This window comes from Sturnus vulgaris, chromosome 1 (assembly GCF_052056855.1).
Source record: "Sturnus vulgaris isolate bStuVul1 chromosome 1, bStuVul1.hap1, whole genome shotgun sequence".
NCBI lineage: Eukaryota > Metazoa > Chordata > Aves > Passeriformes > Sturnidae > Sturnus > Sturnus vulgaris.
Window position 1 is genome coordinate 100,581,368 of NC_142243.1, and position 260,379 is coordinate 100,841,746.

At 36.5% G+C, this 260,379-nt stretch overlaps 1 protein-coding gene across 8 annotated transcripts; it reads right to left on the reverse strand.

Annotated features, from left to right (window-relative positions):
- Nucleotides 1–123,465: 123,465 nt before the first annotated feature.
- On the reverse strand, nucleotides 123,466–243,137 carry SOCS6 (suppressor of cytokine signaling 6). Of its 8 annotated transcripts, XR_015806537.1 has the most exons (7): nucleotides 242,658–243,137; nucleotides 164,794–164,944; nucleotides 163,435–164,034; nucleotides 162,775–162,928; nucleotides 158,876–159,238; nucleotides 125,902–125,991; nucleotides 123,466–124,583 (listed from the first exon to the last, which is right to left on the reverse strand). XR_015806537.1 is itself a non-coding variant. In XM_088172566.1 (3 exons), exon 3 carries the CDS (start codon nucleotides 220,492–220,494, stop codon nucleotides 218,890–218,892), a length of 1,605 nt encoding a protein of 534 aa, XP_088028692.1. In that variant the 5' UTR covers nucleotides 220,495–220,621; nucleotides 221,606–221,722; nucleotides 242,658–242,765; the 3' UTR covers nucleotides 215,284–218,889. The 8 variants fall into 8 exon arrangements, 5 of the variants coding, with proteins under 5 accessions (XP_088028692.1, XP_088028700.1, XP_088028703.1 ...); XR_015806536.1 differs by lacking the exons at nucleotides 123,466–124,583; nucleotides 125,902–125,991 and adding an exon at nucleotides 158,327–158,718 and having other exon boundaries at nucleotides 162,775–162,925; nucleotides 242,658–243,135; XR_015806534.1 differs by lacking the exons at nucleotides 123,466–124,583; nucleotides 125,902–125,991 and adding an exon at nucleotides 158,327–158,718 and having other exon boundaries at nucleotides 242,658–243,135.
- Between the last annotated feature and the right edge of the window lie 17,242 nt (nucleotides 243,138–260,379).

Here is a 260,379-nt window from a genome sequence, read left to right on the forward strand (position 1 = left end):
AGAAAATCAGTCTAGATTCTTTTTTGTTTTCTGTGTTCTGCGATACTACCTGGGTCCTTCAGTAGCATACACAACATAACATAGCAATAGCAAGACACAGTGAGATGATTTAAGTATAGAATTTGGAATTATATCTGAATTATTTTGGTTTTATTAGTTTAATTCCAGCTTCTATAGCCCTTGCAAGTACCTCTGGGGTAATTGCACTTCATTAATTTGTCAGATTCTGATTTCAATTATACGGCTATCAGGTTGACATAATTTGCCAGATACTGCAAGTATAATTTCTGATTTACATCAATATTACTCTAGTAAGAGTTAGTCCACAGCTATTCTGGAAGGACATTCTAAAGTGCCTCATGCCTGTCAGCTAATTATGTCTTTGAATGTTTTTATTTTTGACATAATAGGCACTAAAGCATGCATTTATATAGTTATATTTTACATAAATATCTGCGAGTTTTTTTAATTCCTAAATTATAGGAGATTGTTTAGGCACTTGAATATTATTGACTGGTGCTATTACTCTTTTCTTTAGTTTCAACAGAATTGCAGAATGAATTTTAACAAAAAATGGTTATCATGATAGAAGGGAAGTTGTTGCAGGCTTTTCACTAAAGTTATGTGCCATGAGAGAGAAGGCAGTAGAAAATAATGAGATGCAAACTAATTCTTTAGTCATAAGAGTGTGATTCCATTACCTTCTAGATGCTATCTATCTTTACACCAACAATTAAAAACATTTCTAAAGAATGCATATATATTTAACTATTTCTTAGGGGATTTATTTTAAAAACACATCCAAAGTGAAGAAATGTAAACTGGAAAAAGCAAGGACAGAGATGTTGTGGTCAGTACTACAGTTGAAGACCAGTTTGTGAAAGATGGTGTCCCCACACAGAAGAAGACACAATTGCTGCTCTGAGATAGTAATCCATGTAAAACACTGATAAAGTGGGAAAAAGTCTTCCAGAGACTACACTTTTAGCATTTTCAGTGTACCAAAATTATCACTGAAATTTGGGTGGTAGCTCAGTTCTGTATATTCTCTCTAGAATTTACAAACATAGAACTAAAGTTTTAAGATGTCATTATTAAGACTCCCCAAGGTACCGAAGTTTCTTAAATCCTTTATTAGTATTTATTTGTAGGCCATCAGTCTATGGGTGCTCGTCAGAAAGAATTTGTTAGCTTTTTTTCACGTTAACTTCTTCTTCATTTTTTTCTGAAACCTATAAGACAGTAAATATGGCAATTAATTAAAGGTGCAATGGGAAAATAATTACATTTAGGTGACAAGAGAAACTTAGTAGATATTACCAGACCCTGCAACTGAGATCCCAGCGTTCATTAGGGGGCTCATCAGTCTGAAAGGTACTTTAACAGGCAGCTTTTTCATGTCCATTTTCAGCAATTTCCTAGAATCATAGAATCACTTAGATTGAAAAAGACCTCTGAGTCACAGAGTCCAAGTATTAAGCTAGCACTGTTTTGTTCACCATTAAACCATATCCCTAAGTGCCACATCCATATGCTTTTTTGGACATTTCCAGGGGTACTGATTCCACCACTTCTCTGGGCAGCCTGTTCCAATGCCCAATCACCTTTTCAGTGAAGAAACTTCAAAATAAGTACTCTAAACCTTCCCTGCTGCAACTTTTGACCACTTCCTCATCCTGTCACTAAGTGCCTGGGAGATTGACTCCCACTCACTGCAATCTCCTTTCAGGTAGTAGTAGAGAAGAATAAGATCTCCCCTGAGCCTCCTTTTCTCCAGGTTAAGCAAACCCAACTCTCTCAGCTTCTCCTCATAAGCCCTAGGAGCCAGGCTGTTCACCAGTTCAGTTGAACTTTGGACACCCTCCATAGCCTTAATGTCTTTTTTGCAGTGAGAATGCCCAAATCTGAACGCAGGATTCAAGGTGTGGCCTCAGCAGTGCCGAGTACAGGAGGACAATCCCTGCCCTGCTCCTGCTGGCCACACTATTCCCCATACAGGCCAGGAAGCCACTGGCCTCCTTGGCCACCTGGGCACACACTGGCTCATGTTCAGCCACTGTCAATCAGCAGCCCCAGGTCCTTTTCCACCAGCAGCTTTCCAGCCACTCCACCCCCCAGCCTGCAGCACTGCCTGGGGCTGTTGTGACCCAAAGGCAGGACCCAGCACTTGGCCTTATTTGACCCCACACCACTGGACTCAGCCCACCAATTCAGCCCGTTCACATCCCTCTGCAGAGCCTCCCAACTACCCTTTCTTCACTTTCACATAACCACCTAAAAACTATGACCTTTCTATTCTACAGCTTTTACTGAATTCAAGCAAGCTGCTGGTGCTTTCTTTGGCTCGATTTTCACAAGCATCTCTAATATAGATCTTCACAATCACCTTACCATTTGTCCTGACATCTTTGCTTGAAATACGCCCTGGAAGCTTGGTTTAGATTTCCAGTCCCTTGAAACAGATTGAAATGTCAGTGCTACATGTTCAACGATGTATGCTTAAAGGATTACTTAAATTAACCCTTTTTGGTAAAAAACATTAGTAATGACTGTGAATTCGTGTGGTTATAGATGCAATCAGGGTCCTAAAAATAAAATCTACCTATGTATCTAAATGGATAAGGTTCACTGTGATTTTTAATTATAGTAATCTGAGTAATATTCATAAATATTAGTTTTATGGAGAAAAAGCTTAAAAACTTTTTTATTAAAATTCAAAACTATGTAAGTTCATTTGCATTTATCTTCTTTTTGATTCTACCTACAAACAGAATGAAAAGTGATACTTCAGAGTACTTGCAGAGCACAACTACAAGAAAGAAGAGTAATATTCAAGAATATTAAACACAGAAAGATTTACCAAAATATATCTAGTTTAAACTGAAAGGATGTTTTATTCAGATATGCATTCAAACAGCTTAAAGATCCTATTTCTCACCATCTATTGCATTATTAATCAAATAATTAAAACATAACTTCATTTTGTACACATCTCAAACAATTTTTTTTTCCTTTCAGTTTTACAGCAGATTTTTCTGTTTGAATATTCGGCGCTGAATACTTTTTGGCATGAGCAGGTGGCTTTTATGTATCTATCAGTATCAAAATAACATCAAGAAACTAAATTAAACAGATTAATTGTAATATGAATACATTAAAAGCACTTCTTTTCTATATCAAAAATATGCTCTGATTCCAGCTAAAGGCAAAGAAAACCTACCATATAACATTTAAGAGCTAAACTAGACTCCAAAACTCATCACTATAACAACCATATGAAACTCACACTGCACACCTAAGAAAATATACCGTAAAATAGTATTCTTTTTTGTGCTCTAAGAATATGAATAATCAACTGAAGAATCCTATAGGCAGTCACTGCTTCCTTTAGATTAATGAAGGTTTGTCTTTTGATCAGAATAATCAAAGCTCCAGGACAAAACATCAGGGCTCCAGGAATGCTGTAATATGGATGCTTAAATTACAGGTTTTTATAAACTGCATACTGAGGAAAACACTTAAATAATTGAGGTGTTTTTCAAAACCTTGGTTAGAATCTCTAAGTAACCCATAGCAATGGCTGCTATTTTCTTTAACAGGTTTTGAATTCAGTCGTAGGGACTAATATTGTGAGATCTTCTCTTCCTACTCTGCCAGACTATCCTTCAGGAACAATTCATATCACAGGGATTGTTTTCTGAGTGTGATACATAATCCTCTGATTTATCTGGATGTTTAGATTTCTTTGTCCTTTCATGTGTTCAATCACAAGAAGAATTCTAGAGCAATAGCCATTTGTCACTGCTGTGACAGTACTGAAGCCATCAGCTCTGAGAATATCTCAGTGCTCCCATGCACTTCATCCCCGCCAGCAGTGCTGGCAAACAGCACAAAAGTGGCACAATGGCATTGATGCTGCCTGGCTCCTCAGCCCCACAACTCGCAGGTGTTGAAATAGCCCTACAACCAAGAGTCCTCGTGTGCCAGCACCAGGCTCAGAACATGTTTGTCACCTGTAGCATGGTGATCCCCTGTCTATGGTCCTGCTTTGCAGATCCAACTCCGACCCACAGGTACCAAATTAGAGCTTTTTGATGGGCAGCTTGTTCCACAACAAAATCATCAGTGACAACTTTATCTTAGCCTTAAAGAAAAAAAATATTCTTTTCCCACATAGACTTCTGATCTGATTTTTTCCAATACACAGTGTGTGGGAGTTTTATCCCTCACATCTGTTGGGAGGGCAGCAGTGGAAAGTTTTAAAAGCTTCTCTCAGTCACTAAGACAACTCTGTGTTAACCCTTCGTGCAAATGCTTCAGAACCTATTAAAACAACTGCCATGTTCTTTTGGAGTTTCTTCTGAGATTCTATTCCCTAATTTTCTTTATTATTAAGACTAAAATCAGTGGCCATTTATTTTGGTAACCTTAGATATTTTGTGATTTCCTGGAAGTGATGCAAATAGGTGAGAAATACCTTTCATGTTTATCACTAAATCCATTAGAAAACAAATTAGAAAACATCTTTTTCAACACCCTCAACTTTTCTGTATGTTAAAAAAAGAAAATTACTTTAGACCTTCATATACTTCTCTGATAGCTCCCTGAAGTTCTTTTTTCCTTAATTAGGCAGTCTTCATAAGCTATCTGTCCCACAGAAGGTGATGGCTTCTTTTTTTTTGTTTTCCAGTGCAATACCAACAATGAGCATTTATAGATACAGTAACAATTAATTTCAGTTTCTGAAGTAGCTTGATAACTCATTTTCAATTAGCAATTTTGCCATTCCCTAGGAATGCAGTAACTTGCAAGGATTATTTTGAGGTGTTAAACTTGGATACAGAGATGTCAGGTTTTAGGTGTTAGGTGAGTATATCAGCTGTTCCTGGTACTTGTGACTGTTTTCCTCACTAATTCATTAACATATTTGTATTAGAATTTTTGCAAAGACAGAAACGCCTCTTGAAACAATTTTTCCAAAGATTTTGTCCATAAAAGGTTTTGTTACTGCTAGCTAGGTTATCTAAATTTTCTTCAGAACTAAATATGCTATTCTGCATTTGCAAGCTATGGAAGTCTTCTCTTGAAGACTTACATTTGTCTTGAGTATTATTGAATAATTTGTTATTTGAGTATTTATACAACTAAAGTAAAGGAGAGAGTGGTTTCAACTAAAAGTACTTTATTTTATATCCTGCATATTCTTTTAGTTGCCTGGCTTCCCGTCTTAAATATTCCTTTCTTGTTCAAAAAAATTTTTAAGACAGCTTTAAGTTTCATTGTTGTAATAATGATAACTTAAATATCCTTTTGTACAGAAACTGTTAATATTGATGTTATTTTTCAATGCAGAACTTGGTCATTTAAATCAGAATCTTGTTTTGCTTTTTTTCTATTTTTTGTTTCTTTCTGTGTATATTATGTTGCATGCAAAAAAAGGCTCTTCAATATCTTGCTCTAATCTAAAAAAGTAAGTGAAACCTCACTCACATTTACAATGGTCTGATTGATTCATTTTAATTAAGTAAAGAGAAATTTCACTGGCCCTATAGAAATATTAAAATTCACCCTATCAACATTTTTTTCCCTGCAAAGAATGATGTACAAATTTTTCAACCAGTAGTGTTGCTCAATAGATAAAGGCAGAATTTTGTAAACTGAAGGTGTGAGGACTGAGAGTCAGATTAAGATTCACCACTTTGTAGAAATTTTAAGGAAAAATATTAACTGTTTCATAAAGAATGCTTTTCTCTCTTTTTTTTTTTCTAATGAGTTTTATTTATTTCAAATAGAAAAACAAGACAGATGAAGAAAGAAGGGAAAGCCTAAAATAGTGTTTCTATTTGCATGTGTACCATTTTTAAAGCATTCCAAAAGATTCTGAAGAATTACAAGGCTTTCACAGGCACAGAAAGGATGCTTAGAGAGGTCCATGACTTTTTTTCAAAGCTGTGTGCTACTGTCAACTCAGAAAAGTCACAAAATGAGCTTCCTGCACACTAGTGAAGAAATATTTGGAACCAAGAATCTCTTGTGAGCATTTTCTTGATGGCAGGTGGTGGAAATGGTTACAATCTTTAATTTTCATTATGTAAGTTTATAATATTTTAAGAAACTCCTGTATTATTTTTACAGTTTTTGTAAGCTCTTCAGTGCCTTGCCATTTCTTACTCTCGATACTTCATAATACAATTTACCTTCATAAGAATGAAAGAACTGCCATGCATCATTAAATCAAAGTTTCACCCAACTTGGAATTCCATGTCTGACAGTGTCAATTAGTGCGTACTTAGGGAAAAGCACAGAAAACAGGACAAGTATAACATGATTTTCCCTTTGTAAAACCTTCAAATAAGATTATCTTTAGCCCCAGGAGATCAGTAGCAACATTGTAACACTTGTACCTCCAGCACACGTGTACTAGAAGATAGACAACAGTTTTCTTATCCACTTCAAAAGAGCAGAAATTTTGAAAGAGCAAACAGCATCTCATTAAAATTGATAGGGAAAAATATTCAGAAACAAATTTACTCATAAATGATCTTTAATTTTTTTTCTTTCAGGATTCAATATACAAAAAACCTTTTTTCAAGTAAGAGGCAATTTAACAATAAATCACGAGGATGAAGCAGTTATCCCTTAATTTAACCAGAGAAAAAAACTGTTAAATGAGACACAATTAACCTAGCCACTTCCATCTCAATTCCGAATTCATGATTCTGTAAAACTGCAGCTGTTCCAGCAGTGGTTAGCTGAAATAAATAAAACAGTTTGTCCACTTTAAATATGTGCAATACCTATTTCTCACTGCCTCATCTGAGTTTTTATTAACTGGAACTGGTTATTAAAGTCTGATATAAAACAGACGTAAATTCAAATGCAGTCTTGTTCTCCATTTGGAATGAGTCTTTAATTTCTTTTCGGCTATGAGTATTCCTAGATGCAGCAGTATGAAACTTTGATTTCATGAGATGAAAGAATTATTTTATTCCATTTTGCAATGGAACCTCCAAATATTAAAGTTCTCAGGAACAAATGTTATAAACAAGTTATATTTCATATTGATTAAACATTGAATATAAACAATGTTGAAATATTTTATTTCATTTTTAAGCTTTTTATTTTGAAGCACAAAGTTATGTGCATCAATAGGGTTGGAAGAGGATATTTTCTTCCCTTATTCTGTTTCTGGTTGCTAATAGAAAATATTGTATTTAGAATTAAATTTCTGATAATGTCTTTTCTCTGTGTCTCTTATTTTTCATTCCTGTCTAAATGCTACAAATCCAAAGTCTGCTGTCCTTTACCACCCCACACACCAGGAAAGCATTACTTCAATCTGTTACAAGGGTGTCAGAACAGGGATGTGGAGGGTAAATAGGCATGTCTATTTGAGCAAAGGTGGCAAGGGATAATAGAGTTAGGAACTAAGGCTGCAGACTAAACGAAGAAGCAGGTTGCTTAGCAAATAAGGCACAGTTTCAGCTTATTTTAAAACCTGTCCACTAGCCTCTGCACAAATACTCAGGGATCATAAGTTTCTGTTCCAGTCAAGGCTTCTTTCTCCTGCAGCAGCCAGTGACTGACTGTCTTGGGAATTATTTCCTGATTGCTCTGGAAAAGGCCATTCCACAGTTAGGCAATAGCTCACTGCAATGGGCCTGTTTAGCTTGAGAAAACTGGTATGCAGGATTTCAAAAATCTTTTATGGAAATACGAAATCACAGGAGATAAATTAAAACAAAGGGAAAATCAGCTTGAGTTGAGAAAAATGAGGCAGTTCATACTGATGCTTAAGTCAGTAACTTTCCTTGTAATATAATCAGATAGTCTAAACAAAGGGAAAGCACTGAAACCAATGGTTAGGTTTTCTTAAATCTGGCTAAAGAATTAAATATCTAATTAAGATTCTCAGTCAATGCTATCTTAATTGACTAATACATCATTCTGTTAACACTAATGGTAAATTAAATATGCTTGATCGATATTCAAACAATGAATTCTGGTTAATTGACGTTGATCTTAATGGGCATTACTTTAAAATATTAGCTGATGTACATCTACAGCTGTAGGGATTACATATTACAATATTAATTTTCAGGATATCATTTGCAAGAAACATTAGTGAGTAGTTAGTGAGCTTTCCTTATATATGAAGAGGAATTGCAACCAGTCATCTCAGAAAATAAAATTAAATTATCCCCTTACAAATAATATATTATTTTCCTCATTACTTTGTCTTTCCTTTTCCTTTAAAGTGACTACTCTGAAAAATTAAAGACTTCTAAATCATAATTTACAAACTCTGATGAATTATGCTCACATGTAAAATGAATTAAATGGATTAATGAAGAAAAACAATTACAGTAAAATGCAACTAAGTACTGACAAGGAAAGCTGTAGACTAAGAAATTGAGATCAGATTCCCAAATCTTGGATTATGAAGGCTCTTAATGACTTCTGGAATGGAAGTTAGAGTCATTCAGGTTGGAATTTACAAAAAGGAATAGCCACAATTAATATCTAATTTTCTAGCTGCTTGAGAAGGGTCAGCTTGAAGGAAAACAATATTCAATGGATTATCCCTAGCACTTTTTGGAATTCCTATCACTAGTTACATCTTTGTTAGGAAAGACAAAAGTATCATTGATTTCTGGTCTAAATTTTGGTCGTTTCATGGTAGATTACTAACAGAATCATGGCCTGAAAGTCATCTGGTATTTATTTGCACCCTATTACTTGCATTAGTATAGCAGGTAAAATCTAGTAGTTCACTATTATTTTAATTAATGTTTTAAACAAGTTTAACAACTTACATTCTTGTGATGATTCTTTGTATATATAGGCAAATAGATATATGCTAAGAGTCATTAATTTGATGAAAAAATCATGTCTAATGTTTCAGGAGACATATCAAAAAGCTTCACAAAATAAGTGATAATCCTAAAAAAAATTAAAATTAGAAGCAGTCTTCAATTTGCAAAGCACGTCTTTCTACTGATAAGCAATGAGTGAGCAGAAAACAACTGTACGAGAATTGAACCTAGACTCAGTGGCAAGTATTTGGCTAAATTAACCCCACTTTGTCCAGAGGACAAATCCATATTTGGGAATACAATGGTCTAAAACAGCTGAAATAAAGAGAAGTCTTGCTAGCATAAGTGAAAGGAGACATTAGCAGAACCTCATTTGATAAACTGAGAATTCAATTCACATTAGAGTTCACTGGTTTTAATTTTTCCCTGAAACACTGAAGCATGCAACTGAAGTTAAATGGAAGTCTTCACTGAAATCCCACATTGCAGTTCAGCAGTTGTAGGTACCTCTTATGGTGAAAAAAAAATATCATCTTGACGTCTTCATTTTTCTTTCTATTATTTCTCATCATGGCAGCTTCAAACCAGCAGTAAGCCATGAGGCAGTAACAAGGGAGACCAATATTTGACCTCCCATTTTGCCACAAATTTTAAATGTCATCTTTGGTAACTCAATTTGACTTCATGCAAATTCACAAAGTCAACTATGCGTCAAAATTTCAGTTGATTGCAGGGAGAAATAGGTTTTTAAATATTACTCTAGATCTGAGGTTACTGAATATAGATCCGGGGTCCCCAGAACAGGAAGGACATGGACCTGCTAGAGCCAGAGGAGGGTATGGCCACTGATGATCACAGGGTTAGAACACCTCTCAAAGCTGAGAGACTTTGGGGTGACCTTTTTCAGCCTTCTAGTACCTAAGAAGGGCCTGCTTCAAACTGAGACTAGGTTTAGTTTTAATATTAGGAAGAATTGTTGTTACTGGGAGGGTGGTAAGGCATTTGAACTGGTTTCCAAGAGAAGCTGTGGATGTTCCATCCCTGGAAGTGTTCAGGACCAGGTTAGATAAGGCTCTGAGCCACCTGATCTAGTGGAATTTTTCTCTGAGCATAGCAGTGGGCTTGGAACTAGATGATCACTAAGATCCCTTCCAAACTAAACCATTCTATGATTTTAAGATCTAACTCCAGTATTGCTGTTATGCCTGTAGTCTGTGCAGCTCAAACCTGAACTCACATCAGTCTTTATAATATTCACATTGCATTTGTTTAGCCTCTCAACTGTAGACCCATCAGCTGACTTTACAATCAAATACAAATTTGAGCTCCAAAGTAGTTTACAAAGTCGTGATTTTTGTCCTGTGACTCTTAACCTGTGTAGTTATTAAGAATAGCTATATGCACCAAAAGTGGATTCATCTCCAATCCTTCGAATACTCTGTCAGTCAGATAAAGATGTTGCATATCCTCTCTTCTCTACTCTCACAGGATTTATGCCTTCCTTTGTTGTTCAGTCCTATTCATTCGGGTTTATTTTGCTTTGAGGTTTTTTGATGAAGTAGGGTTAATGATCTATTGACCATAATTCATTGAAATAAACTTTTAGACTGCCCCTTAATGAGCTTGAATTCTACTTATGTGAAAACTCTTCATACTGTCAAAGATGTCTCTGACACCTGATACCCAGAAAATTACTACCTGGGAGCATAATGTTGCTATATTAGTGTAATTTTATATTGTTGGTCAAAGGAAATTGGAGAGGAGAGCCATTTTCATGGATGTATAGAAGCTACTTTTAGCACAGGTCATAAAAATCAATTCTTGATAAATGAAGTTCTGAACACGCTGTTATTCGTCATATAGCTAGAAGAGTATTAATACATATCACTTGTGTTAGTTCCACTGAACACACAGGTAGGTGCAGCTCTGCACCTACATTAAGGGAGCAGCTGAGCTTTTCATGGGTATAAATGATGCAAAAAACCTATATGACTATAAGGCAGATGATTATTCATCTCGAGGTGCCAGCCTCACAAACTCAAACCTCAGCTCAAGCAAAGCTACCAAAGTTTGTTCAAACTCTCCGTGAGAACTGGGGACACAAGAAAGTAGACACTCATCAGAACACATGCACACATGGGCATAAACATACATCACATCTTGTTGGGCCTGAGAAGAGAAAAGGTTGCTAGAATAATGGTAGCTACAAGTACCTGAGACAGATGGTATCTCAGGACAGCTAAAGCAACAATTAAAAGAAATATAACAGAACCTCAGCTCTAGATACAGTCTGCAAAGTAATGAATGCTGTTGCAGAGCTGCAGCTAATTGAAAGGGATTCAAAACGAGCTTTATCTTGTTTTGTACTAAGCAATATGCTACATATGGACACTGCCACACCAGCTGAAGCAGAAAATGTCTACAGTAAAGGCTCTCAGGTCAATAGTTTGCAGGGAAATTGCACTAACACAACAAAAAATAAACCAGCACACACGATATGCATGTAATAAAGAAGATAAATGTAGCAAAAGCCATTCTGAGACAGCTTATTGCTATGATTTTTTTAAATTCGAATATTATCAAATCTTTCAAATTGCACAGGTAAATTATAGTAAAGAAAATCACATCATTTTTAACATTCATGGTTTTCTTGATCTAACCTACTCACCAATGAGCCTTGGTTTTAAGATTAAAAGAGTTGAAAATATTAAAGAATCCAAGACTCCAATTTCAGAGTCTGAAAAATACAACTAATTAGATGGAATCTGTACACTGGAATAATCTCAGAACTGGTCTTAGAAACATGTACTTTCAAGTGTTGATAGATTTCATGGAAAAAGAGACAACATAAAATGCTTACCTGGAAATTCTCAGTGAACTTTTTCATCGAACTCTTCACTGGATACCGTAAGTATTATGCTCTTCAGAAAGAAAGAAAGTTAGTTTATTTCAATTTATTTCTGCCTTTCTATGTGACATTGCATAAGTGATCTGCCAGCAAGGAAAGAAAAAGGAGAGAAAGAGTGGCCTATACAGTGGGAAAAATGGGACAAGAGTAGAAAGACTAGGAATGTAAGAAGTTTTGTGATATGCAAAGAAACTTTGTTAAAGAAATCTTAAGGTTTCAGTGCTCCAGTTTCAGGAAAAGTGAAAGAAAAGTGAAGAAAATCTGCACTCTTAAACCTATTTAATTTTGCATATTCTTTCCATGAGACACTCTATCCTTAAATAATGATGATTATTTTTCAGAAACCATCCTTTTTCTTGTATCAAATATAAATACAAAGAATGTGTCATACTCTGTTCATTTTTATATACATACATGCATACATACATACATATATATATATATATATATATTCTGGTGCTGGGGTCTTTATATAGTTTTTTTCTTTTTAACCTAGCACATTTTTATCTAAGACTCAGATCATTTGATTTATTTTTTCTGGATTCCATAAAGTTGTATCTACTGCAAGGTATACACAACTGATTTAAACATACACACCATTTTTTCCAGTAGTACTTTTTTATACACGATATTAATTCAAATGAAAAGACTCCACCCTAGCATAATTTGGCTTTTTTAATCAAAATTACATCATTGCTGCTTTTCAGTTGCATAATTTTAAGAAATAAAAAAGTCTGATATTGACATATTTATGAGTTGATGCTGGCCTTAGCTTCAACATCTCATTAAGACTAGATATTTAGATATATCTGTAGGCATAAGGGAAGAATTTTGACAGTGTCCTCACTGGATATGATAAACTGTCTCTTGGCTAGATCCTTTTCAATTGAGTATAAAACCAGCTGTGATAACTGGTGTAGTTAAGACTCCTAACTATAATTAAAAGAAGTGAATTTTACGTTTTGTATGTGCTTTATATGCACATCTGACTGTGTTTTCCCAGCATTGAGTAGCAGTGCTTGCACACTGCAGTCATGGCTTAGTCTCTCCTACTAGCAGCTACCAATGCCATCCAGACACAACAGAGAGATACAAGGGGGATGATTTTTCTTAACTTTGCTTAGTCACGTGTATGCAAGTATATTATTATTATTTATCAAGGCAAGTTGTAAAAACATAAATAATCATACTGGGCTGGACACAGAATTTCCCTTGCATCTCTGATTTATTTTTCTTATTGTGTCTTCCACGTGGTGACTCCACCATCACTAGAGAAGTGTGTGCACACTATTTTGCAAATGTGAAGTGTTTGTCATCCTTGAAATAAAGCTTAAAGAAAAATATAAACGAGCTGTCCTTTAAAACTATATCAAAGGGAAAAAAGTGAAAGAAAATTTAAAACTCCTTAAACTGGTATGTCTAATAAACCAATTGCCCTTTTTTATTTGGAATGGAATTGAGTGAAGAAAAAATATTGAGAAGGCATAAAAAAATTGCTGATGATATCATGATCAATAACAGTTTTCCTACTATCAATAGAACTGTACTAAAATTAAGAAGAAACATGAAGAGGAAAAGGTAAAAGCAAAAATGTAATAGAGCAAAAGAATTAGACTAGTGTCAATATGTATCAAAAACTTGATACTTGCAGCAGAAAGAGCCATTTCTAAACAATTTGAGTTGCCTTAGAAACTCAGGAACCCTTATTCACAAGCATAAATTTTCTTCATTTGGTTCGCTGCCTTCTTAGAAGTTGATACAAACTTTATTTTATCATATTGAGCATGTCACAAAATCCATCCCTTCAAACACTTTTGAACTTTAAGTTCAGCTCCAAATACTGTTGTCAGGCCTTATCATAGATAACTTTTATTACTCATTATATTTATTATAGAATTAGTACTCAGGGTTAGTTACAGTGCACAAACATAGAGAAGCACATAATACTTCACAGAAAAAAAAATCAGGAAAGACTCTGAAGATAGATCTGTGAAAAATAAGCAGACAAAAAGAGGAGGTATGTGTTTTATCTCCTTAATATTTTATTACAGGTAAACTTGTTGGATATAAGGGACTTCTTTTCTTTTCTTTTCTTTTCTTTTCTTTTCTTTTCTTTTCTTTTCTTTTCTTTTCTTTTCTTTGCTTTGCTTTGCTTTGCTTTGCTTTGCTTTGCTTTGCTTTGCTCTTTTCTTTTTTCTTTTTTTTTCTTTTCTTTTTCTTCCTCTCCTCTCCTCTCCTCTCCTCTCCTCTCCTCTCCTCTCCTCTCCTCTCCTCTCCTCTCCTCTCCTCTCCTCTCCTCTCCTCTCCTCTCCTCTCCTCTCCTCTCCTCTCCTCTCCTCTCCTCTCCTCTCCTCTCCTCTCCTCTCCTCTCCTCTCCTCTCCTCTCCTTTCTCTTTAACCAAATAGGGCAACAGATGTTGGTTCTGAAACAACTTAATGACATTGAAAATATTTCTGGTTTTGTATTATGAAAGACCTGTTCTGTAAGCAATTAAAGAGAATGAAACTAGTCCTGCTTCACTTATTTTTCTTTCCAAATTTCCCCACACTCTGCCTCAAAAAAGTGTGTTACAGATAGGCCAGACTTAGCAAGTGATGGATGTGTTAATTTTGGCACCAGTTTGTTACGTAGAGTCTGACTGCAAAGTTTAAAACTGGCTGGTCATACAGGATATGCTCCTGCTAGCTCTTTGTCCTACTCTTTCAATCGTTTAACCTCAATTTCAAGCAATTGCTCTTCATCTTACAAAAGTCCTTTCAGTATTGTCTCTCCTTTCATTTTTCTTTGCTGCACGTATATTTCCTTCTTACCAATTTCTCCTTGGAGCCTGTTAAGAAGTTCCCAAAAATATTCTATCTAATCTCTAATCTGTTTGGAATGACATGAAACTTGTAAACTCTAGCTCTCTCTATTTCAAAGTGTCCTTTGAAGAATTCTTGGGAATTAAAGAGCATTTCTTCTTTAATAAAAAAAATCTAATTAAAATATCTGTTCTTTTGGGATCAAATTAATCATTTGAGAATGCTGGTTATAAGAAATGTGGCTGATATAACCTGTTAAATCCCAGATAAATCTTTTCACATTTTCTCATATATGAATCACTGATAATTGAGTCTAAGTGTGGAGTTGTGTACAAAGACTGTAATAGGAACAATCAATCTACAGTCTCACCATGAAGGCAACCTGGCATCATTCATGGCCTCTGCATTATTAACTATGCAAATTTTATGCTCCCTTCTTTATTATCATTCTCTTGAGATTTCCCCAATCTTGAAAAAATACACAAAAGTTTTGCCAGTGGGCTTAGAACCACTGAATTAATATGAATTGAGCAAATTGACTAGAAGTGACTTCAGTATTGACCAGTGCTTCATGAATTTCTCTCTTTGATTATTTCTTAGAATGGAACCAGGCAAAAACAACAAAAAAAAAAGGTTGGTGTAGTGTACAAAGTAATTAAAATGGAATCACTATTCATTAAATAAATTAAACTTGCACTTGAGACAGAGATAGTGCCACAGACAGGATGCTTACCGAATGGGTCAAATCCCATGAGCTTTATTCTTCATTATACTTGCACTTTGAAAATTCTGAAGTAGCCCCATTGAGTTTCTGAGTTTATTCTGAGTTTCCTATAATGTATGTGGAGGACAGATTTGTGTGTCCTGGTGTCCTGATGTAGTAGCACCCAATTTTATACTTCTTAGAGATGGCCAGAACAGTGGGTGATATCTTTGCCACTACTTCATATGCACCTACTTCTTTTTTAATATGCATCATCTGTTTTCCTCATATTATCCTGCCTCAAATTCACCCAAATTGTGAAGCATTCATGTCTATCATTCCTCATAGAACAAATGGAATAGTCTTTTAATCAGTTACAAGATTGATTTTCTTCATAATGCCTATTGCAAATTTCCATCTTTCCTGTCCTAAGAATATAATCCACAAAAGAAATTAAAATGTCTTTAGAGAAGCATCAGAATGTTGCAAGAGCATTTACCTCTTCTGCAGCTGCTGCACATTGCTAATTTTCTCTCTCAAAACAAAAGAAACATGGCATGGGACGTTAAGGGGATGCTTCCTCTGGCAGACTTTGGGCCAGAGATGCCTCCTGGTCCCTGATTCTCTCTCCCAAGGTAACGAATGTGTTTTATTGTCATTTCTGGGTTCAGACAGCAGCAAAATTGAGCACGTAGTCCAGGCACAGACACATGCAGACACAGACACAGAGACAGACAGATTCTCAGACTGCCAATGGCAAGGTGCTGCCTTTCATAGCACCCACAGAAACACGACCAGGACTCATTAAACATGGACATATGGACATATATAGACACAGAGACAGTCAAGCTCCCTTCCTCATCTCCAGCTATCCATCCTGACTGAAGGTCAGGCTCCCAAGCATGCACACATTTACAGGGTCTCCATGTACTGGCAGAGCCTCTCTGTCTCTTGGGCAGCCTGCATGGATCCAAGGTGATCTGACTCTCCACACAGCTCTCTTGTTTACCAGTTTGTCCAGCATGAGGTTTGCTGGTGAATTACACACACATACTCCCATGCACATCAGGTTTGAGGAAAATGCAAAGAGTTTGGTAACCTCTAGCAGCCACCACAAGCGCACACACACTGTGACCCACAGCTCTGCTCCAGCTTCTGTCACTGAGCCTCCCCCTCACTTTTCTCACCCCAATTTCCCCAGTAGTTACACCAGTCCCACACAAGTGGCTGGGGCTGAGACCTCCACTAGTTTCAGCTGCTGACACCTTCACAGGGCACTTTGGTTTGACTCCGGCTGTCGGCACCAAATCCACTCACATAGGTCTGAGCAGTAGCTGGCAATCAGTCCTCACAGACCTTAATACAGGAAATAAAGAGTGATATTTCACAGAAGTTTTTAAGAAATTACTTAATGAGACAATAGGTCAGAGTAGTGGTCCAACACCAAGCTAAGTCAGAGGAGTGTATTGACCAGCCCCAGTTTAGACATGCCAAGCTCCTTTTATATGCTTTTCTGCTAAATTTCCTCTTTGCTCCCCCCCCCATCCCTTCTCCTTAAGTGTTCTTTCAGAAGTTTTACATTGTCCCACAAATTGTTCTTGGATATCTCAAATTGTTATGTTCCTCGTGTTTCTCCCTTCATATCAGTGCAAGTTTCAGGTTGTTCCTCTTCAATGCTGAGGCTGCAATTTCTTGGTGGTCCAACAATTATTCATTTACCAGTTCTCCCTTTACTTTTGATCCTTTTTTGCATGGAAAACTTCCTGTCTGCATGCCCTTAACAGCACAGATGCTTTCAACCTACACATATTCTTACCAAGTGGGGTGAGTCAGGTCAAGAAACTAGACTCATTGAGTTTCTGAATTTATTCTGAGTTTCCCATGAACAGCCCATGAAATTCCAAGGGCCAGCTGGTTATTCTGAAAGAATTCCATATCAAGAAAGCAAGATACTGAGAACACCAGGTTTTCTATTTCTTAATCCCAGCTGACATGAAAGGTAAGCACAATATTTATTATGTTGAAGTAACAAGTATTTTTATGGCACAAGAAAATTCTGGAGAATTCTTCAAGTACTCTCATTATCAACCAAAAGCATAAAGACTGAAATAAAACCATTGTTCTGACATATTTGAAACAGTCCTAAGTTTATGTGGCCATGTTCTTGTTTTTAAATTTGATAAATGCCTGGTGGTATGTAGTAATGCATAATTGATAAATGCATGTAAATAGTTATAGCAGAAACAAGTGGGCTCTTCCCTACAGGGGATTTTTTTATCTATACCTTATGAGGTAAAGAAACATTAAATCTCTCTGTAGGAATAAATTTCTAAAAACAGCTTCATACTTAAAGAAGAACAACTGAAGCAGTACAAACTTTAACTTAAGGGCAATATCAAACATAATTTATGTCAGATACTAAAATTCTCTTTTAAAAAATCTTATTTGAATACTTACTTGTACTACTTGCTATTTCACATCTATAGATAAGAGACAGCACAGGAAAAAAAATACATTAAACAAAAATAGACAACTTCTTGAACACAAGCAATTTGTTTATTAAACAGCAGAAAAGTCCAATTCTGTGTGGAGTCTAAAATCTTGCTCCCTATGTAAATGGAAATGAGATAGAAATGTGGTTAAGGTTTCCTAATGTTTCAAATTTTATTTCATTATATACTGGCAATTATTTTTAAGAAGTGTTTATAAATTTCAGATAAGAGTCCATGGTTGCCAAAAATCAACCTCACAATGTATCTCCATTTAAATGTGTGCAAGGCTCAGTTTATCAGATATTTGTGTGCATCTCAGGCCTGTATTTACAGTTAATAATATTTGGTTTTTTAGTGAAAAGGAGGTTCAGATGCAGGTAGAAATCCTCAGAAACTGCTTTAAGACAGGACAAATGCAACAACCACGGGCAGTCTGTTGTTTAATAAATGTTATAAAAATGCATGCTCTGATTAATCTGTCTACTGTAAGTTGTTGCCTTTATGATCCCTTGACTTCCACAACTTCCTCAGGCTTGATTAGGCTCAGACCAACCCACTGAAGCAGGCAGCTACTATGCTCACATCAGTCCAGAGACAGCCTGGAAGATATTGCAAAGTGGAAAGGATCCTGCATTTAGAAGAGGAGAGATGTAGAACAGACTCAGTTTGCTGTGCCCCTGGAACTGCAGAAAATAAGCATGGAGAGCATTTGTAGAGCAGAGAAAAGGTTGATATCATGATGACCTAGGAACCATGGTCCTGTCATCAAAAGTGAAACAAAACACACAAGCAAGGATGAAATTACAGTACAAGCTGGATAACCCTGAAGCAGGGCATATGGCCTTGCATCCCAAGTGCTATTGTCCAAATACTATGAGACAACATCTTGGAGGACAAAAGAACATCTCTAGTGTGGGTAGCCAGAGTCACGCTAAAAAGGAAGAGCTACTCCTTGTCATAGGAAAAAGTTAAATGAATCGTTTAGAATGGAAAATGAGAGAGAAATTTGCAACAGAGGTCCTCACCAACCTCCTTAAAATGAAGCAAAGGAAGTAACATATGGAGACAAGAAAACAGGTGTAGATAAATGATCCAAAATTTCATTTCTCTAAAATCTAATCAAAACATTTCATATTTATCTTACAATAAAGATATTTCATACTGGTATAGTTTGTGTCAGATGTAACTGAATTGCCAGGCTGCCCTGAAGTTATTTTCAGACAAACCAGCACTAGCAAGAACAGTAGCACTGATAACTTCACAAAGAAGTAGGTTTGACTTGTTTTATAGCCCAGTTTGGCAGGTTTAAATGTGAAAGCAGTCATTCATGAGTTAGCATTTTGAGGATATGTCTCTCTGATGCAATCAGTGCTGAGCAAAACTGATAACCAGGGCATGTACAGTCATGAGTGGTAACAAACAGCAGCTTGGGAAAAGTGCCATGTTAACATTTGTCCACTGATGCAGCACTGGAGTTGGGCTTTTTCCAACAATTTTTACTGAACTGTGTTGTAGACATGCAATGGCCCATCTGTAACATAAAAATTTGGTGTAAACCCCATTTTGTAATTTTTTTTATATTTTTTGCTGTTGTTTGTTTCTTTTCCTCTATTTCCCAATACTGAAGTTGAATTATTTCTTGATAATGACAGTTTTCACTTCTTGAAGCAGCAGTTAATGAACCTTCTGTTTGCTCAAGAGGTTATACTGTTAGATAAAGAGAAGCTAAACTTTTTGTTTAAAAACAAATCTAATGATTTGGTTGATTTAATAATTTTCCAGAAGGTGTTTTTATTTAAATGACTATCTAGATTTAGCAGTATTGTTCCTATCCAGGTTATCAGACTAATTCTGTGTTTCGAAGCTTAATTCCTATGTTAATATGTAGTCATTTTTTGATGTTGTTATTGTTGCTGAAATGGGTTTCATTATTTCTAAATCCTGGTGTCATATTATTATTTATACAGTTAAATCTGTAGCAAAAAAATGAAGAGTTGACAAAGTTTGTAAAGAACCTAATGTTATTGAAGGTCAGTCTAGTCACTCTGATCATGAAGTTCAGAATTATGCCCTCAGAGAACCCCTAGAGAATATGGATAGTTAAGTAAAAAGTCACAAAGAATTAATCAGAGAAGCAAAAGTAAAAACCTGAAGTTAAGGAAGCATGGAAAGGCTAAGCCTAGAGACAAATAAAAAAGGAATGAGAGGAGGCAAGACTACAGTGAAAAGAAAAACAGAATCACAACCAGAAAATAATGATGTAGAAAATGGCATATTGAGCATGTTGCTGGCATATTGCACAAACTGCAGTATGACTCTTTCAGAAGACTTCCTCATACTGTCTTGAAGCTTACGGTGAAACCTTTTCGAGTTTCTCAGTTATGAAAACACTACTTGTGCATTTACAGGTAAAGCTCAATCCTGTTTTCACGTCACTGAGAAATCAGCCTTCAAAAAAATTTTTGTACCATCTACAAACCAACAGCATGTAGAAATGGAAATTATCTGAATTCTCTTCTTTGTGAACTAGAGGTATTAAGAACAGGAATGAGAGAGAAATCAGTACATCAATACATCAGTACAATCAATTTACCAGAAAAAAAAAATACAAGGATTTTGACTGGGTTTTTACAGACTTTAATTTTCCTTGATACTGCTTAAACTATTTATTTTAACTTCCATCTTTATTCTAAATTTGACAACAATTTTCCTTTAGACTCTAAATTCTCTGGGGTTGTGACTACTGCCATAGGATACTAACATTTGTAGGGGTGATACTAGTGATAGTAGTGCTAATAATAGTATCTAAATGTTTTTACAATAGAGATTCAAATCCAAAACCAAATTTAACATAATTTGCCTTCAGATATTTGAAAATATCAAATTTAACAAAGTGAAGATAATTAGCAGTCATTTCAAGAGCTGATACCACTGTGTTCTCTTCCTTCAGAAGCTAGCACTGATTGTTGTTCCAGTTTCTCATCATGAAATATAAAGCATACAGTTTAATAACACTTCCAAACAGAAGCATTGGGGGAACAAAAAAGAAAAAAGAAAAAAAAAAGCCCTAATACTGACTTAAAATCATGAGATACCTAGATCTATTTTTATATTTCTCTTCTTTTTTATGTTTCTTATCAAGTGTTTTCACATCCACAATACATAGAAAGATTATAATATCTTTTTTTTTTTTCTTACTGGAGAGAGATGGAGTTGTCATCACAAAGTTCATGTGAACGAGAGGTTATAGAAAAACATAAATAATTACTGAGAAAATTGAAAATATGGGATGTTGACACAGTGAATCTGTTGGACAGCTAGAAGCATTTAGGGTTTGGTAGCTATAATCTAAAATTATTTGTCTGTGGGAAGACCACAAGGGAAGGACTCAGGGATGTCACGGTGCTCTCACCTCACCCAGGAACCTGGTGCTGGCTGCAGCCTTTGCACATACCAAGTGCTCTTCAAAGGCTGGTGGCCAAACCACAGCAACCTCTTGCCCTGCTTTCAGAGCTGTGAGAGTGAGAATTGCTCCCAGATTCAAGCACATTGTTTCTCTGGCATTTAGCACCAACTGAACCGTATTAGCTTGGGCAGAGGAAATGAGTGCAGAACAGCCTATTCTTGTCAGATAAACAGAAGCCTTTTCTCAAACTACTCCATGTCCCAAAACACTGTCACACCAACCTGCTTCTCAATAAAAAGCTTTCTGATTGATGGCAGCTCTTCTGCTGAACCATTAGAGTCAGAGTTTCTGCCCTTTTTTCCACCTACCTTCTCCTGAACCATCTGTCCACCCATGCCTTGCCCATATACCAGACAGTTGTATCATGTCTGATCTTTGTACTCTATCTTCTCTAATTCCAGAACTGCTTCTGTTCTGTTCTTTCTATTCACATCCACTAATTTCCCAGAAAGGTGACTCATATGATATTTCCAGGTTTTTCTCCTCGTTGAATCCGTTCTGTGTCAATACACAGAACATGCATAATGTTGGCAAACATATGCAGTACAGGTGAGACATGCCACATCTAAATGTAGCTGTTTGTAATACTCAGAAAAAAATTATCTGAGTGATCCTTGTGATAAATGTGAGCTCCTCTGTACTGCTCTGCCTGGGAGATGCAGAAAAAACCAGTGCTCCCTATCATAGTGTCTCATATATAATCCCTTGACAGTAACAAGCTGTAAACTCGAAAAGGCAAATTTCCTTCCTTACTGGTAATATGCACCAAGTCTCAAGGCTTTTACTCTTCCATTTAATTTGTTTCTTATAAACTAGTGTTCAGGTATATTTGTATTCTTTACAGGAAGATTGGTTGAAAGCTGGGCTCATCAGCAGGACCAAAGAAGTAGTTTACATGCCCAGGGCTAGGAAGCCTGGAAGGCAGGTACATGAAATCAGTGATTCATGGGAACAAGAGATCCTGGGTATGTCATTGCAAAGCCAGGCTGACAAGAAGATTCAAAAGATGAGCTTTCAATGGATAGGCAGTCACATTGATGTACATCACTGCATTGATATCTCATAATTTGATAAAGGTAAATCCTAGGAGGTCTCACATGATTGGAAACCCATGCTGACATTGCCTAAGTAAAGATGTTTTCTAATGCCTTCAATTGCAGACTTAGGCACTGGACCTAAAAAGTCTCTGTCATTGTAATAGTTGTTCCACAGGTGGAAATTAATAATAATAAAAAAAATATTAAGGGGGCATGATATCATCCAAAAGAAATAAAACAGAAAACTTGCACCTAGCAACAGAATAATATAATTTTGAAAGGTTTCAATGTAGGACTTTTAAAAGGACTTGGAGCTGGAAATCTTTTTTATATCTGCTGTCATTTGGCTCAATTAATAGCTAGGATGGAAACTGGGGGCTCAAGAGACCACCATGAAAATGTGGATAAAATGTCTTATTGATCTGGCAATGCTTCTCACAAAGAAGAGTTTAATGCATTGATATACCCATAAGAAAAGGATATTGGTTTTTTTAAACCTACACTGCACCTGACAGGATGACAATTTAAGAAACAGCAGCAATGATTAACATTCTTTAAGCCACTTTTCAATATATATCCCCCGCATGAAATCATGTGAATGAAATAGATTTTTATGAACTGTATAAAACTATGCAGAACTGTACAACTATGATCACGTCCTCAATATACGGCAATTCCCATCGCAAGTACTCCCTTCTATTTCTGCTTTTAATTATTTTTCAAGAACAGAGAGGATACAGGGGAATCAGTGAAGCTGGAATTTATACTTATGCTCACACACTTTTCTTTGTAAAAGAGAGACAAGACCAACACAGACCTGAAAATCATATCTAAGTCAAGGGAGACTAAAATACTCCTTTCTCATTATTTCTTCTGAAGAGAATTTCTTCAGAAGTAATGATGAGGCTGTTAGAATGAATTCATTCAAGCTGGAGAGCAGCAGATTTCCTATCAGCAGTTATATCCTGATTAATTTTACTTTAACTACTAAATCTGGAGTGCTGAGGTTTACTTCTGAAATGGTATAAAAGATTAAATATCACAGTTGTTTTTCTCTAATGAAAGTCAAGCAGCATTCAGTGGCAAATTGATTCCTGGCCAGAGAGAAGGATGGTGTCAAAGCAGGTAAATCTACACCAAGCTGACATAAGGTGGTGTTTCTACCCTTTTTAGATGAACACTGCTCACCTCCCATGATGCACATTAACCTGTACCTAAAGGCACAGACTATTCTTCCTTAATATGTATTTGCTTTCATTTGCAATGGGATATAAAAATCACACTGAATCACAAAGATCAAACGCTCTTTTCACTGTGTCCTATGACTGCACATTTGAATTACTGAGCAGGGCTGGGCTGGGTGTTCCAGGTCCAGAAGTGCTCCTGCTCTCTTGAAGGATGGCGTCTTCATCTGTTTGGTTTTTGTCTGCAGAGAGACTACATTAATATTAGGGTGCCTGAAATATAGATGCAAGGCTTCAAAATACAGATTGCAGTGCAGTAACCTTTGGTGGCTGTGCCTGCCAGGTTGAGGAAGAGGGCAATAGGGAGAACTTAAAAAATCTTCCGGGACCTTGTGCCTCCTGCAGAAGAGCAAAGCCTTAAACGCAATATCTGTGCTAATGAAACCTTGAGGCTTCTGGTATCTATAGCGAGATAATGCATTTAATAAAAGCAAATTGGGAGGTAAGGCTCTACTTTCCAATACATGACAAGGTAGGGGTGTGCTGTATGTATCTAATGTATCTATTCATACTGAGGCTTGTAGGTTTTTCAACAGAAAATTCCCCACTCAGTACTGGCTTCCAGTGCACAGCCCATCTCATAATGTGCATGTTTCTGGTATGCAGAAAGGTGAAAAACAGTTTTCTGTGGCTTGCCATTAAGATTTAAATTGTTGTTTAAAAAACAGTCTGAAGACACTTCTAAACAAAAAAATACATGCCATGCATTTGAAAAACTACTTTGAAGTGCTTCTCTATCCCAGTACTTTCTTGTAAACAAAACCACTTGCACAACACAGAATTAGTTTTTAAAAGTTTCAGTGTCATTTTCATTTTATTTAAGATGCTTCTCATGGGGACATCTTTAAAACCACTCTATCAATCTCTGTCAGTTTCTCAGAGCAGTCATTAGTGAAATGTCACCTTCTAAGTTCCTCACGCTGGGAGTTTAGACAGCTTCAGCTTTGAAAAATAAAAACTTAAGATAACATAATTGGTACACTTAGTTAAATTCACTTTAAGGTAGAATCATGACAGAAGAGAGACTAATAAGTTTGTTAAATTACTGTAAGTATGGGGATGAGGGTGGAATTGCTTTGGTTTCCTTGAACAACTTCAATATTTGACTATTTCATTTTCCCAGTGGCCACCTTTAAACTTCTGCTGAATTTTAAGTAAATAGTCCCACATTATGCAGTGTCTGAGGTCTCTGTTCTCCCTGTAAGGCATATAGATGTAATTAACCAAGAGATTCTAGTGTAAGGTTCCTATGAAAAAAGAACAGGCCTCAGAATGAAATATTTTCTAGCGGAAACATAATTAGGAGGTTTTGAGTGAGAAAGTGTCTAGGGGGAACATCACCAATAGAGTCTGTATGTTCAGCAAATATACCTGGATATTTCTGAGGTACCGAGCCTGGAAAGCAGAATCAAATGGATATTCTGACAAATTAGAAATGTTTAATTGATTTCCACGTTCCCTTATAGCCCTTGGATTCTCTAGTCATCCACGGAAAATATGAAAATTATACCCAGCTAATCTAGCATAGAGTCAGACAGCTAAGGAATCTTCTGACAGTGTTACCAGGGCCTGTAACATCCTGGATCAGCCTTTGAGCATGTGTCTGACACATTCTCTATCCTACAAAAAGCAGAAATACTACCTCACCTACACTGGTGTCTGAAGACAAAGAAAACCAACACAAAAGTATTTCTTCTTATGCAGCAGAGTCTTGGGCATGAGCACCTGTGTGAGTGTATGCACCCACCCCTGTTTATCACTGATGTTTAGAGCAAAGGGGTTTGGCTGCCATGAGGAGTTGCTTCCAGGATTAACAGTCCAGGGGAGCTGCCTGGTCTTCCATGTCACAGCTTTGTACTTAAGAAGGCAAAGCTGTGTGCCCATGTGCTTTTTCGGAATCTAACTGATGAAATAGTCATTATGGGAGGTATGGAAGGAGATGAAGATTAAAAGACAGCATCTCTGCATTCAACAGCAGCAAAATTAATGAAATTAGTGTTTTAGATTTAAATTTCCAATTTTCTGATTTTAAAGAATGCTTTATTATCTGTGTAACTGTACTTTCAGAAATTAAGTAATCCAATTTCATTTTGTCTTATATTTTTACCTCTTCCGTTTCTTTTTAAACTGAAATATTTTGATTTTAAAGTGAATTCTTTTGCAGCTAATTAAGTCAACTTTGTGTGCTAGCTACAGGGAACAGGTCTTGTGCAGGATTTAATAATAGATACGATGACACCTAGTGGTAGTGGAAAATACTTATTCTTAAAAACAAAATACGATGTAGTTTAAGTAGTCACACATAAAGCAACTGAAAAGGTTGTCTCTGGTTATTCTTCACTCATTTTAATAGAAAAAAAGTGCTGTGGTGTTCTCAAGTTGTTTTCTCCATTTACATTTTATTGGGGAGAAAACAATAAATAAATAAAACATTGTTCTCAGTACAGAAAATAAAATGCTTTGACTGAGATTCCTGTTAGCTTCCAAGTCACAATGACCCATCAAAAAATGCTCTAAAGAAAAACAGTTATTACCATGCGTAGCTTTATCTCTCTGACGAGATATCAAGGCTTAGCTGTCTTTCTTTCCTAAGGAAGTTAGTTCCACAGTGATAAATAGAGATTACAGAACTTCCTCCTCTCTGATAAGTTACATTACAGAAGACAAAAAGACTTAGCAAGGGATTCCAAAGTTCTCCTTTATTTTTGTAACTTTAAATCTGAATATGATCAAACTACTAGTTGCTTACAGTGCCTGCATAAACATGCACCCAATATTCAACTTTCCTTATTTTTCAAGGAGGTAATTAATAGGAAATAATTAATATATTACCAAAAATAATCTAACATAATTTCTGTTATTCAATGATTTTAAATATAAAGCAACTATCAAATGAAACAACATTTAAATATATAGGATTCTCAGATATCTGTATTGGCTGTTAACATAAAACACATGTAATTCCATGTAGCAAATAGCAGCTGGAACATGAAAGGAAATGTAAATTACCATGACATTTCTAACTCTGTAGCCTTAAGTCTATGCCAGTCCTATATTCTTGGTTTTTCAAGTATTTTGCAAATGAAAATGGCCAAAAAGAAACCCTTCCTTTCTCATCCTTCTGCCATTTGATGGCGACACTTCTATTCTCAGTAGTATCTTAGATACCTTACTTTGCCTACTCTGACTTTCTCTTCCCATGTGCATTCATTGGGCTTCAACCTCAAAGGTGTTTGGTATTTGTCAAGACTAACAAAGAAAAAGGAAAACCATGGTATTCTGACAGAAGGTGAGAGGTTATTAACAAAACAATGGAGTAGAGGTTATTAATCAAACAATGGAATAAAGAACAAGGTATAAAGCAAATAAAAGAGTGATGCATAATTCCCATTTATGGAGTTTTGCTGTATTTTATGTGATCAGAAGGCAACCAAGAGTATGGAAATAATCAATAAGCCCCCCCTTTGCATGCTGTATTTTTCATTAGACAGTGGATAATAAATCTAGTTCATCCTAAAACCGGTAGAAAATAAGTTTTCTAAAAAAAAATATGGAAGAAGGTACTACCTAATAATATTTAGTGTACTGGTTCTGCAATGGATTTTCAAGTGTGACAATAAATACACCACACTTTTCACAGGATGGTGCCACAGGCTCATACAGACCAGGAAAAGGTGATGCTCCTCTGCATTGCTGTCATCTTGCTTTTTGTTGTTTATAGAATGCAAATCATTAGCTACAATTTTCTACTGTAGAAAAAGATACTTTTACTCTCTCATTTTTTTCCATATATGCCAATGTACAAAAGACAAAAACAAAGCCATAAAAAGACACGGGAATGACAAAAAAATTGCAGAGACCAAAAGTGACACTGTCAAAGTTAGAATTTGGCTCCTTTTTCTTCCAAGTTTATATAAAAGTTATCTTTTCAGAAAGAAGAAATATCACCTCAGATCCTGCGAAAATATACACTGAAATGTTTTTGTTTTCAAAAACCCAGATAGTTTCTATTTAAAACTCCTATTTATTTGAATTACAGGTACACTCAAGTATAGACGTATTCATCAATGAAGTAAATAACTCATCCTTAGTTCCAGGGTAATGATTTTACCCACTAAAAATCCTAAAACCATATTCACTTTCTCCAGTCTCTACTGCAGCTGAATCATGCAGAGATAATATAATATATTTAGGGAAAAACACCTTTATGTACTTTGAAAATGGCAAAGAAGTGAGTTGAAACACTAATAATGAGAGTTAGGAGTCTAAAACACCATTCTTCAGGAATTCAGCAGAAGGCATTAGGAGCACCTTCCAGGTAAACTTTGTCATGCCAGGACACAATATGTTCTTAGGAGCCTGACAGAAGGAACCTTTCCTTTACACATTAACACCTTATGTAGATTTTTGTATCAGTTAGGTGTATGCAGCTACATTAAATTAAAGTCATGACAATGACTAATTTTAAATTGAGACACACAGATATACTGCACCAGCACCTGTATTTTGAGAGTAGAGAGACCTGTGTGCAAGTGTCAGGGGGTAATATACTTTACAGAAGGCTTTGAAAAGGAAAGCACTAATTCCTGAACAGAAACGTCGTGGACCATGCTCTAGCTTCTATGGCCAGCAAGCTGGGGAAAAGAAGGTTAAATCTTTTCTGTGTGTGTATCTACAGGTATTGATAGGAATACAGATACGGACGTAGGTAAATTTGGAAAGATGTTGGCATTCATTATTTAACAACAAAAGAAATAAGTCATCTTTTCAGCCCTATCATCCAATAATATCCACCCCCAAAAAGAGAAAGAATCACTTTGAATTCTGTCAGTGAACTATAGCAAGTACTCACTGGTTGGCCTGTCCTCAGTGACACAAAGGGCAGACTGAACCCATAGATGTTTTATATATATTTAACTTCCATGACTCATCATGTGGAAGTACAGGATGCAAGTGAGTGCTGCAGTATAAAATTTAAAGCCAAAACTTTGTATTCCGAAGAAGAGCTCCAGTACAAATACTGGAATTTAGCTATCAAAGCCCCAGATTAAGAACATAAAGACTTATGTCTCATGTTTCTTATAAATGTTTGGATCTTTCTACTGAATTAAGTTAGCCATAGGCTTATTTCACTTAATCAAACCTGGTATGGTATAGTAAAATTGGAGAAGTCAGATATCTTAAAATTCTTTTGTCAGTATCTATTAACAACCAAAATATGTTTTGTGTTTCTTATTTACCTGTTATTACCAGTAAGTTAATGAAATGCAAACAGGATACTCAGGCAAATTTCTTCATTATAATAATTAGTTTCTCAAGGTATTAATTAGGTAAACAGTTTCAAAGATTTATGTTGCAGCGTAATAAATGATACTGGTAAGACCACTGATGACATTGCAAGCGATAAGAAAATATAATTTTTCATATTTAATGAGAATAGTTTTCAATTAAAAAGATTAAAATAAAGAGAGATAGATTGGTTTTAAATCTATTAATATTGATAATTATAATCTATTAATTAGATTGTCTTTTGGACTGTTAACTGCATAATCCAAGTGTATTTATTTTATTGAGGGAAATGGAGGCAGGCCTTTTAAAGGCATTAATTTAGGAACACAAAATGTTCAGTTGGAAACTCATTTGTTTACATTTTCATTTGCCAGCTTTTTCCCATTAATGAGTTGAAATCTTTTCAGATTAGTTTTATGGGAAATTTCATTAGTGTTTATAAACAAGCCATGTTTACAAGGGAGCAGGATGTGTGGAAGCAAGACTGTGCCCACTCTGCATTTTTCATTTCTCCTTGTCCATTCCCATCTACTTTTAGCACTGTCCATTCTCTTGCTCTTAATCCCTTCTAACAATATGTACTTCTTTCACAGAATTGCTCCCAGAGGTAATTTTAAAACACTGATTTATATTTCAGAGGTTTGCATATCTCATTTCTATGAAACAATACTACAGCATGATGGAAATCTTTGAATGGGCCCCAGGCAAACAGAAATCCCAAAGATACAAAGATCAACTTAGAAACTACCATTGTCACCCATCTGCATCTCAAAAGAGCCATGTGCTTAAAAAAACAATATTTCTTCAATTGAAGATTGAAGTAGAAAGAAGGAAATGAAGAAATTCCTCATAGGATATCACTAGAGTAAAATCAAAGTCAGGATCTTGAAAATAAATATCTCAGGAAACAATTGGGGGTTTGTGGCAGAAGCAGTAAATTCAGTGAAGTACATAGAAAATAATTCTAAGTACTCTTCCTCATCCATTGATACAAATAATGACATTCTCTCCTGTCACTGTCAGTAAGCGTACATTATGGAAATATAGAGTTGCATAAAAGATGGATTTGTGATAATTATAATCTCTGGTGATGTTTGAAAACAATGATTTTTTATGTTTAATTGACATTTGCTGGAAAGGCAGCAAAACCAGAACATATTTCACAGTACCACATATTTTTCTATCAGATCACTCAGTTTCCTCTGTTTCGTTTTTCCTTTTATTAAAAAAACAAGAAGACATATGTTGAATAGCAGTTCCTGAAATGACCCAGGGAAACCTTTTCCCCCCTCTAAAGCATACATACTGTTCGAATGTGAATAAGCCTATTCAAATATATCTTATATAAAATTGAAATGCTGTGTGGACTAAAGTATTGTCTCAAAAGCACATATGAGTTTCACTCAACATTAGATAAAATCGGTGCTTTATATATATGTCACACTAGAAAGTCTAATTGTCTCCTTTAAGGAAAAATTACTAATTGGAACACAAACAATTCTATCTCCAAGGTTCTCAGTCCATTATTTTTGCATTTCCAGTGCAGGCTGCACAGAAGTGAAACAATCAGCAGCAAGTGAGCACAAGGCCTTAATTTTTATCAAGACAACAAAAAGAAATGCAGTACATAAATGACATCTACTGAAACTACCTAGTCTGCTGGGCTAGGAAGGTTACTTCCTGCTCTACAAATGAAGAATGCCCAGAGCAGTGCACCATAGTGTGCCACACAAAATTCTTTGGTGTGTGGACACACACATTAGAGAGGTAGGGAATTACAGCTTGGAAAGTCTTTTCAGGCCTGGATTTCTCCTGTCTCTCAGGTCCATTCCCAGGCTGACAAGCTGACTACAGCTTCAGTTAGGGAGGAAATCTCCCAGGGTGATAACATGGTGAAAAACAGAGTGGAATTCATAATAAAGATTAACACCTGGTGTTTTCCCGTGGGATACATCCTGAGGTACTGTCCCAAGGATATTTGTCCCAATTGAACTACTGTCCTGTCCTAGCTGCACATAACACACTTTAAATACAGGTTGTCTGTACAATAAAGTTGGCCTTTTTTCCCCCAAAAGAGGTCCGTGTGTGTTGCTGTCCTTTCTCTCTCTTTGCAGTGCAGTGACCACATTTTGCATGCACCATTCCATCCATAGATGCCAAAATCCTTTGCTGTAGTTATGGGAACGTAAGTGCACAGTAGGTTGATCAAGCTTTTAGTAGGGCTAATGACATACATATCTCACACATCACAAACAACACATAGTAATTCACTTTTATATCAGAACTTTGTTTCTAACCTCTAGTCCTCAGGCCTAAAGCACTGGCAGGCTGGTCTATAAGGAATTGAGAAAAACAAACCTAGGCTTAAATTTAATAGCCCTACATTAAAACTTCCACTGGGAAGTGTTTCTATGTCCACAGATTAAATGAAAGCTTCATAATGACTGATCTGCTCAGGTAAAAACACAACAAATAAAATCACTAGTGTAAAACAAAAGCAGGGTTGCACAAAGGGATATGAAATGCTGTTCATATTACAAATGACAGAATCAAGGGCCTGATGTTTGATATTTACATGTACTTTTTGTATAGCACCAACTAGACTGCCTCATAATTAAAGACAACTCCCATGAGGTAGAAAGTAATTGCTCATTTGTAAATGAGGTGCTTCTGGATCAAGAAGTGATTAAAATATTTATATTGCACAGCTTGTTCAATTCACTCATATAATCAGATTAATTTACTTTAATTCACCATGCATCAACATTTACATGGTTTTTCTCAAAAAATGGTACTTGAAATAAAATAACTTTTTATTACCTATTTTGCAGCTTAATAATATCAGTATTCATCTGATTTATCACCAGTGGGGTGGATAGATGGCTACTGCCTCATTAGCATTTGTTATTTACTCTATAAGCATTATGTTGTGTACTGGACATGAAAAATTTATAGGTACTTATGATGAAATAAATTTCAATCTGGAATCTTCAGAGAATATGTTTTGAATTAATGAAGATTCACTAATAACAAGTATGTTATTATGATGTGAGTCCTGAGGAAAAAAAGCCCTTTTTTTCTTCTTTCATCAAATCAAAGTGTTCACATCTGAAGGTTTAGTAAAACCTGAGATTCTTCTCTGACCTTTATTTATAAACTAAAATCTCTGCACTGCTGTGATTTCTGTTGCTTTCTCTCCCAGAGTATTTAAGACAATTAACTGGAGTACAAATCTGAAATCCTACTTTATTCCATGGAAGTTCTCTCAACCCTTAAATATATACATGTACATGTACATGTACATGTACATATACGTATACATATACATATACATATACATATACATATACATATACATATACATATACATATACATATACATATACATATACATATACATATACTTATATGTAAGCATGAAAATAGTGTGCATTGTATTTGTCAGTGTCAGAGCCTATAAATACCCAAATACAGGGTTTGTGATACCAAGTGCCCAGATTCCCAAGCTGGGACTTCCATAAGTGTCATGAAAGTGTCTGACGAAATCTGCAGAGGACACATTTCCTCTGCACCTTGAACAGATCCGCCTGAAGTGGAACTTGCTTGGAGCTCGGAGCAGCCTTTACAGCCTGCCCAAGAAGATAGGTAAAGACTCAGATTTTAACTAAGTGGTTTAATATAAATCAGGCATGTTTATCCAGCTTTGCTGTAATAAGAAGGTAAATACAACCCCTACTAAAGGTACTGACAGTGGCAGTACTGAGGAACCTTATCAGAACTGGGGGCTTTGCATCATTAACTGTCCTTCAACACTTCAACACTTCCACATGGAAAAGGCATTTTGAACAAGGAGAAGGTACTCTATGCTCTGATGTAGCCTATCCTTGTTTCCATGGAAGAAAGCACTATCAATACATGAATCGTGGAAGAGCAGAGTATTTAGTCTGTGGTTACAGGACAAACCAGCCTATCAAGGTTTAGACTTCCCGCAGACTCAATAAGCTGATTAAAAAAAATATTTATAAAGTTTCTGGCCTTAAACTGACAAGATAACATCCAAAAACCTTTATTGATCATCAGATTAAATTGAGACTTAATGCCTCCAGTTAGAAGAAAATTATTTTGCTAATCTCCAAGATACTACTGTGAAACTATTATAAGAAATAAAAATATATACTTACTAAAGATTAAAAAATACACATTTCTAGAGTCAAAAAAGTTGCTTTCAAATTAAAAAAAAAAAAAGACTCTACTCTTCTACTGTCACGGTGAGGGTGGCTGCAACAAAACTTTTGGGTTCGGAGTATCGAAGGTTTGAGTGGCGAAAATAAAGGAACTTTAATGGAAAATAAAACTTGGACAATGCCCAGAAACCGACCACTGTACGGGACAATCTCCAAGGACATGAAACAAGGTGGGAGGTGACAATATATACCCTCTGGGGCAGAACTTTCTAGAGCTATGTCCAAATATGGAGAATGAGTAACCAATAGGGGAACAGAACTTAAACCAATTAACGTAACACTAAAGATTGTGGGAAGAACAGTTAGATTTGCCCCAGGCCAATAAATGTCTCCCAGGGCTTGAACTCAATGCCTGGCTCCCTCCCAGTGAAATCTGGCTGTCTCTGTATCCCAGTCAGGCCGACTCCCACATTTAACCTTATTTATCATGTTTACATTCAATATGATCCATAGAGATGCAATGGCTGACTGAAGATACAACTCTGGAACAAATCAAAACATGTACTATTGCATCTATTTTACATTCCAATTTCTCATAGATTTGTATGATATATTTTTGGATAAATTATATTAAAAACTCATTTATATATTCTATTAGCTAGATGTTCATCAATATTTTCACTGAAGCCATATCAGATGATTCCAATAATTGTATAATTACTGGAACCTAACTTCTCACAATGCCAATAAAACATCTAAATAGGAATTCATATGGGCTAAGCTAAGGAAAATGGCATGTCTCTTTTATCTTTTTTTTATCAACAGAAAATAGTTTTACAAGGTATGACTATACTTGAAATTCAATACAGTTATGTCAACATAAATTTTTGAGACAAATATTTTGTGTTATATCCTTCTGCAAGATAAGAGAATATTGAAGAAAGTGATCATACTAATAAATCATTATTACTTCAACTTTTGCTTTCAGAAACCTGCCTGCTCAGTTTTCCAAGCATGTTGCCAAAAGATCTGACTCACAAGTCAAAGATTACAACAGGCACAAAACCTGTGGATATGTTTGTCCTTGATTTGCATATCAAATGGTCCATAAACTGGCAAACCTGCAAACCAAGACTGAGAAAGAGAGCAAGTGTACTGGGGATTAATTAGAATGTGAGTGAAGGAGAAGTATATAATTGTTTTCCTTCGATCAATAGAAAATATGATACATGGGAATTTCGAACTCTTGGTTTTATAGACCTTGCCCACACTTTGGATAAACAAACCTCAAAGTAACAATAGTTTTGTGAAGTGATTTTAAAGTAAATGTTAAATGAAATCACTGATTTATAGTATTTGTTTGCTTTCTTTTTCAGTGCAGATGGATGATGCTTAGTGGACAGCTTAGGGCAGGGGATCTTCACAGAGTCTTGTTGCCTTCAGGAAAGAAACAGAACTGTGTTAAGTTCAGCTCTGTCAGACACAGGCTGCCTGCATAAAAGATAATAAAACAGACACTTCTCCAGTATCAGACTAAATGATGCCTCCTAAGAGACTTTACTGTGGTTCGCTAAAAAATAGAGAAAAAAATTAGGTTAGAGGAAGGTACTTGCCAAAACAAAAGCCTACCAATGTGTCTCTGACCAGCAAAGGGCCTTTACGGTCAGTGTTAGCATTTTCACATCTAGGCACAGTTCTTAGACTTCTGGCATAAAAATTCAGGAATAAAAGTTCATAAACAAATGTTATGAGACCTCAGTGAGGAACAGTCTCTCTCTGGAAAGAATTTTATAGGGAATTTGAAACTACAAAACAGAAGCGATAGTAAATAAAGGCATGGTTCTAGTACAAATAAAGAAAGTGTTATGCTTTACAATAATTAAGGCCGAAGTTAGTTCTCCAAAGGTTTAGCCATAATGACTCTCTTTCCTCAGTATTTTTTCTTGTTATAGTTAACTGTACCTTTGGTCATTAGTTTTGTTACCTCCTACTAGTAATAGTTATCAAAAATAACAGCAGAAACCAGTCCACAGAAGAGCAGCCACAAGCTGATTTCCTTTTTTTCATGTTTCAGGAAGAAAAAGAAATAAACTAAAAATCTCCTCATAAATGTCTATGTGTAATATTCTTTATAGGAGATTGATCTTTTCCTATAAAGCCAAAACAGAAAGTTCTTCAAAGTCCAATTCTTAACCTTGTGCAACTTGGACAAAATCTCACACAAACATGCCTTTTACATTTCTTGGTAGCATCTGCATTTTTCTGGTTGGGAAACAGGATTTTCATAGAATTATGGAACCACAGAAAATTCAGACTGGAAGGGGGTTGTGAGCTCCTGCTCACAGCAGGGCTAGCTCTGAGTCCAGACGTGGTTGCTCAGGGCTTTGTCCCACTGTATGTTGAAACCCTCCAAACCTACAGCCTCTTTGGGCAGCTTGACCCACTGCTGAGCTGTCCTTAAGGTGGAGAAATTTCTCTTTTTATCCAACATGAACATCTCTTGGCCTAGTTTGTGGCCATGTCCCTCTTCCCTCCACCATACAGTTGAGAAAAGTCAGGTTCTATCTCCTTGGTAATATCCCTGAAAGGATCTGCCAGGTCTTGGCTCTTAAAGGCATCCTTGCTCCAGGTCTTGTCTCTCAGCATGATCACACAGGGCGAATTCTTTCACTGTCTCCACTCTGATCCTCTCCTGAATACACTAATTCATTGATGTCTTTCTTCTTATCAGGGGACAAAAACTGAATAAAGAATAGTGGATTTGGCCTAATGAGTAGAGAATAAATTACTGCCTGTATCTCCTGGCCATGGTCCTGTTCATATAGACCTGCTAGACCTATAGGAGCTGTTGGCCCCTTTGCTGGCTCAGGTTCATCTCGCTGCTCACAAGAGATTGCCCAGAGCTGCTCTCAGCCTGTCTCTTTGCAACCTGTTGGCAATACAGGAACTCTTCTGCCCCAGGACCAGCACTTCATGCTTGTCCTTGCTCAAATTCACAAGATTCCTGTACATCCATCCCTCTAGCTTGTCCAGGCCTCTTTGGGTGTGTCCCTACCCCCAAGCACATCAACGTGTCTCCCCTGAGTTTAGTTTTATCTACACACTTGATGCATGCGTGCTGCACTGCCTCCTCCAATTCACTGATAATATCAGGCACAGCATCACCAGCTGGGCAAAGGAGGGAATTTTCCTGCTCTGCTCTGCATTGGGGCTGCCTCACCTCGAGTTCTGGAGGGAGTTTTGGGTGCCACAATATAAAAAAGATATAAAGCTATTAGACAGCATCTGGAGGGGAAGCCATATGAGGAGCAGCTGAGGTCACTTGGTCTGTTCAGCCTGAAGAGGGGATTGAGGACAGACCCCATTGCAGTCACAGCTTCCTCATGAGGGGAGGAGGAAGGGCAGGCACTGATCTCTCCTCTGTGGTCACCAGTGACAGGACCCAGGGGAATGTCCTGAAGGTGTGTCAGGGGAGGTTTAGGTTGGATATTAGGACAAGTTTCTTCACTCAGAGAGTGTTTGGTCTCTGGAACGGGCTCCCCAAGGAAGTGGTCACAGCCCCAAGCCTGACAGAGCTTAAGAAGTGTTTGGAATACATTCTTGGTCATAGAGTGTGACTTTTGGGGCCATCCTTTGCAGGAGTTGGGCTCTGATGATCCTTGAGGGTTCCTTCCAGCTCAGGCTATTCTATGATTCAATGAGTGATTTCATTACTTTTGTCACAAAGGGAGAGACTCCTGTTGTTACAATTAGATGCAGATTCAAATTTAGCTGCTAGAGTTCACATAACCTTCATGTTACAGTTGGGGGTTTTCAAATTATAAGCACGGAATTTCTTGTCTCATTTTGATGTGAAGTTTATGTTTTGCATATTATTCTTGCTTGACATTAAGCAATAAAAAGACTGCAGTTCCATTTTTTTTTCAGCAGCCTCTGTTTATGTAGAGACAGTTGTAAATATATTAAGTATCTGTTCATTTATACGTTCATTAATTAATAGGAATAACTTTTTAATAAGCTTTTTCTCAAATTTTCCACTGAGGCTAAATATTTAGTGCACACCATATCAATGAAAATGGAATTATCGTGATAGAGACATTCCCATTCCTTTCTTTCCAGAGCCAAGGAATTCTAAATTTTAGTGCAGATTTCAACTGTCAGTGATAAATACTAATTTCTGACACCTACTTTAACAATATCTTTTTTTATTAATGAAATTTCCTGATTGATGTCTTCCTTTTCTACTTATGGAGTATTTAGCACTGGTCCAGATGAAACATATGGATGCACTTCTTTCCTTTATATTTTTTTCCCCCCAAGACTGTATTTCATACGTATACATGTGCATATCTCAACAGTAATAAACCCCTAACTAGAGATTAATCTTGCACCTCAACTCTCTGAATAACTCCAGTTCATCAATGATCTGGAAATAGTATCTATGTTCCTAATGTAGAGAAGCCTGGGTTTTATTAAGTAATTCATCAGAAAACTGAATGCTTGGAGAGAAATCTGTTCCTATAGACACGGGTTGTTGACCCCAGAAGAGAAAATTATATTTAAAACTGGGAAGACAAAGATTGTTGGTTTCTGTTGGAGGTATTGGTTTTGGTACATTCTTTATCACTATACTTAATGAAAAATATATCAAACTTAATCTGGAAGTTAAAAAGAAAATCCATGCACACACACACAAACATGCAAAAGAAAAATAAAAACCTTAGAGTAAGTTAAAAATTATAAAATTTCCCAGTAGTAACGAGATGCTTCTGGAAAGAGCAGATTTCTCTAGTGTCTTCTAGCTGCCAAAGACATACAAATTATTTTCTCATTAGCCCTTAAGTACAGAGGCAAGAAAGTATCATGTTCTTTGCAGTCACATAAGAAATGCTATTTTTAGCAAATAATTTAGATCAGTAAAATGAAGGAAAGAAGGTTGGAGAGCTTACAGTGATGCACAATTATCAGAGTGAAAGGGCTATGAACTCTTCTGTCAGGTTATAAAAATGCTTGTGAAAACTGATTTAGGAGGGAAGGAAAAATGAAGAATAAGAAAAACAGAATGCTTGAGCATATGTGTTCCTGCATTTCACCAGGTCATGCTTAATCTGCATCGTTTCACATTCATCAAAACAAGAAAACAGGTGCACACTGTATATTTGGGCATCTTGTTGATTCAGTCAAATCATCAGTTTTCCAAGCAGTAAACAAAACATTTTCTATAAAACTCTACCACTGGCAAAGCAGTATATTTTTCATTTGAATTCCCAAATGTGGACAAGAGATGTCATCCCAGCTGTTCTTTCCCTACTCTAGCTTTCAAAAATACAGACTTTTAGTGCCATAAATGGAAGAGTACATTTTTCAAAACATTTTCTTAAAACACATTGCTGCCCTCTTCAATTATTATTATTATTATTATTGAGACTTTCAAAAGCCTCCAGAGAAGTTAGAACAATAGCTCCAGAGAGATTTAAAAAGCAGTACTTTTAGTTTATATCTTCATATCTTTTAACCCTTTCTACATTTAAGGGAGTTTATGCTTAAATACATGGTTACGGCAAGTCCTTTAAATCACATTGTTAAGAATGACTCACTCATAGAAGAAACAATGTGGCTGAATTCTGAATTCCAGAAAATCATATTTTGCTGTCTTGCAGGCATTTATTGTCTTCCATCCTTTACTTTGATTTCTCCATCTGTAAAAGGAAGATAATGATAGGTAGCTGCTGTGTATCTCACTGGCATGCAGAGGAGACTTTTAATTGCACTTAGATTACTTAATCATTGAAACTGGTGATGAAACTACCATTGGCATTAGTGACTGGACTATGCACAGAAACTGTATTTCATGAGGTTTGAGAAGCCATTATGAAGCATTCCAACCAGTCCTCTGGTGTGGCCTGTAAAAAACAGCTCTCTTATATACTTTTTGAAATTTCACGAAATAGTCTGTTCTATTGTTTAGCTGTCCTTGCAAGCAGATATTTTCCCCCCATTTCTGAAATCAATAATTTCTTCAATAAATCAAGTAAATTGTATCTTTATGGTAAGAAAAAAAATCTTTGTATTTACAAATACTTCATAAACACAGTAACAGTTTACTTATGTGAAGATTAATATTCAGTTTCCTCTAACCTTACCTATTTCTATTTCTTCTGTTCTGTCATCCTAGGAAGAATTGTAAACATCTGTATTAAAAATGTTGACATGGTAATTCTAAGGAAGAAAAATAATTTAAAAAATATTACTTCTCTTTTATTAAAAGTGGCCTTGATGATATTTGTCATATCTGCAACTAACTAAGTAATTTTGGCTCAAATACCATATTTGAATAGATAAAACACCAAGATCAGTTATTTCCCCTCTCCTAGCAGGATTTTCCTGCCTCTTTTAAATTTGGTATTTGCTGGGGACAGGAGACCAGGTTGACTTAAAAGATATAATACTTACCCTTTTTGAATTTCATCATGTTACTTTGAGACCATATCCTCACTTGCAAAATCCTCTTTTAATTCAAAACTTATCCTTCTCAAGCACTTAGATCTTCCCTACTATATAAGAAAACTCCTTATTCGATTACCATAGCCTTTAATACAAATTAAACCTATGTAGTTCCAGGGTCCAAAACATATCTCCAAGGGTTCTGACAGTAAATCCTCTCAGTTTTAGAGGAAGTTTCACTGAATGACAGGGAAGTTTTGTTGGAAAGCAGAGACTTGTTAAAGCTAAGGAAACACTGGATGGATACCACAATAGGCTCTGTATATGCAAAACCAAGAATTTGGAGAAGTTTTCTGAGAGAAGATCACTGAGATTTCAGACAGCAAACCTGGAAAACAACTGAAGGCAGGGCTTTGGGGCTACATCAGCACCATTGTGCTGGTTTTGGCTCGGGTGATTTTCTTCACAGTAGCTGATGTGGGGCTGTGTTTTCGTTTTGTGCTGAGAACAGGGTTGTGCACACAGTGATGGTTTTAGTTACTTACTGCTGAGCAGCACTTACACAGAGTTAAGGCCTTTCCTGCCTCTCCTACTGCCCCACCAATGAGTGGGCTGGTGATGCACAAGGAGCTGGGAGGGGACAGCTGGGACAGGTGTCCCCAGCTGACCAAAGGAACATTCCATACCATATGGCATCATGCTCAGCATATAGATCTGAAGGAAGAAAATGAAAAAAAAGGAAGGAGAGGACATTCAGGATGCTGATGTCTTCCCAAGTCACCATTACAGCTGATGGAGTCCTTTCCTGGGAATGGCTTAACATCTGCCTGCGCATGGGATGGGGTGAATGAATTCCTTGTTTTGCTTTGCTTTGCTTTACCTATTAAACGGTTTTTATTAGAAAAGATGAATTTTCTCACTTTTTCTCTTCTAGATCTCTCCCCCATCTCAACAGAGGGTAGTGAGCAAGTGGCTGTGTGAGGCTTAGTTCCTGGCCGGGGTTAAAACACACTTATCACACCAGCTGCATGCAATCCACTGATAAGATAATTCCTAAAATACAACAAGCATCCAAAGAGACCTAGTAAGAGCAAGGAAAGGAAAGAAACCTCAATCTCTCACTGAAGAAGCGAGACAACTCCTAGAGACTGCAAGCATGTGCTACATGAAGTATGTTTCTTTGATAGAAAACTCTGCTTTCTGGCCTGAAGGAGAGCAACAGAATAAAATCCAGACTGGGCAGATCAGGGAAAGGCAATATAACAAATGGTGGTGATAGTCAATATAACAAATGATGGTGATAGTCATCTAGCAATGTTCTATCAGAAAACACCAGCAAAACATAATAGAGAATGCAGCATATGAGAACCACTATGGTCTACTCCAATAAAATGAAAAATAGTTATCGATATCTTGAGCTGTGCTTCCAATGTGTGAGGGTAACATAAAAGCTGTGATTGGGAACAAAAAAAGTGTATGCTGTAAACCAATTTGAAAAGGCAATAATAGAAATTTTCAGTGAAAAAAAATTGTACAATTTAATATATTGTTTTTACCTCTATGTTTTATTACACACGATTAATTTTACTCAGTTTTGTTTGTCTTTGAAAACAATGGAATAATTCATGATAAGTAGTAAATATTTGCAGGTTTGAGCTTTTTGTGATTTAAAACACAGGAAAACTGTTCTCTGTTTTGAAACAATAAAAGCTAACTAATTGTAAGAATTTTATTTTTTTAACAATAAACTTCATCTTATAGGAAGAAAAAATCAAGGGTGAAGAGGAAAGGAAAATGTGCTTGAATGATACTCATATAGATGACCTTTAAGAATGTATTACGGGGAACAACATGTATTTTAGTATGAAACATTGTTCAATTTTCTTGCAACTCCTTTAGTTTCTTATCTGATCAATCAGACATACGTTTGGCAGGCCACTGACAAGTTTAATACTTCATGTGTTTATGTCTCATGCCAAGTATCCTCAGTGAAACTGTAATTAGAAAACAAATTAAGCAGGCCAAGATCCAAGTCCACAAAGATGGCACGTAAGATCTTATTTAAATGTCTAATTCCTCTTGAGAAACACTCAGACATGATTGTCATGGCAATGAGAATTTTCTCTTTTATTTTTAATTGATATATGATAAGGTCTCTGTAGTGCAATGATATTTGATATAAATATTTCTAGGAAAAGCTAGCCATTTCAGCATAGCATAGCTAAAGCAAATTAGTTCACACAAAACCTTTTCTCCAACATGACATTACATTTCCCAAGATAGCTCGGTGTCTTTTAGGTAAGATATTTCTGTGCCACACACCATTTTTCAGAGAAGCATGATAGCACAAGCTAAGAAAATAAAGACAGACCAGAAAAAGTATAAATTGTATATTTCAAATATTCTGAATAACTCAGTGAAACCTATTATGTGTTGTTTAATAGAAATAAAATACCACTGCATTTTGAAAGACTACCTTTTTTTTTCTTTTTAATTAATTCCAAAACCAGCATTATTTATTTGAGAAACACAGCTGTGTGAAAGCTGTGGTTTAGAGGAAAAATGGAAGATTAGATATTCTATGAATGAAGGAACTGGTTCCTTTTCCAAAAAGAGTAGTACCACCCTTTTTTTATTTCTTGCGAATGTTTCATGTCCCCATTTGCACAAAGTATCCACATACATATACATACATATTTTCACAAGTAGAGACAAGTAGAGATTGTATTTTACCAATGTTCTTAATTTGTTAAACATTGAAAAGTGAATTTACTTTGTTTCTCAGGCTTTTCCTTTTCTGAAAATTAAGAGCAATATCTCTAATACTTCTGAAATAAATAAAATTCTGCCAAATATCAAAATTTCACTGTGGTTGGAAATTTGAATTTGAAGACTAGTTTTCTGCCCAGTCTTTTGAACTATCATTACTTTCCTATCCTTTGAGCCATTCATTGCATATATCTGTCTACATTGCTTTCCTATTCAAAGTACTTTGTAAAGCTGCTTATAAAAATGAATTTTTTCTAAAGTCCCTATGTCCAGCTGGACTTATTCTGATTTTCTTCTCTTCTTGTCCGATGCACAAAGATACTGAGAAAATGGTACTTAGAATCTTATTAAGTTGACACAGACTAGTCATACTAGTCTCCTATTATTTTAGATGTTAGGAGTTCTAGTAGGAACATTTAAATTTAGAAAAACTCAGAAAAGAAATAAAATGAGAAATTGAAGAAATAAATAAGATAGCACAACTGTTAATAAGTCTTCTATAAAACATCCATTCAGCAGAAAGGAGACATCCAAAACACAGCTTTGCTTTCCAGCCCCTAACTTAAGTTAAACTGACTTAAGAGATAAAGAGTCTCCAACATGGAGTTTCTATGCAATTTCAGAAGAATTATCTCACTGTCTCTCACAATGGTACACTTTTCTGTCTCTTTTGAATTTACATCGTTGCAGGTGATAAAGGACAATAGACTGAGCTAGCATGTATCACTTCTAGCTTTGTTGGTTCCTTGACTGTATGTCTTTTTCTCAATTCCTCATCATTGATTAGGCAATGTAGGCAGGGTGCTGAAAAAATGTAGATATGTGATGTCTAATATCCCGTATATAATAGTGGGGAAAAAAGTCAATGGAATCTTGAATGTATGGTAATATGCATCACATACTGAAGAAACTGACTATTGCCCTATAAAGGCATAATTAAACAGCTAATCTACATATATAGGAAGACGTCACATTAGAAGGATCTAGAGCAATTCATTATTAGCATACACCAAAAAGAAAGAGGAAGAGGTGAAAAAATTGATCTGAAATTAATTTCTGATATTCTTAGTTCATAATATGAAATCCTAACACATCATGTGTCTAGTTACAAAGGTAATGTTAGGTCAGAAGTTGGACTCAATGATCTCAAAGGTCTTTTCCAACCTAGTTAATTATGTGATTCTGGGATTATGCACTCAAACATTTAATCTCAGTTATTAACAACTCTAGTAATATCCTGTGAAATGGCAAGTTGTCAACCTTTTACAAGTTTGGAAGAGAGAGTTATCTTGTTGAGCCAGAATAATGAAGTACAACAGAAACAGTAACATTTCGCATAGCAAGGAGTTAAGCTTAAGTATTCATTTATTGCTGTCTTTTAGTCAATGTTTATTTGCAAATATTTGAATCATCCTTCTAATATGCGATAATATATTCAAAATGCAAGTATAAAATTATACTACCCTTGTAAATTCATCAGGTACAACAAGATGAGACCGTGTGTCATTATGCATTAAGGAAGTCTGTGGCAGTTTAAACAGTAGGTATTTTTTCACTTGGGAATACATTAGTTTTCAAAAACATAGACAAAATAATCATTAAAAAGCTTGGCTATTCTTTTATAAGAATAATATATTTCTTTGAAAAAAAATAATCCCTAAAAGAGGAAAGGATTGTAGGTTGAATATACACATTAGGATATTATGAAAGGGTTTGTAAGAGAAAATTAAATAGAGAGATAAACAAAAGTACAAATCTAGGATGCAAATACATCTGGACTGAATATATCATGAAGTCTGTCAGAGAGAATTGAAGATTTAGAAGAACCAGGATGGGATGATCAGGAAGGCAGTAGAAAAGAAGAGCAAAATGAAGGACAAACTCAGTGTTTAACATGAGAAAAGTTTAAAAATAGAAAAATATAAGTAGTTTATTTTAAAACAATTATAAATATTTCATTGTATTACATGCTCCCTAAAATCTGTTTCTGTTGTAGTATTTGCAGTAAAAGGCCATGATAAAATCTATTCCAGAATTTCCAGACTTGTTTAGTTATGTCCAGGAAAGATGAATTCAGAGTGGAAGACATTCTGATAAGGGCATGCAAGCTCAACTATCGAGTAGAACATATCTCTTTCAAGAAAACCCTGTAAAATAAACATGGATGAAAGATACAATTATTTCCTATTACTACATTATATTCACTAGCACCCGTTAATTATAATGTTTTATTCAAAAAGTAATAATAGCGACAGAAATTAAATAACTATATAATAGCCATTAAAAAAAATAAACTAATTAGAATAAGTTTTGGCCAAAAGACTAAGGGAGGGTAAGGGGAGACACAGCACTGGCATTCAAATGCATCCCAAACAATTGCCTTTATCCTCATAATCTTAAATTATAAAAGCAGAGCTAATTTCCTTGCCAGATTTCTCCTTCTTCCTTACTGTGCAAAAAATATGATGGTCAAAGCATATCATCTCCATTGAAGACTACCTGTTCCTGTGAATGATTTATTATTCCTTCAGAGAATAAGAGGTGGAAGGCCAAAGATTTTAGTGACACTGAGAAAAAAGAAAGCAGAAAAGAACGTCTCTAAATTTTTTTAACAATTAAGTGGGTAGAAGATATTATTTCCTGTAAAGGAATAAACAAATTTTGGAATGATCTAACATTTCTTATTGAAAGACAGGGCTCTACTTTCTGGAAAAAATATTTTTGATTAAGATAGATATGTAAGGTCCATCAAATTCAGTACAGTATGTCTTATTAATGGCCTCTAAGCCAACCCTCAGACAGCCATAAGTCTACAGAGTTATCCAAGATGTATTTAAGGAAAAAAAAATGCTTGACACCAGAGAAAAGGTTAGAGCTACACTGCAGGGATTCTAATTCTTAGTTTCATTAAGGAATTAAATTAGAGCAGAACTTTTACCCTTTCCTCCTCTTCTCATCACAAAAAGAAAAGTTAACCTCAAACAGACCTGCTGCTCATCTTCAGTATTTTGCAACCTTTTCTTCACAGCAAGGGCAAAGGCTTCTGCATTGATATTCTGAAGGGAATCTGCATGACATTGTTAGGAATGGGCAAATGATCTGAAAGTCCCAACACAGCCAATATAATTCTGATTAAAGCTTGGCATTTGTTTTCTTGCTCCTTGGAGCAGATAGCATGCTGCCTGGAATTAGAAATATGAAAGGCAGAGGAATTTCCTACTGTGCACTGAGAGTATTTTTTCCTCCTCACTTTCAAAATGTAGCTAAGTTAGAATACTTTTTGTTATTGCTGTTTTCCGGGCAAATCATTAAAATAAGGTCATTCTTGTTTTCCATTTCAGAATGAGATTTGCTGTGGCTTACACATTTTCCTCCAGAATTACTGAGAAAGATCTTGCTCTACTAGCTTACTCACTGATACTTCACCTCTGGCATTTTAAAATGGAAAAATCATGATTTAGTTCTTCAAGCAAAAAGATGTACATAACTTTTGAGAGAACCTTATATGTATGATAATAGGTTTATTTTAAATATCTATGGGAAAATCCTAAAATTTTGAAAGAAAGGTCTTATTTGAGTATGTGCATATTCACTTACTAGCATAAAATACATTTGTAGTCACATTTTAAACTCTGACTTAATGAATTTATTAATTTTCATTTAAATGCACCTGTCAAGAACAGTGGGTGCTGCCTAGTTTTGTCCAAAATGGTCCCTAAATGGTGCACAAATTGTTCAAGTAGAATATGAATTCACTTGAAGTCAGTGGCAGAATCATCATTCGTCTTCAGGAATTCAGGACTTCAGTTTTTCTTTCCATCATATGTGTATATTATTCAAAATCAATTGCAGTTCATTTTTACCTTGTACCATACTTCAATGAAAACATTTACAGTACAATCTCAAAATAAGCCATTGACAAAAATCACACAGTAAAACTTACAGAACTGTCATAACTATTTTTGTAGTTGTTCATGAAAGTTACAGACAGATTTTCAGGTAAGAAATGCTTGGTCATGACATTTTTTGTTTATTTATTTTTTCATAAATTATAGATTTTGGCTGTATCAGTTCCTTTTGAACAGTGAGGCTGCGTATCAGTGGATAAAATGGCAATACTCTGTCGGTAGCAATAAAGCTGAACTGCTGCAGGGAAATGAGCACAGCAGTAGCCAGTCTCCAGAAAACTCATTAAATGAGATGGGGATGTTCCCAGATGATCTAGTTTTTTCTTGAACAGTCTCAGCCAAATGGTTTGGGACCTGGACCAAAAGGTTCTCTTGTTTCTCCTCTATAAAGGGGCCCATTGTTCCTCTTATTTTGCCTCATTCAAGTGCATGCACAAATTATAAAAAACTTAAACTGTCCAGAGATACAAGAAATAATTGAGAGACATTATTGAGCTTTCCAACAAAACAGTGTGAAAAATCTGGTCTATATTAGACAGGCACACCAGGTTAACCATCAAAGGGAGGGACCACATCCCACCCCTGCCTTTTTTTCCCCAGCTCTATTTCTTTCCTCTCTCTTCTTCCTGTCTTTCTCTTTTGTTTTCTTTCTTTGTCCAGCTCTGGAGCATCCATGCAGCAGGACCAATGCAGGACCTGAGGACTGGTGATACTGTTTCCCTGGCTTTGTCTGGGCTAAGAACAGTCACCATAATCTACCCCACATTCCATGCTGAACTTGGCTGTGGGACTGGGAAGTTTCTGTAATGGTGTAATGCTGGTGTGTCAGCACTTTTGGTTGTGTGTGGTGGTTCAAGAGCCAGCACATCTGAGGAGTGTGTTGTGGGAGGTGAGAAGTGTTTGGTACAAAATCAAGGGCTTATAGCCAATACTTTTTGTGGAAATGTATTGTAAGAAGGGTGTGTTAGCCTATATCCTTTGAGTCAAAACATCAGGCTGGTCGCCAAAATTATAGCAACTGTACAATAAAAGCATAGGAGCTCCCTGATATGTCTTTGGTCTGCATGACGAGAAAACGAACATCACACTCCCAACCAGTAGGTTATGATATTCAGACTCTCTTTTGTTTGTAAACTAGTTTTATTATGCAGGAATTATATCTCAGGAAACTTGTTTGACTATTTTCCACCATGCAAAGTTTAGATTTTAAGTTTTGTTATTATTTTTATTGTTGCAGTTATGACTTTATCATAGATAAAAAAACACTTACTTTTACCTTGAGTTAGAGTATTAGTACAGTATTTTTCTGTTCAGATAAGATCCCACATAAAGAACGTTGGTTTAGCTTAGCTGCCTATGCTTAGGAACAGCAATACCAAACTCTGAAAAACAGCTAAGACTCCAGAAACAGTAAGTGCCATACTTCTTTCTGGCGTTTGTGTAATGCACAAACTATTTCAGAGACTACTGTAATGATAGCTTTGATCAAGGTAATGTGAGCTCAGAACATCTCATCTAAGTGAGCAAGAGCTTCACGCTTATCAGACATCTCCTTTATTTGCAGTTTTTTTGGCAGTGCATTATGGTGAGATCAGTGACAAGTTGTGGCTCAGGGGTCAGTGTTGAGACCTGTATTGTTTAATATCCTTGTCAGTGACATGGACACTGGGATTGAGTGAACCCTCAGCAAGTTGGCCGATGACACCACACTGTGTGGCACAGTCGTCACGCTGGAGGAAAGGGAGGTCATCCAAAGGGACCAACACAGGATGAGATGTGGGCCTGTGTGAATCTCATGAAGTTCACAAGGCCAAGCTCAACATCCTGCACCGGGGTCAGGACAACCCCAGGCACAAAGAGAGGCTGAATGGAGAAGGAATCAAGAGCAGCCCTGCCAAGAAGCACTTGGTGGTGCTCATGGATGACAGGCTGGACATGACCCAGAAATGTTCACTCACAGCCCAGAAAGCCAAACATGTCCTGGGCTGCATCCAAAGCTGTGTGGACAGGTAAGGAAGGGAATTCTGCCCTTCTGCTCTGGTCTGGTGAGATCCCACCTGCAGTGCTGCTGCAGCCAGCTCTGGGGTCCCAGCACAGGGATGACATGGAGCAAATTCAGAGGATGGCCAAAGAGATGATCAGAGGACAGGAGCGCCTCTCCTATAAATACAGGCTGAGAGAACTTGGATTTTCAAATAGAAGGCTCCAGAGAGACCTTATAACAGCCTTCCTGTAACTAAAGGAAGCTATAAGAGAGCTGGAAAGGGACCTTTTGCAAGGGCATGTAGTGACAGGACAAGGAAGAATGGCTTTCAGTTCAAAGAGAGTAGGTTCAGACTAAATATTAGGAAGAAATTCTTTACTGTGAGGATGGTGAGGCACTGGAACAAGTTCCCTACAGGAGCTGTGGATGTCCCATCCCTGGAAGTGTTCAAGGACAGGCTGGATGGTGGTCTAGTGGAAGGTGTCCCTGTCTACACCAGAGGATTTAGATGTAGATGACCATTAATGTCCCTTGCAACCCAAACTGTTCTTTGGTTCTGATTCTATGAAAGTACTCAATGACTGAATCCTTTGGAGAGTCTTTGCCATATACCTGGACATATGCCAAGCTTTTTAATTACTGTAATGCTTGCTCTGAACAACCATTTTAAAAATATAATTTCTTTCCCAGAACACTATCTGCTTACTGTTCCATTTTCCTTGATAGGACACAGCTAAAAAGACAAAGAGGCTTATTGAAATAGACTATGAAGCTGAGAAGGAGAAGGTTCTGCTTGTGCAGCTGTTTATAGTGTTTGACAACTACAAAGTTAATTAATTCACCAACCTATGCCTTGGTTTCCTTATATATAAGGTATCTAAGCCCTGTGTAAAATGGTCTTACCATTACGAAGGAAGAAAGGATGGTGATCAAATTTGCAGTTCAACATTTGCTGTATTTCTCTACCTTCTTCTGGAAAATTTCTTTTCTAATTATTATTTGAGAAATTTCTTTAAATTTCACAAAACAACCTATTTACTATCACTCAGCTGTTATTTTTTCCTTAGTGCTGAGAAAGTGGATTTTCTATTATAATATAAACACTATTTTTTAAACTTTTGTCTTTAAAGGAAGAAATAAATTTTGTGTTCTGTCATTTAAAACAAAATTTGAAAATTAATTCTACATTTACTCTGATCACTTGAGTTTATTTTACACCACTGAAGTTTAAGAAAAACATCCCACTAATTTTGTTGAGATTTCCTCAATACATCAATGACACTTTTTCCTGACAACATTAGGAAGTGTGTAGTAATGATGACACCTTGTTTGCCAGCTGAAGCCTTCAGAATCCTTTGTTGTCACCACGTACACAAGTGATTTATAAGATATTCTTGCACAATAAACCAAACCATTCCCATCTGCCTGGGAGACTGACAGGTTGGAGGATATCCTATAGCAATCGTGCTTAATAGAGACTATTTCCTGAAAAAGCATAATTGAGGGAGGGTGAGCAAATTAAGAAAGCAAAAATCTTTTTTCCCTGAGTATCTTGATTTGTATAAATGTGCTCATCTCACCCGTAATATATTGCAAATCATCTTTGGAGTAAACTAGAGGGAACTTTTCTACAAAGAGGAAGATTTCTGATATATACTTTAATAAGAAATTTAACCCTGAAAAGAGCTACTGGTAAAAATTATACCCCTAATAGGATTATCAAGAGTAAATTTGGATTGTCTCTTTTCTTCTTGGAAGAAAACTTTAGAAAACATGATAATAATAGATTAGTATAATTAGAATCCACATAGTGAAATATATTGGCAGAACCCGTGCATTTTATTCCTTTACTGTTACTGAGTTGGTTTAAAATACACACAAATTTATTCTAAACGCTCTTTTCTGATTTTTCCATCTTTATTCTGTGTGTCCTCTACTGGGTCCTCTACTGTAGTGGCACTAGTTACACAGTCAAGACTTGTTAATAGAATTTAAAACAGGGAATTTTCAACTCAACATAAAGAAGAGAAAAAATTTTAAAAATCTCTTGAATTTTCTTGGCTGGAATGGTAACAAAATATTCCTAAAAATAGTCATATAAGCCAGAAAACTGAGATTAATCAAGCTCCAGTAAACTATAGACAACTTTTAATGTATATAAGTAAAATGACAGCTAATAACTAGCTTTTAGCACAGCGTCCTTTGCAATAGTACATCCTATGTGGTCACATGATGCCTGCATGAAAACACCAGGAAAGAAACTTCGTATCACTCACAATAAAAAAACAAAATTTACAAAACTTTTTTTCGATCATAGCTATCTGAAGTTACTCCCAAAGGAGTAACTAAAGGACTTTAGTCCCAAAGGAAAGGAAAAAATAAAGAAAAAAATAAAAAATAAAAACCAAAAATCATCTTGATTTTTATGAAATAACTTCCACAATGGTCAGAATGGTATATCAATGCTTCAAGTAAACCAACAGAATGACTGTGAGTGACACACAGCATTGTCTGGCTCTCTTTCTAGAAGATGTATAATAGGTCCTGATGTGATTTTAGACAAGTGTAGGTGCATTGACAATGTTCATTCACATCATTTATGCAAAGAAAAGAAATCAGCATCTAACAGGAAAAAAAGGTCCCATATTATAGACACAAGGATATGTTCAATAACTGTGTAAATGTCATAGGAACAACAATAACCCACTGCTTTGAATCCTTTGTTCAAAATACATTTCTCATAATATTTATTTTTTGTTTGGTTTTTAGCATACAAAATCATTCTTCCAAGATAGCAGGATTTCAGTTGAGGATGGTTGGATATAGCTTTCCCCTCCAGGAAAGGGGACCAATGTCTCTTCTAAAGTACAGCTGATAAAAAATAAATTAAAAATAAAAAATAAAATTTATCATTAAATTTTATGGGGTTTATGGTTGATGTACATTATATTAATAGAGCCGAGAGTTGATCTTAAAAACTGATGTTCCAACACACGTCAAGTACATCTCTTAGGGCAAATACTGCTGTGATGGTAAAGTAACTGAAACAGGATTTCAACATCTGCAAAGGACAAGCGCCCATCTTGCAACAAAATCAAATCATAGTTTAATATCATTATTATCATCTATCATTAGAGAAGGTGGTATTTGTTGCTTTTTCATAACATCTCTAATTTTCTTCATGGTACCTGACATGAACCATATCAGTCTCACACTAATTCCATCACAGTTTACATTCTCTTCCTCTAACTCAATTACTTGGGATTAACCCACCTCCAAAGAAAAGTAATTTTCCTATTTTCCTTCCTCTTATCTCACTGAAACCTTTATTAAACGAGCTTCCTGAAACATAAGGGTCTGCTTTTGTAATAGATTTAAGTTTTTTGTCCCTGAAGATAAACAAATTCAAAAGAAGTTTTTGACAAGAAAGTGCTTGTATCCAAAACCTGAAACCAATTTAGAATTGTCATCAAAAAAAGTTCAACTTCTATGCTCTATATCACACTTTTTTTCACTCCTTCCAGGAAAATGTACATTCCTCTTGAATTAATTGAAAAGGTTACTTCCACACTGTTCAGGAAGTATAGACATATTCAAGAGGAGCACAGTGTATGTGGAGCCAGAATGCAGGAGACACTGAGATGTGTGGAGTCTTTTCCTGATTTAACTGTGCATCATTCCTGACTGAATTAACTTTAATGTTGGAGCCTGCAGAACCCAATCTCTGGTTCTGAGCACTATAAGCCTCTATTAAACTTTCATTTCCCTTTGAGACTCCAGCATGGTGTTTCGTAGCTCAAAAACACGTTTTATAGCAGGAGGAAGATAGGTGAACTTTTTAAGAACCACCAGAAGATTAAACGAAAATAAGAGTATCAGGAATTAATCTCCCGCATGCTGTTCTCAGAGAAAAGGAAAAAAAAAAAAAAAAGAAAAGAAAAAGTAAGTTTATGTAAACCCAGTCAACTGGAAGGAGCATGTATTTTGATTCTTATGGCAGAACTCTACTCCTTATTAGCACTGAAGTCCTGGAAAATGTCAAAGGACACTTATGCCAGATGATATTTCAAATGATCCAGCTAATATCTAACAACTTATAACTCTATGGCATGACACAGGGAGTATATTATTCAAGATTCTCTGGTCACTGACAGCTTGAAAATAAATTTTACTGAGGTTTATATCTTAATTTCATTTAAAAGAGCACTACAACAAATAAACGCCTTGCCAGATGTTCATTGTCAAAGTAACTGAGCTCTGTTTTGGCTGAGCTTTGCAGTTCTTGCAAGACAACATAGAAGATGCCATCTCTTGCAGGGCAGCAGATGAAATCAGGTGTTGAGCACAGAGGGAGCACAATTTACTCTAAATATTTTTATCAGTCTCAGCAAAAACTTTGTTTCATAAAGGATAAAAAAAAAGTCTTCCTTTGCAAACAAAGATGCTAATAACTTTACATGATAAATGCTTGCCTTCCTCTAGACATTAAGCCATTTTTTTGTGCAGGCTTTGCAGAAACTCTAAACTGAGTTATAGAACAATTTTCCACGTTTGATATAGCAACTATAAAGGAACCCTCAAAGAGTGCACAGAGCTACATGGGAGGAGCTAAGCTGGCCACTGTATAATTGGAAAACTATATAGGTGGTCTGGATGGAAAAGGGAAGGAGGATAAACCTTTATGTCTATTTATTCTCCCTTATCACAATAGTAGGGTGGATGATTTGGTTTATTTTCTTCATTCTTTTCTCCTGAGGTAAGGAGATGTGTGTGAAAGAAAATCATTGGAAAAGCAGTCAGAAATCTATTCTGAATTAGGTATAAGGAGTCCAAAAATATTACTAAGAGCAGTAGAAAGTAAAAAAAAATGTTTACACTCTAATCTATTCTTCTGGGAACACAGTTCAACAGACTCAGAAAGTAAACTACTGGCAAATAAAAAAAAAATAAAAGTAGTAAGATAGCATACATTTTGATTCTTTCCTTAATTTAAAACAACGAACAATAGCTTTCATTTCACTTTAAATTTGTGATAACCTCTGTTTATATTCCAGAAGTCATTATTTTATAAAGATGTTTTTAATTTGTACTCATTCGCTATCAGTCATTAGTAAAATGTGGTGTTCAAGCCTGTAAGTGTGTATTTATGTATTAGAACAATTTCATCTGCATTAATAAAATTGTTGACTGAAAATAGTAGTAGATGGGAATTTTGGTGAAACTCCTCACACTAGGAAAGCTATTCACTTGCCCAAATATTTAGGGATTCAGCCTTCCAGCTATCTTTAAAATACATTGAAACATTGAGATACATTGAAAATAAATATCTGCAGCAAGGAAAGAGATCTATTCCCTGAAAACAAACAAACAAATAAACCCATAGTTTTGTGAAAGAGATTATTGAAAAAAAAAAACAAAACAGAAATAAAGTCTCATTGTTTTCCTTCATACTATTTTAACACAGTGTGAACATTTTATCTTTTCAGATTTTACATGTATTATCTTTTTTCCTGCATAATTGGAAATAAATACCAATATTTAACATTTGTTATATCAATTGATCATCAAATGCAATCTGGATTTCACAGGTCCCTGAAGATCATATGTTTTGGTACTTAACCAGTCCAAAATTAAAATCCATGTGAAGTAGCTGACATTATATACCATCCTATTGTAGAATTGTTATCATTCTTATAATTTGGTAAATTTACAGCAGATGCTGCAACATGTCCTCTTAAACAGTGTTAAGAAGAACAAAATTCCACCCACAGAATGATTAGTGAAAAAAATCATGTGTATAGTATTTCTGAAGAAGATAGGATGAATTTAAATTTTAAAGAAATATTCAGACATCCAAATGCATCCAAATGGGAATATACTGTGCAGGGGTTGGGTAAGAAAGAGAGCACAGTCAGGTTTTTTCCCCTCAGATTGGCTCTATGTGCTGGTAGTGCTGCAATGACTTCACAGCCCACTAAAACTGAATGGCTGCCTTGGAAGTCTCAGCCTTATGGTCACATGAAGACTCCCACTTCAAATATCAGGTCAAATATGTATGGGAAAAAAAGAGCTTTACTGTTAGGAAAATGCCTGAAAGAAGTAGAAATTGCACTAAATTGAATTTGACCACCAGAATTTTATTTTTTTTCCCATCTAGTGCAAGGTGGAATGCAGACAGCAAATATGTTCTGGGTGTTCCTGTGAAAGAGGGGAAAAAACTCTATCAGGAAAAAAAAAAAAAACAGGGGTAAAGTATGGGAGATGTAATGGACAAGAAGAATGAAAGGAACAGACAAAGAGAAAAGGACTTTATGTTCTTCCTTGAGACTCACAATGACAGAGATGCTACAAAAAGCACAGGAGCATTACAGAGTGCTGCAGAGGTATTTGTTGTTCTGTCAGGTTAGAAATAGAAATAACTCACTAGTCTGAGCCTGGGGGACACTTACCTAAGACTTCAGTCTAAAAGTTGACTCCTGTAAGATTTAAGAGCAAAGGGAGAAAATGAGTAATATAGAAATATGTTGGGCTGTGTCAGTTTTCTCCCAATATTTCTCTCCAAATACTTTTATAAATTTTGTTAATACACTTTTTAAAAATCCTTTTAAAAAATACAGAACTTGAAATATGTTTTGTACTGCTAACTGTTAGCTGCACTTGGGAGATGAGGAGGGGATTACAGTGGGCTGCGGCTGTGCTGGAAAATGGGCTGCAACTGCCTGCCCAAAAATCTTCTCCATGTGGCCACAGTACCTTTAGCCAGCTGGCAGAGTTTAGATCAGCTCCTGGCCTTCATTTCCCTGTCACGGAAACACGGCAGAAATCCTTTCAGAAGGGGGAGCTTCTGTTGTTAGGACTCCAATTACCAGCCTGAACCTCTCTGTTTAAAGACATCTACTGAAATAATTCCTCAAAACCTTGCCATTTGCTTAGAAATAAAACCATGGGGTAAAATAAAATCATCATGAGCTTCTTCCTCTCACTTCGCCAGGTAATGAAAAAGCATTCCTTGCCACTAGTTATGTCTTTTGAACAGTTTTGACAGAATGACTGGGGAATTAGAAACATTTTCATGCTTCATCTCAGTGCATTTAAGGTGTTTCTGTGTTTGTGATGTGTTCACACGCATTGACAAGGGAGCACATGGCCACATCATTCCCTGACAGTTCAGTGGCTGTGAATATTTCGCTTCTTGGATTTACATCGCTTATTAGATCCAATTCTGCAGGCGCATTTCAGGTCTTACATACTGCTGTGTTTCTAAATCTTAATTTTCTCATTTGCTTACAAATGTGAAAATAACTCTAGCCATTTTTCAGCTTTTACTGCCATTTAGGATAGCCCTATTTTTCCCTTTATAAAAGTCCTTCATTCATTTCAATCATCACTGGGGGTATTTTATATAATCAAAAGGCATAATTGTACAATAATTTTCCAAAACAGTAAGACTGTATTTTCAGATTAAACCAAACTGCAGCAGTTTGGGGGAAGCAATCTCAGTCTGTCTTCATATAAGAGCTGGGTTCAACACTTCTCTTTGAGTACTGCTCTGGGACCACAGAAGGAAATGCTGTTTTTCACAGCAGTGGTGGTGAAACTGAAAATTTACTCATAACACCATCCTTAAAATCCTTTCTACAAAATGCTAGATAATAAACCACCTTTCTCTTCCGTTTTTTAGGCTCAAAATCAGGAAGAATTTTTAATTTATGTTGCAGCTAAGTGACCTGACCTTTACCACGGAAGCTCACTAAAGACATAGCAAAGAAATGATGGTCAGATGTTTTCACCTCTTATATCAGTGGAAGTTTCTTTGTCCTTCAGGTAACTCTCTAACCTGGAAGCTGGAGCAGTTCTGAGATTTATTTAGAAGTTCAGAGCAGTCATGCAATCAAGGTGCCTTGTTACCACCTCTGAAATGGAGCACTTGAGATCTGGGCTCCTGAGGGCAGCTACACAGATATTAGCTCATACTGCTCAGGGGGCTTCTATTTTCCCTGCCTTAACTTGTAAGCTGCAATTTTCTGTTCTTGCTTTCCAAGCTAATTCTTGTTGGTGAGCAATTCAACTGAAAGGACACATATTGTGCCTCAAACAGTTCTGCAACTTTGTTTAAATTGCAATTAAGATACATTTCTCCTAATTAAAGCTCTTGACCACTCGAATCAAAGGGATTTTAATTTAAAGTTTAGAGATCTTAAATTTTCCATGTTGCATTCATTCATCAAAATGCAGAGTATAAAGATTCTTATATACAAAAGGCTGTGCCTTTTCAGATGTTGGCACTGTGGTCCTATTTCTTTATGAACTTTGAAACAGACAACATGTTTAAGACTTCATTTAAAAAAATTGTTCTGTAGAATTCCTTTTAAAGTTTTATTGGTGTCTCTGTTTTATATTAATTGAGTGCATGTCCCCAGGTAATATCACAAAGGGCATTTTAGAAAGGCAAATTCAGCTGATGGATGAATTTCTCTGCAGAGGTTTATTAACATTTTTGTCAATTTATCCTATTAAATACAGCAACATCCCTAGGTGGTAATGAAGTGCAATAGCAGTAGAGGCTTCACACAATGATGGCAAACAGATTCCAATAATTTTCTCAGTGGTATCTTCATAGCACAAGTGAAATGCTGATCTTTACAAGTGTGTCTGGGTGAGTAAAAAACCCCACACAGATAAAACCCAAAATATATATTTATGAATGTTAATTTCAAGTGAATATACCTCATTATGTTCTCAACTTCAGTAGCAGCCTAGGGCATGAAATTAAGAGGAATTAACAGTATTGACAGCAATATTTCCCCTGGTAAAGCAAGCATGTCAGAAATTTGTGTAAATATATGTAGAGGCTGATAAATGAGGCACGTGTAGCAGAAACTTGACCCTGAAATCTCACTTTGTCTTGAAGAAAGGGTAAAACACACAACCACCCCACACACCAATGCCTACAAATGCTAGTGAAATGGTTTCTCTTGATGTCAGCAGGTAGTGCAATAGGATATCAAAAAAGCCTGAAATTCAAATTTTGACCACTAAATATTTACAATGAGATTATAAATAAGTTGCATTTCTTCACGGGGATTTTTCAGCAAACAGCTTCATATAATTAATTTGAGAAAGTGCAATTTATTTTTTTTCAGAAATATCTCAAAAAAATCACTGAATGAATTATTCATTGCAAACTACTCCCTCCTGTGTCAGTGACTCCCCATTTCTCACATCACAATTTATTTACTTTTACTGCATTGCCATAGTTTCTTCCTATAACAAAAACATAAGTACTCATAAGATTCTAAGAAATATTATGAATGCTACACTAAAGAATATGTATTAAACTTGTATTAAAACTTTTTGAAACTTAAGTAGAAGAAACCATAATAAAATAAGGATAATGGAAAGAATGTAAATACTAAAAGGGATTTGGAGAACTCTGCTGAAAAAGCTAATAATAATATTAAATATTATCATAAAAGAAATTAGGAATTATTGAAGATTAAATTATTAGGTTGTTCATAGTGAAAAAGTAGGAAATACATCTGATGTTACGTTGTAGAGGGGGAAAATTGCCTATGATGTGGAACAGAGAAGTAAATTATTCTCTCCACATTATCACCTGCAATTTGTGCATTATTTTTACTTATCTACCCATGTGCAGTAAAAATTGTTTGATTTTTGGTACTTAACATCTTAACAAGGCTGTAACTGCTCTCCATCTCCTAACAGGCCTGTGCCTGCTTTGTGTATCATTATGATTTCCAACAAACAGTGGGCAAAGTGAGTCTTTCAGAAACTGTTTCATGTTTGCTTGTTTGTTTGTTCACTTGCTTTAGACAATGATAGATAAAACAGAAATGAGTGGCTGGTGATGAATAACATAAAATGCAGAAACGAGAAAGTCTGCCAAATATTGAAGCATCTTCAATATTTACTTCTTCTTTCGTATATTTCTTCTCAGAAATATTATTGCATCAGAGTGTCATTTTTCCTTGTTTTGGTGTTTTTCTAAGGTTGCCATGGAGAAAAAGACAGCTTATTTTTCTAATTGCAAGCTGTCTTTACCAGCAATGGAAAAAAATCCACTACAATATCCAAACATTTAAAAAAAGGTCCTTTTTTTTTGTATTTTTCTTGAGAATGAGTGATCAAATATGCACCTTTTTTGTCTTCATCAGAACAGAATAATGTCATCAGGATGAATCATAGCTGTAGATTTCTCAAATAAACCAGTACTCATTTGTATATATCTATGTTTTTCCTGGTTATAAAATAAATATTAATTACTGAAAAGTAACTGTTAGGGCTTTTCATTATCAGTTCAGAACTATCTCCAACAGATAATAATCAAATCCGTGTGGCTTTTATTTAAAAGAATATTTATCTTTTGATGGCTTTTCAAGGATTAACAGTTTATAATTTCATTAACCTTTAACAAAATACTTTCTTATTTTAGATCTTAAGGCAAACTCACCAATCACAGAATTCTTTCACATAAAATCTCACTGAACAAGCTATCAAATGTCTCAAAATATGACAAATTTAGATAATTTTTAAATATCTGAAGTTAAAAAATATTTCCACTCTTGGGATTAGATAAAGTATATAATTTTGTGCTCAGCAATTTGGGACTCCTTTTTAGAGCTTAAACTTGCAAAGAAGTATTAATTTCTTCGGATAAAATCGAAATAATGATGTTGCACAGCACTGCATTCGTTTTTTGCTATAAGGCCCTGGATTTCCAGCTCAGGTCAAATACTTGTGTCTATTCAATCATATAATACAGTAAACACTCCCAGACTAGAAATCAGATTTCTGAAATCAGTTGAACATTGAATTAAAGCTGACAAAGAGAGAACATTAATAAATTCTGACTTACTTGTTTTTATTTTGGGACTGGATCCTAAGAGCAAGACGGTCACTATAAACAGACTCTGGATAAATTCCTGTAAGTTTTCCCTGGAAAACTCTTAATTAGCTAGTTGGGCAATAAATATGTCTTGATGTATATTTTAGCTGTGGGGATGCCAAGTATTCATGAGATAAATTATATTTTACATTCAAGAGAGCACTTTTTAGCAAACTGATTCTATTTTTATTTTTCTTACACTGAGAGTTATTAGCGTCAGAATTACAATCAATACAATATTTCTGCATGAGGGAAATGCATGCTTCTATAGAACGCTAAGAATTTTAAATATGGTCATTTAAAATGATGTGTTTTAATCCATTTCCCACAATCCACAATCTATTTTGTTCCACAAAGAGATTTTTTATTATAATTTACATTCTTCTCCACTCTTCCGCATGTTCATTTAAAAATGAAATACATCAAATCATTTACTTGTATGAATTTTATATTAATAAACTGCTCATAAAGTTCTCTGGGTACTCATGAAGGAGAACATAGTTCTTGCAGCTGGTATTGAAGAAGAAATTATTTATAAATCTGTCTATGGGCATATTTCTGACAATTGATTTGTACAAATCCAGTTGAGTTCCTCTGATACAGCTATCATCTGTTTATCTTGGAACAAGGGTTTCTTCTCAGAAATGGATCAAACATTAAAAATAAAATGATCGATTTTGAAGTGTGAAATGTAAGGGCAGCGACTCCTAAATCCAAAATAGATTAGATGTCCAGGAAAACATTTAAGCTCAGAGGAACACAGTGTAAACCCTCTTTAGGCAACTAACTTCCAAGTGCATTGACTCAAAGGAAAATCTATCTATTCCAAGTGAGATAAAAAGTCTGAGCAAAAATATTTTTAAAAGGGAAACAAAATTAACATTGTGTCCATTAACATCAGCATCAGACAAAAAAAAATTACTGGAGTTTGTCACAAGATAAAATTGATTTGGCTTGTTTAAAAATGATTGATGCCCTTTAGTTCTTTCCTTGTAAAATCTTTTTTATTAATCCCATCTGACTACTTACATGTAGCCATTAATTAAAATGCAAGTTTCAAGAAAAATTGTTTTATCTCTCTTATATTCTACCTGGTGACACAAAAATTAATTTCCAGATTGCACTTGGGTAAAGTTAATTTTCTTCACTGTGTCTGGTATGGGTTGGGTGTTTTGGATTTGTGCTGGGAACAGTCTGATAGCACGGGGATGTTTTTGTGATTACTGAGCAGTTCTCATAAGTCCAAAAGGCCTTTTCTGCTTCTCATATTGTCCCACCAGGGAGGAGGCTGAGGTGCACAAGGACCTGACAGGGGCCACAAGCAAGACAGATGGCTCCAATCAACCAAAGCAGCATTCCATACCATGCAGTGTCATGCTCAGCATGTAGTCCTGGGGAAAGGAGGAGAAGGGGGTTGTTCAGAGTGATAATATTTGTCTTCCCAAGTTACCATTATGTGTGGTGGAGCTCTGCTTTCCTGGGAATGGCTGAACACACCTGCTTGCCCATGGGAAGTCGTGAAATAATAATTTGGGTTGTTTGCACACATGACTTTTGCTTTACCTGTTAAACTGTCTTCATTTCAACCCAGGGATCTTTTCTTTTGCACTTCCAGTTCTGTCTCCCATCCCATGAGGGATGCAGGAGCAACTGGCTATGTGGGGCTGAGCTGCCAGCTGGGGTTAAACCATGACAAGCTCTCAGAAACACTGCACTTCAGAGATGCCATGAACCACTTCACCCCATCCAAAGATGGATATTTAAATAGCTGAGATGAATCAGTCAGAAATTACTATTCCTTTTCATCTCTGATAAATGGTCTTGGTGGTACTAAGAGAATTTAGATGCCTAAAGACATCCTTTGTGAAGTCCCTTCACTTTCTGGTCCACATAGGAGAGAGAATAAAAAGACTATAATAAACACCTCATAACAAAGAGAACTAAGAAAATACTTGACATGTAGAAAAATCTCAATGTCTAGAATTTTTCACAGTTAGAAAATGGCAAATACTGAAGTTTTTCAAGGAAAATATAATATAGTAAGAGCTGAGGGTGATAAGGAGGGTTGATTTTCTTTGACAAACCGTACTTTCTACTTTTGCCCAATCTATTGATCTCAAATATTCTGCTTGAAGCAGAATAATGTATCTGCTTCTAGCACAGCAATGCATTCAGAAAATACACTTGTGTTGATGATAGAGAAGCTGGAGCAAACATTCTCAGATTTGTAGGTCAGTTAGATAAGAATATTAACATCAACAAAAATGAAGCATTTTTGTGGTATTCATCCAATAAAAAATTCCACCAAAATTAATATCTTCCTAGATAATAGGACTGCTCTAACAGTTTACTTGTCCCAGAAAGAAGGAATCCCTTCCCATTTTTCTTTAGTCCTAGATAAATGTTCTCTTATCTCACTGTGACAGCTAACAGCTGGCCTGAAAGCTTCACAGACACAAGTGACTTTGACTTGATCATCTTGTATCCATGAGAATCAGCATGCACATTGGCCTGTTCCTGTGGGAATCGACTTGCACCCGTAAGGAAGGGGACTTGTACCCGTGAGAATCATCTTGTATCCATGAGACGAGAATGTAAACATTTTTAGGGAAGAAAGTCTTTGGTGAGCATGTACACTAATGACTACTAACCAATGAACTGAGTAGCAGCAAGTGACTAACCCATTAAGTATGATGCTTTTAGAAAACTATATAAATATGAGTTGTGAACAGTAGAGCTTGGCTATTGCTGCACAAAGAAAGGTGTCTTGTCTGTCTCTACAGTGACCCCTCATTATCTGTAGCACATCTGGACATCCAGGGAAGCAACACATGAATTTTACAGAAACAAACTTCTTACCTCATGGCTTTAAGGGCCCAAGAAACACTACAAGAAGGGTTTCTACACCATTACCCCGACAGTAGGAGAGAAGAGGGAGAAAAGTGAGGAAAAAAAAGGCATGGACAGGCTTAGAGGCAGAGGCAGGGAGCTGGTAAATCACATTGACTGTGCATTGCACAGACAGCTCTAAGACTAGTTAGTTCCATGTAGAAGCGTCCTTTGGTTATCAAAGCTGTTTTCTGATGTAGACTCTCCCTGCATTTCACCCTAATAAAATTTACCTTTGCCCAATGCCCACATCTCAACTCCCTGCTACTTCAGGGAAAATCAAATGGCAAGTTAATAAGTAAAAAACCCCAAAAACACAAAGTCTTTTGTTGTTTTTAAAGTTCACCAGGTATTTGGAAATAAGTACTGAGGTAACTTTTGCATAAACAAAATATAATGAATGCTAAAACTTTGCTGATAGCCAAGATCATAGTGATTCAGTGAGTATTTGCAGGTTTTAATCTAGTTCCTTTAATTGCCACCTGCTCCCAAAATACCCTGGCCACTTGTTCTGCCCTCGTATTGCCAATTGGCCCAAGCATCACGTAGCAGTGCAAACAGATGATCAGATAGGAGAAATCAGTCCAGACAAAAAGTTACCCAGAAAAGTACTTTCAGCTGGATCTGTTCCCTGAAACTGTTTACCCCCTGGCTGCATAAGCACTTGCATTAGTCACATTTGCATGGGGTGAGAGCAACCAGAGTGGCTAAAACCTTTAGGCATAATTTCCTCAGAAAGCCAATTTACCTTTCGGGCTGTCTGGGCTTACGTTTTTAGAGTGAATTTCTTCTCATTGTGCACCATGTGTAGTTCCTTCTAGTGGTTGCTCAGAACTATAAAAGCCTGTAATCAATACTCTTTGTACATGCTGTTGCAAACTCTGAGTAAGGATGTGGGGGACGAAAGTTGCAAAGAGAGAGAGATGTAGGCTGTTAGGGAACATCCTGTAGTTACAGGAAGTTAGTTTCAATGTAGTTAGTTTCAATGTTTATGATGCTGGTCATGAACAAACCTCAACAGAAATAACCTAGGCAAACAATGATAAGTTGCTTTTTCAGATACTCCGGGTGCCATATTAAAGCTCATTTTAAGTTTCTTCAGTAGCTCTTTGATACTTGAGTGAGGGTTGTGTTAGAAATTGTGTATTGAATTAAGAATCAAATAAAGCTCTTAAGTTTTATATCAGTTACACTGAATTAGTTAAGAAAATAAAAATCCCTCCTGCATAACCTCTTTGATCCTTGCAAACAAAATACACACTTGGAATTAAAAACAGACATTTTTCAGTCATCTAGTGATAATAGTATTGGAACATTTTGATGTATTATTTTTATTCCAGTCAGAATAAAAGCCTTGAAATACACACATTTCAATAGCAGTAGCATTTATTTGATACTTGTTTTCCGAGCAAATGGATTTCAACAAATATTTCATAAAATTACAGCTCATGGAAGTATCATAAGTGCTTTCCCGGAGAAGGTGAGTGCTCTTATGCAACAGATTCCTGATGACTCAACTTGACCTTTCATTGTAAAATAGGATTGGACTTCTGCCATGTTGTAGTTGCTCTTCTTGTAAATATCCAGATGTCCCCATTAGTTTCTAGAGGTTTTTCACCAGGCAGAAAACAGTGAAAGCGGTTATAGCAGCATATGCTCTCATGCCACTAAACTAAATCAAGCCAATGATCTTATGACTGTTCTGCAAGTTCTTGACAGAGAAGAGGTTTTGATAAGTACTTGTGCAATATGTATTACATATATACATGTGGGGGTGTGTATTTGTTTTTCCGTTTGGTATTACATAAAGAAATCCAGAAGAAAATTATAGTTTTATTAACATGTTACTGTGAACCAGACAAGCACAATTTGAAACAGTTTCCTTATATATTCTGTAGATTCCTGTCTTAGTTCCGGGTTTAGGGAACCTAGTTATATATTTTATGAAGACAGAAAAAATCATGCTTAAGTTGACTGGATTAGATCATTAAACCATAAACCTTTGCTTCAAATTTTTAACAGTTGTCACCCCAGCTGACAACTAAGCCATACACAGATGCTTGCTCATTCCCCTACCAGAACTCCCCAGTGTGATGGGGCAGAGAATCAGTAATGCAAAAGCTAGAGGACTCGTGGGTTAAGAGAAACTTTAATAGAGAAATAAAAAGCCATGTGCACAAGCAAAGCTAAGCAAGGAATTCATTCACCACTTCCCATGGGCAGACAGGTGTGCTCAGCCATTCCTGGGAAAGCAGACTTCCATCCTGCATAACAGTGACTTGGAAAGACAACTATCATCACTCCAAATGCCCTTCCCTTCCTTCTTCACCCAGCTTTATATACTGAGCAGGATGATATATGATACAGAATATCTCTTCAGTCAGCTGGGGTCAGGCTGTGTCCACTCCCAGCTCTTTGTACACCCCCAGCCTCCTGGAAGCAGAGGGTGGGAGAAGCAGAAAAAGCCTTGGCTTTGTGTAAGTTCTGCTCAGCAGTAACTAAAACATCTCTGAATTATCAAGATTATTTCCTTCGAAAATCCAAAACACAGCCCCGCACCAACTCTTGTGACAAATATTAACTCCATCAGGGCAAAGTCAGCATAATATTCCAGCCAGGAAACAGTCTGGTTTATAGTCTTCTAAAACTGAGAAGAAAAAAAGTGAGACACTGACATAAAACTACCAGAAAATTACCTCATCAAAACAGGGTGGACACATATATTTAATAAGTAAATATTAAATGGAAAGATGATTTGTAGCTTATGGTGTGAATTCATGTTACTAGTTTATGATCTCCAGAACGGTGTTTAAATCCAAGTAAGCTTATTGTTTGGAATACAATATGGTGATCTTCCTCACCATAATTGGAAATTTTGAAATTTAAAAATGAATGTGATTCTATTTACGAATGTTTCTGACTCTTCTAAATGTTTATTCACTGATAAGGGACAAATCACAATTTTCTCTTCTACTGTTAAGAATCCACCTGTAAAACACAAAAGTTGTTTCTGCTACCTAATTTTCAAATAATGAAGACATAGAACAGTTTAAGGAGTATAAAAATGAATAGGTTCAAAGTACATACAAGGCCTATGCTTTTGACCTTGCTAAATCTGTAGAACATTAGTTTGCTAAGTTCCTAGTACCTTCTGTTATGAAAATAATTAATTCTGATGTCAGCAGAACTCTTCCCCAAACTCTTTCCTTTTAACAGAAGTTCCAAATTCAGTTACACATGAGAATGAAATTTAAAAAGAAAAAAAGGAGATTGTTCCTTTCACGTGCAGTGGCATGAAGATATGACCTTCGAAATTCCGTGTAGAATTCTGCCAGAGAGCTGCAAGAGAAACAAGAAAATGTCCTCAGCATGGTGCTGCTCACGTTTCACAAACACTTCAGAAAACAGGATGTAGTTTTCTCATGGGCACACCTTCAGCTTGTTGCAGGGAGCAAACTGCGAGGACTGCTCACAAAGCAAAATGAGTAAATTAATTATATGACAAGTGTTAATATCTTCTTTGAAAAGAGGAATCCCCAAATATCAATTAAAAGTTTGCTTTAGTGTTGGAGACTGCTTTGAATCTTTAAGGACAAAAACAATCAGACACTTAATGTGAGAGAGAACTCATCCTTTTTTTTTTCCCAATTACAACACTTTGTAATATTAAAATGAGTCAACATTTTTTCAACCAGAGAGCTTCAGTGCTAAAAATCATGTCTTTATATGATTAAAAAGTTTCCATGGGAGTTTTTATTCCCATGAATAAACAATTCTGTCATTGTGATTAAAAAAAAAAAAAAAGTAATTTCTAGCAGGATATTTTAATATATCACCTAATCTAGAAACTCAATTTTAAATTTGGGAATAATATGGAGTTGAAAAAAATTAAAGTCATATAATTTTCTTTAGCCTGTTCAAGGAATCAGATCAACCTGAGTTCAATCTCAGTGAATGTTGAAATTGTAAAATAATATCAAACTGGGAACATTCGTATGCCCTAATATTTCAAATAAATATTGTACCAATCAACAAAATCCAAGATCTCTTGTGTTGGTTATTGCACCTTGGCAGACACTTCAATAGCCAGAAAAGGCACTTGTTGCCATTTGCAAAAACATAAAAATGTGTCTAGCCTGCTCAGTATTACTCTTTCATTTCCAATATTCCAATTAGTGTAATCAAAATGAAATGTCATTCAGAGGATAATTTATTATGTTGAGTTTGGATGACAAATCCTTAATAAAATATTTGTCATGATTTATAGTTATAATACTCTGATCTTATCTTTATATAAAGGCTATGCTTGTCATCTTTATGCCTTTGACTTTCTTAAAATTAAATAATCCAAATAATTTTATTAGCACTCTTAAAACAAAAACCGATAATTTTTTTATGCTCATCAATGTACTTATTGCCTGTCCCTAAACTTGTCTAATTTTTTAGTTTTCTTTTCAAAGCAAGGTAACTCATAATCCAAGCAGGATTTCAAATTAGTCTGAATCACTGATTTATATAGAGACCTTTATAGATTGTTTATTCACATTAGAAAGCAAACAAAAATTAGTGTAAAGAGAATGAAAATAAATCAATTTTCCAAATCAATCCCATACATTTTTTGCAGCATTAGTGCAGGTCTCTGGCTGAGACCTTCCACTTCCATTGTCATTCTATAATTATCTGGAAAAAAAAAAAAGACACTATTTCACAATACAAGTGGAGCAGCAATCTCTCTTATTGAACAACACTGTATGTCAAGTGGTGTGCAGTACTCAGCTGATGCACTGATATAAATCTGAATACACTGTTTGAAAATAACATTGGTAGGAAAGCATAGATCTTGTCTCTAGTGAAATCCTAAGTGCACAAATTTTGTTTAGTTTAACATTTTGAGATTATAGTCACCCACTCAGTTAAGGTATCTTTGTATACATTCTACTGGGTGAAAAAAACTGCTTGCTAAAATATTTATGAAAACAAAAGGCCAAAAAAAAAAAAAATTCAAGCTCACATAGTGACTTCAGAGGTGACTTCTTATATAATATTAAGTGGATATCAAATACCCACTTTTTCATTTATCATGAAGGAAGTTTTGTCTCTCATTAACTTGTCCATCTTTCTAGCTGTAGAAATTGATACATCTGTGTTTTGAACGAGAAACTGTTCCACTCTCTCCATTTTAAGAGACAGTGTTACTAAATTCACAGCATCCCATTCCCCAGAAAACATTAACATATCCTATTAGTCTAAACTAAAAATAAGAATAAATATTATTTAAATAAATATACAAATTAATTGTATAAATATATATAATATATAAATCAATAAAATAAAAAATCTTAAACCTGTGGTATTTGTGAGTGTTAAATATAGCATTTCTTCACCGATGGATTCACTTTCCTGTTATACCAACTAAATATAGCAGAAGAAAAAACTGTCCTCTTTTTCCATTGCATAAGAATTGTTACTGCTTATGGGCTCCATATGCATTTCTGTATGGATTTCAGAAGAATCTGTTGAAGAAATTGCCTGAGAGAGTTCCCATCAGTCTTGCAGCCCATCCAGGGACTGCCAGAAAGTCATAGCTCTGTCTTTTATCCTGTCAAGTTGACAGCATACAACGGGCTAAGGACTGAGGAAAACATCTGTTTTCATCAGACTATACCCCTGCTTTCCCTATTTCTTTTTCCTTGTGTACATTCAGCTCCATGTATACAAGTCATATATACCCCATATAAGCATATAAATGTGTGTATATATAATATATATACACATTTATATTGCATCTAAGTATTTTCTGATGAAAATGTTCTGGGAAAAGCATGCTGCACTGGGTGCTTTGCAGTACTAACTCTACCCTTTTCTTGGCTGGAGTCTGTGGACAGTGTAATGTATTAGTATGTTTATTGTATTGAACATATTAGGCACATCATAATGTACACGTTATTAATAGTTTACAGATTTAGAAAGTCCATATTAGATGCACCTTTATATTATTGCTAGCCAATGAATTTGACACAGGTCACCTTCTTCATCTCAGGCCAAATTGCTCAGTCCAATGCAGTTTCTGCATCACTACTCAAAGTTTCACTACAGAGAGTAGCAGAGGGAGCATCAGGCAGTCACTGTGCTCCTCCAGCACCTGGCTGATTTTTGGGGTCTAAAGGAAGGTTAAACTGTCAGAATTGTAGTCAATTAAATCAATTTGTGAAGAAATATAGGCTTATATCAGAAATCTTCTTAGATTACAAACTGCTAAAATTGGCACATCTTAGTATATACTACCAATCTATAAATTAAAACAAATTATCAGCAATGGAAGTCAATAATTTCTTAAGATTTCTATAACAAAAAGACACAGCTAGGGCACTTCATTAGGAGACACCTCTGAATACAAAGAATTATATATTAATACATTAATCATATATATATTGGTATAATATATATTACATATATTATATATATATTTATTTATTTATTTATTTATTTATTTATTTATTTATTTATTTATTAAAGAAACCGCTCCTTTTTTGTTCTGAATATGCCCACGATTTTCTGGAAAGTGACATAATATATTTGTCTTTAATCAGTGAGTGGTCAAGGTACCATGGGCAAGCTAGTCACAATGTTTCTCTGCAGGCAAATCAAATCCCTTCATAAGAAGAACAGGAAAGAAAATATGACCTAAGCCTGAGCAGAGAATCAGAAGCTGAATATATTGTCAGTTTGTTAAGTAACCCACCAAAGTATTAGAAGATATGTCATAATAATTTCTTTAAACTTCCTATCAGTGGACTCAGAGCCGAATTGATTTCTTGCTGTAAAATGGATTAGAGGATATAGGCCCAGAATACTTTTGTCTTAATCTAATGTACTGATAAATGCAATAATCTAAATTACCGAATAATTTAATTTATTAATGTGCATGTTGAATAGAGTTATTAGACAGCAAAAATGCTTCAGTATCTGATTCACAATTATCCAACACAAGGACTGAAGAGAATGATTCATTTGCTTTCAGATAGATTGTAGTTTTCCCTTTCTCTACTAAAGGGTATGTCTCTACCTCATTGACTTATGTGATTTAACCAAGATAAAATGATCTGCCTACAACTATAAAAAACATTTCTGGAGGACAGCCCAGGCCTAGTAACTCCATGGTTCCTGTTCTTATCAGAAACCAGCCTTCTGTTCCTTATCTAGATTTAGTCCAATCTCCCGAGGAGTTCAGTCTGGCTTGATGAGGTGTGTGGATAGAAGCCTCGGTTTGGTGGTGCTTTCATTCAGACCACATTCACTTTCAGCTGCACATTCAGTTGAAGATTTTTTAATGAAAAAAAATAATGCCACTTCAACGACAGACTCACATCTGTCCTTTAATTATTAATCTACCATCCAGCAGATAACATGTGTTCCTTCTGTAATTGCTCATTTCATTCATTAATCCTAGTGAAGTCTTTTTCTCTTTATGTCTTAGTCCATCTACTACTTTTCAAGAATTCTGCTTGCAAACAGAACAGATTATTTGCATGATTGTAGTAGACCAATATTACTGAACTGTGGTAAAATAGTGGTTCAGACAAAGTCTGGGAAAAGGCTAACAAACACAAAGTGAAAGCTTTCTGACAAATAGACAATGCAATAATTACCCCTCTCTCTCCAAACAGCTATAATTAGCAGGAGCAGAGCTAATAATTTTAAGTCATGCTGGTGATCTTTTGTTTCATCATTTAAAAAAACCCCACGGCTTTCTCATCAGAAAATATGTTTAAAGAACCCTTTCTCTTTACCCTTATTACCACAAATGTCATAGGTTGTCATCTCACAAAAGAATAGCTGCATGGCAGCAGCACCACACTTTTAAATACATCAGCAAAGAAAGCTTTGTCATTTACAGCCATTATTTGGCTTCTGAGTGGATGGGTTGTACTTCTATTTTCTAATTATTTTAAGATTCCAGTAGCCATTTAGGTAGCAAAGAAAGTGAGAGAAGGGAACTGTGAAAGGAAAGTTGTTTCATGTAAAGAATTGTTAGGGTACAAAGTACAAAACATGACTAAAATACTGCTGTGGAATCTGCAGATAGATTCTTATTACCCACTGAAAGTGTCACTGATGTCTTATCTGTCTGCATAACAAATGCAACATGCAGGGAATGCAAATTCATCAATTGTTTTCATTTTGTGATTTCATGGAGTGAGGACTGTGTAATATAGCATCAAATAAGCAAAGAAAATCTAAGACCATCCATAGAAACTTTACTCATGGCTTATCAAAGGCAAGTGTGTTTCCACAAGTAATTCCAAGAATATATTAAAAAAAAGAAGTATCCATTAACTTTGAGTAGATTTTCCAAATATAGAATACACTAACGATCATGGCACAATCGCTACCCTCACTTTGTTTTCAAGCTCACATTGAAAACCAATAAATACTTAATATTCGTGGGGGGAAAAAGGCCATATTTTATTCTATTTGAAATGAGTACTCTTAAACAAGATTTTATTAATGATACCAGGCATCCATCCTCCCAACAGATGAAGTTCTCAAATGTAATAATCATCAGGAATACAATACTGTCTCATTTTTAAAAATGCTCCAGTGGCTCAGAAACTTATGAATATATCCTTCATGACTAAGACAAACGCATGAAAAAAATATTTAAAAGTGTTTGAGTGTTTTTTCAATTTTTGTTTTAAATACTTTCTTAAGGAGGGTGTTTTTCTTTCCTGTATCCAATATATTTTTTTTTTCCCTTCAAGTGTCTAAGGGAGACTAAAGAAGTGAAAAATAGACTCAGGCTGGATATAACTGGGCTTAAGAAGGGTTGTTCTGGCTTTTCTTGAGAAAGCAAGACACTCCTGAGGCAATTGCTTGGATAACTACATTGCAGGCAGAGGGGACATGGATGAAAGAAACATGTAACAGGGAAGTCTCAAAGAAGCAGAAGATTAAACACATAGGAAATTTCTAAAAATGTCAGTTTTCAGATGGATTGGTGAAGAAAGTGTGGTGAGACAATAATCATAAAGCATTTGGAAAAGGGTCACAAAATTTAGAAATATTCTGGAGGTTACTGATAGCTCCTTCTCCACAGAGCAGAATAACCTGTGATGGCAGATTAATTTATTCCATTGTCATTCATAACCATTGTTTCAAATGTCTCTGAAGACAAGTGGCTGAAAAATACCCACCCAAGAGGATATGAGAGAGACAAATGCATTGAGGTAGACACAAGAGAGAGGTAAAGGGAGAAGGAGAGAGGGTAAGACTGGAGAGGCTTGTGCCAGCATGACCCAATATAAACCTACACACACACACACACACACACACACACACACAGAAGTAGACATCTGATTTTTCAGTTATGAAAGAGCCAAAAAGAAAATTGTGAACTATGGGCATTTTATGATGTGTGCATTATTTGATGTAGCTCAGGAGGTAGTCCTGATACCACCTGTGTGCTGCAATTTGACTACTGTGAAACCAAATTTAGGACAGTGTTCTGAAAGTGTGACTTCAATTTTAAAGCTCAACAGGGGTACAGGGTGTTATTGGTTATTGTCCTGCCTACATGACATGAAGCCAGCTGTACAAAATTAAAATATTTCCAGGTACCATCAGAAGACCACTGAGCACACTACAAATCTCTTGGACTTCATAGAGCTTCTAAATATAAAAACTGTAGAAGAGTTTGGTGTTTAAAAAGAGCATATATTTAAAAGGAAAAGAGAAAAAAGAGAAGTCACTCATATAGTTATGTATTTGAATTCCATTTTAGAGCAGGTGGATATCTTTGATGAAATTACCACTTAAAGATTGAAATTTATAGGGTACAAGGAGTAATAATAATTTTTAATGGTAAGTCTGCTTGAACTTATAATGTTTACCAGAATAGTTATTTCTATCTTTACCTTACTTCCATCAATCCTACAGGCATTTCTATTTATCTGTTTTATAAATTAAAATTTTTCAGAACACAATTTCTGATGCATGCATGTTCTTGATTGCAAGGTGACATTTGTGTAGGTATAGAAAGGCCTGTTAAAAAATGAGGTGCTGATTAAACACTGCAAACACATTTTAGTTTCAAATTTAGTCAAAATTAGTTTTTTAGGTGAGTTGAACTTTCCATATAGTGCAGTGGGTTGATGCTGGCTGGATGCCAGAACCAACTAATGATATTCTGTCACTTCCCTCTGCAATTGGACAGAGGAGAGAAAATATAACAAAGGGTTCATGGGTTGAGATATAGGCTGGGAAGGAGCACTCACCAAATACTGTCACAGGAAAAAAATTCAAATTAGAGATATTAATTGAATTTATTACTAGCAAAAATAGACCAGGATAATAAGAAGTTTAGCAAGACCTTAAAAACACTTTTCACTTACCCTTCCCTCATGCCCAACTCTACCTCCTACATCTGTCAGGTGTTCTCACCCCATTTTACCCTGGCCACAGTTACAACCATACATTTTTTTCTAATATTTTTTCTTATTGAATATGTTATCACAGAGGTGTTATCACAATTTCTAATTGGTCCAGCCTTGGCTAGTGGCACATCCATCTTGAAGCTGCCAGGGATTGGCTGTGTTGAGATGGAGGAAGATTTTGTCAGCTTGTCACAGCAACCACGCCTATAAAGTCCCCAGTATCAACACCTGGCCACACAAACCCAATACAGATTCAAAGCATTTTTGCTGAAAAGACAAGATTGCATTTCTGTGGGAAAAAAGAAAATACATATTTCCTGGCAGACTTCATTAGGAAGTCAAAAATTTTTTAAAAAATCTTGTAGATTTTTTTTTTAATAACTGCCTAGGTAAACTCTGGAATAAAGTGTAATGTTTTCTTTGAGAGTCTGAAGATTCTCTTTCACTGTGCTGCAGTGAACTACGTTCCTGAAATACAATGATGTGGACTAGTGACATTCTTGATATATGACTTTAGCACTTATTTTATTGAAATACAAGGAATTTAGAAAAAGTCATGTTGCAGATTACAATACTTCTGTATGAAAATCAGAGCAATGTAAGCAGAGAAAGGCAGAATACTCAGGAAAAAAAAAAGAAAATTGTTCTGTATATGGCATTAAAGGGAAAAAATTTGCAGTAGACAAGGTAATTGCTGAAGGATGAAGACAATACTGTTAAACAGAAAATCAATTGCAACATTTGTACACAAAGTGACTTATATTACATCCTGTCATTGAACCTCAAACCTAATTGACACTCAATAGATCTGTCCTGTCCAGTTCTTTTTTCTAGCTTATTTCTGTGTTAAAAAATGACAAGTCTTAGACAGCACATTATCTGATATTCTAAAAAGCTTTTATTGCACAGGTCAATTTTCTAGCGTTCCAAAGGGCTCTGTGCCCGTTCAAAAGAAAGCCTTTTACCTTGAGTAAGTCAATATGAAATAAAATTTTGGTGAAGAAAACGCAGACAGTGAATTAACAAGGCATAACAAATTCAGGAAAAGCGTAAGTTAATTCATTCTTCAACACTGAAAGCAATTTTTAAATGTGCTGTTCTTTCAGCAGCTGAGTCATGTATCTAAACTCCCCACATGTTACTCGAGAGCGATAAGTGTCAGAAAATAAGTTTCTTGACTGCTATAATATCCTGAGTCAGGAGGAATTAGTAAAGAGAGATTGTATCTTGACTCCCTCCCACCCTGATTCTTCAGGCTATGACTTCCATAAGACCAGGGGCAGGTCACAATCGAATCTGGAATTCCTCTTAAATGGAGCTGCAGATCATTGTGTTAAAACTTAACAAGGAAAGCAGAGATGTAGAATCAGTTCCATGTACTATTTTACTTGGGGAAACAGACACAGGTCTGAATAAAATAATAATTAAGAAGCTAGAAGTTAAAATAATAACTGGCAAATGTCCTATATGGATAGATCCTCATGGGACCACAGGCCTGAGACAATTCTGAATATTTGCTTACTGGTGAATGTGTACACAGACAAAAAATTTAAACAGTTTTTTGGTTTTTGGTTTTTTTTAATGTTCGTTCTCCCTCCCCAGAAGGAAAACTAAAATGGTTAAAAAATAGTCAAGCTAGGCCCTGACTGGAAGAAACTAGAATAACTAGTTTCAATATAAGGCAGTTCATTTAGTTTATTCTTCCACGTGTATTCTGTACCACCAGATAGAAAACTTTTACTCTTCCATCTGTATCACTTACGACTCACCTAAGGTTGTGAGGGTAATCCATGTTCTTGTTAATAGATCCCTTGGAGCGGATTAGAATGAAACAATAGTGAATGATCAGTGTTCATAAATATAAATATCTATGTAGGTTTTATTATAGAACAATTTATTTGCAAAGGAAAGCAGGTAAGTAGCCACTTTGGTTATTGTATATTGTAACACAGTGATGCAAAATCATAAAAATGTAAAAATGTAGATTTAAAAATGTATAAGGAAAGAAAGAAATTATAAGAGTAAAAAGATACATAATCACCACCCATGGATCCAGAAATAAGAATTAATCGTTGTAATTTCAATATATGTTGACATTGTTGTACTGTATCACAATGCCCTAAGCATACTAGCCAAGAAAGATTGCCTAAAGGTGTAACTTCTTAAAGGTAACTTTCTATTTAAGAAACAAAAAATCAGAATAAATGGAAGGGAAAATTTGGGATTTTCATACTGCTTAATGGGAAATACCCTCTTTAACATGTGCATTTCTGTCTTAATTTAACATTATCTTGAAGTTTACTGAATTAAGTACCCTAACTCTAATATATTGTTTGTAAATGACGCAGAAAAGCTTCTGGGCAAGTTTGCTTCTGCATCCATAATTATATGTGTATATATCTCACAGGATCTTGGTAGCTTGGTTACCTTATCTAAGAAGTTGCAGTATACATGCAATTCTAAATTACTTGAAAATTGAATAATGCAGGGAATATCTCACTCAGGTAACCATATCAGTCTATATCACTGTTAGAGCCCTACACTTGCATTTTATATGTATCAGGTACATTTGTTTAGGTCTATTATTAAAGCATATGTAAGAAATGATTTACTGAATTCAAGAACAGAATCTATACTTAGGTTAATTGATATTGATTTGTAACTACTACCACATTCAACAACATTGAGATCACGAGAGGTGATAACATAAATTAGTGAAATTATTCTGTCAGATCTAATGGCTACACAAAATGTAGCATTCAATTGTCCCAGAGAACTTTCTCTACAATACATGAATCTACTCCTAGCACCATTTTACAGTCCAGTCCATTAGTAATCACATGATTTTAGAGAAGAAAATATATCAGTGTGAGCGGCAAGAGAAGTTTTCAATCTGTACAATGGATCAGAAATAAGAACCAAAACATGGCTTCACTGTAGTGTATAAACACACATTCAGAAGGATAAACCTGTGATTCCTAACAACAGATCTATCACAGTAGCATAATCAAGGAACTTGATACACTTAAGCCAGAAATAATGCGCTTGTCTTTCTGGAAAGTGAGATTAATTAAAATGAAAGACCATTCCTGGAAGTTTGTGCTCAGTATGCCAACTTTGTTTTAAGAGGCTGTGCTTACTATTTGTTCTGGTGTATTATGTTTTTACTTCAAACAACGCACAAAACCATCTGATTTGAAAACACTTTCTGGACAAAAAGGACCTGAAGTTTATGACAAATGGCATTCAAGAACCAGTTTGCCAATACACAAATGTCTGTGTGTCCAAATGCAAGCTTTATTTTTTATGTATCACTTTCAGCATAGTGGAAAATAAGCACCCTCCCATAAATATTTTTTAGAAATTTTGTTATGTAAAATACAGAAACAAAAATGTAAGTGAAATATATGAGCTGAGGCATCTTCAACTACGCTGGATTAGTCAAAGCCTTGTCCAACCTGACCTTGAATGTTGCTAGGGATGTGGCAACCTGTGACAGTGTTTCATCACCCTTACTGCAAAAATTTCTTCATTATATTTAGTCTAAATCTACCCTTTTTATTAAAAAAAAATCCATTGTCCTATCACTGCTAAAAAATTTGTATATGTCTTTCTTATAGGCTCCCTTTAAGTACTGGAAAGCTGCTACAAGGTGTCCCTGGAGCCTTCTCCAGGCTGAACAGCCCCAAGCCTCAGCCTTTCCTCATAGGAGAGGTTCTCCCACCCTCTGATCTTCTCCATGGCCCTCATCTGGAATGGATCCAACAGGTCCATGTCCTTCTTGTAGCAGGAGCCCCAGAGCTGGGTGCAGTGCTCCAGGTGGGGTCTCACCAGTGCAGAGGGGCAGAATCCCCTCCCTCCTCCTGCTGGCCATGCTGCTTTGGATGGAGCCCATGTGCCTTTGGCTTTCTGGGCTGATAGTGCACATTCCTCCATCACACCCAGCTTTTCACCCAATAATCCTCCCAAGTCCTTCTCATCAGGGCTGCTTTCAATCTTCATCCACTGAACAGTCCATCCATCAAATCCATATGTCTAATTTAGAGTGGAGGATGTTGTGGGTGAGCCATGTCAAAGGCCTTTCAGAATTCCAGAGACATGACTTGATAGTGGGGTATATGATGCTTCATTCATTTCATACTGTAACAAGCTTTCAAGATGCCACAGGAATTCTTGGTGTAATAGAGGCATCTATTATGTAAAAGTGTTTAAACACCTGCCAGAGGACATTGTGTTGTGGTGGCCAATACCTCATTTAGATTCTAACACCCTCACCAAATGTAGTATTTATCCATTAAGCAGTTGTCTTGATCAGATATCACCAGAATAAAGAAGAAAGAAAATAAGAAAAGAAACTTCAGTAGGATAGAAGATGAAAGTAAGGGGTACTGACATCTGCAATACATAAAAATTTTGGTCCCTTTTAATAGTAATTTTTCCTACAGAATTTAGCATTCCGATTAACACAAAGCAAAAAAAAAGACATAAAATGAAAAAGAAATTCACTATTACTGCAATTTATTCCAGTACGAGAGGAAAATGGACAGTTATAGTATAATAAATTGAAATATTAAATTGCATTCTCTGGTATCTTTCACCTTGTAGTGAATATATATATATTCAACTGTCTTCTAGTAACCTCAATAGCTTAACATTATTAGGATACTCTTGCTCACCACTATTGGACTTTGAAATTGGTTTTGATAATCGGTAAATAGTTGCATGTACAAAAGAAACCCACTGGCAATCTCATCTCTTATAAAGGAATCTAAGGAAAAAATTTAATTTTTAATGTGCAAAAAAAACCTGTTTTAGAAAAAGTGCTGTTTTGTTTTAAGCATTTGTTAGCTATTCTTCAGATGTACTCACTGCATCTCTTAAACTGAAGAATTTAGTTACACTGAAACACGAGATAAACTCAAAAAACAAATTAAGGTCAAGAAGAAACAGAACTTTATTTTAAAATCAAATATATTTTATAACTGTTGATTTCATTTTCCCCAAATATTTCTTCAAACACAAAACAATCATAACAAATTTCTCCAAATTGTAAAGTAAGTAAGAAGGACCAAGAGGCATATGGAAATCCATACCAAAAGAGATTCATATTTAATTTTGTATTCCTTCACCATTCAGATATAATGATCATAACCTTATTTTAATATAAATCAAATCACACCTAAGAGAAAAATCTCTGAGATTCATTATCTATTTACAGTAGAGAAAACTATGCATTAATAATAAATAATTTGCAGAAGCTTACAATAAGATCTTGCCTAACCAAGAACAGACTCCCTACAGCCCTCAAAGGGAATAATTAGTTCTTAGTCTATCAGGATATTTCAGATTTATTTTAGCATTAAAGAAGGAAAAATATTAATGAGTGAAATTTCATCTTTAGTAATCATGACGAGAGACGGATTTCTTGCACACTTGAGTGCTCCTGAAAATCTGCATAAAATTTATTTCTTTCCTGCACAAATTACCAAACTCAAAGTCTCAGATATTTGTGTACACAATTGAAAGTGATCAATGTGATCCATGTTCCTGAGATGCCTGTAGAACTGATGGAAAATCTTATAATCTTTTAGCTACCATAAATTTGATCATATTTGTGTTTTATATTCAAGTTATTTCTAGTATAGAATTAATTTATTTGGTTTTCAAGATAGACTGATTAATTAACAGATGCTCAAACCATTCACACTTCCTAAGCATCAAGACAATTGCCTCAAGTTTGCAATTAAACAGTCAGAAAGAGGAGGAGAAACCAAGGGGAAAGAGAGAACATAGGGCTCTCATCAACAGGTCAAAAGATTGGATAGCTCCAGAAAAAAATGAGTATTTGAAATGACCACCCTATGTTAAAAGTAAGATATTTCCAGTGAGATTAGTTTTAGGATTAAGAAGAAGGAGAAATTACATGTTTAAATCCTCTTTTGAAAACATCTTAGATTGCCTACATAGAAAACAGGGTACATCATATTGCTTTGTTAGTTAAAAACTAGAATGGACTATTGGAAACCATAGTCTCTAACTGGATCTCATGTTGCTGGAATGTCTTTTGGTCCAAACTTTTCCAGGTCCTGGAAAAAAGGGGACATGGGTTTGCAAGAGTGTGGACACACCACCATTTTTCTAAATGAAGCAGAGGGGATAGACTGCAAAATAATTCTCAAATATACCCTGATTGACAACGTGGTCCCTGCAGCTCTGAAATATCCATCTCACAATCTGTGTGAAGTTCCCTGTATTATTTGTATTTCCTGTTGAAAAGACTGGGGAGCAAAAAATCTGGATTCCATGGTTTTATCTGTCACAGCCATGAAAGATAACCTATTCTGTAGTACTGCCAGTGTGTCTGACACGGGAGGAGAACAGCCTCTTTGAGGCTTGGGTATGTCCAAAAAATGGAAAATGTGGGAAGTAGACAGGCACAGATCATTTCAGATAAAAACTGAAAAATGTTTTCACAAGTTATTTTACTGGTAGAGATGAAGACTAAAACATGTAGAGGCAGATGTGCTTGGATATAATAGCAAAGAAGGTACCTGGAATAGAAACACTAGAGATTAATCAGAAATGGGAGGGAGTGATTTACAAGGGTTTTTAGGCTCAGGATCTTTATCGATATTTATAATGAAAAACTGGACAAAATATCCTGAAGTAGGCATACATAGCTGACAATCTGTACAAATAGCAGTAGGATTTCCTCAGCCTACTGAGAAATTTCAAATAAATGAAAACTTTCCAGGTTTTAGAAAGGCTTTAAATTTTTCTGAAGATGAAGGAGAATTTAAGCTGTTTGCAAAGGACAACCTAAAAAGTCAATTGAGGACTTTAAAGGATATGGAGGAGTTGTTACCCCTACTTGATCTGTGAGTACTAGCTTAAAATTAGCTATGATGCTGCAAAATTCTGTAAAATTAAGCACTGTCACTTAACAACAAGGTCATGAGGAAAAAAAATTATAAAATAAAACACTGGTGGTTTCTTCCCATATGGGTAAGACATAAAGAGTGTTAGTATGCTGAGGACTGGCACAATAAACTAGTTACATAAAAGACATTTGAAACAATGACTTCAGTATCTAACACTATCATAATATCTGCTCATCAGGGAGATGGCTTTTTAAAGGAAAAACTGTTCACACAGTAAATATTTTTCTAAATGTTTTAGTGACCACTGCCTATCCAGTATTGCATAAATCTCTAAAAGCATCTTGAACCAACTGCTACTCCCCAGATCTCATCCTTTCAGATACAACCTGTGCAGTAAATATCCATGTGGCAATATTTGTATATCTATTTATATCCAAGTCTTAAGTGATATTGAAGAAATTTTCCTGTGTAGATCAATTTAAATCTATATTCTCTGTAAATATTTTAACAGTGAAATTTTTGTCTTACTTATTGAATAGAATAAATGAAGAAAAAGAAAAAGTAGACTTTTAACTGGAAATTACAGTAGTCCATAAAATAATGCTGATAATTATCAGACTAATACAAAGATAAAAGGCTGAAGCATTAGTCTTAGAAATGGACAGAAAATCCTGTATGTTTCTGTAATCTTACCTTTGAGAAGCACTACATCTTAATCTTAAATGTTTCACCTCCTTCAGTTTGTATCTTAAAGTCATCCAACAAAAAAAATATAAATTGTGTTTAAAATTGTTCTTGATAAAGAGTTAACATCAGAGGTGGGGAAAAATTTATTTATCTACTAGTAATTTAAGTTCTGATAAGGAAAATAGTTCTGGATATTCAAAATTTGCAAATATTTTGACGACAAAAAAAAATCCAGTAGGAAAAAATATCTTTAGGTCAACAGGGATCAACTCTTTAAAATTTTGCACCTTTTTAATTTGATTCAAATATTGTTTGTTGTTTTAAGGAAACCACAGGTATTGTACTTATAAAAATATAAATGGTACTAGTAATAATTAGACTGTTCAACTGCAAAGAATTTCATATGCAAATGAAACACCCTCTGTACTCAAATAAGATAAACTATGCCTTGCATTAATGGGACTTGTTTTGTGCACTTTCTTGCAAACACCTGCTGGTTGAGCAAGATTGCTGACTGGTTAAATTGATTAAACTCCCATGTGGGGATACTGTGTTGTTTCTTTAACTCACTGAAATACAACACTTCACTTGGTGAGTGACAAAACGTTTTTGAGTAGATTGTGTGTTTAATAAACAGCTATGTGGCGCCCTAGGAAAAAAATTACACTTGGGAAAACTCCCCTTTTAAACGCTACTTTCTTTTCACCTTTTACTTTGGCTACTAAAGGAAGGAAAGCTACATTTATTGCATTTTCTATACTGATTATAGTAAAAAGAAGACATCAGAATTTTCTACTGTAATCTACAATAATATTTCACGGTTTTGCATTTTAGTTTCTGTGCAATTTAAGTTGCATACATGCCATGAGGATGTTCATATTCATGTGATGGGGAAAAGTATTTTTATAGTTACAACATCTTAATCCATCAAAAAAGAAAGCTAATACTGCAGGAAAACTCTCAGTAGATGCAAGAGAAGTAACACTAACTCACAGAAGCCATCAACTACTTTACAAATATTTTTAAAAAGTGTCGATGTACATTCAAAAATTATGCAACAAAAGAGTCATAGATCCATGTGGAAAAATCCAGAAAAACAACAAAAAGAAGTTTTATTGAATTACAAATTAATAATAGGTGAAAAAAGATTCATTATGTGCATGATACCAAAGTGCGTTTCTAGTATTTGCATTACATACATAAGTAATATATATTAATAGTTGATTCAATCTTGAATGCTAGGAATATGGGATTGAAAGGATAGATAAACTTCTTATACTAAAACTGAAGAGAAAGTTGCACTACGCAGACCTCAGTCCTGATTTATCAATTATGCAGATTGCGAACCTGTCATAGAACCCTATTTTTCCTTACTCCCCATGAAACTAGGGGTCCTTTTTATTTAAACAGAAGTAGATTCAAGTACTTTCTATTGGAGAAAATTACAATGGCAGCAGGGAGGATGGTTCATATATCAGTTTAATTCAGATAGGAAGTTAAAGAATTAAAAAAAATGAAAAGCATTCAGAAATACCACCATTAAGGTACAAACACTTCATCTTAAAAATTTCAGTAATGTTTTAGCACATCTGACTTATTCTTTTTCCAAATAAACTGTTAGTCTGTTTCAGAGGAAATATCTGAAATTTCTTTGCAAAAAATTTAAAAGAAAAGGGGGGTTTTTTTCTTGTTTTGATCTTACTAGTAACTAAGCTAATAGAACTAACAGAGGAAATATGCAGCCTGCTCCATGGCTTCTTAGTACCATTGCTTGCATACTTCATCCTGTAAATATAATTTGTATCGTAATTGAAATAAAGAAAAGGTTAAGAAAAGGAATTTACCTTGGTGAAATATTTCTTCTTCTCTTTTTGTATCTTCAGAGAGGCCTTGAAGTGTACTGCTAACAAAAAGAGAGGACAGCCCTAAGTGTTATACTTCATGAAAGCTGCCTCTTCCCTTCAAAACAGAATGTTAAATCCAGGTAATTGTTCTTTAGCAGTCTTTTCAATTTTTGACGTAGTCAAAGAGTTCAGAAAGTGTTTTACTGCTACGAGTGCTTCAGAAACATGAAGGTCTGTGAGGTCTGAGGAGACCATATATTAAATAGGCAAGGGGATCCATGTGCTGTCAGAGCTCTTCTGAAGTGCTCTCTGGTAGAATTTCTTGTGCTGTTACTTGTCTTATCAAAGCCACAATGTATCCTCAAACTAATAAGACAAAAAACCCTATATTAGTTTCTTAGGTGGAAGGGGGTATAGTATCAAGATCAGTCTTACTGAGGCAGACACGGGGGCCTTGGTGGGTGAAAGGCTGCACATGACTCAACACCCTGCACTTGCAGCCCAGAAAGCCAGCTGTGTCCTGGGCTACATCCAACCTGGGGGTCCTCAGAAGGATATGGACCGGCTGGAGAGAGCCAAAGAAAGGTCAGAAAGAGAGTTAGAGGGATGGAGCACCTCTTCCAAGAGGAAAAGCGAACAGAACTGGAATTGTTCAGCGTGGAAAAGAGAAGGCTTTAGGATGACCTAATTGCACCCCTTCAGTACCTGAAGGGAGCCAACAGGGAAGATGGAGAATATTGACTAGAGTGTGTAGAGACAGGGCAAGGGAGAATGGATTCAAACTGAAAGACCATCAGTTTAGAGTAGATCTTGGGAAGAAATGAGTGACTGTGAGGGTAGCGAGGCACAGGAACATGTTGCCCAAAGAAGCTGTGGATGCCCCATCTCTGGAAGTGTTTAAGGCCAGGCTGGCTCTGAGCAATCTTGTCTAATGGAAGGTATCCCTCCCTGCACCATGGCAATGGATTTGGAACTAGAGGATCTTTCAAGTTCCCTTTAGCTGCAAAGCATTCCATGCTTCTATGATATCGTGCTCTGGGTTACCATGCACCATGAAAGCTGAAGTCCAGGCCAAAGATAATAAAGTTCAATGGCACTACTCCCAATGTCTAAGTATAAATTAATCCTCATATTTTTAAATAATCTCTTGAATTTTTTTCTCTTCAAAGCCACTCCTTTGGTCATGAAATTGTTGTCTGGTCTGCATTTTAGAGAGCCTTACACACACCTCTGAAAGAGCTTTACAAGCAACTTTTTCTGTGAAAGGCTTACTTGACAACCCACTATTTGGCAGAAAGTCATTGGCAGCAAACTGCAGACTGATGTATAGATATAGCAAGGCATTGAAATATTAAGGGAATGTGTGCGACTCATGATTTGAAGGCTGGCATTTAAAACAAAGTTCACGAAAGCCTTTTCCTTTCCATGTGCAATTTCAACCTGTGACTGAGTTCAGTGTTTATTAAAGCAATCACTCAGTTAAATGGGAGTTAACAAAGACAGCAAGAACAAAGAGGGAGAAAAGGTAGAGCTGGGGATCTCCAGAGAATTAAAGTAATTTAGGAAAACTGCTGATTTCTAAATTCTTAAAAGTTAAGGCTAGGTTTTTGATAGCATTATTTTAAATACTTGAGGAAAAACAATCTCTTCCATATATAAGCTGTGTGGAAGACAAGAAGGTGAGACAAAAATAGGTGTAAGAAATTTAAAGGTGAAGAATTATTTGCCTGCATTCTAATGCTCTTTAAAACAGCATTTCTTACCCTAGACAATTTTCATCATGAAGCAGTAAGTTCACAGCCATGAAAAAGAAATATATGCATATCTACCCAGCTAGCTAGCTGGCTATTTGTATATGCACACAATGCATTCATGCAAACATACACACAAAGGTTTTCTAACTTCCAGTTTGGAATGGATCACAATGAATGGCAGCATCACATGGGGCATTTTCAGGAGCTGGCAGTGACATGATCAGATTTTTTAAAAAATTGTTGTTAGTGCCAACTTTACTAATAAAGTTTTTTCATGTTAAATAAGCAGAACAAAATGCACATACTGGGAAGAAGAAAAAAAAAGGAAGAAAAGAGGAAAAGGAAAGAGGAAGACTATAAGAGGAAATCTAGTAGAAACTAACTGTACTGCTGCAAAGAAAAAGGACTAGAATTAATCTTTTGTTCACTTAACTGAAACCCTGGTAGTGAGTGTTGTAGATTTTTTGCAGCCACCATTTTCTGGGAAAGGCACTGGACTGTAACTTGGAAAGCCATGATAATGGTGGTGATGATGATGATGATGATGATGATGATGATGATGATGATGATGATGATGATGATGATGATGATGTGGCTAGCCAGGACAAACTGTTTCCCGACAGTGCAGAATCTTTCCATGTAGAAGACTATTGTCAAAGCACTGGCAAAAGATTGTTTGTCTTATGTGGTGATGTTAAAAAATCAGGTTCCTTACAGTGAATTCAGAGAGCAGCTTCTAGCCCTGCAGCCGCCCTGTCCCTCTACTCTGGATATGAGTAGAGGAAGGGAGCACCAGCCACCTCCATTCACATTTTATGTGAGTAAGCTTTAAAGACACCAAGGAAATTTGTAGCCAAGCAGGAACAGTTAAGGAGAAACACAGACCAGGTCATACAGGTGAAATGTCTAAAAAGCATTTGTCGATGTATCAGTGATTTTGCCTCTTTGGTGTTCACCTGAAGCTGATGTCTCTTATTCAGTGACACTTCAAATGAGCTATGTGGCAGTGTGTCGATATCAGGAGAGGACCCGTCTATGTTACAATATTGGCATGACTTGTGGTGGAATGACTTTACATGGATGCTTGAAGACATATTCATTGAAAGTGCTGCAGAAAGGCCATGGAATATGAATTTCCTGCTGAATTATTGTGTCTCATTCATAACTCAGTAATAACTGGGGAGTTTCTTTACTCCAGATCTATACCATACAGGGAATATATGATGTAGGGAGTAACTCAAAGGACTGAAAACAACTGGATCCCCTGAGAGCAGAATACAGATAATTGGTTGACTAAGTGAACCTTAATTCCCTTTTTTTTTTTAGTGTTAAATTTTGTTCTAGAATGCTTAAAACAGACTGTAGGTACTTTCTGTTTGGCAATGACAAAAAGCAGATAAACTGGAGAGATGCCTCCAAGATATGTTATCTACCCTGCCTGGAAACTCAACTCCGATCTGTTAAAAAGAAACTAAAAGGAACTGATCAACATTTTGTTTTCAAGATCTATGAAGTCTGAGCTTGACAAATAACAAATTCATATTTCATCATATAAAACACAGAAATTAGAAGAGCAGGTCAGACCAAAGGTGTATGTTTATATTTTTTCCCTTCTGTTTCTCTTTTCTTTTTCCTAAACAAGAGAATAAAATCCACAGCTGCAGTATTTCGCAGTGGAGATCATTCAGACAGGGACACAGGGCTGCTTATGATTAACAGCATGTTTTTCTCTTTGAACAAGGTATAGAGAGGTGCTCCATTTTGATAGAATTAACATAAATTGGCTTTCCAACAGAATTCTCTTTCTTTCTTTCTGACTATCAATAAGCAGAGTCTACTAGTCAGAAGAGCTTTCTTTTTCCAGAATACAGACATAAGACATGCAGTTTATAATTTTCTAATTCTCCCAATTCTAAGTCTGTGCCATGATTGCAAACCTGCATTCTCGTTATATATATACATCACATAAAATAGAGACAACTACGTTGGGAAGTGCAATGGGAAATGTTTTGGCTGGATTCTGATGTGTGACCACATCACCTGACTAGGACCACTTCTGTGTAGTCTGTCCACATTTGAAAATGTTACCACCTTTAAGAAGTATGAATTTTCAGGGACTAGATGTTGTTGAACACTAAGAAGCTTCTCTTAGTGTGGCTAAATAGCTGGCAAAATGTTTGTACATGGATTCATGTGTTTTATAAATGGAATTGAATATATGTACCATCAGGTAAGAATTTATACAGAGAATGAAGCAAGGGCATAAAACTGAAAGGATGGGACAGATAAAATCAAGTGCAATGGAAGACTTTCATCATCTCCAATGTTATGGGAACTAATTTTCTTACTGCTCAAACCAAGAAACATTAACTTAGTTTGTTAATCTATTTGATAATTTTAATAATGTAATTAGTCCTGTTGAATCAAGCATGTTAATATAGATATTCCAGTCATAATTTCTTCATGCATTTTTTGAAAATAGTTCATAAATCTTCAGTTGTGACATCTTGTAATTCAAAATTATAAACCAAATATTTTGCAACCTGTAAATTTCAAGATGTTTCTGAAATTTACAAATATTTCTCTTCATCTCTTCAGTTATAAACCTTAAAATAGAATATTACCCAGTGGTGGGACTGGATTTTACTGCTGGAAATAGGAAAATATTACAGGAAATAATAATATCCTTCATTATGGTGATTCCAAACACTGCTGGATATGATTTTAACACTGTTGCAATGAAGTTGAAACACAAGTTTCTGTAATCTAGCCTTGCATAGCAGCTTCCTAAAATCTAGAATTGTCATAGCATTTTGCATGTGCTATACTGTACCACTCCAATATCAAAAGTGTCATACAATTTGTCAGTTAATAAATAGAAAATTTTCTTGCCATAGCAAAGGTCTTGTTGTTTTAATCCCTTGGTGAGCTACTGGCATGTTCCAATACACCTATTACAAACATTGGAGGCCATAAATACATTTGTTTGTTCTCTAATAAAAGCTCATGCAGAGCAAGTTATTCTGAAACTTTCAAAGAATCATGGATTGCAGCTGTACTACCCTAAACCCACAGCATATATTCTATTTCGGCAAAGGTGAAATAAGGATAAAGTTAATAACGTTATTTCACTGAAACTATTTCTTACAATCGTGGTTTATTTCCAGCTTTTGTCAAACAGATATAATAGCAATGCAAAATAATTACATAACATAAAAACTTCTGTATGCCTATCCTGATTTATACACTAAGTTACATAGGTTCTGTGAAAGAAACAACATTTTTCCCTCTGACTGAGTCTTATTCTCCTTGTGATGTGACTGTAATCAACATGCCACATCAAATCACTGCAGTCACTTGAATCTAGTGCAACTACAAAATCAGATAAATTTGGAAGTTCATTTCCCTTCCTGGCTGCTATTGCAAGATAAAAAAGCAAAATGGGGGCAGGGGGAAGTTTTGAGTGGCATGAAGAAAAGTGCCTACAGACTGTTGTAAATTACACCTCTTCTACAGTGCACTCTTGGCCCTTTCTGAAGAAATGTGTAAATCAGCTGATTTTTTTTGCAACTGACTTTGTTAACAATGGGATTCTTTTCCCTCTTTCTAAGACTGTCTTTAAAAACACTAAAACCTGAAAGTTTCAGGTATTGAAGAAATCTCATATTTACAGAACTGTATGGGTCTTTTTTTTTAAGATCTAGTGTGACACACAAAAATCAAGATTTCATCTCTGGAAATGTCACAGGCTTCACTTCTGACATTGAACAAGGCATTTTTTTCTACACAGGTAGATACCTCAGCTATCTATAAATAAAAGTAGAAAATTAATTTTACATTTGCTCTCCTTTTTTTCTTTGCAGCTGTATTTATTGACTATCATTTGGGATCTCTACATTCATCAGTGATAAATCCTTGAAGTGATATAAATTGTTTGGGTTTTTTTTCCAAATACATCCTTTTTCAAGCTGGCTTCCTCTCCCATGATTGATATGACTAAGAATATGCAATTACCTGGTTTTGGAGCACTGACTTCACTTCTATGAACACTCTTTATGCTGTACTTGCATAAAAAAACCCCACGGATAATACTACATAGGGGGGAAATCAATAATTTTGTTTGACAGTGATTATTCTGGGTTATTTTTTCAGCAGATATTTATAATGACATTTCTATGGTTCATTTTCTTCTAAAGCTTAAATACCAGCACCAATATCCATTGAAATATATATATATATATCTTATTTTGTTTTTTAAAGCTTGACTACCAGCCCCAATATCCATTAAAAAGAAAAAAAAATACATATATATATATATATATATGTAATATTATGTTTTTCTTGTCATTCAACAACTTGTTCAATTTTATTTCTTTAAGCTTCATCTGCCATCCAGCCTGCATGGCAATGCATCACATACTTATAGAGTTTGTTAATGAACTTAGAGTCTTTTTTTCTTGTTTTTGGAGCTATCACTGCTACCTCTCTGCAGGACCTCCAGTGGTAAATTGTTTCTGTTGAAAAGAAGCAAGGTATGACCAAAGGTTCCAATTTTTTCTAAACACTTGTTGAAATTTCAGCAGTTCCTTGCCATCTCCCAAGGTGCTGAATTTTATACTCTAATTATTTTTCATATTATAACTCCAACCCCAATAGCAGCAATGCGTATTGGATTTGTTTTTTGAACCCCTCCTGAGAGTATCACTAATTCACTTCTAAGAGGAAATAACCTTGACTGTGTTCCTAAAAACTGTGGTCTGACCTTCAGAAATAAGTCCAAAAGAACAGTAAGTTGAGACAGCAGGTTGAGCAACAGTAGCAGCTGTGGGAGCTCTGACAGTTCTGAAGAACTGATTCCTTTTTAGGTTGCCATGGTGAGGCTTCTAATTTATAAACCATTAGTGTTATACTTTTGTTCCTCAAAGTCAAAATTAATTGTTTAGCAAATGTCTTCCACAGGAAGTGAGTTAAAGAAATAAATCAGTGCAAAAATCCTACAAAATAAATTAGTAATCTATCCTTTCAGAATCTCTTCTTTTGAAATTCTTACTTTTTATATTCCTCATTAAAATTTTGCATGAGTTTTCAGTCATCCATACATTATTATTTTAGCTAAAATAATTTTTTTTAAGTCTCTCAATGTTCTCAATGCAATACATCCTGCAGCCTGTCTTGGCAGCAACTTTAATATATGTTGACCAAAGAAACTCTTCTGATTATAAACAGATCACTTAATTAAGTTAAAAATTTCAAAGCAACAAGTTTATATCATAAAACATATTTTTAATGCAAAATTGGCAATTACATCCTGTGTGTCTCAGTTCTATTCTTTATACATCCTCTTGGCTTATCTTTAATATCTATTTGTAGTAAATATTTTATTATAGAGAAATCCTGCCTTCAGTACAATGATTGCCACACTAATAAATTTCAAACCTACACCACTCGTTTCAAATAAATATCACAGAGGCAAACCCATCATACAAGCTGTATTAAAATTGTCCAAAAAACCAACCACAGTGACAAGTACACTAATTAGTACCATTAGTACCACAGGAATATATTCCTTTATATTTTGGGGCAACCAAGAATTATAAATTATTCTAAAAGCAGAATTCAATCACTTTGTTTTCAACTCCTGAAGCCAAAGTGTCTGGACACTTTGATTTATATCGAATGGCCGAATCATATATGCACCACTACAGCTTCATTTCAAATGATGCAGAAAAGATTGGTCCCCAGGTATTAATCCTCCAGAAACTGAACATTTAGCTTTTCAGGAGCACCTATTTGTTAAAAACACAAGCATGGCATAGGAATAAGTAGCTAGTGATTTATAGTGCTAAAGGCTAATCAGTGCTATATGTAATATGAGAGAGATTTAATTCAGAATGTTTTTCTTGATGTCAGCATCTGAAGGGTTCATCTGGAATGGTACTGCTGAAGACAGCAAAATAAATGGAATGAAGTGTCATATGAAAAAGAGACATTTGAAAAGGAAAAAAAAAAACATGCAAGACCAGGTGTACATAAAAATGAAAGAAATATACCCTCATCAAATTGAAATGGTATGAAGTAGCAGTACATGGAGAAGTGATAGGTAGGGAATAGTCAAACAGCCAGCTGAGGAATCATAGCTGCAACATTGCTGCTGAAAATGGCCAAACCTTCAGTCTTTAAGAGAATTATTCTGATAACAGAGTGTGCAACTTTTCTGTACAATGAAGAAACTGGAATTCCATACAATGAGAATACTGGAACACAACTCAAGTGATGGCCTAAGGTTTTGAACAACTGCTGTCATTTAACTCTACATATTTAATGTATTTAAAAACTATAGTCTCCAAAGAAAATTAATTAATGTATAAAAATTATGCTTGTAGGACCTGAATTGCTGAGAGAAAAGTAGACAACAGTTCCTGTCTAAATCCCATTGAAATGAATTTCTAGTTCAAGCATCTTTTTCTGACAGAATTTACAGGTTCCCATGATAATGGTGTTATGCTTGCCATAACAAAAAACCTCAAGGAAGCACATCTAAATTCTGTGGCAATATTTATGTCTCTGAGAGTATCTTTCATCTCTTTCTCTCATATCTGCATTATTGTAACTTATGTTGAAAGTACACATTGCTGAACCATTTTAGCACAATTACATTTTTCTATTAATTGCTTTATTTTGAGTTCAATGGTTACAATAGACAGTCCAGTCAGAATTCAGAATCTTCTTACCTCTCTTCATGAGTGTTTGAGAACTGGAACACTAGTCCCATCATCAGTCCACTTTCTCATACCCTTTGCTGCTGTTCTCTTCCAGATACAGTCCTTATTTTCCTGAATTATCTGCCTGTGACAAGAATCCTTGCTCTTTGTCTTCTTTCCAGAAATAGTGAAGACATATGCAAGGTAGTGCTCATTGAAGAAAAATGGAGAGCAGTGAGCAGGCTCAGGTAAATTCACTGAAAATGGAGTGAGAGAAGATTACACTCATTAGCATGAACACCCTAGGGCTGCCTGATAGAAAGTACCCATGGAACAGGGAAACCCTCCACAGGTACCAACTTACTCCTATAGATGTGATGGCAAAAGCCTGCTCTAATGACAAATTTTGAAGAGGATGAAGCCATAGCATTGTGAACACCTACTGGGACCTCTTCTAAGGCATGAGTGACAAAGTTCAAGAACACAACCAAGTATTTGTTTGAAAATCATAAAGATTGGGCATAAAGACAGAATCAGCATGTCTTGCAGTTTGGGGGTTTTCCCCCCCATCACTTGAAATAGTGAGAAATATCTAATTCCCTGACAAATCCATCAACATCTATCAGTGAAATAGTCTGAGGCAGTTTATGTCTCACGGGCTCTTTGCACACAGCTGAGCTTCTAATACACATTTTTAATCTCTTACATTAATAAGGGTTGGAAATGTTTTATTCCCCCAGATGAGAGCTCTGGTTCTCCAGTGTAATGGGGTAATAAGTTTTTAATTTGTAAAGCAATTTGATGATTGCAAAATGCACATTACATTGTGATCATATTATTTTAAAAACATCAATGTTTTTTAAACAAAAACCACTAACATTCCTATATTCATTTAACATTTTCATTACTCACAGACTTTTATATTTTCTGTCTAGTGTCAGATCACTAGTATTAATGTGAAATGGAGTTTACACTTAGTCCAAGTTACTAAGCTCATTGTGCTAGACCAAGTCATATTAATCCATTCACGTTCATTATACTTTCTTGTGTTTCATGATTTCATAGAATCATATAATGATTTGTGTTGGAAGCAAAACTTGAAGATTTCTGGTTCCTTGCCATGGGCATGGACACTTTCCCCTAGACCAGGTCCTCAGAGCTCCATCCATTCTGGCCTTAAACACTTCCAGAGATGAGGCATCCTCAACTTCCCTGGGCAACCTGTGCCAGTTGACCTTCACAGTAAGAATTTCCTCCTTAATCTATCTAAACTGATGCTCTTTCAGTTTGAAGCCATTCTCCCTTGTCCTGTCTCTACATGCTCTTGTATAGAGTCCTTCATCTTTCCTGCAGGCTCCCTTCAGGTACTGGAAGGCCACAATCAGGCCACCCTAAAGCCTTCTCTTTTCTGGTCTGAACAATTCCAATCCTGTTTGCATTTGCTCTTGGAAGAGGTGCTCTGCTGCCTTGTGTTTCAGCCTTATGATTGTTGACAGATTCTTTTGCAGTTTCTCACACTCTGTTCTTGTAAATAATGAATGTTCTGCATTCCTCTTTGGAGGAAAAGAGAATTGATGGACTGTTGATGGGACCTATGGGGTCAGGAGGTATTATCCTCACTGTCCAATCCATGGTCATTTTTTGAATTCTATAAATAGACACGAAATGCAAATAAAGGGCTTTTTTCCTGCTTGATTCCTTGGAGTCAGTAAGTGTGAGTGTCTCTCTCTCTGTGTCATTCTGCGACAGTGCTCCATTCCCTAACCATCTTGGTGGCCTCCTCTGTACTCACTCCAATAAATCCATGTCCTTCCTGTGCCAGGGACCCCAGAGCTAGATGCAACATTCCGGGTGGAGTCTCATGAGAGCAGAGTAGAGGAGCAGGTTTTATGCATTACTGTTTACTCTGGTCTTTTTGAAACAAACACAAAAATAAAGGCAACTGGAAACATTAGCAAATGAATATTTTAAAATATTACTGCCTTTTTTTTTTTAAATGCAAAATGCTCCAATTAGACAACCTCCTGGAAACTAAGAGTAACATCTCCTTCCATATATCTCTTGAAAAATTAAAGGATTTTTTCCTTCAATTCTGACATGGATTTAGGTCCTGGAACAACCATTGTCATTAATTCATAAGGTGTTTGTAGTATTTCAATGTCTTGGGCAGTCAGATTGGCATAGTTTGCCATGTACTATACATATCTCCCTTAAATGCCAGTGATTATATCCAAGAACGTCCTGAACTTAAACAAGCACACTTTCACACGTTCATACTAATACTTGAGTCATGGTAGTGGTTTCATTATTAATAATGTAATAATTATAATGTAGTATTAATGTATTTGTAATAATGCTGATTACAGGAAGCCCAAGAAGTCAGCTTTTTCTTAATTTTCCATAAATCTTTCATAAAGCACAATTGCAGTCCATAATCTGCTTTGCATCCATATAAAAATAATACATGAACACACCATGAAATAAAGCACAACAGCGGCTGTTGTAGCAAGATCTTTCCATAATTACCTTTTTCTTGGCCTGAAAACATGTGCTTTTTAAATCAAAATCAGAATTAGGAAAAGTTCTCCAGGAAGGAATTTTCTCCTAGGGTTAGCTAGGAAAGCACAGCTCCCACCCTTGTTGCACACTTAGAACATGAATAAAGACTATGCTGCAGGGAACAGGTAGCAGCTGTAATTTGATACATTATTCTGTAAGAGCAGCACAGGGCCATGACTGCAATTCTTTGAATGTCTGGGTAATCACTATTCCCCATGTATTATTCATGTCCATGGGAAGTTCGGGTTCATGTTCGGCACTCATTGTGCCTTTCTTTCCTGCTGCATGCAATACACAGCACTGTGGCATGCATATCAACACCAAAGAAGGTATTTAGGTTGACCCAATTTTATTTTTATAATATTATAATTTTTATTAAAGAGTTGTAATTTTTGAGAGAATTAAAATCAGGCACTGGAGGCTTTTTTACAAAAATCCCTTGCTGAAAATATTTGCATGAAGAATTTAAATTAAATTGTAGCTTGTACATTGAATACCAGTCTTTCTATTTTATCAATTTTCTCCTTTCAAAGTCTTGGGTTTAGCACCTTGTGTAATCTTTATATCATGTCAATCTGGAAAGTAACTGAAAAACATAATTTCTACTCTTAAAAATTAAAATTATCATAGCTATATCTCTCTCTACCTTGGTTTACAAATCCTATCCACTGCAAATTATACAACTTTCATGTGCTTTAAAATCCATAAATAATGTGATGTTATACTACACAAATTGAACCAGGAAAAGTTGTTTTAGAATGATTTTGTGCTGTGCTTACTTTTGCTGTATCATTTGTGATAAGACATGCCTATCAACATATAAAACAAAACTTTTTTTCATGTCAAAATATTATAAGATTGTAAGAGATCCCAGCAGTAATAGAACACACTATTTTAAAATCAGTGTATTTAAAGCGTATCCAGCATTACAAAACTGTATTTAATACATAAAAGTATGAAATATATAAATAAACAAATAAATCCGTTTTGAGCTATTTTGACTGTTGTGCAACATATTCACATTTTAAAAGCCATGAATGTTATATGAGATAATCAAAACTCAGAAAACAAAAAATACACACCACATTTCCTTGAAAGATTTCTATTTACTTCTGTTTCACTCAAGGACCAGTTTCCCAAGAGGTTGTTTTAATATATGACATGTAGGTGTTATATAAAAATTATATTATATTCACTATCCATAAAAGTTTCTTTTAAAGTTCAGAGCCATCTTAGTCATAAAAAGACTTTGTCAATCAATCAAGTTTTTACCAAAAGCTTTAGGCAGAGAGGAGTTATAAATTATCTGTGTTCTTTGCACTTTATATTAGGTTGTCAAATGAACCTCTCCTAAGTAAATGTACTTGAGTGGGGCATTAAAAACTTTTGGACAACTGAAAGAAAAATATCCCTAACAGCTAAATATTTTGTTTATGTAGCCCAGTCATAGGCAAAATGTTTCTTCTTATGATTACTTGGAACTTCACTAGATCCTCTGAATTCTGTTTATCTTCTTAGCTGAAAATGAGAGTTTATCTACAAAATGGCATAGGGTACGTTGTTTGTGCAAAGATTTTTTTTTTTTTCATTTCAGCATAAAAATATGAATATAGAAGAATAAATATATTGGAAAAAAATCATATTTTTTCACAAGTAGTTGAGATTTTGCAAATCTTGCCTTCTCATAGCTGTATATTTTTCTCCTAAAATAGAATTGGGATACTATTTTATGCACCTGTTCCACAATTCTAGTGTTAAAGGTACTCAACATAGTGGCAACTGTTGCAAAGAAGTCTTGAAAAAAATCAAAGCTTTAAAATCGTCTGCACAGTGTTGCTACACTGAAGTAAGTGGGCCTTCCCTAATTAAATTGTTAGCTATATTTCCTCCTAACTCTAAAGCATCAAGGGTGGTGTCAAAACCTGCAAAATACCATAATACTGTACGCAAAAAGACATCAAAATTAAATTAAATAAAATTTCATATTTCAAAATATGAAATCCCTAGTAAACTGCCTTAATCCTGGCATATAAAAGTATTTAAGCTATGATTTATAAATATTGTATTTATCTATAATTTTTGATAGAAAATATGTTTCAATACTAAGGTTTTCATGGGTAGTTTCATGTAGGCTGATTTAAACATGAACAGTACTCAGAAATTCAGCTCTGCTTCTTCATCCATTGAACATCATTCAGACACATTAAGTGGAAGACAATATTAGTTATCTACTGTATGTCAAAACAGATAAAATGTATTTAAATTAATGGGAGTAGAGCTGCCTCTGTCCATGTGATAATAGAGTACTTTGTGAAAGTGTCCTGAACTGATTTGTGCTGAGTGTGAGACACTGAGCAATTTAACAAAGCTGCTATACAAGACCCTTTCTACTTTGAAGGTCCATCACAGCAGAAAGTTGAGGGAAAACGGAGGAGAAAATAATGCAAAGATTAGCTGTCAGGTGTATTAAAACAGTTATTTACTGGAACAAATCAGGAATTCTGCTTCCATGGTCATTAAATGTTAGTTTAATGTGAAAATACGCCTGCAGACAGTGTGTGAGTTATTAAAAGACATAAAATATATTGAATGCACCATTTTTCTAAAGCATTTCAGCACAGGTTTTATGATTCATCAAACTTCAGTCTCAACATATAACCCAGAGTCTTCCCAGAGTGATATACCCAAAAGCAGCACAATAAAAAAGAAGTATTTTTCTGCAATATACATCAGGGTTCAGACACTTCTTTTGAAACAGGCTTTTAACTAGATTAACTAGTCAGCCTGAGGGCACCCCTAACATTCATCCTGGCTGCATCTGTACAACCTGGTCTACAGCACATCCTAAATATGAGAAATTATACAATCAGAATGTTTAAGGATGTGGCATTAATTTTCAAAAGCTGAAAAAGAATAAAGCCATATGATTGTTCTAACTCTAAAGGTGCCAAGCACCTAGCATGAGAACCAGGCCCATACAAATAGACTCCTCAGAGCCCTAGAAATAGGTATTAGGAAAGGCATTCTCAGTGCAATATTAAGGTGATGAGTTTGTGAATCCATATCAAAGGTAAAGCCTCTGCATGAGAAATACAGACTTAAAGTCTTATGGATCAATATTAACCTCTCTCCATGCAAGCATAAAATATTTAAAATTGTATTTGCAATATGCCCCTTTTTAAAGACAAGGAGATTAAGCTGGTAGCAAGGTTCAACATTCAAGCTAATCACTGTGAAATTCTTAGTGATATGATGAATAAGCTTTTCTTTTTAGAGTTAGGTCCAGCTCAAAATTTGTGTTTGTTCAATGGTTGATTCATGTTTAAATATTCCATTTGCAGTGAGACAATATTAACACTACAGACCAGATTCTATTCTTGGTTCCATGTGGAATAGATGGATTTATTGTATATTCATCCATAATCATATTAAATTAAACAAGAATTTAGCTTTTTAATAAATACTCTTTAAAACTATACTCTGATGTCTCTGAAGCTATTTTGCATGAGGTTTACATCACATTTTTACAAAGATGACTTGTGTCTGGCTTTGGAAAAGGGTGTCAAGGGAAGTGGTGAAATCATCCTTTGATATGTGCAAAAAATAGGTGAATGTGATGCATGGGGACATGGTTTATTGGGGAACTCAGTGGTGCTGGGTTAATGATTGAATTTGACGATCTCAGAGGTCTTTTCCAACTTAATAAGTCTATGATTCAAATTCTATCATGAGGTTGATTTAGAAATATCTTTTTGTGTCAAGATAACCTAAAATATAATACCACTTACAGTTCTGTTTCCTAGCTTACCATTAGGCCATTTCTAGTGGTCTAATTTACCATTTCTAATGAACAGACTCAATTAGTAATTGAACTTTGAGAAATTTTCATTGTTGTTTTGTGAAATATTGATGCTTTTTCAAGAATAAATCAATCTGGATGCATTTTCAATAGGAACCAAAGAAACAAAATGCAGCAGAACATAACATTTTAGGAGGGGCAAACAGCTTCTTATATGCTAAGGGAACTACTCTTTTCTTTACAATGAGCAAAGTCAACCTAGAAAAATAAAAATACTTCATTAGGCAAAAGAAACATAAGTGTTTAACATTCGTTAAAGAAAGGCTCTGTGATTCTTTAAACCATGTATCTTAATTGAATTGTATGTGTCTATGGATGAGTGAAGTATGTGAATATTTATACATGCTCATATACATTTATGTAAGTACCTCCCTCGAAAATTAGGTGTTGTTATTATTGATACTATTATTTATATAATTAAGGAGGCAGTTCATTTCCTGATTCTCAATTATTCAGCGTTTTTAAGTAACTGAGTCACACGCAGTGTAGCATTAACTTGACAAGGACAACTTCATCCAAATTTGACATCTTCCTGCTTTTCATATGTTCCTCTTTCCTGCATTTCTTCTTTCATATGCTGAAGATTTATATTCTAAATTCTCATTTGGGAATAAAAAAATGTCAAAGCATCATCAAATTATAAAATAAATACATTGATTATATCCTCCAGAATCTACATATTGCATGTAAATTTGAGTAGGTGCTGGATGCTCAAGTAACTGAGTAAGGTCAATAGAGATATATTTATGTTTCTTTTAGAGGTATAACTAGCATCTTAAGTAAAGATTATGTAATATATCAAGAGATGTGGAGTAAATGTGACAATTTATCCTATCCTGTGTTTAGTATACATTTCAATATGTACTCACATGTGATTTCTGTTAGGTGTGTTTTCTTATGATTCACTATTTCGCATTTTTTACTATATTGCTCTATCACACATCTCTTATAGACCTTTAATTTTCTTTGTTTTGAAGACAATTCAGTTTTATGGGTTCTGTTTTGCTCATCCTTTCTTTAAGTTTTCCTTCTTTTCACGATAATTTTAGTAAGATTCTGCCATACTTTGATTTTGATTTTGTTCGTTCTAGTCACCTAACCATATTTTATCTCTCCAAATCTTTTCCCTTGCCTTACCTGTTATTTTCCAGGGATGACTGGGCAGTCTTTGCACAGTTTATCTGCTTTTCAGTCTGTCTACTTCTCTTTTGTGCTGTGTGTCATGTGCTGTTTGCTCACACTGCTCTGGATAAGAAGTGAAAATATCCTTGATAAAGTGATCCTCCAAGGTTGCTGAAGGGCAACAGACCTTCAGCTGAAAAAAAGCTGAGCTGAAAAAACTGCTGTTGCACCAAAATACCCAGAATTTTTAGAGTCTGAAACAAACTGCAGAAGCAGCTATCTCTATTTACATAGTCTGAAGACTTCCAAATCCATTGGTTCACTAACATTGTCTAGATTTTGCCTCCTATTTTGACAGAGAAGGCCTTATAACTATGACCCAATAAAAGTAAAAAAAGTAGTTCATTTTTATGTTTGAACCTTCAGGGCTTCCTTTTCTCTTCATGGACATCTTACCAAGCACCATGTCAGATTTTCATATAATTAAAGTATTTGAGCACTTTTAAGAAAAGATAAATCAAATCAGTTGACAACTCCTTCTTCTTCTACATATTCCTCCACTATTGAATCATCTTTGTGCTCATTGGAAACATGTCATTTCCACTGTAGTTCATATGCTTTCACCACTTCTTTCTGCTTCGCCTTCCAATTTTTTTTTTAATTTTAATTGATTATTTTCTTTTACCAGAATGGGAACCCAAAACATAGTTTGTCTTTTCCAAAACTTTAGGGAATAAAAACTCTTTTGTGGGTTAATCTAAATACATTGCTTCTAACATATAGTTAAGTGGTACACAAATATCTGTGAGCATTTTCAAGGGACTGTTCTAGATGTTTCTAAATGTAAAAGAACAAGCCCATTATCAAACACTCTACATTCAATAATTTGTTGATTTATGGTCCTCTGTCCTGTATAAAAGGGCCCACAACCACAAAATTCTGAATACCACATAATTTAGGAAGGGGAAAAAAAAAAAACCTAATGTGAAAAAAACCACTTTATATAATTTAGGCATTTTTATTGACACATTGGGTGTCAGATGGATGCACAAGCTCTAACATGACCTCTCATCTAAAGAGAAGTAAATGAATCAGCCAGTAATCCCAGGCTAAGTGGCAAGAATAATCAAACCCAGTAAATTATTTACTCGTAGGGGGAATACTGGCAGTCCTTCTGCATGGTAACATTAATAATGATCTCTGTTAGGGATGTGGGAGCCTGTGCAAATGCCATTCACCTTTACCTGGTCTTCTGCAAAATCATTTTTCTTTAAAATGTTACCTTTCATAATGTAATACAATATACAAAATACAGAGAAAAATTGCATCAAGTCTTGTAATCTTAATTGATAATACTTACTAAAAAAAAGAAATTAGAAAATAAAATACAACTGGGAAGAAGTGGAAGAATACAAGTTACTCATGCTAAAATAAGACTATGACAAAATGGATTTTTTAAAAAATAGAGACATCAAGCTAAATTACCAGACTAAAAGTGAAGTACATTAAGAAAGCTGAAGGGAAGTTACTCAGGAACATTTAAACAGAGCAGGTTTTCACCACCAAATGCTGAATGAGCTGTTTTATCACTGCCCTCTCTCTCAAAAACCTGGAGAATCTTGTCTAGGCTAATGTCAGTTTTTTGTGCCACCTTATGCAAGGTCTGCTGGTCTGAGCTCGGCCCTGCATGTACACTGCCTTGGGGACAGGGACCTGGTGCTTTCAGAAACTGCTGCTCTGGAAAGGGCTGCCAGGTGGACAGCTTGGGGTCACAGCCATGAAGGCTCCCAGATTTCCAGAACAGCTGGTGCTCGGCACTAACTGGCATCCACAGCTATAGAAAACATCTGAGCAGACTCGGGAGAACACAATTGCACAGATTCCTTGCTACAATGCGATCTTTTCTGTAAAATCCACATTTAAAATTTGCGATTTGAGCCGGGCAGGTAGAAGGCTTTTGACCCTTTGAGAATGTGGTAACAAAAAGTGCCAGTAGGGGACTGGGAAATGGCTTTTCCAATCCTATACCGTAGCCACACTCTGTTCTCCCTGTATGTAATCCCTCCTTGTTGTCTATCCAAGGTATTGCTGCAATCTTTTCAGATACAAATGTTTGTCATAGAGAGATATTTTCTTAAATTTCATGCACATAACACAAATATGGACATAAAGGCCAGTATTGAATCACATAAAATATGCCAGAGATATAATACCTCAAGTGATAGTGCTCCCATCCATAGGAATTCATGAAGTGTTTTTAAATTCTGTTAGAGGCAAAAGGTCGAATTTTTAAATCTGAATCCTTTTAACCATGAACATATGATGCATGTATTAGATTTTTTAGAAAACACAACAGTTTATAATTTTACTTTATAGCTTTCAAAAATTTTTGCACTCTCACCTATAATCTTTCACCTGCAAAATGCTCAAAATCAAAAACTGAAAATCATTTCCAATTTCTTTAATTTCTGTTGTAATTCCATGTCAACAGAATTAATCAGGACCTTTTTTATCAACAAGAATATCTTTGGTCATAACACAGTCCTCAGACAAATCAAGAGTATATAACACAATTGCAAAAAAAGCAGGGGGTTTTATAATTTTCACTGATGTCAACATCTCTGCATGTTTGGAAATGAGGGAAGCTAAAAGCATATAAAGGAGGCATCATTTGTAAATATGCCTATTTTATTTGATAAAGATTTTAAAGTTCCCACACAACACAAATTCGTCTCCATTTCTGGAATCAGAACAAGCAAACTTGCTTTAAATCTATAACTAGCCATAACCTCTGAAAGCCAAGGTCTGTAATGAAAATGTTCCTGCACATCTGTGGAAACTCTATGGCTTCCAAAAGTTTTGACAAATTGCAATCTGCCATTTTAAAAAATCTGTATAACATCCAAAAACGTAACCTTCTTTTATTTGACTGTGCATGTCTATACACAGATCGCAGAGTACTCAGATGTATTTTCAGTAATTCAGCCTTGGTGAGTCTCCAATTTGGCCTGTGCACACACATCCAACATACAAGTACAAAGTTAGCAAACTCAATGGACTTTTAGATCCCAATTCAAATGAAAAAGCTTAAAGATATCAAAAAATTTCTTATAACTGAAGCATCCAATGTGTCAAAAATATCTTTGATGAAAAGATGAACTCTTTTTTCATGTTTTGTAGGAAAAAAATACTGATAATAAAAATGTTTAGATTTTCAGTTAAAACTCTCTGTACATCACACCATTAGCAAAATTTGGAACTCTATTTGATACTAGGAAGCACAACTTTCTGACAAAAATAGTAGGAAAATGAGACACAATAGAAACACAAAAAAATCTTCAAAGAAAACAAAACAATATGTGCTGCAAAATATTTATCTTTTAAATCAACACATAATCCTACAGGCATCTGAATAAAAGAAAGTACTTTTTAGTTGTTAAAATACATATGACAATGCATGAGGTTGTATAAATGGAGTAACATTTTTTTTACATGCGTATAGTCAAGGAAAAAATTGAATTCTTTTCCTTCAGTCCAAAATATACTTCCTGCAATTTCTTTCTTTTTAAATAATTAATCTTTAAAAATATATAAAAATAAAAGACAAAAAATGTGATTTCCTGGTCCAAACCCAGTCATATTTGATAGCTGCCTTTACATGCACTGCAACTACATTACTATAGTTCTTATGTTATTTTATTTTATATTTTGTGCTATGCTGTATGTTTGTTATGTTATGTCATGTCATGTCATGTCATGTCATGTCATGTCATGTCATGTCATGTTATGTTATGTTATGTCTTCTACAAAATTCTGAATACTTTTTTTTTTAAATAGCAGTCTTTAAAAGTTTTGAAATTTGGATTATGCTGCCTTATCACCTTACTTCTGCAACATTCCACCAGAAGGAAGACTTTTGAAAACTTTGTTTGAAAAGGATAGTTTATTAAAACTAAAGTTATCTCAAAAGAATTTTGAGGAAGAGGATAGGGGAATTTCTGAGTAAAAGGAAAAATATCCTTGAGAATGTATCTCTTTGGTTAGGAGCATGTTTATTTGGAAACATTGAAAAGCAAGAGTTTGAGGGGATTGGTCTTTTTGTTTGTTTTGTTGTTTGGGTTTGGATTTTTTTGGGGGGTAGCTGTAAGGGGGTTCTGGCTATTTTGGGGGATATGGAGTAATGATATTAATGCTCAGGTCCTCCAGTTTCAAAGCACTTTTTTTATCCACCCCCTATTCGACCACCTAGATTTCAGTATGTATCTCTTGTCAGATTGGTATTTCTCACTGAATTTAATATTTATATATGTATTTAATAAGTGATACAGGGTCCCTTGTTTCATTTTTTTGTTTGCATGTGATCCTAAATCCTAGTTATTAATTAGATCATGCCTTAGTTCCCTATAAGATTTTTACATTATGGTCATCAATAATTACTCTTTCAAATCCTTCCTGACAAGAAAAATTATTTTCCACGGCGTTAATGTAGATTAAAATGTCCATGGTAGAGCATCTGTGTGAGACTGAGATAAACTTTTTTTGCTCAATAAACAGCGCCTGGGACTGCATTCTGTAACAATGCAAACAATTAGGAAATTGCATGAAGAGCTTTTATTCTCCTCCAGAAGAGAAATTAAAATAAACTACTAGCTCTGGGAAAGGAGTTCAATTCTTTGTAACACGTTAAGGTAAAAAGCTACTCAGGAAAACATAATGATCACATTTTTAAAACAGCAGACTGATTTCTAAATATAAAAGAGTTCCATCCCTAAGCATTAAACTATATAAAATTCTGAACCAGATTCTGTACATGCTAAAGGTTAATTGCAAGGTAGGAGTTAAAAGAAAACTGAAAATCATGGAATACAAAATATCAATAATTGGAGTTGCCTCAGTATCAACCCAAATATCTTTAGTTTTGACTGCAATTAATTCTCTGGTATCAAATTGATTCTCTGTACTCCTCAGTATAAGAGAAAATAATTTTTATGGCAAAATCCTTTTGGGCACCATAAAAATATAAAGAATATAATCTTTCAAATATAAATTGGAATTTTATATAGAAAGAGCAACAAGAGCTTCATTTGGTTCAATAAAATATCAGCTGAATTCTTTGATCTAAACAAAAAAGAAAAAAAAACCAAAGAAAAGGAAACATATACATGCAATAACCTAAAGAAAACAATAAAGAGCAGTGAGCCACATGAATGTGTTGTGATCCATGACACCCATAACATTAGTCTAGACAGAAGACAATAAATGACGAAATATTTTATTCTATGCAATCTAACAACAGCAGACTTGAAAACCTCCAGATACATGAATTTGCAGTAAAGGGGAAATATCTCTCTTTTTTTTTTTTTTTTTTCTTGGATAGCTTCAATATGGCCCACCCAGGAAGTCTTTCCTTGAAAATATCTACATTCTGTTTGCTTCCACAAGCTTGGTGAGATATATTATGTTCTTAGTGCCAATCTTATTACATAGTTCCTTGAGAAATCTAGTCCATGACAGCATGATGCAGCTTATGAGGATATCAGGAAGTAAATGTAAAGGTATTGTAGAGCATTACCAATGCTAAAGTGTGCTAAAAAGGTGATTATACTGAAGCTCAGGAAAAGCTGCATTTCTAGCTATCTTTCTTACTTTCCTAGACTTCTAATTTGAAAGATATGTTTCAATCACTCTTTGCAAAAGCAGATTTTGAAGCAGCCCTGGGAGAGAGAGCTGGAGCATTTATTACAGTCTGTCCAAGGCATAACAGGGTTAATAATGTTTGATAAGCCTACGCAATGTAAACAGTGAAAAGAATTGATGCATTTTTAAAGGGATTGTCAGTCCCACTCGAGGCGGGGGCAATAGTCACCCAGAGAACTCTGTCAGTAAGCAATGTCATTAATAATGATTCATGGGTATAGATATTCACAACAGCTGTGTCCTCACCTTTAAGTACCTCATACAATATTTAGGAAGTGCTGGGAGATATTGCAGCAGGGAAGCAACTAAATTGCTAGAAGGAAATGCTGGTTTAAATTGTTTAATGTTCCTCCTCAAAATGGGTGTACCGATTTTTCAGAGTAAATCTCTCTTCCTCCGTCTCTGTCCAATAAACCTGTGGAGAGCAAAATGAGCAACATGCTAATCATCCAGTCAGTGAAATCTTAAAATGGTGTGATGTGTTGGCATCAACACAAATATATATCATCAGCTTATGAATAAATTGTGTGTTACCAATCGTCCTTCCTCTATCAACATAGAAAAGAAACATGTGGAGCAGTTTCCCTGGAATACCTTGAATTTTAAAATTCAGAAGTACATACTTAACGTTCCATTTTTTTTTTACTCTGAGCTGTTGTAGTTCAAAAGCATGAATTCATTGTTTTCATGAAATAAGATGTATTTCTTCATCGGACTCAGCAAAAATTAATCTATCTGCAATCTAATTATTCTTGAAAATAGGAGAAATTACTAGTAAAGTATTCCTCTTGTATATATCTCCTCATCTTTAAGGAATATAAAAACTGAGCCCTGAAATTACAACCTAAAGCTGCTTAAATGTTAACAGTATTGCCTAGATTGCAATGTTCAAAAGAACAGAATGAATTTTTGTAGGAGGGAATCACCATAAGGTGGGTCCATGCACAGTTTCTGGATCCTTCCCATCCTAATTTCCTGAATGACTGTATTTTGGCCCCAGAACTCACTCACGGATGGCATGCAAGTCATCAGAAACACAAAAAATTACAAGTCCCTAATTTTTGCAGCAATTCAGGGCCATCTTCGAGCCAAGGTCTGATTCAATTTACCAGTATAGATCTCGGAAGGTATCCTAAGCACACTGCTGCTGCTTCAGAGCCATAGAATAGACACTTTCTCAAATTGTGTTCTTCCTCTGCTGGTCCTCAGCATAGCAAAACTGACAAACTTTGGCATTGTCATTGTTGGCTTTGCATTAGCAATGCATGGCTGTCACAGGCAGAGTGGGAGCTTCAGACCAAGCTGATTAAAGAAATGTTCTCATTGAGTCTCAAGGTGCAGGAAAGACCCCCTTGTTCTCTAAACTTCCTCAGAGTCACCTGGACATGGCTGGATCCAATTCTAGGCCCAGACTAAGTCAACAGTTTACATCTAAAGGATTATACAGGTGTAACTGAACCTTTATACAATCTTGTTTTACAGGATTAAGCATGGCAAAACAAATCCATTTATACAAATATAATAAATAATTTATTTAAATTTATTCAAATAATTACAACGATTAGCTAAAAATACCTTAATCAGAATTATTCACTATACAGTACATATATTTGTAACTACTAGTACAGCAAAATCTATTTTGAAGCAATTATATTAAAGCAATTATAGTGACACAATCACAGTAAAACTAGCAAAACAATTAAGTAGAGATTGATGATGCTAACCCATACCAATCTCTGTGGGCAAATCTCTTTCTCTCAGCCTCAGGGAATAACACTGAGGGGCATCCCCACTCAAGGGCAGGATCTTCACACACCTTAGGGAGACGTGCTAGAAGTTATCACTGTGCAAAAGTGGGACTGGCCTCTTATAGAATAAAGTGATTGTCTGTCATATGCATTTTTTGGATTATGTGTTGTCAGGATTACTCAGAAAAACAAGCTTTGTTCTGAAAAAAGTGTCAGTAGCTCTTTGGTTCATTCTGAGTCTCCCCTTTCTACCAGGGCCTGCACATTCTTGTTGCTGCCAGGCTCAATCAGGGAACATGTGTCTTGCACGTCCTCCTGGTGAACTGATAGTTGCTCAGGCTTGTCTCGGCATTATTCAACATTAAAAGCAGCAGAAAGACCTCTTTGCTTGATCTTATCACTGATCAGCAGATCTTCCTTGCTCCACCAAGCAGCAGACCCTCCTTGCCCAAGCCACCACTGATAACTTGTAAAAAATATGAACCTCCACTATTAAGGAGCAAGATCAATTTCAAGCTGCTGTATCTGTGCTTAGGTAGAGCACTTTGCTACAATAGCATGACATCAATGGCATGCAACAACATCAGGGTGACTGCCATGAAGGATTCTTTCACCTTGGCTTAGGCCTCTTGCACCAGAGCCAATCCAGCTACAAAAGCTGAGTCACTCTTGAAGTGATGACTGGAAAGACTCCTCTGTGCATCACAGTAATTACAGAAGAAACCCTGCCAACTAAGCTACCTCGAACACAGGTTCCATGCCTTTGATAACATTCTGCACCAGTACCTGGAGCATTGATTCTGTCAGTGCTGGTTAAGACCAGGGCCATTATTGCCAAGTGATTCCTCTCTCCCTAGCTCCCAGTTGTGTAAGAGCTTGGAATGACAGCACCTAATCAGAGCATGCTTCTTTGGTGCCTCATATCTGATGATGCCACTTGGTCTCTCAATAACTATTATTCATGTCTACTCAAGCACTCACTGTCTTTCCACCTCATTCTTTTTCCATTTTCATACAGGTATAAAAAATTCTTACAGCCAGTATGAAAACTTTGATACAGAGAAAACACAGATAGAAGCTGTGATTAAGAAACATAGCAATCTTCTGGGGGACTCAGACTGCTTTTCATGGGTCAGTCTTCCTACATCATGCTTTGTTTACTGAATCCATAGAAAGCTCTAAACTAAGTGGTATAAACCATACTAGTTGTTAAAGCATCTATTTCATTTTGATCCATAAACGTTGCAACCTGTATTTTATTTTCCCAGCAAATTCAATTTTTTACAAAACATCCATTTGGAGTCTAAAATGTAGTACTCATAAAGATACAAACACTTGTAAAAACACAAATCTGTGCAGCTCAGATTTCAGCTACTAGTATTTTCTGAGAGAAAACCACAAAAATAACCAAAATATAGTTCAATCACCAAAAAAAAAATCAATAACTCTCCCTTTTGCCCTCCTGAAATCTTGTTAAGTATCATAGAACCAGAGAAACACAGAATATTACGCCTTGAAAAGACCTTTGGAGATTGTCCAGTTCAAGAGCTCTTCTCAAGCAAGGTTAAATGCAACATGTTGCTCAGGGCTTTTTTCAGTCCGTTTTTGAGTATTTCCAAAGATGGAGACTCCACAACCTCTCTAGAAACCTATTCCAGTATTTAAGCACACTCACACTGAAAGAGAAAAAGGATTTGTTCTCTTATGTTTAAGTCAAATTTCCTATATTTCAGCATTAATAAATAAATAGTTGAGGATTCAAATTATGGTACTCATTTACATCCATGACATACATGGACATTCAAATTTCCACTTGCAGAAATGAAAGACAAATGCATTGGCACCAAAACTTTGAATATTTTTTTCATAATTGAGTTTTTAATCAGATTGCTAATCTACAGGGCAACCAAGGGGCAGAAATTTACCCTTTGGCATAGAATTTTTGTCTATTTTTGAGGTAAAGATCAGTGAAATAAAGTAGTTCTTTCATGATACTTCTTATTAGTTTTGACTAAAAAGGGGACAACAGACAGTTGGCTAATTCAATGCCATGAGCCCTATGCTGAAGATCAGCCAGCTGGCACAATCAACTGCTCCAGGCATCTTTCCAGTTTATGAAGTGGAACATTTAACATATTGGTTCAAAACACCTACCCTATTGCCTATCATGTGAAAACAGAATTAGCTATGGTCAATTTAGCTATGTGCAGAATATAGAAGGATAACCAGCCATCTTATTCAGCACTATTTCTTTGTCCCCAAGAGTGTATACATTCCATGCCTGTTGAATTATCAAAGGGAAAATACATTTCATTACTACTTACTAAAGGCAGTAAATAATCTACATGCTTTTAAAATTGAACCACCTCCAAGTCAGGATAGAAAAACTAAGAAGGTCTTGGTATGTAAACCTAGTGTTTAAAATTCAGAAGGAAATGTTAAAGCTCATTGCCAGCAAGTTTTAAATTTCTTTTTCTGGTCTGTTTTAAATATTTTGTCTCCTGAAGATATCTTGTTTAATAGTGCAGAAATTAACTTTATTGAAATATTGAAATGGTCAAAAGCATTAAGAGTAGTTAGTCATCTAAGTCTTATTGAAGCTCCTACTTCACTTAGGAGAATTTACTTGAGTAAAATGGTTTCACAGAATCACTGAGTAGATGGGTTTGGAAGGAACCTCTGGAGACCATCTAGTCCAACCCCCCTGCTAAAGCACATTCTCCTGGAGCAGGTTGCACAGGGCCACATCCAGGCAGGTTTTGAATATATCCAGAGAAAAAAAACTCCACAAGCTCCCTGGGCAGCCTCTTCCAGCTCTCTGACATGCTCAAAGTAAATAATTTTCTCATATTCATATGGGACTTCCTGTGTGTCATTTTTGCCTATTGACCTGTCACTGGGCACCACTAGAAAGACTCTGCCCTATCATCTTGACACCCATCTTCAAGAGGTTTCACAGAATCCCAGGATATTCTGAGTTGGAAGAGACCCCCAAGGATCATGAATTCCAACTCTCAGACCCACAAACCCTTGGCAATATTGACACCATGCTCCAACCACCCGAGCTCATCTCAGGGTCCACTGTGTGCCTATAGATGAGATCACCTCTCAGTTATCCCTTTTCCAGACTAAACAGTCCCAGCTACCTCAGTATTTCCTTGTAGGATAGATGGTTTAGACCCCTCATCATATTTGCAGCCTTCCTCTGAATCCTCTCCAGAAGCTCCACATATCTCTCTTACAGAGGAGCCCAGACCTGGACACAGAATTCCAGATGTGGTCTCATCAGATCAGAGTAGAGGGGCAGGATCTCCTTCCTTGTCCTGCTGGCCACAGTCTTCCTGATGCAACCCAGGATGCCATTGGCCTTGGCCAACCCACCTCCCTGTCTGCTCAGGTATCTCACACTTCCTGAGCTTACCTACAGGGATGTTATGGGAGACAGTGTCAGCAGCCTTGATAGCCACACATCCACTGCTCTCCCCTCAGCAATCAGGTCATTCCATCACAAGAATCTGTCAGAAAGGATTTTCCCTTGATGAATCCATTTGACTACTCCTGATAAACTTAATTTCCTTCACATGTTTAGAGAAGACATTCAGTATATTTTTAACATCTTTCAGGGATGGAGAGACATGGTTTGTATTTTTCACTTGTGAGGGAGTTTGCCTTTAGGGGGCTTTTCACCAGCAAAAGGTGACATAATACTTCTATTTCATAAGAGTTGAAATTCAGGTAGCCAGATGAGTTGACATAATTTTGTAAAATAATATAATTTTGTAAAATTAACATTTAGTACTAAGACTCAAAAATGCCAGATAAAAAGGCAGTCCTAGGTCTACTGATCTAAATATCAGGAGAAAATTAACAGAACTCCACCAAGAAGCAGAAAATTGTATAGCAATACTAAAGTTACTAATAATAGGGTAATAACAAGTCACAACCTGCTCTTCATCAAGTGGTCCATTTAGGCAGTATTGAAGGCAAAAACAAATGCACATGAGAATATGAATTTCACTCATTTCAGGTTGATTCTCTTTTTTTCATCTTATGATTCAGTTTTAGTTCCATTGGGGTAATAATGTTGTGGTGTTTAACTCCAGGGCAGAACTGAATTACAGGAGCGTTTTGTATAACCTAAGCAGATACACAGAATCATAGAATCATTTAGATAGGAAAAGTCCTCTGAGAATATGAAGTCCAGCATTTGACCAAACACCGAGTTGTCAATCAGACCACGGCACTATGGTCTGATGGACCACAGTCCAGTCTTTTCTTGAATGCCTCCAGGAAGGGGATCCTACCTGGTGCTGGACATTCAGAAGTTTAACGGCCCTTGCTGTGAAGAAATCCCTCCTTATGTCCAGCCTGAACCTCTCCTGGCACATCCTGAGGGTATTTCCTCTTGTCTTGTCACTCATTGCCTTGGAGAAGAGAGTGACCCCCACCTGAGTACAGCCTCCTTTCAGGCAACTGTAGAGAGTGGTAGAGACCCCCTCTTGCCTCCTTTTCTCCAGGCTAAACAAACCCAGCTCCTTCAGCTGCTTCTCATAAAACTTACCCTCTAGACCCTTCACCAGCTTCATTGCTCTTCTCTGGACTCACCCCAGCACCTCAATGTCTTTCTTGAAGCTAGGATTAACTACCTTTTTTTTACATTTATTTAATTATATTTTATTAATCTTTTGGTTATATTATATGAATAATAGATGAAGTCTAGGCTAATTGACCAAAATAGTTCTTTACAAAGACATTTCTTGGAATGAACCTTTATCATCACACAAATCACTATTATAAATGTTACAGTGAACTTACAGACCAGGGTTAAACAAAAAAGTGCAAATTATTCTTGAAAATAATTGCAAAATATGGGGAAACACTCTTTCTTACATGCAGTTTTCCTCTATATTTCCTACATCAACACAAAGAAATCTCGGGTCATCCATGAACAAGTACAGTGCAAACTACTGTCATTCAGAAAGAACTTAGCATTCTGCAACAAAACTTTCATTTCCTCATTAGCAGAAACAGAGTGAACACAATGAATAGAAGTTTCATTATTTATTTATTCATTATTTCCGGATAAAAGCTAGAACCAGTGGCTTCCTTTAAGCCACAGAAGCTTTATTGATGTTAAAAGGTTGTGTGAGTTAGGCAGAAGAAAATGAAGTTGTTACTTTTAAATGCTGGGGTAATGGAGCCAAACTTTCTTTCAGAAACAGTAAAGAAATGTGCTTCTAAGACCTTGACATTTAAATCTATTGTATGATCTGTGGTTTTCCATTTCTCTACCACTATCCATTAGTGTGCTAGGGTTTATTTAGGATTTCTCTTTTATAACTGAAAGGAGACACAGATATAATTTGACCTGATGTAAGCTTATTGAGCTATTTAGACAAAACCAATTTTTCTTCTCTCAGTCATTATCTCTGAGGTGTAACAGGTTCAGATTTTTGGGGGATGATTTTGTTACTAGAGAAAATGCTTTATAAATCAAAAGTAACACTTACAAATATTCTATACCATGAGTATTTCAGACTCATAATACAATAGAATAGTTTCACATTTAATTTTAAGCATAAATCAAAATTATATTAGTATCAATAGCATGTATTATGTAATTTAAATAATAAACCACTAGTTTACTGAAATGAGATTTGATTTACTATTCAAACTTCTTTTTATGTGTAGAGAGGTGTGTCTCTTTTATAGAGACGTGGATCACACCCAGCTCCAAATGCTGTTCATATCATGGTGTACTAAATCTTAAGCAGAAGTACCTGTCACCATAGAAATTTGGTAGAAAGGGTCTGAACATGGAGAAAGAATTAAACAAACAAACAAACAAACAAAAAAAAAAAAAAAAAAAAAAAAAACCAAGAAATATCAACAGTCTTGTACTGAAGTAGTGGGCAGGGCATGGCTGGTCAGAGGAAGACCTAAGGATGTGGGAATACTGAGTGAATCACTAAAGTTTTTCTCATCTTTACAGCTGAGATCAGATGGGGTTTCTGTTGTGCCCACTGGTGTAACCAAGCAGCTGCTGTTTGCAGTTCGATGGGTGTTGGTCCTTTTTGACTGGTTGAGCTGAGGATAAAGGAAGGGCCATGACAGCAGAACAGAGCTAAACAGTGCAGGTACAAGACAGGGTTGCAGAAGAGGTCATCCTGTGACTGCTTAGCTGATACGGTAAAGGAGTGAGGGGAAAAATTAATTTCTTTCAGACTTTTCTCCCCAGATAAAATAAGGCTGAAGCTGCAGTGTTCCTTAGGGTACTAGCAGCAGGGAACTTTTCAGCTCAGGGAAGGACCTCACACAACAATGCATTGATCTGCCCCATGCAGTATAAATATTCGGCACCAGGAAAGGCTCTAATAAGGGGAAGGGGGAGAGCCTCAATACTGCAGACAATACAAACCCCCAGCAGTCCCTCACTGCCATCATGGAATATGAATTTCTTTACCAGTTTCAAGAGTTTTCAGAATTACAGTACAAGCTGTTACAAATCACACTGGAATCAATAAAAAGAGTTTGAAATTATAACTTTTCTTCAAGTTTTGAGTAAAGTATCTCCTGGTTGAACATCCAGCCTTTCAATGAATTAGTAAGCCACAACTAACAAATATTCCCACCATTTTGATGCTGAAGAAATTCAAGCCTGTTCTGAGGATGCTTTGGTAAATGTTAATATTAAGCCATCAGTTAGCTCTTGGAGTGTGACATTTGGCATTTGTGTGTGGCAGCCATAAGTAGATGTGGATTTAGTCTTGGTTCAAAAACTGTAATATTTTCTTCATTGATTTTTCTCTTAGTTTCTGCAGTATATACATACCACTGATTTAAATCTGCTAGATTTCAAGAGAAGCACCATCATAATGAGTTCCATCTTTTCTGAAATTGTTACCCCATATTATTGAGGCCCATGTTCAATAAATTCAATTTGTACTATGGACTTTGTGAAGTATGAGAAAATAGGCAAGCAAAGAAAAAAAAGTCTGGCTGGGGCAGAAGGCACACTTCCTGGAAGTGGCAGCATGTCTTTTGCCTTGTGGTGGAAGAAGGTTGGAAGGACTTTATGTGAAGCTCCACGTGGATGCCCACAGTCCCACTCAACCAAAACATTCCCCTTCCAGGCTGCTTTCCACTGCCAGGTCTCTCACAGTGTCACACCCTGCCAGCACCATTCTGCCCAGCATGGGGACACCATGAAATTCAGGCTGGCCACAGCTGCCTTCCCTGTTCCACAAGGACATGCTGGCTCCAAGGCAAGCATTCCCTGTCTGTGCCTAAAACTGCTCACTCACACAGCACATGTTGCTTTCTTCTGTCCCCAAGGATATGGATTTTTGACACCTACAGGAGGTTGCTTCCATAGCTAGATCGAGTGTCCTATGATCCCAAAAAGTCAGATAATAGAAACTAATAATGATTTTTAGATAAAAGATGTCACAAAGAAGTTTTTTCCAGTAGTCATAATGCTTCAGTTTTTTATTGCTTAAAGATATGGCTTTAAAAATATGTCTAGGAGTTGAAATACATCTTGCCAGCTTAATTATAAACATGTTGGAAAAAAATGTGTCTAGGGACTCCTCACTTTCCTTGTAAATGAACTTAGTCTGGACTAGACTTTCACAAAACACTTAAGTTCAAGCTCAGTTGCAAAGCCACCAGCTAATTACACATCTTTCAGTTACGCTTTTTATAAAATTATCTGACATTATTTCACTGTCAGGTTCATGTCATGACGCATAATATGACTCGTCAGCAGAGAAGAAAGTTAGAATCATTCACTTTAATGGAAGGCAGAATAGCTTGCATTTTTTCCCAGAAATGTTGAATTTATGAAAATTGACTTTGAATTAATTGGACATGAAACCCATCGCAATGGAAAGATTTTTATTACATTGTATTACTTGTTAAATCAGCCTATCACCATTTTTTTCTTTTTCATTGTACAGCCTTCTTTTTCCTTTCTGCTGCTTTTTTTTTTTTGCAAAGACGAATGAAGTGACAATTATTTTTTGAATTGCTGAGAGCTATTTTCATGTTACCTGAAGATTTCAGCAGTGACACCTTGCTTATACAGGCAGTGCTCATCATCTGTTGGCAGACAGTGTCAACCGAGAAGCCACACTCATCGTTACAGAAAGTACTCAGCTTTTTAAAGGTAAATTTTTTTTTTGCTCTCTTTTTGGACTAGGTAGTGCTAGAGCAGCAGACCAGGAAGAGGGAATATCTGCATGTCAGCTCTCAGGACATCTCCTAGAGTTGGCCCTCCTGAAGGCTACAAGTCTGGGAGGAGCACCCTGTTGCACTATCCTTTTTTAAAAATAATAGTAATGTTATTAAGAAACAGCTGAAATTCAGGACACTGGTGAACAAAAGAAAAAAATAGATCAAAACAAAACCAGTCTTCTTTTATGCCTATTGATTTCACCTGTCAAATCAAACTGGGGCTTGAAATCTCCTGCTTTAAATACCTTTATGTCGTTTTTGACAGCACAAGTGGAATATCTCTCTAATGGTGTTGTTACAATCAATTAGTTTCCTGCTTCTGTTATGACATTAAAATTCTTTTGTTTGTATTCATAGCAAACGTGCAAATATTTCAAATATGCTTAAAATTCAGATATTTGAAAGGTCCCATTTAGATTACTTTTTTAAAGCCTCATGAAAACTAAAAATAAATATTCCTCATAAGAAATGCCTAAACAAATCACATAAAGAGTAATGTTCATAAAATAAGTAATCATATTTTCATCTGTTCTTTTTGTGGCATAAAGAGAAGGCCATAGAAATCTAAGGAACATATTTTGCAATTACTTCAATTGATTTTAAAACAAGCTTTGCTTACATGAAAAGGATGAATCTGATACTTTTCTGAAGTCTACTGCTACATAAGTGTTCACAGTATTTAGCCCAGAGATAATTGGGTGACTTAGACAATGTGGGAACTTTGTGGTACTTTTGCTGTCATATATCCAAGGACTGCAAAGTGCTATAACTCTACACCCACAGAATAGCCCCATTTTTATGTCCTCACTAAAGCTGAATGGATTAATATCTTGTTTGCAAGAAAATAAATAACACATCAGTCTGTGCAAAATGAGCCATTTGGAATTGGGCTCTCGTAGCAATTTGAGGCAGCAAACACTGTATGCCGACTCAGTTCCTGAAGAAGGAGTAAGAGGCCTTGGAGCAAATAGGCTACTGAGATTGCAGGCAATTTAGAAAGGTTTTATTGCAGCTGAACACGAGGTGTAGAGACAAGATGGATTCCAGGAGTCATGCTGGGTCAGCTCTCTTACTGAAGTGCCCTCCATCTTAACTTGATGAGGAATTGCATAAGCTGCTGTGCTGGTTTTGGCTGGAGTTGAGTTACTTTTCTTCACAGCATCTAGTATGGGGCTGTGTTTTGGATTTGTGCTAGAAACAGTGCTGATAACACAGGGATGCTTTGGATACCACTGAGCAGCACTTGCACAGAGCCACAGCCTTTTCTTGTTCCCCACCCCACCAGTGAGGAGGCTGGGGGTACACAAGGAGTTGGGAGGGCACACAGCCAGGACAGCTGACCAAAGGGACATTCCATACCTCATGGCATCGTGCTCCATAATAAAACTGGCCATGAAGAAGGTCATCTGTAGCTGCTGATGTTTGGGGACTGCTTGGGCATGAGGTTGTGGGCAATTGGGGTTTTTTTGCATCACTTGGTTTAATATATTTTCCCCTTTAAAATTTTTTTCTGGTTTCTGGTATTTTGGTTTGTTGGGTTTTTTTTAAATTATTAAATTGACTTCTTAATCCATGAGTTCTCTCCTGTACAGTTCTGATTCAGTGACTGGCTGTGTGGGGCTGAGCTGCTGTCTGGAGCTAAAACACAACCACTGCATTGCACTGACCAATAGACAATTGTTTTCTTAGAAAAGATTTTCTTCAATGCCATATTTTCCTTGAACTGTAAAGGAAATTTCAGACAGTACAGTCAAAGCTGTTTCTTACAGAAATTCCTTGCAGAAGTTCAGAGAGACAAGGAGACCAGATGTTCAGACATTCAAAAGTAGCTTTACCATAGAAAAAGCCACTAAGATATAACACTGCAATCTAATATTAAAAATATGGAAGTGTTGGTTTAGATTTCACAGAACTTATATTTAATCAAAAAATATCAGAAACAGACTTGCTTAGCTCTCTCTTTAGCTGAGTTATCCTTAAGTCATCTCCTTTTGACTAAAGTTGTAGTGCTTAAACTTTTCTGGAATAATAGCTTCTAAAAAGCATTCTTCATTTGGTGCTATTTCTGTATAATATAATCATCTAAAAAGAAATTCCAGTATAGAATTATTGAAATACAAAGCTCTGAAGCATCATGATGTCCTTGCATCCCCAGTTAGATTTTTACTGCAAGGAAACACTGATCAAACTTAATTATATTTTCAGTGTGTGACTTTCTTTTCTTAGTTTCAACATCTAAAACCACTTAGTTTTCAAATTATTCTGAGCAAAGCTTATAGTATTGTTTTATAATTTCTTGCCTAAGGATTTTCTTTTGCCAAGTCATAAATGTAAGTGGAAAACATACAGTGATAATAACTTTAGAATGTAAGTCATAAAGGAAAAATAAGATTCAAATTCAGATTTGCCCTCTGGTTGTAATTGTGGTGTCATTTGGTATCAGAGCAAGGCCTTTGTACACACCCAGTGCTCTAAGTTATTATTTGCCCTGTCCAGCAACTCCCCAGATAATGTCTGCATAGAGACTGAATAGATATAATGGACTGACTTGAGATAAGAAAAGGTGATTGAGATACTTCCCAGCCTCCTTCACAACAAGGGTTTTTATTAATTGCTGCAGGGACTCTAGAGCTGAGAATTTTGGAAAGGTCTAGAGATTTCCCTAGGCGGCTTCTGGTGTGCATAAACCAATCTCTATGTTTAAATATGTAGATGAATATCCTGGGTGGAGACTTGGACTATCACAGAGAATCTCAGGTAGGTGATTCCAAATTGCAGAACTGGCCATATTGTACATAACTGTAAGTACAAACTGTTACCACAGATGAAGCATCATAAAATAAGTTCTTTGTACATCAATAAATTAGGAAATATTTTGTATTAAGATTAATACAATCAATAGTGTAGGATTACAGGTGTTGCTGAAGAGGTTATGTATGACCTTGGGCAGCTGGAGTACAAAAACCACGTAGAAAAGTGATTCAGGATATTTATTCTGATTCAGCTGAAGATGTTGTTGCAAGCACCCCTGCAATGGGGGTTTCTATTGCTATCCAGGCAGCAAACAATCATTATTTAGAGGTTTTATCTTCTATGTGAGCATTGTCTTATGCAAAGAGGAATTTTTAGCAAATTTTCTGTGTCTGCATAGCAGTATAGAGTTTAGGAAGATGAGAACCTAAATTCACTTCTGCTCATTTGAAAAGAATTATTGAAAAAATATTGGGGGGAAACTGCATAAATTAAAAAGAAGACTGAAAAGCCAAAAACTCTAACTTGAAGGGACTGCCTGCTATTTTTTTTTTCTAGAAAGCTATCTTTATGATTAAATGCATTTTTTGATTATAAGAAGCCTTCATTTAAACACTCCTTATTAATACAAATATACTAAAGTTAAATTCTTTTATAATAGCTCCCATTATGGTAAATGTATTTTATAGGAAATTTTATAACAACTTGCCTCAGAGTCCCTTATCAATACCCAGGTGACTTCAGTTAATCATTCAAACATTGCTATATATGGTGTTCTAGCTGTAGGGCAAGTGAAAAGAGAGAGGGGTCTGTCATTTTGTTGACCTTCTCAGCAACTGGATAAGCTTTCATCAACTTTCTCATTAGCAACATCTGACTGATTGGCTAGGTTAGCCCAAGCAGAGGAGCAAAAGCCAAGCAGACCATTTGCATATTATATTAATGACATTCATAAAACACCATTTGGCATTCCTATGGGAAGCATAACAGCACGATCTGATTGCTTTTGCATTCACTAATTGTTGCAAAGAAAATGGCAGTGTTTACCTCTAATATTTTAGGGATACAGTTTATTTCTACCTTTCTAGGAATGCAAATCACAACTGCAAAAGAAATGCCTCTGGTCGATCTGTGAAGAAAAATAAATTAACTGATGAAGAAAGAAAATCCAAAATTATTCTAACTCACCTAAAACTTTAGGTTAAAATACCCACATTGAACAAATCTCCAAAGATCAAGCAATATGTCCTACCTTGGTCAGAGGCAATAAAAGCAAGTAATTCATTTTGAAGTGGCAAGCTCATAAAAACACTGGGTGAGAGGTAGCTCATGAAGTTACCCTGGTTATATAATCATTGTATAACCAAATATTAAAATACCCACTTTTAGGGGCATTGTTATTATTAATTACAGCACTGGGTATAATTTCGCAATTTCAGGAGCTAAAGATTGGGAGACACAGTTCTATCCCTGTTTCCTTTCCCCCTAAAAGAGTACAAGCTGTAGCAAACTCTGCCCTATCATACTTCATTACCACTCATTTAAGAGCTCAGAAATACTGCCCAGTGTGAGGAAAAAAAAAAAGGAAAATAAAATCTTTCTTTCTTTCTTTCTTTCTTTCTTTCTTTCTTTCTTTCTTTCTTTCTTTCTTTCTTTCTTTCTTTCTTTCTTTCTTTCTTTCTTTCTTTCTTTCTTTCTTTCTTTCTTTCTTTCTTTCTTTCTTTCTTTTCTTTCTTTCTTTCTTTCTCTTTCTTTCCTTTCTTTTTTCTTTTCCTTCCTTCCTTCCTTCCTTCCTTCCTTCCTTCCTTCCTTCCTTCCTTCCTTAATTCTCTCTCTAGTACACCAAAAGTTAAGTAGGATGTACTAGAATATAAAGAAATGTGTATTTTCAGATGTAATTACTCAACCGTGTGCAATCTAAAATTAAGTCTTACCTTTTTCATGGTGTTCAAGCAGATCAGAGAGCAACACCAGCACTGACTATTCCAGTTCAGACCTTCCAGAGCCTCCACAAACCCTACGTGTGTGTATATATATATATATATATATATGCATGCATATGTTTGACACATTCCCTGGATAACCTTGACATGTAACTGCATCTGGGAGATTAATAGTGAATGTAATTGAGTTATATTTTCTCATTATGAATCTTGCAAATCATGTTATGGATTTTTCCCTTCAAGGAAAGGTCTTTGTAAACAATATCATCACTACATTCCACAGGTGCATTGCATTTACCACTAAAACATACTGTGCCTTGGAATATCATCTGTGTAAACATAAATAGAAATTCTGGGACTTTTAGACTGTGCTGAATTCAACTGCAAGCACAACACAACATGCTTGGGAATCAGTTCTTATGTGTTATTGCCCTCCACATCTATGCTTTCTACAGGAAAATTATGGGAAATGAGGAGCAGGTAAATAACTCTCTGCTTCCTGCTGTCATGATTTAAACCCAGTTGGAGATTAAGTACCACACAGCCACTTGCTCAACCCTGCCCCCTGCTCTCCACCTCACCCCAGTGGAATGGGGAGGAGAATCAAAGTAAAACTTGCATGTTGAAATAATAACAATGTAATAACAGAAAATAACTGCAAAATAAGGTAATAAGAGTAAATAATAGAAAACAAGTGTTGCACGGTGCAATTACCTTATGGTCCTACTGGCCAATGCTGTACCTCCCTTTCATCCTTCTTCCCCCACGTTATATACTGGCACAATGCCATATGGTCTGGAATATCTCTTTGGTCAGTTTGGGTCACCTGCTCCAATGGTCTCCTCCCAGCCTCTCATGAACCCCAAATTTCCTAGCCAGTGTGGCTGAAGAAAAGCAGAAAAGGCTCTGTGCAAGCCTTTTTTAGCAATAACAAAAGCATCCCTGCATTATCAACCCTGCGTTCAGCACAAACCCAAAACATATCCCTGCTGTAGCCACTGTGAAGAAAATTAACTCTGCCCCAGCTAAAACCAGCACAACTGCCTATGACAGCACCTCATAGGATGTTTTTTTCTTTTTCATTTTTACAAATGTTGAAGCTCTGCTGAAGCATTTTACACAAAAAAAAAAAAAAACTAGATTAAGGAGTAGAATAATGTGTTGGATGAAACATATAGGTACTAAAAGTTAATTGCTGCACATTAAATACATGCCATGTTCTGTGTGACCTTTTTCCAAACACTGATACACTTAAGCATGAGCACACAAACTCCTGCTTTCTACATTCTGTTTAATACATAGTACTCAAGATTTTTAGAAAATGTCATGGAAAACAAAAGTACAAAAGTGCAAAGAAATATGGGGAAATCCCTGAGGACATGATCTTTTACTGCTTATAGAACTTTGAGCTGATTACACGACAACTGAACTTGTCATTTGTGAGCATTATACTAATGTTTGATAGCTATACTTCTACCAGTCTATGGTTTCTAATTAGCAGAGGAGATGTCTCCCTAAATTTAAATTAAATGCTTATTGGAGACATTTATACTCAGGTTGCTTAAAATATAGGAACTCATACTTAGTGTTAAATATGCATATTGATATTTTACTGATTATAACTATATTTTCATATGTCAATTTGAAACCTAGACACAAGAGATTAAATTAGCAGAATAGAATAATAAAAAGGGATTTACATATTTCACTTTCTATTCAGTCCAATTTTTTTTCCAATTAGATTCTGTTTTTCTTGTATGTCCTTAAGCCTTAGAGGAATCTCTGATAGCAGTATCTGAATGTTGAACGCTGCCTTATTTAAATGTGGATTATCTTTGTAACTGCCACCCTTTTCTCAGTAATTATTAAGACTTTTATATTTTAACCTGTGCTTCCAAACAGGTGTTCCCTGCAACACACAGACTAAAATAGCATGTACAATGCTATGCTTCTGATTAGTGTAATTAGTATCTGTAGTACAGAATTTAGAATTTCCTACCATGATGCTGTCAAAAGAAGAAGACTAGGAAACCACTGTGTAAACACTAGGAAAACACTGTCAAAGATTTCATTATGGATTCAAATTTGAGGGCCTACATTGTATTCATAAAATGCATCTGCTTAGATAATTGCTATTTGTTGGATTTTACACCACTGTCAGACACAAGGGACATCTGCAGTACATAATAGTATATTTATGCATCAAATGAAGTTTTGAATACATGGTTACATAAATAAATTATCCCTGTGAAGGATGAATTAGCATAATTAATATCAACCTGCACTGAAATCCATATAATTTTATCCTGTTTAAGTAGAGCAGGTGAAGGTTTTGTTGTACTTCTCAAGCCAGCATTCTGTTTTACAGAATTAAACCTCTTTTACATGGGTTAATCACAGCCAAAACTGAAGTAATAAAGATTTATTCTGCTTTCAATATAAATAAGGTTTGGTTTTCTTAATGCTTAGCAAAATGTTTCTTTGGTACCTTTACTTGACAAAGTATTTTTTAAGAATGTTATATACTTTCCTTAGAAAAGCAAAATAGGGAGAATTGTGAGACATGAAAAATTACAAAGAAATTTCCCAAGTTTTTTATTATAAGGCATATTTTAGGCTGGGGGAATAGTTTCTCTATGCTTAACTTTTCCAGTTTCTGGAAGTCATACTAAAGCAGTCCTATTAACAGACAGATCTAATGATAACGTCTAGCTAGCCAAGCTGAGAGCTGTTTGGTGTTTTGAAGCACCTGAGGAAGATTCTTTCAACTGACAAGGCAGTTCTTGTAATTTCTACATATTCAGTGTGTCACCTTGCCAATTTGAGAGCCCTTGCACAGCCTGGATGGCCAGAAACCCTGTGGCAAAGGACTGCATTTTCAAGCTTCCTTAAACATATGAGAAGTGAATCTGAAAAATTAAAACATACGTATGTGGGCAGGTTCTAGGGTGATGCTTCTATACAAGAGAGGCATGCTTTGTTTTTAGGAAACATTTTTACTTGTGGGCACTAAACCACACCAGTTCTAAGGCAGTATAGGGTCACCTTAACCCAGTGCTGCTTTGTGCAGCCATTGGACACTAAACTATCAGTTTTGCTATCAGCTCTGTTTTGTATTCCAGAACAGACAGGATTTACACTCAGGACGTCTCTATTTTATACCAAAGATTGTCTTCTTTCAGGAAACACTTTGATACTGAGAGACAGCTGTCCATTAAGGCTTTGCACACAGACAGCGTCCTACAGATTGATTGACATAGCTGTGCTGCAGCTTTGGATAAAAGGATTCAGTAATGGTTTAAAACATATCAGAATTGCCCAACAATCACCTCTCCATTGACTGCTGCTCTCTCAGCTAGGCTAAGAGCCTCTGGGATAATGGGCTGTCACATGCAATGCTCAGCACATGCCAGTATCATCCAGACAGCCTGGCACTGATTACAATGAAGTCCTAATAAATGTGGGGCTGACTCCCTGTCATCCTCCTTTGTAGCTATTTCTTCATGCTCTCTATGGTTCAGGGAGGCCTTATGGTCTCCCTGCACTCCTAAACTCCCTGCACAACATAGAACTTTACCCTGGCACCTAGAGCACTTCCTCTCCCTCTTTCTTCCCCTGTTTAGCCACGTTATCCCAAGGGTGCTAGCACCATCACAGATGGACTCAGACTTGGCCAGCAGTGGGTCTGTCCTGGAGCCAGCTGGCATTGGCTCTGTCAGACCTGAGGGAAGCTTCTGGCATTTCCTCACTGGAGCCACCTCTGGAGTTCTCCTCTACCAAAGCCTTGCTACACAGCCTTGATACACTTCTCTCTTGCAGTTTTCAGCATTTGTAGCTCCAGACTTCCGCACTGAAAGTTAAAATTTGGTGGAAAGCTAGGCAAGGGAAGACAAGGCTGATACTGGAATGAGTAAAGGGAGAATAAAAATTCCATTTACGTATCTTCTGGCATTTAATAATGAAAAAAGCTGCATCTACAAATTACCATCTCATGCTATAGAAGTGTTTCAACATGTTTTATTGAAAAAGAAATTATTTTGCTCTGAGTATGTAGCTGCATCAAGTGTTAATAACTTTATCTCTTTGTGGGAAATTTTTTTTAACAAAAATGATACATAAAGTTCCATTATAGCATAAAACAAAAAAACTTTAATTGGGAAGACACAGACACAAACTTTTCACTGCTGCAGTTTCCCCATTAACACCCCTGTAAACAGTGTCAGCAAATGTACCCCACAGTCTAAATTATCTCAGATGCTAAAATTCTGCCAGAATATTTTCAATGTCCACTTCTACCTTAAATGAAATGCTGCCCTTTAGTACCTTTCAGTATCTGTAATTCCACTCCATCTAAATCAGACGTGTTTTCCATATTTGCTAGCTCTGTTGAAAAATTGCTTTCATCCACATACAGTCACTGTTGCTCATAAAATTTATATACTGTACTGCCAATTTGTTTGGACATATGATCAGCAAGATCATATGATCACCCCTCTTTAGTCACAAAGATCAGTTCAGATAATACAGTATATGCTATTACACAATACTTTAAAAGAAAACCTAATTGAAAAAATTATTATTAGTCTTGAATGGAAACTGCATTTTTAGCTACCAAAAATATAGTGCTCTTCATGAGGATAACTTTTTAAGAGTCAATATATATGCACCATATATATACACACTTTTTTTTTGTTGTTACAACACAGTTTCAGTTTTACAAAGAACTCTTAAGATAATTCCAGTGTTCATCTCTCAGACTATCATACATACCAATTACTCTGGGAGCAGAATAGCTCAAAGCCCAGAATGGCCACATGTAATGGAAGTGTACATACCCACTCTGACTTCTCAAGAGTGTAAAGAGTAGACTTGAGTAGTGACAAATCACCTCCTGTGTAATTCAGCTAGTTGTTTCCTGAAATAATCTGCTGCATCATAACTATTTTATGCAACACTATGGCACAAAAAGAAATGTCATATTACTAGTACCCAAATTCTGGCCATCACATCTTAGTGACAAAATGCCCAGTCTGCTGCATTTCATATTAAGCAATCAGTCTTCTTTAGTAAAACTATTTCCAGTTCTTTCTGTAGGACTCAGAGGCAGCTCATTATAGAGCAGATCCTCTTGTCTAACAAGCTGATTAATGAATGAAGCCCTTTTTTCTTTCTTTTTTCACTCTCCTTCTTTTTCTTTACCGTTCTCATGGTAGACACTGAAATGAATTCTGTCATTCCCATCAGGAACCCACTTCACAGGTGATATTCAGAAAAGTCTCTGGAAGTCCACCCACACAATCATTTTCTTGTCAGAAGAACATTGCTGAATCTCATATTTTCCCTCCTTCACTCTTTGTCTTCCCACATCCACCTTCATAATGACTGTCTAAATTTCAGTCCACAGCCAAAATATTTTTTAAAATTCTGATCTTTATTAGTAGCTTCTATTACAACATTTGGAACTCTTTACAGTCAAAAAAGTAGGAGACTAAGATCTCTGAATAAATAACATATAACAGTCTCACTTTTTGATGAGTTGATAGAAATTTTTTTTTTCAAGTAGGAATATATTCACAGATATGCTCATTTAGAAAAAAAACCTTGGACTTAATAGTAAACTGCTGTATAGTATTATATTTTACATCCATTTGGACATACTAAAACAGACAAAAATCTTTGGGCCAAAATAAACAGTAATACCGTATATCTGGACTCTCAGGAAGCCATATTCATGTTTCCCTTCCTGTTTCAAACTAAAGAATCCCAGTTTATTCGATCTCCTTTTTTGGACATCAGGAACCTCACCAAAGTCATTCTATCACTCCCTTCTACAACTGGGCAGGGGAGAGAAAATGTAATGCAAGGTTCATGAGTTGAGATAAGGACTAGGAGAGGTCAGGCTCCAAACACCACTTCGGGCAAAACAGGCTTGAGTTGGGAATATTATTTGAATTTTTTATTCGCAAAATCAGAGCAGGATAATGAGAAGTAAAACAAATCTTTAAAACACCTTCTCCCCACCCCTTCCTCCTTCCCAGCTCTACCTCCTACCCCTGCAGTCTGCAATGCAGGGAGACAGGGAATGGAGGTTATGGTCAGGTCAATCACATATTGCTCCTCTTGCTGCTTAGGGAGAAGAGCCTTTCAACTGCTCCAGAACTGTCCACAGGACACAGTTCTCCATTAACTTCTCCAGCGTGAGTCCATCCCATGGGATACAGTCCTTCATGCACAGCCTGCTTCAGCAGGTTCCTCCACAGGGTCACAAGGCCTGCTAGGAAACCTATCTCAGCACGGCATCCTCCCTCCACAGGTCTGCAGGCTGCTGCCAGGAACCTGCTCTGGCACGGGTTTTTCACAGGTTCACAACTTTCTCTTGAGCATCCACCTGCTCCAGAGCAGCTCTCCTCCACGGGGGTTTTCTGCATCCCTGTGGTTCTCCATGGGCGGCAGGGACACAGCTGCTTCACCCTGGTTTTCACCATGGGCTGCAGAGAGATCTCAGTTTCAGCGCCTGCAGCACGCCCTCTGTCAGAAATAGAAAAGGTATAGAACTCTTAGAAAGCTGTGTGAACGCAATTCTCAGGATGGAGAAATGCAAGAATGTTGAAGATGCAAGGACAAGAAACATTAGGGCTGTGAGCTGTGTAGAGACAGGCCTCAGGAAAATGTTAAGACAGTAGAAATATGTAACCTTAATAATGAAGCTTTATCTGTTATTTTAAACTATTACAAGCAAGCATTGTACAAAGCAAGATGTACGTGTAGCTTTATTAATTGGCCTCAGCAAACATTTGTCAGCTTTTAATATTATGCTGTTGGCTAGAAAGTTGTTAAAGGGCTTTGTAACAAAGAGAACTTCATCTGCTGTGCTAGCAGCTGAAACTGTTCCACCTCCCTTGCTTGGCTATGTAAAATGAGACTGATGACTGTGATGGAATAAAGCTTCGAGAGAGGTGCTCCATCATTCCTGCCCCATTGTTTGTGTACATAGATGTATGTAAATTTAAGATAAGAGAAAAAATATCCCAGGAAAAACCAACAACCCTCCTCCTCCTTCTCCACTGACCTTGGTGCCCACACAGTTGTTCCTCTCACATGTTCTCACCCTGCACTTCTCTGGCCACAACTACATCTGCACAATAACTTTTTTCTTCTTAAATATGTTATCACAGAGGTGTTAAACACCATCTCTGACTGGCCAGTGGCAGGTCCATCTTGAAGCCAGCTGGCATTGGATCTGCAGGACATGAAGGAAGCTTCTGGCAGATTCTCACAGAAGCCACCCCCGTAGCCCCCCCACTACCGAAACCTGGCCATGCAAACCCAATACACATCACATTTCTTAAAGCTCTGCTCATTCTCACTTGCTGAACAGGACAAAGCACTCCAGCTCAGGCATTGCCAAGGCTTCCTTGAACAGAGGTCTGTGCATTCCAGGGAGGTGTTTTCCCTTCTCTGCAATGGTATCATACTGACTCAGGCTCCAGATTGCCCTCCAGTGTCCCTGGCCTCTTCTGAAGAACAGATTCCTGTCATGCTGCTGCCTTTCCTTGCAATATTCAGGGATGGCATAACTCTTCAGTAGCTGTCTAGGCAACCTGGGGCAGGAGTTGCTGAAACTACAGTGGTACCTTGCTTTCTCAGCATAAAAATTCAGGTTATTAATCTTACCTTTAGTGTATTAATCTTAGGTGCATTCATGTTAGAGAGAGTCCTCATTTTTCCACTACCACAGCACGACAGATTTCCATTATGGCTGAAGCATAGACATTATTCATGTTTGTTTATTTTCAGTCCAATATGTAAAACTATTTTACTCAAAGCAAGAGTCCAAGAGTCTTACCTAGTATAACAATAGCAGCTGTAATAACATTATGATGGCAGTAAGAACTTTAGATCATATTCACTCTTCTACACATGAGGAGAAATAGAACTGAAATTAAAATAAGTGGAAATATTAAAAGTTGTTTTGGAAAAACATACAGAAATCAAGAAAGCTGAATAGCTTTGATGATTAACAACTGAATTGTAAACTTATTTCCTTAAGTTCTTTTTGTACTTTTACTATGGACTGATTAAATATTGAATACCTTTACTCAAAGTACATTGCTCTCAGTCCCTCCTGTGTAAATTTCAATATGATGTAATACAATTTATACTAATTAAAAACACAAAAACACTGCTTCAGTGAACAGTAGCAGAATCGTTTTGGCAATATACACAGTGACACAGTAAAAAGCAATATTTCAGTAAACATAAAGACATGAATCAGAAGACCAGAACTCAAGAAATATTTTTTTAGACAATTTTGTATAGCCAAGTCGCTTGTCATTAGCAAGCTGTCAGTTGCAGGTCTTTGGTTTTCAAAATTAATTTTTCAATCATTGCAGCAAGTGAATGCAAAGTGAGTGCATCTGGCCATATGCTACAGGTTCATAATCACTGGCAAAAGCAAGTGCCTGTCAAGCTCTATTACCAGTATACCTACCTTTTCACTGGGAAAGTAATCATCTGCAAGCATTTTATTTTAATCACTCCAAGGCAAATTTCTTAGGAATTCTTTCTTTAGCCTCAGGATATCCTGAGGCCAGCTCACATGTTTGATTGCCATGATCTGTAAGAGGTCCTCAGTCATAGCCATTTCTCTCAATCAGATGTGCAAATGGAAAATGCATGTTGCACAAGGTCATTTCAATTCTGTGTCTGGACTATGATTAGTCTGGCCCATGAACTCTGAAAATGTCTATGAGACACCATAAAAATAAACAAATGCTTGTGTTGCCTATTTGAGGAAACAAAACAAAAATAAACAAACTAACAAAAAACCCCAAACAAGAACAACAGAAGCAGCAGCAGCAACAAAAGCAACAACAAAAACAACTACAAGAAGAAGTATTTAGGACTCGGTTATTACAGAAAAAGAAAAGAATATGCTGTAAGAGTATTGACTTGCATCATCCAGGCTCACAGCATCTGCCTAGCCTTTGAAGGAGGAAACTAACCTTTACATCAGAACCATGAAAGACTTTTAAGTTGCTAGTGGGGAGATTTCCTGCTAAGTGAGGCTTAGACACAAAGCATCAACTGTTCTACCCAGAACAAAACAAACTACAGCTAAAATCACTCTTCATTTACTGTCCACTCACAGAAAATAGGAAGAGTTTACTTTTTCAATCAATATATAGCTTGATTATTTTCTAACTCTGAAAGCATTGTTTTAGCTCAAAGCAATGACATTGCACAGAAACACACACAATGAATTAGCTAATGAATAAAACAGCACTAAAGAAAAAACACACCAAATGACAGACAAAATGACATTTATAACTATGTTCTACACCCAGGAATTAAGAATTCAATTTACTATAAATTTTTAAAGTACAGACTTGTCAAGAAGAAAAACAATAAACATAAAAAGGAGGAAGGAGATAATTTTAAGAAAAGAAAATTACATGTATAAATACACCTATTGAACAAATTTTTTGCATTAATAAATCTCTGGAATTTCAATGGGAATTTTTTATGCTTACTTGTGAATATTTAGTTATTTAGTATGTGTATCATTGTGACAAACAGAAAGACTGGACATCATCAACAATATCCACAGCTGTCCAGACACAAAAGCAAAAGCATGTTCCCTTTGTACCCATGCCAGGTAGCTGGAAGAGATCCAAATAGCTAATTTCAGCAGAGGAATTTGAACTGGTCTGTGTGAAACCACTGTTCATCATTTAGAAACTTCAAAATGTATAAAAATGGGAAGAAATTAATGCCTTATTTTCATGTAAGAAACAAAGGTGACATAAAGTTGACCTATTTTCATGACAAAGGGTAAAACAATCACATAAATATGAATTAGGATTAAATTGACTACAAATGCAAGAATGCAATGGTACACAATCAGCGTTACATTTTGCAGCAGTAATGTGATCATGACTTCACTTTTTTTCTATTATATTAAAATTTATATTAGAGAATCAGTGTTTCAAAATCTTAATCTTATTTAATCTGAAACTCTCTTTTCTTGGATTATAGATGTTGCAAAAATATTAGTTGCTTTACTCAATTAAGAACTCTTGATTGTTGCACTTTAACATCAAGTCAGTGCATTTCGGTTTGATAGCTATTTCTGATATAGCTATTATACTTGAGATAAAAAATGATTTGACATTATTTATTCTTCTTTATATGCAATTATACCAAACAAAGTACATTACAGAATAATATGACTGGTTATTGTACTTTCATTGGAATGCTGTGGGGCAAACAATGTCTTTAGATATGCAGCTGTTGGATCTCAGAAATCTGGAGTTTTTGAGCTTTCTGTGCTTCCAGGCACAGGCCCCCTGGAAAACACTGCACTGGACCTGAAACCTTGGAGAAGACTTGTAAATCTGAATAATGAGTTAGAAATCACAAATGTGTAGTGGGTTAGATGTGTGTATTTTCACTGAGTGATGGGTTTTAAATTCGAAGTTTTTGTAGTATAGTGGTGGATATGGGACAAGATGAAGAATTTTGGGTGGTGTCTTTTTCTTTATTCATCTTCTTCTTTTTCCTTCTTCTTCAAGGAACTTAGGTAGTTGTCTTTGGTTGGGCAATCAAATGTCACTCTAAGGGTCGTGGGAATCTATTATTGGGTCAAAAGGATAAATAATGTAGGTGTTAAACTTCTATTGGTTTGTTTAGCTTTAAAAGGCCTTAAAGCAAGCTCAGCTGTAGCCATTTTTCCCACTTCTAGCAAGGACCCAGAGGTGCTATTGTACTTTCTGTAATTCTTTAATAAGATATAATAAACATCCAAGCCCAAACACGAAAATTGTCTCAATCGCCCTTCTAATAATCCTGTCTGTGAGGGAAAACAGATGAGACTGATGACAAACCACTAACAAGTGATGCAAAGCCCAGCATACACCCCCACATGCAGCCACAGGTTTTCACATCACCAAAAGACACATTTTTATACCCAAGACAAAATCGTTCTATTTGTTTTACAGTAATGTCAATTTTTTTCACCACGTTTAAAAAAAATTGACATGAATAGTTATGTTTTAAGCAACAAAGTCGAATAAAATTCCTATAAAGTTATTTGGTTTTTGTATGTAAAGATTAAAATGTAAAATATCTCTAACATGTGAAACTTTGAATAAAAGATTATGTTCTCATGCAATTTCCAGAGTATAGACCATGTATTTGTCTGATGCTCTTTAGAAGCTGAAATTTAGATGTTGTAATCTGGAACAGAATGGTTAACACATTTCAAATTACATTTTTAATGTAACTGCACAAAGAAGTGCAGAAATACCAGTACTGCATTTCTCACTTCTGTTTTTTGGTTTGGGGTTTGTTTGTTTGTTGGTTTGGAGGTTTTTTATGATGGTAGCAGCAAAGCTGAAAACAGGACTGTATTCTCTAAGGAGATATCTCTGTAAGTGTAAAAGTAACAGTTGACTGCTATTTTAACGTCTTTTTTTTTCCCCTTTGGTGGCAAAGAGGTTTTCGGCTGAAATTTCCAGAATCCTTAGTGTTTGACTTTGTCCTTTCTGAAGTACAACTGACAGCATAGCTTATACCAGTCAAAATTTGCTAGGTTATTTTCATATTGATGTTTCATTCCTTACTCTCTTCTTGGAATCTCTAGTATTTGAGTTAATAGTGTTTAATTTTTTCTACCAATTTTTACTTTAAAAACATCAGGAATGTCATATTAGCTTTAACTAGTTTATGCAATGGAGTTTAGACAAGTCACAGAAAAATGAGTCATCTAGTCTCCTACTTTCTTTAAAAGAGCAAGAAATAAGAACATCAAGTTGTCTCTAAAAGATTTCTCTAAGAATAAGTCAGGAAGTGCCACTGGAAAAAGAAAGCAAAACTTTTCCCAGAAATTTAAAATTCAGATGTTCTTTTCCATATGATGAATTGGAAGAAAGAATTATCTCATTCTACAATTTATTGTAACAGTACAGGGTGAACCTTGGTGCTCTTTTTTGTGTCTTTTTAAGATCTAGTATATGTCTTTTAACAAAAAGGGAACAAATAGCACACAATTTTCAAGATGGGGCCCTGCTGAGTATACTCAGACAGGGTTTTTGCTTTGTGACCTATTGCTTTCTGAATCACTCTAACTTGTTTTACTTTTACAACCATTCTTGAGCCATTGTTCATGTGAAACTGTATGTCAAAACACCAGGAACATTCTGCAGAGAAGAAACACACCACCACCACTGCATGCATAAAGGTAGACTTGGAGGCAGAGGGAGGTTCCCCTTGCCTGCCTTATTTTATCTTTGTACATGTTGACCTTTATATTCCCTACTACCACCCAGTGACTTAGTTGCATAACATTTCTGAAATCCTTCATTGCCAGTTTTCTTGAATATGAATTTGAATGCTATACTGAAGAGCTTACCATTAACAATATATGTTGTGCCACACAGCTCTGTGGGTTTGCTTTCCAGATTTTTCATGAATATCTACCATTCTGTAGTAAATGATAGGTTGATAAATATAGGCTGATGACTCAGGAAATGTTTACAAAATTTGCTGAACTTTGTCACAGAGATTCAGGAAAAAAAAATGGGATTTAATTTATTTTATTTGTCCAGTGTGAAGTGTGTCTTAATTTTATACTGTAGGCTTTTATATATGTAGATATATAGATATAGATATTTTCAAATGTGTGAATATAGATATTTTCAATTATTCTCAGTCTGTGAAGAAAGAATATATATCATTTCGAGTACTTAAAGTATTTTCAGTCTGAATAGTGTCATGTTCTTCAGACTAATTATAAAATAAATATCTTGATTTGAAAATAAATTATAAAAAAGAGAAAATTTTATGTTTTAAACAATGCTCTATAGCATCAAAGTCACCAGAAAAGGAATTTTTTAAAATCTAGACCTGTTAGATTTCTAAGTTGCATTGTGATATGAGACAGAAGGAAGCCTCTTTTTCTGGCTCTCTCTGTTTTATGTATGTCTACAGAAACCTGATTAAAAATTGTGATTCTTGACCACTGGATTTTTTTTTATTTATTTCATCAGCTTCCCTTTTCCTTTTTCTTTAATAATGAGCATCACAGAGCAGTCGAACATAGAAAAGTGAATTAGACACTCAAGTCTTCTCCTTTTTTTCAGGCTGAACAGCTCGAGTAAAGGAAGCACCAATATTTCAAGTCTTCAACAGCCAACATGAGTCAGTTACTGTTTTGTTTCTCCCATTTTCCTGCTTATAAAGAAAAGCAAATTGTAGCCTGGGGTATAAAGGAATGATCTATATAAGCATGACGTTTTTCTGCTTGCCAGCAGGACTTATCAAAAAATGAGTGACAGTAATATCTACTAAGATATTTAGATCTCTGCATGGTTGAGCAATGGGTCATTTCAGTGGAGGTGTGACTGATGGACTTAGCAAGCCTTATAACTTTACACCACTTTATTGTTTTACTGAGAACTGCATTCAGTTCCTGGTACAAATGTATGCCTCTCTCAGGGAAAGTGATAGAAGCTATTTTGCAGTATTCAATTTGGTTTGAGAGTCAGAAAACTCAATGTTTACTGAGTAGCTCATTAGCCACTTAGTCAAAACAAGCCAGTTGGACAAAGGTTTTTTTAAGTTGATATTTTTTTAAGTTGATCAGCAAGCAAATTGTGGCTGAAATGGATTACAGAACAGCTCAGCTGGTAGACTACACTGCAAGGATATCTCCAGTGAGAAGATCTTTAAGGTGTTTTGTGCCCCTCCAGCCATGCACAGGACCTGTGCACACATAGTTACAGATTGTGTAGACTGTCAGTCAGCATATAGAAATATTCCATCACAAAATCTATGCATATCTTTTCCCCATGGCATTTGTAAGAAAATTTCCACTATTTCTTTCTTATTTTTTTACTATTGCTCACCAAAACAGTAATTGAAATAGCTTAAGGCATTTTCTGTAAAAAAATCAGCAAGCCTTACTGGAATTTTTATTCTAGTTTAACTTTGACCAAAGAGAATAAGCAGTTGGCTTAATGATGTCCTTCATTGTCAGAAACAGAAAAGATTTCTTTCCTGTAAAAGTTTTTCCTTCCAAAAAATTACTTTTAGCTGCATTTCCATGTTGAAAATAGATTTTCAGCCATGATTTTTCAAAGTGGTGTCTGGCACATCAACTAATGTGAGTGAACCGATCACTTTCCTACCTGTGAAAATATTGTTCATGCCAGCACAGAAAGCATTGTTGATATGTATGCCACAGTATCATCAGTGAGTGTCATTTGCATGTCAACATCTGGAAAAATGCTAAATTCATGATTTAAAAATCTTGGAAGAAGATAAATAAAAAACTATTCTACTTTTTAAAATAAAAACAACAATAAATAGAGCTCCAGTTAACCCTTTTATGATTTATACAGATTCTCTATTTTGTTGAGTTAGTCAACCAACATTTTCTAATTCTCATTTTTGTTCATAGGATTGCTCTCTCCAGCTGTGTAAAACCATAAGATTTTCCATCTCTTAAACCTCCTGGAGGTGTGCAGCATCACTTTCTAAGTCCCTATCCTACAGAATCACCTTGGTTGTGGCACAAGGGAACAACAGGATGTTGTGGATGGGGAGCAGTGGAAACAATGCATGACTACTACAGGCAAGCTCCCATCTACCTCCTGTGACAGTAGACTGCTGTGAGGCCTGACGTCTGCTCAACTGTAAAAGATAATTTTACAGAGTCCAAATTATTCCTGGAAGATGAAGCAAGATCCAGTGACTAAAAAATTACAGATGGCCTCAAGCACTCATGCAGGCCAAAGTCAGCTTGCAGCTTTTGAGAGCAACTGCTTGCAGAACAGAGCTCTTTGCCAATGGATTTGCCAGATATAAATTATTTTTTTGAAGTGCTGCCCATTTGTTTTCTATATCATTTCAGTTGTTAAGCTTGAGAAAATGTCAAGAAGATTATGGATCTTGCAAGATTTTTTATTTGAATGGACCGTAGGTGCAAGGGTATTGTGTTGGTAAAGCTCTGTGACCGTACCAGGAGTATCCGTCTGAGATCAACTGTAAATTTTCTTATACTTTTGTTATTTGCAAGACATGCAAGTTATTCATTTTCTTGATATTCTGGATATTTTTACTGAAACAGAATTTTTACTTCCCAAGTGCTGAAAAGATGACCTAAAGCAAAAGAAAAATGCTAAAGTCTCTTTTATAGCCTAGCATTTTATTTGGAAGCTCCCATCCTAAAAATAACTGTAAACTGAGTCTCAGACTTCTCAACCCTCATAAACAAAAAAGTTCAGCAATTCTGATAGGCTTTTAGACATTATTAGTGACATGCACAGACTGAAGATTCTCCTTTCAAGAAAGCCATTAACACCCTACTTTATGTACATGAATCTTCCAAGATGTTTTAGTTTCTCCCTCCCCTTGTGAGAAACTCCAGGAAACAAACTTCTAGGACTCATCACACAATCAATATTCAGTGCATTAAAACCTCGACATATCTCAATGTAGATGCTGAACATTTAATCTCTGTCACTAGCCCTGTGTACTTTCTTGAGTACACAGAAGGAATTTCAATAAATATTTTATAGATCTCTTCAAAGGCTTATTTTTTTCACTTTTGTCATCTGTGTTTTTGACTCCTTTTCACCAAAAGGTCCAATAATCATATGGACAATTATAATGATATTTTTTAGGTTTTATAGCTTGACACTAATGCTTTAATGAGGTTCTTTTTTATTTTAATTTCGTTTTTCTTGAAAAAAAGCATCAGATGCTTTCAGCTGAAAGCTCTCTGGTTTTAGGGTTTAGTTTTCCTCATCCATAATTGCCATTAACACCTCTCTGAACAATCCTTCTAATAGTTTTATTTTTCAATACTTGCTCTTTCAAACTTTTTTTAAGCTGCAGTATTGATTGTGGTGGGAATTATCTTTCCATTATAAGAATAATTCTTAAAAGTTTCTCATTTAATTCTGGGGGTTTTTTAATAACTCTAGGCGAGATCTAATATATTGAATTTGTCTAGATGCTCTGCTAGGATTTTTCCTTTATTTTTCAGAACAATTACCTTCCCAAATTTTGCTCTGAGATGGATGAAACAAATGAATAAAGGTATTAGATCTCCCCTATATACACCACCACCACCACCACCACCACTTTCATGAACTTACAAATCATTCTAGCACTTTCAAGTCTTAGAAATATAAAAATATAAACTTCATGAAGTACAAATGAACATATGACTGTTTATTGCTGCATTTCACAGACTTTGGATTTTTATTTTAAACAACTTACACTTCAGTTAGTAAACTTGCATCTGAAGAAAACCTGGGCAAGCCTAGAGAAGTGGGAGTTTAGTGCTGCTTTGTAAAAGTATCATTCATTATTGTTCCTATCATTCCTCAGTTATTAATAAACATTTTCTGTTTCACTAAATTGCAAGTGATTTATTGTTTTTAAAGACAGAAGAGAAAAATACATGCAAACACAATCTCTTAAGCACTAAACATCCAGTGAGAGACCTGAATTAGGATATTACAGCAGTGATTGAGGGAAATTTTACTTTTCAGCTTTATTCACAGTTTCCTAGTATACTCTATTTTGCCCCCTTCAATCAAGATCTCTCCATTCAGTAGTTTGTTTAAGTCCAGGGAGCTTGTCTCAAGGTTCTGATTAATTTTCTGTGTATTTCCTCTGTCACTTGTACCTCATTCTCTTTGTTTTGGTTTGCTTTTGTTTTGGGTTTTTTGTGGTTTTTTTTTTTTTTCCCTGAGGATAGTTTGTTTGCACCTACAGGTATTTAATATACAAAGTAAAATAAAAGTCACAACAAACAGCTCCATCCAGTGGTTCTCTTTGTGACTGTATTTCCCATTTTCACTTCGAGCAAATAATTTAGACGAATGCTTTGGAAACTGTGTGTGAAGAATATAAATATCAATATGAAGTAGACAAACATTCGCCATAAGTTTCATTTTTCTCCCATAACTTCACTTTTCTACAACACTAATTTCCTGTTTATGATTATGAGCGGCAACAGCAAAACACTTGTAACCCAAAGATAAGAGGGAGCTTTTTTATTCTAAGCTGCCTGATATGGCAAATACTGTAGAAAGTTAGAGAGGAGGCACTTCCCTATATAATATTTTTGCTTTTAACTTAGAAATTTAGAAGCAAAGGTATTTAGTTTTACTTTGATTTTGAGTCTAAAGATGGGTTTTTTTAATCAGAGACCAATATCTAGATTTTAGTAAATAATAGGCAATATTTTTATTGCCGTAGTCATTTGCGGGTGCCTTTCTGCAGCAATATTACAAATAAAATCGTGAAAAAGCTTCAAAGCATTTTGAAGGGGAAGCAGCTGGCATTGCTTAGAGATTAATCTGAAAAGACTAGATTTCTAATTTATAAAACTGGGACAGCACATGTCAGGGAACCATCAGCAGGGATTTTGGGAAGCTTCACCTCTAGCTCCATCTTTTTGTCCCATGGACCCTTGTTTATTGAGAAATTCAAAGAACTGTGCTTAAAGAGAGGACTTCATGATCAATTCGTTTAAAATGAAGGCATAATACAGGTTTAGGAAACTTGTGCATACCAACCCATTTGAAAACCTTTATATATCAAATCTATCATGCTACATATTTTCTTTTATGAATGAAATAAAGCTGTTATGAATAAAATATAAGCAAGAAGACATGAGACAGGCTCCTTCTTTATTGCTTGGTCATCTTCTTTTCAAGTTAAAAATGATGAAATATTCTTTTCTGTAAATTTGACATGAAAATTACAAATAAAATTACTGTGGTTCTAGTTTGTAACAATAATTTTCTGAAATTATCTACCAAGTAATGCTTTAATTATTGAAGAATTACATTTTGACTACTAAAATACTGCTCAAGACTAGGAATTTATGCGTCTTCACAAACTCTTATTATTGCTCTTAAACTTCTATTTATGCATTTTATCTTTGCCATCAAGTTTTGTACTCATGGCTATAAATTCATATGTATTTGTTTCTTTTCCTTAATAGAAAGTACTTGAATATCAAACTGCTCTGAAAGTCATTCTTGGATTGCCACAGAATGAATGCAATTAATTTACTGATAAGCAAGGCATAGCTTTTCATTATGCCTAGATTTAAATATAATAAATAATCATAATAAAAATAATCTGGTTACTCTAAAACAAGTTTGGCCAAATTATTCTCTGAAGTATACAAAAAAAAAATTAGACAAGCAAGTATAAAACTGTATCTTTAAAGATATCTTTCTCTGGGTAAATGGAGAAATTATCCTATTTTTAAAAATACTATGTTGTTTTATCTTAATTCCATATTTTTAATATTCTACTAATATTGAAAGTAACATTTGTTCACTCAGAATAAGATATCAAAGGCAGAGAAATACAATTCAAAGCATTAGGGTACTGTACTGTCAGAAATTATAGGAACACAATACGTTGTTATTCCAACACAAGATTGGGCTGAAATGCAAGCCAAGTAGAAAGACCTGTAGGTAGTTCAGCTCCAGGTGATAAATTCTCCAAAGATCAGCACATTTCTCCATTGAAGATGGATGTGGTAGTCTGGGATCTGATATTCAATTTGTTGCTGTTCTTCTTATAATAATTTTCCAGATTGAAAATTTTTCTAGCCAAAATTTACGTCCATTTCTGCACCATACTGTACACAGTTCCAAAACTACTGTTGTGGAACTGATCATGAGTGAATGTGGAAAAATACAACAAAAATGACAAGACAGTAGTACTTTCCAATAGAAGAGTTATGCAAATCCATGACACAGCAATAAGTCTAGAGACAGCAGCTGGTAGTTCCAATTACATCTTACACAAGGGAACTTCTCTTGTTCTAGGTCAGAATTTTCATAATTTAGGAGCAACAATATGTGATAAAAGCATATAAACCTGTACAAAGCAAGTCAACAAGAATCACTAGGTATTTCATCATCAAAAGAAAAAATCTACAAAGTATTCATAATATACTTAATTTAACAAATGTTAGTAGACAACATTTCATGGCTTTATTGAAAGACAAAAAAATCCCACAGACTTCTGATTTTTCACTTATATATGCATTATCTAATTAATTTTTTATGTTTGGACTTGTTCATATGTAAAAGGAATGCAGGTTTATGTTTTAGCCATCTGACAACATTGCTGCAGTAGTAATGTGAGCCTATTTTCACCTTCTTGGGCTTGAATCAGTAGGCCAAATATTCAGTCTGAGTTTGACGTGACTGCAGAGCAGACAAAATATCAGTATCAAGACTGCTTGGAAGAGGCACGGCAGGGCATGGCTGCATGCTGTCCTAGTCATACCCATCACAGCAGACAGCTTGGCACACCCCTTAGGAGGTGGTGAGCTGCCAAACTTTCACCACAGCATCTTGTTCAGAAAAGATGAGCTATTGTGACACTAAAACACTACAAAGGAAAAAAAATCTGACCAAAAAGGTTTTTGACTTTTGCTTCAGAACATGTGTATCACCTGAAATACTCTGTACCTGAAGTACCAATCATAGCTAGTTAAAATCGAGATCTATATTTATTATATATTCATGTGTGAATTACATAATTTCCTCACATTTTCTGTGAGTGGCACTTGAAAATATGAATCTATTTTAGCTTTAATCTTTGAAACAGTAAAAGAAACAGAAAATTAAAATTCCTATTGCGTTTGCATAGATTTTTAGCAAGGAAGTTTGCATCTGCTGACTGAAAAATAAACCAACTATCATTACACTAAGTATGCATTACTTCCCATGCTCACTGCCAACTTTAGAATTATCGTCTGAATCATAACATATAATTTCCCAGAGCTGGCACTTCAGGAAAATAGTCACTCTTCAGATTAGATGCTTACCATAGAAAAATGCCAACAGAAAAATAGCAGGAAATTAATATATTACATACACAATTTTTACTTGCAGATCTGAGAAAGGTACAGGAAGAGAGAAAGAGCTCCTCTAGGTTTCAGTGCACGTTAAAGTACATGGAAATGGGCGGAAATGTTCTTACTGCTCCATCAAGAAGGCAAGCTGTACCTGATAAGAGGAGTCATAAATAGCGCAGGTTTCCTTTGACTTCTTCAGCTCCTACATCTTTCAGTCACAGGCTGTCTCAGAGATGCAATTGAGATGTTTATCCCCAAACCAAAACATGTCTTTCTCTGCCAACTGCAATCTGGGGTACTACAGAGACTACTCCTTCTGATTCACTTCCAGAGGATATTAATGTAGACGGACCACATTGTAAGATGTAACCTAGACCTGCTAATGAATTAATAGGGCTTCTCTTTCGCTTTCATAGCCACGGACTATTGATTTCTGCAGCAGCGAAATATATGAAGTTAGTCTGTGCTATAAATAGATTTGTCTTCCTGCATTAAATCTCGCAAAATTGAAGGATAGAAATTCAGCATAAACCCCCCATTCCTATATTTGCTTTATATATTATTTCAATAAATCAAAGATGGAAATTATAAGAGGATTTTACATAATTTAAAAAGAAAAAAAATTTAAAGGATCACTTACAAGAATTTTTTAAACTTATCTTTAAAATCCTGGTTTTAAGTGTCTCAGAGATAAAGTCAAACAGTGGTAAAGAATCCGTTTTCTCAAAGCAAAGAGCATTAGTAAAGGGTTTTGTTACTCAGAGAAGCTGAGATCAGAGAAATTTTGGTCTTGGTAACACTTGTGTGGAAAGTATTTTAGAGTGTCTATGCTTACCCTGGAATATAAAAAACTTCTTGCATTTTTCACAATTTTGCAGTTATTTCCTTAATCTCTCTTTGCCTGGCACCTAGTTGATCAGCTCTTCCTCTCTTTGGGAACTGGTCTCAAAGACTGAAAATACAATTTCTAAACAAAATAATCAGAATTACATGCGTCTGAGGTGAAGGGAATGGGCTATAACCTTAGAAAACTTCAACTTAAAACTGCAATTCCTTTTCCTATGAAGCCCATCTTTACAGTTTCCAGCCTGTTAGGCACACAAACCACAGAGATTGCATGTGGGGTCATTTCAGGTATTTTTGCTGTTAATCAGCTACCAGTGGTTAGAATGAAAAAGTTACATTTACGGAGAAAATATTTCAATTATGCAAATGGATAGGGAGGAACATGCCACTCCACTAGACCTGTGATGCAGATGATGGCTTCCTCCTTGTCCTTGACTAAGTTTTTATCTAGTGCCTCTCAAATGCTTTCATGCTTTTAGTAAAATGAGTCACTTCTCCATTTCACAGATATTTTTTAGATATAAAACCTGTATGCTATAATAGAGAAACAGAAGAGAACCAGGATGCCTCAAATGCACACTGTGTTGTCATTTAAAGAACTTTTCCACAAAGGAAAGCAGGACTGCTTCACAAAGCAGAGAAAATTAATATCCAGAATTACTTTCTGGAAAAAATATAACCAGTTCTGTTTCATGGTTCCCTCAGGTATTCCATAAGCTGAATAGGCATCGAAGTGAATAAACTATACAAAGCTAAAACTTCACAGTCTGAGATGTTATAAACACAGTTTAGAGGAAGTTGCCATTACCCATATGGCACAGGACTCCATTCACCTGCATTATCAATACAGTATCTATTCTTCAGAGCTACATTTAAAAAGAGCTGCTTTTCTCCCTCCAGTTCGTGATTTATAATAATAAAAATAATAATGTCTCTAAAATAGAAATATAATTTATCTCTTAGTCTTTTCTTATTCCTCATTACCTGATGATTTTATAGTATGGAGATTTATTAAGAACAGCAGTTTATTTTCGAAAAATAAAAGTGACTTATGCCCTTCTAGATATTTTGATAGCAGCATTGGGAAGCTTATTCAAAATTAAGTCACCTAGTTTTATACATAAAATAAAGAAACTGACGAAACACATGGCTATTAACTTCACAAAGAGCATTTCCTCTTTGAAATTATAATCATGAATGTAATAAACTCATAATCTCTTGGAAAAAAGTCCTTTTGAAAATAATTGAAACAAATATCTCAGGTATATAATGACTAAGAAATGCAAATAAACTAGAGAGGTATGTATCAAGAGAAAAAGCACACATTCTATAATGAGACAGGACATGAATATTGTTCCTCAAATGCAGTCCATAAAGTTATGCACCTTAGGCAGAGGCAATAGTCAGGAGAGCATAGCCAGCAGTCAGCAATTACCTCATTGAGGTATCCAACAGTAATATTAGCACTGATAGAAGAGGAAAGAATTAATGTATTTCACCAAACCATGTGATGCCATGCTCTAGCATCAAATCATAACAAATTTGAGTCATGCAAATCTAAAATGAAAAGAAATAAGAGGTTAATCCATCTTGAGAGAAATTCCCAAGCTTCTCTGCTATGTGATTCTGGACAGCTGGAGGTGAAAAGATGTACTTTTCTCAAGGTTTGCAATCAATGATGCAGGGTGTGGAGACTCAATACTGTACCTTTTATGCTAATCTCTGCACTTGATTATAATTATAACAACTTATACTGGTTTTTTAATCTATTTTTGTACCTTTGTTCCATTATTGCAAAGCATATGCTTCAGTATAAACTTGTTTTTTGGCCTAAGTTGTAGAACAAAGTCTGGAAATGTAAACAAAAGTATTTTGTTTACAATGTTCAACAACCCTTAAAACCAAGATGTTGATGAGCAGCACCAATCACCTCATTTACCAAAATGTGCCAGAGCCTCTCTGACCTACCATGTGAATTGACCTAAAAACTGAAAATGTGAGAGTCCATGCAGAATGGTTGAGTGACCAGGATTCACACAGAAAATTGTCCAACTTTCAGCAAATAATTCAACCCAAAACATCTTAATAAAAACTTTTGCAATACTGTGAGAAAAAAAAATATTTGCGTCTCTTTTTCTTTAAAATTAGGAATCTCAGCTGGCTGCTGCAGCATATAATCTGATGTGGTTTGGATTAAAGCAATTTTCCTTAAAAACAGAGCAGCACTAAAATCTAATTTCTTAGATTTGGGATTAAAATCATAAAGTAGTCTAGTAGGAGACAAACCTATGCCATGCTAATCTGGTATCTGAAATTGCATCTAGCTAGAGTTAGATCTTGACTATCAACACCCCAGTTCATCCTCCTAACCACAATTCTTTTAAAAGTCTTTTCCGGCATACCTTTCAGTCCCCAGCAAAGAGAAAAAAAGTATTTCTGTGTTCATGTCAACCTGGAAATGAACTCCATGCTCTCTCTCTCTGGTTTAAGCATTAAAAATTTCAAATGGTCTCTAGGCAAGCAAGGAGGCATATTGTGCTGCGCTTTTTATTACATGAAAAATATGGACAAATCATTTCATTGTTAAAAGAACCCGCAGCCTCCAGATTCTGAAATAGCACTTCATTCCTCAGACACTAAAACTGTTCCTCTCTGAAGAGCCTTTTGTGACACAAACACGCAGAAAACCTTCTGGCTGTTTTATTATCTTACAGAGCCGTGTGTTCTTTTGCAGAGGCCCCACGCCTGCTGCAGCACCAGCACCGTAAATAAACAACACGCTGCCAGGCTGGAAAGGATGAGCCCTTTCAACAAGCCTCCATGGAGAAAGGCATCTCAGAGCTGCCTGCTGCTTGCAAGAGTGAAGTGTGATGAGCAGAGGGAGTGGGGCAGGCACGGACAGCCCCTCAGGAGAATGCTGGCTGGGAAAGGTTTTTAATTTATCTGCTTCCCTTAGCAATCATCCTGAGGATATTACTGCACACTGATGGCCTTTCCCTTGGGTGCTTTCCCTCTTTGTTTGCTCTCTCCTCTCAGATGTACATGCACAATGCTGGCAATAGATATACTGCTAGGAAGGGTTTGAAATCAGGTAAAGACAAACCTGGGTAACTGGCAGTGTGTGGGAAATCATGAGCAAAAGCTACCTTCAGAGGTGGTGGGGTGCCCTTTTGGAAGTCTCACAAAGGCATAAAGTATGCTGCTAGTGCAAGTATTTTTGTTTCTTTTTATGGCTAAACACGGAGCACTTTCTGCTTGCTTGAACAATTGATGGATTTTTGTCTGGTCAGATGGCAAGACTCATAAGAGTTTAGATCAGAAAAGCTCTGATGTGCTGTCATGCATAGCATCCATATCTCCATGCTGTCAACAAGAGGAGGACTTACAATGCTAGAACCTACAGAGGTGGTATTTGCATTCTTCTGCATGTCTCAGGAACAGCTGATAGAGGTCATCTGGCTCCTCCACTACTTAGCAAATGGGATTTGGAGATGCTGTCACTTTATTCAAGGCAAGCCAAGACAAGCTATGAAAGGTACCATGTCAGCTGTAACAGGGAATCCTGAGCTGTAGTGTAGTAGTGCTGAATAAATTCTGGACAACTTCAACACTAATAGAATTATAGAATAGCTTGGATTGGAAGGGACATTACAGATCATCTAGTTCCAACCTCACTGCCATGGGCAGGGACAGCTTTCATTAGACTTGGCTGCTCAGAGCCCCTCAATCTGGCCTTGAACCCTTCCAGGGATGGAGCATCCACAACTTATCTGGGCAACTTCTTCCAGTGCCTTGCCATCCTCACAATCAAGAATAATCCTAATATCTAATCTAAACCTACTCCCCTTCAATTTAAAGGTATTTCCTCTTGTCTTGTCACTACATAACCTTCTGAAAAGTCCTTCTCCATCTCTCTTGTAGGTCCCCTTTTAAATAATGAGAGGCCCAATTAAGTCACCCCAAAGTCTCTTCTCCAGACTGAACAATCCCAATTCTCTAATCTTGTCCTCATAGGTAATGTGTTCCAGCACTCTAACCTTTTTGGTTGCCCTCTTCTGGACTTGATCCAACAGGTCCATGTCTTTTCTGAGCTGGGGACCGCTGAGCTGGATGCAGCACTCCAGGTGGGGTCTCACCAGATCAAGCGGGAAGATCCCCCTCCCTTGAACAGCTGGCCACACTGCTTTGGATCCAGCCCAGGATAGGACTGGCTTTCTGGGCTGTGAGTGCATGTTGCCAGGGTGTGTCCAGTCTGTCCAGCCATTTGTGAGCACATTGCAGCATCCCTGAGTAGCCTGATGACATGAGCTCTGTCTATGTAGGGCACAGCTGGTGTCCCTGGAGCTATACATAGCAACTCCTGAAGCCTCTGCCTGACATGAAAGTGCCTCTCTGGTCTGATGTGGTGAATCCCAAAGTCACATCAAATTCCTTTTACTATCATTTAGGAATTTTCTGTACACAAATTAAATATTTGGTTCATAATCTGTATAAATGTCTAAGAGCCTTCCTTTGCTAGAGAGTTAATATTCTTTGCAGACCTCAAGAAGAAACCAATATTTGACACAATCTTTCTGAGAAGGCTAGCTGACCTACCTCCAGGGTACCAGTCCTACCCATCTTCAACCCCATATCACTGAGACAAAGAGTGCTATTGCAATGCTACTGTGTACAGTGCCAGCTGTACAAGAAATCAATTTTTAAAAATCAAAATGGATCCATCCCAGCAAGTAAGCTACACTGAGTAGAACTAAAAAAGAGATATGTCTCCCAGGCAAGTAATCAATGAGTGGAATTTGTAGCATCCCTGGCCATCTTTTCAGAACTCACTTGCAATTATTATTCAGACAGAAACTACCACAGAATGATATTATATGCTATTTGTCTTCAGGCATTATATTTTTTTCTCTATTCCAGATTTTTCATCCCTATCCTGTGGTCACTTTCCAAAATCATGTAGCAAGCCAGATCTCCATTTCAAGTCTGCTGTATGTCTTTCTACATGGTGGCTCTTCTTTTAGCTGTCAGCTTGCAAAAAATGATGTCAGATCATTTACAGAGCACTGCCTCTGCTTCTGTCATTCTGTTAGTGCCATTCAAATCTGATAATTCCTGATGAGAACTTTGTAGGAATAAATTCAAATAAGTGTTTGAATTTTGTTTGTAAACAGCTCTTAGTTGATGTCCACACATAAAGTAAAATCTGCTATTTCCTACAGTATAAATTTACTTCCTCAAGCTTCACTGATAACAAGAAAAAAAAAAAAAAGATGGTGTCCTCTTTTTTCTTTCAAAACAGTAAAAACATTCATGCATTCAACATTCCTAATTTACTCGAAGCAAGTATGTCTTCATATATTACTAAACATGAAGAGAATAGAAAGACTATCCTGCCTGATAGGCAATAGAGCAAATACAGGGACTGAAGGGAAATTTGAAGACCAAACAGACAAAACATTGTTTCATTGAGCAACTGAAAATTGGAAGAGAAATGAGGGGACCATTAAGACATGAGCGTACTTTACACATAAGCTAAATGGTATCTTACTAACAATTTCAATTTAAGCACCCAAGTAGATAGCTTAGTAGTAAGGATATATCAAAAAGGTGGTACTGAATAGTAAACTAAAATGTAGCAGTTAGGCTGCTTGACAATTTTAAAATATATTTATGCTTGCTAGGTCTACTTGTAACTAATGAGGAAAAGTATCCAGAGGGAAAGGATAAAAAGATAATCAAAATCAAAATACAATACAATAAGAGAAAAAATATGGCTTTCTTTCTTCTGAAAAGTTTGGTCAAATTCCAGAACTCACAGATCTGTAGAAAAGAGACATAGAACTAGCTGGATGAGTCTTCCAATAGCACAGACTCTTAAATACTAGATCACTTTGAAAGTCTCTGTTTGATGGCACCTTCAGAATTGGTCTTTTGTCTGTTGTTGTCCCTTCAGAGATGCAAAATATGACAAGTTCCTGTTAAAATCTTATTCTTTTTATTATACTTCAGATATGTGTAAAGTTCTAGTGAATTTCCTTGCCTGTTAACCATCTTTCCATTACACAGTGATTTGTTCTTAAAGATCTGACTAAAGAAAAATGTTTCTTTGACCTCCTCCAGGTTTTGCTGAGAACAAAATTGAGCTGGGTTTCTAAGGTCCTCTTTGAACTTGATTTCACTGCTGAAGAAAGGGTATAGTTAAATTAGGATCTTCAAGTTTCTAAAACTTATATAAAACACTGTCCTATGGACTTCATCCTCTGTTGAGTTTTAGTTTTCAAATGACATAGTATGTGCATTTAAATCTTTTCTTCCTGTTTCTTGCAAAGTGTTATAGTGTAATAGAGCAAATTTTTTAGTTTTTCATATCCATTATTCCAGAAAAATCTCAAAGTAATACAGTGATTCTGTGGCCTTGATAGCAATTGTGAGTTGTATGAATTATTGTGAATGCTTAATTTATTGTTCCATATAAAATGGGAACCATTAGTTAAGAACAGCACAAAAAAAGACGTTTTGTTCATTTGAAATCAGAATTTATGGAATATCTAACTTCTCCAGGGAAGAAATTCTTCTTTCAACATGTGCCTGAGAATAATCAATAATGAATGATGTTCATGATATTAATGACTCTGAACATCTCAATCTTTCTATTTTTAGGCACTGCTTATATTTGTGGAATACCACCAAGTCAAAGAGCACAAAGAAAGAAGAGAAGGTACAATTTTTAAATAGGTGGGATCTCTCTTCTACTCTGGAAACATGACCGATATCTGTTTGTCTGAACTTCGGTTCATCCTCTGACAATCTGTGTAGCAGAAGTTATTTTGATTTACTATCTCATAACTTTTACCAGCTCTCAAATTGTTGCTCTCAAGGGAATCATTTCCAAAACACATTTCAGCAGTGGTTCATATGCAAGTACTTCCTATTCATCAGGAAGCAGTCTGCAAGAGAAAAATCTACCACATCTCTTGTTTGTATCCTCTGCAACAAGATCCAAAAGACTTCAATATTGGGAATTGTCTATGTTCTGAAGAGTCAATTCCTAGAGAAGAAAACTATTCTACGTTTGACATATGATACCTGGGACTTGATCTGAAGCTTCCAGCAACTCCACCAGCTACTGCTATGTGCAGATGGATAACTTGCACCCAGGAAGATTTAAATATTGAGATTTTTGGTTTTAATTTTCAGAAGCTACTGAAACTTCTGAAAAACTCCTGAAAAAGCTCTGAAATTATTTTCCAATCATTTCCTCACTTTCAATTCTGAACCAGACAGTGATAAGTATATGGGCCTAGAGTTGTGTTTTTCACAATTTTATTCTGTTTCAGTTTAATCAGTAAATGATATCATCCTGGTAAATAAAGTGTCTAGCCAAGTCACTACACAGGTAGGTAAAGGATGCTTTGGAGTAGATTACAACTGAGCTGTAATATATAGCAGTGTCTGGTGTAAACTTTTTGTGGATTTTATTTAACCCCTTTGTGCTTTTGCTTCTGGATGATAAGCAAGATGAAACAGCAGAATCCCAAGAGGAAAGAATAAAAACTGAGATTGGAGATTAAAACAAGGAATGACGCCTGCTGGAAGGAGTTGTTGAAAAGGTATGGCAGAATCAAATTTCATTCCAGAAAGGTTCAGAAACACTGGCTCAGAAGGACATCGAGAGGCCTGAGATATTAAGTATTTGGACAAAGACCAAGGTGTCTGTTGAGAAGTTTGAACATGAAACTATTACAAAATAAATAGTGATAAAATAACACTTTGCAGAAGAAAATAGAATTAAAAGTTTATGGTCTGAAAACTGAGTTTGCATGATTTCTACATGAGGTTTTATGTTACTCCTCTTCTATAAGTGCCTATGGCAAAATCCAGTTGCAGGGTAAGAGATTTGTTTACTTTGAGCATCTGTTCTACACATTCTGCTGGGAATCCTGAAGTGAAAAATTAATTAATATTTTCTCTTTTTCCATTTGCTCTGTCCTCTATGAATAAATAATGCTGGTTATTTGTTAAATACTTTTTGTCTCACATTTCTTGTATGTCACATAATTAAAAAATTAATAGCTGCACTACTAATCTCCTGTGAAACCTTAGCATCAGTCTTCACCTTTGCTTCCCTGTTACATTGCCTAGTCTCAACAGCCCTCTTCTTATCTGATGGTCAAAACTTTTCTAAGCTTCACTTTGACCACAGATTATTTATGCTTTTCCCTTGGTTCATTAATATTTGCTTTTTAATTCTTCTCTCTTTCTTTTTGAGTAGCATTTTCAATCTCTCAAGCATGTGCTTACTTAGCAGTATAATTACTTTTGTATGTGTAGCTCTTCCTCTTATATAGGTTAAAAGTTCTTCTTTTGATATTTTCTGTCTTTGTTTTCCCTCCTACATGACTATATGACATTAATGTCATATTTAAGCAGACTTTGGTCTCTCATACTAGGATTATTTCCTAACTCAGTATTACTGAGACAGTTTTTGTGTTAATCAATGTAAAACTAAGAACTGCTCATTTCTATAGTCTGCATTATCTCTGGTAAAATGTATTTCTATATTATTATATTTCTGACATCTACAGGATAATTTTGAATAGCTCTTTATATGTAAAAGATCACAGTTTATACCTAACAGGTATATCTCATTACAATAGTATTGCTACAATAGAAAACTACAGCTTTGTAGGAAATTCCATGGCATCATAATCTCACGTTAACTTTTCCATGTGTGTAATGAACTCATCTGTCTTCAAATCCAAACCCCAAACTAATAAGGCAGCAAAGAGTAGAGGTAGCTGGCTTTTTTCTTGCAGCCACTGTACCTCGAGGTTGAAGTAACAGCCATAGAGGGAACCTCCCTACCTGGAAAACTCCTTTCCTTCTGGTGCAGGATGATTCTCACAAAACCCACAGTGTTACCCTTCAGTTCCATTAGTAGTGTTTGAGAATCAAGTAAAGTTTGATTAGCCCTAAAATTCCTCACGTATAATGGCTACTCACAACACCCAAAAGCAGATCTGTCATTTTGCACAGCCTGTATTGGCACCATCCTTCATGAATAAACATCTAGCCATCCCTTCCCACTCTCAATGAGCTGAAATTCCAGCTTACATTATAAGTACATTTTTATAAGATGTCCTCTGTGTAATCTTTTTGATTGGGAAGCTGTTGCAGTGATGAGAAATTTGATAGACCATCAACAAATCTGCATGTACTAATTGATCTGACATCCATGTAAGGCAAAAGTAGCTGACCCCTTTGCCAAGTCAAGGCAGAGACAAAGCTTGTGAGGCTCTGTGGGAAGGCTTTTCTATATTTATTCCCTGAGGTGGCTTTAGGAAGAAGAGGGAGGGGGTTTTTGCTCCACACGAAAAAAATATCTTCATCACAAAAAGGGAAAATGAGGTGTACAGGGAATATGCATCTTTCCAAATATTTTTAAATGGATGTGATTTTCTGGGTTTCATGATTATTTTATGAAGGGGCAACAAACTGATTCCATAGATTCTATTCTCCCTTGCACTTTTCTGTTCCAGAGGTTACCTGTGCTTATGTTTACAATTCACACTTTAAAATTATAATGCTTCTTTTACATTCCAATTAACTCTTCCACAATTTCATGCCACTATTAACAATTTCTTGTTTAACATATTTGAGGTTTAAGCCATAGTGGTCTCCAGGCAAGGGCAGTGCTAAGCAGACAGCATAACAATGAGTTTTAACTGCTCTTGAATAAAAATAGATCCTCACAATTAGGGGGATGGTCTATGTTGTAAAGCATCACGCAGTTCAGTAGCAGGGGTCTGCCAGGTGCTGTGGCTCTTTTGCTGCAAAATTCCTAATTAGTTTGTTTTCTCCTATAACATATTTATTTGAGTTGTATCCATTCTTAGCAAAAGACAAAATTTTTCCTTTCCACACAATTCTCAAGGGAGATTTTAGGTCATCTTACTATGTATCTTCTGAATTACCTTGGAAAGAGGGTTAGATTTAAGCTTTTGGGTTGTTTAGAAAATCCTTGATGGGATTCTGGCCATTGCTTCCTGAAATGTTATTTGTAAATCTCTGCTACAAGCCCAGCTGAAGCACTCAAAGTTATGCTAATTTCAGCCCATGGTTCTGCTGGTATCACAACTGAGGTTGTAAAATTCAAGAATTGGCTAATTGTGAATATTTATGTAAAGTTTTTCAATTGCCAAGCAGATAGTCTACAGTTACAAGTCTTCTATAGGTGCCTACCTGCTCTTACAGAGGGAACTAAAACAGGTTTCCCAGAAAGGATGTGAAATTCCCATCCTGCAAATGGTCAAGGCCAGGCTGGATGGGGCTCTGAGAAACCTGCTTTTGTGGAAGAGGTTCATGTGCAAGGCAGGGGGGATTTGAATTCAATGATCTCTAAGGCCCTTCAAAGGCCATTTTTTGATTCTATGAAAGACAGTCATGTTATCAAGAAAATAACTCTCAGAATTCATAACATCTACATAAATATTCAATTTTTTAATTAACATATATGAGAATGGAGTGATCTGAGTAACACCTTTATGAATTGTCAAGTATAAAGAGCCACAAATCCTCATGACTACGATGTTGATTTCAGTGAGTAAGTCTTGTTGCTGCTGTTGCAAGGATTAATGTAAATCCTAAACATCAAAAAAGCAAGGACGAGAAGAAAGTATATTCTCCTGGGGACCAAAATAGACAGATTTTTAATTTTTAAAAATATTTCTATATACATAAACACACACAGATATATAAGCAATGAAGACATCTAGGGGATATTATTTCTCCCCAACTGGCTTTGTCCCTACTCAATTAAGAACCTATTTGAAATGCCAATAGACAGAAGGCCCTCTACTGTCTTCAGCAAATACTGAGTCAAACCCAGAATTACCTTCATAAATATCATTAGCTTAAACAGCTCACAAAATGGCAGAACTGATATCCCAAACCCCAGGCTCCTCTAACTCATTTGCTCAGTCAATATCTCCTCTTTGACTTTATCCGTTGAGCATTTAACAGATATTTCTTTGGGAACTGTGTGATAAATGTGAAACATTGACATCCTGGAAGCTCACAAAAACTCAGTCTAACAAACTTGAATTTTTATTATTTCTCTTTTTTTAAAATTTTTCTGCCCCCAGGACCACCAGTGCAAACCTTTTCAGAAGAGTGTGGTGACCCAACACTCAGCATAGAAATCTTAGAGTTTCATTGTAGTCTTTGTATTGGTATATGGACTCTATTAAATGATAAAAAGCTAAGACAAAACCAGCAAAATCTTACTTCACACCATTTCTAGTCCAAATGTAAATGTGTATTATGTGCAGTATAGAAGTATATAGAGTCTCTGACCTTCGCTTTTAGGGCCATAAAACTCTTCTAGTTCTAATGACAAATGCCTCGGAGACTGTTCTACTTGGAACAAACATTAGCTACAAGGTGATTTGAGCCATCTCTTATTTCTCTTATAGATTTTCTTTACAATGGAATGCTGTGATTAGAAAACTCTCCCACCAGCAATATGCAAGCAAACAGGTTGACAAAAATAAAAGTGACTTCAGAATAGCCACTTGCATCTATGAGCTGATTAAGTGCAGAAAAGACCATTATCATACAAACATTTGAAGCAAAAGACAGGGAGGGAGGGAGGGAGAAAAAGTGTTTCAATTCATCCTATCTGTTTAAAACAACATTACACCATCAGCTGTGCCAAAAGCAATTTTTTCTCTGTTACATTGTCTGCATTAAAATCTATTGGACCAATTCTCAGTAAAGCAAGTATCAAGTGAAGTCAATGGAGTGTCACCTTGCAGGAGCAGATACAGATCCATATTTCAAAGTTTGTCTTTGTAATCCTTGTAGCAACAACATCACTTTCCCTCTGAAATTTACCCATTCCCTTTTTAAGCACAAAGGGATGCTTGCCAGCTGTCCCTGTGTAGAGAAAACTGCTTTAGCCCAGATAACTCACCTAGCTCTAAACCTGCATGTTCTTTTTCTCGCAGTAAACTGTGACCACCAGTACAAATTTAAAAGCTAATAATAAAAAAAGCCAAGTCATCTACTCACATTTATTGCATTATTGTAGCTGATGTTATGGTATAATTAGTTACTCAAAAGATGCATATTGTCTGCCTAACAATGCTAATGAATTCATACTTATGCTTTGTGATGATTCACTATATTTCATCATAAAATGTACAATATTTCATCAGCAAAGGAAAATAGAATGTTTTTTCAGTTTTAATTTCTGCTTAAATATTTACAATGAATAAATCACTAAGAAGTCCAAAATTTAGCTTTCTATCTAAATTATATATGAATTCCCATATTATATCAGTATAATATGCAATGTATGATAACTGCTTTACTACAGATAGTATAGGAAGATTTTATCTTGTAAAGCTCTTTTGAAATAAGCTGAGGCCAATGTAAAATAATGATTCATTAAGATGGCTATTAATTTCAAGAACACACTTTCTATTCACAGAACTTCAACTGTGGTCCTGGCCAAAAGCCTGTATTCTCTGCTTGATATTACTCAATCCCCACTTGGTCTCACTGTAAGGACCCTCCTGAGAGGTCTGGACAGGAAACCCCTGGTAACAAATTACAAATTTCTACCTCCAGAGCTAAATTAGTAGCCTTGTTAGATGTAATAGCTGAAGTCTGTTATCCCTTCTGGAAACATGAGCTCCTCTGTGGTTCCCAGAGAGAGATGTGACAGCTGAGAGTTATATTACTTTAATGGATTTTCACTTGTATCTTGATCATTCAGAAATATTCCTCTCCTTAATCATCTAGGCTGTTACATTTTTTTCATTTTCTTTCTCCGTTGCACATGTTTTATTAGAGCACAAAAGTATATGAGGAAGGGAATTCCTGCATCAGTCTTTTTTATGGTGACCCTATGCCCTAGCATCTTCACAAAATATAGCATTAGCAAACTAAGCCAGGCTGTGACTTAGCAAAGTTCAGAGATAATTCAGGCAGTGAAATCACAGTGATAGAGTGTCAAATGTTTTCTTCTGCACTATAAAGGAAAACATTCTCTTTGAACTCAGCAAGGACTTTGTAGGACAGGAGGATTATTTGAACCAATTTTCAGCACACTCTTCTCAAACTGTTCTGTGTGTTGGAGGAAAGCTGCAGATCCCTTGGATGTAAATTGCAAATTGTTTCCCCCAGTCAGATAAAGGACACACACAAGGTTCTCCTTGTATTTATGTGTCTGGTGGTACTTGAGTCCGTGGCAAACACTTAGTCAATAAGAGCAAACATCAATAGCAATAAAAAAGGCTTGTCTTTCCTTTTCCTCAAAGTCAATGGAATCTGTCTCATGTGATTTACTTGCCCCCTTTTGCAGGTAAAATGGTCCCAGGGCTGGAACAATTCTGTTTGATAGGCACATTTTACAACTATTTAAATGGCTGTCAATATCATCATCCATCTTCTGCCATCAGAAGGTTTGTCTTGCTAATTTTTTCTCGTTTATCATATCTGCACTGACCAAATGCACATAGGGACTGTGTTGGTATCACCTTAATTTCTGTAATTCAGAAATTGAATGGCAATTTAAATGCCATTAGAACATATCTAGCATTGCTACATGTTTCTAAGATCAACTAGTAAGGATAAACAATCAAGATCCACATTGTCTGCAATGCTCTTTTAGGTTTGCCAATCATTCACTACAGAACTAGTTTCTGTAACTTAGCTTTGTTTGCTTTAAGAAAGGATGATTGTCTGGTAACACTATGTGGTTAACCAAATACCAGGTGCCATCTCCCAGTTTCAAATTTCAGTTTGACCCTTGAAGGAGAGAAGCAGTAGAGAATGAAGGACGGCCAGAGCTAACCAATTTCTTTTTTATTTGTCGAAAAATATGGTGTTATTCTGTGTCACCTTAGCCAGGTCCTTGTCCCTAATATCTTCACACATTTGAATGTCTCAAAAAGAATTCACAAAAGGGAATTTGTCAAGCACAGTCTTGCAGAAATAAATGGACTTGGGTAGCATTTGTGTGCCATATCCTAAGCATCAGCAAGCATTTCATCAAGCTTCTGAGTAGTTCCCTGTGCTAAATTAAAAGCACTGTGTGATATATTTTGTAAAGAAAGCATTAAAAGAGCCTAAAAATACACCAAAATAGGAAAGGAAAGCATGAGGGCCAGTGAAAACAATAAAGCACTTCAAGAGAAGGTGATATTGGAGAGACAGAAGGGAGAAAAGGAAATGAGTAAAACAATAGCTGTGTAAAAGAAAAGACTCAATGCACATAAGAATATGATGATTCATAAATTAACAATGTAAGTGATGTCTGTTATATTAATTGCATGACTTTTGGGGGTGTGTCTGGAAACACAGACACTGATTTTCTGGGTACACATAGCAATTACACCAGAGCAAAATTTTGCTCCAAAATATTTTTAACTATTCTGTTATATCGAGTATGTCTTTTCAAGTAAGGATCTGACAGTAAAGCTCTCAGTGTCTGTGTTAATCTTGCTTTCCTGTTTCATAACAAACAGATCACACTTCTCACATACAGTCTGACCTCCTTGAAATTTTTCACTTTCATCATCTTTGCCTATACAACCATTCATAGGGCTGTGTCCTCCTTCTGGAATAAGTGTCAGTATGGGTTTTTCTTAAATGTCCCTCATCTTCCATCATACACAGGAATGTGATCAAGTCAGGAATTTTCCTTGATCTGAGACACTGCAATGACTAATTTCCTGAAACGAATCTCAAATAGTTGTATCTGTTTTGTCCATAGAACTGGAAATATTTTTTGTATATTTTGAAGGTGAGTAGATCAAAGCCAAATGTATGGCTCATGATTTCTTAGCCTGTCCCAGCTACAACATAAAATTACTTTACTTGAGCTACTGTGACAGTGATTTTTCAGCATCCTGTTAAGGATACAAGATGGATTTTTTCATTCAGTTTGCAGCTGGAGAAATAAAGACATAAAAATTGTTAGCATGAGATAGAAAGAGGATATCAAGTCATGAATAGATTTCGGTAAAGCTTGAAATCAAACAAAAATTAATCTGATAGTAATCAAAAATATTTCTGTGGGTTTTTTGCCAGATGCTGTAAACTCTCTTTAACTGTGAATTTAATTGATGTTCCTTTCTGACATCAATAGATGCTGTGGAAGTTTGACAGTGTTCCAAAAAGGGCTCTGAATAGTCCCACGGAGCACGACTAAGACTTCACTTCAGAGAATGACACATTAGAGCAAGAGGCTCAACCTTAGTAACCAGGCTTAAAACCTTACACTGGTTAAAGATCATTACTCACAAAGAAAAGGATTAGAGATTCTTGTTTAAGACAAAAGCTGGCATTGTGCTTTATAGTTATATATCCCCGAGGACAGAGGAACAACTGTACCAGTCAACTGCACAGACCAAATGAGCTGAGGTGTTGATGTGGACTGCACCTGCACTTATACATTGTGAAAAAAAAGTCTCTAGAGTCCCTGTCTATAGAGCGGGAAAAAAAAAAACCAAACGAAACACTTCTCCACAAAGGTCCTGGCTTATTAATGTGTTAAGACTATGCCTATTCACTTAAACCTGTACAAATACACCAAAATGAGCAGCAATAATGGACCTGCATTTCAATGCCCTATGACATTTGTGCCTCTCTGTCCTCTAACTAGATTTTTAACAGATTTTAATTACAAAATAATTATATTTTTCTAAGTTTTATTATTATTGTTTTGTTGTTCATTAAGTCTCATCCTTGATATTACTTAGTAAAGCAGAGCAAGGAGTAACAAGAGTAAAGATGTGCAAGCTTCTCAAAAGTAGTGCAGAATGCGAAATCTGGATAGTATATATATATATATATATATATATATATATATATATATATATATAAACTCTTGTCTGGAAAAGAAAATTATTAGAAGCAATACAAAGTTTGGTATCACTGACAATCCTGAAAAGCAATTCAGTTTGGAGAAACTGTTTATTTTTGTACAGTCCTCCCAGACTTGGTTTTTATGTCCTGCAGAAAGATATGTCCAGAAAACGCAATAACAATGAAGCTCAAAAATTGTGCATTACCTTTAAATTACATTAGACATCTGCATAGACAGTAGAACGCAGCAACATATTTGTGGGGAATTACAATTACATTTGTAATTCCAGTTGTCATTAAAGTGGTGTGTGTAGCAGGATGCTCTGCCTGGAACTCAAAGAGTGCCCTGTTTGCAAAGCTATTGGGGTGAACTGAGAGGGGGCGTCAGTTTGCTTTTGGTGTTGAATTATGTTAAAACCAGTCTGACTCATCAATCCCAAAGTTAAACATCCTGATATCAAGGTGAACATGTGGCAGACAGGGTAAGTTACCCTTATCAAGAATGCTGAGCTGGTACAGCTCAACTGAGATATATGGCTGACACTCTAAAAGTCCTGTCCCACTTTGAAACAGCAGGTTCTTCTTGGAGTGTGTGCAGAAATTCCTCCCTCAGCTGGGGATGCCCCTCAAGGCTGAGCAAAAGAGACTCGCACAAGGTCATTGGCATGGGTGAGTAACATCAATCTCTACTTAATAACTGTTTCTTCTTTGCTAGCTTTAATATAGCTGCTTTAATATAGTACACTATACTATGCTGTAATAGTAGTTTTAGCTTCTACACTGCGTAGTAAATAATTCTGATTATGATCTTTTTGTCTAGTCATTTATCATAGTAAGTCATTCCTTTTTATATAAATATGTCTTGTTTGCCATCCTTAATCCTACAGCACAAAGTTGAACAAAGGTTCAGCCACACCTCTGTAATTCCTTAGATTTAAACCACTGAAAAATCTGGGTCTAGGATTGAATCCAGCTGCAGCCAGGCTCCTGTCTGAGAAGGAATTTAGAAAGAAGGGGGTCCTTCCTGCACCTTGTGACTCAGTGGGAGGGCTTCTCTAAACAGCTTTGTCTGAAGCTCCCTCTCCACCCAAGACAATGTGATACTCTTTGCTGATTTACCTGTGACAGATTTAATGTGTTGGCAGACACAACTTTCATCCTCATGACTGCTTTGCATGTCAAATCTCAAAAGTAGTTAGTAGAAGTCCTCAGTTTATTGTTGCCCATGAGCTGTTGTTTTGCACTTTACTCACTATATACTAAAATTTCACAGTCTGGCAGATATTTGTAAAATGTATATACAAAGGATTGAGTTGCAGACTCTATTCTGACACAGTTCAGTGTGGGTTTTTTCTACCTTTTCTCTGAACTAGTTCATAGTCTAATATAAATTGAAATGTCAATACCTTGTATGACATTTACCTTGGCCTAGCAAGGGATCAAGAATAAAATAATGAATGGATTTTCTTCCTGTTCAGCCAGACTGCAGAATGAAGCTCATATTTTTAGCCAAGATTTTTTCTTTTAATACCGATTTCACTTATTTTTTGAAAGTGCTTTTTCTAGTTTTTGCCACGATCTCCTGGTTTAAGAAGCAGTAGCTGCAGAGACATTGGCATAGCTTCCAGGTACTCCTGGAAGCATCTGCACTAAATCACCTCTCCTGTGATGAAATGCTGAAAGCGCAGGAGCTGTTCAGACTGAAGAGGAGAAGGCTCAGGAGCATCTGATCAATGTGAGGAGGGTGTGAAGAGGACAGAGACAGGCCCTTCTCAGTGGTGTGCAGTGGCAGGACTGAAACACTCGGGGTCCCTTGGAGCCCCAGAGAGCCCATTGTCACTGTGAGGGTGACAGAGCACTGGAGCACCAATGTGGCCAGAGGGGTGATGGAGACTCCCACCTTGGAGATATTCAAAAGCTATCTGGACATGGTCTTGCACAACCAGCTCTAGGCAACACTGCTTGAGCAGGGGGGTTGGACCAGAACACTCTTCCCACCTTAGACACTTCCATAATTCTGTGTTTGGTAAGACATCCCAACCAGCACAACAAACCCAAGGTCTTTTATAGAACCTTTACCGATAGACCTGAATATCCTCAATTGTATGCATGAGGAAAAAGACCAAAAGAAAATTAATAAAGGAGGTAAACATTAACTGGATTTTGAGTCATAGTGGAAAAAATGCCATATGAAGACAAACATCAACTCCATAAATTGGAATACTATAATTTATAAATAGTTTTAATAATATAATTTATAAATAGTTTTAAAATATTTTTCACCATTCAGGATTTCTTTTTTCAGGCTATTAGTAGTAAATAGACATCTGTGGATATTAGGAATGCCATTTTATGACTTTCAAGGACAAAATAAACTTGTACTTGCTAAAGAATAAATACATGAATATTGCCTACAGCTCGGTGATTTAACTCCTAGAAATGTTCTGCATTTAAAATTTCATACATTTTTTGCTTTGTTTTGTTTAATTACCAGGATGTCAATTCCTTATTATAGCATCCTACTAATGATGGATGATGCATCCTTTACTTATCCATATTCCTTTATTAATCACACCTATGAAGTGCTACATTTCAAGAACCTCAATGACCAGGGAGATAATGTACCTATTTTAAATTATTTACTTAATTTGAGGCTATAGAAGTCCCCAAGAAGGCAACCTACCTAACTGAAAGCTTGCAGCTGCAAGATGACACTGGGCACACCCTTCAGTTACATTGAACTGCATCTCTTCCTCCTTAGTACACATTTGGAGGACTTATTCTACAAAACATGTAAGGATGGTTTCAGAGGGTGTCCCGAGGGCTAAAGTTGATAAATTGTGAATTAGTTTACCTGGTAATATTTCATTCCTGATCTGTGCTGTCTGTGAACCTCTCCTAGCAAAAATGGAGCTTTTATACTCCCTAGGCAATCTGTCTGCTGCTGAGCCCTCTGAACTCACATTTTTCTTGGCAACAGGCAAGAAAATTTGTGTGAGTAAAAAAGAACATATTCCCACTTCTATCAAATAAGACTAGAAAGCACTTTAGCTGGTCCACAGGAACTTCCGAGAGATTTCATTTTTAAAACCAATTAGGAAGTTTGAATTTTGGGGAGACTGGGGAAGGCAGTGGAACATGCAAGCAGAAAATCACAGCTTTTAGATTCTCATCAGCACTACAGAAGCATAAAGCTAGAAGTTCATGGTGTGTATTAGACTATCTTACGAATAAAAATGGCACGCCTTAAGACATTTGCAATTGAGCGTGCTGCTTAATGATTTTTAATTTTGTTAATATCTGTAGTTTCTAGATAGAACGTATTTTTCTTATTACTGTTTGGATGGGCTTTTTCACTCTTTCTCCTATTCGAATCCAATATTTCTTGCCATGTGTAATGTAGATGGAGCTGACAGTGCCCAGGCTGAAATAATTTGGAATCGTTCCCGAGAGAGCTGCGCGCTCCCGGAGCAGCCAGGAGTTACTGTCAGTGCGCAGCGCCCTCCTGTGACCGTCCCCGGAACTGCAGGGAAGGGAAAAGTGATGGTGACAGCGAGGATCCACACGAGTCGGCAATTTCAAAACCTCTGTTTTTCACAGCCTTAAAGAAGCATTGATACAAGAGTAAAGCGCCAGAGACATTAAAACTATTTTTTATTTAATGACATATTAATATAGAACACAAACTGGCAGGTTATCCAAACCTTGCCAAGATATTGCTTTATGTCCTACTCATCACTCTTCTTGGTAAATCTTATTTACAGCCACAGTAGATGACAGAAACATTTTCAGAGCTCTTGTTTCTAATAACAAGAGTAGGATTTTTACTAAGAAATAATACATGGGACATGCTATTATAAGGGAAAGTAATCAGAAAAAAGCTTCATGTTCTGTCTACATCAGCAGGGCAAGACTACTTTCGGGGAGGCATAGGCAAGGCAAGGGCAAGTTGTCTGGAAGCTGAAGCCACGGAGCTGCTCAGGGAATTGCTTGGGTTATGTGGCTCCTCAGAGGCTCTTTTTTGGCCTTAGTTTGCTGTGCAACAGAGAAAGCAAATTCAGTCACAGCTCAGCATAATTACTTGAATTAATGAAACAATCCCACTACTTTAAAATGCACAAATACACAAAAGAGATATTTATTTCAACTTAATATATCCATTTAAATCAAATCCTGTTAAGAATCTACTTACAGGGCAGACCTGCAGACCTCCTGGCAGGAAAGGAGAGGGTGTGCTCAGGACACATCACATCTTCATCTGTGCAGGCACCTTTTGAAATCAGTCTCGGTTAGGGACTTCTTTAAAAAAGATCAAGTAAAACGACAAGACCACTCCAGTTTTCAATATCCTCACACCACTCATCCTCTTCCTTTTACTCTGGTGAAAGCAGCTTATTTCTGGTCCAGCTGTATTTAGATCTAACTTGTTCAGTGGCACGGATGATGAACTCTGAAGGGGTCCAGTTCCAATAACCACACTGTCTATCTGCCTTGATGCAGACATGAGCAAAACAGCACTCAAATATACTCAGATTTTCAAGGGAGTCAGATCGTTCTGCCAAAAAAAAAAAAAAAAAAAAAAGAAAACACACACACACAAAAAAAAAAAAAAAAAAAAAAAAAAAAAAAAAAAAACCAAGCAAACAAACAAAGAATACCACCGTAATTCATCCTTCATTGGATGCACAGGATTTAAAAAAAATACCAACCAATCAAACACAAAAAAAAGCAAAACAAAACAAAACCACCTGATCAAACTGCCTGAGAAAGCTGCACTGAGTCCCTTTTCTGCATGTTTTTCTGGTCCACATTTTCTGTTTCCCCTTTTATTTCTGCTCTTACTATGCACACTTTGCCTTTAATTACTAGCACAAAGCAATAGAGAAAAAGGAAGGAGAGCTATATAGGACATCCCAGTTATGCGTAGTCCTGCTTTCAGTTACCACAGACAAAATTTGCCAACTTACAGAAATGGTGAAACCCTATAATGCCAGCAGAATTCAGGCACCCCCATCAGGCTCCCCTCCACTAAAACAAGTTTCTGCATGTAAGTCAGGAGAACCTTGTGAAATTTGCCCATTGCTATACCACGGAGATGACCAGAAATTATCAAACTGCATTGATCTGAAGACTGCTGCTCCATGCCATCTTCCTAGAGGTTGTGTGGAGTGGAATACCAGTAGCACCAAAATCAGACACAATTCCTAGTTTTTCTCATTACTAAAGTTTTATAGAACAGATAAAATGCTTGTTTGAAAAAGTACATTTCTCCATCATTCCTCACTTTGTTGTAACATTTATTACACATATAAACCAGTGCAGTATCCTCAAAAACCTACATTTTTTACATAGTGTCATATTATATCAGTCTTTGAATAATTTAGAGCAATAGTATATCTGAAGGCTTACAAAAAGGACAAGGCTATGAAACTTGGTATTTACTCTGCTGTTACAGGACAAAGAGGAAATATCCAAGTTATAACTGCTAAATTGTAAGAGAAAATGGTTCCAAACAATCAATCTGGATAATACATTTATCTTTTTATCTTATACATACCTGATTCTACAAATATTTTACAACCCGTTTTTTTTAGTATGACATATATTTTTAAAGGTAAAAGTAATACATTACATGAATTAACAAACCTGTGAAGCCCAGTATATCATAATTCCCAAAACTGAAGAAGCAACTTGAAATCATTTTATATACTTCACTTCCTAGAACATATTTTTAGGTTTATTTAAATGCAAAAACAAGAAGTCTAGCTCTCTAAATGTGACTTATAATTTTGGTACATCACGTACCATTCCTATTCATCCTGGCCTCTTTAAAAAATGGTGATAATTAATCTGAGTGCAAATACAAGTCCAGTCCTGTTAAATTTATTATGAGGAAGTATTTGCAATCTTTATTGGTGGTTTTCCCTTATGCTATTGCTTTCTCTAAGAAGATGCTTGAAGAGGACATTCCTATTGCTGTTTTCTCTGAAGGCTTCTGTATATGTGTGTGGTAAGTTTATTCACCAAATGACCAAAAAATTACAAACATAACAGAGCATGACAAAGATACCAATCTCTTAGACTATTTAGCTTATAACTAAAATTACAAAGTTTTATTTTATAAGCATCAATGCTGATTGCCACAGCTACTAATGAGTCATAAATGTCCACTTCCCTTGTAAAGTCTTGGAAATGTCAGAGGAAATAGAAAATACTAGTTTATCTCTCCAGACAGACTTCATCAGCTACACAGACTGACTAACTATAGATGTTGGTTTGCTTAAGAACCGATGTTGGTTTGCTTAAGAACCGAGTATTCTCAAAGAGAAATTGAAAGCAGTTCAGGAAGTCATCAAGAAGTCAGATACAAAACCCATAGGCCACTAGAAAGTGGTTGAGAACAGGAAAAACTATCAACGTCATCTCTGTATTCCTCTAACCACTAGAAATGCTGTCTGTACAGTGCATATTCTACATATATGTTCATAGCACATAAAAAGAAAACCTTCCTTTTCATTCACTTTTTCAGAACTAGTATTCACAGTAGTGATATATTCTCTAACAAAGAAAGGAGTCCTCTCAAGAAGGATATTTCAGTCTTCTTCTCATTGCTAGTCAATAGACTAACAGAAAATAAAATGTTCCTTTTAATTGCAACTTTCTTACTGAAAATATATGTAAGTGACTGAGACAGTATGGAAGATCTCAAAAGATTCTTGATAAGACACTTTATGGAGTTGAATCCCTGCTTCTTGCCTTCACTCCCCCATGGAAACTCACATCCTTTGCTGCAAGTCAGTAAAACCAAATGAGTTCTTGTATGCTCTGTCTTGGGCCCAATTTGTATTTAAACTTATCACAGTGATAAGATAATTATTTTTATTTTTGCTTTATATTACAGCAAAACAGGATCAAAGAACACTTTGGTATTTTTTTTTCCAATCTGATGCCAAACAAGTTCTACTCTGACAGGCAATTACTTTTTGGGGACAAAAGTAAACAAGAAATAGGAAGGTTTCATGCTTTGTTATACATTTTTAAGTGTATTTATTTGCAATATAATATGGGTTTTAAAATCTTGCTCTGACTAAATAATTTTTTATTCCCACTACTGGCTTAAGTCCAGCAGAATAGGTTGCTTTGCAAAGGCTAGTTCTCATATCTGAACAAAAACTCAACCTCAGATCTGAAAAGTCATACAGAAGAAGAGAGTAATAGCCCAGCAATATTTCAAGGGAGGTGGGAAACCCAAAAAATTATGCATATTTGAAGAGAAATTATCATCAGTTCTGACTATATCTGATTTTATTCTGTATCAGCACAGCACCACAGGCACATAGTGCATTTTCACAGGTCTAGTGCATGAGGGGGAATCCTATTCCTTTACTAAGTATTGTCCTTTCCAAGGACATAGGCCATATTTCACTCTTCAGATAAAAGAGTTATGACATATAAAAATGGAGAGGTTTGTTGGTTTTTTTCACATCTGTTTATTGGAATTTTGCACAATAAATATGTTGTTTAATGTGTCATTTCTGTGGCCTGAAGTATACAATTTTATGCTCTGTGTTAGGATGTTAGCAAAACCAAACATTTCTGGCATTAGTAAAATAAAGACTCTCTGAACACAGATACATTAATAGAATGGCACAGGATACCTTAGAAATAAGAGAAAATTATTGTTTTAATACTTTTGAGCACTGAGAGCATGGTTGGAGTAGTCAGATTTTCACAGAAACCTCTGCCATTACACTAAGCACTCAGAAGTAAAATGTGTCATCTGCCGCTTCTGTTTTTTCTCATTGTTCCCAAAATCTAACAGAAGTCTAGCCAAAGTGATGAATTGTCTAAGCTTAAAAGAGTTTAAAACTAACAAAACAAATGTAGCCTGAGAATGCACAGTGTGTGGAGGGGAAAGGGCAGATGGTACATCTTCAGGCTTGGGAGGTTTCCCATCAACAAGCCAAATCTGTTGTCACTTTGTCATAGGCGTGTCAAGAGTACAGCGTCTTTAGACATCTACAGCATTTGCAAACAGAAGAGGTAATGTAAAATAAACATAGCAGATAATGACTTGCCAGTTAGCTATACCAGAATTCCAGTGATGATCCCAGCAGGACTGCACTTTTGCATCGAGTTTGGTGCATCTTGTACCACACAGTCAAAACTCAAGGATTTTCTTCTTCATCCATTCATACCTGGAGTGACACCTCAGAAAGCTCTGTTCAAAGGGATTTTTTGTCTGCTAGGGGAATAAAAAAAAGACAACAGATAAAAGAGAATTATGGTATAAGAGAAAAAATCACTGTGGTCAATTCAAAATCACTCATCTCAAGGCAGGTAGTTATTTTCTTTTAAAATGCTCCTTTTCCTACTGTTTCTTACCAGGCTAATTGTGTAAAAGAGTTTTATTTCTGGCCTATTGCTGTTGGTACTTGTTGTCAGTATAGATGCACTGGATAAAGTCCCAGAGATCATCTGTGACTTTCCAAACAGAAATACAGCAAATAGTGCTGTTTGCTTTCTGCTTCCTTCTTCCACAGCTGTGAAAATTACATTTTCCTGGAACATTGCCGTACAAATTCTGAACTCAATATGATTTCCAAGGTCATCATATGTATAGTTTAGTTCAGAGGGTTTCCAAATAGGAGATCCAGATGGGTGCTATATCATATTCTTAGAAATTAGTAAAAATGTGTAAGGGAAAATTAAAAAAAATAAGAGGCATAAAATTGTTTCTACATAACTTACAGGACTATCTGCTGTTAGATTTTAATGATGTGTCAATCAGAAGTTGCAGAAATGCTACTGCTGATAGTAAAGTCCTTGTACTTTTGGCATATTGCAGCACACTTCTCTAGTAGATCACAGCCTGAGTACACATTCATAAGACAGACCTCTTAGTTCTAACAACTGTTTTGATAAGCCTTTTCTCAAGATAATGGCTGAAAAATGTCATCACTCCAGTTAAGGGAAGTATCTTGGTTTAGGTGTTGGATCAGGTAGTAGTTTGATTCAAATGTCATTTTATCTTCAAATGAATTTCAAGTCAATGCAGTGATTAAATGCTTTCACTATGTGCTCTCTTTTTCCAGAAAATTAATATTCTTCCTTCCTGTTAGAAGAGCAGCTCCTTTCGGCATCTTCAGAAGCAACCTGGTGAGAAAATAATATAACACCTTTTCTCCTTCACAGCTTGCTTAGGTATTTTAGGTGTGATGCTCAAGTTGCTTACGACTGTGACTTCTTGCGATGTGTAGTGTTCCATACGACCACTGCTATTTAAATTACATCTCATTTGCTGCCGATTCGAACATTCACACTGATGATTCAGACATCCATCTGAACATCCTTCAGGAAGTAGAAAATCACAAGTGAGCACAGTTGCACAGAACAGGGTTACAAAGAAATCAATCACAGATGCATGCAAAGGTGGATCACCGCCTATCACACTCATAGCAGCATATAATAGCACATAGGAAATGGTGCTTAAAGTCATTTTCAGCACTGCATTTAATGGCATTTGCCATAATACATTTCATCTGAAACTTCAGAGCACAATGCTGCTGCACTGACTGTATTTTAACTGCTAAAGTCAAAAGTCAACTCTTCGTCTGCAATCAAAGCAATGACTGCGACACCCCCGGCTGAGATAGCTTCACCCAGCTGATGATAGGAAGCAAATTTTAGTGTTCATTGAGCATAATCCCACTAATTATTTCTTGCCATTCCTTCAAGACTCACTATTCTACTAATTCTGAAGTATGTATTTGCAATTTTCAGCAGACTGATTATGTATTTAAGGCAAATATTCGCTGTGGTATTTGGTGCTTATTTGGCTTTAATAGATGAAACAGCATTCATATGAATAAATTAATTTTCATATGAATAAATTAATTCTTCCAAATATTAATTCATTAATTTTTTTAATCACAAGTTTTCTCCATGATTTGCCCATTTCCTAATTTTGATCATTCATTTTATTTTATGGTATTTTAACTTCACTGAAAGAATACCAGATACTTTTTATGGATCCTTTGTCTTCTCAGAAATTGTAGCAACTTGCCTCTGTGAGAAAAAAAATGTGATGAGGCAAATAAAAATACTCACACTTAGCACTGAGTCTGAAGTTTTAAACCTCTCACAGAGGACTGAAATCATTATTGGTGTACAGTGAGAAGCATTCACAATGAAGTGAGAGAAGAAAATGCAGTTTTAAGTGCTGGAAAATAGGTCACCTTCACTACACAACATAAAGGACCTGCAACGCAAAAAAAATTTTTTGAGAGCTCAGCCCCCTGTTGTACAAAAAGAGATGACACCATAAAGAAAGAGAGTACACCTGATACCCTGAAACACATTGTCTGTCCTACAAAACAGATGGAAGGTACATTACTTATCACTTCCCCCTGATCCAGTTTATAGGTGGTCTGAGGCTGGCACCACTTCTTAGGCACTACTAAAGCATAACCCCAAAGTGCACAGTACTTTTATCACAAGGTGGTATCTTTACTAAACGAAATACAAATATTTGCATCATTTTTAGGTGGAGGGAAAATAGATATTTCTCAGTTTTATGTCCACTTTTTTTCCTTCTTAAAAACAGTGCCTCTTTCCAACTAATTTTGAAAATATTTGGTTCATTTTCAGATTGCATTAACTGAGTGGCTTTTTCTAATAAGAAAAATATTGAAGCACAAATGCCAATTTCAACCTTGCTTCCATCTCATTCATTAATACAGGCAGAAATTCAGATCTTTGTCTTGCCCAGAATATGATAAAACTGAAGAATATATAAAATTTCTGCATCAAAAAAATGTTAAATTTAACAATCAAATTAGAAAGAACTTCTACTTGTAATGACTAATTAACATTTTTTTGAGAAATCTATTCAAAAAAAGTTAGCAATGTCTTTCCTAAACTACTGAAATTATGTGTCTGATGTCTGGGACCTCTTTTCCTGCAGAATGCATATTAAACTTCTATTTTGTTCTATTAAAGTGCCTCCTTTAATCTACTTGCTCTGGCACTATGATATGTTAACTAAGTGTCTGTTCATTAACTGTTTTGCCATAAATAATTCAATTAATTTAACAAACCCATGATTTTCTTATAGGAAATACTGTATGTTGGCATCATAAAAAGTATGTATTCCTAAGATTAAAGAAGTGTTACAAGATAGCTGAAGCAGCTGAAGCAGCTGAAATGCTCTCCACCATCTGAGCAGTAGTAAATTGACTGTTTCACCTAAGTTCACTTCTAAGATATAATTTGGCCTTTCATCCCCAGGTTTGAAAATATGTGCATTGGTTAGATACCTCTCATAAGATACTGACATTTCATTGGGATGATACTTACATCATTCATCAAACTGTATCACAGATGATATTGCTGTTAAATACTGACTTTGTAGGTACTGTCAAATGCATTTTAAAATGCATTACAAGGTTACCGACTGTCTACTTTTCAAGAACATAACCTTAATATATCAGAGCATTGTCATTTTACTGCTCTTATTAATATGAATGTTTTCTCTCATAGAAGTGTGGGGATTTGAAAATAGCTTGGGTTTTGGATTATATTCATTATTATATGCTTATGCCTATATCCAGAAGCCTGTTCCTTAGTTTTGCAATTTAAATTACTCTTGTACATAGAAGTTAAGAGAGTTTTAGCTAAACATTTTCAAAAAATATTTGGGTTCTGTACCTTTAAAACAATCATTGCCATAGGCCTCAATATAAATGACAATAATTTAGCACAACAAATATAAAGCTGGATCATAGCCAGTCTTTAGAACTATACCATATGCATATTGTGAAAAGTTCTGCTTAAGCCCACCTACTAATAATTAGCTGTTTTATTTTCTAATAAAAGTTAGTTTTAAACCTCTACTGCCCTACTCTACTTCAGCCAAGGCTGCAGAAGTCAGAAATCCCCCTGGGTATAGAGCAGTCATTCCCAAGCAGACTGGGGGAACACTTGTGTGAGTGTCAAGACTCACAGCAGCATCCAAAACTCAGTTGCTCCCCTACAGTATTTCTGTTCATTTTCTGTACAGTGGTTAAGGGAACAGGACTGCAAGATTTGCAAGCATGCTATTTTGCAATAATAGTTGCAAAAAAAAAAAAAAAAAAAAAAAGTTTAGGTAAGAAAGAAGAAAAAGACCAATAAACCTATCTAGAATTCTGAAAATTCATTTTCTACCAGTATTTCCTCACCGATATTTTATGCAATTTTTAAGTCTTGCTGACATTGGAAAGGCCTACTGTTTGAGGAAATTAATACAGATTGCAGCAGAGCTGACTGTTTCTGACACACATTGAATTATTTTCACCACATACAAAACAAGCAGGATTTTCAAGCATCACCAGTCAAATTACTGATCAATTTCTTGACATTGTTCAATAAGGACTAACAAAGACTTTATGAAATGTTTAATATTTCATGGAATCTTTTCTATAGGATCTGTTCACTAAACTGATATTAAGCTTTATCCATCTCAGGTCAACTCTGTAAAAAGTTTTTTTGTAATTAGAATTGAAGAAAGGAGGAAACTTAAATAACATTTTGCGTATCATCATCTACATTTAACACTCAAAAATTTCTGTAGACATATTGATGTAAAGACAATCAGAACTTTATTAGTACAGGAAGTACCAATAGTTTGATTAAGAAAGAAACTGGTAAGGTAGAAAAGTTAATTTAGCTGAAGCAATACAGGGTAGATGTTCAGCTTTTAATTAGGCAGTGAGAGAGATGAGGTCAGGCTCAAGGTCAGGTTGCACAGAGCTGTAATCATCTTGATCTAGTTGAAGATGTTCCTGCTTATCACAGGGGGGTTGGACTAGATGAGTTTTAAAGTTCCCTTCCAACCTAACCATGCCATGATTCTATATGCAATAATGTGATAGACTGCCAACAATGTGGACCAATTCCATTATGAATCTGATAAAGAAGTGAATCATCTTACCCAGATATGAAATGAAAGTCAGTATTTTCTAGGGTTTGATGCTGTCTACTGCATTGTATCTGGGACTTTTTCTTTTATAATTGATCGTTTTAACAGATTAGAAATCATTCAATCAAAATTGTTAAAATAGGTCTTGTGGGCAAGGTTCCCTGTAAATGTTTAATCAAGGTCTCTTCCTTTAAAGCTTTTATTTCCTGTGATGCTGAAGGCCATTCCTGAGTCCATCATTAGTACACTTCCTGACTGATAGTCATTATCTTTTTTCATTTCAAGGCTTTACTGATATCTTGAAATAAGAATAGTCTTATTGCACAAATTAGTTAACAGGTCTTGTGTTGGTGGCAGGAGAAAGGAGATAGTGGAAAAATGCTGAGGCTCACTGCAAGATTTTTTTACTAAAGGTAAACAGCAGAGGTGTGAAGGGAGGGCAGGATTGTCTTCTATACCACTGAGACAACAGATTGATGTTACACATATATTTGTATTTCAGGCGTGATGAGCTCCTCAGCTTACAGCTGCTATGCTCAAATGGGAGCACAAATGGGTCTCAGGTGGGATATGTGGCAATGACTAAATGAACTCAGTTACAAACTGTCCCAAACAAAACTGGTGTAATCTCACTGCTGTTTATAACCAGCCTCTTTTTGGCAATAAAGCCAACAAGTTTACTGTCATTCATAGATAACACAACCAACCTGGATGTGTGATTGGCTGGTGCAATTAATTTTATAATGTAGTTCAAGTCCACATCAGTCCAAATATAAGATACCAAAGAGATACTCACCCCTTCCTTTCTCTTTGTACCAAACAAAAAGCCTCAGCAGTACTAAGGCAGTCCTATATTTCAGATAAAGAAAAGCTGATATTTGTGAAAGCATAGCCTCCTGCTGTTAGAAGTACAGGAAAATCAAAGATTTGCTGGAAGAGATTAAGCTTGCTTTGGAAATACACAGCTGACACTATGATGATTTAACAGTTAGAAGATTGAAGCTCCCTTCTGGTTTTTTTTTCCTTGTGAAACTACAGAAAATCAAAGTTGTAACAGATCAGCCTCAGAAAAATCACCCTAGAAAGCAGAAGAAACCACCTCTTGGAAGCCACCTCCCTTTCACATGTGTACACAGCTCAAGAACCATGTGGGGACACTGAGCTCTGTGAGAAACATGATATTCTAGCATTATCCTAACATAGCCCCTTGAAAGCAGCTGATTTTCCTCCTTGGACCAAAATAGTTCTGCACAAGTTACTGAAATGAAGTCTGCACAGTACTATTCATTTGTTAACCCTCATTGCTGCTGCTGGAAATATTAATGCTACGTTTCCAGTACCTGGTGTGTTTCCTTCCAATTGCATATATTCACAATTAAACTGGAAATAGCCTTTAATTTTTCACAAGGAAATAGAGGATAATTGGATTTTATTAAAATAAATCACTCACAGCTCTTAATGAAAATGCATGGGTAACATCAAAGACACTGAAAAGCTTCTGAAAGAAATAATAATAAAACAGTGGATCAGTTTCACAAGTTTAACTGGCAACTTTTCCTCAGCCAGAGGGCCTGTTCCATTAAAACATGGCAAATACACAGCAGCAGAAAAAGAATAAAGAGAATTTTCAAGAGGTGACTGCCAGATCAACACCACAAGAAGTTACTGAGTTTGATAAAGAAATGAGACATCAAGGGTAGAAGGACTACAGAGTTGCCTTTCCTCTATAATTATCAGAGAGGGCAAAATGTGCTACAGGGGGATACAAACCAGGGCAGCTTGCAGGCAGAGTAGTGCTGTAGTTGCAGTTTCAGACCCAGAGTCCAGAGTTAACAGATAACATAATATCCCAAAAAGTCTACAAAAAAAAAAAAAAAAAAAAAAAAAAAAAAAAAAAGGATAAAAGAGGCAAAACTTCAGAAAGCTGCAGGTGAAGACCAAGCCTCAAGAGAGGTGTTAAACTTGTGTGATGATGAGCTCATCATTTGAGATTCACAAACATCAGTCAATGCCAGCTGACATTTAGTGGTATTTACATGCTTTACTGAGCTTTCTGATCTCAAACTCCAAAATCTGATTCTTTCACACACTTCATGTCTTTTATCTTTTCTTGTTTTTTCTTCATTTCTCCTCTCTAATGATTCTCATTCTACCAGTCACCATTCCATTTTATAAACCTGCATTTCAAAAATAAGTATAGATCAATACTTGGGGAGGAAACAGAAAAAGAAGACATCTACAGGACAAATATTGACGATCAGAATTTTACTAGACATATAGGAAGACATTTATTAAAATTACCAAAATACTTGAAATATCAACACATTAATTAAATATTAATAGCTAGGGTTTTTATTCTTACCTATTCTTAAACCTGGCAAAGCATTTGTGTTGATACAGAGCACCATAAATACACTGACCATTTAGTACCTCTGGACTTTAACTCTCTTAAACTAAAAGAGCAGAGTGAATTATTTTGTCACTGGTATACTAACAAATTAAACTCCCACTATTCTATAGAATTAGGTACCAGAAACTTTTCCAAGACTTCAGAGGATATATATTTATATAAGGATTTATATTGCTTGAAGATCACAGAATCCTGACAGAGGACATCGAAAAGTTGTCATTGCAAGACCACTTGGTGATCTTTGAACAATCATTGTGATTGAGAAAGATGCCTGAGGACAGGAAGAAAGAGAATGACACTCCTATCTTCAAGAAGGAACAGTAAAATAGACCCAGAGAACCCCAAACCTTGGAACCTGATGAAGCAAGTAATACTGTAACAAGAAGCTCATCAATAGTAGTTTTTATGGTACCATCATTGGAAAGTGTCACTTGACCAATCTACTGATGACCTTGTACAGTGAAATGAGTGGCTTAGCATGAGGAGAGAGCAGAGGATACTGAGTATTTTGACTTCAGAAAGGCTTTTGACACCGTGTGCCATAAGATTGTCAGAGAGGAATTGATGAGATATTCACCAGACAGACAGACAGAGACAGACTGAAAACCAACTGAATGGACAGGCCCAGAGAGGGGGTGGTTGGTGACCTGTAACACAAACTCTTGTTGGAGGGTAACAACTGCCAGTGTATTCCAAGGGTTGATACTGGCTCCAATCCTGCTGAATTAATGACCTAAACAATGGGACAGAGTGTAACCTCAGTAATAACCATAAAAAAACTGCATTAGGACATGGAAGCCTGGCAGGAGGTAGAGATTAGATAGTGGGCAATGAGAGAGATTGAAAATTCTCTGAGCTTTTGAGCTCTATGGTTTGGGATCAGAAACACAAAATCCAGCTGAGCCCCACTTACTGTTTGTCATGCTCTGAGGATTGCTGCTGGGCCAGTCTAGTGTAACTGCTTCATTAATGACTTGGATGATGGAACAGCAAAGATGATATTAAACCAAGAGGAGTGGCTGATACACCACGGTCATCTTGCCATTCAGAGGGATCTCAACAAGGTGGTGAAATGGGATGACAGGAAATTCATGACATTCAACAAACACCAAATCCTGCACTTCAGTAGGAATAGCCTCATGCACAGGAGAGTAAGGAGTTGACTAGCTGCAAAGAAACTTTGCAGAGAACTGCTATTGGGTCCTTCCTGACCACAGGCTGACCATGAGGGAACAATGCCTCCTCTCAGCAAAGGAGGCTAGAAATTACATTGGGTCTGTTAGGAAAAGCCTTTCCCACAGATCAGGGAAGGCACTGATGAGCCTGCATCAGGAATGTTGGATCAAATATTGGGCTCCTCAGTACAAAAGAGGTATGGAAATACTGGAGAGAGCTCAGTAAAGGGCCACAAATATGACTAAGTCTCCATCATTTTTATCCACATGAGTATATATATATATACTCGTGATGGAAGAAGAAGAGAAAGTAAGACTCTTCTGACTTCTGTCACTCTGCTGATGCTCAGTGACAGGAAGAATGCCAATGGACACCAATTCAGAGAGGAAATTCCATTTAAATGTAAGAAAAATCTTTTTCACCATGCCTGTTTTGGAATACAGGTTGGTGAGAGAAGCTGTGGAGTCTCCATGCTTGGAGATATTCAAAATACAACCAGACATAGCCATTAGCAATTAGCTCTAGGAAATCCTGGTTTTAGCAGGAGCATTTGGCTAGACCACGCTCAAAACTCCCTTCCAACCTCAGTGGTGCTGTGATTCAAAGTATAAATACCACATACCAGTATTTCACAATTTCAGAACTAGAATATATGACTTAAAAGAAATCACCAAGAGATGAAGTTGGTTACTACATTGCCACTACTGTATAATACAAAATATTTGCCTTGATAAATTCTTTTAAATCTTAGGATTACCTATTTATATACTCTGTTAAAATCAGTTTAATTTTAGCCCATCAATACGGATTTTCAATTTTCAGTTTCTTTTGAACTTCAGAAGCAGAGAACTTTCTGCTTATTTCAGATGTGCTCAGGTGGGTATACACCAATATTACCAGAGAACTTGATGAAAATAAAGAAATGGTCCTATGGCTAAAAAAAGGTTGAGCATTTTTTCTAAAAAAACAAACCCCTTATAAGCTTGCCCTGCAGTTAAACTGCTATAGCAAACAGTAATAGTCAATTCACATCTATTATAAGAGCAGTATCACCTGCAGTTTTATTGACTGTCAGAAAACAGGTCCCATTTTGCGAAACAATAAAAATCAAATTTAGTGTAAAATCTCCCAAGGTTGTAGCCTGTAACCTTATAACATCAGAAATGACAGCAGTAAGCCTTTTCTTTCCCTCTTTTTTCAGTTCAGACTCCAAAAGAAACCAGAGATTATATTCCAGAGCAGGGAGTCCTGTAATAGACATATTACCATGCAGAGGCACAACAAAGGTACCAGAAACTGTTTTCAATTTGTTTCTTTTCTTAGTGGTCTACACTTCTAGCCAATACAGAAAGGCACAGCCTGTTATCTAACACTCACAGGTAAATTTTAAGGACTAAACAAAATATAAAGTGTTAACAACACAATGTAATTTTGCTTTTCTTAGTCTCTAGTGTTTCTCCACTTGCTTTCACATAAATAATTATGCAAACACAGTGAAAGAACATTTGGGAAATGCAACTGAACTCCTCAAGTACAAGGTCACTGTAACGGGTTTGCATGGCAAAACTTTGGTCTAGGAGGGGTATGAGAGGTGTCTTCTGTGAGAATGGCCAGAAGCTTCCCCCATGTCCAACAGAGCCAACGTCATTTGGATACCTCAGTGGCTGAGTATTGCACCCCAAAGTACTCAGTAGCTCCATTCATTTCAATTCTCCATTTTGCATGCATGTTGAAGTTAAAGTTCCCCAAAATTAGAAAAAGATAAATCATGCAGTAATACAGATTATTATACACACTTTAAAGGAACTCCACAAAATAGAAAATTGCATGCTTCGTGGAAGAAGGAGAGCTACATTTGAAAACAATGGACCATATTTACATTGGTGACATAGTGCTCTGTCTTTTCAAAGAGACAGAGAGTCTTATCTGTAATGGAGAAGTTATTTTTAAAAAAGGAATACCAACTCAGAATCAAATATTTGACAAATAGCAAAATGTCAGTGTGAGGTGCACATACAAATTTGGAGTAGTCTTTACAGACTTCACACTGGTGCTTGCAAGATTAGAATTTGTACCTGAAGATATATATACAAAATATTATAAGCTTCTGTAATCAAGCTTTTAGTTTCTGTCAGTCCTGACACAAACAAATGGAGAAGAACTGCATGGGAACAAAAATTCAGACCACACACCTACTCCCTACCTGCCTTTCTTCAGCATCCATTTTGGAAAAGAACAAACCTACTTTTCCCTCACTTAATACAGCGTTGGACTCTTACTCCAAAAATTTTAGGATGGAGTGAAATTTGCATCTGAAGTAAAAATTTAAATATGGATCATACACCTAAACATGCAGCTAGGACCACTCATAGTCCAAAGCTGCCCATCAGGAGCCATTTCTTGTACCTTTCAGAGCAGGCACATTACACCTGCACATTGCAGGTCTCTTGCTAGCTCCCAGTTAAGTGTTGCAAGGGATCTCGTCCAGGCAACCAAATAAAAATAACTCATTATAGAAGATGGGTTCATTTGATTCAAGCAGAGGTTAAAGCAGGTTATCCAATTTCAGGTTTGTCTAAGTATCAGTTTGGGCTTTCTTTTTTAGCCCAGCATGGGTTCAGATTTGAGCCTTAGTTGAGTAAATAGCTGCCTCAAACAGGAGCTGAACAAGCTATCTTCATTAAAACTTATCTACAGAGAGTTTGAGTGTTTGGGCAAGAAAAGAAAAGGAAGAGGGGAAAGCAAATGAGGCTCTCAGACTAAGAGTTCCCTTTCATCTAGGCAATGTAATGCAAATCCTTTCTATTGTGCATTTTAAGATGTAAATTGGATTCAAGTTGATGTCCACCTGTCTTGAACCAGCAGGGATGTCTTCCCATTTTTATCAAAGCATTTCTCTGCCAATTACTGGCTGTTGTGACAGTTGGAGATTTTTGTGTGTGTGTGCAGACTTTTACAAATACAAACTCATTAAAATTAGATCTTTCATATTCTGATTCCAAGGAAAACTGTCACTGAAAAATATCAGGGGTCAAGTGATCTGTATAGTCTAATTACATCCTAAAATACCTAGAAGCTTATGTTTATGAGAAAAAAAGAGTTCCTATTTTCATGGTATTTTCCATTTTCAAAATTTTATTATTTTTAAGAGGGGAAAACATTATATAATACAGAGAGATATTTACATTGTTTACTCACTGCAGACAACTAAGTCTCTATTCATTACAGTAAATTTTGTTTAATAGCACCAAGCAAAAATTTCCCAATTAATTTGAGTAAATTCTCTTCCATTCTGTAGAAAAATACACGTTCATTAGAACAACTCTACAGAGCTCATATACTGGAATTCACCAAATCATTAACAAGGAACAACAAGCTCAGATCAAGTTGCTATGATACCTAACTTGTTTAAAAACACAAACTTTCATTTCACTGGGAAAAAAAAAACCAGATACGACTATAATGTGTCTAGCAGTGAAAAAGAAAAATGTGGAACAATTTTTTTTTCATCTTATGAAATTCTTCAGGAAATTGGTTTCAAAAGTTACCTTTTCTTTTCATGGGGTAAATTATTCTATTTTGGTGTCTTGATATGAGAAACATTCGTGACCAATCTCTTGCTAACGTTCTGTATTCAAAATGAGCATTGCAAATGTGTTCAATTACTAAGGATAGGCACGTAAGTCACAATTTTGGCTATCATGGTGTCAGAACCAGTTTTCCAATGTGTTGAGGCAGATGCATTCTCTGCATGCAGCAATGTTTGATATATGGATATGACATTGTAGCTATATTTATGATAGATTTCAGCTGTTACTTTAGATTTTTTTTTCTCACTATCCTTTCGCAGTCTTTCAGCAGAAAACATTCCTGACAACTGTTGACAGGTAGGTAAAGGTGTAAATGTTAAGGGAAAACTGAAGGAATTTTTGGTACTTGGAAGTACCAAAAGAAGTGGAAAGGGAGACCTTTCAAGGTCTCGAATATCCTGCTCTGGATCTCAACCACGATGTGTGGTACATTCATGCTTATTTAGGGACAGAGCTGATCTAGAAAACCTTCTGAGAGGACTCCTCCTACATTTCATTTGGCCTTGCAATTCAAACATGCAATAAAATATCAGGAAAAGTTTTGGAAACAGCAAACACAAAAAAATACACTTGTCAGAAAAGCATGCCACAGAAGGTGGAGTGGTTGCCTTTCCCTCTCTGCACATATGTTGCTCAAATCTGTAGGCTTTTTCTTTTATAGGAGGGGAAGAGGGAGGGCATGTTTAGGTTTCAGGACATGAGGACTTTTGATGTGAGGAGGGGCCCACGTTTTCTCTCAAACATACAAATTGGCTAACAGATTACTAGAAATCATCAATCAACAATACAGATAATTTTTTGTTGAGATGAAAAGAAAAATCTAGATGGTACTGCCACGAATATCTTGCACATTTCAAGTTCCAGCCCCAACGTGGCCTCCTCCGCGTCCTTCCTTGTCCAAGCATCTGTGCCTCACACTCAGAGCATTTCCCTACTTTCTCTCTCACTATGCACTTCCATTGGAAATAAATAAAATGCTCTCTGCAGAAGCTCGAGCCTGATGGAAGGAAGCCTCTGTGGCTCAGGAGGAGCAGCTGGCAGATGTGCCCCTCCATGGAGGGCAGTCCCACCTGCAGGGCTGGCATGGCTGGAGCTGGGAACCAGGCCCAGGAGAGGCAAAGGAGGTGACAGGGCACAGTGGGGGAGCACGCAAACAGCACAGGAAACAGGCACGATCCAGGAATCCCTTTCTAAGGAGATGGGCAACCCAATTTCTTGAACTGTGATCCCAGCAGCTGCAGCATCAGCTGCAGGGTGCTCCTGTGGAAGCCCCAGTCGGGACAGGACTGTACTGGGAATGAACTCCCCCTCGGCCTGACAGGGACCTGCTGGAAGTCATCACAACACACACTGCCTCATACAGTAGAAGCTGGATAATTCCAAAGTTGTTAAGATGAGATACAGGCTTTTTCCCTCATGTATCACATTGGTTCTCAGATTTGTGAACTCTCCTTGAAAAATCTAAGTTAAGGAAATGAAAATCATCTGAACTAAGCCGCTCCTTCTACACTAAAAAAAAATAGTTACACTAGCTCATCTGCAGTTATATACTGCACTATCTGCATTAGATGTTCCCCAATGCCCACAAGATATTATTTTCAGTTATATAAACTGTAGTAGTTGTGTCTCTTCCACTGTGCCTCTCAGACAACATGGAAATGTAAACACCAAACCTCTATAAAAGAGAGATCAGATTAAAGGGTTTAATTTGAACACAGGAGAGAGATATTCAAAATTAAAGAATAATCACAAACACCTTCAAAATAAGGAAGTGATTTGAAACCAGTTTCCAGAAAGGCTGAGTAAGAAACTCTAGGGCAGAATATTGGAGGTCAATGAAAGTTATCCTGAGTACCTTCACACAGTGCTCCAAATCCAGCAAAGGACTGAGGTATATATTAGATACAGCAGAGGAACTGCAAATTTTAACCATGGACCAGGCTTGCGTAAAGCAAAAATAAATCATTAAAGGCTCTTGTTTAAAAGACAGGCATCAGCACAGGAAAATCAAATTCTTTTTCTCAGCTGAAATGTCCTTATGTTCTCACAGACCAGATCAGAATTCCATCCACCTCTCCTGACTTTGTATTTCAGAGTCCATTTTCAGTAAGCTCTGAAATGTGGTCACATACTGTTATTTTCAAAGCAGAGCAATATTATGGAAGAATTTTCAAAACAAGATAGATCTCTAAAATAGAATAAAAAATGGCCGAAGAATATTAACCTCTAAAGCCTTTATCTGTACATGTGGGTCTGCAAAGTTAATGTGCAAATACACACAAATGTAGCTGCCTGTGTATGTACATACACATATATGTATATAATCACATAGACATAGATGCTGGCATTGTTACATCAATATAGATATGGATGTATATTGGATACAGATATGTATTTATATGTCCAGCTGCTGCCAGGGCAAGCTGATCAGCTGTAAGTAACAGACACTAGGAATATTTTTTTTTTTACATTATATCATACAAAACAATCAAAATGTCAGCCATAGAATCTTTTATAGTAACTCAGCCGAGATGCTCTTCCTCTTCCTGTGTCTTTCCTTCTGGTGTGCAAAAACACAGGGTGACATTTTCTCACTTTGAGAGATCTTTTTTCTGTTCTGAGAATTAGAAATTGCCAAGTAATTCTAAAACACCAGTCTGTTTATTCTGTTTTATTTTTCATTTCTTCTTTCTGAGCAGCTAGTCCTGAGGGATTCAGTAGAATACACACATGCTTTGAAAGGATAATTATGCTTCCATGAGGTGACTATGTCACTGTTCTAAATCCTGCAGTATAGACAGACTTATTTTACCTGCATAAAACCATCCTTAATTTTCACAAGGAGCATGTTCGATTTGCTATTTACTGGTACAAATGACGGACATTGTTTGATCCAGTGATAGTTTGGAGCACTTAAATCTCTTGCTGAGAACAAAAGGAGGATCACAGAGGGAGCAAGAATGACAGACCAGAAATGTTGTAAATGTTCTGAGCAAAGTTTACAGACGGTTAGACAAGACTTCCCCCTTGTAAGTAGCACTATGGCTACCAAGCAACCTAATTGCCACTAGGAATGAAATCATATTCCTCATCACTACCCACTGCTCTTGCGAGCACAAAGTAAACTTGGGATGAAGGTCAAATCATTAATAGTCATGCCAAGTCAAATTTGTGCAGCAGCTGCAAAGCAGCTTGAGCCAAGGCATTGTAGGAATAGCTGAAGATCACTACTGGAGCAAGAAGAATATTCCTTTTTCACTCTTCTTTTATAAGCCAAAGGATCACAGCAAAAGTCCTCTGAAAGCCCTTCATTAGTTGTACTCCTGACAGGCAGAATAAGCTTGGACTTTAAGAGTCTAAAAAATCCTATGCAGAAGAATCGAAGTTCTTTATTTTAATCTTTTCTGACATTTTATCCAATAAATGATTGTTAAAAAATTGATTTTTTTTTTTAAGGTCAGTCACTGTTGCTTCATACCTTTCTTCTAAAGCTTCCAATTATATACTAGCTTTTTTTACTTATCCCACTTACTAAAACACGCTACCAAATTTATCCTTTCAAGAGAGGGGGGTTTTTTCCTACATGTTTTGAGAAGCATATATTGCTGGACCAGTGCTGAGACTTAACTATGACTTAACTTCCTGTATACAAAGAAGCATGCAGCAGGATAGTGAAAAAAGGGTGTAGTGTCCCAATAGTTAAGGCATTGGAGTTTTAATGTGACCACTGAAAAATTCATGCACAGAAACTGCAGCTGATTTTTCTAAAAAGAGTGAAAGGCTGAGTTAGCAGTGAAAGAATCTGAGGATCTGGCTTTAGGGAGCCTTATATCCTTAAAACCAGAAGATTAAACCACTGTGACACTCCCTTGAGCAGAAAAGAGACAAAATATTGAAGAAACCCATCCAACCATCCAACCACCAGCACAGCATCTTTGCCCAGATGAAAATAAAGCAACACACTAGCTAAAGTTTATTGGAGCAAAAACGAAAAATTATTTTAAAAACAAAAAGACAAACGTAGACCATTATATAATTTGGAGGGGAAAGGTTCTCTTACAGTTTCCTGGTCCCTCCTTCAGCTGAAACAGGGCTAAACTCAGCATTAAACTGACCTGCTCGGGGTCTTGGTAATAAACTGCCTTGTTTAATTGAAACAAATTGCAGTAGATGCAGACAAGATAACTGTGGAAGATCGTATGCAATATGACTGAATGAATCTCTTATCCTGAAAGCATTTCTGATGGAATCAATTTGTCAAGACATAGGGTATATAGCAGAACTACAGAAAACAGCAACAGAATTTCTATAATTCATATTATCATGGTATCTATTGATCTTCTTCACTGGACATCCTAATTGAAAATACAGTATAAAAACTTAATTTCTGTCCCACAGACACTGACATCTACATATAAGACGCAGCAAATCAATATGGACAGATTAGGGAACAACAGTGAGACAGTCTATGCCAACATGACAGGTACAAATCACAGCAGATAGGAGTCTGACCTGCTGGAGGGTTTGGGGGTTTTTTTTGTCATCACTACATCCTTAAGTTGTTACAAGAGATTTGAGCAAGGAGGACATGTTGCTGCTTTGCACAGGTTTATAAAGTGTCCTTCTCATAGGCATTACAACAAGGTTATTCTTTCAATGACACCAGAAATGTTTGAAGAATATATTAAAAAAGAAGACCAATAATGATGTAGTACTTATTCTAGAATCCAAATTCTTTTCCTAAGGGTATACTTGGAGGGTCTTAAAATTTCTCTATTGTCCAAAATTTACCTCTTTGATAGATCTTTCTTGTTTCAATGTTTGTTCAATATTTGCCCATATTAGTACAAAAAGACCCTCTCTCTACCAGCTGGTCTAAAGTCAGGACTCACTTGGGAGAGGAGCAGTTAAGCAATAGATGGGGTGGTCACAAATTCAGAAGCTTTGAGACAGCTTATGCATTTATAAGTCATGAACTCACTCCTGAATACCTCAGTTTCGTAAGAAAGATATTGTCACTAACTGGAAAAGAGAAAAATAAAAATGTTATTAGTTTTGCTCTAGCAATGACTGGTAGTCATAAGGTTGAGGGTTTAGAGAACCTTTCAATAGAAGTTAAGCCCAGCAGCTATGCAGCTTCTCAAAGACCATTCTAGAGACTTGTGTCTAACAATTCATGCTTCACTCACTTTGTGTCTTGATTTTTAGAGCACTCGTGAAAGAGAAGGGGCTGTGGACAGTGGGCTTGTCTGAAAACCCTGGCTGGGAATTCTCTAAGAACAAGAATTAATTACAAAACCTGTCACCCGCAGCAGAGACACTCTCAGCATCCCCAGTTGCTGTAGGTTACCTGGCTCAAATGTATCTCAAATGTAGCTTTATATACAAACCAGATGAGAGCTGTAGCAAGTAAAGCAGAGGCCATATCTAGGAAAACAAAAACCCAGAATAATGAGAGATTTTCTCAAGCACTACATCTAAATATAACCAATACCAGTCTGTTAACAAAAACAGCAACAACAAAAATATATATAATACACAGGTAGTAAAGTTTCTGCTTTATGCATAAATAAACAAACCTCTCCTGAGGTACTGGGCTCAGTTTAAAGTATGACACTGCTATAAAAAGTCTAACAGCATGGTCTGGAAATCATTCCTTATAAGAAAACAAAGATAATAAATTGGAATTGTTCAGATTTCTTGAGGGAAAGATAAGCAAGCTAGTTCTTGAATTCCTAATAAAGTAATTGCAAAGAAATGGGAAGAATTATCCGAAAAGGACAGAACAAGTCCATTTCATTTTCAAGTAAGGAAAGAAAAGAATGTCATAGCTTTCTGAAGTTAAGAATAATAATGTTTGGAAAGTAGTTAGTGATGGCAAACTTAGTTTTCTGACACTGAAGGTCCAAGAACAGGTTAGACACAGCAGAAGTAGGTTAGCTGCAGTTAATCCTGCTCAGGATCATTCAAATGAATTGTAAGAATTTTTAAGGTCACCTTAGGCCTTAGAATCCTGTGATTTTGATCGTTATTTTGAGTTAGTTTCAGGCATAAATTTTTGGTTACTAAAAGTTACTTTCCTACATCTGACCTAAATTCCAATTAAAATTGATCTTTGAGTAGTCCAAAGATATTTTCCACTGTCAATCACACATCTCAGCATGACCACAATTTTACCTTTAAGAAACATCATATCATGCTGAATTCTACATTTAGTTCCTGTCCTACTTTCAAAGTTGGCACAGTGCTTGCTCTTTACAGTTTTCTCTTTCTGCAGGTTAAGGTTATATTGATTTAAATTCAAAATTTGAGATTGAAGCACTTTCATAACAGAACTAAAACCCATCTTCTTACCAGCTCGATTTCCTGTATTTCCAAGTAAAGTTCTTAATTTGAATTTGCCTGCAGTTATGGCATTATTTAAAAATATTCGACAAGGATTTTAACAAACTGCAATCATTACTTGCTAAAAGACACTTTGTACATGCCCCTCTCCATCACATTATCAGTGGCACTCTTCTGGTGAAATACTGCTACTGATTCAAACATTGCTCTTGATTTCTTTTTTACTCTATGATACAAACAAATTTGGAAAGTTTTATGAACATTTGACTCGAGAACTTAAAGAAACTGAGAGTTTGCTTAGACTAAAAGTGACTGATGTCTCCTTGCAATATCAGGGAACCATGTGCCTCCTCCACAGCCCCCATTTACCACAATCCCCAGGCTTCCCTGTGACAGACTTTGGGCGTCTGAAACTACTTCGTATTACAGGAAAAGATGAAAGTGCAGAGTCCTTAAAATTCACTGTAGCTAGTAGCATCTGTAAGTTGCAAGTCCTACAGTTTTCATAAGTGCAGTAAACATGGTAACTTCGGAGCAAGGCAAATAATCCTGGTACAGAGAAAAAGTTTGTGCTGGCATCACCCAGAAGAGAGGTTTTTAAAAGTTCTTCATGCCTGAAGCCATGACTTCAACATGTGTTTTAATTGGGTTCAAGGGAAGAAACAACACTTGTTGAAAAATGAAACTGTGGTTATTTCAGAGCTATTTGGAAATTAAAAAAAAAAGTTTGAGTACATTTTTGAGGGTTTCATCTAAGGCTGGAGGAAATAATCTTCTGGCTGAAATATGCAGCATCTGAATCATTCCTTACACAGGGGAACTCCAGCTGAATCTTATCTCCACTAGAGAGTCTTAAACTATATTACAGAGAAATACAGAAATGTCCATGGTGTGAAGTACTCTGAAATAAAATGTTTTCAGTTCCTGCTGTTGACTTTCTTTCCCTGTATTCATACAAATGCGGTTTTTAATTTTGCAGGAAATTAGACCCTTGAGAGGTCCACTTAATTAGAAGGCATAAAATTGACTGCATTATGCTAGCATTTCTTTGTTAGGAGAAAGATTTTGTTAATTGAGAAATGGGGAAGAAATGTAATAATGTGTTAAATATCAGTGTATAGACCTAGAACTGGCTTAAAATCAGGTATTTTTAGAAATCCACCAATTTCAGTTGCAATAAAAGGGTAACCTATTACTCTTAATGTCAAACTAGCATAATTTTTAATAATTTATAAAGTAAACAAATTTGATGGGCTAATATAGCAAACTTTTTGGAAATAATTTGAGAAATTCCATGGAAAATAATATGTAAGTAAAATAAAAGGGTAGATATTGCTTCTTTGGAGCTTTTATTCAGAGAGAAGTTTTAAAACCTTCTCTCCCTTTGCCAGCTATATAAGAAAGGGTTTTAATACTTTGCATTTTTACGTCTCTGCATTGTATCTGAGATCTTGCTGAAATAAGTCAATTCCTCAGACATGAAGGTAACAAAAGAAAATTCTTAGATTAGCATGGAATATTTTGCATGAAAAAAAAAATAAGGGTTTTTTTCAGCAAGATACAACAATTTTAAATATCATTCAGAGCAAGTTAATATAAACCAATGAGGTTTTTTGCTTTATTCCTTGTTTGGCAATGAGATGGAGAGATGAGTTTTTACACAGGACAATGTGGTGGCCGTAACTCTCCATAGTCACATTGAAAAAAAATCCAAATTAAAAATCCTGTTCTGTTCTAGGATGTCCACAACTATTCTTTGCATAGCAGTGCATGGAGTAGTCCAGCTAAGCAGCACAGCATGGGAAAATGAAGGTAACTGTGATGGGGAGTAATGCAGATCTTGTTCCCTTTTTCACAGTTGCCTGAGAATGATCATCTGAGAAGTCTAGCTGTCACCTGGCTATGGCAAAGTGTCAAACACTAGATAATACCTAGATGTGAGATATATTCCTTCACCATATCACTAGCTGAATTTGCAGCAATTTTCATTTTCCTGATTTTAGATGTTTTGGAAAAGGAATCCAGAAAAAACTTCTTTCTTCTTTTTTTTTCATTTTTTTTTTCTTTTAATTTTTATTTTAGCCTTGCATTTTCTCTCTTCTGCCCTATTTTACACGGTTTTTTATTCTTCTTCTTTCTGAGTACCAGATGTTTCTACATAGCTAGACAAAACTCAGAATCTTGTAGCCAATTTCAATTCAAAAGAGGAATTCGTGTTAGATACAGAAAGCAACAACATCTGTATTTCCTCCTCCCACACCTCAGAAAATTACAATAGCCTGCCATCTGGAATAGGGCAGACATCACTATAGTGTTTTCTTGCCCAGAGCTATGAGCTCCTTATAGTCACTGTCAATCAAAAGTAATCAAGAATTATAACTGACATTTTGGGATGCTCTCCTGTCGTAGTGTTTTCATGTGCTCCTTTTACCAACTTAGACCACTCTTCTCTAGCAGTATTTGTCAAAGTCACACTATCAAGGGTTCTCTATTCCTGAGCAAATTGATATTTCTCCTTCATTTTTGACAGATAAGAAGGGAGTACTCCATGGACTATTATATCTATATTAAGTGAAGATTGGTACATAATTTCTCAAGCTTTGCACGGGTAAACAGTAAACTTGCTGTGGGAAATTGGGATTTCTCTGTCTCTCTGGGATAACAGTTCTCATATTGATCACACAGTTTGGATGCACTGCTCCAGCATATCTGATCCCATTTCCCAAGAGAAATTGATGCTTACTACCTATGGAGGAGTTCAGGCAGAACCTGAAATGCCAGGGACAGCTCAAGGGGTTGTGTTGGTTCCCTGATGCCAATACCACACCAGATATCCAGAGAAGGGTGAAAGCAGAGCAACTGGACTGCACTGATGGTCCAGCAAATTCTTCTGGAAAGAAAAGTACACTCAGCACTGGTAGAATAAACTATTCATCGTCTTGAGGAAGGAGAACTGTGAAACAAATCCCCACAAAACACAGCCACCCAAACACCACCCAGACTCACAGAATGGCAGACTCACAGAATAACCAAAAGTGCACTCACTGCACTGACACTTCCTACAGACTCCAAGAGGGACAGAGGCTATGGAATGCACCATTGCAGAGGCCACTCACTCACTGCATTGCCAAACTCAGTGAAAGAGAAGTGGTCAGCAGCTTTGCAGAAGCCAGAACTATGCAGGTAATGTTAGAATGGGATGAAAGGGAAAAGTGGCCTACAGGCCATATCTATAAATATTCCTGAATGGCAACCACAAATTTGTGCGAGAATGAATAAAACAATGGAAACCAGCAGAGTGTGGAAGCATTAGGATAAACACATAAGGCCAGTCAAGGTGTGTCGATGAGTAGCTCATCAGAGACATTGAAGAACAATGTGAGTTCAACATGTCAGTGCACCCATTCAAAAAAAAAAAAAAAAAAAAAAAAAAAAAAACAAACCACCACACAAACAAACAAACAAAACAAAACAAAACAAAACAAAACAAAACAAAACAAAAAAAACAACTGAAGGAGAAAAGAACAGGGGTGGATTGGGGTATTGGGTCTGGCAGAGTTAATTTTTCCCTTAGCAGCCCTCACAATACTCTTCTTTGCATTGGTAGCTGGCAGGGTGTTGATAACACACCAGTGCTTTGGCTACTGCTGAGCAGTGCTGTCCCACTAACATCCTATCTTGCCATCAAGGGGCCAGGAGTGGCAAGATCCTGGGAGGGCACACAGCCAGGCCAGCTGACCCAAATTAGACAAAGGAACATTACATGCTATGTGATGTCAGCTCAGGTATAAAAGCTAAGGGAGGGAGGAGGAATGGGGATACATTTGTTATTCTTCAGTGTTTGCCTTCCAGAACAACCACTACCCATGCCAGGCCCTGTGTCCTGGGAAGTGTCCAAACTTTGCTCGCTGGTGGGAAGGACAGAGTAACTTTTCCCTTCCTTTATGCATGCACAAACTTTTGCTTGTTTCTTTCTCTCTCTTTAATAAACTGCCTTGTCTCAACACACTGGTTGTTTTCCATCTTATTCTCTCCCCTGTCCCACTGGGAAGGGGAGTGACAGAGCAGCTTGGAGGGCACCAGGCACCCAGCCAAGGTGAAACCACTGCAACAGGGCCAGTCAGTGTTCCAAGCAGAACAGTGCAACCACCATGGGCATACTGCAGGGAAACACTGACTTCTGGACCTTCTGGAGTTCTCTGACTGTATCAAGCACACATGTGGATAAAAGAAATCAAGAAGACTCCTTCTAAGTGATTTTTAAAAATGCTTCTATTATTAAATGAAACAGGTGCCACAGAACTGGAGGGGGATAAAGTATTTCACAGCTTAATATGAATCAAAAGACAAGGCTTAATGAACATTTTTCAGGATCAAGAGGAGTCAGCTTTCAAGTTCCCCGGGGAATTATGCTGGTTATAGCTTCATTCAGCTTCTTTTTCAATGAGCTGAAGAAATCACTGTACTGTGATACCTGCAAGCCTGAAGCCAATTCCACTCTTCGAGGTGGCCCAAAGCCAAGTCATCAGCCCAGAATGCCAAAAATCCTTGACAAACATTCTCAGTGGGTAAAAAGGTGGCAGATGAGTTAACATAAAAAGGTGTAATAAGGAAAATCTACCCTAAATCTTGCATACATTCATAAAAACTCAGTTGTAATTTAGGAGGATTTTAGATTCATCACTTGCAGTTTCTCCAAAATCTTTGTACAGCGATAGCCTAAAAAAGCCAATAAAATATTGGACATCAAGAAAAATGTATTCAGAGCAGGACATCACTGTGCAATTTTGAGAAATTTTGGCTATGTCCAGATTGGGACTGCCATGCCTAGTTCTGGTTTCTGCCTCTGAGGAAGGAGAGGGAGCTAGAGAAGGTACAGAGAAGGGCAGCTGGATAATCAAGGCGCTAGAGAGCTGCCTCATGAGAAGAGATGTGAAAGGCTGTGAGTCTTCAGTATGGGGCTAAAGAGGTCTTAAGGAATGAAGAAGGCAATGGAAGATCTGAAGATAAAACTGTTATTCACAAAATCCTGCAGTTAGAGAACCAGGAAGTGCTTGTTGAAACACTAGTAGGAAGCTTACTGAAAACTAGTAAAATACTTCTTCACCCAAATGAGCATTAAACGTATGAAAGACGGGAAGACATGGCAAGGAAATTATATCATCTCACACAAACAACAACAAAAAACGAGATAGAGTGATTCATGGACCACAATACCAGACTAAACGAAGAGAGGTTAGGGATGTAGCATCTAACACTCCTAATACAATGATTGGTAGTGCTGGGCCAGTGAAAGGGGAGTGAATGCTAACCATGACAGACTGAGCCTGCCTTATGCTGTCTAAAGTAGAAGAAATATGAGATATAGCCAATCTTTTACTGTCTTAAAGGTAGGTTACAACCAACAGACAAGGTACTTGTCAAAAGCTGTAAGACAAATTTCTCCTCCTCATGCCATTCCTTTTCTTCATTAAGTCTTTAGTGACATCTACCCTGGTTATTCACACTGGTTATACATGCCCTGAAATGCCTTCTTGACTACCTTAGGGCGTGTAGATGTTTACCTACTACTAATAAAAAGGGAAATAAATACATCTTTAAAAGATATTCAAATAAATGACGATAGCACTAAATAAGGTTGTCAATCCATCTTAACCCAGAAATAGATGTTAGTAGAAAGGGTTGGCGTTTGTTCAACTCCAAATTGTCAGGAAATGTTTAGGTCTGCCACACTGTACTGAAGCTGACAAAATTTGAAGATTTCATTCCTGAATGTCAGTAAAGAGGAAAGAAACAGGAGCTGTTCAGAATCCCAAACACAGAATCAGAAACACAGCATTTGCAAATTCAGTCTCTTCTACACTAGTCTTGAACCTCTTATACACATCATTTCAACTCTGCCCATCACTTCAATAATGTTTAAAATAGTTTTTTTATAGTAGGTAAAGAAGGAAAACACATGGAATGAGGCGAGAAATGCAGAACTCTGAGATTATAATGAGACTGCAGGGTACACCCTTGCTGACATTTTACTCCTCTTTTAAGATTTACATGTCAGATATGAGACTTCACAGGACACTGAAATGACCCCTGTATGTTTTTACCCCTATATGACCCTAATTCTCTGTGGGAAATCTACAAAACCATCACATGAAAATTAGACGTGTTAGGGAACAGAGGTACTCTGGTGGCCACCAATGCTGCTACACACAACCACAGATCTTTTAGTGGAGAGAAAAAGAGAAATGGTTGGTTGAATAAACCCTTCCAAACCATAACATGACCTACACAGTAGAAATAGAAACTTAAGTGTTGTAGCTCCATTTTCATTTCCCCTAATTAATAGAATTCTCTCACTTTTGACATCTTCACTTTGTCAGAGTGAAAAGAACAGAGATTCATACTAACTGATTATGATTTTGGCCTGCCTAAATTACATTGCAGCTTTAAGCACGTACTGTCTGCTTTCAATATACAAATCCATTCTGATTAAAAGTAACTAAGTTCAGCAGAAAAGCCTGATTATCAGTGAAAAATGGTGGAATTCAGCCTCTTGTATCAAGCAAGTCTGCTTTTAAGTGCTTTTATGTGTTGTTTAAGAAGATTTAATTATCAATTGTGTTAGAAATAATGTTTAATTATTCTAAGATTTAAATGAAGTAAAATATAAATGGACAACAGTACAATGTCAGCATACTTTTTAAAAAGATCACATTCAACATAGATTTTCAGTTCAAGCCTTTTTTTTGCATGTAACTCTCAGCTTCAATGCCAAGAAGAAAAAATAATAACAAGGGCTTCATTTCAGATAATGAAACACTGTTTTAAACTTCCCATCTTTGTATTTTAATTTTGCTACATTCTTGACTCAATAAATGGAGGCGGGGGGGGTTATCCCTCCCCTCGTCTTTTTCACGGAAAAGTTAATTTTTAAAATTTAGCAGGCAGGACCAGTAATTTAATTTTTTTCCCACAGATTGTATATGTTATAAGGCATTACCAGAATTTCGATCTTCTAATCCGTGTGAGCAAATCTATCAAATGACTTCTGATAAGACAATAATAAATTTCACCGCGAGGGGGCGCTGGTGGCAAACCAACAGAACCGCTTTGCCCCATCCCGGGGCCCTCTTCGGATTTTCTGCGCGAAAACTTCAGGTTCACGTTAGAATTTCCTCCCAAAACACAACAGGCCAGGCACGTTTGGTCAAATTTGGTCAGCGAAATCCTGAATAAATTTTTTTTAAAAAAAGTATTGAAATATTCTATACATTTACATTTAAGAGAACGAGGGTGCTATGTAAATAATGGCCCAGAAGTTTCTTAAGTGCTGATATACTGTAATGCATTTAGCACTGTTTCTCATAAATTCACATTTACATTTATGTATTCAACTTTTTTTAAAAAAAGGTCTTTTATTAGTTCTGAGCTCTTGGTGAGTAGGATGTACAGAGGAGGGAGAAAAATGCAGAAAGGGTTCGGGGGGGGAATGCAAATAGAGCTTTATTTCTGCCAGCAATTTTAGTTTTGGATGCTCTTTAATACTAAAATTAGGCCAAAAAACCTAAACTGATGCAACTGAGGGAGAAAAAGTTAAGGTATTGTTTTACCATTAACATAAAAACTTTCCACAAGAATCAAATTATAAAATGACTATCAAATATCTAAATAATTCGTGTCTAATCACCAGTGTGGTTTTATAGCTTGTACATTAGTGTGGAGTTTGGAAAAAGATAAATATTTCAAAACATAATTTCGTGTGAAAGAGGCCAAGATGGTGTTTTTCTGGTTTTATCATTAAGATCTTTTTCTTGGCATTCAAAAAAAAAATCATTTATGTCTTAATTATGTTAGAGTCACTTATCTTTGCTGCTACAATGCTCTTTTCACTTGGAGTTTATAGTCTTTGGAGACACTGACTTGACACTGGAACTAGCAAGTCTTCATGATTTGGCCAATTTACATGGCTTCTTAAAAGAGAAAAAAAATTAGCTTGTAACCGTGAGCTAGTGCTCTCACCCATCAAACATGGAAACTGTCCATTGAAATCGAACTAGCAGCACATGGTACTGTGAAAGCAGGGCTCACAGAGAGCTGTGGATTAGATCTCTGGCCTGGTGCTGGAGCAAAGAAGCAAAAATGAGATTATTAACAAGAAAAAGCTGTTTCAGAGCTATGCAAGGACCACCAGCTGGCCAAAATTCGGATGGTATACAAGCCCCTTCAGAGACAGGTAGAGACAGCACCACAGTGGCTTAGGACTTACTGCTTTGGCATCTACCATGTTCCACTCGGCACACCACCTGCTCTAAAAGAAGCAGTGCTTTCCTGGGGAAAGGAGAGAGAGAGGTAGGATTTACTAATAACTGGCATGAGGGTTATATGAATATGTATGATGTGAATTCTCTGGGTGTGTGGAAGCAGACTACTTCTGCTGTTCTGGCCATTTTTATCGTGATTTGCTAGCAGCAGATGGAATTCACTAAGAAACCTTTTTAAAATATTGAAGTCATTTCTCTTCCCTGCTGCAATAAAGTTTGGAAGTGACATTTATAGTCTATAGGTCAGATCCTGAGGGGTACAATCACATACTTGCAAGAATATCCAGCCAATTCACTATGTGAAGAAAGAGTCCAGTTCTGTAAGTCTTGTGGAACTGAAGTCCCTGTCGGGAGTTCCTGGATAGTTGCTTTCAAGAATGAAAAGCAGTCAAGTTAGATTGGACTAGTCTTCTGTAGGTTTGTAACTTCTTGTGGAAAGAGAACTTGGGTCTTTAAAGCTGTATCTAAAATATTCTATATTTCTAAAGTTACCATTATGTACTGGTTTCTGTATCATATTCTTACATGCACATCATACTCATATAGATTTGTATCAGACTGGTTTTCTTGTCTAAAGTCAATTGAACTGATCGAATTGAGTTCAGACTCGCCAGCAGTAGCTGGGAAGTTGCTATTCACAACTCAGTCATCATTTCAGTCTGCTCAAAACAAATTCACAAAATTTTGGTGTCACCAAGCTGGACAGGAACAAGTAATGAAATCTGATATTTCTTATATGCAGAAGGATGCAGAATATATGTACATTGTGTGCTTCAAAACTAAGCATAGTCTGCAACTAAAATGTATTGATAGGCAAAAACTCACATATTTCCCATAATACTGATTACAGAAAAGTATAACGATACTTTACAAATCTTTTCACAGCTGATGTTTTATGAGAAGATAGGTCTTCCAGCTTTCTTCCTCTCCGCTTCCAACCTGCCCTTCCCATTCTGCCCCCATTAGCTAGGAATTAAAAGAGCTACAAATTGTCTCTTTTACCATTTAAGTTTTTTGGGACCTCTTAACCTGTCACAATTCTTTCTATTTCTCAGTCCCACAAGAGGGTTTGCAGGCTCCCAATTGCCCCACATGTGCTGTAGTTCTGCTCCACCCTGCTCCAGGGTTTCCTCAGGGAGGTGTAGGAGTGGGATAACCAAGGAGAGGACAAACACGATTCCCTCCTCCAAGCTGCTAGTCCAGTAGCAATTGAAGGGAATTGAAGGGAAGAAGGGGGATGCTGCACAGAAACAAAAGTATTTGAGGTTTGCAATGCTGTGTTGAGTAGTACTGGTAAAATCAACATTAATAATGCTGGCACCTCCCAGTATAATCTGCATTGGGAACAGTGAAAATATACACTGAGCATCAACAGAATAATGCAGCTATGTTCATCCAGACATAAGGAAACCCAGAAATTTGAATCACCCTTTTTCCTCATTCCAATCCATTTCCGTGGATAAAATGTATGCTCTGTGCAAGTCTGTGGCACTTTTGAGAAGGTGAAGGGGACAACTGCAAAACTGAGAGAACAAACTCTCCACATGTAGTAGGCCCGACTGTAACCACCGTTTCTTTTGCTCCATGTCATAAACAAGTGGGATTCCGAACAGATCCCTTTATCCCATTTCTGTTTGTCAATATCTACATAAGCCTGCTAAGGAAGGATACAGTGCACCATCTCTTCAGGCTGCTTGCCTTAGTGTACCAGCTTTTCCCACTTATATCTCAGTTCAATCTCAAACAGTTGAGTTTCAATTTGTTCAATATTCTGTTCATTCTCTGATTTTTTTAAGTTTGTAGGATGAAATAAAAGCATGAGCGATATTATTTCTGTAATTCAATTAAAAGTAAAATAAACCAGAACTCTTTTATCCCAGATGCAAACAAATTATTGTATAAGTCTAGTAAATTAAATAGTAAGATACATAATTTTGTTTCCAGGAGGCATATCTATATGTATTAATCTGATTATTTCTTCCCGGGCTGAATATATGCATGAGTGATATGCAAGTGACACAGCAACAAGGATAATTGTCCTTACCTGGTTAGTAACACATACAGTTCTGGCCATGATAAGCAAAATAATTGGATGGACTTCATCCAGTTTGTTAAAACCTTTTATCTCTAAAGCAGGGTGAAAGCAGCAAGACTCATTAATTTCATTCTGCTTTTTAAACTAAAATCTGACCAGAAATTATCTGCTGGATCTCCACCAATAAACTCTGTCACAGGTGCAGCCAGATCACTGAAATACTTACAAAGCATAAGGTCATCCTGATCCAGCCCACATGAGTCACCCAGAGCTGCCTTAGAGAAAAGTAAGAGTAAGATACCTTGAGAAAATTAAGCCAGTTAACCTGAAAGAGAAACTTTTATTAAAAAGTCCCCAAAATCACCAAACCCAAAAAAAACAGCCTACCAAACAGAAATATATCTGCCCACCCCACCCCCAAAAAACTCAAACCACAAAACCAGCCCAAGACAATCTTGACTGGGACCTCAGTTGTGAGCAGTGTGGTATAAGTGGCCACATTTAAGTTCATACATATTTCCCCAGTCATGCCTGTGCACTACAGACCCCTCCAGATTCTGAAACTTAATTCATCCTCATAAAAAAAAGGAGTCAATATGTCTGTGCAGCCCCAGTCTCAGAAGTACTTTTAGATCCTTCTGATTAGAGCCAGGTTTGGTAGTTAGTCTAAATGACTAGGGACCACAATCCTAGACCGTCTGCCAGAAGAAAAAAAATTAAGGCATCTCATGAGAAATTTTCAATTGAAATTATTAATATAAACCTCATTAAATAATTAGGGGGCATTTTAGAGTTTCAAAATAAAGGATGAAAAGGAATTAAGGAGGGAAAGATCACATGTGTGAAACCTAAAGACCCTAACAGAAAGAAAGAGAAAATGAAACAATGGGAAAACTTGTACCAGTAATAGCTGCCAGACCTTGCAAAAAACGCAGGATTCCACAAAATGAGGAGTACATCTTAGCTAGAAGGTAGCCTCTTTCGCTTGAACTGCTGCTCACACATGATGGGCTCATAAGGAGTGATGTTTGATTTTTGAATCAAAGAACTCTTGCTTTGACCGTCTGACAGCTTCAGGATACTTCACCTAAATTATACCTATTTCAGTGCAACTTTCATCCTCCTCCAACTTGCTAAATCTACCCCGAATTCAGGTATCTTATTAGACCATCACCTCTGGAGATTTAAGAGAATAAAAACCACTTGCAACATGTGAACAGTTTTATTCCTCGTGGCTCTACTCTGCCAGAGGCAGCGAGGCACAGTTATGTAAAGAATGTTCTCAAGTGTGAAACAAAGTCCTGAACCACCAGTTCAGGCTGCATCTAAGCAGCAGGAGCTCCCATAGCTTTAGTACCATGGCTATGCTGGTGAAAACAGATGAGGTGTTCACCCAGAAAGAGACATGTTGAAACTAAAAATTAAGAAAAATTCAAACTGAGGATAAAAAAGGCATAAATTGCTCTCTGATTAAATGCTCTTGAAGTTAATAGAGAACTTTTCTCAGCAGTCAAGGACTAGAAGTTACATCTTAAATCTTTTTCTGGTCCTTATTGTTGTTAGCTTTTCACAGAGAGTAACAAGAAAATATAGAAGTATCTCCAATAATGACTTTAACTGCTTTTTTAATACAGTTTCTCTAAGCAGTTAATATCCTTGAACATATTCATTTAATTAAATGTATTTATTACTTTAATTTGCTCAACAGAAGCTGGCAAGAATTATTTCATTTAATCTCTAGGCTGCACACCCACACACATTTCCATGCAAGAATTTTAGATTTAATGTCAGAAACCTGAGATCTTTTTACTTGCAGAGGGTCATGAATATTGTTTATCCCTTTTAACTGGCTGCAGTCATCAAAGAAGTGTTGAGGGAAGCAGCTGGGACTCTGAATCTTTCAGGAATAGAAAAGCAGTATTAGAGAATGGTAGTAAATTTACATCTCTGAGTGATTTGAGGGTGGCAAAGACCTTCCTAGGAAGCAGAATCCATTTTAAGATGGCATGCATACATAGCTGAATCCAGAGCTTAATTTCTGAAATGGATTTTTTCATGTAACAATCATGAAAATTTGTGACTTCTACTGTCTAAGGGCTCTGGCACAGGGACCATTTTGCTGTTCTGATCAGTCCTTGCACAGATACTGTAATGCCTGCCATTCATTGAAACATGAATTTTCTTTGTGTTCCTGAATGCTGTCTTAAATCACTTAAAAAGTGAATCAATCAATGGTGTTACATTTCACAGTTCTATTTTGAGAGTATTTTTAGCTTTCTACATTGCAAATGGTTTTGTTCATTTATTAATTAATTTGTCTCTGCCCATGCCATGGCATTTTAACAGCCTGTTCTGCAAAGCTGTGATATTACATTATTGGATGATATTTCTAGCAGTTGTAGAAAATGCATATGAATCTTCAGTTAATTTTTGAACACATTTACTAAAAGCCTTGATTTGCTTGTAATTTAGAAGACTGATTTGCAGCTGACAACAAGACAGATCAGGTACCTGCAAATGACTAATAAACATCCTCATGGCTCCCAGAGGAAGATCCATTAGCAACGAACCTTAAAAAGGAACATTCAAAGGGCTCTGATGGTGACTTAGGGTGCCTCTCATCAGGCTGAAGTGTGGGAACAGATCTGCTCCAGGGAGGCTGTGGAGATACCTTGACAGAAGTAAAAACATAAGCAGCAATTTCTCTTCTGCCATGGTAAGTAGCTTTGGCCCATCAGATCGAAGAGAGTCCATAGGACTGCTGCTTCTCATGTGATGGACACAGGCAATGAAGGAGTTACCATGCAATATTTTTTCCCAATTGCTGTAAATGTGGCTGGCTGAGGATTCAGGAAATATTTGCTATAGTTCTATGCCAGTACCTGATTGTGAAAGTCTGATTAGATTGAATTACTGAATGTATTGTCTGGTTTGCATAATAGAACAAAGAAAGGACACACCCTTCTCCTAATCCTATACTCAGTATTTCCACATTGAACAGACTTGCAGGTTTTCTACATTCATTTACTAACCTTATGGGGTGAAGATATAGGCTGTATTTAAAAGTGTGTCACCACACTTGACTCCAGCTTTAGAGCTATTTTCTTCTAGTCCATCCTAAGGTTATCTACCCCCAAGCTATCATGTAGTTACACATCAATGCACCATTTACCGACCACAGTGTAAAACATTGTTCTCCCTGCCTAGCAAACTCACAGCAGTAGTCCCAGAACACCTAACTAGACCTCAGCCTGGCTTTATTTTACTGTGACCATATTAAATGTCTCTCAAGAAGAATTTTTAATTTTGCCAACTACAGGGAAGTCAGAAATAAACTGCGAAACATTCAAAAGACTTTACTTTCCCACTGGTTGCTTTCAGCCTCTTGTTCTCTGTGGCATGAGCGCAGTTGGATGATGTTTTCACAGATGAATGTTCCATTTGGACTTAGATACACATGAATGTATTGCTTCAATTCTTACAGACACATCTCTCATGCACTGGGGAGCTGGGCATAAACCTATCAGCTATTTGATGAATATACTGAGCCTGTTAGTCCATCTTGTAGTTTCTGCTGCAAAGTGCCCTGCTGCCTCGGTGGAGCTGCTACTTTTGTCCTTCTCATTTGTTTAATATTTCTTGCTTCCTGTCTTGTAAAGGCAGAGCTGTGTCTACTGTGATAACACAGATCAAACATTTTTGAAACAATGAAGAAACCCAAATGTGCGAGGATTTATTTTCAATATACGTGATTCACAATCAGAGAACTAGGAAGTGGCAGGTACAAGTGTTAAACTGTAAGATTTGAAGTGTAGCCTGCTTTATATATCTTGAATGTAAATGACAAATGAAGCTGGGAAGCTGCAGCATCCTGGAGTGAGTACCACAAAGCCAGTCATTTATAGAAGACAGCCACAAAACTGTGAATGGGTGGAGACAGGAAGAAAATCCACTGATGTGAACAGAAGAATGATGTGCTTTGGGGCACTGAGGTCATTTCATCAGTTCAAGAGAACAGAATCAAACGAGCACGAGAAACCTTGCAGGAAAGTCATCATAACTGTAAAAATAGGAACTCCCGTAATGAAAACTGATATAGTCCAAATGACATCAGGGTGGGAGGAAAGTAAATGGGATTGGTGTCATCTGCCATCAGTCAGCTCTAAAGTATAATCAATAATTGTTTTTTCAATTTTTTTTTTAATGGACTGCAATTTAAAATAACCACAGAAGGTCTGACAGCCTTACAGAAAACAGAGCTGCACTCTATGGTCATAATTGCTCGATTACCATATAACTCTCATATAACTCTCAGCTACATACTGTCGCAAAACTCGTAATGGCACCATGCTGTTCATGACATCAGACTACACAAACCTAAAAAGATTCACAAGATCATTCAGTCTGGAAGGGATCTCTCAAAGTCATCTCGTTCTTCGTGTTCTACAAAGGTCCACTTCAAGTAGGTCACACAGGTTCTCGTCTAGCTGAATCAATCTCTGAAATAATGGAACTTCCAAAGATGCTTCAAGCAACTTGTTCCAGTGTTTAACCATCCTCAAGATTAAAAATAAATATCTCTATTTCTAACATGGAATTATATCTGACAATAATCACATCTAGAAGAAAATTCTCCCCTACCAACTTATGTCTCTCATCTCAAAACCTGTGTCTCCAAGAGGAGTCTCACTCCATCTTCTACACAGTCTCCCACTAGGTAGCTCTGGACAGCAATAGTATTGTGTCTCAGTGTTTTTTTCTCAGGGCTTTCAGCTAAAAGCTGGATTTGTTCAAGCCAAATCCCTTCAGCTTTTCCTCATACACCTTGTGCTCCAGACCCTTGAGCACCTCACTGGCGAGTCCAAAATGGGATGCAGTACTTCAGAATCGATATCACAAGCACTTTACAGAAAGGAAGAGATACCTCCCTTTGACTGCTGGAGACAGTCATGCTAATACAGCCCAGGGTGCAACCAGCTCTGTTCAGTACAGAGACACACTGCTGGCTGATGGGCAGTTTGTTGTTCACCATGATTCCCAGGGCCTTTCCTCTGAAGCCGGATTCCAGTTAGTTATCTGCAAACTGTATCTGTGCACAGGGTTATTTTATCTCACATGCAGGACTCTACCTGATCATGTTTGACTTGTCACAATTTTTCAGGCCACAAAGATCCTTCTGAAGAGCAGCCCTGCCCAGTATCATCTGCTGAGAGCACAGAGAATATCTTCTCTGCCTCATCATTCAGTTCATTAAGACCAAATTACACAGAATCAGCCTAAGAACTCACCCCCAAAGGACATGACCAGTAAGCAGCTGTCAGATGGACTTTGTCCCATCGATACCTCTGAGACCAGAATAACATGCCCAAATGAGAAAAGGGGCAATTATGGCTCTTCCCCTGCCTGTGACTGGTGAGAGCATATGATTCCATTGGCACAAGCTGTCCCAGGGCAGGAGCTGCTGGACAGTCCAATTCCCCAGCTGTGTGAGGGAATGAATCATCTGAGAATGACGAGACCCACACTAATCATTCATATGATGCCAAACTATTCATTCTACAAAACTAGACACAGTTGAAGCAATGAAACTTTCTGCAAGCTTTTATCATCTCCCTGGTAGTCAAAAGCGTGATCACCTCTGAACTGGGTTCTATTCCCAGTTTTGCAGTAAATTTCCTATATAATATTAACCAGGGCTCTCTTGAGCCATTTACTTAGTTAAAATCTATACAAAAATGCTATCACAACTTTAGTGAGAAATCCAGAAAGTGACTTAATAATAAAAATAGGACTACTTCTTTCCCTGCATGTTCCACTTTTATTAAACGCTATTTATTCTTATTGTGAACATTTGAGTCTAATGGTATTTGCAAAGGGTTTGAGATATTTGGTGGAAAATGTAAAGTGGTACCATTGTTTCTTAATCATGTACTGTGACAATTATTTCATAGGGTATTTAGATCGAGGCATTGACAAATCTCCAAACCAACTTCCTCCACACCCCAGCTCTTCCCCTGATGGTGCAGGGCTTGCAGTGCTCCCATCAGCTAGGCGGGTCCCCTCAGCAATAATATGAGTGAAGCCATCCAGCATTTCACTTTGAAAAAGGAAATGCATTTTCCTGAACATGTGCCAGGTTCTACTCCACCCCTAACTCTCTGCACTGCTCAGTTACACATAGTTTAATGGCATGAAAGCTACAGAATTAGTGATCCATTACTGCTCTATCACTGCATTTTCAGTGACAATGACTGACTTTATTGCATTATAAATAGAAATATGAGAATAGGTGCAGAAGTGAACCATGTAGATAAATGAGCCCAAGAATCCTAGAAGATTCTAAAACTTTTTTTTGCCCCTGAAAAATAGAGAACCAATTGCTGAAATGAGATAGAACGTGTTCTAAATATCAAGTATTCAAAATAACGTGTGAAGAACCACAGAAAACATACTCTATATATAAGAATATTAAAAGAGAGATAGGTTATCGGTGACAACAATTTTGTAAGCTCTACAACACTTAATTAGTAGACAGAAACTAATATGTAAACCATTATATCCAAGGTAGACCCTGTAAAGGCATTGAGCAATGAAGTACTTATAAATGACAAAATGCAATAAACATGAGAGACATAGCTACATCAGTTATAACTCTTCTGTGTTAGTAACCTTCAAAACAAAACTCAGTAATTCTGGAGGGGTCATCCAAAGAAATTAGAGGATGAGGTAGCAAAGGAAGTTACCACTGTCTCTAAATTCTGCTCTTGATTACCAAACAACTTAGCCAGAAGCTTTCTGAAAATACCAATTACTTGCACAGCGAGAGTAATCATTATTCATCAATAATGAATACTATTGATGACTCCATTTCATTTCACATCGATCCAAAGTGCCTCTTCGTCCTTATTACTTCAGCATGATGGAAAAAATAACACTTTCCTAAACATTTCATGGAATCTGCTATTCATCCTATTTTTTAAATAGTACCAAACTAAGTTTCAAAATAAAGAAGTGAAAAATTTCATTTGGAGAAGAATGACATAAAATATTTTTATGTTCTGAATTTCGTCCCCTCTGCCACACTGTTTTTCAGATAAAACTACATGCCAGATTCAAAATTCCTGAAAATATAGCCAGAACTCTTATACCATCTGTTTTCTGCCCCTCTGCTGAGGTAACATCCTTACTGCAAATTTATGTCAGCAAAGATTATATTAAGACATATGCTGAAAAATATAAAAGCTAATTTTTCAGGGAGGCTAATCTTTAAAAGATTTATTTATACGAGTAAAATTTAACTTAAGAGGGGTAGGTTGAATTTGAGGTCTCCATACAAATATAAATGGACTAGTATGGCAATACTCATCTGAGGCAACATTGTGAAAATCCACTGATTGGGTGTTAGACATATCATTTTCTGAACTGTATATTTCCTTCTATAAATAAGGCTTCTAAAGCGTAATTGCAGGAGAGGAAAAAAACCAGAGGATAAAAATATGTTTTTAGTAAAATAACCTTTAGCCAAGTTAGCACACACAAAAGAAGTTAGCTGTGTTTTTAACTTAGATATATTTCAAATAAAAAAATAAACTGCAAGTTTTTCTATCAATTGCTCGTGAATTCAGAAAAATGGCTGTTAATGAAAACTATTCTCTCTAGGCTTTCTCACCAGATGCATAAGTATGCCTTGTCTTAAGGCTCCATGATTCAACAGGAACTGTGTGTAACATGGTTCACAGAAGTAATTTATAGGTGATTTATTTTGTAATTCAAGATTTAGGCTCAGTAATCCATAACACAATGCTATCAAAAAGAAGGCACTTGAAACTGAACTTCTGCTTGGAGGACATCTGAAAGTATTGCCCTGCTTAGCACCATTTTTTGAATGAAAGATTGGGAGGTTTAATTTGAATTTTGCTGAGCACTTAGTTGTTAATTTTTAAGCATGGACATTTTGCTCATTAAGTTTAAGACTCAAAAATGTCCTAAAGCATGGGACTGGAGCTTTCAAATGGTTTAACTTCCTTAAGCCTTCTGGACAAGATCCTGCTTTAAATTATGAGGACATGCTTACAATGAAATTTCATTATTTTCTCTTTAATTTAGAAGATACAAGGCTGCTTCTACCTATTTGGTTTCCTCAGATGTGTTCTCATCTTCTTCCATATGGGATTTGAGGACTCTGGACACTTACATGATTTTTACCAGCATCCAGTACTGCCATAGTATCACATGGTTGAAAAATTATAGAATGCCTCCCAGATCCATCTTGCTGCAGTGGAAACATGCCCATATTTATATATTTGGAAGTAGACATTCTCAGTGATTCAGGTTAAATTTAACACAAATCATCTCTAGACTGAAAGCAGTAACATTTTATGTACATGGCAGTGGGATGCATGGGCTTTGTACAGATCCCATACTTCCAGACTTCATTTACATAGGTTTGTATTATCTGTGCTTTTCTCTTGAGCACCAAAATCCTCTATTACCCAGAAAACTGAGTGTTAATTACAGTTGGTTCTCAAGGGAGATTTGGTTTTCAAGTTCACAGGCAAAAGAATGGCAGAGCACTGTCCACCTCCCAGAGCCTTCATCTCCTCTGACCCTTGCCTCACAGGGATCCAAACTGAGCAACAGCTTTTGCAAATCCAAAAGCAAATTATAAATTTGGTTTCCATGCTGTAAATTCCTGCATTTAGATCATTTCACAGCTCTGATAATTTTTGAGGAAATTCATAGCTGTGGTACATGATGCCCTTAGAAGCACAGACAAGGCCTGAGTGACTCCAAGATCTGGATACCACAGGTTTGAGGCAACTCTGAAAGTAACTGAAAGAAATAAGTCATTTTACAGAGTACTGAATACCCTACAGTTACTAATAAAAAGATAAAGCATAAGAAATATATGTTTTTTATAAAAAAGATAAAGTATTTTGCTGTAACTACCAAGGCTTCTGCCACATAAAGACATTTTCTGTTCTCATGTCACCAATAACAGGAGACAGGTTTATGGCAGCCACTGGTTGAACAGACAGGTAAGAAGAGGTAAAGGGAAGAAAGGGCAAAAAATGCAGCTATGGAAGCAATATTCAAAAGAGATGGAACTGAAACACTCTTCTTTCTCAGAATTTATCTTCTTTACTTAGAAAAAAAGTAGCAGCAGCAAACGAAGCTAAAGTAATTTATAGTAACTACTTTTCTTCTAGTTTTGCAGTTCTCTTACCTTTCCACATTCCCTGTGAATAAAGCCTATATAAGGCCCCTAAGAAACACTAACCAGTCTCTGATGAGTGCAGTTACGAATTATAATGAATAATGATGAAGCAGTCTAGATTTGAAGATTTTACGTACACAGTCACTGCAGGCTACCAACAAGGTCATTAATAAGATCCTATGGAATTTGACATTTTTATTAAGGACATCAGAGGAAGAGAGCAAACCACATAAATTCAGGGTTAACTAAAGGTCCGCTTGTGAAAACATCTGGGAAAAGTGATCCAAACAGTAAAAATGACATTTCTTTAGTGAGAATCAATTCTGCTAAGCAAATGTAAGAGCTACCAAAACCTTCTATATCCCTTTCCTGATTTGAACCTCATCAAGTCAAAAAGCTACTGTCCTACTTCATACCCCTCCTTAAATGACTGTACCAAAGTTCTTTCTTTCTGTTTGTTCCTCCTAGATTTTGATATTTGCATATTGTCACATTTTTCACTAAAATTTATGGGGAAAATTTAAGAATACACAGAAGTTTATGCTGTGTCTTTGACAAACCTTTTCCATATGATGCCAATAAATAGTCAGAATAGTCCCGTACTTCACCCTGTCAGCATTCAGAGAAGTAAGTTAATAAGGGAAGAAGGATAAAGAAGGCAGGGTTAATCTTCTCTTTGATATAAAGAAAGGTTTATTCTGATTTTTCCTTGTACATAGAAAGAGAGGCGTTGTCTTGTTCAGCCACTTAATGCAGGATCTGGTCACAATTACCCTTTACAATGATTTAGGTGTGTCCCCTAAGCCTGTTATTCTGCTTCTGTGCACAGGGTACAAAGAACTGATATATGTCATTAAAAAATCAACAAATCCCTCTTTGCTGTCATTTCAATCAATTTCCTGCATGATGATACTTCTCTTACAGCCCATGCCAGTACAGTACCAAAACTATGTTTTTTTCAGTTATATTTGTGTACTTAAAAAAAAAAAAATTCCCCAGAGAGCACTAGTTGTGTTATTACTGCATCAGCAGGTTCTTGCTTGCTTCCTGTGATCACTAGGCAAGGAGCAGTGGCCACAGGCAGAGTAGCTCCCAAAATCAACAAACAGCCATGCTGATGGGTAGGATCTGGTTTTAAACTGAGAGCAAAGAACTGAGCTCTGATTTAAATCAGAACTAGTAATAAAAAAATGTGAAAGATGAAAGGGGAATGGGAATAGACTCAAATATCTGGGGACCGCTATTATAGCTCTCATTCTACTGTGCATTGAGAAGTCTCAGGTCAGCTGATAACAAGAAAATATATTCTAATCTCATTATTGCTGCTGAATATTGAAGTGGGAATAAGCTAGGTAAGCCTGTCTCAACCTTCCCATTTTGTGTCATCTTAACATGTCAAAGACAGAAGAATTAAAGGCTTGCCCTTGAATATATTACCTCTTCCACACATACAGAAATGCTGTATAGGTTTCTCTTCCAACCATTCTTCATCACAATCACAAATCTACAGCTAATTGTCAAATGGAACTCTCTATGACTAATTAACTATCAGGGAAGCTAACATTACCAGGAATAAAGAGTTTGATGGGGTGTTTCCCTCTATTTCACATTCAAATAACCTGTTATAAATTGATGATACCACAGCTGACTTTTCTTTCAAATGCCAAAACCTTTCCTATGTAATAGAATATGAATTTAAAGTAGAAAGGCATTATCCTTTATGAACCGTATCACTGCAACACCATAAATCACTTTTCTAAATGATTTCTCCATGTTACATGAGTAAAATGCTGAACCTATCAATCCCTCTTGCTTTATGAGTCTCGGGACAGCACAGAGGCATGAAAGCTGAAGGAGTATATATTAATCCTTCTGAAAACTCACGACTCAGCTAATGTAAAGAAGTGAGCGTGCCTGACACTGCTCATTTGAAAGCTACAAAATGAATAACTCAAATGGGGAAGGTAGTGCTATCACATTCTCACAAGGAAACCTAACAAATGGCAATCTACTGAGTATATATCAACGAAATCTGATCACGCTAGTAAAAGCATCTATCGTGGAGCTGTCAGCACAACAAAGACATGAACCTTTCGCAGTGGGTTCAGAGGAGTCCACAAGATTTATCAGAGGGCTGCAACACCTCTCCTGTGAAGACAGGCTGAGTGAGAGAGCTGGGTTGTTCAGCCCGGAGAAGAGAAGGCTTTGACCTTCCGATACCTTAAGGGGGAGTATTAGAAAGACAAACCTTTTAGCAGGGCCTCTTGTGATCTCACACGGGGTAATGGTTTTAAATGGAAGGAATGTCAGTTTAGATTAGATATAATGAAGATATTTTTTTACACTGAGGGTGGGGAAACACTGGAGCAAGTTTCCAGGAGAGAATTCCTCATCCTTGGAAACAGTCAAGGTCAGGTTGGATAAGGCTCTGAGAAACTTGATCTAGTTGAAGGTGTTCCTGATCATTGCAGGGGAGTTCTAGATGGTCTTTAAAGGTGCCTTCCAACCCAGCCATTCTATGATCCTGTGATCTTTCTTAATATATTTAACTGGACACTCTTGTTTTGCTCTTTCTACTAACTTGTAATTGTCCACTGCTGTCAGGCTCTAAAGTATTTGAAAAAGGTTATTATTACATCAAGATTTTTAAATTGCTAACATTTTAACAGTATTACTAAAATTGAAGTGATTAACTGATGAATTCCTTATTATAGTGAAATGATGGTTATACAAATATTCCTTCCCCTGACAATTAGCTTCCATAGTGGCCAGCCTCAAGGCTTTGGGTCACCTCTTTCATAAAGGAGATGCATACCCCACAGCACCTTTGCTTTGCTGGAGAAACATGTTCAACCTTCTTTTTGGGAATTCAGAGATACCCCTTGGATATTAGCTACACCAAATCCAAGTGTCAGTAGCAAAACCCAGACTCCTCAGCCAGCAGCCATTAAGGGTTAGCATACTTTGAAAATTTAAGTATATACCTAACTTCCTCCAAAGAGCAGCCAAGATTGAGGGAAAGGTTTTGCTTTTAAAATATATTATCTTATATTTTAAAATATATTATCTTTGACACCCTAACCTGTGGAATCAGTACCTGGCCAAGTGTTGGATGGCTTCACAAAGCAGGCCCAGTGGAGTGTAACTCCTCCTAGGATTGAAAGAATCCTTGTATCACTTTCATCAAAGAACCAGAAGACAGAGCCGTAATTTCTGATTGTGTGTTTTTAATAAAATAAACATCTAGATGTATAAATAAAGCAGTGACACGCTGTTGAACAGAGATTTCTCTTCATACACTACAAAGGCTGTATAGAGCACTCCACAGGCATGTAAATTACTGACATCCATTGGAGGATGTTATGTATGAATAGTTTAGTTTCAAATTCGAGGAGTGATTCCATGTATCTACTGATCAATAGTGATCTGATAATCTTTCCAATTACCTGCCTAGAGATACTGCCCCTTGCAGATATATTCCAGCTGCTAAATTACATAAAAATAAAATAGACTGTACTGTGAAATTTGAAAAAATTCTCAGTGATATTCTAACACCTCTGAAGGCAATATGCTTTTGATTTCAGTGTGAATGGAACATGAATTCTCTCCATATTATTTTTGAAGAACATACAAAATAATGACATTGTGAAGTAATGAATTCAGCTACAAATCTCTAAACTATTTCTCCTTTACTGACTGTACCATCAGAAACTTTGAAACCTCTAATTAGAGACAAAGCTGTCTCATACTTTTATGAGGTTTGACCACTTCTAATTTCTTCTGTTCAGCAATCTGGAAAAGCTAAAATTATAGACATGATAGACAAATTTCATACTTTAAAATATACAAAGGAGCATGTTGTTTGTTGCTTTTCTTTTCATCTCCACAACATCACTAAAATAATTGTCAATTTACTTAGAGAAATCACAGTTGACAGAACCTAAGAGACAAGTTAGCCTAGCAATATGAAGAAAAGGGTAATTTGATATTTAAAGTTCTTAGCAAATTGAGGTTCCCTAGAACAAGTCAACATCTATTGGCATTGGAATATTATTTTAAAAAAACCCTCAGTACACAGACACAAGTAGTTTCTCATACTGTCTGACAAATTAGCACTTCTGTTAAGTTGGCACAAACATTTGGCTTGAATAATTTCCTAGAAGTATATCCATTATAGTTTGATGCCTGTGGCTGAACAAATTTCTCCCTTGACAGAACAGAGATGAGTTCCTCTTGACACCCATAGAAATGTAATTGCCCCCAAAATCCTGACTAACAACAGCCTCTGAACTCTGCAGTGCCCCATCAATGTTTGTCAGCTTACACTGGCTTCAAAGCAATTTGTAGTTTGTCATGAGAACATTTGTCATTATATTAATTGTTATAATTCATCAATTATAACTATATAATAATTCAAATAATTTAAATAATTCAAAAATTATCCTGATTTTCTAGCCAGAAAGATCAAGTGGAACTACTTGTCTATATTTTTGGTTCAAATTTGTCTTAATTGTGTTTTTAGAATGCAAAAAAATAAAAGTATGCCTCAGTCACCAGTCATTAAGTTATTAATACATTTTTTTCCTTAAATCATAATAAGAAGATACTTATTCAGTAATTTAGTTTACAAGGAAAACCGTATATTTAGCCAAAACTTTAACTTTAGTAGGACGCTACCCAGCTTCCTTCTTCCTTTTCCAGATGCAGTTTCTTGCCATGAGTATACTTAACACAAGAGAGATCCTTTGCAGCTTAGGAGAAAACCAAACCACCTAAAAAAACCACAAATCAACCAAAAAAAAAAAAAAAAAAAAACCCAACCAAACCAAAGAAACTCCAACAAGGTACATGCAATGAGGAAATGTAGTTTATTTTACTTTTAAGCTAATTTTTATGCTTTCAAGCTATTCATGCACATAGGCGATTACAGAAATTTCCATGCAAAGTAAACTTTTGTCTGGATGTTGTCATGTTGCTTATGATGGCATGAGAGTAATTAAAAACTGTAATCAGCAGGTCTTAAATGCTCCTTTGACCTGTCTGAACTGCTCCAGCGTCCTCTCACTCACAGACACGAATGTTCACAACCATACATGCACAAAAATGGATGGGCAGATTGCACTTCAGATCAAAAACTCAGTGGGATTATTCCTTTGGGCTGATTGACTTACCTGGATAATTTAGGTGATCTCTTTGGAGTCTCATCCAGCCCATTGCTTGCTTCACATCTTCCCCTCAAATAACTCGTCTCAAAACATAGTGCTTTGGGTAAAATTTATTTTCCTTTTCCATCTGTTTTATCCAGTAGTCTTATGTTCTTGTCTCGTCATTCTGCCAAGCTTACTGAGGCTCAGGGAAATTGAACAACTGGTGCAGGGTCACATATGTGTCAGCTCAGCCAAAATTAGCACGGAGTTTTAAAAACAGACATATAACTGCATACAAAATAGGAAGAAAAATGTGAAACCTCATCACTTTGAGGGTTGTTGAAGTTGGTTGGGGTTTTTTTTCTACAGACAACCTTAGGCAAATTATGATCCTATCAAGAAGAGGTTCTCTTCTCCCCTTTCTCCTGGTAGATCCTTGATTGTGCCATAGAATCATCTCTTTCCTCAGAAGCAGCAAAGTTCATAACATTTTTTCCTCTTCTTGTACCACCTCACAAGGACAAGTTGTAGAAATGAACAATGCTGTATCCAATTTTTTAAAAATGAAAGACATAGGCAGCTGTTGGTACCTACATTAAACTCTCTGCTAGACAACAGAGACCCACTATTTGGTGTAACCTTTCTTGGAAGCTGAGAGAAAAACAGAGAAAGCTCACTAATGTGAAGAAAATTAACCTCTTTTTCTGTCCTGATTTTTAAACTTTCCTGCTCTATGTCAGTAAATAACTGCATTTAAGAGAATTGTGAGATGTATAATAACAAGACAAAGGATTATATGAGGTAATAAAATATTTCTGTGCTAATATACTGTGTGCCTAAAAAAAGAAGTAGTAGATTTGAAAAAGAAATTCAAGTAGGATCTGTGTGTGGCATGGACAAGCTTCAGTTTGGCTCAAAAGTTGTCCAGATATAGTTCCACAATAAAGCATGCATTACTATTAAGAATAAATGAGGATATAATACAATACTATCTTACTACTAAGGATAGATGAGATTTTAATAATACATCACCTCTCTATATTACATGAAGGGTTTTTTGCTTCTTGACATCTTCCCAAGATGCATGCCAACTGCTTCATGATTATTTAATATGTGTTTGTAAGTCTGCGATTTGAAACTTGTAAAAGGTCTTTTGAGGTGAAAAAAATTGTGCTCATCCATAATTTCTTTTGTAATTCCACAGCTCTGCAATATAATTTGTGTTTAAAATGAAACACTATCACCTTCTAGCAAAAGCATAAGCATCTGGTCCCAACAGATTCCTAGAGAAAGGCAAGAATTTCAGTTGATTGCCACATTTTCACAATATCCACCCTCTCAAATTAGAACTTGAGATTAGGAAAAAAAAAAGTAAAAAAAAATTACATCTTTTACTATAGAAAAGAGACATGATTTTTCTTCTTGCAGTACTATTCACTAGCTCAGTTCTTAATATGGAACATTTTAATTTTCCTTGACCTTGAAATGGAACAGGTGATGCACAGGCATTTATGGTTCTATATGCATGAGGCTCCAGATTTTCATACACCTCCCAGTGCTTCAGATTTTTCTAATACCCTTTTAGAATTTGGAAATCACTAATGTGCTCACTACTTTTAATCATTTCCCACCACTTAAAAAAAAAAAAATCTTTGGTTAAAATCCTTGGTGATTTTCAGTTTCTCTCCTCAAGAAAAAAAAAAACCAAAAAACTCTGCAGTATTTGACATGCCCTTCAGCATTAGTATTTTTGGAATAAAATATGTCTTCCCTTTGTTCGTTATCAAAATCTATTTATATATTTCCACTGGGAAATATCTGAGACTCATAAAGCAATGAGAAAAAGCACTAATCCATTCATTAGCTGAGCATTTGATCTTTTCCAAGACTATTCAGGACAAAAAAATTAGGCTTCACTATTTTTCTTCTTCAGCATTATAATCTTTAAGAGAAAAGAATCAAAACCACAAAGCTGTTTTCTGATAGGTCTTTGAAAACATAATCTCTGAAACTCTCTGAAAGAAAGCTGCAAAATGCCTTTGAGAAGAAATCTATACAGGTGCCAAATTATGAAGCTCAGACACTATGTACAGGGGTAGCATGACCAAACTCAGCCACATACTCACTGAAAAAAATAATACTAATTCTCCATAATGTAGTGCTAATCTTTACTTAAGATGTCTCCAACCCCTCTAGTAGTATTTCTTCTTTTTCACTTGCATATAAAAACAGAAGGATGAAAGATGTTTTCCTCATTCCCTTCCCCCTCTTTTTTTCATTTCCCCCTAGCTATTTCATCACCTCAGCAACTTAAAACTAACCAACCTCCAATATAAGAATTAAAATGCAACATGAAATAAATATGTCATTATGTTTCAAAACAATTTTAAGGATAAGCAGGTCAGATTTTCTTCTGATACTAACTGATTCACAGAGATTTCTACTGTTTTCTGTGCAGTTAAATATGCTTATGCTTTGGCAAACATAAGAGAAAGAATGTAATTTCAGATTTGCTCTTGTTCTTCTTGTGTGCTGAAATATTTATACTACACAGATTCTATGTTGGTTCAAATAATACGTCTCTCCCAGATACGATATTTTTCAAAGCTTTCAGTGGTAGAATGAATCTGAAGCAGATCTTGAATTAATTTTAACACTGGCTTTGCACTAAAAAAAGTACAGAAGAGCTTCATGAAAATTCTGTTAGATGCTCCAGTTGGGGACAATCCTTTGCCTTGCAAAGGACAAATTATTTACTGTTCTGTTTAATGTTTCCTTAAAATAATAATCATTAAAAAAAAAGGTAACACTTCCCACAATGAATAAGAAGGTATTCATCCTTAAGGTTCCTGCTAACCCCAAAACATAGAAACAAGAAATCTTAGATAATATTTCAAGATTTAAAATTTTTCACCCAATGTAAAAACATAAGCTCGGGTGTGCTAGGCTACAGACCCTCACAGTTCAGCATTGTGTTTGTCCAGTTAGAAGCCAATTCTGAAAAATTAACCAGCACAGAAAGTAAAAGTAAATAAAAGCAAGTAAAAAGGAGAAGAAATACTACTAGAGGGGTTGGAGACATCTTGGATAAAGATTAACACTACATTACAGGGATTTAGCGTTAATTGTTAGTGTTTATTGCCTTGCATAAACCATCTGCCCCTCAGATACCATCCTGTGCCATCATTGCATTTAGCAAAACAATAAAGTATTTCTAACATATGAACTTACCGTGTTCTTGCCCACACACATTCTTAGCACCTAAAAGGGCCCATGAAAAGGAGCTTCACACATCAAGACCAGTTGTATGAAGCACATACTCCTTTCCTTTGAACCTCTTCCTCCTACTTATCCTTTTTCCTGCTTCGATCTTGTCTTGGGAAAGGAAATTGATCCCAGTTCACACAGTTCGTCAGCAACCTGAAATAATTCCTTTGTCCTTGGCCAGCAACCTGCATGTTACATCCACAGTGGGCTGGTTGTGGTCACCTGAGTAGCTTCAGGTCACAACTCAGGCCAGGTAAATTGTGATTAGAAGCATTGATGCTAAATGGAAGCTCACTTATATATTATTCTTATTATTGTTATGATAACCCTTGAAAATGCTTGTTTTAGACTGCTAAAAGCCCTAGGCATTAATTGTGGAAGTTTTCTACAGAGACTTCTGGAAGCTAATAGTTCATCTGTTCTAACTTTAGGCTAATTTTCTTCAGATTGTCATGCAACAACCATTACCACGTTGCTGAAACCAGGCAAGGATTTAAGCCAGCAGCCTTGCCTGGAGCACCTTCCCAGGGCTGCACAAACCCTGGAGCGACTGACAGCAGGGACAATGCCAGTCACACGAATGATGTTTGTGTTGTGCTTCCTCCTCTCTGCCATAAGAAGGGATAGAGGTCATCTTTAAGTCACATTGCCAGTTTTAACAGGAATATCCCACACAGCAAGCACGTCAGAGATGTCACAAGGGGGAAATGGCACCAAAACAAGTGATTGAAGCTACAGGATCTCTCCTGATCGAGCTGTAAATGATGAGGCTGGGTAAATTGTGGGGAGGAGAACTGAGTCACAGTGCTGAAAAGAACTGCTGTCTCTACACACTGGGATGCCCTAAGGTAAGTAGGTAGATACATATGAATGTGAAGAAGTGTTAGCATTGTATGGCATAATTCTTCCTTTTAAAAAAAAATCAATTTTAAAAACATTGCTAACCTTCACGTAGATTTCCTTAAAACCTGTATTTTATGACAAAAACCAAAAATACATAACACTACAGTCTCTGTTTTAAAATTAAACTATAAAAATTTTTCTTCAAATTTTTATTCTAGGAGCTCAAAGCTATTAGCTTTATAACTGTTTTGTTCCCTTGTATTGCATTGTATATCACATATTCTACACTATAAAATATTGACAGTTTTACAAGGACATTAACATTCCAATGACTGAACACGTTACCTAAATTTTAAGAAAAGCTAATCTCTATGAAACTAAGCAGTTCCCTATCTCAACTTGTACAAAATGTATCTTTAACCTTCCTGAAACTGCAGAGCTGACAACATCAGAAAAAAGCTTACCTCTACCTCCACAAAAAACGCTCTTAGATACCATCACAAGTTTAATTCCGATATAAGTAAATTTATATAAAGTAACCAAGTAATTTTGGTATTACCTGGGAGGCATGTCATCTAAAAATCAGTCTCTGTTGAATAAAATTGAAACTGATACTTGGAAGGACAACTAATTCACTGAAAGTTACTTGAAACAATTTTTTATGTGTGTTGCATGCTTCTCAGGGTCATTAAAATTGTTTTTATTTTCAGAATATCTCTTTTTTTAAATGCCACCATGATTTTTATATTTAACAACTACACCCTAAGGCTTCTCTTGAGCACTGACCTGTTTGCATGTAATGCATGCCATTGAGATAGAATAGCTGTATATGAACAAATCTCAAGGGTTTATTATTTTGTTGTAGTTCTTTCACAATCCTTTTTCATTCACAGTTGTGCACAGCGGTCATGTATAAAATAAATTGGGATTTTGGGGTGGCTTGAAGCAGGGATTGCTTCATTCTCTAGAGACAGATATGTCTTTGTCATTGAACAATGAGGTTAGCTGATCATAGGAAGTTACCAGATCATCTCAGCAGTACAGTAGGGTAACATAAGTGAAAGTAATATTCAGTTTTTTCTTGTACATATTACAGTTGGAAGTCCTTTTACTATATTAGAATAATATAGTAAATTCATACATTACCAGATGTTGAGATTAGTCTTAATTATTACAATTAGTCTTTAATGATTACAACAGCAATTACTGTTACTGAAACAACTCTTTCAGGCTAACATTCAGCTTCTTGGCTATCCACAGAAAACTGTTCTAGGATTCCATTAAAATTAATTAAACTTGAAAATTTATTGAGGTCAATGTTAATTTGAAGATTTGAGAGTGCCAAGTTTTTTTTTTACATGAAGAAATTTTTTTTTCCCAAATATCACTTTTGGAGAAAAGGTGATGATCTAATTATGAGAGGCTATGGCTTTCCTTCTAAGCAATAAATTATCTACATAAGAAACTTGGGTATACAGTAAATTAAGTGCCAAAAGATGACAGTGAGGTTATCTTCACTTTCAGTATTATATTAACCAACATGAGTGCACAATTCTTTGATGAACACATCCTAACAGTTAACTGGTTTTGAAGATGTTAACAATGTCAATATTGAAGTTTATGTAACAGCCCATAATCAGAGAAAAAAAATCTCCCTGAAAATGCAGCAATAGTGACAATTTCCATCATTCTGTATTTTTTTAATTTGGATTTATCCACTGAAACTGAAAAGATAAGAGAAAAAAATATAACGGGAAGTTAGAAAATTTTAAACTGATTGCCACAGATGAGTGACAAAAAAGAACAAGTCTGCCATGGACCAGTGCTTTGTTATTTCCTACTTTCACTGCAGCCTAGAAAGACAGGAACTTTTCAAAACATTGCATTTCTGAACTTCATGCTCATAAGAACTACAGAGTATATTTGAATTTGCTGCACAATGAAGTCTTCAAACTGAGACTTTTAGAGATTTTCACCATCATCAGACTGACAGAAAACACTGCTCGATTGAAACAGTTCAGATAACTTTTCCTTTAGCTCAAAATAGGACTTTTGAAACTTTTGCTTCAGAAAAGATCTAGTATGAGGAAGGCTAGAACATTCACAACTTATTTTCTTCTCGAAGTGATACAGGGCAAACAGGCCAAGGAAGAAAGGTGCTCTGGAAAAAAGTAAAGTATGCTTTTCAAGGGAAACACGAGTTTGTATTAGTGGGCACAGAAAACTTTTTGACAAACAAAAACTCCAACCAGAAACTGAACAAGACAGCTGCTGTCTCCTGATGGAAGCAGAGAGCTGGGGCAGAAGAAAAAGGGAATTGTGAAGCAGCACTGCCAAAAATCTCTTCAGCCCAGATAGCCCCTTGTTTCATGTGATGTGGTCAAACACAGAAGCACCCAGTAATAGTTTAAAAAACTGAAGCTGTATTTTCCTTTCTTCCTTAGTTGAAATGTGTATAACCGAGAAGTCATGTGAATTAAGAAATAGATACAATGATGATCACATGGTAATAGATGCCCTACCAATTTTACAGACTGGAGCATCTCTCCTGTGAGAAAAGAGTAAGAGAATTGGGATTGGTCAGCCTGGAGAAGACTGACCTAATTTTGGCCTTCCAGTACTTGAAGGGAGCCCAAGAGAAAGGCAGGAGACTTTTTACCAGGGTGTGTAGTGACAGGATGAAGAGGAATGGCTTTAAACTGAAAGTACGTTTAGATTAGTTGTTAGGAAGAATTGTTTTCCTTTGAGGGTGGCAAGGCACTGGAACAGGTTGCCCAGAGAAATTGTGGATAACACATCCCTGAAAGTGATCAAGGTCAGGTTGAATGGAGCTCTGAGCAACCTGGTCTAGTGGAAGGTGTGTCTCCCATGGCAGGGCTGACAATCATTTAAGTCCCTTCCAACTCTAAGCCACTTTATGAAGTTGAACTAAGAATCTGCCCTGAGGCAGAACACCTCCTATTTCTAAGTCATTCCTCAAAGCTTAACAAATAGCCATTGGTCTCCACTCCCTACAATATCCTATTTCCTACTTCACATGGCATAGACAGGGACCAAGAGTTATTACCTTATCAGAAAAAAATCAAAGTGCATACTAATGCTGCAAAAGATGCCAAAATTGGCTGAACCTTTGCATTTGAAAAGGAAAACCAAAAAAACCAAACCAAATGAAACAAAAAACACTGACTGCAAGCAGATTACATTTGCTGGGGAAAAGTAACAGAATATTGAGATATTGTTTCCTAAGTATCAAGGACTTCCACTAGATCTTGCAGCTTTGTAAGTTTTGAGGTCTTAATTGCAGAAGGTTTAATTCGGCCCCATGCTACCAAGCCCTGCTTTGTCCCTAGGGTTGCATTATTAGACATACAGCAAGATTTCTGCATCAGGCAGTGTCTCATTCTTTCTCTTCTACCTCAACTATGAAGATTGAATGTGGGATAGAAATAGTACTGTAGGCATCTTGATTATATAAAAAAATCCAGCTCTGTATGGATCATACGAATTTTACAGGTGGCTGAAAAATGACTTCTTACTCACCTTTCACTTACCATGGAAATATCTGAGGTAAGTTTATTTTTCACCGAATTTCTGGAGTGAATAGAACAAACAAAAAGAAAAACATCATGCAGACCTAGTAACAAATCCCCTGCAAGATCCCCCAGGGGAACAAACCCCAGAGGAACAACCATACAATGTAGTGAGCATAAAGCAATACCAGCCTCAGCAGCAGGAAATAGGAGAACGTGATTTTCTCTTAAACAGCAAAAGCTAGGAATTCTTCCTGGTTACTGTTTAAGGACTTAAGTTACAGAACAAACAGAAAAGTACGTATCACTGTGGACAATATGAGCAATAATTACTTGCTACTAAGGCTGGACTTTTAGTTTGTTTGCTTATAATAAAAAAACCCAAACCAAACAAACACCACCACGCCTGGTTATAACCTGACCTAAGAAGCTGCTGGTATTCATCTGAATTTGAGTAGTGAATCAAAGTCTGAACTACATGAAAATACGTGACCAATTATGCATATATTCTGTAACGCAGACACTGTTTATCTTCCATTTTCTCTTTTATTTCTGTGACTTCCCAGGGTTTAAAATTTCATTCTCTTTTTAAAGGGAATCTAGGACAGCATAAAATGAATATATGATGAACAATATAATACCTAAATTTTTATTTTGGAGCTACATAAGAACTATTTGGTTCTTTAAAAGGCAAGAGGCAATATATTACCTTTGAGATACATATGGATGGAGATTTTGTTACGAATTCTGTAAATTTTTAATGGAATAAAACCCAACTAAAATTATCAAAAAAAGTTAGCTTAATATAGTGTTTATGCAGATCTTTCAAAAATAATATTCTAGTTATATCCTGGCAATTTGGGTTTTTTTGAACACTAGGAATTAGAACAATTGGTGTACAGAAATATTTTGAAAGTCAACTAGCAAAGGTTAAAAAATACAAAATAGTTTAAATAGTAACCATTAAAATTTAAATGTTTAAGACAGATACCCAACTTTTACAGTGTCTCTCAGGATTTTCTTCTGTTTTAGAATGTCATTAATGTATAGAAGACTCCACAAACCTTTTTGTGAATGAAATTTTTATTTACACACTGTATCCAGAAGCAGATACATAAATCCTTATACAATTATTTTTCAAAAATGTGCAAGAAATTACTATAATTTTGTTTACAAACCAAAACACATTAAAATCAATGGACTTTGGATAATTCACTCTGTGGCGTGCTTAGTACAAATAGTGCACACCAGGTCTGAAACAGAGAAAAGTGTAAACTACAGCAATCTGGATTGTAAGTATTAACTTCATGGCACTCCATCATCACTATAAAAATTCTTTAACCCAACAGGTATTCATAAAAAATTCTTTTAGAATTTTTCATTATCTGTGTAGAGTTTAGATCACTTTCCAGATACAACAATGCCGTATTTTTCACATTATGAACTACCATGTAGGCCATTTTTTATTTATAAAGAATGTCTGTAACTTTTATTCTTTGCAGTCATAGAAAGATTTAAAGAGATTTAATTGGCAATCGTTAATTCATCTATAGCTTAGCTCAGAGTTTGAAAGTTCAGTAACAGAGAAATACTTCTTATCATAGCCCATATATTGCTGGTATGCTGTTTTAAATTTGTAATTTCAGTATTCACACAGATGAAATGCATCAAAACAAAAACCCCACAGATTTTACTTAGCCCAGCAGTCAATATTCACAGAAAGAAATTGGCTTTAACAAAATGCAAAGTCAGCTCATCTGAGAACAAAGAGTTTAATTAATAATTGCATTTCTGATCCTTCTGACAGAATTACATTTTGATAAAGAGATGGCATTCACTATGTCAACAGCAGGATAAGTGCTATATCCTTCAAACAGATCAAAGAATACACATCACTTTCAGTTGTTTATAACACTGGCTTACATAACAAAAACAAAGAAACAAAAAAAATAAAAACCAGAGGAAATTGTGCAAATTTATTATTTCCAAACACAAGGTGTTGTTTTAATCTTCTAATTGGAAAAGCGAAGTTGTCAATAATGTCAATCATTTCAGACACTGAAAAAAGGGTTTGTATTTTAAAGTTTCATTTTCAAAAGCATTTTTCCACAATTCAATTGTATAAAAAGCATACATTTGGAACCCTTAAAACTGTTGTGCTGCATAAATAGCCACATTTCTACTCTATGAGGATCATAGTTTGTTAGCTTTTATTCCTAGTGTATTTACTTCCAAAGGTCCCCAAAATATCTTCAATCATCTTTCTTTTATTTGTCAACAACCCTTTGTTCCTCTAATTTTCATGAAGCAGAAGTCAATACAAATTTTCTGGTTATTCTGGGTGCTTCTAAATTGACTCATAACTATATGCTACTGTGTTTCTTTTATATTAATCTTTATAATAAGAAATTGTAAGTATCTTTAATGTTTTCAAAGTATTTTTTCTGGATTCCTTCTCCTGGCTGGCCAGACACCTCAGTATGAAAAAATACTGTGTGGCTCTGATTAAAGAAACCTGTAAAAATAAGTATTTGTGTCTACTTACTACTGATTTAAAGTACTTGGAGCTTAGTAGAAATATCACCACCATTTTTTACTCGGAAGCAAAGTGCTCTACGGTTCTTACATCCTAGACCTCAACCACTTTTAAGTGTTCCTTTTGTGGTAGCTTTATGGCAGGGTGGGGAAATGACAAAGTTAACTTGACCTGATTAAGTTCAGAGATGAAGAACACAGCAAGGAAGGCAATTCAAAAACCAGATAGCTGAAACACAGGGTTTTTTTAAAAAGCATAATTTATGAGTGAACAACTGAAATTTATAAAGGCATGGGCAAGAATTTTAGCATCTGTGTTCTTGCACGTTTTTCAATTCCACAATAAGACCATGATATTATAGCTTCAAATATTTAGGTTTCAACGCAATGACTGCTAAATTAATGCATGTGGCACAGTATAAACATATGTTTAATGTATTCAATAGTGGTATTAAATGGAAAAGAAAATATTTTATATACTCTTTCAAAGATTCTGTAGAATGCATAGGGCCTCAAGTATGGGGAAAGAATTTTTAAAGTGAAGAAAATGCCAGAGGTTTTATTCCAAAAGTATGCATCTGAAATCCATAAAAATGATTTTCTTTTTCCTCTCCACAGACAGAATCAGAACACTGTACCATACAATAGGTTATTGTGCCTTTTTGAATAAAGTTAGTGATCCTGATTCAGGGGAGGGGGAACGGGACATGACTGGGTAGGGGGAGAAGTCAGTAGAGGAAAAAAAAAGAAAACAGAATTCTCCCTTTCACACATATATCTTCATGGCAGAGCCAACAAATTACATGTATAGACTGCTCTAGATTATTTTCTTTTTTTAAGTTTAAAACTTTATCAGACTAAAGAGGAAATCCTTATTCTCCCTCCCTTAAAAGCAAAGGCAGTCTTTATCTACCTTTGATTTTCTTTTTTTATTTTTTAGTTAAACATTATGGTCAAAAAAATAAATTAAAAAAATATAAATTTTGTCTATCAATTCAGGCAACCCAAGATGTAGTGCTACTGCACCACCTTGCAGCAATACTGTATTCACTTCTAAAGACTCATTTTAGGGGAAAGAAATGCTAGATTAAATAAGGAGAAGAAAATGACCCAAACAAGAAAGATGTATCAAAGATGGACTTTTTTCCTAAGGTGATCTTTACTCATTAGCCACTTCTACCAGAGTTGGGGAATATGACATTCTAAAATACAAAACAGGGGGGCAGAGGCATGCAAAGCAAGGCCTCTCAGCAAGGCAGAGGCAGGCCTCCCTCCCAAGCCAGCTATGATCCCTTCAGCAAGTAATTCATACAAGTGATAAAAACATGGGAGAAAAGAAAACCAAACTGGAAATAAAACAGGAAAATGCCATGGATTAACCTTGCATGATGAAAATATTACAGTGTAGAACCTGTACTCCCCACTGAAAGTCTTTTTTTCCCTACAGAAGGTTAGAATAACTGTAAGCTTTTCAAATGCCAGAATCTTTGACAGATATCATAAACACTTACTTAATTGATTCAATATTTCATATGTCAAAACATATATCATAACAGCAAACTGAAACATTTTCTGTGGTCACTGTATATCCAAACATCTCTTCCCAATAATTTGAAAGGCTAGGAGAACAGCACTTTAGAGATGCATTTTTAATATCTTCCATATAAAATGTTATCAGTCCTGTTCCTTCCTCCTCAAAAGATATAGAAAAAAGGGGAAAATTATCCAAAGGACGTTAGTGTATTACTGTACTTTCTGAAGTGAAAGAAAAATGTAGAAAAATGGAAATGATAAAATTTCAAGTAGCTTGAACATAAATATGGTAGAAGTCATCCTATTAGAAGTTTTACCCCATCCCCAAAATGGCTTATAAATTTATGTTTCCATGATAACAATTCCTAGAGTCTTCCTACAAATCCAGGAAACTTCCCTCCCTTACTCTGCTAGAGTAGGCAGAAAGGAAAAGTAAGAAAGAGGGGACCTGGTAGGTGGTCTCTTATTAACTGATGGCATGATTATAAAAGGTAATATTTTACAAGACCCCAATACCACAATTTCCTTCTAGGTACTATACATTAATTTTCACAGACTGTTTTGTAAAGGCCATTTTTAGAGGACAAAACACTGAGATGAGAATAAGGCTGAATCAACCTTCTCAAACTCAACAGTGTGCAGACAGTACAAGGCTTAGGAGGAAGGCTTTTTTTTTCCCAAAGATATGCTGCATAATCATGTTCTTATCACACAGCTCTGTCTATACATTGGGGCATATCTCTATAGAAATGTCTAATTACGACACTAGGAAACAGTTTTTAACTTAGATGTAAAATCAGTAATTTAGAATACCAATATGTTCTTTATCCATGCTCATTTTTTTCCAGAGGTTGTTTTAAATGAAAAAAAAAAAATCCATTCAACAAGTTTCATTTGACTTTTACTGATCGTTGAATACACATGAAATGTGCTTTCAATGCATAAAAATCACAGTGGATAGCAGCAAAGGACTTGGGGGAAATTAAGGAGAACTTGATCATTCACATTGTGATTAATCTGCACATTGATGAAAGATAGCTATTTCACACTTCTAAAAATAAACTTGAGATCATTCTTTCCAACAAAATAAAACAAGAAAAAAAAGCCTCCCAAAATACACAAAACCCCCCAAAACAAATATAAATCCAAATGCGTTACTTTTCTTTTACAGACAAAAATGAAATATTTTTATGGCAGCAAAAGATTTTGATAATAATGAAAGTCTGTAAACTGTAATTCAATCTCTTTTTGTTGTTGTTGTTCCCAAAGTGCAAGATGCAAGATTCCCGTAAGCTTTCAGTAGTGCTTTTCCTGTAAATAATCCTTCATTTTGTTTGGCAAAGGCAGTTTTTGAATCAGGTCTATTCTGGTGTACTGACGTATTACAAAACGACACAGGTACTGTAAAGAGCGCACCTGCATAAACCGGGATACTGGATTTGTCAGTCTCACTGGGTAAGTTGCAGATCCAGGCAGCCGGGATCTCGAATAGCAGAAAGCTCCATTTTCAGAGTCCCTGATTGAATGTTCAATTAAGTCAACTATAGATGTATGTCCCTCCACATCTGGCTGTTCATAAAAACTAAACCTACCATTTGAGTGCTCAATTCTAGTGTGAAGAGTTTTTCCATGGGAACGAAAACTCAAACTTAAAAGATAACGATCATCAGAACTATCTCGAACGAGAAACGAGCCATCAGGCACATTAGCTAATTTTCCTTCTGCCTCCCAGCGTGTAATGGGGCCCCAGTACCATCCTTGTTTTGCAAGTTTTTTCAGTTCTTCTGTGAGGCTTGTCACAACCATAGGACCGCTGTTCTGTACAGAGTCATAAACTCTTCCAACTCCTGGGGCGGTGTTAGGATCAAAATTCAAATGGCAGCGCATACTTTCAGCCACGTGGGCATCTGTGCCATTTAATCCATTGAAGTTCCTTTGGATTTGATTATTCTGCATTGGAGGTAGCAAAGGTGAGAGTGGAGGGACATCGCTATGATTAACTCTTGCGCTTTGCAACATGACTCCTGTGGTACCAATCAACAAACCATTCACTGTCTGGTCCACAAAGATATCCGGTGCAACGACTACATCCTGATCCACTTGGCTCTCATCTTCGTGGAAAGCATTTCCCCCCACTTGAGAAGAAACAGTCGAAACTTCCATGGGTGAGGAACTATCCAGACAGTAACTACGTGATCCTTCCAAAGGATACATTCCCTCATCTAAAGGCACAGTATACTGAATGTAGTCCTGAGGCATTAATCCAATAACTACAGGCACATGTTCATCAATATGAAGATGCAAGTCCCCATTCTGAGATTCCGTATTTTTTAATGCATTGGTTTGCTCCTGGAACACATTTTCTGACTGCAAGTCATGGAAGTCCTTTCGAACACCATTCAGTGCTGGGCTTGGATTAGAGGAATGGACCAAGGCCTTGACTTTCACTTCCATTTTGATGCAAGTCTCTTCTGAATTTGTAGGTCGAAGGGGCCACGGAGTTGGGCTGTAATGGTGATTACGGAGGGAAGTGGATCTCAGAGGTCTTTGAGCTCGCACATCTTTGAAGGTTATTGGAGCAGATGAGGAAGAAAATGTGTCATCATCTGCAGAGCTTACAGATGGTGTGCTGCCTTTGCCTTTCTGCTTTTGTTTTGCTGAAAGCCTCCTTTTTAACGTACCCATTAAACTTTCACTTTTTGATCTATTTTTGCCTCCTTTTTCATCTTCACTATTGACTTCACAGCTAGCCAAATCTTTACCATAGCAGCTGCCAAACAAGGAGTCATCTTTTCCAAATTCACTTAATGATGGCTGCTGAACCACTACAAAGTCACTTTCATCTTTACTTTTATTTAAGTTAAAGGACTTGCGAATTGTTTTGAGACTAATCTTCTTCATTATGACAAGTTACCAAATCTGGCTGATCAGCAGTGCTTTCGGTGTGATAAAGCCCTAACACACGAAGAGTAGCTTCTGCTTCATTTATGTGTTTTATCCACCCTCATTTAACTTCAAGAGCCATTTCCTGGAAACAAATAAAAAACAATTAAATTCACAGAAGAAATATTTCAAAAATTTTCTATAAGGGTTTCCCCCTCTCCAAGCAAAACAGAAATTGCAGTACTTTAACAATGGGTGTCACATAAAAGTAAAAATAGGGAGCTGACTTCAAAACAATCAAGCTCAAGAAACTGAATTCCTACATCGGCCTTGGAGATTTCCACAACTTCATTCTGCTTTCAACATGGTATTTTTTGAAACATTCACATACCTTGTATCACACACAGAGGCACATATATTTAATGTACTTATATATGATTTTCAAACATATTAACACTCCTCTCTTTCCAAAGGCTCCTAAAAATCCCCACACAAGTAACTACAGAAGATAAAACTACAGAAAATATTCTATTAAAGAGAATTCCTACATGCAGGTTAAATTGTGATTGGTCCTAACAACATGGTCTTATAAGGTTATACTTTCTCTACACAAGAAAGTTGAGTAATATTTAGAAGGTTACATATTTATAGGAAAACTAACTGTAGTGAAAAAAATAGTTTTCTTAACAAAGAAAAGTAACATACATTTAGAGCAAGTGCCCTCCTGAATTTCTGTGAAAGTCAAGACTTCCAATCTGTTTTAGGCACAGAAGACCAAGTCACAGGCTCCTATTGCCTAAAATTATTAGAACTTTTCTTCCTCCAGCATTTCTGCCAAGATCTAGTGGACACAGCTGCTCAAGTTCCAGTCAACTGCTCCCACCTGGCATTTTGCAGAATCAGGTACCTCCAAATTGGATCTTTCAGATTGTTTTTTTTCTTGATTGAGGTTTTACTGTTTTGGGGGGCTTTGAAGGGGCTTGGTGTGTTTCATTTTAATTTTAGCTAGACCTTCCAAAGTAAACAGCTCTGCAAAGAGAAGGATAACGCATGGGAAAGAGAAGAGAGGGAAGTTGCTACTCGCACAGAAGTAAGTACTACAGTTAGTAGTAACTGTTATTCCACATACCTTCAAATACGTGCGATGTTAGCAGCACAACCTGCAGCAGCAAGCCTGGCTCCAGGCTAAGCATGGCAAGCTGAAGGAGTCTAAGAATCTTTCAAGAAATCTTCCAACCTTGGTGGACTGAGGGGAAAGTAAAACAGCCCTTATATATGCACTTCCCACTTTTCTCCCAGAGTATCACAATACAGGCAAACCAAGAAAAATGGTACAATGAACTGAAATAAGTTTTATTAACTAAACAATACCGTTTTCTTAAATAAGCATTAAAAAACTGCATAAAACCATGGAAGGACAATGATTACTATAACCAAAAAGCAGTCCATTGCCTATTGCTGTTGGCTAGCCCAATTTGTGTGGTCCTCAAGTACACAAAGGCTAAAGGATCATATCCAAAGCAAACTAAAAGGCAACATTAAGCATTGACGGATTCTGAACTTCAAAACACCTTGAAAAATTTAAATAAAGCCCTGCTGCTGGAGGAATGGACACTGTTCCATAAAAAGAAGAAGCAGTAAAGATTGATTTATTTGGATTGTACTCTAGTCCTATCTGCATCAACCTATTTCTATGTCCTTGTCATAACCTCTGATATTTCCCAAGTCCATCTTTAGAGCACATTCAGATCTTTCCATTTAATTTTCTTAATTACCAAACTAAATAACATTTTCCTTTCACTGGTAAAAAGCTAAAATATTTCTCTTGTCCCTAAACTGACTTACTTTCTACCAGCACAGAACAAACATGACCAAAACACTTCCTAGACAAAAGCCTAAGAATCAATTACTTGCTATAAATGAGTACTAAGACCTTAAGAAAACAGCACTAGTATTTTATATGTTCACTAGTTATTTTCCACTTTTAGCATGATATCTGTTGTATCAGGAATCATGAAATCCTAAAACACCATCCTCCAGTTATACAATCTTGAATTATGGGTATGAATTTTCAAAGGTTAAAATACCATGTTTACTTTCCTACAAATGCAGATATAGGGAGACTTATATGTCAATTAAAAGGAGACTCAAAATGTCATTGACCTATTCCTAAACCATCTGGATTTTGCCACCTTTCCAATTTGCAGAACTCTTTTTGTCATGTGTAACCAAATTAACCCATACAATGACTGAAAATTACAACTTCAGTACTGCATGCTTCTCCTAAACTAAAAGTCAGAGCATTGATTAATTTGATAAATTTAACTGTGCTTTTGTGTATGTAGTACCAGAAGCATGGGAACTGTCACATTAGCTGCACTTTTCCAGAAATGTTCCCCCCTCCTTGTGTAAGGTACTGTCTACCAATCTCTTCACTCTTATGACCAGTGACAGGACTCAAGGAACAGCAAGAAGCTGAATCAAGGGAGATTTAGGTTAGATACCAGGAAAAGGATTTTCATGCTGAGAGTGGTTGGGTAGTGAACAGTCTCTTCAGGGAAGTGGTCAGAGCACAAAGCCTGACAGATTTCAAAAAGTGTCCAGACAATATTCTTAAGCATATAGTGTGATTCTTGGAGTCTCCTGCACAGAGCCAGGAGCTGGACTAAATTACCCTGATGGATCCCTTCCAACTCAGTATATTCTGGACTCTATAAAACGCATGGTTTATTAGTTGTATCCTTGTAAAAATTCATGTCAAGATATAGAAAAGGTTTGCTAATCAACTGTCAAGCACATAAACAACATGCATCTATCCAGAAGCCGAGTTCATTCATGCATGAGAGGATGATAAAAATCTAGTGACAGTCTAGATCAAAGCTCTCCAAAGTAAACTGAACACACTCACATCATGAGAGCGAGTCTCTAAACAAGTCATCCATATGAGACCCACTCTGGTACCTCCTACACATATTTTATCCAAGACGGAAGAAAAATACCCTAATTGATTCCCAAACTCCTCTTTCTTCACATGAACTTGAAGATTACCAGCTAATTCTGCACTGCATATCAATGTGTTTAAAAATGCTGTATAAACAGCCCTCAATATATGATACACTCATATCCTTGCAAGCATAGAATTCTTTGCAGTCTGCATCTAATAGAGCTGGAACAGAAAAGCCCAGGCATACACCCCTTCCTGGAATACATTAAAATGAATTATGCAACTTCTTCACAACCCTCAGCACAGCAACAGATTCGCCAGTATTTTGCACAAATTACGGCATGACTGAGATCTCCCACCGATGTGCTCTTCCAGTGCCATCTGCTGTACAGTGAATTAGACATCCTAACAAGAGACAACTCTAGAAATTCTTCTGACAGATATTTGCAAGTATAAACAGACTTGAACTCTACCAATGTATTCCCAAAGCCTGGTGGCTGTGTGTGTAGAAACACCTGGAACACACAGAATGAAAACAAGAGATTAATCAAATCCAGAAAGAGAATGAGATCTTAATGCACAGAATAATGTGGATGAATGAAATTCAAACGCATGAACTTTCATGACAAATTCTGCATCTCAGAATCTTTAATATTATACAGGTTAAGAAAATACAAGCCAGGTCTCTGGATGAAAACTACCAGATTACTACCCAGCAAACACCATGTCCCCTTCTGCATATAAAAATAATGAAAACAAAATTTGCACACCTCACTTGGAGGAAGAGCAACATTATCAATCACATATAAATGTGAAATTATTAGTGAAGGTAATTAGGGCTAAAAGTTCACTTTACAGGCTGTGTCTTGGAAACCTTGGAAGACCAGGCCATGCAATGATACATTAATTATTATGGTGGCCAGCACTGATGTATGAAAAATTATCGAAGTTTTAAATATATATCAGTTTCTGCAAATGTGGTTTGAATAATCCAGCATTTCAGAGTAGTTTCATTTGGATGATACAAAATGGTTTCCATAGATTGGAACGGCATAACTATCTCGAAGCAGTGTTTGCAAAAGTACGCCAACAAAAAAAGGTTGATTATACTGTCTTTATTAATTTCTGATCTTTTTCACACTTTTATGTTAGGCATACTCCTTTCCCGAGACAAATACTAAAACAATGCTACCAAAAATGCACTACAATAGAAATAAACCAGGATTAACTTTAATAAGTTAGGACAGAAAACATCATACTGGAAACATACAGCAAAATATAACTCATGTTTGAACAAAGAATTGTCCTTAAAAAGTTTAATAATAATATCATCACAAAAATGACTTCAAATAATTAGTCAATGCTACTTCAGGTAACTTTTCTAAAATAAATGTTAATCTGTTTATTTATTTCCATAAAGTGAAACAGTTGAACACTGATCTTGTTTTTTTTTAACCCACATCATCCTGGCACCATTCCTGAAAAGTCTGTCTTTCACTTAGAAATATATCATCTTTATTCTTATCATAATAAAACTTACATAATTTACAATTTTAACGTAATGTATTTTAACATAATTATTTTTATTAGGAAAATAACTAAAAATACCTCAAAAGTGAAAAGTTCCTGCATGACAAGCATGGGCATGACAAGCACTAGGTTCTCCTTACTGCCAGATAATGAAGCCTGTTCTAATCTGCAGAAGTATAAGGTGTCATTCTCCTGCTTTCCCCAAATTCTCACTGAAATATATTCACGCATTCTTTGGAAGGGCAAAACAACATCTTAAGGTAATGCAGATTACAAGTGCTGTATTTGTGAAAATGCTTAAGTGTCTATATTTTCTCCAAAGTTACTAAATCTATTAATATGAATTATTAAGCAGTTGCTCTCCATACCCATTCCCATCAACTTTACTTCCATACTGAAGTCTGTATGTCTGGAAGTTTTTCTTCAAACCAGTATACAAAAATACTGACTCGAGGTATTTCCTGCTATCTACTTAAGAGTGTCAGGCTATATGAGTACAAAAACTACACACAAAATACTCATTAAGTAAAGAGATACAGCATCTGCTTCAAACACGATCAGTTTCTAAAAGAACATATACACTACAAGGCAATTTTTGGCTTTTTCACTATACGTGCCATAAGCACACAGAAGATAGTGAGGTTTTTCCCTTTGCTGATCTTCAAATAAATTCCTACATTATATTCTTTTTCAGTAAGAAGAATCTTTAAATGAAGTAATCTAAATTCCATTGCATACTCTTTATACCTTGAAAACAACAAAAAAAGGTAAACAGTTTTAGTAGAGGCTTGCTGGCTTATGGATGAACACTCCCCTAATATGATTACAAATTTTATAAAAGCCCTTCTGACTTACATGCCTGGTTTTCTAGTGAATTCTAGGCTCAGACGCACAACTTCACATAAAATTGGAACAAGGAAAAAACATATGAGAGCCTCGTCTGACAGTACATTACACTTATAACAATTCAAGAGCACTTAAGGCCTCTTATTTTTAAGCTAACTAATCAAAGACCCGAACACTGATTTAACCCGAACACAAATTTAAATTTCTACCCTCTAAGATTTGAGCAACTGAGGAAAGTATGGTCCACCTCTCTACAGGGCAGTATAATTGAACAGGTTTTATACAGATTACAATTTAAAACAAACCAACCGACCAACAGTAAGTCGTGTCATTTAGTCGTAAAATCTCTCCTATTTTTTTCCTCCTTTTACAAAGCTTAAACATAAAACAGTCCATGGGCACTACTGTTCCAACATAGGATAGAGTGGCCCTAATCACTACCAATCTTTAGCAGAAAATAACTGAAGTACACCTTTGGTAATACGTAGAAAAGTGGGGTAAATTAATAATGAAAACTTGACAGAACGGAATTTTTCTTTGTCACATCTGATTATGGGAATTAAAAGTATGCAAAACCAGGAACACAGCCACTGGAAAAGTCCAAATACCTCGATTGCTTTTCCCTGGCCTGCTGTTGAAAAAGAATGCCCTTTAACACTTAGATTTCCTTGATTTTTTTTTTCATTTTCTTTCTTTGAACACTATTTAATCTATGAGTGCTTGCAGTAAGTCCTGTTCTTTCCCATATTTGGTTGCAGAACAGAATATTTCTATCTGATTGGTGGTTTTCCTCTAGGGAGTAACTTTAAGGGTGTTAAATGGCATCTCTATTATGGTTTGTGTGTGTATATACAGACTTGTAACTATAATAATTTCATCACTACAATAGCCAAACCCAGTTAGTAATATCAACAGTCCTCAGCCAAGGTTACATCTCTGTTACCCAAGGATGGTTGGCTGGGATCCATGTCTGCTCCCGAGCTACCATGGGCACACTAATGTGGGGGTGCTAAACCGAAGTCAGCACCAGTTGGTATCAGCTCAAGAACACACACAACATCCTGATACCAGAGCTGCTGTTGGAGGAGGAAACTCCAGGGAAGCTGGGTGGATGACAGCCAGTAACCACTTCAGCCATTCCTGCTAGATCTCTCACAAACTGAGAATCAACACCCAAACAGGGAAATAAGAAAACGGTACATTTCATACATTTACTAAAAGACAGACACAAGTACCACTTTTCACCACTTTCTTTTAAGCCAACATATGATAATAGAGCAAACTGCAAATAAATTGTTTCAAGCATGTGGAAAAAATATCAGGAAAATTAAACCAAAATTGGCTCTAAGACCTTGATTCACAGCAAGGGAAAAAGGAGCAAACAAAAATAAGCCAGCAGTTCTATGTATGCCAAGGCATTGAAAGAGAGAAAAGAACATTTTTGATGAATCAAATGGGAGAAGTCACTAAAGAAACCTGATGCGTTCATGTGTTTCACTGCAGGAAATCCCATCCATTGACTGCAAATAAACCTTTGCTTTTAGTTTTCATATAGCTGTGCAGAAGCAGACGAAGAGCGAGAATAATGCTCAGTCAGGCTGTTTTCATTTCTTACTATTTTACAAGAACGCAGCAGCCAGCCTTGCAGCAGACTGTCTGTCAGCAAAAAATTAAGTTTAGTTTCATAAGCAAAGGTTAGACTTCCTGGGAGATTATGCATGAGAATTCCTTTCCAACTAAGAGTCCATCCCCCACTCCATCCTGACAGAAGATTACACCAAAATGTTTCCCCTCCATTGTAAGGTATGGGGTAGCCTCAGCTTGATAATGAGGATTTATGCTTATCCAAGATATTTATGCAATCCTCTTAAGCCATAACACAGTTATGTTAGAAGTCTGAAAAGCTGTAAAACTATAATGCTCTACAAACCAGCATTTCATTTAACAATACAGACCAACATCTCATTCAGGATAAGGAATAAATTTTGAAACCCTTTTGCTCTAAGATGGCAAGGAACAGATTCTGTGCCTACATAATTGAGAACAACATAAGTGTTTGAAATTAATATCATGAAAATGAAAGGACGAACAGGAAAAAACACAGTAAAACCAAAAAAAAAACTACAGAAATGCAATAAGAAGTATGCATAAATGTCTAAATGTTGAAATGTGTGTTGAAAAGAACATATGTAATTGTACAGATGCAGGTACTGAAACCCAATTCTGAAGGCAGTTGGGTTTCTGAATCCTCAATGATGCATCTCCAAACATAATTTTAGAAATGCTACCCACCCATCCATTCACAGCATATGCCAGAAAGACAGAAATAATAAAGTAGACCATTCTCTCAAAGTGATTTTTGTGGTCAGTAATAATCTGACCACTCTTAATGTTAGTGACAAAATTATATAATTGTGAGAAACACTTTTCCAGCCTTTCCCAAAAAAGGAAAGAAAACACTCAGCAGACATGCAACAGCTAAATACTACCACTTCACATTGACTTACTGATTTTGGTTTCACTTTCAAAGTTCAGGCTGGTGTTTCTACAGCAAGCACAGAATCATTGTTACTGTGTACAGCTTCCAAAACATGAACCAAGACAGCTGAAAAGGACCTGCTGCAAAGAATATTTTGATGAAGAGACATAAAAACAGGTACCATGAATGATCTTTTCCTACTGTGCTTCTCAGGCCAAACCTCTATCACCAATAAACCCCACAGTATGAGAGGTGAATACCAAATGGGCAATACAGAAATACACCACTCAGTTAACACCTAATGCTACATAACATGTTTGTTTCCTGCTACCAGGGGGGAAAAAAGTCACTAGGCAAAAAAAAAGGGAAGACATTGTGAGGAGAAAGAGGTACTGAAGAACACCTGGAGGACAACTCAGTCATTGGTCACAGCCAGAACACTGTATCATGAGAGGAAAGTCCTGCTTGTAAAATCTGATTTCCCTTTATGACAAAGTAACCCACCTAGGTGATCAAAGGAAGCAAACTGATATTATTTTTTTTGATTTCAGTACTTTTTGTCTGTCACAGGATCCTTCTGGACAAAATGTCCAGCACACAGCTGGATAAACACAGCATGCCATGGTGAGCAACTGGCTCACAGGTCAGGCACAAAGAGTTACAGTGAATGAGGTGATATCAGACTGGTGACCTCTCACTAGTGGGGCTCTGCAGGGCTCCATCCTTGGCCCTGTGCTTCTTTCAACATCTTTATAAATGACTTGGGAGCAGAACTGGAAGAGATACTGAGCAACTTTGTAGATGACACAAAAACAGGAGCAGAGAGATCCTGAAGAGAGACCTTGAAAAGTTAGAGGGCTGGGCAATCACCAACCATACAAGTTAAACAAGGGCAAGTGCCCGATTCTGCACCTAGGATGGGGATGTATGTACCTGGATGTACATACTGACCGGGGAATGAGATCCTGGAAAGCAGTGTCACAAAAAGGGACCTGGGAACACGAGTCAGCAGTGCCCTGGCAGCCAGGAGGGCCAACCCTGTCCTGGGGGCATCAGGCACAGCATCACAGCCAGGCAAGGGAGGGGATTGTCCTGCTCTGCTCTGAGCTGGAGCAGCCTCACTCCACCTCAAGTCCTTTCCACCTCAGAATACTCTGAGATTCACATTTCAGCTGAAAATTATAAGGGTTTGCACAGTATCATTACATATGTCACTATGCTACAAATTTTTAAATATTGCTGTTCTCCCTAAATTACGAGTTGTTAATTTGTCATAGTCATCTTTTTTGCTTCTGCCTGTCCCAGTTACCTGACGTGAAAATGAAGACAGAGGAAGCAATTTTAAATTACTATAGCGCCAACAAGCATGACTGATAATTTTGCTTTCTTTAAGGGGTAATATGGGATACTTTCTTCTTCAGGAGCAAAAATGAGAAAACAACATATCAGGAAAGCTATGAAGTCACATTCACAAGGAAAAAAAACAAACTCAAAACAAACAAACCCCAAATAACAATAAACCCAAAGCAAAGTTAAACCTAACTTTCATTTTAAACACCTCATTTGCCACACTATCTAGCCAACAGGTGGCTTCATAGCCCATATTTGTAAAACAAGTATCTTCACCAGCAAGTGGTAAACTGCTCACCTTTCCACTTACATTTATGTGATTTATGCTTATCTGACAGACAAACAGGAACATATGCAAGTGGCCTTTACTCTACAAATAACATCCACCTGGCATCAAAGATGATTAAAAAAGAAAATTAAAAAAAGAAAAAAATCTGCACAAATTAGCTCCAGGTAGTATGATTCATTTTAAAATACCCAGATGGAAAAAAAAACACAACCTTTTAAAAAAATGCACCAAAAATGTAGTAATTAAATTCTTCAAGCAATAATTCAAATTTAGTTATCTAATATATTCCAGTAGGAACAAAAGAAACATTGTTTAACTCGAAAAGATAAATATATTCAATAGCAATTTGTCTACCAAACACATAAGCTCTAACAAAAGCACCTGAAACAAGTTTTCAAGATAGAGACTGGCTTGAAAATTCACTACACAGAAAAAGAGGATTCCGTTTTTCTGCCATATGCAGCACAGTCATGTTCTGCAACTGGAGAACATGCAACTGCAGGAAGATTCATTTTCGTATTTTTCAGCTCTTCTAGAAAGCTCGAACAAACAGCAATACACTGCAGCCTTACACTGTCTTGTACCATTCTGCCCTGGATCTCATGACTGAGGCTGACTCCAAATTAAGCTCTCGGGTACAGTTTTTCACTGAGGCTGAACGACCCTTTGAACTTGTATGACCAGGTAGAATCTCCAATGTTTTTACAGCTATCACCCCCACCTGCTTCCACCATGACACTTTCAAGAAGAATAAAAGCCTTCTTGCCTTAGAAGATAACACTCGATCCTCTCAATTCAAGCTAAGATGCGGCAGTTCTTTATGAGACAGTTAACCCTCTACATAAATGGAAGGATTAAATGAACCCATTTATGGTCTGAGGGGAAAGAACACAGTGCCTTGATTAAAGAGAAATAAAGTGGAAAGATCTTCCATAACATCTGTACAGACTTCGCATAGGCAGAGAAATCTCCAAGCATGCTGAGGAAGAAGAAGCAGCTAATAAGGACAATCTCCAGAATCACAGAGAAAAAAGGACTGACCTCTGTTTTGAGATTTTCTTCACTGAATTATCAAGGAAAAATACAATGTATTTGCTACACGTATGTCACAAAGTTCCCACCATTCTCCTCCAGACCATATAAAAAATATTTACTACTACCTACTCCTTGCCTTGCATCAAGGCATTTGGTTGCCATACAACTCAGATTTAATAAGTTTTCGACCTGCAGACTCCTACCTCTATGGCTTTCCTTTTTTATGTACATTAAACCAGTTTACATCTTTGTGTTCTAACAGTGGACAATTCTAACAGAATACAAACACCAACAATTGATATTATTCACGTGTGCATTGTGAAAGAAAAGTAATTTTGTGAAATTATAATAGACTTAATTTTTTTTTAACTAAAGACAGCAACATTTTTCCAAAGCAATAGCCAATTATGTTACTACAATGCATATACAGCATACACATAATTTGAAAGCGTACGCATCCTTTCAGTAAAACTCATTGACAAGAGAAATAGATATTCAGTGAACTATGAAAGACCTGGGATAAAAAGGCATTGTCTACATTTAAACAATAATTACATTTAGTGATTCAAGGTCATTCTAATCCCTGCAATAACAACAAATACATAAAATACTGCAATAGAGTGTCTCATATAAAGTAAGAGGCTTCTATTCAAGAAACCAAGTTCCCTAATCGCTTCTCAAAAGTTCAGGAAAATAGAAGTTCGTGAGTTAAACTCACATTCAGAGACTATTGTTTGTTTTAGCATTACTTCCTTTAGAAAGAAAACTCAACCATGCAAGGTTACTTGTATGCCCTACAGCCCCTCGAGGACTGCCCAACCAAGTTTTATCAAATAAGCAGATAGGCAATGTCCCAACTAAGAGAGCAATCATGGCAAAAATTCACCTATTCTTACATATACAAAAATCCAAGAGCATTTCTAAATACAGGAAAAGCTTTCTCTGGAACTTGAAAGTATTTTGAAAACCAAGGAGAAAACTGACATGAAACAACTCCATTTCACAGAGAGAGGCTGTTCACAAAACTGTTTCATTGTAACATAAAAATGTTTACCTCTGACCTTAAAGATACCACCCACATTCACTAGAAGTAAAAGTGGTTTGCTACGGTGACCTGTTTTTCATTTCTGATCGACTGTTAAAAAGAGAAAGGCTTACGAGAGAATTTTTATATCACTACATTGAGAAACCAGTAGCGTAAAATATTAAACCTTTAAAAAATTATCTCTAAGTTCCACTTAAAATTTTAATTTCTTGAAAATTTAAAATATTATCACTAAAATAATCATAGTCAACTTCTCTCAGCTAGTAAAACCCTCTATGTTTTCCCTCCTGAACAGCATAGGGAGAAATGTAATTTTTTATCCTTTATCTGAACCATTTATATAGGAAATGTAGACAATTTCATTGTAGTTCAAAGTCCAAGAACTCAGAAGCTGAGAAAAGCCAGAGGAGTTTCCTGACCAATTCTCCTTCTTCTTTCACATGAGGGGCAAAAATGTTTACATTAATCCTGCTCTCCAACACTCTTTAAAATGTATAGTCCTACTATTTACTTACAGTACACCAATTAAACTCAAAATTCGAGACAGAATTACTGGCTTCATTAAGGACATTTTTGCTGTCTCTACGTCCAACATTTAAATGTTAGTGCACAAGGCACTCGATGCTCTATTCAACACTTAATGAGTCAGAGAACAGAGAGCTTAATTTCTACTTTTTTTAGATGGATTCATAAGCTGAATAATATGCATCATCAGGCAAAACTAAGGTAATTTAATTCGGAAACCCAAATTTTTAACTCATATAATGTGGAGTTATGGGGGAAAGGGGTGAGAGCTACTGGGGTTTTGAGAAAACACCCACCTACCTAAATCTGAAATCTCCTCCACCTCTCTAAGATGGCAGCAGAACCAAACGTGCAGCACCAGGAGTTGACTGCAACAGCAAATTGTCATGTGCTGCAAGAGATCACTTAAAGCTTGTGGTCCCTTTCAGGGGCTTGCTGACAATGGAATAAGTCAAACATGCGAGCTTGGGTTTCATCATTCTTTTGAGATATACCAAACCTTTCAGTAAACTTTCTGTCACTGTCCTCTAGTCACGATTCAACTTCCTGACATCCTTTAAAACCTCATAGCTCAGCAGATATTTCACAAAGTCCTTTCAGCCTAGTTGTCTTGTTTATCAAAGCAGTAAGCAAATTAATAGGTCATATTACAGTACCAATATGTATCAGGTAGCAGAATGAGAAGCAGAGGATCCATCAGTGGTATGCAGCTATAGATGTTAAAAAGATGTAAAAAAAAAATAAAAGCAAACCACCAAAGTTAGGGAAGTTAGTAATAAGAAAAAAAAAATCCCCTTCTCCCCACCAAAAAAAAAAAGCTCAGCAAAACCCAACCAGCTTCCAAGGTTAGCTCTAAACCATTAATTACAGTGATTGAAGTACAACCCGCAAAGAAAGCAAATTCAGACTGACAAATAGGCCAAGGCCCAGAGTTTAAGTTTTGCATGACACAAGGTCTGAGTTGGCTAAACTGGTGGCACTAGCATGGCACAAAGCATTCTCACAATCCCTACCCCATTCTGCTTGTAACAACAGATCTGACTGAGGTCGATGGCCTGCTTTCCAAAAATACTACCGAAAGCAAAGTACATTTTGACGAACTGCAAAGGTCACAACTGCAACTACTCTTACCTAAAATAGAGATAAGAAATCTGGCTTTTGTCCAAGTTAGGATTATTTTTTTTTCAGTATGTAAGCATAAGCGATCCCCCTAAAAATCTACAGGAGCTGCAAGTAATTTGGGCATACTACAACAGTCAGATTCCTTAAAACTTTCACAGACATGCAGACCTTTGTTTTTCTTCAAAGTCCTTCACATACAGTGAGTAGCTTAATTTAGGAAGTATCAGAATTTCAGAGATTTTTTCATTCTTTTAACTAAGAACTCCTCAGTAGCCTTTAGTCTTATTTTTGGTATATAAAAGCAGAAGTACTTAGTGTTAAAAGAACAGTATCAGTGGCTACCTCGTGGTTAACACCTTTACCTACATGTCTAAATCATTACACTGAATCAAGCCACATAAAATTCAGTGGCAACCACTTCTTTTTATGGATATCATGAGAAGTGGAGCATGATCATAGAATCCCTCTGGATCACATAAGGAGCTTGCACAAATGGAAATCAAACTACAAAGTCTAATTATTTGGACAGTGGTCCTAGACACAATGAAAGGAGATTTTCACTTATTCTTAAGATACCCTCCAGTGCAGTAACAGCTTCAGATGCAGGATGAATTGGGACAGAAAGTCAGATGCAGGTTTTCCCTCTTCAAATCAGTTGCTTACTCCATCAGGATGAGAAAAAGCACACTATCTTTATCTAGATCATTTATTCTCAGCTCCATTAATCTTCTTCAGAACAGCTTTAGGAGAAGGAATGGAAATCTTTTCACATTACAGAGCAGCCAAAAGGCTGGTGTTCAGCGTAGTCCTCACACAGAAAGGACAGAAGTGGAAAGTTACTGTGGTGACCTTACATTCTGAATGAGGGCTCTACCTAACAAGCTGTTATATCTTATATTTTTAAATCAATGGGAAATGCAGCCTGTACTGTTTGCAGTCTGTGAAACCTGTATATGCAAATGACAAGGGAATTTTTAGCTACATACTTTTGTATTTAATTTCATATTTCACTGCAGATACATTTTGTCCATCACATGGATGATAGGCCAAATATCCACCTATTATCTATGGTCCTAAATAAATAACAGTGACAACAATCTACTTCACTCATGCACACTTGAGAATCCATTTTAAAGGCAAAAGAGCATTTAGTACATCAAGTATAAGGAACTCACTTTTACCTAGTTGTGCTGGTTGTGTTGTACCTAGTTCTGTTCTGGAACACCTGTACTATTTAACGAGATACAATTCAACTGAGATTGTCAAACAGTATCAGCTACAGAATGATCAGTCTTTCATGGTCAAGAAAAGAGATCCAATCAGCGAAACAGAAAGTAAGGTTTATTTTACAGACAAGCCAGCACAACACAACAAACCAGAAGGTAGCAGGTGAAGGGGCAGGAACCGAACTTCCTTCTCCTTGTTTAAAGACTGGGGGGGATCTTGAGTCAGGTGGTGCCCAAGGGTCAATCATTCTGAGTACATCTAATTAAGCAGTCTCTCCTCAAACACACTCCAGCAGCAGAACCTAGATCAGTCAACCACTCAGCACTATGTGACCAGTGATCCCCCATGTGTTTGGCCTGGCTGCCCCTCTTAGGCCTTAGGACCTACTGCAGAGAGCAATCCAAGTTCTGCGTTTCAGAAAGTGAGAATGCAAAACACAGCTTATTTAAAATATTTCCCTTCCCAATTTCCCTGGCAGGAGGCCCAATGAGAACAGAGTAAATGAATTATCTTCTTTACGGTTTAGAGTCTATTCACACATGGGAAACAGAAGACATGGCTGTGCTCAAAGTACTGTCAAATACACAGGGTAAACACACCTATAGTGAGAGTATTATCTCCAGCTAATCTCACAAAATTATTTTAACATTTTGTTTCCCTTAAAAAAAGACCATGAAACATTAAACAGATTTCTAAATTTACCCTTTTTAGTCTAAGGGTGCTTTTAAGAAGGCACATACCATAACACTGCACAACTTGCACACTGACCAGAATAGGAACAGAATTTTGACTGCAGAGGCAAAGCTGTTTAACCATCTTTTTCATAAAGTCCTGACTTGCCAAAGTAAAACCTTTTTACAGGACTACACCAGTTCTGACAAAGCTTACTGTACAAGCAAATTTTCTTGTTTTGGGTCAAAATGAGAGAGACTCTTAATTATTCATGATTAAGACCAGGAAATTCTTTTTTTCTCCTACACTCTAATCACCTGCAGACAGAAGCAGCTCACTACCCCGACCAATGAATCTGCTGGAGAATATATTAATTGCAGTTTTTAGACAGACACTTGTTTTGTCCTGATGCACACTGGAAGATAGTTGGGTTGAGGTTGTCAAGTTTGGTTTTTTTTAATAATGTTGCCAGTAGCAGAAAATAATTTTCCACTTAGCCCTAAACTATCTGATTTTGCTAATATTCTGTCGTAACCCAACAAAGATTAATTAACTGTGAGCAGACATTTAACTTAATGGGACTCATCACTGTACACTGTATTCAGCTTGCACATGAAAAAATTGGGCCTTACACTGAGCAACACCACATCAGTGTATAAATTGTTATACATAGGATCAAAGATAAAATTTTCACTGTCTGTATGAAGTAATTTGCTCTATCAGATTTACACAAACTCAAAGCCCTTAAGATAGCTATCTCCAGAGCAAGGTCAAATTTCTGCAGAGCCAGGAGTATCGAAGCCTGTCTGCCAAAGCTAGCTAAGCTTCAAAGTTCAAACACGAATAAAAGAGTCATGTACATGCACACTGACTTTCTCTTCTCCCATTCTGACATTAAATTTAAAGACACATATAAAAAAAATGAAGGGGAAAAAAGTATTAACCCAATTTAAAAAAAAAAAAAGACAATAGAGGGAATACATACTTTTCAATGTTGATGCATAGAACTTTAGTTCCATTTTCCCCCGTCAAACAACATTTAAGATACAGGAGATTCCAAAAGCACTTATTTTTGTAACACACAGGACACAAGTCAGTACTGATATAACAGCTTCCATTCACTATCTTCTCATCATCGCTGGATTAGACAACAGCTCAGTGCTGTTGGTGAATATAGACTCTCTTTTATCCCTGCAGTAAGGGACCACAGACTATTTTACAATTACAGCAAGTATTTTCCCAAGTTACTGGATTTTTTGCACAAAATAATACCAGAGGCCTATGGCTAGTATTTTATTACTTCTCAGCATTACTTACTACTAACCAGAAGCTCTTTCCCTTTCAAAAGCCAAAAAGAGGAAGAAAGTCAATGTTCCAGCGTGCGTTGATCAGCACTGGTTTTGCCTCTGTTTTCCACTGAAGAGAGAACAGAGAGGGGAAGGAATAAAAAAAGCCACCAGGCACCTACCTTACACAGACCGAGACTTAAGCTCTTACACATAACTTAGTGATTCGTACCTCTGAATGCACAAACCAACTATTCTAGAGTCAGTCTCCTCGGGCTGACCAAAATTCCAGCTTGCAAAACTCCCCCAGCGCAGGTTTCACCCAAACCAGTATCCCTGCACAAACAGCTTCTGTTAGTTAATCTGGCGAGAATTCCTTACTCGCCCAGTTCCCACCAGCTGCTGAAAGAACATCCATCTGAAAAGCTGCCTACCTTGTTTCTGGATTACGGCTTCCACACAGCTCATCCTGGAAGACACACCTTCTGTAATCAAAAACTTTTGCCCTGCTGACACTTGTCTCTGTTTTATTAAAACTCCTAATCTGATACCTGATTACCAACCCAAAGGGATTCCGAGGGTATTAAAACACATCACTGAAGCCAAAATTGCAGCTTGTAACCGGCCAGTGCTGCAGCACTTACAGAGGGAAAGCCAGGAGAGACAAAATTCCCTAAATCAAAAGGAACAAAAAAAGAAGGCAAGCTTGACCACTGTATTGGAGACATGTTGGGACCAAACATGCTTCAGAAACATTTGGAGTAGCCTACTATGTTCTCAACCTATTTGAGGAATGCAGACTGCTTTGGAGAAGGAAAAACAATCACCTACTCAAGACTCCTACAAGCTACTGTTTTAGAACATTTACCAGAAAACGTCAAGATTAATTAAGAATAAAACTACTCAAGAAAAAACAAGAGATCACACACTGTAAAACCAAGTCTGACTGGAATCTCATTTCCAACAATGTTTTCAAAAGTAGCACTCTATGTACTGTTTTAAGCAATACAGAATATCCTTGAGGAAAAATGCAGATTTAATAACTTTGGTAATCTCAAATGGTAAAATGAATCACTTTATCTGCTAGCTGCATTCACCACATGAACTCAAGACCATTAAAACCTAACACAACTGCTCTTACAGGTCAGTATCATATACATCCAAGTTAAATAACACAAATACAGCTGCTGATTATACATCACACTACGAAGCAAAGAAAATACCATGTACCTGTGTGATTTACTTAGCAATACGCACAGGTTCATTTTCATGGCTTAGATTCTTTAACTACAGACCACTTAAAATCTCAAAAATTACTACCGTCTACTATTTATACCTTCATTGCCAGAGAAAATGGCTCTCATCCAAAACTATTTTACAGCAGTTTACAGCAAGATTATTTGGTGTTTATAACAAAAACCCACACACTTTACAAACCTAAGGTTTTTTAAAACTGCCAACCTATTGCACTTGACAGATTACAAAAGGAATGTTGCACGGTAGACAGAGCATGAGAGGCTATGTGCCCTATATATACACAAAAGGAAGAAATGTTAGGGGAGCAGCACCTGGACAGAAATGTCTATATACAGCATTTTGTGCTGGGCTTTACCTGCAAGAAGTATTTTTTTTCATATTCCTTCAATGGAGTTTAAAGTCAGAGGCAGAACAAGTCAGCCAATGTATTCACATCCATGTTAAAGAGACACATTTAACTTGCATAGTTTTCTTGATGATGCAGCAACCAAGAAAGAATTTTTTAGGTAACATGTGGATTACATCCCTGTCATAAACAAGGCCAACTGAGTTCCTCAGAGTCCAAAGTGTAATGTGAATGGTTAAGGAGACATAAAATGACCAATAGCTTCCAGAGTATTTTATCTAAATATTTGCCAGAAAAAAACTTCATGGGAGAGACTACTCTAATTAATCTTTTAAAAATTAAAAATATTCAAAGATAGATTCCTAAATCTACACTACAGCCTAATGAAGAGCAGTTAGATTTGCAAAGCCATACACCTCAAAGCCTTCCAAAATTGTCTAGAGTTCCAGATGCTTATTGTTTGCGTGTCTGTACACGGCAAAAGGAGACCACGAAAACTGGCAAAAGAAAATACTGGGAGCAACTTTTATTTAAGTGAGCTTAAGTGAGCTTTGATCTGAAAATTTTAATTCTCAAAATAAGTAGACCAAGTCAGATTTTGCTTCACGTTGCCTATTCAAATTCAGTCTGTGTAGACTCTAGCAAAGTTTGTGCACCATTTTATAACTTTGATGTATCAGTCAACACTTTACATACAGTCAGCTTTCCATTTTCATCCAGGGCAATATTTATAGGCCAATTTGGTTTTGGTTTGGTTTTATTCACCAGAAGAGGCTGAAGTAGGCAACAGGTTTTTGTTTCAATAGCTTATGATCATTCAGCTACAGTGGGAAAAAACCTTCTGCAACAAAAAAAACCCCAAAGCTATGAGTTTCTAAATGCTTCCTTCAAAAGTAATGTAACTACTTCTAACACAGAAATTTATTCAACTTGCATAGTACAGTGTTTTAATTCAGAAATCAATTATTTCAAGAGAAAAAAACCCAAAAATTAATAAAAGGTATAAAATAAAAGAAGGAATGTACTGTGTACCATGAATCTTTATATTCTGCTGTATCAAAGACATATTTTAGTGGTGTGAAGCTGTTTTTTAAAGATGGACAATAAATATCCCATTACAAGCACAATCATCTTTTCTACAAAAACATACTGTTGCATGTAACTTGCCATCTACAATTGTCAAGAACAATTTTTAAGAACTTATTTTTAAAGGATGCTTCTTTCTCTGCTAATTTTTGGGAGGCACCAGACAGAGGTGGTAAGAACTTGGGACCTTTGCATCAAGTATAGCTATTGTATTCTGATGATTGATATTTATTTCCAGAAAGTTAAAGTGTGCAACAAAACAGAATGAAAACAAATTTAGGAATAAACATAAGGACAAGGAACATTACAGATATAATTACTTCTCTTCTGAAAAGTAAAAAATGTAAAAAAGAGTAAACTCAAAGTTCTGTATTTCCTCTCAGTTTCATACTTTACAGTACAAGATATAGTTACATGCCATAAGATATCTCTATTCTGTTTTTCATCCTATCCAATTTACACTCAAGACATTTTAGCATCTGCATTACATTCCCCTTTTATACTATTTGTATCTTATTTCCTTCCTTGGAGCATCAGAACTGCTTGAGTTATCCTCTCTAATTTGTTGCTAACACACATTAAAGCCCTATCAACAAAACACTGAGGCACACACCAGCAGAGAACAGTCTCTCCTTCCTATCTACTTTATGTTATTGCATTGTACTGCCCAAACACTACCAAACTAGTGCCATGTAGGCCCAAGAGGGCAGTAAAGCAAGAGGAAAAAAAGGAACTTGAGTAAGGGATTACCCTGGACTATGGCCTCAGTTTTGCCTATAATAGCACAGCAAATATGTAGTGAACTCAGGGCAGCCCTACCAAATGAAGTCTTGCAACTGTTTATGCTCAAATTACTGTAAGACTATAAAAAAATCATAAGAAAGAGCAGGAATAATTAACTTTCTTTGTAAGAACAACTTTTAGTTAAGAGTTCACTCTCTTACCCTACCAATTCACTGCGCTGAGTCAGAAGTTGTAATCTACTCATACAACAATAAGGACCAGTTACCATTTCTTCAAACCATCCCCTTCCAAGAGTAACCCAAGGTTACTGACCAACTTCACAATCTAGGATCAAAGAAGTTAATAGTATAAATTAATACACATTTGTTTTTCAGATTTCAGTACGTCAAGTTTTTATGAAGCTTAGAATTATCCATCAAGTCTCCTGTATCCATGCAAACACTTTGATGCTGCAATACATGCAGTGCAATAAGGTGATGCTCATGAAACCCCTGGAAACAACACAGAGCTTCTCCCTAACTACTCCATACCCTTGCAGCTTTCCAGGGAGTTGGCTAATGCGGGTATGTCTGTATAACAATACACTGTTATCACTTACACTTTTAAGTATTAAGGCTTAATTTCATTAAATTTTAACTTTAAAAGATCTACTTAAATTACAAAACTTAGGATATAGGGAATATCCCTGATTAAGCATACAACAGGTGAACCTGTTTCAACTAAAAGCTCAGTTCCAAACACAGTGCAATGCCACAAACCCAAGAAATATTGAATAGGAAGTGAAGACTTCACTCAAGTACTGTTTAACACATAAAAAACTAAGCATGTTGAAAAAGCTGAAATTGTCTTTCTTAAGTTACACATAAAACTGTGAGTTATGACTACTGCCTTATTGCAGAACATTCTGAAAATACCTACACATTCTCTAGTCGCTTAGAGTCTTCTAGCCAAGCTAAGTAATTTATTTCATAATTGCACCAAAGCTTCCATATTTTCTACAATCCAAATACGTAACTATTAGCACAAACAAAAACTAGAAATAGAACCTTTTATTTTATTCACCCAGAGTAGAAATGCAGATGCATTATTCCTCGAGTATTTGTGCAGACAGCAACTCTCCAAGACAGGGGGTCTGCAGCAGACATTTTTTCAACTACAGGTGTTATAAGAGGATGGATATGGCATAAACATTCCCGGCTTGTAGGAAAGAGGGGTTGGGACCTCACAGCGCAAGGGCACAAGAATTTTTTAAGGGGAAGTCAGTTTCCCTGACTAAACCGTATTCTGCGACCAACTTCTTTTAGCAGCAACCTACTACACAGGGGAAAAAACATTGTGTTCCAAACTAAGATGATTTTGAAAACATAAGAAGACAAAAATAAAAAGAGGACAGAAAGACGTAGCCAAAGTACCCTCACATCACAGAAGCATCATTCTCTGCATCTCTCAAAACCCCGTTGTTTTGCAAAGGCTTTTTTCTTAAGCAAAGGGGTTGGCATGGGCTAGTTTCTAAAAAAGGCATCGTTAGGGAAAGAGAGTGTAAAAAGCGGCTCGAAGAACAATGAAAGCGAGTAAAGTTTGCCGATTTAGTAATGCTTTTGTTAAAGTCAAGTTCTTAAGTGCTGCCAGTCACAGAAAAGAGCCTCTCTCGCTCGCCCCTTCGGGAGTTCTTGGCGTACCCTCACCTCAAAACAACCCGGGGCTCCTCCACTGCACAAAACCCAGCACCAGCTGCCCAAATCGCCACCTCCAGACACCCGCCCCTCCGGAGAGGGACATACAAGCCTCAGCTCAAGGCTGGTTTCACGGCGGGGTAAAGGGAAATGAGCCCAGTTCCATCGCCCCCATAATGGCACCAGCAGGCGCGGGGTGCATTCGGGCAGCGGCCCAGGGAAGCAGCACGGGAGCTCGGCGGGCCCCGTGCCGCGACTGGCGGGGCTGAGAGGCTGGCCTGGACCCCTCCTGTCACGGCGGGGGCTGGGCAGAGCCTCGCCGGCCCGGGCCCGGCACTGCTTCCCGCCCGCCTCGCAGGCCGCGCCGCGGCCCCGGTGCCTCCGCAGGGCCTGGCACCGCCGCGGGCTCGGGGAGCCGAGCAAACAAAGGGAGCGGAGGCCGGGGCCGCGGCTCGGGAAGAGGGCGGCGGGCAAGTCGCGAACCGCACCGGCCTCATTCACCGGCTCCCCCTCCACCGCACCAGCCCTCCGCGACCAGCAGTGAAGGGAGGGGGCAGCCGGGCCGCCGTGCGCCCGTTGCCCCGAGGACGCTCACCCAGCGGAGGCCGCGGTGTCCCGCTCCCGGCGCGGGCCTCCTCCCGGGAACCTCGGCGGTGCGGCCCGGCCTGTGCCGGCTCCCGGGCTCGGCGGGGAGCAACCTCGGGGGGCGGCGGAGCGGCACTCACCGAGGAGGAGGAGAAGGAGGAGCTGGCTCTGCTGTTGCTTTCGCGGGGCCCGGCCCGGCTTCGGCTCTGGCTCCCTCCCTCGCCGTGCCGCCGCCTCCCTGTTCCTGGCGCCGCCGCCGCCGCTTCCTCCGCCTCCTCTGCCCCCACCCCTCCGTCCTCGGAGGGGCGCACGGGGGCGGCAAGCCCGCGATGGCCGCCGCCTGCCGCAGGCACGGCTATGGCTGAGGCGCCCGCGCACAGCCCGGCGGCGGCAGGAGGGCCGCGGGCATCCCCGCTCCGGCCTCCGCCTGCCCGGCCGCCCCCGCCGCCCGGCGGACTCCACCAGCCCTCCTCGGCCCGCCTGCCCCGCAGAAGCCGGGCCCCTTCCCTTACTCGGGTCTGGGCGCCTCGCCCCGGGCTCGTCCCCGCTGGGCGGCCGCGGAAAACCCACGGGGGGCGGCCAGGTGCCGCGCTGGAATGGAGGCAGGAGGGCGGTCTGGCTTTGTTAGCCGCGGCCCTTTCCTCGCTCCCCCGCTCGCCCCAGTGTGTGACCGCTCCGCTGGGCGACAGGAGCTCATCAGCGAAGTTCACAGGGAGCTGCTGCTTCCCCCCCTTGGTTCTGTCGGGGGCAGCCCCTCGCCGGTAGCGCCCGGCCGGAGGGGTCCCTCAGCCGCCCCCGCTGCCCCGCGGCGAGGCGCCGGCCGTGGCGCTCCCCCCGAGGCCCGCTTGCGCTGCAGAGGCAGCGGGAGGTGATTTCTCCTCCGCTTCACCTTCCCTCACACCTCTCTTGGCGTGAAAGCGACGCGCCAGAACAGGCATTACTTTTGTGCTTAACTCTGCTTCACAGATCTCCTCGAGAAAAGTGACACTAAACTTCAGGCATATCAGCTGTGCTGCAGCAACTTCAGCCGAGCAGACTGCTTTGATTGCTTGTTCTCTGGTCTCTTTTTAGAAATCAAATGCTAACTCCAGAGTAAGAAAACAACTCTTAATTTAGGATGTGCTTTACTGATGGAAGCAGCTAGCAGAGGGCTAAGAATGAAAATCTATAGACAATACGGCTCTTAAAATTTGTCACAAGACATGTTTGCTGATTGCTGTGGCGCTAGTAAAATACTACCTTTGTTTCCTGCTTATGGTGTATATAACTGATGCAAATCAACAACCCGATTTGCGCAGATAACCAAAATTTGCTTACCAATATGGTCTCATGACTAAATATGAAACTACTGATTTCAAGGTTAAAAAGAATCCATTGAAACGCAAGATTGTGAGAATATTCATGCACATTCTGCTTGAATTCTTGTATGAGATCTGAGGTGTTTGTGAGTTGAAGTCAGTGACTTAATTGCCAAGGTTATTTGAGGTCAGTATGTGCCCAATGATTGCATTCACATTTTTATATTCCAGGCATTTATAGAGAGTTAAAGACTTTTCTTGAGTCTTCTCCAAGGGTTGTATGCTTCCTTATTTGTCTGATCAATCTCAGCCTCTGGCAGGCCAGGACCATTACAGATGATGATGACTCGAATCAGAGTTGCAGAAAGAAATTTTTTTTCAAATATAAAGTTTGGCTTTTTCATTTATAAATAGAATGATTTATGCTTTTATTAAGTGTTTTAGATTATAACTGTTTGTTTTATGATTATGATTACATGTTATCAAAGGTATAACAAAGCTAAGAATCGCTTCAAGTGGATCGCATGAAACCGTATGGATTTTAACTTTTATTTGTAAAACCAATATTGTTGATATGAAGAATATAAATTACTTTCTAGGTTGGCAGTGGTGTTCAAAGAAAGAAAGAAAATAAGTAATAAAATAACTTTTTTCCTACACAGAGGCTTCCTTCTTTTCCTAGATGAACTATTGTAAGTTTAGCAATGTAGTTAAAAAGGGGAATAAGAGCAAGAAAGGCTCTGATGGGGAAAGTTTTGGTTTAATTTTTGTGCAGTCCTGCCATTTCCTTAAACAAGGAGTTTTTCTTCGTGTGTGTGTGTGTCTGTGTTCTTTCCTTCTTCTTGGGCCTCCTTTTCCTTAGAATACAAGCATTTGAACAAGAAATTATTTTCAGGATCCTGCTGGCATTTGTGCTTGACACATATATGTAGTATTACCTTAAGCTGCGTTTTCAGCAGCAGCTGTGGGGCAATAGCAGCTCTATGTGAAGAAACCATCTGGGCTTAAAATGTTTGTCCTTCATTTTGCTTTCAAGGAGCTCTTAGGCAACTTTTGCAGTCATCTACATTGCATGCGAGACAAACTTTTTAAAATGGTCTTAGAAATCTTATTCTACAGTCTCCCAAACTATTAAAAAATAGATGAGGCTGGATGCTGAAGTTTGCCAGCCCATGTGTTGACCAGAGATTTCCATGTGTCTGAAACTGTCCCTTGTCAGTCTTATGAATCAAAGGACTTAGCTTTTTGCAGAAACGGGACTAATTGAAAGGAAGGTTGAAGAAAAGTAATGCAAAACATTTGGTAGCTTTTTCTGACGTGTCTTCCATACTTTAACTTTCTTCTCACTGGACATAATGTTAAATATGGCTTAAATTAGCATCACTACTCCAGGTACTCTCCTTCCTCGCTTTCTCTCCATCTCCTTCCCTCTTGCCCATGCACGCCCTTCACTTTTTTCATGATGGCTCTGGGCCTCATTGGTCCTCTCTAAGCCAGCTTGGGTGGCAAAATCTATTGAGGTTCATTTTCCTCACAGTAAATCATGATGCCTTATTTCTCACATCACATTCTTCTCCACTGGCTACCAGTGTGCTCCTGGCTTGTCTCAGCCTTAAGGTATAGTTTCAAGTTTAGGATAGACTTTCCCGTGGAAATGTGGCAGCAAACAGCTGTATCCCAGCAAGAGCAACAATTTATCACCAAGTCTGAATTCACACAGGTGTACTACTGATGTTGCATCTTGGGTGGCAGACAAGGGGAATGTAAGCAGGATCACTCAGATGAGTTTTTTCTTGGCTTAAAAACACATATTGAACTAAATCGGGCTGCTTGTACATTCAGGCATCTTGTTTTAATGCTCTCTGTATGTATCACCTATTAGACTTGCTTCACAGCTGAAAGGCTTTTTTAAATGACGAAAACTAGAAATGTGGTCTTGGTAAGAGAAAATCCAAATTTTTCATATTAGATTTCCTTAAATTTTGGAGCTTCTAAAATCAGGAACTCTACACCCAGTTGAATTTTCTTTGGGGTTGGGTGTTGATGTATTCTATATTTTGATATGCTTATATCTTTTTTTCTCATTATACTGAAAAGTATGATTACAAATTATTTTTGAGCTCAAACTATGTAGATACAAATCTATAATTCAGAGGGACAGGTCAGAGACCTAAATTATGAGTGTTCATTGACAACAAAGTCAATGGTTATGTCCACTATATCTATTTTTTTCTTATTGCCACCTACCTGCCTGGCATAGGTTGTAGCAATTTCTCTGGCTCTGGCTCTTTAGCCTGAATTGTGGTGGGAGGTTAGTGCCTTTGTCTCATTGTTCTTGCAAGCATATAACTGTGATTGTATTTTAAGGACCCAAACGCCTTCCTTTCCCATTCCATTCAGTATATTTCAGAAAGGGAATTTGTTGTTTTTTTGCTAAAATATTCAAATTATTGTAATACTTTACAGGAACTTGATCTTTTAGATGGTAAGTGTTCAGATGACCTTGAGAAAACGTATGCTTTCAAGGAAAGCCATATATACGAAATCACTAAATTGCTGGTCATTTTTTGTAACTGGCTTAATTTTCTGAATTTTAAATTCCTGTACTCCTTTTTCATTATGTGCATTTTATGTACGCCTTTATTTGTATTTTTAGATAAAAATGTATATGTATATTCTTATGTTATAATATGTATTAGAAATCCTTATGTATCACATCATCACATATGGTTTTCAGACACTGTAGATTGTTTGTTCCACTTCATTTTTCCATAGGTACTTGCACATTTTCTGTTGATAAATTCCAATGCTATTATAAAAGTTAATTTATGTAAATATCTTCAAAGTGTTGGGTTTTTGGTTGTTTTTCCTTTCTTTTGGAGGGACTTCCCTCTCCACTCAGTTTAATAGTATTGTTACAAACAAAACCCACCAAAATGAGGTGAAGTATACAGGAAGTTCTTTCACACAAACAAACCTTTTGTCTCAGATTGGAGTTAAATTTGCCTTATTTACTGGCACTGCTGAAATTAAAGGCATAATGGCATTAAGACATCTTACAGCTACTAAAGAACTATCATACATAAAAATAATGTGCTGCATTTTAATCCGAGTACTGCTATTGCTTCTGCTTCATGCTGTGGTCATGTTGTGATATGCTGTATCTCTTTTGATTATGGATAAAAACCGAGTCCTTACTTACTTGGGTGTTTTTCGAAAATACACCAGTTTTGAGTGCCACTCTCACCTCTTTCTTTTGATGTCATTTCCAGAGGAAATATACTTTAAAATTATTGATGAGCACTTCTGAAATTAAGATTCTTACATTCATTACAAAGTTTTCTGCTGATGATAGCAGTTGTTCATTTTTTTAGCAAGAGCACAGCTCAATATTTACTTTTACTTTCAAAGCTTTCTAACAATTATATTACAGTGGGAAACAGCATAAAGCAAAATGACATGTCTAATAACAGCACAAGAGGACTAACTTCTAATCTGTTGAGTAATGGAGAAGGGGCAGAGACATTTTAATTTTTACATACCAAAAACTGAATGGTCAGGGTAAATTGGGCCTCACAAATTGATTCCTGTTAATGTCAGAGAAATAAAATGCCACTTTCTTGTTGACAAAGATGCACATTAGATCATGACTATAGCTGGCTGCAAATAGCTCTGTAGAGTGAGGTTAGCTTACGTATCTTATTCATTGATTGCTCATATTGCCTGTACACTCACTTGTAATCTGGTTCAGGTCTGCATTGAGTCACGTAGATTTGGAGATTCAGAAAGACAGGCAAGGCGGAGAACATGTCCAGCTCAGACCTCATCTGTATAGTCATTATTGACACAAACAGTCTGAAGTTCTCAGCACAGAGGACTTTGACCTGGAGAAGGGCATAGCTGACAAAGACAATATATATGAAGGCTATGCTCTCAAAGCCAATGTATTGGTGCACATACGCCTTATTTCATCTGTTTCCTCATATTAGTTCATCAAAATAATGTGTATAGAAAGCTACAGTCATGTATTTTTCTTGTAACAGTAAAGCAGAAACTTCACTGAGGCTTCCTTATTCAACTTGTAGTGTTTCCACTGTTAAAATGCTAAGTATGTATCCAGTAAGAATTTTTATGGCTACTGGTGTCACAACATTAAAAAAAAAAAAATTATGTTTGGAACATTATATTCTCCCCCATATCCAGATTTATTATGTTCAGTATCTTAATTGCTCTTTACAATGCAGCTCATGAGCTTGGCTCTTAGGCCTTACTTCAGTATTCACAACTGGCCCAAGGAGTTCACCTAAAGACAATTGTTTTGGGAAGCAAGTGTCAAAGACAAATCAAAACAAATCCAAATGTCACTTTACTATATTTAAACATTCTGAGTTTTGGGTCATGGTTTTGCCATAGGTCTGGAGGATCAAATGAGATTTGTGGGATTTGACTGAGATTGTGACAAGGGTGTGTGTTGCTCTATTTTCTGGTTTCTCTGTCTGAGGAAGTAAAGCTGGTCCAAAAAATGTTGCACTTGAACTGCTTTTTCAGAGTCAAGTTCATGACAAATGTATGCCCCAAAATTTTAAAATCTAAAACTGGTAATTTAAAAATAAACAATTTTATTTTTCAGAGGTTTATTGTTCTTAAGCAGAACTACTTAAAAGGAAAAGAAGCTGTTGTTTTTGTCATCTTTAAGGGGAAATAGAGCAAGGAATGAAAAAGGGAAAAGGATTTAGAAGATGACTTACTCTTTCCTTTTACTGGCATAAATATTTTTTTAAACTTATGAGGTAATATTATTTTTGCACTTTTTTTCTTCAGTCCACTCCTGTTAGAGTTATATGAGGACTAAGCATCCAGCTGTAGCTAGAATTTTATTGAAAAACCTAAATATAAAAGTTCATTGACATCAAGAATCATACTTCATTAGACCACATAAAAGGACACAATGTGTAGATGCCAGGTCAGAATGCTAACTTCAAAGGATTATATTAAATTTGAAAATGTCTGAAAACAGTAGTAGCAGGTGTGCCTTGAAATTAATGCTCTACTTGCTGTGCAACAAGTAATTGTTCCTTTTGGCTTTAAGTGTTGCAGCCATTTCCTTAGTTATGAAAAAGAAGGTCAAATGGGTTCTTTTCCGTCCTCCTCTTAAGAATATCCTTTCAAAAACATGCATAAAAGCACAGTAAATACTCAGCTCATGGGCAGAAGCATATTAAAAACCAACAAACAAACAAGTCTGCCCCTAAAATGGAGGTACAGTTGCCAGAAGTCATTTCACAATACCAGCTGAGCAGTTCTTGTCAAGCCTTGACTGTCCTACCCTTTCAGTTCACAGAAAATATCCACCTTTACTTCAACACTGTAAGGCTCTGCCTGTGATGCCACAAGCAATTTCCATTGATTTCTGAACTCCCTCTGACTTCACCTAGATCCATGGTGCTCCAATATTCTCATTTCTCAGGTGCTTATCCTTGTACTCCTAGCTAGATCAAGAGTGACTCTGATATTCTCGTTTCTCAGGCTCTTATAATTAGAGGGTGTACCAGCAGCTGCTAGTTTTAATTGAACATAGTTTGTAAATAATTGTAATCACATTTTTTATATTTATAAAATGCAAATAAAATAAATTTTAAAAGAAGAAGACTTCGGGCTTTTTGTATCAGTGAAGCAATAAAATTTCCTTTCTGGAAAGAAATTTACTATTGTTGAAGAAACAATGTTTAAATCTAGATGGCTTACAGAGGTACATATGGAACTTCTCACATTTAGGTCACAAGTTCAAACATGGTCTTCATTAGCTGCAAATTAAAACTATTAATAACTGACATCTGTTATGTAGTCAATATGGAATGAGTTGCTTTCTGAAGTGGATAGCTCAGAAGACATAATTGGTGAACTTATTTCTAAATGCACTCTAAATATGCACATTAAAAGAAGTTTATTCTCAAAAATGAATAATCGTATCTCTCAGAAAGAAGTCAACAGTACCAACCTCTACAATTTGGCACAACACTCTTAACACTTTTGTAATTGCAATAAGTAATAAAACACTGATGTTAAGAGCTCTGCAGTACCTGAAACCTACTTTTTCAACGAAGTCAGAGCTTTCAGCTACAGTTCTTTACACATGTCCTGATCTCTCAGTAGAGATGAAGCTGATTGGCAATGCAGGGAAAGCCTCTTGCTTGCACTAGGCATTTTTGATAGACCTTGGTCACAAGTCAGATCACTGTAAATCCTGAAATGGCATTGTGTGCATTAGGAAACAGCCTACTGTGCCTCTACATATAATTTTCAAAAACATCCCAAGAACAGTTATGAAGATGTCTATACAAGTGTAGACCACACTGAGCCAATTCATTAACTCTGGTTTGTTCTCAAGAAGTAAGTTTGTCAAATTAATCACATAAAGCACATTGAACATTTGAAAAATATGAGAATAAGATTCAGAAAAAGTTAAAAATCCTTATATGATGATCGGGTGTCTAGGTTGCTTTCAGCATTCAGAAAAACAGTCAGGAAATACTCTGTCAGCTGATCTGTCTGCTATTCGGTGACCAAAGACAAAGTAGCAGTAGTAAGTGGATGATTTTTATACAATCCCTCTTCTTCCACAAAAGCTTTTTGGATCCCTTAAGATTTTCACTACTTTTTATTTACAAAGCAGTAAATTTTGTCACTGTTGATTATAGTGTAACAAAACTCTTTTTAGTCATCCTATTCTGTTCCAGGGTCATGTAGCTGGAGGCATAATTTGGAAAACAATTTATAGAAAGACAGTGACCTGGACATGCTGAAGATCATATCACAGCTTTCTTTCATGCAGGAACTTTATAAAAGAAAAGAGCAGTGCTGAATTTGCAATGTGTTCTTCCAAATCTGGAAATTATTATTGATGTAAATAACACAGCAGCATCTTCTTTCCGTTGCATACATAGTGTACTTTAATATGCATCTTAATACAAAACTAAAATCAACGTAGGTAAAGGCATCACAAAGAATGATATAATCCTAAATTCCGGGATTGAAGTATTTCAGCTGAAACTGATAAATAAGGCTACTCTTTAAAAAAAAAAAAAAAAGAGGAGGTTAATATGTTCGCTAAACGTGCTCACATAGTGAATACACAAACACAGTCTCTTTTGTGGGTAAAAATCAGATTTTAGCTGGATATCAAATTTTGCTGCAGAAAAGAAAGTGCTTTGATGGAAGAAATGACATTCTACTAAATAGCATGTATTCAGGACAGATTTTCAAAGACGTGAAGGGCACTTAGATACATCAGTTAGATGCCTCATTCATGCCTTTGAAAAAACATCCTCTCTTGCTCTGTTAGAATTTTCTTAATGCAGAATTTATCTTCTTTTATGACTCATCTCTATCATGTCTTTGCTGTAAATAAAACATAGTCTTGGTTTTATAAATATGTTGACAGGCAGCATGGAAAACATTAATCACTGTAAAACTGAAGGATACTTAACAAAAGTGAAGTGCATGAATTGAGAAATATTGATTAAAGTAGTATTCAATGGCTACAAAAAGCTCTATGAAATCTCACTATTTCCACACTAGAAAGGCCATTTTATCATACACGGAAAATAATAAAATTTCTATTTTTCTCATCTGAAAAAAAGAAAAAGACAGTGAAACAAAAATATTTAAAATCATATTATTTAGGACTAACATTAAGAAGCTATAGAATACATTGAAAAATATAGAATACTACCTTTTTCATAATGATACTTATTTTTCATAAAAATAAGAAAACGTGTAAATACTGGTAACATCTAAGTATATATCTAGTGGGAGCAATTTTCATATGTAGATAAGGAGAGATAGATGCTTATATATCAATCAGAATTTAATTTTTATGGGCGAAAATTTGAAACAAAGTCTTAGCAAAACTGCTGTTCACTTCAGGATGATTGTGACTTCCTCATTCCTGTTTAAATGCTAACTAGAATGGTAGTTTTAGATATACTACTGAATGCTAAATCATTCCTGTAGCAATGTAAAGACAAAATCAATGGGATTTCATTTTAAAACTTTCCAGCTTCAGATTCAGAGCAAGTCAAACTACTTCTTTTTTATGTTATTAAAAACAAATTTAAAAATTAAAATTAGCTAAATGGAACATCAAAAGCAAATGAATGTAAACAGAAGTGACTACTTTTGTTGTATAAGAGGAAGTTGCTCAAAATTGCTCTTGTAAAAGTGCTCTATTTAATAGTTTAAATTTTTGAGAACTGTTTTACTATTATTGATCATTACGTCAAATTATTGCTGGCTGTTGCTCATTCTTGGTTGTATTGGTATCAATAAATATGAATTGTACAATTCCACTTTTTTGTCCACAGCATTCAAGTTCAACACTGTAAGTGAAAAACTGCCCTTAAAAATATATTTTCAATGAAATTTAATATACTCATTGTCACCACATTTTCTTTTAAGTGTATTTAATATTAATCAAGGACTTTTTTATTACATTAATACTATTTCACTTAGCCAGCAAACCCGAGATGCAAAAAAAGTTCAGTTATTTTGATGAGACCCATGTGCCATTGAGATGTCTGGCAATTTACTAAAATTCTCTCTTTTTAGTCTTCATTATCAAAAACTCAGGCTAGTAATTTTCTACAATTTTTTCCAGTCTCACTGAATACAGAGAGAAGCTGTGTGTCTGATAATATACAACATGCATGGCATTCAGTGAGAGGAAATTTTTCACTTTCAGTTAGTGATGAAGGCAGAATTTTAGGATTATCTGTTTAAGTGAAATGAAATCTTGTTTTTTAATATTTAACAAAAATACTGCTGTAACTGTGTATGGTGTTTGTGATGTGGTGTCTGCAATACCTTCTTCAGCTTGCACTTGCCAGGCTTGGAGGAGGGCACCCTTCAGGAGATGTGGTTAATTTAACTTCCTGCCCAATCCATACTTCGTGTAATGCAAATCCAAGCCCCATAAGCAGGGCTGTAATTTTAAAACTAGTTAGAATGCTATGTGTGATTTGCTTTGTCAAATACATTTCAATCAGTCAAATCCACAAACTTCTCTTCATCCTCCACACCATGTAGTGTGTCCCTGATGTTTCTCTTGCACTATGAAGGTTATGCTGCTGCAGGGGAGAATCAGCTCAATCCCTTATTCTTACTCTGAGCTTTCCAGGGAAGGAGGTGGGATAGCTTTCCAGCAGTTTGACAATATGATCCAGCTCATAATGATGTATTTGCTAGGTCCAATACAAGGCTGGGAGGGAAAAGGCAAGTGCAGTGCCACTGTGTCCCAAGAGTCCACTGTCACACTAGGTGCGTGTGAGCTAAAACCACACCCTTAGTGCCTGAAACCCCAATTTGTTGATACCACAATGTGAATAATTAAGACAACCAGAGGATGAGTTGAAGTTTGTGCTTTGACCAAAGTTCATTGAGACTGAAGCAGCAGCAGACAGCTTTTCAGAGTATTTTTTTCAGCTGACTGTTGTTCTGGTTCTTGAATTTATCTTCAGTTAAGAGAGCTAAAATATTTACAAGAAAAATCCTATAAAGATTCTAGAAGGAACCTCATTCATAAGTATCAAAATATTAACTCTAGATGGCTCATGTTATGCCAGAGGAAGACTCTTCTGGGAATGTTCAGCGATTTCAGAATTTCCAGTCTGCTTGTGGAGGTATGCTAAGTGGCTGATCTTTGACAAAAATCGATTAATTTCAGTGAAACTACAGTAATTTGTACTATCAGAAAGTCTGTTTCTAGCCAATCATTTACTAATTGCTCACTGGTGCAACAGAAAGTGAAAGTATGCCTTCCCATGAAAACTTTCAGATCACTGCCACATAAGATGATTGCTATGGTGACTTTATTTCTCTGTAGCAAGTCATGCTGCTTTACATATCACTACCCTGTGAATAACTAGATTTTTCCATACCATATTGTGACTATTTATATGCAGAGAGTTCTCACCAGCTCTCTAAGGACCCTCTTCATATCAAAGTTTAATTTGTGTATGATAATTCACTGTTAGGTCTCTTAGCAAGATTGCCCTAAGCAAATAGGCAATGCATCTGAAAAGGGTCATTTTTCTCTAAGAAATTTAATAGAACATTACTTACGATTTAACATTCATCTGATAATCAAAACATATTTCATTCTTCTTATTTTTAGATATCATTAATTCAAAGGGGAAACTTGGATATTTTCTCCAGCCTGTAACTCTCTTACGCAGATTCAAAAGACAAAAGCTGTATTGTCTGCTTCTAAGGAAAAACTGCTGGAGGCACTTCTTTTGTTTTTCTAATGAACACCATATGAAAACAGGCATAGAATAACTATTTACTTACATGTAGTGGTCTGCTAAGGTCTCTTACATGGTCTACTTTCCTCATGACACTGGTCAGTCTATTTACAAGACTATCTTTTTCCCTTTTATTTTTTGCAATGCAACAATTTGTTTATTATTTTGACCTGAATTTTTAATGATGCTGCTCTGTGTAAGGGTGAATGATACTATTATGTATAGCTTACCAGACTTAAACACATCAAAGAATGATAATATTTAATAGTTCTAAATGTTACAGTCAGTCTTACTCATTTCCTTATTTCAAAGTTCAGATTTACTGTTCAATAACACCACAACTTTTATGGTTCCTGGTGCTAGAAGTTTCTCATTTGTCTGGTTAAGGATGATTTGGAGGGCATACTGGAAGAGGAATGGACGTTTTTATAGGCTTTCCTGTATTAAACATTGATGGCTGGATGTGGTTTTGGTGATCAGATATAATGATTTACAGATTTGCTTTCCAGCCCAGCATTTTCTGCTGCATCAGTTCCATATCAGGCACTCTGTGTATTTCCCTGAGTCTACTGACATAACAGCACCAGCCAGGTTGTGAAATGTGTTAGACCTTGGCCCCAGCAATCCTGCTGCCAAACAGAGGGAAACAGTAGCTGCATGCTAGGATACTGTTAGATGGGGGTTTTATCCCATCACCTGTGTAAGCAGATGCACACAATGAGTTGAATACAGCACTCCAAAGTACAGCATTTCTTTGCAAACACATGTACAGACATATATATATAAATATTTATATTTCCCACATACCTTAATTTCTCTGTACACATTAGTTTCTTCTTACTGCATCACTAATTTTCTTATAGAAAAAAAACCTGATCTACTCTTTTCAGTAAGTGTATCTTTGTTTTTTAAAGCAGAGTAACTTTTAGAAAACTTTTACTAGATAAAATAATTCCCTGTATTAAACCTTACTTGAGAAATAAGAATACACAGTCCAGAAGAGACAAGCTGAACAAAAGCAAAGTATAGAAAATTACTTGCAATTTTCCAGTTTCTCTGAAAATTTCAGAACAACTAACACTTACTAAAGATATACAGCATTCATTCTGTGAAGAATGACCTTTAGAAAATGTGCATCAAAAGCCAATGAAGTGAGGCAATGATTTATGTGCAGCCCAGTATCAAAAGTGACTTTCAAAAGTAAGAGAGGTGTTCTGAAAAAATTATTGCCCCTGCTTGGGAAAAAAAAAGTACTTTCTGTTGAACCCGCTATATTAAAGTGAAATGGATAACAAATATATCTGAAAGTGATTGCACAAATATTCAGTTCAAAGAAATCGTAGGTCACTGGTGGGATCTGATGTGGTCAAAGGCTTTTTTCTTGTGAAAAGCTTGATAATTAAAAACACAGTTTGTATGGGATAAACAGGCTACAGTTTTTCTCAACTATAAATTGAATTAAATACTTAATTTCTGTTAAATAAAAATACTGAGACACACCTAACACTATGAAATAAGAAATAGCACTTACATTGTTGGAAGAGTGTTGGCAGAAAAAACATTACATATTAACAGTTATAACATTACATATAAGAGTTGTTTTAAGTCTTGCTTCTCCCTACTTATACCTATTCTGTTTAAGACTGTAACTAATGGTGTGACATCTGGCAACCATATTACCTCGGGCTGTGACCTTGTCAGTTCTTACAAAACTGTGGGAAAAGTTTCACAGTGTAGGCCAAATAAGGCTTGATTTTTTATTTTTTTTTAACTGTCTAGAAGCATAGAATCAAGCTACTCAGCACTTTATTTCCGAACAGCTATACCCGCTTTCCTCACAACAGATTCAAGAGTTGCAGTTAGGTATTTTGTAGGCAAAGAAACTGAGTGATTGGCAGATTTTGGTGCAGAAAAGTCCTTAAATCTTTACAGGAAGTCTACTTTATTCCAAATTAATTTATATCATCCATCTTAAAGAAATATATAGTAAAAGAGAGCTGATTCTGCAAAATTGTAAAATATTATCACAAAATTTTGTAGCCAGGAAACTTCGCAAAATTGTGCGGTTTTCCTATCTGTTCTAGAAGGATGCTGTTTTCATTTCTAAAGTGGTAATATTAAGAATTTAAGAGCACTATTATCTGACCATGTTCAAAATCATATTTGTAATTATAATCATAAATATTTTCTTTTCCACATGCTGTCAAGGTAGTAATGAAAAGAGGATAAACCGACACCCTCAGTCTGCTTTCTGGAAGAGGTCACTTTCTGTTAGATGATGCTGCTACAGAGTGAGTTTCTTTGTTTTCTCTCTGGGGAGTTTGTGACAGTATTTTCTCATTGCATGGCAATGATCATTGCAGAAAGTTTTCCATTTCAGAAACCATCATTTGCATTAAGCACTGTGAGGAGTGGCATCTGGAGAAAGCCCATCAGTGGGAAAAGGAAAGTTAGGAGGAACATTAGAATCAGACATGAGTATGAAATCAGTGGTACCACAGACCAGGAAAGAAGTCTTGGCTGAGTTGGTAATCTCCAGTCACCCAGACACCATTTGCTTTCTCTGTTCATCAGCTGGCCATTTCATAGGTTTTTGGCTCTTTGTTTGCTTTTGTTTTTGTTTTTTTTTTAACAGAACTTCTCATGGCTTCTTCAAAATTGCTAGAGAAAATTGTTCTTTTGCTGAAGAAGCTTTTTTAATTTCTTGCTCGCCCCACTGATGAAGTGCCTAAGACACAAAATGAGGATACAGCTTTGGAATAATTTCAAAACAGGAACCATCAGTCAGACAGGAGAAATCGTACCTCTGTACTTCCTTCAGTGTTGAGAACACAGCATCATGCTTTTTTCCTTCTGAAAATTCATATAAGTAATGACTGTCTGTACTGTGCTTGTCCTTTGTCAAAGATATTATCTAAATGTTTAATCCTTCTTCTCACATCATCACCCATTTTATTGAAAATTGCTGCCACAAACTGACTTTCAGTGCCTTTGTGTTTTTCTTTATATAAATTGAGTGAGAATAAACACTGAAACAAATAAAGCAATTCTCTTAGTATCACATATACCAGGAAGATAGGTCTTTAACAGAATTTGCAATTCTCTATATTCAGAAAACCAACAGTTTCATCCAAGCATGCTTTTGGTAATGACTTTAATGTTTGGAAGCTGCAAAAAGCTTCCTGCATTTTTTGATATCTAAAAGCCCATTTAAGCTCTGCATGCTACTTTTGCTGTAATCATAGGACTGGGTTAAGAAGCTCTACACATTACAAAAGAGGCAAGGTACTGAAATAATGTTCATGTTTTTAAAATATATACCACTTTCAGGTAATGCAAAAAAAATCAGAAGTATGCGTACCTAGAAACTGGATATTTCTTCAGAAGACATGTATCTTAGCACAGAGGTTGCCTTATATTACAAATTCTAAGCCATTCCTGGATCTATGGGATGATTGTACACAGATACAGATAGGCAGAGAAATCTAGCACTGTGGTACTCCAAAGGAAAACTACAATGGCAAAGTAATATCCAGCATTCCTGCAAGAAGTTGTTCTTAAATGAAAGTTAATCTGATGAGTTACTGTGGATACAGACTTCTTTGACTGCCTGTGGTGGCTTGACCTTGGCAGACTGCTGGGTGCCCACCCAGCTCTTTTTTCACTCCCTCTCCTGGAGAGGACAGGAAGAGAAAATTGGATGGAAAAGTTCATGGGACAGGGAGATTGCTCACCAATAATTGCTATGAGGAAAACAGAAATTACTTGCTTATTATTAATTTATTTTATTATCTTATAAGAATAGAGTAGAATTGTGAGAAACAAAGACAAAATGGAAAATATCACCCCCTATGCCTCCTCCTTTCTTACCAGGCTCAACTCCTTGAGTCATTCCTCCATATCCTCCCCTGTTGCCAGAGGTTCATAACAGCTCCTCTGCTGCTCCTTCTTCCTCCCACTCTTTCCCTGTTCCAGTATGGGGACCCTCCCATGTGACACAGTCCTTCAGGAACTACTGCAGCATGGGTCCTCTCCACGAAGTACAATCTTCAGGAGGATATTGCTCAAGCATGGGTCCCCCACCCCAGGCTGCAGCTGCTGCCAGGAGCCTGCTCCTATGTGGGCTCTCTCAGGGCACGGCTGCCTTCTGAAGGGGGAGGTCATCCATGAGCTGCAGGGAGACAATCTGCATCATCATGGTCTTCTTGGACAGGAGGGAATCTCTGATCTGGGACTTGAGGCACCTCGTCCCCCTCCTTTTCTTGTCTGGGTGTCTGCAGCACTGGTTCTCTCACATTTTCTCTTCTCTCTCTCAGAGCTTCTGTGCAGCATCTTTAACCTTTCCTAAATACACTTTCCCGGAGGAGCCACTATTGTGGCTGTGGGGCTGAGCTGTGCCCTGCGGTGGGTGGGCTGCAGCCAGCTGGAATTCTGTGTGGTGTGGGGCAGCCGCTGTTCTGTTCTCACAGAGGCCACAACTGCAGCCCCCAGGTGCCAAAAACCTGGGCACCTATGCCCAACACGCTGCTTCAGTGCTCCCTTAGCTAAAAGCAAACACAAGCTGGGACCTGATGCTCCAGGGTGTCAGCGGTACACGAGTGAACAGATCAGCAATAGGACTAAAACCTGAGGAGCACAGCCAGTGCTGGTGTCAGCTCTACAGATCTCACATGAGTGAGATGCACAGTACTCGATAAGGGACTCCTCAGTTTGGGCATGGCCATCTTCGGATTTGGATAACACGTACAACCAGATTTTGAGGCATCCCCGAGCATCTCCAGCCTCAGGTAAGACGGGGTAAGGATGTGTAGATGCTCAACATCTGAAATTCAGACACAGGGAAGGTCAGGATAATCACTCAGACTCACTCTCATTTGAAGGGACTTATAAAAATGTTGCCTTGGAAGAGGTGCGAAACAGCAACAGGAAAAAGGCTCAGTTCATAACAACTCCATAGTTCCTATAGGCCCTGTTTGGGGTGGCAGAGAAGCAGCCAAAGGCCCATTCAGTCTGAGCTAAAGCATGAGCCAGCCTTTTGCCTTTAACCAGCTTGTTTTTCATTCTGCATGTATGAAATAACTCATGTCCCTCACCTGCCTCTCAGCACGATGGTGTAACTTTAATAAAAAGGGCAGCAAATTCGTCCTGTGTGTCATGCCCCTCGCTATGATACAAGTGCTCAAGTACCTGCTGGAAAACCTTGCCAAGGGAATCAGTGCCTGTGGTCCGGGTACGATTTCCATTATTAAACACTGAATTATTTAATGTAAGTATCAAATAGGCTGCTAATAGCTAAATTTTTTCCCAGTCATATTTAGCATATTAAACGGAGGTAAGCTTCCCTTATCCTTAAATCCAAAGGATTTATCCATAAATTCAAAGTAAACCTAAAAGCTTCTCGGAAAAAGCAGCTTTCGTATTGAAGGATCTAAAGGCTGAACAGACTTGACAAGTCCTCTCTCTCTGTCCAATCTATATTCTCCGTAAGAAAACAGGAAAGAAAAGAACTGTCCACATACCCTAACACACATAATAGAAAAAGCTAATTCAAAGACCATGGTAAAATCTTTTTAATAGTAATATACAAAATAAAGTCCAGGACTATCCATATGAAACAGAGACATCTGAATTTATTATATTAAATCAAAGGTCTAATCTATATAATCATACAGATGATAAGCAAAATGGTATTCTATTTCACTTATACAGAAAAAACAAGGACATAATCAACCAAGTTAAAATAAAAACATGCAATTTTATGAGCCTTGATATTCAAACTTCATTATTTATTTAAAAAATATTATTCTAGGTGATTCTTACCTAAAAATTAGAATAATGGCCTGTAAAATATTTAGGTTAAACCAAAAGTTCTCGAAAAAAAATTCACCTATTTCAAGATACCTTAAGGGCAATGTATGAAAATGAAACAACCTTTTTTCTTCTATCAGCAAATCAAGAACTATAAATTCAGAGCAGTTCACCAACAAATTCACAGATGTTTGAATACCCAAATAATCTGTAGATTTGTTCTGAATTTTAAGTGACTCTCAGTCAATTTTAGTGTTCAGTTAGTTGAAGTTAGCTTTGTAAAACGAAAAAATTTTCTTTTCCTCAGTATAGATACACTTTGATAATTACAGTTGTGTCACTGACTATGTCCTCTGATGTTGAAATTCTATAAACAATTCTATAACCTTCAACTCGTTTGCTCTGATTTGAGTAATAGGGTTTCAGTTAATATGAATTCAAACTAAAAAGTATTT

Excerpts from the sequence above, each read along its gene's own strand:
- SOCS6 (XM_088172577.1), bottom strand. The coding sequence starts at position 220,494 with ATGAAGAAGATTAGTCTCAAAACAATTCGCAAGTCCTTTAACTTAAAT.